The 250,272-nt window shown below is 40.0% G+C and overlaps 11 protein-coding genes, 3 non-coding genes and 3 pseudogenes across 32 annotated transcripts; 4 read left to right on the forward strand and 13 right to left on the reverse strand.

The window, feature by feature from the left end:
• The first annotated feature begins 11,879 nt into the window (after nucleotides 1–11,879).
• tcf21 (transcription factor 21) lies at nucleotides 11,880–13,778 on the forward strand. Its single transcript, XM_044169541.1, has 2 exons — nucleotides 11,880–12,440; nucleotides 13,300–13,778. The coding sequence occupies exons 1-2, from the start codon at nucleotides 12,018–12,020 to the stop codon at nucleotides 13,387–13,389; spliced, it is 513 nt and encodes a 170-aa protein (XP_044025476.1). The 5' UTR covers nucleotides 11,880–12,017; the 3' UTR covers nucleotides 13,390–13,778.
• Nucleotides 13,779–41,023: 27,245 nt separating this feature from the next.
• Nucleotides 41,024–43,748, reverse strand: LOC122863545 (annotated as a pseudogene).
• Nucleotides 43,749–44,915: 1,167 nt separating this feature from the next.
• On the reverse strand, nucleotides 44,916–48,016 carry LOC122863546 (annotated as a pseudogene).
• A 1,083-nt stretch (nucleotides 48,017–49,099) lies between these two features.
• On the reverse strand, nucleotides 49,100–51,992 carry LOC122863245 (zinc-binding protein A33-like). Of its 2 annotated transcripts, XM_044169542.1 has the most exons (7): nucleotides 51,331–51,992; nucleotides 51,126–51,221; nucleotides 50,815–51,045; nucleotides 50,697–50,719; nucleotides 50,293–50,343; nucleotides 49,977–50,095; nucleotides 49,100–49,767 (listed from the first exon to the last, which is right to left on the reverse strand). In XM_044169542.1, the coding sequence occupies exons 1-7, from the start codon at nucleotides 51,733–51,735 to the stop codon at nucleotides 49,256–49,258; spliced, it is 1,437 nt and encodes a 478-aa protein (XP_044025477.1). In that variant the 5' UTR covers nucleotides 51,736–51,992; the 3' UTR covers nucleotides 49,100–49,255. The 2 variants fall into 2 exon arrangements, with proteins under 2 accessions (XP_044025477.1, XP_044025478.1); XM_044169543.1 differs by lacking the exon at nucleotides 50,293–50,343.
• Nucleotides 51,993–52,753: 761 nt separating this feature from the next.
• Nucleotides 52,754–58,012, reverse strand: LOC122863547 (annotated as a pseudogene).
• Nucleotides 58,013–64,924: 6,912 nt separating this feature from the next.
• Nucleotides 64,925–109,261, forward strand: eya4 (EYA transcriptional coactivator and phosphatase 4). Of its 10 annotated transcripts, XR_006374954.1 has the most exons (21): nucleotides 67,732–68,818; nucleotides 69,027–69,088; nucleotides 86,803–86,852; nucleotides 89,228–89,349; nucleotides 92,635–92,718; nucleotides 93,326–93,403; nucleotides 94,053–94,119; nucleotides 94,322–94,464; nucleotides 95,175–95,318; nucleotides 95,602–95,684; nucleotides 96,808–96,982; nucleotides 98,205–98,341; nucleotides 98,578–98,661; nucleotides 101,770–101,859; nucleotides 102,378–102,436; nucleotides 102,811–102,971; nucleotides 103,906–104,020; nucleotides 104,242–104,363; nucleotides 106,670–106,770; nucleotides 106,851–106,951; nucleotides 108,378–109,261. XR_006374954.1 is itself a non-coding variant. In XM_044169550.1 (20 exons), exons 2-20 carry the CDS (start codon nucleotides 69,056–69,058, stop codon nucleotides 108,456–108,458), a joined length of 1,929 nt encoding a protein of 642 aa, XP_044025485.1. In that variant the 5' UTR covers nucleotides 64,925–65,291; nucleotides 69,027–69,055; the 3' UTR covers nucleotides 108,459–109,261. The 10 variants fall into 10 exon arrangements, 9 of the variants coding, with proteins under 9 accessions (XP_044025485.1, XP_044025491.1, XP_044025484.1 ...); XM_044169550.1 differs by lacking the exons at nucleotides 67,732–68,818; nucleotides 106,670–106,770 and adding an exon at nucleotides 64,925–65,291; XM_044169549.1 differs by lacking the exon at nucleotides 106,851–106,951 and having other exon boundaries at nucleotides 67,735–68,818.
• A 420-nt stretch (nucleotides 109,262–109,681) lies between these two features.
• rps12 (ribosomal protein S12) lies at nucleotides 109,682–113,722 on the reverse strand. 2 transcript variants are annotated; one of them, XM_044169561.1, is made up of 6 exons: nucleotides 113,616–113,722; nucleotides 113,445–113,491; nucleotides 111,975–112,091; nucleotides 111,667–111,769; nucleotides 111,012–111,113; nucleotides 109,682–109,769 (listed from the first exon to the last, which is right to left on the reverse strand). In XM_044169561.1, the coding sequence occupies exons 2-6, from the start codon at nucleotides 113,456–113,458 to the stop codon at nucleotides 109,707–109,709; spliced, it is 399 nt and encodes a 132-aa protein (XP_044025496.1). In that variant the 5' UTR covers nucleotides 113,459–113,491; nucleotides 113,616–113,722; the 3' UTR covers nucleotides 109,682–109,706. The 2 variants fall into 2 exon arrangements, with proteins under 2 accessions (XP_044025496.1, XP_044025497.1); XM_044169562.1 differs by having other exon boundaries at nucleotides 111,975–113,491; nucleotides 113,616–113,640.
• Nucleotides 111,391–111,473, reverse strand: LOC122863725. Its single transcript, XR_006375074.1, has one exon. It is a non-coding gene; the product is annotated as a small nucleolar RNA SNORD100 (small nucleolar RNA).
• Nucleotides 111,840–111,924, reverse strand: LOC122863726. The gene has a single exon (XR_006375075.1). It is a non-coding gene; the product is annotated as a small nucleolar RNA SNORD100 (small nucleolar RNA).
• Nucleotides 112,187–112,263, reverse strand: LOC122863722. Its single transcript, XR_006375071.1, has one exon. It is a non-coding gene; the product is annotated as a small nucleolar RNA SNORD101 (small nucleolar RNA).
• Nucleotides 113,723–114,801: 1,079 nt separating the features above from the next.
• On the reverse strand, nucleotides 114,802–117,633 carry zgc:153284 (uncharacterized protein LOC751696 homolog). The gene is made up of 3 exons (XM_044169557.1): nucleotides 117,373–117,633; nucleotides 116,945–117,112; nucleotides 114,802–115,187 (listed from the first exon to the last, which is right to left on the reverse strand). The coding sequence occupies exons 1-3, from the start codon at nucleotides 117,616–117,618 to the stop codon at nucleotides 115,125–115,127; spliced, it is 477 nt and encodes a 158-aa protein (XP_044025492.1). The 5' UTR covers nucleotides 117,619–117,633; the 3' UTR covers nucleotides 114,802–115,124.
• A 474-nt stretch (nucleotides 117,634–118,107) lies between these two features.
• LOC122863246 (deleted in malignant brain tumors 1 protein-like) lies at nucleotides 118,108–134,209 on the reverse strand. Of its 3 annotated transcripts, none has more exons than XM_044169546.1 (17): nucleotides 134,037–134,209; nucleotides 131,840–131,917; nucleotides 131,374–131,400; nucleotides 130,911–131,222; nucleotides 128,334–128,627; nucleotides 127,888–128,202; nucleotides 127,197–127,487; nucleotides 125,635–125,949; nucleotides 125,072–125,371; nucleotides 123,458–123,766; nucleotides 122,359–122,673; nucleotides 121,593–121,901; nucleotides 121,177–121,470; nucleotides 120,722–121,057; nucleotides 120,511–120,618; nucleotides 118,997–119,081; nucleotides 118,108–118,877 (listed from the first exon to the last, which is right to left on the reverse strand). In XM_044169546.1, exons 2-17 carry the CDS (start codon nucleotides 131,889–131,891, stop codon nucleotides 118,730–118,732), a joined length of 3,810 nt encoding a protein of 1,269 aa, XP_044025481.1. In that variant the 5' UTR covers nucleotides 131,892–131,917; nucleotides 134,037–134,209; the 3' UTR covers nucleotides 118,108–118,729. The 3 variants fall into 3 exon arrangements, with proteins under 3 accessions (XP_044025481.1, XP_044025482.1, XP_044025479.1); XM_044169547.1 differs by lacking the exon at nucleotides 134,037–134,209 and adding an exon at nucleotides 132,095–132,253 and having other exon boundaries at nucleotides 120,511–120,615; XM_044169544.1 differs by lacking the exon at nucleotides 134,037–134,209 and adding an exon at nucleotides 132,095–132,253.
• Nucleotides 134,210–136,903: 2,694 nt separating this feature from the next.
• sh3bgrl2 (SH3 domain binding glutamate-rich protein like 2) lies at nucleotides 136,904–146,793 on the reverse strand. Of its 2 annotated transcripts, none has more exons than XM_044169560.1 (4): nucleotides 146,535–146,790; nucleotides 142,266–142,451; nucleotides 141,190–141,270; nucleotides 136,904–140,341 (listed from the first exon to the last, which is right to left on the reverse strand). In XM_044169560.1, the coding sequence occupies exons 1-4, from the start codon at nucleotides 146,577–146,579 to the stop codon at nucleotides 140,327–140,329; spliced, it is 327 nt and encodes a 108-aa protein (XP_044025495.1). In that variant the 5' UTR covers nucleotides 146,580–146,790; the 3' UTR covers nucleotides 136,904–140,326. The 2 variants fall into 2 exon arrangements, with proteins under 2 accessions (XP_044025495.1, XP_044025493.1); XM_044169558.1 differs by lacking the exon at nucleotides 136,904–140,341 and adding an exon at nucleotides 140,607–141,024 and having other exon boundaries at nucleotides 146,535–146,793.
• A 1,332-nt stretch (nucleotides 146,794–148,125) lies between these two features.
• Nucleotides 148,126–159,597, forward strand: lca5 (lebercilin LCA5). 4 transcript variants are annotated; one of them, XM_044169592.1, is made up of 9 exons: nucleotides 148,126–150,470; nucleotides 150,580–150,989; nucleotides 151,428–151,669; nucleotides 151,923–152,228; nucleotides 156,073–156,210; nucleotides 156,296–156,392; nucleotides 156,551–156,687; nucleotides 156,798–156,990; nucleotides 157,087–159,597. In XM_044169592.1, the coding sequence occupies exons 2-9, from the start codon at nucleotides 150,605–150,607 to the stop codon at nucleotides 158,004–158,006; spliced, it is 2,418 nt and encodes an 805-aa protein (XP_044025527.1). In that variant the 5' UTR covers nucleotides 148,126–150,470; nucleotides 150,580–150,604; the 3' UTR covers nucleotides 158,007–159,597. The 4 variants fall into 4 exon arrangements, with proteins under 4 accessions (XP_044025527.1, XP_044025529.1, XP_044025528.1 ...); XM_044169594.1 differs by having other exon boundaries at nucleotides 148,126–148,517; XM_044169593.1 differs by having other exon boundaries at nucleotides 148,126–148,493.
• A 96-nt stretch (nucleotides 159,598–159,693) lies between these two features.
• Nucleotides 159,694–165,649, forward strand: fam167ab (family with sequence similarity 167 member Ab). The gene is made up of 3 exons (XM_044169596.1): nucleotides 159,694–159,875; nucleotides 162,811–163,351; nucleotides 163,819–165,649. The coding sequence occupies exons 2-3, from the start codon at nucleotides 162,983–162,985 to the stop codon at nucleotides 164,080–164,082; spliced, it is 633 nt and encodes a 210-aa protein (XP_044025531.1). The 5' UTR covers nucleotides 159,694–159,875; nucleotides 162,811–162,982; the 3' UTR covers nucleotides 164,083–165,649.
• A 4,739-nt stretch (nucleotides 165,650–170,388) lies between these two features.
• Nucleotides 170,389–180,323, reverse strand: ccm2 (CCM2 scaffold protein). Of its 2 annotated transcripts, none has more exons than XM_044168810.1 (10): nucleotides 179,922–180,323; nucleotides 175,780–175,956; nucleotides 175,515–175,598; nucleotides 175,033–175,216; nucleotides 174,540–174,676; nucleotides 173,431–173,566; nucleotides 173,147–173,204; nucleotides 172,882–173,017; nucleotides 172,625–172,763; nucleotides 170,389–171,676 (listed from the first exon to the last, which is right to left on the reverse strand). In XM_044168810.1, exons 1-10 carry the CDS (start codon nucleotides 179,949–179,951, stop codon nucleotides 171,381–171,383), a joined length of 1,377 nt encoding a protein of 458 aa, XP_044024745.1. In that variant the 5' UTR covers nucleotides 179,952–180,323; the 3' UTR covers nucleotides 170,389–171,380. The 2 variants fall into 2 exon arrangements, with proteins under 2 accessions (XP_044024745.1, XP_044024746.1); XM_044168811.1 differs by lacking the exon at nucleotides 179,922–180,323 and adding an exon at nucleotides 176,892–177,097.
• A 1,859-nt stretch (nucleotides 180,324–182,182) lies between these two features.
• Nucleotides 182,183–242,680, reverse strand: xkr6b (XK, Kell blood group complex subunit-related family, member 6b). The gene is made up of 3 exons (XM_044168812.1): nucleotides 241,720–242,680; nucleotides 189,805–190,001; nucleotides 182,183–189,003 (listed from the first exon to the last, which is right to left on the reverse strand). The coding sequence occupies exons 1-3, from the start codon at nucleotides 242,283–242,285 to the stop codon at nucleotides 188,033–188,035; spliced, it is 1,734 nt and encodes a 577-aa protein (XP_044024747.1). The 5' UTR covers nucleotides 242,286–242,680; the 3' UTR covers nucleotides 182,183–188,032.
• Between the last annotated feature and the right edge of the window lie 7,592 nt (nucleotides 242,681–250,272).

Genomic DNA, 250,272 nt, shown 5'->3' on the forward strand with positions numbered 1-250,272 from the left:
TTATACCTTTATTTTTGCCTTAACATGGATGGCTACACTGTATCTCCAATGCAATATCTTCTGGCTCTGAAACTGTGCCTAACTATTGAATGTACATATGTATGTTGTAATTAGTCAAACATACCTGAACATTCGTATGAAAAGCAAATGTTTTAATGGCAGTTTCAGTGCCTCATACCAGAAAGTAGCACAGAGAAATTCATTTGAGCATCCTCACAAAACTGCTGTTGACTACTCGGACGTAAGTTAACACAATTAATACAAGTGAATGTGTGTCCACCATCCACTGTCTCACGACTGATGGCAAACCATGCCACATCCGTTATGTAGACCAGTTATAATGCGGCAGAGCAGAGTTTTTGCATGTCAAAGGTCACCAAAATTTATCTTTACACAAAAGCTCCACATGGATGTACTTTGCCTCTGCAAGCGAATCATCTGAAAATGATGATTTGATTGATTTTGGTGTGAATTTCAATGTTATAAATACTGATGAGGCAAGACCCTTACAATGAAATTAACAGTTTTTAAAAGGTTTTCGTAATACATTTTTTACACATTTTTTCTTAAGAAGTGTTGAGCATTTTGTTTGTGTGCCAATACTGGAAAAAGAAATACATTTAATCAAGAATCCAATGTTTCACATCATGATGGCGATGATAGAGATTGAGAGAAGTTGACTTTTAAAGCAAACAAAACTAACTAGCTAACATATGCCTACAAATCGTTAAACACAAACACACACACACACAAACATACTTCTCACCTCTTAAGATGCAGATTGCTGCTGTCAAATAAATAAGTCAAAAAGTAAATACACATCAAACAGCTGGACAACAGCTGATACACCACAGTGACAGAAATCTTTTCCGTTACTGTGTCTGTGTCTAAGCGAGCGAGAGGATGAGCAAGAAAAAAAGAGATTTATATACACACGCATGTGTGTGTGCTTCAGAAGCAACAGCACTTCTTTGGAATATGACATGTTGAACCACAAAACATCGTAGGTGCAGAACTGGGAGAGTAAAACTGAAGTTTGGTAGTCTGTGTGTGGTTATCAAGACTACGTAACTGTAAGTGATTATACTAGCTTCTATCACACCTCTTTGTGACCGTAAACAACTCAACAACCTTCTCAGAAAACAAGAAGAAAAGCAGCAGGAGAGAAAGATAGAGATATACACACAAACACACTGCACATGAAGAATAAATACATACATAAAACCTACTGTTGGATTTCCTGACCAACATCTTGCAGATATCCCAGTGACAGAACACATCCGCAGAAATGACAGTTTGCTGATGTACAGCTCAATCTTAACACTGTATAAGTCAACTATCAAACAATGCTAATATTTTCAGACAGGTAAAATGCCCACACATCTTCTAAAGGAGGTGAATTATTCTAAATTCAAACTCTGAATATACGATATATCATAGATTTTGACCTTAATGCCTATAGTAATGTTCCTATGAAATAAATCACTACAAATATAAACAATGTTGCTCCTATTTGACCTAGCCCAGAAGCTCTGTAGACCTTTTAGGCAGACTGCTGCAGAGAACAATGAAGTTTTTAAGGAATACTATTCAGCTACTACTCAGTACTCTGTTAGTGTGTGTATCATAAATCTGTGACATTTAGTGACATCATGTGATATAAGGTTATAAATTATATTTTTGTATAGACATTCCCACAACCATTCATTTAATTTTCTTCCATGCAGTCCCAGAAAGAAGAAAGAAGAAACACTCACTAAGAACATTCAAGACATTCAACATTCAATACCAAAACCAGTAGTTTTTCTGAATGGATGTAGTCTTTCAAACACAAATCTTGAAATGCTAATAAGAGGCAGCGAGCTAAGAGTTTAAAATGTGAGTTAATCTGGCAACAATATAGTACAGATATTTGTGTGCTGAGTTGTCTCATAAGAGCCTCATCAGAGAAATATGCAAGAACATGCACTTGCACTCGTAATTTAGCACGATAATCCAATAATTAAATGCTACGGCTAACATTTGCAGAGAGGTCAGCAGACATCTGTTTGTGATTACACTGTAGAGGTAAGGTGCTGTTGTGTCTGTCCTCTGCTACTAAGTGGACCTGTCTGTTAGCTGCACCGGAGCTTGGGTTACGCTCACAACAAATACATGCACACACTAATGAGCTAATACACACACACACACACACACACACACACACACACACACACACACACACACACACACACTGTCTGCTTCCTGTCTTGGGACTCGGGGTTCAGAGGATCTTAAGGGTCTCTTGAGATTTGATGTTAGATGTTTGTGCGTGCGCGCGCACGTGTGTGTGTGTGTGCGTCAGGGGCACTTTTATCACAACTCACATCTCACCTCTTAGTCATCTCCTGTTAGCCTCCGGTAGCATTATGTCTGCGTCTCATGGGAAAACTGATACACACACTCGCGCAAACACAGATTAGGCTGAAATGAGATGTGAGAAGGTGCTGCTAAGGTCAGCTACCTTAATCTTCCACACATACACACACACACACACACACACACACACCATCAGTTGAGTGATATGCCAAATCACAAGTCCTAAACAGCCAAGCATGTCAGTTCCATTTCATAATTTCACATTCCCTTCTTTGCCTTTCTTTTAGTTTTTTTTTTCTCTCCAGTCCCACTTTTCTGTAATAAATACAACCGATGGCTTTTCATGTTTATATTACAAGAGTGTAGGAGATTTGTCGTTGTATATTCTATGCCTCGCTTTCTGTGTGTGTACAGTATGTTAGTGTGTGAGGGTGTGTGTAAGAGATTGTACACATATGTCAAATGTGCAATGTTTGTACAAGTTCCCTCCCTGTACATCAGACCCACTCCTGGGGGGGGTAGTTGAGGAGGAGCCTCTATCTTAGGCCTGGCGGGGGCGACGGTTCCCTGTGGGACCTGGAGGGAGGTTGTAGGCTGGAGGGAAGCAGCCAGGGAGGAGAGGGATATGTGTAATGTCTTCACCCAGGAAGGCAGAGGTTTTCCTGCATTTGGGGCAGTCAACACATCCCTGGCTATCAGCAGTTCTGGATGGTTTATCCGGAGATATCGGCAGGTTACGTGGGTGTATCTTACTTGAGCCTGGAGTTTGTTCATGTAGACAAGAGCAGGCTGACACCCCCCTCCACAGAAAAGACAAATGCAAAGAAATATATAAATGCAAAAACACACACTACTCACCAGTCTGATTGTGTGGCGTCTTTAGGGACAGCTCCTATCTCTCTTCCTGGGGTCTGATAATACTCTCCCTTTGCACCGTGAGCTACAGTAATTACCACTGAATGCCATAGAAAGTTATAGATAATCAGTTTGTGTGTGTGTGTGTGTCTGCATCAATGGGTTGTTTGTGAGTGTGCAATAATGAGCTTACCCGACCGCTGAGAGAGAGGAGATATGATGTGGTGAGATCATTTCATCTGCAAGGAGGGAAAAAAACAAAGTTGAGTTCATTTTTCAAAATAAAAGAAAGGTGCTGCAGTAAAGAGGAGTAAAAATGTTGATAATAAATATAATACAGAATACTCGACTTTTCCACCTTGGTAGCTACTCAGGAATTTGTGCACCTTTTTTAATGTGTTACAAAAATGTCCACATATATAAACAGACACACACACACACACACACACACACACACACACACACACACACACACACACCTGTCATTCCCCCCTGAGTAATGAGGAGGAAGAAGATCAAAGCACAGAACCTGATCCAGCCAATAAGAGTGCAGCACTGTTTATCATCCCTCTCCATCATCGCCCTCCATGTTAACAACAGCCTGACTAATCAGGTGTGAAAAATATCAGCAACGGTCCAGCATTACACCGCTAATTAGGTGTGTGTAATGATAATCCTGACATTATATCTCCCATCATTTATAGAGATCAGTCAGGGATTAGATCGGTACGGCGATTTTGTCATGGATGAACTGTACTTTGGATATACTTTTCTAACACTTGAACCCCAGTGACCTGTGCATTCCTCCTTTCAATCTAAATCTAATCCCTAAAAGTAGCGTTGAAGCTCTGTAAGGCGTGTTGAAAATCTCTAAATTAAACATTTTTTAACACTGCAAACATTACACCGCAAATCTTGAGTCTGACGCAGCTATTCAAATCTCAGTTTAAAAGTTTTCAATTCTGTTTTTTTTTAATTCCAACATTTCAAATATTGAAATGAAATGTGAATGTGATTTCACCTCATAAAAACTAGGCTTATTTCTCCTGTAGTAAGTGTCCGAACCTTCATTCTAAATCATTTGAACTCAGGTATTTCCACAATATAAACCAGATTTTACACAACAAAATAGCATTGTAACTGAAACTAATGAACTGATGGCTTTGTGTGCATTATACTGACAATGTCCCAAAGAACTTTTTCATTCCTTAACGGGTTTTAATATTTTTGTCCTTTTAATTGTAATTTAATTGTCTGCTTTTATTGTAAGACAGTTGAAGGTTTCCAATGAATGAAGCCTTAGCTTGATGCTTTAACGATTCCCCTCATCCCAATCCACATCAAAAAGGACCACAGGACCACTCGTTAAAGTTGAACTGTTTACTTCGACACAAGAAAGAATTGGTACAGAACAATTATAAATTTCCAAAGTTATCAAATTACTGGATCAAATTAAAGCAAGAATCGTTAATGAGAGAGGTTAAAAAACTGTGTGGCTCCACTCTCCTCTTGCCTGAATGCCCCCAGATACCCCCCAAACTCCCTTCCCGTGAGAGAAAAAAAGATGCACAGTTACTAGGAAACAACAATCATAGTCACCTATTCCCAAATTTAAATCTAAATATTTTATATGTAAGCTAAATTAGATTTTATGCATTTTAAATTATCCACACACATTTTAAGCACAAGGAACAGTTGTTGCTCAACTGTTTTGACTAGATGGAATTGACCAGACATCCAACAACAGAGAGTGGAGTTAGCAAGGGGGGGGGGACCAAGCGGCTGCTGTGAAGGATTTAGTAGGGTGCTGCAAGTTCTGGTTTGTTGGAATATCAAATCACACACAGATATAAACACACACACACACACACACACACACACAATCATCCAAACGGTACCACTGTGTGACATAGAAAACTGAGCGGTGTCCCTCTCCCTGTCTCTGTTTATAAACTGTAGGCTTAATCACAGTGACAGAGACCAGACCTTTGAAACCCAGCACTGTCTTACACCGCCCTACTGCCCAGTGCTGCAAAGGGAAGCCACACACACACACACACACACACACTGTTTTTATCTGCGCATCCGATCACCAGGCCAGAAGTTAGACCAGAGGTTGCAGCAGAGGTTAAAAAAGTGCCATACTGTAGTAGAACACATGCTCACACACAAACACACTCCAACTGCAGCTGCATCACGTCTCACTTACTTCCGACAGGGCACTTTGGGCACTCAGCCAATTCAAGTTCAAGCCAATACAACTTAAGTAACGGTGTGTGTATGTGTGTTCCAGGCCGAGCCATCAATACAGCAGTGCCAGTTGGACATTTCAGCCACAAACTCAGTCCAAAATGCTGTTAATCTCTTTGTTGGTTTCTCTGCAATCTGTACCTTGTTACTTGTCTGTTTCTCTCTCTTCTCCTTTCCAAAGGTTGATTTGTTATTGACCTCCATCTGTCTGTCTTTGACATGTCTTCTTTTCTCTACAACAATTGGCTTTAAAGGAGCTGTTCTTTAAGTAGAGGAACAGCACACTAAAGGTGTGTTCAGACAGAGAGCGAAGCAAATTTGTGCAAATGTGACCGCTGTACTGTTTGTGTTTATTTGCCTAAAACAGCCAGTGTGCCGACTGTACAGGTGTTAGCTGTAAACTAGCTAGCAACAGACGCACCATATTTCGCTCAGCATCTGACTGAACTCAGAAACTCCAGTTCATCCTGTTGTTTCCCACCAGTCTCTCTCCATTTTCCTCTCTTCTCTGAACATTTATAACACAGATTCATAAAGCCTGAGGTCACATGCATATTTTTTGCCCAAGTTGACACATTTTTAACTTGTTGTGTCAATTCGTTCAGCCCGGGGCGAATTACGCTTCTACTCCCATCTTTCCATTGACTTTGTATGTGATTGCGCTGCCTCTAATGCGCTTCATGTTCTGTCTGAACACACAGGAAGCCCATTGTATGTCCAAACTGAGCGTACTAAATATGAAAGTGCATCTTTTTCTCTCTGCCTTGGCCTTCCATCCAGATGGGTTTTTCATACCTAAGATTGTAGAGTGGACAAATCTGAAAACTCTGGCCTTGCAGTCAAGTGGAAAACTTCAGGGGTCAGTATTTTTTAAACAAAGTGCTTGTCGGATTGTCAAACTGTGTCTAAAACCCCTCCCCAAAACAATCCCACTTCATACAACTCTCGTTTTTTTATTCTTCACACAATTACTTCCACCATTTTTTGTATGTTCAAACGAGTGATACACACCATGAATGTCTTCAAGGAAAGACTGTCTGAAAGTATGTGCTGTTATCCACATTTGAATGATTATTGCATCTTGTCCTTCTCTATGACAGCAGGATTTTCTCCCCTCTTTGAGTTTGGCCGTTTGTAACACTTTCTTAATGTCAATATAGACGATCACACAATAGAGAGGATGTCATTAACTTGTATTTATGATGATTTTTGGTCTTGTTAGAAAAGTAATTTCATCAGTGTCTCATTGCATCAGTGCTGAGTTTCAGTGTGGACGGAGATCTACACAAAATCGACCTGAAAACACATGCATGTCGATGCACTTCATTTTTTACACATAAACTCGGTTTTCAGATTTTGCTGGCTCAGTGTGGATGCATCTTAAGTGTGTGAACAGGTACGAGTGTGAAAATGTCCACTATCCTCCTTTATTCAGGCTAATTGAACGTGCTTTGAGCACAATCACATTATCCCAGGTTCGTTCTAGTCAGATCAGCCTGTTGTTCCTGTTGTCTGATTGGTCGGTGAGGTGAGGAGATGAACATTTATGCAAACCTGTATGGGCACTGTACGGATTCTCACATTCTCCAAGCTACTACATGATTTCTTCACATATGTTCCACAACATCCGTCACACACATTGTGAAACCCAATACATTTACCACAAATGCACACACTTACGCAGATAAGTGCACACATTCCAGAGACCAATACACTCCAACTCCCTCACACTGTAAGGACAAGACTTCCAGGTCATTAACCTACACTGTGACAGAATATCAGTCTTATTCTGGAGAATCACTGTTTGCCTCCCCCCGGATGTTCCTGTCACTGAATATCAAAGGATTGTAGTCTTTTTGAAATATAATATGACACTCCCATAAACATCTTCATAATTCTCTCTTATTGCCCAGTTTGTCCACCACATCCTTTTGCCCCAGCTTTCTCCACTCCCTGCTGTATCTATGCACTTTCTGCAACCTCTCTTTTAGTTATTTTACTTTGATTTTTCTTCTTTTTTTAGAGGTACTTGAACTGAGGCGAAAAGCAATTTGTTGGAGTGTGTGTGTGCGTGTGTGTGTGTGTGTGTGTGTGTGTGTTGGGGGAGTATGGCTGTGATAAGGGACAGGGAACTGGAGTGCTTAGACATAGATGGATGATGTTTTTCTCACCCTAAGCCTTGCTCCAAGATTACAGTTTCTCATTCTGTTCTTTATAGCCACCCAGTAACTAGATTCTTTCTTTTTTCATGTTTTTGTTTATTTTATTTCATTTTTTCATATATGCAAGTCACAGAAAAATACAAGTGGAATGTTTTGTCAATAAATAATACAATATTTTGCTTCTGATTATGCTCACTCTCTCTCACATAACGTATTGTCCCCTTATTGTTTCTTTGCCTTTTTCAGTTAACACTCATAAGGTTGGAACAATCAGGTGAGGAAAGAAGAAGAGAAAAGCAGTTTTTACGAAAGTGAAGTCTGGCTGTGAGAATATGCGATCAGTCCACTTAAAAAAATCTAATTTGTTAGAGGTCAAAGTGAATCTTAATCTTTATAACCAATACTGGGAATTAGAGAGCACTGTTGATAACATAACATCACAGTGAGTAGCTTTAAGCATCAATGACAGCTTTTCCATGTTTTCAGTTTTTATTTTTTGCTCGATTTTAAATCAAAAGAATATTGCCTCCGACAATCCCATATTTTTAATCAAATATAGAGACTCTTTTTACATTTTAAAGTCAAATTGAAATTTGAAATCTCACTTTTTATGGCAGTGGCTTAGAGGTAGAGCAGGTCGTCCACTAATCGGAAGGTAGGAGGTTCAATCCCGGCTTCCCCCAGCCAGTACCCTTGGGCAAGATACTGAACCCCAAATTGCTCCCGAGGGCTGTGCGAATGTGTGAATGAGTTAGTTTCTTTGGACTGATGACACCTGCCATCAGTGTATGACTGTGTGTGAATGGGATGAAAGTACAGTCCATTTACCATTTAAGGAAATATAAACTATAATTACACTGTAGCTATGCCAACAGTTTTTGGACATATTTGTGGAAACAGCAAGCTTCAGGCCTCTTGGTGGGCGTTTCCCTTGGCAGCAGTTGACTGACAATTGAGAGCCAAGTTTCTAGGAGACGCGCTGTCAAGTTCCGTGTGCGCTACTGACTGGAGCACATAGCCTTGCATAGCCTACAACAACAAATTTTTTTCTCCTGTTTGAACAAGCCCACATGGCCTTAGTTATGTACCGTTAGCGAATCAACATTTGGGAGGAGCCATTGTGCAATCAGGTTTGTAATGTATTATTCGCAATGTGGAAGCTAGCATCAGCAGCTCCTGAACAAAGTGTAATATTACACATTTTGTATTACTAATATTAATATTACATATCCTTTCTATAATATCATACATTATAGAAAAGAAGGGGTCTAGCTAGCATTAGCTGTCTCTCTTTCATGGGTCCAGTTGTCATGACGGCAAATAACCAGTCTGTCAAAACTCACAGCAATAGGTAGTCCTGTGACCTTAGAACTCCATTACTCCATGATTTGAATCATGGAGGGGGAGTGATGTGCTGTAACGCAGAGAGAGTGTAAATCACAGATGGGCCTGGTCAATAGCATCTGCCCCCAGTTGATTAACTGTCGTGGTTGGAATTTAAGTGATAAACTATTTTTAGTGCTCACCCACACAGATATCGTACCAATCAAACACTTCAGTAGTAATAGTGTCAATCAGAACAAATTCACACCCCCCTGGAGTACATTAATGTAGGGGGTGCTGTCACTGCAGAAAAATAAACAAGATTTTAATTTCACCTTTTTGGTTATTACAATTTGACCAAATAAGTACACAAGTCAAAACATACACCAAGGATAAATATACTGACATCTGACAAAAATGTATTTGAATTTCAGTTGACTTCAGACTTTGATTGTATGTTTGGAGCAAGCACACCTAAACCAGTAACTATGTGTCTTACTCATTACAGATACACTATTATTTGTGCTCCTACAGGACATTCCCATAAGAAATCCACGTGGTAGATCCACTGTTTCTCAACATATGCCATTGTTTTAAATATTTAACAAACGTGTTTGTGTGACAGAGAGAGAAATGATAATGACCCGAGGCATCAGGTGTCCCCCTCGGTGGCCCTGTGAGCAACATCTGGAACCCGTCCCTTCATGGTGACATCACACAACCAGCCTAACCTTTGACTCCAAACCGGCTAATTAGCAGCATGTCCCTCCATAACTGCCAGGGTCCCCTCTTTTTTTCTCTCTCCATCTTTCTAACTTACCCCCCCCCCACCTGTTGCCTCATGTCACTGTGTGTATGACCGAGGCTCTGAGAGGGAAAAACGATCACAGAGAAGGTTTCCCAAATACCCGCGGTACATTGTTTTGTCATTCACATGTAGGGCCGTTAGCCTTTCCAAGTACAAAATGATTATGTTGGTTATGTTAGTTATGATGGTATTACATCAGGGTCTGTGTTTTATTGACACACAGGGGAGAGAAAAAGGGCTGTGCTCTGTTTCATGAGCTATTTTAGTTCATCTCCCTCTCCCTGACTCTCTCTGTTACTCTCTGGTGGATCCATGTATCTCAGAGGTGATCATCAATCTAGCAGACTCTATTATTACTTTTCCACAGAGTGCTTTGATTTCCAGCCCACCCAGGAGATTAAGCCCCCTCTTTCCTCTCATTCCTCTCCCTCCGTCCCCTCACCTATCTATTCCTTTCTCCATTTTCTCTTTCTGTCTGCTCCATGTAGCGCCACCTCTCTTTCCTTGCAGTATCAGTCCTGTGAACTTTTTTCCAACATGTCTTCTTCTCTCTCAGATTTGTCATATCCGTTCGTATCTTTTCAAGATATTACTTATTTCCATCCAAAATGCAGCTCCACATTAAGTGTGTTTCTGTATTGCATCAATTCTAGTGGATAAAACATGGTGGCAGTACCTGTTTAGTGAACTGTGACACCGGAAGCAAAGGGGTTAAAGGTCGGCTCTCAAGAGACACGCCTCTCATCCTTGCACACACTTCAGCTGTGCAAAGGCGTTGTGTTCACACATACACACTCTCTCTCTCTCTCTCTCTCTCTCTCTCTCTCTCTCTCTCACACACACACACACACACACACACACACACACACAACCCTGCATCCCAGCAAGAACGATCTGCAGCTTCATACAAATGTGCTGCTTTAGGCACACATGTGCACACAACATTTCAGTCACTCAAACTCACACCACACCAATCAGCAAGATGCACACGACTAGCATCAGTGTTCTCCTGGAGCAACCCCACGATTCACACTTTGTTGCTCCAGAGACTTGTTGTTTGGACTTGGCCCTGAGTGGACCAGTGCAAGGAGCATCGGTGTGGAATGATGTGGAAGGCCAAACAGGGGATTGAGGGTGCCGGGTATCCATTACATCAGAGGGGACCAAGGCGCCAGTTTGCCATCTGAGACATGACACCCCCCCTGTTCTTGCACTTTATCCTGTTAACTGGCAAGATGTGCTGAAAGTTACATGGACCCTGTGAGTGGAGCAGGCTAACACCAAATACTTAGAAATTTTAATTATAAGGTAAAGTCTAAAATATTATTATATAAGAATCAAATGTATTGATTTATGATTCATTTAATAGCAAAAATAGCACATTTAATACAATATATTAGATTTACAACTATGGATTTAAGAAGCAACACGACCTCTTTAAGATAACATAGTATAGAAAACAAAATACTCAAATGTATGACCTAATTTCTAGGGTTTGAGAATAAATATCTTTATACCAATTTTCATCTACAAGATGATGCATGAAGAATTTGAAAAAAATGTGGTGGTCAACTTGATCTCCTTTACATGTGTGCTCCAGATTGCAGGTAATTTTTCTTCAGGTATTGAATGCGCAACAAAAATGGGCCTTGCCACTAAATCAAAACACATCATTAGAACCTGCTATCACTCCCTAATTGATAGATTTTTTTTAATATCAGTAGTATTTGTAACCACCTGAGTGTTCAATAAGGATGGACAAAGGTTAAAAGCTTAACATCTTGACACATATGTGAATATTTCAGCTTGAGTTTATAACTGTTTCTAATCATAGGTCCCAAACTTGTTTACAGGCAGGTCATTAATACTCTGTAGTATTTTAGCCAACCTTAGAAGTTCTTAAAAAAAGCTCAAGGGGTTCCAAAAAGAAATTTCAGGAATGAATAATTGTGAGTTAAATTGCTGTTAAAATAAACTATACATTCTACATGTTACTGGGGATCCATCCAGGGTCCCTTGGGGTCCTGGAATCCTTTGGGAACCAGCATGTTTGATCAGCACCAGTGTCTCCTCCCAACATGAGGTAACGCCCTCTCTCGCCATGGAGATAAAAACTCTGTTCCTTTCTGCTCTGGTCACGCACAGTTAGCAGTTCATGAACTCACCTCCAAGGCGTGTGTTTGTCCACCCTCTTCATTTCTGTCCAGCCGAAGCTTCCTGCTCCCATGTTTTGAGCCCGCTCCGGTCGGAGACAGTTCACCATGTCCACCGGGTCTCTCAGCGATGTCGACGACGAGCTCCTGGACGGCATCCTGAAGTTTGGCTCCTCCGGTAAAGACTCCAACGAGAGCACCGAGGAGAGCTCCAACTGCGAGGGCACTTGCGCAAACGACGCGCCGGGCAAGAAACGGAAGACAGCGTCCAGGAAAACTGCACCAAAGGGTGTGGCACAGCAGGAGGGCAAGCACGTGCAGAGGAACGCGGCCAACGCCCGGGAGAGAGCCAGGATGCGCGTCCTGTCTAAAGCCTTCTCCCGGCTGAAGACCACCTTACCCTGGGTACCACCGGACACCAAGCTCTCCAAACTGGACACTCTGCGCCTGGCGTCCAGCTACATCGCGCACCTCCGGCAGATACTGGCCAACGACAAATACGAAAACGGATTTATCCACCCCGTTAACCTGGTGAGACTGGGGGATAGAGTGGAGGGGAAACCCAGCTGAAAGTTTATTTATATTATAGGCCTAAAAAAAAAATCTGAGTTAAAATTTAAAAGGTATGCCTAAATTCTGAAAATGTGGGCCGAAGTGAATTTTGTTAAAACCATAATGATGGTTTGTGTGCCTAATAATATTGACTCAGTCACGGTTTTTATTAAAGGCTATCCACTGGAATTTAGGCCCTTACACTTATTAGGATTTTAACCTGGGTTGCAGACTCATGCTGGGCCTCATATGCTTTGTAAGAGCACCGAGGTGACAAATAAGGGTGATAGCTTTGTGAAGCAGGTGCATGAGAGGGGGAAAAGCAACCATTTATGTTGACTGTTTTTTAGGCAAAAATCTGACTCATGAAGCACGTTACGATCAATTCACAGACCAGAAATTATGTAGGCCCATAATCTTTCTCAGAGAATAATTTCGAAATAATGCAGCTGATGCAGTACAACACTGGGAATTCAATTATTACCTGAAAATAACTTCAATAACTGTGCAATATCTCAAATATCATAGCAGATCTCCAAATAGGCTTTTGGAATATTTAATCGTGATATAAGCCTAGGAGACAAAAATAGTATTCAGTTATATATATATATATATATATATATATATATATATATATATCGGAGCCAAAACTTTGTTTTTATTCAGTGCATGAACATCTGGTGATTCCTGCATGGAATTCATTACGTTCACGCGATCCTTGCAGGTGATTAATTGACACATAATTGGTCTGAATTTTTGTTTGACGTCTATTTAATTATTTGATGAATTCATATTCTAGGAAACTATTTGTCCTAATTGGCTGTATTTTCTTCCGCAGACGTGGCCTTTCATGGTTGCAGGTAAGCCGGAGAACGATTTGAAGGAGATGCTGAACACAACAAGGTTATGTGGAACAACGGCGTCCTGACATAACCAAGCGGACACCTCTATACGTTTTCAAAGGAACAATGATTTTCCAAGAAAAAAAAAAGATTATGACTGAAATGCACGTCTCATCTCCGCAGACTTTGAGTGGGAATAACGGAGAGAGAATCTCCTCTCTCCTTCGTTCCCGTAAAGACAAGTTGAATTTTATTTAAATGCATTCTGTCACCTGTTGTTGTCTTTGCTGGTTCAAAGATAAACTGCGTGCTTTAAATTGCTTTTTTTATACCCAGCAGATGCATTTTTACTTATGCAGGCCTTTTTTGGCGGCTGCAGTATGATGGATGGATGTGCACATGGAAATTCAAGTGTTCACTATCTCAAATGGTTGTACAGATTACATGTATATAAAATATATTTGTATCACTTTTACACCTTGTGTACTGAATATTATTTTCTATTTCATTTAATTATGTTTTATTCCCGCGTGTGGGCCAATGCTTTGACCTAGTAACCCCTCTTATCACTCCACTCCTTCAGAATAGCAGAACCTGAGCACCAACGCAGCGTCAGTGCAGATAAGTCTCTCTCTGTTGTTTCTAAAAGATAACCGTGGACGCTGTCACTACATAAACAAACCTTCAAAGATTATTTGGGACCCTGAAAGCAGTTAATGCTCTTGTAGTTTAAACAAGTCAAATTACGTTTATCTTCTTGCCAATTTCATTGATAAATGTACGAAAACTTCAAGAAACAGTATTTATAATTTGATACTGGTATAGGCCTGTAACTTTAAGTTAGTTGACTTTAACAACAACTTCATACATTTATTTCTGAAACAATATTACGATTTGAGTGTCAAATGTGAATAGTAATATATATTTTTCTTTTTTTAAATTATAATTATATTTAGGCTAATTAACCGTCGAGCGCTCACAGGTGTGCACTGATTGGATAGACTATTTGGGATCCAGCCAATCAGGAGCGGAGCGGCGCGAGTTGCCGCAGGTCAGAGGACATTTCAGCCATTTTTGAAAGTAGTAGAAAACCTGCGCGCTGAGCTTTAATCCCGCTCAGACCAGTTGTTTTAATTCGCTCGGGTTATGACCGCTATGTTTACATCATGCTGACAGTTATTTATGCAGTCTGACACGCGCCCCCCTCCCTCTCTCTCTCTCTCTCTCTCTTCCAGCAGAAATACTCCGTGCATTCACTGGTTAAATGCCAAGAAAGCATAACCTACCAAAAACTGCATATAACGCCACTCACATTTAGAGGCCATGATAATGAAACACAAATTTGCACTATTTTAAAGACAAGCGAAATTGCATTTCTTTGCATGTTTAAAGAGCGTGTGCACATTACTGACAGGAGCATAACCTTTACTTGAGTCTTTTCCTTAGGCTACAATTTAGAGGTATGTAGCCTACTTACTTGGTATTTTTAGTTTTATGCTATCTCCACTCCACTATATTTCAGAGGCAAATATTTGCAGCCTAAGCCTACATTTATCTGACAACTATGGTTACTTTACAGATATAGCTACTGGTTACATTTTACATACAAAAGCTGTGTTGTGTTAATAAGATATGATACATTGCTATAGATCAAACTGTCCAACAAAAGAAACTAACTTGAACATGACCAACTACAATTAGGCCTATAGTTAGTAAATATTATTAGCCAAGATTACAGAAATTAGAAATGCTGAGAATCTTTGTTTTTTATCTAAAAGTGGTCCAATTGAAATATGTTCCATCTATATTCCATCTAGGAATCAGCCTAAATACCCCAGTGTGTTATTTTAATTGTACAGTGCAAACTTCCTTTGGGTCACTTCAGTAAAACCCAGTACAAATACAGTTCTTCTGCTTTTGATACTATTTTGGCAATAATTCTTCTGTACTTTTACTTAAGAAAAGTTTGAATGCTGGACTTTCACTTGTATTGAAGTATTTTTAGATTGAGATATTGCCGCTTTTACTAAGTAAAAGATTTGAATAAGTCTGCCACCAATGGTAAGCACAAAAAAAGTTTAACTGAATGAATATTTCTGTAGTTAATGTTTAATATTTCAATTATATTTAAATTGAGCGTGAAATTTCATTCTTCACCTAGTGGAAAATAGAGGTTTTACAAAATAATGCTAACTCAAGGTCCACTTATTAGCTTTTGCTCAGCTTTGAGCTCATGGTCTTCACCATAGACTGTATATTAAGATGGACGACACGACAGCTCCCCAAAGTGAAGCCAAAACATCTCGATCGCCCCCTGGTGGCTGGCTGCAGTGTAGGTCATAAACCCCGCCCCCTCCATGTTAGCAGATGGGACACGAGCCAAACTAAAAACTCAAATACATTTTTCCCAAAGATGGTTTCTGTCATTTTAGCTAGTTCTTATCACGCTGATGTATGTTCAAGTGTTCATTTTTCTAATAAGTTTGGTTTTAATTAGTTATTTGGTGCTATAAAAACGGGATTACACGTCATGATTGACAGCTGAGCCAGGCTCACGAATGAGTTGGACGGGACCTCGATACCGCTGCTCCAACTCCGATCACTACTGCGCAGACTCTGGCTCCAAATGACGTCACCAGTGGAAGATGACAGCTCCCGTATCCGGGATATTTTGGCTTCATTTTTGTACAGTGGGAGGAAGTGGAGACGCGTCGTCCATCTTTATATACAGTCTATGGTCTTCACCGACAGATGGAGTTTTCTGATTTGCCATGGAGATATTTACATTATTAGTGAGGCTAATATGCTAATTTTGCTTTATTCGTCATTAGGACTACTTCTCAGTGACTAGCACAGGGATGCGGCTGTCTTTAATCGCACATATTCATTCACTTTACTTTGCCCATGCAAAAAGGACAGTACAAACTATCCTTTAATAGGAATAATAAGATTGAGTGCCGTAGTAATAAAAGAGTCCCACCGACAACTCTTCAAGGACCCTCACCTAATACATCAGCGGCGGCGTGGCAGGGGCCTCGCCACCACCTCAAAGGGACCACCGTGGAGAAAATAAACTTGGCCGCCTCTCTCCTCAGGCCAGCTGCAGAAAGCAAGAGAGGAAGAGCGATACAGAAGGGGGGAGGGGTCTGCATGAGAGCAGGGCCGGGATTCCCATACTTGCTAATTGTTTTGTTGGACGCCTGCCCAAACTGTGATGTGAAAAAGTTCCACGGGCTGAGAGGGGAGGAAAGGAATCACATTGTGTTCCAGCTGATCCCATCATGTTTCCCAGCTGCCCTTATGGTTCCTTCAGATCACTGACTTTATATTGGCATGACTGTTTGCCAGTGGTAATATGGCCAATGCAGCATAATAGTGTGAAGCCTATATAGTCAACAGTTTATACTGTACATTCCAACATCTCTCTCTGTCTGTCGATACATACATATTGGACAGATGTGTTAGCCAGTGGAGAGACATACAGCTGGTTTATGATGTTTTTTTCCATTATATCTGAAGATGTGATTCTGTGATTCTCATCAAGCCCTCTGCAGACAACAACACCTCCAAATCACTCCTTCTCTTATGTTACATCATTATATACATATGTCATTACTATCCCAAAACTCTCCACAGGCCCCACCCTACCACATCGCTCTATGCCTGCAGTATCCCAAGACTGCCATCTTCTGGACAAAACAGAAGGTGTTTTGGGGGACATTTTGGGGCCTGACAATCATCTCCATGCATCCCTGTTATACCCATAGGAGTGTTATACTAACATGTAATTTCATACTGTGAAACATATAACAGTTCATAGTAACACGTGTTATAAATATACTGAAAGACACTTGTTGCTTGTTGGATAAAACAAAAATGGCATCCACAATGTATAAGAAGAATATGAAGAATATTAATTTATTTGGATCATTACAGTATAAAGACATGCTGACAACTGCAGCACATGGTAAATATTTGACATTGACTGAGTAGGCTTCACAAAACATAAATTATTTATTTTATTTTTCATTTATTCAATTTAAGATTATATATTATACATATTCCCTTTCAGGGGTCGCCATAGCGAATCATGTGCCTCCATCTAACCCTGTCCTCTGCATCCTCTTCACTCACACCAATTAACTTCATGTCCTCTCTCACTACATCCATGAATCTCCTCTTTGCTCTTCCTCTAGACCTCCTGCCTGGCAGCTCCAACCTCAGCATCCTTCTACCAATATATTCACAGTCTCTCCTCTGAACATGTCAAAACCACCTCAATCTGGCCTCTCTGACTTTATCTCCGAAACATCTAACATGAGCTGTCCCTCTGATGTACTCATTCCTGATCCTGTCCATCCTCATCACTCCCAAAGAGAACCTCAACATCTTAAGCTCTGCTACCTCCAGCTCTGCCTCTTGTCTTTTCTTCAGTGCCACTGTCTCTAAGCTGTACAACATCGCTGGTCTCACCACCGTCTTGAACACCTTTCCTTTCATTCTTGCTGATACTCTTTTATCACACAACACACCTGACACTTTTCTCCACCCGTTCCAACCTGCTTGCACTCGCCTCTTCACCTCTTTTCCACAGTCTCCATTGCTCTGAACCATTGACCCTAAGTACTTAAAGTCCTGCACCTTCTTCACATCTGCTCCCTGTGACCTCACCGTTCCACCTGGGTCCCTCTCATTGACACACATGTATTCTGTCTTACTGCGGCTAAGCTTCATTCCTCTGTTTTCCAGAGCAGACCTCCATCTCTCTAGATTTTCCTCCACCTGCTCCCTGCTCTCACTACAAATCACAATGTCATCCGCAAACATCATCGTCCATGGGGATTCCTGTCTAACCTCATCTGTCAGCCCGTCCATCACCAGAGCAAACAAGAAAGGGCTCAGAGCCGATCCTTGATGCAAACCCACCTCCACCTTGAACTCCTCTGTCACATCTACAGCACACCTCACCACGGTCTTACAGCTCTCATACATGTCCTGCACCACTCTAACATACTTCTCTGCCACTCCAGACTTCCTCATACAATACCACAGCTCCTCTCTCGGCACCCTGTCATACGCTTTCTCTAAATCTACGAAGACACAATGCAACTCCCTATGACCTTCTCTGTACTTCTCCATCAGCATCCTCAAAGCAAATACTGCATCTGTTGTACTCTTTCTAGGCATGAAACCATATTGCTGCTCACAAATGCTCACCTCTGCCCTTAGCCTAGCTTCCACTACTCTTTCCCACAACTTCATTGTATGGCTCATCAGCTTTATTCCTCTGTAGTTGCCACAGCTCTGCACATCTCCCTTGTTCGTAAAAATTGGCACCAGTACACTTCTCCTCCATTCCTCGGGCATCCACTCACTGTCCAAGATCTTGTTAAACAAACTAGTCAGAAACTCTACTGCCACCTCTCCTAGACACTTCCATACCTCCACAGGTATGTCATCAGGACCAACTGCCTTTCCACTCTTCATCCTCTTCAACGTCCTCCTCACTTCACTCTTGCTAATCTTGGCTACTTCCTGCTCCACACCAGTCACTTCTTGTACTCTTCGTTCCCTTTCATTTTCCTCATTCATCAACTCTTCAAAGTACTCCTTCCATCTTCCCATCACACTCCTGGCACCTGTCAATACATTTCCATCCTTATCATTAATCACCCTAACCTGCTGCACATCCTTCCCATCTCTAACGCTTTGTCTGGCCAACCTGTACAAATCCACCTCTCCCTCTTTAGTGTCCAACCTAGCATACAAGTCCTCATATGCTCTTTGTTTGGCCTTTGCCACCTCTACCTTCACCTTACGCTGCATCTCCCTGTGCTCCTGTCTACTCTCTTCAGTCCTCTCAGTGTCCCACTTCTTCTTAGCTAACCTCTTTCTCTGTATACACTCCTGAACTTCCTGGTTCCACCACCAAGTCTCCTTGTCCGCTTTCCTCTTTCCAGATGACACACCGAGTACCCTCCTACCTGTCTCCCTGATCACAGTAGCTGTAGTGGTCCAGTCATGTGGGAGCACTTCCTGACCACCCAGAGTCTGTCTCAGCTCCTCCCTGAAAACTACATGACATTCTTCCTTTTTCAACTTCCACCACTTCGTCCTCTGCTCTGCCTTTGTCCTCTTCATCTTCCTCACCACCAGAGTCATTTTACACACTACCATCCTGTGTTGCCTGGCTACACTCTCCCCTACCACTACTTTACAGTCACCGGTCTCTTTCAGATTACAACATCTACACAATATGTAGTCCACCTGAGTGCTTCTACCTCCGCTCTTATATGTCACCCTATGTTCCTGCCTCTTCTGGAAGAAAGTGTTCACTACAGCCATTTCCATCCTCTTTGCAAAGTCTACCACCATCTGTCCTTCTGCGTTCCTGTCCTGAAGACCAAATCTGTCCATCACATTCTCATCACCTCTGTTCCCTTCACCTACATGCCCATTGAAATCTGCACCAATCACCACTCTCTCACCTCTGGGGATGCTCTGCATCACTTCATCTAACTCACTCCAGAATTTCTCCTTCTCTTCTAACTCACATCCTACCTGTGGGGCATAACCACTCACAACATTGAACATCACCCCTTCAATTTCCAGCTTCAGACTCATCAACCTGTCTGATACTCTTTTCACCTCTAGAACATTCCTCACAAACTCCTCTTTCAGGATAACTCCTACTCCATTTCTCTTCCTATCTGACCCATGGTAGAACAACTTTAACCCTGCTCCTAAGCTTCTAGCCTTGCTACCTTTCCACCTGGTCTCCTGGACACAGTATGTCCACCTTCCTTCTCTGCATCATGTCAATCAACTCTCTAGCCTTCTCTGTCATAGTTCCAACATTCAAAGTCCCTACTGTCAGTCCTACATTCTTAGCTTTCCTCTTCTCTCTCTGCCTACGAACACACCTTCCTCCTCTCCTTCTTCGTCTTTGACCAACAGTAGTCCAACTTCCACCGATACCCTGTAGGTCAACAGCACCGGTGGCGGTCGTTGTTAACCCGGGCCCTGACCGATTCAGTATGGAAGTCATTTTCACGATTCGCATTTTTAATTTGGCATGTGTTTTACGTCGGATGCCCTTCCTGACACAACCCTCTGCATTTATCCAGACTTGGGACTGGCACAAGAAGACACTGGCTTGTGCCCCCTTGCGGTTGCATTATATATATTAAGATATAATTTTGATGGATTGTTCCAAATTTTATTGGATTGACATCACATATTGAAAAGCAAGAAGGCAGTAAATGTGCTGTGATTGTTTTCATTATGGCAGATTGCATTCTCTTCTGGGAGGATCAAATGTAACTCATCACCAACATTCAGCTCTAGAATAACAGCATTTGACAGGTACTCAAAATGCTCCAGATGCTTGCTCTGCAAATTAAATATTATGGCTTTCCCATTATGAAATACTTGCACTTCCATGCTGCCTGTGATCGTGTGACCACATATTGTAAATCTAAAATAGTACACTCCATTCACAGGCACAGTGAAGAAGACAGTGGTTGCATTGTAGGCGTTACCAACATTGGTGAAGACCTTGCTGAACCTTAGAACTGTTGTAAGGCCCTAAACCTTCTGCTGAGTTTGTCAAAGCAACATGAAATGCCACCTTTGCTAATCTGTTGGATTAGACTATCCACTCGGCACTCAGTAGTGCTCATCCTGTCAATTAAAGATGTAAACTCAACTTCTTGAGCTGTGCAGCTTCTGCAGCTGACGGTCACTGACTGTCACTCTGGCTTCTTTGGACAAAAGTTCAGCTGCTTGGTTTTCAAGATCAACCCTCAGCTCCATGTTTACTTTCTTCAGCTCTTTCACTTGCCTCTCACTGGCACCAAGCCTCGCTCTGAGATCTGACAGCTCTTCTGACTGCTCTGTGTTTACTTTCTTCAGGTCTTCCACTTGTTTTTCACTGGCTCTCAGTCTCTCCTCCATGGCGGCGTGGTCTGTCTTCAGCTCCTCCAAGCTGGTTTTAGTGATCTGCCTGCATCTCTGTCTCCCTCAGCCGGCCTTCATTGTTCCTCAGCTCTACCTTCTGTTCTTTTTATAAAACATATTTAAAAATGTTTGTAAATTCTTTATATTGTTAATTGCATATATTATTTTATTTTAAATAAATAAATAAGTGGTAGTAGTATCTTTCTGAGTTCTGCTGCCAGTTTTGAGGGCTGCAAGACATCAACAGGAAAAAAATCTTGTCCGCAAAAGTGAAAATGAAAAAGAGTAGCTGAGTCCACCGGGCTTCATGAAAAAAACAATGAAGTCTCATTTTTGCTGTGTCATTTTCTGCGTGAGAGAAGAGAAAGGTTTTGCTGCCTGTTTCTGGTTGTTGAACTGTTCTGCCTCAGCATTAAGTGCAACCATGTCTGCCTTTTGGTGTTCTAAGTTAATGACATTAATGCCAGAAAGTGTGTCTTCTTAAACAACATTAATAGGAGAATGTTGGAAGCTAACAGGACACAAAGACAACACATTTTGCCTTCTGTCTGTTATTGTGTTCACATCATCAATTTAATATACTGTATAGTCATTGATTAAGAAGGTGCTCTCACCCATATATTGGCCTTGGCCTCTGAATTGAGGTGGGGTTCATAGTATTTATGCAAATGTATGAAAAATGCAAGATTTAAATGTTCCATTTCTTCTGTTTGCATAATGTAGCTGAAAATCTCTAAATTCTACCAGCACCATTTGGGATTTCTCCCCTTCTCTTTATCAATCTGTGTGACAACTTGTATTGTTTAATTAGAGAGACCCTGCCAAATCGTCTATTAGAAACACATGCTGCTGCTCTCATGACAAATGTCATGTCATGTTAACACTTTGCTTTATGGAAAGAAGATAACCAAGCCCCTTACGTCTCTATTTTAGGTATGTCGAGAAGAATATCATTATTGTTTTAAATAACAGTAAGCCTTTATTATAATGACTTGACGTGGAAAAGTCAATCAGATATTTTGACCAGAAGATGGGAGTCTTACAATACTTGTGACACATAATTTCTAAAAGTTGGGCAGTGGTTGGAGGGATGAAGTGAAATAGATGAACAATGGATATGTAGCTTTAGATCATTTAATATGGCACACAGATGTCTATCACTTATCATTTACTATGTATGTTTCAAAAAGAGAAAAAGGATTTAAAAATACTTTTCAGGGAACTGCCAACAGTATCTATTCAAACCAGTAGATGGCAGCAGATGATCCCCTATAATGAAAAGTTGTGAATTTCAAGAAAAGCAATAAGGGCAAGAAATAGAGGGGTGGTTGAAGTAAGAAATAAAGACACATTGCATGGATCTTTAAGGATTTAGGGACATTGTAAGATGATGACAGGGTGCAGCAACAAAATGAAGCACAGCAAGTGAAGAAACTGGAGATGAGGTTGGGGTCAGGGTTGTGGAGGATGACAGTGGAGGAGCGAGAAAGCGTCTGAGTAAAAACATTCAAATTATGTAAATGTTTTGGTAAAAGACTGCTGACTGCTGTGACTGGTTTTCCTGTTGTGCCTTATGAACATTAGATATAGTGAGTGCTGGACATCAGTGTGTCACGCTCATCATGCTCACCATGCTCACCATGCATGTAAAGAATTGCCAGATATACTAACATGACTGAGGTTAGGGAACAGCTGGTGGTGGTGTCAATTTGTATCAGATGGCATGGCAGCCTGGCACAGCAGCCACCAGAGCGGAGCAGATACCATAGATAGCTGGGGCCTGCCCAGATCGCCTAACCATTTTTATTGGCATGCTCTCACTCATGTGTGTGTGTGTGTGATTGTTGGCACCAGTTTGTGATTATTAAAATGAGCACAACAGGTGTCTGCCATGAGCCACCTATGCAGTAAACTATCTATCTTTATCTCTCACATTCTTCTCAGAAACTGCCTTTTGCCCCAAAACTTGACTTAAAGTGGCAATCCTTAAGATTTCAGTCCTGGTTGATTTGGCGACACCTAGTTACTGGTGCTAACAGCAAATGCAGTTTAATACTACAGGTCACAGAATTCTGAGGACAACAAAACAAACTATTGTTGTTTTGATAAATAAGTCAGGTAATAAATGGCCTTTTTCCATCATTCTGTGAGCAACCGTGATCTGATTTTATGCTGCACATGACATGAGTCTGCAGGGCACAGTGAAAGGAGTTGGTTACCTCGCTGAAAAGTTGGAGATGTGCAAACCTGTCGCCTGCAGCTCTTCATCTAACAGCTCACTGTGGCTGCTCGTTCTTGTTCCATTACTCCCTGCAATATTTCAAACTGATCCGCTGTCAAAAAATGCCGAAAATGACGTTTGTCTTGTTTTGTAGACACATTTTTGATGAACAATAGCAGTAAGTACTAAGCTCACTGACAAACACATTGCATTTTCTGTGAGTACTTTATAATAAAAGTCAACTTGTGTTTTGCCAGTTAAATGCTTTTAATGTGAAGCTGCAGCAGTAGGTTCGGTTTGCATTAGTAACTTAATACAGCATTTTTTTTTCAGGAATGTCGCAACAGACACCCAGTTTGCAATGCTGCAAATGCAAGGACTTTTAGTAGCGGACCATAGACTCAATCACCACTGTGTTCGCTCATTTGGCTATAGATAGTGATTTTACAGACATTTATGTAAATTAATATCTTTGAGATTGCCACTTTAAAGGATCAGTTCAGTTGGAATCCAACAGCAACATCTTTTTTCATGTCCCAGTTACTCAGGATAATCCACAAACCTCACCACTAACCTTTTTTCACTGAACTACTTTCTACTGGAGAAATAGAGCCCAAGAAAACAGTTGCTCCCATAGGAAGAACAATTTTAATTTTGTTGACCCCCTGATCCCCCCACTCACAAGATTAGGTGTCAAAGAAAAACATCAGTATATCATGGTATGCTTGTACAAATACCTTGAAACTTTATTCATTTGACTTAATATGTAGAAGGTATGTTTTCTCTGTTTACCACAGATATTATACCTATTCTGCTGTCTGTCAATTTGACCCTTTACCAGTTTATGGTCTATCACTGAGGTGGCTAACAACTGCACTACACTGTGTATAGACAGGGGACAGAAATTAATTAATTAAAAATGAATAATAATGCCATCTTAGAGTGGAAGAGGCACTGAAATGCCATGAGGTATCAGAGTCACTGATGCGTGTTTAAAGGAATATTTTGACATTTTGGGAAATAATAATGACTCTGCTGTTGCCTGACAACCTTGTGGTGACAACAAGTCTCCAGGAAGTCACTGCACCGGGCCAAGAAACAGACCGGCTCATAATTCACGTAAAACCACAACTTGTTGTTTTTACACTTCAGTTTTTATATGGATTTAAAAAACAAGATATAGCGTGTAAATTAGTGAGCTTTAGAGGTGCTGTTAGGTGGATTTTATTACCTTTGGAGCGCACCAGGCAAGCCATTTCCCCCTGTTCCCAGTCTTTATGCTAAACTAAGCTAACTGGGCTGCAGTTTTTTTTTCTTCTCATCTAACTCATAACAAGAAAGCAAATATGCATATTTCCCAAAATGTCGAACTACTGCTTTAATTATGTAATCTTGCCACATATTGCCATAGCACTAGTTGATAAAAAGATACAAAGAACATTTTTTGGAAACATAAGTGATGCCACAACCTGTCACTCATCATAGTCAGATCAAAGCTCAGAAAACATGACTTTACTCACTCACCCTCTCTCTCTCTCACACACACACACACAAAGCTGTCAGGTAGAACAGATGAATTTCCATCCCTGCTTTCAAGCATTCTCCTCCTCCTGAGCCATTATACAGCACATAAGTGAAAAACAATACATTTCACCGTGAAACCCAAACATAAGCTCAAAGATGTGTTTGCATCTCAAGCCTTCAAGTACTTGCTTGCGCACACAGATTTATGTAGCCTAAAGTACTTCACAGTCAGCAGACTGTGAAGGAATTTGACCTAAACATGGAGGTTGTCAGCCCATGCTTTGGTGATTACGTTACAATAATTAAAATCATACAAGGTAGGAGACAGGAAAACAACTGAAACAACAAAAGGCTATTTTATTTTTGTTATTTTTTTTGTTATGTGTAGGACTGAGGATAGGCGGTCAACTTTACTACACCATGGATGGTTGTTAGGCCTGCATAGAGAAGCACAGTCATTTTCCAAAGCCTTGAACTGCTAAGCTTATAAAATACAGTATATTCTAATTGGATGGTTTAGGGCTTAGGGAGTGTTGATAGTCAAATGCAATTTGGGATCAAAGAGCAAGCAAAGGGTAAACGAGGTCACTCTTACACACACACACACACACACACACACACGTATCCATGCTGTAAGAGCAGTGTTAGTAGAAGGAAGGGGCGCCTGACTAAATGATGTTTTCCCAGGTGGGCACAATTAACTGTGTGTGGAGTGTGTGTGTGTTTCTGTAGGTGCATGCACACAAGCCTCTGTATGTGTGTGTCCACATGTGTGCGTGTGTGTCTGTGTGTGCATAAGAATTATCCACATGTTGTTTTTAGAGGATTCAGGTCTATTACAATTAGGAAGACATGAATCAAAGTCAGACTCCCACAGTCCTCCGCAGACCACTCATAGGTAGAGAATCCTCAGCTGTGCAGTGCAGAGTCAGACAGTGTCCTGATGCTTTTCTTATTATTACCACTTAGAATAATACCGTGCAGACAACTATGATATCTAAGCAGCGTCCCAGGTTTATTTAACAAGTGGCTATTCATTCCCGGTTAGAGCAGAGCACTCACAAAGCCAGAGAGAGCAGGATGATGATGGGTCACTGCATAGGGGAGCAGAACACAAGCTCTCACTGTTGAGTCATGGAGTTCATGAGAAGCCGAGGCTAATCCTTGGTGAGTGTTTATGTGCGTGTGTGTATTTGGACAAAAAGCTAGTGCCACTATGTTTGTGTGGCGGCATATAGCATGTGCAGGATTTCGCTGAGGGAGTGATACACCCACCTGCTTTAGTGCTTATCAAATTGAGGGGGCGAGTGTGTACATGCGTGTGCGGCCTTGTGTGTGCACATTTGAACCAACGAACATGTGTCTCATTATAAGTTGAAATCACTCACAGGTGACTTTGTTTATTTGATCTCAATTAAGCCTCCGCCTCTTCCCACATGGAAATCTGAGCAAGAGCAAAATCCCCTTCTTCTATTAATTTCAAACAACGTTCCAAGGATTTTGGTGAAAACCTAGACAAAGAAGAAGAAGAAGAGGAATTAAAAAAAACCCAGATTTGTTAAAACTGTGGCCGCCCTGATGGCTGTTACAATGTGCCATTTTTATCCACACCCCACCAAAACAGGAACACCTCGGAATACTGAGCACACATGGGCTCAATTATTATCCCATGGAATTCGGCAAAAGTAAAGTCGGCAATAAGGAAAATATTCCTCTAATCTGGGGTCTTCCTCAAGCTGGGTGTGAAGGAAATTTAGGGGGTCCCCGTTTTAATTGGGTCCAGATTCGACCACCCTACTGAAACAGCGCCAGGACAGTTTTTTCAGTGGGGTTATTTTGTTGAAAAAAGGGATTATTTTGGTTGTATGTGAATAAATGTCTGACTTTTCAGAGGGGGTTTCTGCAAACCAGATCAGACTGCCCCGGTGTTATAGGAAGCAGATGGACAAGACCAAGGAAAGAAAACAGTGAGTCCCATAAGAGAGGAAGAGAGAAGTCCAGAATGAAATGTAGAGTTATGTGTTATGTGAATATGAGAAAAAAGACAAAATGTTCTTAAGTTCAACCTTATTGATCAAAATGTGTGAATGCAAGAATTAATCTACAGTATATAGGACAGTAACAGTATATTCAAATCTGATCAACCACTTTCTTAATGAGTTTAGCATGCAAGGCCACAAGTTTGACACCATAAAAAAAACACTAAACTCCAAACACTCTCACACTCTCACACACAGTCACACACACACACACACACACACACACACACACACACACACACACACACACACCTGTATTTTGACAGATTTATCTGGTGAGTAGAGTGACACAACTCACAACAGCACTTTTCTTCCAGTGACAGCTCTGAGAGGCCACTGAGAAAGGAGAAATGTAATACTACTGTACATTAAGTGAGGGAAGGGAGAAAATTGAAAGACTGGCAGATATAAAAAGTAGGAAAGACATTAAATTCACTCACATCTTAATTGTTCCTGTTTAAAAATAGGCAAAAGAGGCAATACAATACACCTGGAAAAATGACGCAAAATATAAAACAACACTCAAGTACTAACAAACTAACAAAAGTACAACAAATGTTGCAGTAATAAAAAACATCAACTAATAAGTGCAGGCATAGCATCTCTAGAGTGCAACAAAAGTTCACACATGCTGCCTCATTTCATGTGCAAAATAAGTGATCGAATACCTTTGTGAATAATTGATCCTTTGGTTCTGTTACTGCAGAGTTTAGGCAGTAAAAAGCAGCGCAGAGAAGGCATCAACTCAAACACTGACGAGGACGTCAGGAACGGCCTTGGTTTTCCTCGCTATTATCAAGGTTTTTACTGTGCCTTGCTCAAAACTCATTGGCTTTTCCAGTTCTACAGTATATTTTTGTTGCCCAACCAGATGTAGTTCCAAAAGTTAAAACAGATTCAATAAAACTTAACTGAAAGGTCAAACACTAAAAGGGTTTTTTTGGAGGAAAAACACATATTGCTATGCCTTCATGCAGATTACATCTGTATTTCTCTCAAAATTTCCTTTCAGTGACATTTTGATATTTATAGCTGTCCACCAACTCCCTTGCCTCCTCTTACAGTGAGTGCAGAGTGGATTACAAGCTAATGTCAGCCATAAGCTTAGGCTAACATATAATTTAAAAAAATCTGCAAAAGACTAAAGGCCCAGTCTCACCCTCATTCAAAACAGCAAAATTTGGTGACCAAATAAATTTGTTAATGAAATTATCAAATAAAATTGTTGTGTTGAGTGATTCACTTGCGGGGACAAAGTAGATAGGAGTCAGTGGTACAAATATAGCTTTTGAATATGACTGTGTGAATTTATCATTAGTGACTGAGCTAACAAACTTGCTAGCTAGCCACTGTATAGCTAGAGAGCTTTTTCCCCTTCAATAATTTTTATTTAATGAAATGATGTACAATCCTGGGGAGTAAATGACCTAGTACAGAAAGCTCATGTGACTAGCACTAGTATGTTCCCAGCTTGCTAGTATATTAGCCGTTGACTCGCCAGATGAGAGTAGTCCTTATGTCACCAAACCTTTAGCAGTTGAATTTTGTTGAATTTTGCTGTGTCACTTTCTGGTGTGACCAGGCCTTAAGAGCAGGGAAGAAAGACATCTCTGAGGTGAGACAGTAAAATAGATTTATTAGTAATACTATCAACTACAAATGTAAAGAGCTTTGGAAATGTGAGGGTTTCTTTTCCACATGATTATACTCTAAACAAGGAGGCATTTTCTCCTGTATCCCTGCCTTAAATCCACACTGTGATAGATCTATGGATTTATAGGTTTTGAATATTTTTATGCATTTCATTTCAGGGTCAGTGAGAGAGAGAGAAAGAGGCACTTTTACTAGACCCCACAAGTTGAGAGTTTCATCAGCATGTTAAGAGTGCGCTGACAACACCCACCTACTCACCCATTCACTTCACCCTCGCTCTCCTTCTCCATCCCGTTCTTTCTCTCTAGATGCCATTTGTCCACCTTGGTACTCTGATGCCCTTCCGGAGAACCGAGTATCAGCTTTCTTCCCCAGCGGCCCCCAGCTCCCTCCACCATGCATTTTTAATGGACACACTCGTGCAGTGGACAAATGATTTTTATTTTTGACAGGGGAGGGCTGGCTCTAGTTACATACGGATGGGGAGTGAGCAGGCGTGCATGCACCCGAGTGAGCACGGTGAAGAATGCACACACACACACACACCATGGACACAACCAAGAGAGAAAGTCAAGAGCTATCCTCTAAGTGCTTAAAGACCAGATCTTTCCAAAAATTCATATAGACAACCTTATTAGACCATGTATTTACTTCTCATGTGGTTTACAAAACACACACACACACACATCCTACACTTACCATAAAGTGGTTGATTAATTCACCACTTGGATTATGATGGGCTGAAGTCCAGGATGATGAAAGGGGCAAGAAGCCCACCAAGGCCTTCATTAAACCAGGATTAGAGCCAGTCTAAACCCATTAACTCTGGCTTAAAACCACTTTAATTCCAATCAAATAGAATTAAAATGTACACTATGAGACTATGTGCACCCTGCATATTGTGACAGCAGCATGCTGTGTGCTAAACTGTCTAACCGTGTGTGTGTGTGTGTGTGTGTGTGTGTGTGAGTGGTAACTTTACATTATAATCTCTCCTGTACTGGCTTTGCCCCTGGATGGTGTAATCCGTTCATTGAAGGAGGAGAGATATTACTGAGTGCTCTTAATGGAAATGATAGTATTACCAATAAAGGGATATTCCCTTTAATTTGAGCTGTAGGGAGGAGGGGAAGAATGATGAGTTAAGACTTAAGCAAAGATCATACAGATACAAGGCAAGATTAATTGTTTGGCAAGATTACAAAATTAAAGGAGTAGCTTGACATTTTGGGAAATATGCTTATTGGCTGTCTTGCAGAGAGTTAGATGAGAATATTGATACCACTCTCATGTTATTCTTGTCAATATGAGGCTGGAGCCAGCAGTTGGTTAGCTTAGCTTAGCATAAAAATTGGAAACGGGGAAACAGCTAACCGCACTCTGTCTTCCACCAACCAAGAAATAGCTCTGCACTCTTTAAACATAATTTTTTCCCAAAATGTCAAACATAATAATAAGAACCACATACACATGCTGTGATTTGAGCAAGATTTTACTGAAAATAAATTTTGAGAAAATGTTTGTAAAATGAAAGTTCACAAGAAGCTGTCACATTTCAGAGCAAATATGTGTATTCTGTATGTATTATGTACTCTGACACGGCTTTTATAAAGACGTTGATGATTGGTTTTATGGCCAGTGTTTGAAAATCAACCGTTTTTGATCCTATCAAAAAGCTACACTATTCCTATAACTAAAGCCTGCTTAAAAGCAGAAGTAAACATAAGTTAAGTAAATGTAATTTGTTACTTTCCACCTCTCGAGAGAGGAAATGATGGAGAGAGAGAAAACGTTAGGCAGGTTAGCTGAAAGAGCATTCCCAGGTGTGACCACAGCATTCCCTCCATACACTTTAACAAACCACTGTGTGTGTGTGTACGTGTGTGTGTGTGTAGGTCTGAGGTTAGTAGCTCGTAGCCAAACTGGAGCTGAACCTCACTCCTGCAGCCAATAACAACAACTTCTAACTCAAGCGCACACACATACACGCAAACGCAGACTTGGTTAAACACATTTGCACTCAGAGAGGTGACAAGTGAGGATAAAATGATTTTCATTTGAACACACATTTAAAAAAGTATTTGATGAAAAAGTCACTTAATCCAGGGTGACAAAATTAACGTGTCCTTAAAATAACTTTGTCAATGTGTATTGTTGAAAATTGAATGTGTGTTTTGGGTTATGAGAGTGAGTGTGTTGCAATAAATGTGTGTGAGTCCTTAAAGCTTTCCTGTCGGTATGTAAGGACATTAGCTCAGTTTCACTTTTTTCCCGTTCTCCTAATCCTCTTTCTCGCTCATTATAAGCTTCCATTAGGAGCTGTGAATGAAAGAGACTTGGCTTGATAACTGCTGAAAGTGTGTGTGTGCATACGTATGATCAACTGTATTTAGAAGCCTAAATATTGAGTATGTGCTTATGTATCTGAATGAGCCTGTGTTTAATTATGTGAACGAGTATGTGTGTGTGTGTGTGTGTGTGTGTGTGTGCGCGTGTAAATCGAGCCTCTTTGTGACACAGCAGTTGGCAGATAAAGGGGACTAAGTTACCCAAGCTCCCTTGGGGCATCCACATTGTGGAGGGCTGTCTGGGGCACCACAGTGGTATGTATAGGTGAGTGTGTGTGTGTTTGTGTGTGTGTGTCTATGTGTACGTCCCCTGGCAAGGAAACATGATGGTTTAGGGAGGACAGGGAAGGAGGATGACTGCCTGAGGCAGAAAAAGAGGTAAAATGAAATTGTGAAGAGATGATGAGAAGGACAGAAAAACAGCTGGAGAGAAAGAACAGGAAACATGATGTGTCAACTATAAAACAGGAACAGATTAGAAAAAGGAGACAGCACAGTGGATCTGAAAATGAAAACCTCAGAAACAGAGTGTCCTACTACTACTGCACCAACACTTATAGAATAACAGATATCAAAGTAATTCATTAAGTCATCATTAAGTTTCTTTTTTTCACATTTTTTTTCTCTGGATAAGAACAATAGTTGCTATTATGTTTTGAAAATAATTCTCAAAGGGGTATTTATTGAATTAATTTGAAGACTTATGGCATATGATCTTGGAAAAGTAAACTATTTAAAAATAACTTTAAAGCTGCACTAATCAATATTTTTATAATAACAATGGATCAAATGACTATGTGTAATGTGTAAGAAGTTGCTGGTAGTGATGTGCCCAAAGAGACTTATCACCTGACTGGTGACACATATATGGAGCGTTTTAGCATCTTTGAGCTCATTGTTTTGGTTTTGCAGCCCACAACTTCAATGTTTTGATTCATTCTCATCACTTTTATCAACCCCATTTCCAGGCAGCTGTTTTTTATCAGAAACAACTCTGATAAAACGCTGTACACTAGCTGCCCAGCACCAACAGTATGCAGACAAAGTCAGCAAATAGATGGTGAACATAGTGAAGCATTTAACAGCTAAAGATGCAGATATTTTCCTCAGGAGCTGGTGGAGACCAAAACAGAGCTAAAAGAGAGTTAATATTGGACTTATATTCGTCAGGAGGCCAGAAACATGACTCCAAACGAATACTAATGTAACTCTGTGTCTGCTGGATGTTGAAATAGGAAACTGTTTGCTAAAGGTGATGACATGTCACTGTAGTGTTTTCAGTTGCCCAAAAAATAAATGAATGCTGCTTTAAGCAAATCACTAAAAATACCTCTTTGAAAACATTGAATATACAGCTCTCCCTGTCACAAATACAGCTTTTGATAATATATGTTTTTGAATAAAAGTAAAGTAGATTTGAATGAATATGCTGCTTTGTGGTGATATTGTTACTGTAGGCTGAACACAGTAGCAGCTGCTGGATGTGACCAAACAGATGGTACAGGTACGATACTAACACACACACACACACAGAATCCACTCACCTGATGTGATGCATTAGATATGCACGCCCTACTTGTCGGTGTAAGATATGAATGAACAAGGATGATATTTAATGGCTGTTTTACATACCCATTATCTTACTTTCTCTCCATCTCCCCTCTCATCGCCAGCTCCATTCAGCCCGAGCTTGTTGTTTGAATGAGAGGAGCGGACCACCCTGGGGAGAAATGGGGGGATCACATTACCCCCAAAAATGTAGAGGGCCTACAAAAGGGCCATGAGACATCAGGGTGAGGGAGAGAGGGCGGCAGAGAGAGGGAGAAATCGGAGAGCACATGAAAGAGTGCATTAGTGAGGGGGGAGGGAGAGATTGATTGGGATGGAGAGATGAGGGAATGGATAAAGAGAGGTGGAGGTGAGAGAAAGAAGGGGCGGAATGGGGTAAAACACTTTTTCTTTTTTATTATAATGACCTGCACTCTTGTATTCAGCATTGTGTGTACTTACACCTGCCTACTGAATTTCAAGCTCTCTGTTCTTGTCTGACCTCCATCTCTTCCACTTTCTGGATTCCGAACCTTTTTGTTTAAATCATTTACATTTAAAGGGAAATTACAGTGTCATAAAACCTGGGTCTCAATTTTGTAGTTTTGGTCATCATTCCTATCAGTAATAATTAGATTCACTGAGAGACTGATAGGCAGTGTGGTGACATTGCTACACCAAAGTCAGACGAGACAAGAAACACAAGAAGTCAGACGATCATAAAGGTTTTAATCAAAACCCCAGGGTAGCCAAACTTATTTGGAAGAAAAAACTAAAGAAAATGCTGAGATTACTCCCCAAATTGTAAACATCCATCACAGTTTGCAGACCAACTTTGTGGTCAACCCTGTCCACTAAAAATTATCTTTATATACATTATTATACTATGTTTATATACTCCTAACAGCAAATACATTGAGTAAAAAATGTAATGATGCACAGATTTTGTTTTTTTTATCAACATGAGGAAATGTTTTATGGGACATATTTGTAAAGTTGCTTGTACTGAACGTATCTGCAAAATGCTGACAGTCAACATATTTAATTTGCTTTCCCTACAATATCCACTCTTATAGGAACAAAAGCATGATAAAATGTTTTTATGGTTATGATTATGCACTCACTTGGTTAAGGTTGGGGAAAGAGTGTGGCCTTGATTAAATATTGAATGAGTCATCGTTGACTTGAAGCACGAGACACAACATTTTTCAGTTTACTGTTATAATATTCAATCAAACCACAATGTTTCCATAACCTTAACCAAGGTCATTTAATAGCCCAAACCCCTGAACCACGGGTTGTTGTTCAACGCTGACTTACCGTACTTCGTTCTTTCCCACTACATTGCCCAGATCTCGACAATTACTTTGGTGAGCACAATGTTGTCATAACGCATAGAAATGATGGCCAAAACTATGAAAATAAGAGCCAAGTTGTAATAAAATGGAATGTTCCTTTAAGTGAGTGCTGGCATGAATGTGACTCATACACACATTTTTAAATCCTGCAAACCACTAACCATACTGATCGCTATCGACAGTATCTGTTCAAGTTAATGTATACCTGTTGATTCAGCAAGACAGACATATATTATTAATGTGTTAACCATCCTGTATGACTCAGCAACATAATTGTAGATGTGAAATAGTAGCTGAATGGAGGCAGATAAATAGACGGGGGGTATATGAGGTAAAGGCCTTCTTCTCATTAAAGTTACACGTTGCATGTCAAAAGGTAGTGATTCACACACATATGGTCATAGCTTTTTCACATTACTGAATGCATCTTCTCTCTCTCACAGAAGCAAATCCTTTACTGAAGCTGCAGTTTCTAATAAATGTCCTTAGGAGGCGCTGTGAGTCAGGGCTTTGGGATTTATCTGTAGTCTAACTCTTCCTATCGCATTCATTGACATTTAATGATAATTATAACTTGGGTCACTCCAGGGGCAGATGCACACACATACACACAGGCTCACTAACAACAACACACACACAACGCACACACTGGCTCACTAACAATGCACACACACACTGCCTGGTTAAAAACATGAAGACATTAGCGGTAACTTGATGCTGAGTGAGTATTGATCTACTCTCAGGGGGCTTAGAGAGTGAGAGAACACTAGACATCACTTTATCACAGCACTTGACCATCTAGGCTGGCCAGTACAAGTGTGTGTGTACGTGTGTATGTGTCTGTCTGTGTGTTAGAGAGAGGAAGAGGGAGCTTTAACAAAAAAAAAATTATGTAGATATTTTTTTGTCTTGGAAATCCAGCCTCATTTTACTCATCTTCCTTCCTTTCCTCCTTCCTTCCTTCACCATCTCTCCCAATATCATCCTGTGAGGTCCTGACTGACACATTCAATCTGCATCTATAACATTATACAGACCAGACTGAGTAGCAATCAGGTCTGTGTGTGTGTGTGTGTGTGTGTGAGAGACCAGTAGGGACTTCATGATTATGATTGCCGAGGACACGTGCTGCTCAAATTCTTCAATGATTGCCTCCAAACGCAACATAAATGCCAAACAAAACAATAAACCCTTCGAGATAGAGAGAAATGACAACATCATATACTTGGAGTCTGTTTCCTGAAGATATCCAGACCACAATAACATGAGCAAAAAGTGACCAAAAGGGACCTCAAAACAAGGAGCAGATGGGAAAAAAAAACACATAAAAGTGCACGTGTGTTTCCATGTGTGTTCTTGTATCTATACATTACATTATGTACACTGCAATAATTTAGGCAATAATTATGATGTGCTATGATGTAGCTTACCTTTGATCACATTCTCATTGTATGTTCCCCAACACCTCAAAACACAAACACACACACACACACACACACACACACACACACACACACACACACACACACACACACACACACACACACACACTGTCCTCTCCTCAGAAGCCAAGCCAAGTCAAACTACATAGGTGCTGGTCCAGACAGACAGAGTTACTGTATGCCTTCTGTCTCAAACCTTCGGGCCATTGGCACATCTCTCCCTCTTCTGTTTGTCTCTCTTGTATTCTTTCTAACTGTGTCTTAACTAGATATCTGCTTACTGTTTTGGCTCCAGTTCAGAGCCATGTTGTCACTCTGATCACCAGGAGATGGTCTACCTTTGATCTCTCTATCCTGATTCATTCATTTTCAGCATCTTTGTCTCTCACACGTTTGAGTAGCTCACAAATAGCTTTATTATTATGCCTTTTAGTTCATGAAATTAAAATCATTGATGTTAAATGTGATTGATTCTCTCTGTAATGTTTTGGGACAAAACTAATTTCCTCACAGTTACAAAAACAATGCCCAGCGCTTTGAAATTCCTCAGATTAATGTGTTTATTTCAACTGATTAGTAGAAAAATGGGACTTTCAGTAAAATAACATCTGACGTATTCTACTCAGTGGCTCCTTGGTGCTCTCTGGTCAACATCGAATGATTGATCATTCAAAGGGGATTTTGAGAAAAAAAAAAGTTGGATACGCTGGTTTGCCGTCATTCCTTTCAGCTAAAGTAATGGTTTATACAGGAAGAATGATGATTTGTAGAGAGAAGAGTAAAATATGAAATAGCAAAGAGGGTTTTTATTCCAAAAGGTGAAATCTGCCACATCATCACTCAGCTACATTCAAGTTAGCACACTTAGGGATTAGTTTTGACTTGATAGCTATGAACCCTATAAAGATGCCCACTTATAAAATGACGTATTGATGTCAAGCCACCAAACTTTTGGATAAAAGTATGAAAACATGATATTGTCCAAATGTCCAATTCTGAATGTCAAACCTGAAAAGTACACTTTGCCTAATTAAATTAATGGATGAGTAATTACTCAAGCTGACGCTCTTTCTCTTCTAGCTTTCTCTAATGACAGACTTATAAAGTTTGAAATTTATCTTGTGTAATCAGGGGGAAAAAATCCCCTCTTGACCACATTTGAGCAAATGTGTGTGTCAGTCAGTGCCTGATCTCCAGGCTTCATTAGTCCTGAGAAAACTGGACTCAGAATCATCATCATGTAAAACATGCAGAGGGATACAATATGAATAAGCAGAATTTCTCCCTCTATTTCCTTTTCTCCCTCAGTGTGTTCTCTTCTCTCAATCCTTTTTTTCCTCTTTTAATTTGGCCCCTCTGTTTGTTTTTCTTCATTCTTTCATTAGTTAAAAAAACATAGCAGGCATTCCAGCTGTAATACCACTGAGATTCAGTATCAGTGTGAGGATTCGGACTCATGTGTGTGAGTGTGTCAGCGAACAGAGAGAGAGAGAAAGACAGAGAGATGGCAGTACACTAGAGACGTTAGGCATTGCCTCATGATGATTCATCCCTGTGCTATGTGTGCATGTAGGCAGACGTATCAGTCACACAGGGGCATTATGGGAATACTGGAGATTTCTAATGAAGACATTCAGGCTGGCTGAGAGCTGCATTTTGGTTTATTTGGTTTGTTTTTAGCGTTTTTTCCTCAACCGCATTCACCAAGAATGAAGAAGAGCCATGTTACTGCAGACACCCTGGACTCCATGCATGGCACAATAGCACACTAGATAATAGCATCAGATAACTTTGACTATTTCCTTAATTGTAGTTAAGCTGACATGAACCTAAAAAACAACTAGAGCTTTCTAAAATACATTAGACTTGATTTACATTTTGACTGATATGGAAGCATGTACAAGTTAAGTCACTTTCATGTATATAGCCCAAAATCACACATTTGCCTCAAAGGGGGTTTTCAATCTGTCCACCCTCTATCCTTAGACCCTCAGTTCAGATAAGGAAAAACTCCCCAAAAACACTGAAACATTATGACAACATGAAAATTGTCTTAATCTTAGTCTGATCAAAAATATTTGCATGATTAAACTCTAAAAGTCTAGTTGATACATTTGCAGTACATCATAAAATGAAACTAGAAATTATTTTTTTTTAAACTCAAAATTTCAACAGGTACATGTATTTGGCCTTACCTCTACCGACCTGTAAATAATTAAAACATACAATGAATTATGTTAAGCAGATACTCCAGCAGTTTAGTATTGTACTTCCATAAAGTTGGGGTACTCACATGAGCTAGTTTAAAATAAGAAGACTTTTAGTGCCTAGCACAGGTCAACCTTCAAAAGCAAAAACCACTGTGGACTGTTAAAAACTGTTAAAAAGTCTAAAGCCCAAGCTGAGGTAACCTTAATGACATCAGGGTTAATTTTTCAAACTTTTGGAAGTTCCTCCAGAGCCACAGCAAACATTATGCTTTTTTTATATACGCTGTGTAGTACTCCTCATGAGTAAACCAAACTGTAAAATCAGTGGATCACCCCTTTAAGGCGGACTAAATAAAAAATAATACAGGGAAAGCCTGTGTGGTGATCGACAACACTTAAACTAAATATAGAAAAGAAAAAAACCCACAAAAAATTATTTAACAGTAATAAAAAGTGACATACTTAATGTGGCAACAAGTCCAGGATTTGCTAAGGTAGGTGATATCGTAAGCACTTAAGTCACCTAAATAAGGCAGTTTCAAGGCCTCCTCTTGTTGTTTGACCTCTGCAGTAATGCAGAATGTCTATCTGGGTTGTTTTATTCTCACTGACAATTCAGCTGGGAGGATTTTTGCATTCTCACAAAAATACGGAAAGACCGTTCCTGTGAAAGTGTATTTGATGGTGTGTACAGGTGTTTTCCTATCAAGGTCAAAAAATGATAATATTCCTTTGTCATAATCTAGCTGCACTCTGACCTTTTGGGGAAATGAGTCTTCAGATACAATTTTCACATAATCCTCTGGAGTACGTTCACGCAGAATGTTAGTGCAAACACACACGTAGATGCCCCAGCTGCGTTCATTGATTGGATCCTTGGTTCTAGCAGCCACACCAACAGCCCAATAACCCCCCCCCACCTCCACATCCCAGCTGTGTTTTCCAGAGCTGAAGCCTTCAGAGCCAAGAACATCTAAGATGCCCAGCCTTTCTGGGTTTTTAGGAAGCTGCTGAATCTTGTCGCTTTTTTTGTTGAACGGGTCATGTGTTCTGATATAACTAAAAGCGAGTCACCAGTGTTGGGATCCAGAGTTACAGGAGCTGCAGAGAAAAAAAGTAGAGAAAGAAAAGAGAAAGTTTATTGAGATGTTTATTAAAGTAAAAGGTAAAGGTTCTACTGAAGGCATTACAGTGTATTCATAGAACAGCCTGATGTTGCTGTGGTGATAAAGTTCAGCAGTTACCGGTACATGCTACAACAGATTAAAATGTCAAAATATGGCGAGGCAGAAACAACATAACATTACTGACTATATTGGATTATATTCGTCATCTTCCTCCAGACTGCAAACAGCAGGTTTCCCAGGTGTTTGGCCTCATCGATCAGGGCTCCTGATGGAGTCTCTGGTTGTTGCAGGTTGCATTGGGATCTGAAAGAATATTAGGCAGCCACAGATTACCAGTCAAATAGTTTTAAATATTCCACATTGGTAGCATTTTTGTTTGGTGCAAAGGAGGAAGTTATAATCTTCATGATATTCATAATATCAAATCCATTTATCTGTATTATTCATGGCTGGTATTTATTCTTCTATAGCCATAAAATGCATTTACACTCATTAGTTACCTGCATATACTGCAACTGACATTGAGCTAGATCATGATATTTGAACGTTCGACAGATGATCTATTAATCAGTTCTATGACTTAATATACAGTTGATTCATACCACTAACCAGATTTAACTGTACAAGCGTATCAGTTAGCTAGTTAAAGTAATGATACAGCTTAGGTGTAACAATGTTTAACTAAGTAGTTGATGTCATCAAGATTCAAGCTGAGACATTACAGTGTATGTAATAGATGAGGTATGTAAAATGCAGGTTATTCAACAGAATTACGTTATGCAGACGTATCTAACGAAAACGACTAGTTAATGATTTTCGATATCCTACAGTCTCAATGATTTCCAGTGTTCCTCAGTGACTCGATCAGTCCAGATTAGTCTATCAGTACTTGGATCACTGATTTAGTTTACATGATTTACATAAAGTTTAGACTACTTCACTAGCATATGTTTGTAAATGGCAAGTATTGATAATTCAGTATAATCCATTTCATATTAAACTTCATCTGTATTATTGTATTATGCAAATAGTTCACCTTCATTACTTCTATTATCGTCATTACTTAGTCAACTGATCACTCTTCAATGCTGATTAACGTTTATCAGTTTACATCACATCAGCAACATCAACCTAGAATTAACTTATTTTAATTATCAAGTTCTAGTACAGCTTCAATTTACTTCAATTTTGACGGTAACTTGCACTTAATGGCCTCTAGCATTCTCAAATGATGACTCACTTATCAATCCAGATGCTGCAGCTTATCACGCTCTCACCTGTACTCAATCATTCGATTCAATCATGTTCTGATTGCATTGATGTAAAGCATATGCGAATGATCTTACAATATATAAGACAAATATCAAATACAATCAAATGTGGTTAATATCTACAGTATTAGATCCTTATTGCTATCGTTGAGACATGTTCAAGTATTCGAGCCCATTCTCCTACATTGAGCTTGATCTTGGTGTCACAGTCAAGTCAGTCTCAGCTTCTCCTTTTTATCTAGCTCTTGTGAGTAACAAGAGCTAGATAAAAATAAGAAGACTTTTAGTCCCTAGCATGGGTCAACCTCTAAAAGCACTGGATCCTATTTCCCATAATGCAACTCAATAGCATCTTTCATTAGACCCTCTCTGCCTCCTAAATGTCTTTCAAACCCAACTCTTTCAGTTTGTAACGCAGATTATTAAAACTTGAGTAAACCAAACTGTAAAATCAGTGGAGTCACCTTTTAAGGAGGACTAAATAAAAAATAATACAGGAAAAACCTGCATGGGGACTGACAACACTTAAACTAAATATAGAAATGTTTTTTTAAAGATGAAAAAATATATTTAACAGTAATAAAAAGTGACATACTTAATGTGGCAACAAGTCCAGGATTTGCTAAGGTAGGTGATATCGTAAGCACTTAAGTCACCTAAATAAGGCAGTTTCAAGGCCTCCTCTTGTTGTTTGACCTCTGCAGTAATGCAGAATGTCTATCTGGGTTGTTTTATTCTCACTGACAATTCAGCTGGGAGGATTTTTGCATTCTCACAAAAATACGGAAAGACCGTTCCTGTGAAAGTGTATTTGATGGTGTGTACAGGTGTTTTCCTATCAAGGTCAAAAATGATAATATTCCTTTGTCATAATCTAGCTGCACTCTGACCTTTTGGGAAATGAGTCTTCAGATACAATTTCCACATAATTCTCTGGAGTACGTTCATGCAGCCAGTTAGTGCAAACACACACGTAGATGCCCCAGCTGCGTTCATTGATTGGATCCTTGGTTCTAGCAGTCACACCAACAGCCCAATAACCCCCACCTCCACATCCCAGCTGTGTTTTCCAGAGCTGAAGCCCTCAGAGCCAAGAACATCTAAGATGCCCAGCCTTTCTGGGTTTTTAGGAAGCTGCTGACTCTTGTCGCTTTTTGTTGAACGGGTCATGTGTTCTGATATAACTAAAAGCGAGTCACCAGTGTTGGGATCCAGAGTTACAGGAGCTGCAGAGAAAAAGTAGAGAAAGAAAAGAGAAAGTTTATTGAGATGTTTATTAAAGTAAAAGGTAAAGGTTCTACTGAAGGCATTACAGTGTATTCATAGAACAGCCTGATGTTGCTGTGGTGATAAAGTTCAGCAGTTACCGGTACATGCTACAACAGATTAAAATGTCAAAATATGGCGAGGCAGAAACAACATAACATTACTGACTATATTGGATTATATTCGTCATCTTCCTCCAGACTGCAAACAGCAGGTTTCCCAGGTGTTTGGCCTCATCGATCAGGGCTCCTGATGGAGTCTCTGGTTGTTGCAGGTTGCATTGGGATCTGAAAGAATATTAGGCAGCCACAGATTACCAGTCAAATAGTTTTAAATATTCCACATTGGTAGCATTTTTGTTTGGTGCAAAGGAGGAAGTTATAATCTTCATGATATTCATAATATCAAATCCATTTATCTGTATTATTCATGGCTGGTATTTATTCTTCTATAGCCATAAAATGCATTTACACTCATTAGTTACCTCTCTATGTAGTAGTTTGACTTGTCAGTGGCAGAGTTCATCATTTCCACGCTGGATTCAAATGGCTTGTATTATTAACACGTTCTTAGCATCACCACCAATAACCACAAAATTAACAAGAACTTCACCTTTAACGTTAGTTTTAATGTAAAATTGAAAGAGCTTTCAAACAGCGTGTTTCACTTTTTCAAATTTGTGTCAGGTTAACTTTCCCACGGTAAGCTCGGAGCGGCTCCCCTCTCCCCTAAACTTTTTAATGGGATGCCTCCAGGACGTTTCCCCACACAGTGAATGAGACAGTCCCCAACTACCATCAGCCCTGCTTCAGCAATGCTGAAGTCGATACTTTCAAATGCTGACTATCATTTTCCTGTGCTTTGACAGATAGTGTACAGGAAGCAACTTACCGCTCCATAGTGGATTTGACATTCTGTCAAATAAAGAGAAAACATCAATACATCAAATTTAGTTAAATATTCAATATTAAGATCAGAATATTAATTAATGCAGCTAATCACTGAGTACCAGCATAAATGAGATATCCTCAGCCTTCATCTCCTCTCTATGGTTGTGATTCTGGTTGTGAGGAGGAGATCTCAGCAGTCAAATTAACAGTCCTGATGTTCATTGCCTCACTCTTGAGCGTCGCCTCTTTCCTCACAGCATCAATCCTAGCAGCCTCCTCTGCTCGCAGGAAATGGTAAAGCTTCTGAAACTCCTCTTTGATTGTCTTCTCCGTCTGCTGAGCCTGGAGCTGAGGAGAAACACCTTTTTGATGAAAGTAGACAACACATGTTGCTTTCTGCATCTATAACCATTATGTCTGTGACTTACCTTGATGTGGCCGGCCATTTTATCACAGTTGTGTTTTTCTGTTTTAAATGAACCCAGTTTGCTTTTTAAGTGCATCATTTCAACCTTGAGTTTGGCCTAAAAGTAAATGTAAACATAGTAAACAGTGGATTAGTTACACAACACATTTTACTTAAAAAAAAAACTACCAAAGACAAAACCTCTCCGTTGTTATATATTTGCTCACCCTATGGGCTTCTGCTGCTTCACTGAGGGGGACGCAGTTGTGTTTCTTATGTTTTGTGCATCCCTACATATCACACAGATGAGCTGTTGATCATTCTCACAGAAGAGTTTGAGTTTCTCACTGTGCAGACTGCAAAACTCCTTAGATCCTGAGTAAGATCTCTGACTCCTCTCTCGTCTAAAAGTGTCAGACAGGTTTCTCAGTGCCAGATTACGTGGAGGCTGCGCCATTGGAAATATTTCCTTACAGACCGGGCATGTCTGCAGTCTGCTCTGTCTCCACCACTCCTGAAGGCAGTGCTTACAGAAGCTGTGGCCGCACAACAAGACAACGGGATCCTTAAATATATCACAGCACACAGGGCAGGTGCAATCCACTTCAGATGCTGATTCGTTGGCAGCCATTCTGTTGATTTCTCCTGTGGTTGTCTCCCGCTTGTCTCAGACAGCCAACTTACTTTCACTTTCATAGATTCACTTGTATTTGCTCAGCCAGAGCTCAGGTTCAGTACTTTTAGTTCCAAGCAGTTTCAACAAACACTCATAAATTCCCAGTCACATAAATAAACGTCCTATTTACAGGATTGTCTTCGTTATTTTGGTTTACAAATACATTAGCACGAGCAGTTTTAGGCGCTGACTTCCTGTTTTTGCGTAAAAGGGAGGAGTTTTAGCTTCTTTTTATCTGCAGTTCTGTCCTGTCCTGCGCAGTAGATAGTAACAGCAGTAAATTATTCTGCCAAATTTACATCATAATTTAACAGTGTACCAGTAGGACTACACTACGCACCGATACATACATTTAGGTACAAAGTAATATGATGTGACGTTAGGGAATAAGGGGGTAACAATCTGGCAATTTAAGACTTTATACTGAAGGTATTTTTAACTGACGGATACATATTCTAAAATTACGGGTTCATTAGCCTGACCGTCCTTGAGAGTCGCATAGGTCATAAACGAGCGTCCACCATCGACATTTGCTGGTGAAGTGAGTGACAGCTGAGACTGTCTTCCATGGAGCTGTTGTTGAGGGACACTATAGAGATATTTTGTACAGAGAGATGTTTGCCTATGGATTTGACTTTAGATCTGCTTTGGTTTTTGTTAGAAGAGACATGCTGAGTTTGAAAGTTATGAAATGACTCACAGCTCTTTTCTACTTACTGTACTCCATAACAACAATGAACAGCATCCTGTGCAACAACAGTGTCATTCCACATAAACCTGAACCACCTCAGGCTGCATAAGTCCCCTGTAAGTACAATGTTGTTCCACATAAGTAGGCCTACTTTACAACATGCACTGTAACATGTAGGCTATAGGCCTACTCTGTTTGTTCCACAGTAAAAACACAAATGTACTCAGCAGTTATTTAGGAACTACAGTTTGCCTATCCTCATTTTGTTATCATCTGTACTCCTCCAGTGTAGGTAAGTACTATAATGGTAATTTTGAAATAAATCACAGCAGATTTATGAAGTGATTCAGAAGTAATTACATTTGACTTGATTTACATTTTGACTGATATGTACAAGTTAAGTCACTTTCATTTATGTAGTTCAAAATCACACATTTTCCTCAAAGGGGTTTTCAATCTGTCCACCCTCTATCCTTAGACCCTCAGTTCAGATAAGGAAAAACGTCTTCTTATTTTTATCTAGCTCTTGTGAGTAACAAGAGCTAGATAAAAATAAGAAGACTTTAGTCCCTAGCATGGGTCAACCTCTAAAAGCACTGGATCCTATTTCCCATAATGCAACTCAATAGCATCTTTCATTAGACCCTCTCTGCCTCCTAAATGTCTTTCAAACCCAACTCTTTCAGTTTGTAACGCAGATTATTAAAAATTTTAAGTCTAAAGCCCAAGCTGAGGTAACTCTGGCATCAGGGTTGTTTTTTCAAACTTGAGTAAACCAAATGGTAAAATCAGTGGAGTGCCCTTTTAAGGAGGACTAAATAAAAAGAATACAGGAAAAACCTGCATGGGGACTGACAACACTTAAACTAAATATAGAAATGTTTTTTAAAGATGAAAAAATATATTTAACAGTAATAAAAAGTGACATACTTAATGTGGCAACAAGTCCAGGATTTGCTAAGGTAGGTGATATCGTAAAGCACTTAAGTCACCTAAATAAGGCAGTTTCAAGGCCTCCTCTTGTTGTTTGACCTCTGCAGTAATGCAGAATGTCTATCTGGGTTGTTTTATTCTCACTGACAATTCAGCTGGGAGGATTTTTGCATTCTCACAAAAATACGGAAAGACCGTTCCTGTGAAAGTGTATTTGATGGTGTGTACAGGTGTTTTCCTATCAAGGTCAAAAAATGATAATATTCCTTTGTCATAATCTAGCTGCACTCTGACCTTTTGGGGAAATGAGTCTTCAGATACAACTTCCGAATCATTCTCTGGAGTACGTTCATGCAGCCAGACATGGCAAGTACACACGTAGATGCCCCAGCTGCGTTCATTGATTGGATCCTTGGTTCTAGCAGTCACACCAACAGCCCAATAACCCCCCACCTCCACATCCCAGCTGTGTTTTCCAGAGCTGAAGCCCTCAGAGCCAAGTATGGAGGACGTGCCCAGCCTTTCTGGGTTTTCAGGAAGCTGCTGACTCTTGTCGCTTTTTGTTGAACGGGTCATGTGTTCTGATATAACCAAAAGCGAGTCACCAGTGTTGGGATCCAGAGTTACAGGAGCTGCAGAGAAAAAAAGTAGAGAAAGAAAAGAGAAAGTTTATTGAGATGTTTATTAAAGTAAAAGGTAAAGGTTCTACTGAAGGCATTACAGTGTATTCATAGAACAGCCTGATGTTGCTGTGGTGATAAAGTTCAGCAGTTACCGGTACATGCTACAACAGATTAAAATGTCAAAATATGGCGAGGCAGAAACAACATAACATTACTGACTATATTGGATTATATTCGTCATCTTCCTCCAGACTGCAAACAGCAGGTTTCCCAGGTGTTTGGCCTCATCGATCAGGGCTCCTGATGGAGTCTCTGGTTGTTGCAGGTTGCATTGGGATCTGAAAGAATATTAGGCAGCCACAGATTACCAGTCAAATAGTTTTAAATATTCCACATTGGTAGCATTTTTGTTTGGTGCAAAGGAGGAAGTTATAATCTTCATGATATTCATAATATCAAATCCATTTATCTGTATTATTCATGGCTGGTATTTATTCTTCTATAGCCATAAAATGCATTTACACTCATTAGTTACCTCTCTATGTAGTAGTTTGACTTGTCAGTGGCAGAGTTCATCATTTCCACGCTGGATTCAAATGGCTTGTATTATTAACACGTTCTTAGCATCACCACCAATAACCACAAAATTAACAAGAACTTCACCTTTAACGTTAGTTTTAATGTAAAATTGAAAGAGCTTTCAAACAGCGTGTTTCACTTTTTCAAATTTGTGTCAGGTTAACTTTCCCACGGTAAGCTCGGAGCGGCTCCTCCCCTAAACTTTTAATGGGATGCCTCCAGGACGTTTCCCCACACAGTGAATGAGACAGTCCCCAACTACTATCAGCCCTGCTTCAGCAATGCTGAAGTCGATACTTTCAAATGCTGACTATCATTTTCCTGTGCTTTGACAGATAGTGTACAGGAAGCAACTTACCGCTCCATAGTGGATTTGACATTCTGTCAAATAAAGAGAAAACATCAATACATCAAATTTAGTTAAATATTCAATATTAAGATCAGAATATTAATTAATGCAGCTAATCACTGAGTACCAGCATAAATGAGATATCCTCAGCCTTCATCTCCCTCTCTATGGTTGTGATTCTGGTTGTGAGGGAGGAGATCTCAGCAGTCAAATTAACAGTCCTGATGTTCATTGCCTCACTCTTGAGCGCGCCTCTTTCCTCACAGCATCAATCCTAGCAGCCTCCTCTGCTCGCAGGAAATGGTAAAGCTTCTGAAACTCCTCTTTGATTGTCTTCTCCGTCTGCTGAGCCTGGAGCTGAGGAGAAACACCTTTTTGATGAAAGTAGACAACACATGTTGCTTTCTGCATCTATAACCATTATGTCTGTGACTTACCTTGATGTGGCCGGCCATTTTATCACAGTTGTGTTTTTCTGTTTTAAATGAACCCAGTTTGCTTTTTAAGTGCATCATTTCAACCTTGAGTTTGGCCTAAAAGTAAATGTAAACATAGTAAACAGTGGATTAGTTACACAACACATTTTACTTAAAAAAAAACCAAAGACAAAACCTCTCCGTTGTTATATATTTGCTCACCCTATGGGCTTCTGCTGCTTCACTGAGGGGGACGCAGTTGTGTTTCTTATGTTTTTGTGCATCCCTACATATCACACAGATGAGCTGTTGATCATTCTCACAGAAGAGTTTGAGTTTCTCACTGTGCAGACTGCAAAACTCCTTAGATCCTGAGTAAGATCTCTGACTCCTCTCTCGTCTAAAAGTGTCAGACAGGTTTCTCAGTGCCAGATTACGTGGAGGCTGCGCCATTGGAAATATTTCCTTACAGACCGGGCATGTCTGCAGTCTGCTCTGTCTCCACCACTCCTGAAGGCAGTGCTTACAGAAGCTGTGGCCGCACAACAAGACAACGGGATCCTTAAATATATCACAGCACACAGGGCAGGTGCAATCCACTTCAGATGCTGATTCGTTGGCAGCCATTCTGTTGATTTCTCCTGTGGTTGTCTCCCGCTTGTCTCAGACAGCCAACTTACTTTCACTTTCATAGATTCACTTGTATTTGCTCAGCCAGAGCTCAGGTTCAGTACTTTTAGTTCCAAGCAGTTTCAACAAACACTCATAAATTCCCAGTCACATAAATAAACGTCCTATTTACAGGATTGTCTTCGTTATTTTGGTTTACAAATACATTAGCACGAGCAGTTTTAGGCGCTGACTTCCTGTTTTTTATGCGTAAAAGGGAGGAGTTTTAGCTTCTTTTTATCTGCAGTTCTGTCCTGTCCTGCGCAGTAGATAGTAACAGCAGTAAATTATTCTGCCAAATTTACATCATAATTTAACAGTGTACCAGTAGGACTACACTACGCACCGATACATACATTTAGGTACAAAGTAATATGATGTGACGTTAGGGAATAAGGGGGTAACAATCTGGCAATTTAAGACTTTATACTGAAGGTATTTTTAACTGACGGATACATATTCTAAAAATTACGGGGTTCATTAGCCTGACCGTCCTTGAGAGTCGCATAGGTCATAAACGAGCGCCCACCATCGACATTTGCTGGTGAAGTGAGTGACAGCTGAGACTGTCTTCCATGGAGCTGTTGTTGAGGGACACTATAGAGATATTTTGTACAGAGAGATGTTTGCCTATGGATTTGACTTTAGATCTGCTTTGGTTTTTGTTAGAAGAGACATGCTGAGTTTGAAAGTTATGAAATGACTCACAGCTCTTTTCTACTTACTGTACTCCATAACAACAATGAACAGCATCCTGTGCAACAACAGTGTCATTCCACATAAACCTGAACCACCTCAGGCTGCATAAGTCCCCTGTAAGTACAATGTTGTTCCACATAAGTAGGCCTACTTTACAACATGCACTGTAACATGTAGGCTATAGGCCTACTCTGTTTGTTCCACAGTAAAAACACAAATGTACTCAGCAGTTATTTAGGAACTACAGTTTGCCTATCCTCATTTTGTTATCATCTGTACTCCTCCAGTGTAGGTAAGTACTATAATGGTAATTTTGAAATAAATCACAGCAGATTTATGAAGTGATTCAGAAGTAATTACATTTGACTTGATTTACATTTTGACTGATATGTACAAGTTAAGTCACTTTCATTTATGTAGTTCAAAATCACACATTTTCCTCAAAGGGGGTTTTCAATCTGTCCACCCTCTATCCTTAGACCCTCAGTTCAGATAAGGAAAAACGTCTTCTTATTTTTATCTAGCTCTTGTGAGTAACAAGAGCTAGATAAAAATAAGAAGACTTTTAGTCCCTAGCATGGGTCAACCTCTAAAAGCACTGGATCCTATTTCCCATAATGCAACTCAATAGCATCTTTCATTAGACCCTCTCTGCCTCCTAAATGTCTTTCAAACCCAACTCTTTCAGTTTGTAACGCAGATTATTAAAAATTTTAAGTCTAAAGCCCAAGCTGAGGTAACTCTGGCATCAGGGTTGTTTTTTCAAACTTGAGTAAACCAAATGGTAAAATCAGTGGAGTGCCCTTTTAAGGAGGACTAAATAAAAAAGAATACAGGAAAAACCTGCATGGGGACTGACAACACTTAAACTAAATATAGAAATGTTTTTTAAAGATGAAAAAATATATTTAACAGTAATAAAAAGTGACATACTTAATGTGGCAACAAGTCCAGGATTTGCTAAGGTAGGTGATATCGTAAGCACTTAAGTCACCTAAATAAGGCAGTTTCAAGGCCTCCTCTTGTTGTTTGACCTCTGCAGTAATGCAGAATGTCTATCTGGGTTGTTTTATTCTCACTGACAATTCAGCTGGGAGGATTTTTGCATTCTCACAAAAATACGGAAAGACCGTTCCTGTGAAAGTGTATTTGATGGTGTGTACAGGTGTTTTCCTATCAAGGTCAAAAAATGATAATATTCCTTTGTCATAATCTAGCTGCACTCTGACCTTTTGGGGAAATGAGTCTTCAGATACAATTTTCACATAATCCTCTGGAGTACGTTCACGCAGAATGTTAGTGCAAACACACACGTAGATGCCCCAGCTGCGTTCATTGATTGGATCCTTGGTTCTAGCAGCCACACCAACAGCCCAATAACCCCCCACCTCCACATCCCAGCTGTGTTTTCCAGAGCTGAAGCCTTCAGAGCCAAGAACATCTAAGATGCCCAGCCTTTCTGGGTTTTTAGGAAGCTGCTGAATCTTGTCGCTTTTTGTTGAACGGGTCATGTGTTCTGATATAACTAAAAGCGAGTCACCAGTGTTGGGATCCAGAGTTACAGGAGCTGCAGAGAAAAAAGTAGAGAAAGAAAAGAGAAAGTTTATTGAGATGTTTATTAAAGTAAAAGGTAAAGGTTCTACTGAAGGCATTACAGTGTATTCATAGAACAGCCTGATGTTGCTGTGGTGATAAAGTTCAGCAGTTACCGGTACATGCTACAACAGATTAAAATGTCAAAATATGGCGAGGCAGAAACAACATAACATTACTGACTATATTGGATTATATTCGTCATCTTCCTCCAGACTGCAAACAGCAGGTTTCCCAGGTGTTTGGCCTCATCGATCAGGGCTCCTGATGGAGTCTCTGGTTGTTGCAGGTTGCATTGGGATCTGAAAGAATATTAGGCAGCCACAGATTACCAGTCAAATAGTTTTAAATATTCCACATTGGTAGCATTTTTGTTTGGTGCAAAGGAGGAAGTTATAATCTTCATGATATTCATAATATCAAATCCATTTATCTGTATTATTCATGGCTGGTATTTATTCTTCTATAGCCATAAAATGCATTTACACTCATTAGTTACCTCTCTATGTAGTAGTTTGACTTGTCAGTGGCAGAGTTCATCATTTCCACGCTGGATTCAAATGGCTTGTATTATTAACACGTTCTTAGCATCACCACCAATAACCACAAAATTAACAAGAACTTCACCTTTAACGTTAGTTTTAATGTAAAATTGAAAGAGCTTTCAAACAGCGTGTTTCACTTTTTCAAATTTGTGTCAGGTTAACTTTCCCACGGTAAGCTCGGAGCGGCTCCTCTCCCCTAAACTTTTAATGGGATGCCTCCAGGACGTTTCCCCACACAGTGAATGAGACAGTCCCCAACTACCATCAGCCCTGCTTCAGCAATGCTGAAGTCGATACTTTCAAATGCTGACTATCATTTTCCTGTGCTTTGACAGATAGTGTACAGGAAGCAACTTACCGCTCCATAGTGGATTTGACATTCTGTCAAATAAAGAGAAAACATCAATACATCAAATTTAGTTAAATATTCAATATTAAGATCAGAATATTAATTAATGCAGCTAATCACTGAGTACCAGCATAAATGAGATATCCTCAGCCTTCATCTCCCTCTCTATGGTTGTGATTCTGGTTGTGAGGGAGGAGATCTCAGCAGTCAAATTAACAGTCCTGATGTTCATTGCCTCACTCTTGAGCGTCGCCTCTTTCCTCACAGCATCAATCCTAGCAGCCTCCTCTGCTCGCAGGAAATGGTAAAGCTTCTGAAACTCCTCTTTGATTGTCTTCTCCGTCTGCTGAGCCTGGAGCTGAGGAGAAACACCTTTTTGATGAAAGTAGACAACACATGTTGCTTTCTGCATCTATAACCATTATGTCTGTGACTTACCTTGATGTGGCCGGCCATTTTATCACAGTTGTGTTTTTCTGTTTTAAATGAACCCAGTTTGCTTTTTAAGTGCATCATTTCAACCTTGAGTTTGGCCTAAAAGTAAATGTAAACATAGTAAACAGTGGATTAGTTACACAACACATTTTACTTAAAAAAAAAACTACCAAAGACAAAACCTCTCCGTTGTTATATATTTGCTCACCCTATGGGCTTCTGCTGCTTCACTGAGGGGGACGCAGTTGTGTTTCTTATGTTTTTGTGCATCCCTACATATCACACAGATGAGCTGTTGATCATTCTCACAGAAGAGTTTGAGTTTCTCACTGTGCAGACTGCAAAACTCCTTAGATCCTGAGTAAGATCTCTGACTCCTCTCTCGTCTAAAAGTGTCAGACAGGTTTCTCAGTGCCAGATTACGTGGAGGCTGCGCCATTGGAAATATTTCCTTACAGACCGGGCATGTCTGCAGTCTGCTCTGTCTCCACCACTCCTGAAGGCAGTGCTTACAGAAGCTGTGGCCGCACAACAAGACAACGGGATCCTTAAATATATCACAGCACACAGGGCAGGTGCAATCCACTTCAGATGCTGATTCGTTGGCAGCCATTCTGTTGATTTCTCCTGTGGTTGTCTCCCGCTTGTCTCAGACAGCCAACTTACTTTCACTTTCATAGATTCACTTGTATTTGCTCAGCCAGAGCTCAGGTTCAGTACTTTTAGTTCCAAGCAGTTTCAACAAACACTCATAAATTCCCAGTCACATAAATAAACGTCCTATTTACAGGATTGTCTTCGTTATTTTGGTTTACAAATACATTAGCACGAGCAGTTTTAGGCGCTGACTTCCTGTTTTTTGCGTAAAAAGGGAGGAGTTTTAGCTTCTTTTTTATCTGCAGTTCTGTCCTGTCCTGCGCAGTAGATAGTAACAGCAGTAAATTATTCTGCCAAATTTACATCATAATTTAACAGTGTACCAGTAGGACTACACTACGCACCGATACATACATTTAGGTACAAAGTAATATGATGTGACGTTAGGGAATAAGGGGGTAACAATCTGGCAATTTAAGACTTTATACTGAAGGTATTTTTAACTGACGGATACATATTCTAAAATTACGGGGTTCATTAGCCTGACCGTCCTTGAGAGTCGCATAGGTCATAAACGAGCGTCCACCATCGACATTTGCTGGTGAAGTGAGTGACAGCTGAGACTGTCTTCCATGGAGCTGTTGTTGAGGGACACTATAGAGATATTTTGTACAGAGAGATGTTTGCCTATGGATTTGACTTTAGATCTGCTTTGGTTTTTGTTAGAAGAGACATGCTGAGTTTGAAAGTTATGAAATGACTCACAGCTCTTTTCTACTTACTGTACTCCATAACAACAATGAACAGCATCCTGTGCAACAACAGTGTCATTCCACATAAACCTGAACCACCTCAGGCTGCATAAGTCCCCTGTAAGTACAATGTTGTTCCACATAAGTAGGCCTACTTTACAACATGCACTGTAACATGTAGGCTATAGGCCTACTCTGTTTGTTCCACAGTAAAAACACAAATGTACTCAGCAGTTATTTAGGAACTACAGTTTGCCTATCCTCATTTTGTTATCATCTGTACTCCTCCAGTGTAGGTAAGTACTATAATGGTAATTTTGAAATAAATCACAGCAGATTTATGAAGTGATTCAGAAGTAATTACATTTGACTTGATTTACATTTTGACTGATATGTACAAGTTAAGTCACTTTCATTTATGTAGTTCAAAATCACACATTTTCCTCAAAGGGGGTTTTCAATCTGTCCACCCTCTATCCTTAGACCCTCAGTTCAGATAAGGAAAAACGTCTTCTTATTTTTATCTAGCTCTTGTGAGTAACAAGAGCTAGATAAAAATAAGAAGACTTTTAGTCCCTAGCATGGGTCAACCTCTAAAAGCACTGGATCCTATTTCCCATAATGCAACTCAATAGCATCTTTCATTAGACCCTCTCTGCCTCCTAAATGTCTTTCAAACCCAACTCTTTCAGTTTGTAACGCAGATTATTAAAAATTTTAAGTCTAAAGCCCAAGCTGAGGTAACTCTGGCATCAGGGTTGTTTTTTCAAACTTGAGTAAACCAAATGGTAAAATCAGTGGAGTGCCCTTTTAAGGAGGACTAAATAAAAAAGAATACAGGAAAAACCTGCATGGGGACTGACAACACTTAAACTAAATATAGAAATGTTTTTTTAAAGATGAAAAAATATATTTAACAGTAATAAAAAGTGACATACTTAATGTGGCAACAAGTCCAGGATTTGCTAAGGTAGGTGATATCGTAAGCACTTAAGTCACCTAAATAAGGCAGTTTCAAGGCCTCCTCTTGTTGTTTGACCTCTGCAGTAATGCAGAATGTCTATCTGGGTTGTTTTATTCTCACTGACAATTCAGCTGGGAGGATTTTTGCATTCTCACAAAAATACGGAAAGACCGTTCCTGTGAAAGTGTATTTGATGGTGTGTACAGGTGTTTTCCTATCAAGGTCAAAAAATGATAATATTCCTTTGTCATAATCTAGCTGCACTCTGACCTTTTGGGAAATGAGTCTTCAGATACAACTTCCGAATCATTCTCTGGAGTACGTTCATGCAGCCAGACATGGCAAGTACACACGTAGATGCCCCAGCTGCGTTCATTGATTGGATCCTTGGTTCTAGCAGTCACACCAACAGCCCAATAACCCCCACCTCCACATCCCAGCTGTGTTTTCCAGAGCACAAGCCCTCAGAGCCAAGTATGGAGGACGTGCCCAGCCTTTCTGGGTTTTCAGGAAGCTGCTGACTCTTGTCGCTTTTTGTTGAACGGGTCATGTGTTCTGATATAACCAAAAGCGAGTCACCAGTGTTGGGATCCAGAGTTACAGGAGCTGCAGAGAAAAAAAGTAGAGAAAGAAAAGAGAAAGTTTATTGAGATGTTTATTAAAGTAAAAGGTAAAGGTTCTACTGAAGGCATTACAGTGTATTCATAGAACAGCCTGATGTTGCTGTGGTGATAAAGTTCAGCAGTTACCGGTACATGCTACAACAGATTAAAATGTCAAAATATGGCGAGGCAGAAACAACATAACATTACTGACTATATTGGATTATATTCGTCATCTTCCTCCAGACTGCAAACAGCAGGTTTCCCAGGTGTTTGGCCTCATCGATCAGGGCTCCTGATGGAGTCTCTGGTTGTTGCAGGTTGCATTGGGATCTGAAAGAATATTAGGCAGCCACAGATTACCAGTCAAATAGTTTTAAATATTCCACATTGGTAGCATTTTTGTTTGGTGCAAAGGAGGAAGTTATAATCTTCATGATATTCATAATATCAAATCCATTTATCTGTATTATTCATGGCTGGTATTTATTCTTCTATAGCCATAAAATGCATTTACACTCATTAGTTACCTCTCTATGTAGTAGTTTGACTTGTCAGTGGCAGAGTTCATCATTTCCACGCTGGATTCAAATGGCTTGTATTATTAACACGTTCTTAGCATCACCACCAATAACCACAAAATTAACAAGAACTTCACCTTTAACGTTAGTTTTAATGTAAAATTGAAAGAGCTTTCAAACAGCGTGTTTCACTTTTTCAAATTTGTGTCAGGTTAACTTTCCCACGGTAAGCTCGGAGCGGCTCCCTCCCCTAAACTTTTTAATGGGATGCCTCCAGGACGTTTCCCCACACAGTGAATGAGACAGTCCCCAACTACCATCAGCCCTGCTTCAGCAATGCTGAAGTCGATACTTTCAAATGCTGACTATCATTTTCCTGTGCTTTGACAGATAGTGTACAGGAAGCAACTTACCGCTCCATAGTGGATTTGACATTCTGTCAAATAAAGAGAAAACATCAATACATCAAATTTAGTTAAATATTCAATATTAAGATCAGAATATTAATTAATGCAGCTAATCACTGAGTACCAGCATAAATGAGATATCCTCAGCCTTCATCTCCTCTCTATGGTTGTGATTCTGGTTGTGAGGAGGAGATCTCAGCAGTCAAATTAACAGTCCTGATGTTCATTGCCTCACTCTTGAGCGTCGCCTCTTTCCTCACAGCATCAATCCTAGCAGCCTCCTCTGCTCGCAGGAAATGGTAAAGCTTCTGAAACTCCTCTTTGATTGTCTTCTCCGTCTGCTGAGCCTGGAGCTGAGGAGAAACACCTTTTTGATGAAAGTAGACAACACATGTTGCTTTCTGCATCTATAACCATTATGTCTGTGACTTACCTTGATGTGGCCGGCCATTTTATCACAGTTGTGTTTTTCTGTTTTAAATGAACCCAGTTTGCTTTTTAAGTGCATCATTTCAACCTTGAGTTTGGCCTAAAAGTAAATGTAAACATAGTAAACAGTGGATTAGTTACACAACACATTTTACTTAAAAAAAAAACTACCAAAGACAAAACCTCTCCGTTGTTATATATTTGCTCACCCTATGGGCTTCTGCTGCTTCACTGAGGGGGACGCAGTTGTGTTTCTTATGTTTTTGTGCATCCCTACATATCACACAGATGAGCTGTTGATCATTCTCACAGAAGAGTTTGAGTTTCTCACTGTGCAGACTGCAAAACTCCTTAGATCCTGAGTAAGATCTCTGACTCCTCTCTCGTCTAAAAGTGTCAGACAGGTTTCTCAGTGCCAGATTACGTGGAGGCTGCGCCATTGGAAATATTTCCTTACAGACCGGGCATGTCTGCAGTCTGCTCTGTCTCCACCACTCCTGAAGGCAGTGCTTACAGAAGCTGTGGCCGCACAACAAGACAACGGGATCCTTAAATATATCACAGCACACAGGGCAGGTGCAATCCACTTCAGATGCTGATTCGTTGGCAGCCATTCTGTTGATTTCTCCTGTGGTTGTCTCCCGCTTGTCTCAGACAGCCAACTTGTATTTGCTCAGCCAGAGCTCAGGTTCAGTACTTTTAGTTCCAAGCAGTTTCAACAAACACTGGTCCACCATCGACTTGTCCCTGTTTTCTGTGTAAAAAGGGAGGAGTTTTTGCTTTTTTATCTCTAGTTTGTCCTGTCCTGCGCAGTGAATAGTACGACTCATCTGGTTTATCTGATTGGTTTCTGTGTGACAAAATGGCAAGCCTATTGTAGACTGTATGCAACCTTTACATACCTCACAAGTGTAAGGGAGGAGTAACATTAAGCTGAAAATACAGATATGGGTAAAAGGTCATTCTTTGTGTAGGTGTGATAGTCCATTGATTCATACGAAGCTCAGACTTTAGCAACAGGTCTTAAAGGAAAACTATGATTTTTTTAATAATGTGGGTATTCTCTGGCTATCAGCTGTGATAACATTTTACTCACTATTTGGTGGCAACAAACATGAGTGGTCAATCAGACAGGTTGTAAACAAGCCGACAGTCAAATTAGCTACCACTTTAGTTAGAGGTCAAACCGTAAGTCAGCGCGACCAGTCGCTAATAATCCCTCATAGAACAGGAAACTGTGACTGCAGCAAACTGCTGCACTATGGTAGGTATGATAAGATTTCAAGACTCTCTGGGACTGCTGCAACCTGCAAGGCAAGGATCACGTGACTGACGAGGGTAGCTGAGCTAGCACTGTTACTAAATAGTTAATCTGCTAGCATGTTTACTGGGCTGTGTGAGCTATTATTACAATGTTATACAATGGCCACGCAAAATTCTTGATTCTGATTGGCTGAAAGGTGTGACACCTATGACACAGGTGTTTGTTTGCAGTTCTAAATTGATGTACCAGTATTATTTAGTATATAAACTGTAGGCAAGGATTGCAACAGTATATAACTTATATCAAAATATCAGATGTTTCTGAGGAGATAACTTAGAAAAGGGAAACGCACAGAGATTAAGTCACATTTTAACACACATGCTGAATTTATTTTACTTACTTTTTCTTTGCAGTACTGTCACTTCTCCCTCTTGCTCTCCAAGTCTGTCTCTCTTTCTCTCTATCTCATGCACACAGATTCACATTAAAGCACACACATAAGCTACATACATCAAATTCACAGCAGTGAAAATCACAAGTGATTTGCCCCTTGACCGCTGCAGCAATAGCTATCAAAGACTAACTGTTTTAACATGACAGCACGCACCGCCATGTGGCCAGCTAATGTGGCTACTCTTTACCTTCTTCTCTCTCTTTTTCTCTTTCTCACACAGACTTTAAAGGGGAAAAATTAAATAATCTGCCCCGCACTGTTAAAACGCTGTCCTCTCTTTTTCAGTCTCCTCTGCCACCACAACAAGAAGTCAATTTAAAAATAATTTGTTGATTTTTAAGCGGCTCCAATTAAGTGTCTTACATAAAAGCTTAATTATTTACTTGGAATATTATTTGTATCGTTTCAGCACCAAAATGAGTGAATTAGACACCCTTCTGTTTGCCTAATGAAAAGAAACTGCATTTTGTAGTTTTGCATATTTGTATTTTGTAATTTTCTGTACCCTTCAAGCGTATCCTTTTTTAAAAATTGGTGTAGTATGAAGTAGAGTTTAAGACTGATATTAAAGTAGTTTTTGACCAAAAAACCCAATTTTTTTTACTGTATGTTGCTAAAATTCAGCCTCAGTCATTTATGATTCAATGTGTGTCAGTGTGTAAAAACCTCCACCATCAGTATTGGGGTTGGCTATAAAACTGACAGTCTATCCATATCTCTCACAGAGGAAACACTTAACAGTTTGAGCTCAGTTACAAAACTTTGTGATAGTGTCTCTCCTACAGTATACAGACTTTTCCCACTTACCTTTCCTATGCTGGTGTAATTATTAGGGCTGGGGATAGTGGTGCGGGGGTGGATTCTTGTGAGACTGTTCCTATACTTAAATATTATGTCCATAACCATAAAACATTCAATCCACATAAAGCCAAGTGTTCTGGATCTGGCCACAGTAGCCTCCCCAGGGTGGTGCAGTAAAACTGCCCTGAGCTGCCATTAGGTGGAAGGAGCTGGAAGAAATACTGGACAGAGGCTGGGACCAAATGAGAGCCAGCACAGCTGATGGTAAACTAATTTTGTTGGCCAAATCCCCCCCCCCAAAAAAAAAAAAACCCACACATGCAGTACGGGTTGTGTTCACACACGTTTATGTGGAACACACATACTGTACTGTATCATACTTTCACACAAGTGAGGAGTCTCTTAGGACGCTCAATGTGGGACAAAATCACACTCTCTCTCTGTCTCTCTTTCCATCTCTTCCCCCAACTGCTCACGCACACTTGATCACCATCTCACCGAATAAGGCATATGCTCCATCATTTGCCTTGAGGGACAAAAGACTGGAAAGGAATTCAGCGAGGCACTGTAGCACTACTCTGCACACTCTTGGAGAGAAGTGTTAAATTTGTGTGTATTAACAGTGTTCAGCTGCATAGCTTTCCTGCCTGTGGAACAGAAGAAACACCAAGTCTAAATCTGGACTTGATATTCAATGCACACTGTTTCAAATGAAGAGAAGAAAACATCTTCATGTTCTTTACATGATAAATAGCTCCAATTATGCCTGAAAGGGGTTGCAGGTTAATGCCAGCAATCATTTTGTATAAACGTATGTCAAGCTTTTAAATGTTAAATGTCTTCATTTTAAATTGAAACAGTTTTTCCTGCCACATGAAGGTTAGAAGCACCTGAGACTGAAACCATCTGATGCCCCACAGCTATTTTATAAGCCTTTTCACCTTCTGAAGAATAGGGGGATAAGAGACAACTGATTGCAGGCCACACACAAAGAAACTTTAAACTTGCAGAAAAAGCCTAATTAATATTTTGCTTTAACTGTCTTTTACTGTATTACCTTTGTCTATTTCTGTCACCAGACACTAATAAAGAGTCAGCAAAAAAAAGTTGTAAGGGTAACCAGAGCGGCAGCTCCTTGGCAGGACATTACAGGAATTTACGATGTGTTAAATGTTTCCTTTGTTCCTCCCTGTGGCAGCTCACTCTGGCAATTAGGGAAGGCAGCGGCCAGCAATGAGCTCATTACCCCCACCCCCCACCCCCCATCACAGTGTCTTCATCTAACAGAATATTTGTGCAGAATTATTTGATTGATTGATTGAGTCTTTCATATGCGTAGCGATTCAGAACCATTAAATTAGACTTGCATCTTTGTCTTGCTGACAGAAACTTAATTACTAGAACAGATTAATTTAATATTGCTTTTGTTTTTCTTTCAATATTGTGGTAAAATCTGAAACCCAGCTGTGGCACTTTGCCAAAGTCTAAAATGCCAGCAGACTTTTTTTCTGTGCACTCGGCCCCTGAAATAAACCCCATGCGCCATTCCATTTGGCAAACCAATTTGGGATGGAGGGTGGGGGCAGGAAAGGGAGAGGTATAGGTTAGCTGTAGTAATAATCATAAATCACCTCTGAAATGCTGCCATGTCACATGCCAGACTGTGCCACTAATGACCAAGCCCATCTTTCACTGGGTATTTTTATCTGTGTGCCCTGACACTCGACTTCTGGAAGCATCCTCTCGTTTTACGTCGTCAGCACCTCAGCCCGGCCTGAGCACAAGTTCCTCACATATCTATAAATACCAGCCAGCTAAATGGCATTTTCTCTCACCCACCCCCTGCTTGGCAAGAACCAGAAGCTCTGTGACTTGGCAAATGGACCCACAGTCCTACGCCACTAAACATCTTGGGGCTTAGCCCCCCACCCCAGCGTCACCCTCCAGAGAACAGCTGGCTAAAAAAATAGTTCCATCTGCCACTGCCTTCAAATTCCAAAGTGGTTTCAGTTTAATTAAACAAGTTGAAATTGGTTTTACAAGATTTAGTAAAAAGTAGAAAGCGCATTGGTTCAGTTTAAGACCACCTGTAGGATTAATTTATGACATTGCAAGTGTAGTTTAAGTGCTTGTTGACTCATGTAAATACACACAGACACCTGTACATGCTTCATTTGTGCAGAATGTTCTGCCAAGTTTTTAAGCTTGCTGACATGCGGCACTAGAGACTGCAGGTCAGCGACAGCTTCCTGCTATTTTGGGCTCTGTCACAGCTTGAGGTTTTAATTTATTCTGCCAGAATGTGTCAATCACTGAGCGGGAGGGTTCAGGCCTTAGTCTGCTGTGGGAGAGGGAGAAGGCACAGCGGATAAGGCCTTATTGAAAGAGTCAAACAGGACTAAAAACAAACCGATATTATGACAGAAAGAAAAAACTCTGCTACTCAGAATTTCCCCAATCTTCCTGACCATGCCCACAAAATGTACAGTATGTGTCAAATGTTTTCGGACCACTCCACAACTCCAACTTTTTCAGATCTTTTTATAAAACTTTGCTGTCTACACCGAAAAGCAAGAAAAACTGACTTTCACTGGGGTGGGAAGCCAGAGAGGGATCATGTCCTTTTTGCTTCCCTATAGTGACTCCTATTAGTTTGGGGCATTTGCATGAAAGGGGGGTGGGACCTGTGGTGTGCAGCATATTATGCCTTCTCAGTGAATCCTTAAGCAAATACCATTCATATGAAAAGATTTGTTTTTAGGTGACACGTACGAGTAGTTTAACACAATGTCTACACAGGCTGCGCTCAGGCACTGTACTGTGTGCAGGTCACCTGTGTTTTGGCAGTGCTCAGAGCCCAATACATAATCACTGTAGTTATGCAACTATAAAATGTAAGAAAATAGATCTGATGCCTAAAATAATGCTTCAGATTGCGGTTCCACACGCAAACAAAAGTAAAATGCGACCTGTTATGCAGTGTAGACAGCTGCATTGATTAAAATAGAAACTGTTCCGTAAGATGTGCATGAAACAGACGACTGAAAAACGTGGCTGAAACACCTCCTGTGTTGACAAGTTGTAAGAGATATCTGCGCTTACAGTCCGTCGTGCAGATCCTCAAGGCCACGCATTACGTTACATTTACATTTATTGAAATGAGACTGATGTTTTCAGATGTATTCACATTAGAAGTTTTTGTTTTTAAGTCCAATCTTCAGTGGTCTGAGTGTGATGTGTTAAAGATGTGTCCCTGTGTTAGTGTGGACATTGAATGAGTCAGATATGTGTTGCTTTATACTAACTTACTCTTCCCCCAATGACTTTATGGAACAATTCCAGATGAGCATCTAGGGCCATCTTACCTTACTGATTTGATGAAGACAATTTCAACAACAATCTAATTGAATCTTCAATCAGTGGTCAGTGAATACAGTGATTAATATTCTCTCTCTCTCTCTTGGCGTCAGGCCACTGTTTGCCATGCCAGTGCCTGTCCACAGGCCATGCCAAGGGTTTGAATTTGACCCTCTCAATGCCGTGCCAAAACACACACACATCAGTCATCATGTGACGTCATACCTACTACGCATAGGATCATATGACTTTGCAGTGCTTACCCTGTGCAATTCCATGTAATAAATGACTAAAAAGCTCAGTTGTGAAGTAGTGTCACCTCGCAGGATGACAAACAAGGGCTCAATTCTCTGCTGATTCTGTTTGGAATTTGCATCCCTCCGTAGTTTCACTTGGGTCTTCTCTCAGGATGCAAAGGCAGCTGTGCATTGGAAAGTGATTCTGTCAGCCTGTGTTTTTGCTGATGAACTGATACCCTGTCTTTTGTCACCTTCCACCCAGTGTGGCAATCGGAAATCACTGTTAATGTATGTCATGAAAGCTGATACAGAAGTGTCTTCTGACATACTTTCTGTAGTGACTGCTGTATGCTGACTTCAACGAATGTCTTGCTGTTCTTGAACTGATGCAAAAATTCCCGCCTTTTATTTAGAAATACAAAGCAAATATTTATTTCCATTTCCATTTGAAGATATAGTTTTTGTAAATAATTTCACTTATGTGTGGCTTACTTGCAAATATGACAATCATTTCTCATGAGATATAGAGAGGTTAATTTGCTTGAATGTTAAGTTGCATTGTAAAACATTTTTTTTTAGAATTTAATCATCTTAAAGTGATCATCTTAATTGATTTTCAACTTGATTCTCTTTGATTTTATGTCCCATCACACACAGAAGCAAGAAAAATTTAATTTCTATGTGGTGGGAAGCCAGAGAGGGATTGTGTCTTTACAATTGCACTCCCTTGTCCTCTGCCAGAGAAACATCGGACTTTAGCAGAGGAAACCACTGTTTGTTTCCTGTTTCCACCCAACGGCCAATGTTGTTTTTTTAAAAGCATGACCACAATCGATGTCAAACCTAACCATCTATTTATTATTGTAACCATGACAACAAAGCTCCAATATCATTAACCCAAACCACAATGTTTCCCTAAACTTAACCAAGTCATTTTTGTGCCTAAACCTAACCAAACCTTAACCATAGCTTTGTCACATCATAAAACTGACTTATTTTTCAACATTGATTTGTAGCAGTTATAGAAAGGACAGACAAATTGTGTTGTACTGCCAATAGCTGCGTCGGATCAGAAAACTCTTGTACGTGTAGCTCCAGAGGGCATGGACAAACGACATATTAAATTGGAGGACTTGTTACACAATGCCATGGTGGTTGCCAGATCTTCACCCAGCCCCAGCTCCACCCACACTTGCATTTTCTTGCTCCTAATAAGTGATGAGATAATGACAAGTGATAAACCCAAAGTAGAGTCTTCTAAAAGTCCAGCCACTAATGTGTGGGTGACATCACTAATAGTGTATCCACATTTTCCTGCAGCCTGCAGCTGGGATGATCTCCAGCATCCAATTAAACAGACAAATGGAAAAAGAAAATGAATGGATAGAGAAGTGAAAAGAGTCAGGGTAAACGCTGCATTGAGGTAAGAATGACAGCCTCCTTTTCTTTGCTCCCCACTTTTTCATTTTTGCTTTGCCAGTATGTCAGTGGCTTTCTCTTTCTCTCTGGGTCTGCCAGCTGATGTGCCAGCCAATGCCACAAAGAACAGATCTTTTTTTTCAGTGTTTGTGTGTGTGATGCCAGAGAAATTTGGGCTCTTTTTGTTCTATATAATATTACCAAGAAACCTTTTGAATCATATAAACAAATTGCATGTGTATGCATGAGAGGGACAGAAAAGCAAGGGAAAGGATGCGTTTGTGTGTATAGTGTGTGTGTGTGTGTGTGCGTGTGTGTGTGTGTGTGTGTGTGGTTACAGGTTATAATTAGGTTAAGGTTAGGGTTAGGGTAAGGGTTAAGGTTAGGCATTTAGTTGTAATGGTTAAGGGTTAGGGTAAGGGGCTAGGGAAAGCATTATGTCAATGACTGTCCCCCACGGGGATAATGAAACAAACGTGTGTGTGTGTGTGTGTGTTTGTGCGTGTGAATGTCAGCAGGGTCTCTAGACCAACAATCAGGGATCAGTCAGAGAGCCTGCTGACATCATCATCCCAAATAAATGACAGCATGGTAAAAGAGCACTGGTCCGAGGCCAGTGGGATCCAACAGTCTCAGAATCCATAAGCCATAACAAACATTCAATTTTTCAAATAAACTACACTCCGTGGCCAAATCTGTCATCTTTTGGGGCCACTGTGGAACAGCGATGTCTGACTTTACTCTCACAAGATTTATTTGAGCCATGTTTGTTATTTTGTTTTGTGTACCCAGCATGTTTTCTGGCTTTTATTGGCACAATTGTTCTCCATTTCTCTGTTTATAACTGTATACAGATTAACCATTAACCAGCACCATGTCTTCCCACCATGTTTAAGTGGACTACGTCATCATCTGAGGTCGGAAGCTGCCTGTGTCTGCATCATCCATAGTACAGTGCATTTTGTAATGAAACCTTTTGAGAAATGTAAGGTGTGTGTCCCTGTGTTGAAGGGCAGTTCACGCAAATTACAAAGTCTGATTAATTCTGATTCTTAAATTTGCGCAGATTCTAAGTATCCTGTTGTTTATTAGGAAAACCATCTTTTCTGGTAAACCTGAATTCTTTCTGGCACAGCTTACAGTAAACTAGTAACTTACTAATAAAAAGCATGAGTATTTTCAATTATGTCTTCCAAGACTTAAAACTAATTATTTGAAAGACACAGTTCTAAACAAAGCTCGGAGCCTTTTACCAATTTACAACAAGTACATTTCTAAGTATTGTCCCATGTATCTTTGTGTGTATATATAATAAACAATAAATAATTTCACAGTTTTAGGCCAAAAAAAAAAGATTTATTGGATTAAAATAATGTAAATGCACATACAGTACAGGTTATCCACTAGAATTATAGACTATTCCTAACATATTGGCTTTGAAATAACATTAAGAAATAAAGTTGACATATATTTTAACAGTGTGAATCAAACAGAAAATGTGGGGGGGACTGAATGACTAAGGGGGATGTGGGGGGACACTTGACCTCAGTGTTCTTATTTCCTGCCTTTGCCCCTGGCATGAATACTTTGTTCCTTTGTGCACTATAAAGGCTTCTTGGGCTCATTAGAAAATAAATAAATAAATACTTTGACAAACAAATAAAATGGATTTTGATGTTTGTTGTGACTCCTGACTTTTTTAGATTGATAGATAGATAGATAGATAGATAGATAGATAGATAGATAGATAGATAGATAGATAGATAGATAGATAGATAGATAGATAGATAGATAGATAGATAGGTGCACGCTGGTCAGAGGGTGCGTGTTGTTTTTGCTCTGATGGGATAAATAAAACTGTGAGCACGTCATTTGGGCCAAACTATTAATAAGAATGTCATTTTGGTATCCCCCTCCCTCCCCTCTGAACCCCATTAGTCCTTTGGACACTTGCCCAATAGTGTCCGTATGGCAGCTGGACGCATGCGCAGCGGCACGGTTTTCAATAATGAAGTTGAGTCTAATGCCTCTGAACAGCCTAGTGCTCAAAGTTGGACGCGGACTGAAAATAATGTTTTTTTCCCGCAGAAGTGAGCGGTCCGGTCACCGAAACTGAGACCCGGGACTTGGCTTTGAGTTTGTAAATGTGTTTGATCGAGGCTGAATAAGTCCTCGGTCTTGTTTCTGGACTCTTGCTGGTAATGGCCAGCAGTGGCTGAAGTGTTTGATCCAGTCAGTGACAGCCTGCAAACAGCAGGGAGAGCTGTGCGGCGACCACACTGCATTTGATCATGAGCGTTTCTAAGAAGTGAAGGAAATCTGGGAGCTGATTTCTTACTGGGACGAAAATAATTTTGACACAGGTATGTTCTCTTTATTTCTTTATTTGCAGACAATTACAGATCTGTGGTTTTACTCTGCCAAATATCAGGCCAGTGACAGTTTAGGTGGCTGCAGTCCGACCATCATAACTCGATAACTGTCATAGTTATTGACTTTGATTCAGTCTGATTCGTTTAACGAATTCTTAAATATTAAACGAAGCACATGACACACAAATGATTAATTCTCCAACAACCAATAATAAACAATTTAATTTTCAATAATGACAAAATCATGAATATATTTGCGTAAATGATTGTTGTGAGGCAATTATATAGCCATTAATACATTTGTCTGAGGCGATGACTGTATTATTTAAGTTGGTGTCCATTTTTCACACGAGCCAGTTTGGGAGTCCAGACTTCATCCCATCCCGGACCCCGGCAAGTTAAACCCGTAGTTTATTTTATCCACCTCTTGATTTTCATGTACCTTATAGATTGATACAAACATAATTTAACAGTAAATTAACATGAATTTAATCAGCCCCCGTTCCTGTAAAACTGGTGTTACTTGAAGCTTTCCTTATGAAGATTTTCTTAAATGACTGATAAAAAATAAAATTAGCTTTTTTGCCATATGACAGTGTAGACCACTGACTGCAGGTCAGTGTGGTTTCTACATCTTTTTTATCCAGATTTCGAAATTTAGTCCCCTGAGTGTCCACTCGGTGCTCTGCCAGCATCTCTCCGCGTGTCCACGCTTTTTCTCCCCATCTCTCCTCTCATCCCACGTGGAGTTTGTGTTTATATTTGATATGTAGGAAATGGGAATCTTATACCACAGCCAGCTCTCAGGGCTTGAATGGCCCCTGGCCATTGGCCTGCCCCTAACAACATGACAGGTTACGCGCCGACTCAAAATCTGATAGGCCTACTGCGCCGTAATCCATACAGATTAGATTTCACATTAAGGACTCATATTTAACCAGTGCGCATTAATGCGCAAGAGATGGATGGACTGGATTTGGTATCTGGATTTTTGGGGGAAATGATAAAGTCCTGTACACATAGATGCTGAAAATCAATTATTGTTCTGGTCTATTTTTATTTGTGTGAACCAGCAGCAATAAAACCCGTATTATGCAATTAATTTGAAATAGTCGGTTTAGCATTATGACATTACGTAGCCTACTGGGGTTGTCCGTTTTATAGAATATATTAAACACGTTTTTTTAAATACAATATTTGTTTATAATTGGATATTTTTTGTACCGGTAAATTCTTTCTTTTTTGATGTCGTATTTATTTAATATTTTATGTTTTTTATGTCTATAGTTTATTTTATTTTTCTCTTGCACAATTAGTCTATCTGAAACACTCTATTTGAATATAAAAAGCCCCGCAGAATTTAGTGAAAATTGAATTTGTCATTGTGTGTCCAACAGTAAAGAAATAGCTTCACACTGTAAATTCCCTTAAACTGTGTTCGCCTTCGTGCTGAAAAATATATTAGGCTCATATAGTTATGGTAAAATTCGGCCCACATAAGACAGTTTTCATTTTTTCATTTTGACAATTATTCCTATGAATAAATGTTGTGTGTCTCCTCACTATTGCAGTGAAAATACTAAGTGTGGCCCATTTAAACTCAGAGTTACAGATATAAACGAGAAGAAGCCTGTCTGCATCTTCCGTGTAAAAAATAAAGACGTTTGGAAAGAAAATTCCTTAATTGGCTTTTTAAAAAGTAGCATCTAAATATGTCTGTGCGTAAAAAGGATTGCTAAGTCAAGATGATTTGAGTCGAACTGAATAAGTGAGTTTTCGCTACAACCTCTTCAGCCAGCAGCAGTCTGCGGTTTGTTCAACAGTCTCCTCTCTTCGGCTTTTATAGCGTGAAATTACCGCAGTGTAGTCCACTTTCTAATCCTCCGCCGTCCCATATGTGTTTCTTATGTCGCTGTCAATAGCCAGAGAGAAATATAATTCTCTCTTTAGGGACGCTGAAGGAAATGGCAGGCATTATTGATTCCCTGTGCAGTGTTTTAGGGCCATGCGAGGCAGTCATGTGTAGTGGGACATCCACATAAGAGGTAGGCAAACCAGTTGGTCATCAGCAATTAACAAAATGTAAGAAAATTTTAAAGCATCAGTTTATACAATATATCTAGAAAGTTTAGATAATCTTTACTTTATGTGGGTTTACTGTCCACTACATCCCTGCTAAAGAGGAATAAATAATGAAGGGCAGAGTGAACTGCAAACAGATAGAAGGCTGATTCTGTCCTCCACAAAGGTGAGAGGGAGGGAGGGAGAGGGAGAGAAAAAGAGATGGGCAGGGAGGGAGGGAGGGGTTGAGGGAGGCTTGGGCACAAATCACTTCACCTGAGAGACGCATTATTGTCTTGGGTTTCAGGCGAGGAGGAGCAGAACGCTATGAAAAATTAAAAGGATGCCAGTTAGTTTAAAGGATCGAGCCAGACAACTGCAGGGCAAGCGCACACGCACATACACACACACACACACACACACACACACACACACACACACTGAACAAACTGAAAAAAGCCTTATATTTCTCTAATTGATTGAGTTGGCATTCATAATACTGATTAGCCCTTGTAGAAGAGTAAACCCTTATCCCTGTACATGTTTTTTGTGTCAATGCATACACACCATTCACTGAGGTACACACATATATACTCTGATATATACCCTTATTCACTTGGTTGAACACACTGTGTGACACAAAGCCTTGGTGACACTGTGCAGAAAGGACAGCATTTGCAGCTCCTCTTGATACTGGCTCGAAGTGCAGGTGCAGTAAAATATTTATTTACTTAAACTGAAGTGAAATAGTGCAAATGCATAAAACATTTAAAAATAATTTTTTTTACAAGGAAAATTAGCTGGAAATGTTTCAGTGGCACTCCTTACCGCACTCACTGGGAACCACAGATCTAACGACAGGGAAGTACTTTTGTGTTTGCATGTCAGTGCGTGTCTTTGCAGCCTACTCTTTTGTTCAACTGTCAAACTTTTCTGACGTCCTTGGCACAATACAACAGAGAGGAGCCATTTTGTGGGGGTGATGGCATTGTTTTCCATTCTTTCAGCTGGCCTTTTGTTGCAGCGTCGCCCTCTGCTTGACAGTAACAAAAAAAAAAAAGACAAGGACAGAATGTAATTTCTGTGTTCGTTTTTTTTCTGATCGCAACATTTAATCTCACTTAAGTTGAAGACAATCAACCTCGTCCTCTCTGTCGCTCGAGACTCCTGCGCCAACCTGTCTCCTGTCTAGTATTAATAGGGTCACTCACTGTCTTCGCCTGCTAGCCAGCCACTGTGTCTGTGGTCCAGAGCCAGCCAAGCAGCCATATCATTTACACTTCTCCATTTTCATTGTTGATATTTACTTCTGCAATTATCTCTCCACAAGATGATATGCTGAAGTTAACGCTGCAGCTTCCCTCCTTCAGTCTCCTGTTGCTCACACATAAACACACTGACAGAAGGTCTAACCGACAGATGCACCAAGATGTGGAAAAAAAAAAAAGTACAGTTTGGTAGGTGGTTTCATCTATAATGTGAGTGTAAGTGATTCAATTTAGCAATCAAACCCCCAAGCAAGTGTTTAAGCAACATCCCTTGAAAACAATGTTAGCACAGTTGATGATTTGCCATTAAAGGTGTGCACAGGTAAATAGAAAAAGGTGACAATTTCATTTTATATCCATTGACTCACATTTTATTTTCTCATCTTTGCCCCTCAAGTGTGTGGCAGATCACAACCCCAAGAAGCCATGGAGGCCTCACAGGACCTCAACGAACAGATGGTGAGTTGAACGCTACTGTATGCATGCGAGTGTGTGCGTGTGTGCGTGTGTGTGTGTGTGTGTGTGTGTGTGTGTGTGTGTGTGTGTGTGTGTGTGTGTGTGTGTGTGTGGGGTGAGTATACCTTGTACTGGCCACACAAGTCTGAGGTATGGGTGCATTGGAGAGATGTGTGCGTTAACACACAGCAGATGTGGTTCAGTGAGTGTACAGTAACCATATGGCAGCATTCAGAGTGAATGAGACTTCATTAGAAACAATGCTGGATGTAGACATCAATTTAGAAACTGTGTGTGTGCAGGAGTATGTATGTGAATTTGTGAGCATAGGTGTGCATGTAATACAAGTGAATGCACAGTCATTTAAAATACTGATTAACTTAATTGAAAAAGTACATCTTTTTTAGCTCTACCATATCTTTTAGACCTCATTCACACACACACACACACACACACACACACACACCGAGCCTGAGGGTTTGTTGGTGTCTCAGCACAGCAGGCCGTCTCTGCGTCACGTCAGCGTCCCAGTTCTGCTTGTTTAAAGATCAGGCTGTATTGTTGGGAAAATGATTTTGGCGGCAACCGAGGTCCACTCACATTTCAAAGTCGTTAGTCAGCCACCAGAACAGGTGTAATTTCATCTCCTCCTCCACCTCCATCAAGTCCGGCTCTCTCTCCCTCACTCTCTCTCTGACCTGCCAGCCTCCACAGTAATAATAGCACAAAGTGGGACAGAGCACATGAACTATGTTGTTTTTCCCCCACTTTTTGTGTTGCTCTGTCAGATTCCCCTAGGTTAGATTACAAGCTCACCCCAGTGGAGTACTGTCACTCACATATACAGGGTAGTACATGCACACAACAAAAACACACAGAAAAAGATGAAGGAAGGAAGGAAGAAAGTAAGAAAGAGAAAGAGAGGAGCATCCATCTTGTCTTGCTGCCATCCAAATATTAAATATTGATGTCCATATTCCACAATTACTTCACCTGCTTTAAATAGGGCAGTGATATCATTTATAATGTGAATTTGAGCTGCGGCTCAAAGGCATTGATTAATTGTTCAGGTTGGAAATGAGACCTCAGAGCAAGGACAGAGATTTTAATCATATCACATAGAGCTATAGGCCTTTAGAGCTGATAATCGTGACTTCTGGAAATGTTTGGTCTTTCCCTTTTTTGCTAGAAATATTCAAGTTTATTTTACAAAGCTGGTAATTGGTGAATTAAAACTGTTTTGTTGTTGTGTATCTATTTTTGAATCACTATCTGGTATCACTGATTAAACTTTGTGTATACAATGTGTGATGTACATTCAGCTTATTAGCTAAAATGAATGCAGTCAACAACAAATGCTTTAGAGAGGTGTTGATTCAACTTCATTTTGGAAGTTGTAGTTTGTGGTGATGTTGAATTATATTGCATTAAACTGTGATGTTTTTCTAATTCTAATTTAGAAAACGACTAATCGATTAATCAACTAAATTCAGCTCTACTGTCACGCAGCCTTTATGATAACCAAATCCAAGATGATATTCATATCATATAACAATATCAGTATTGTACACAGCAGATACTGTATGTCTTCCTGCTTTCTTTCGAGGTTTGTCAAATTACTTTTTAGCTGAAACTTTATTTACAATTTATGCTTATTGTCTCACTTTGATAACAACTGAACCTCAAATTCTTGGTACGAATTTCACAAATTTAATTAGAATTGAAAATGAAGGTTTTAATTTGTAAATTGATTGTATAATCGTAATTAATTTCCTTGGAATGTTTTCCTCTTGTTTAATATTTAAACTGAGGCTAAAAGTGGCTAATTCTTTCCGCATACTACTTCATTGAAATAGGCGTGTCTCGGGTAACTAAGAAAACAGCGCAGACCTCACACACAAAGTTTCTGGGAGTTGTCTGTTGATACCTAATACCCCCACTCCTCCCCTCTACCCTTTAAAGTCCCCCTATCCCTTACTTCCTCCCCCACGCCCTTTTCCCACCACATCCATTGCGCGTCATCTGGGTTATGGTCAGGCGTCCTCTCTGGCCGCCCGCCTGCCGAGGGCCAGCCTGCTGTCTGGGGTCCTCGGGGAGCGCTGGAAAGAGCCTGAGGCAGGGCCGATAGTGGTTAGCCCCGTAATGCTACTTTTAGCTTGTTTAAGTGTCTCACTCCACCTGTTGTCACATACTTGTTTAGCTTTGGAGAAAAGGTGATAATTGTTTTTCTGTTGTTGTTTTTGAGGGATGCTCTGTTAGATGATGATGAAGAGACAACTACAATGCTGACTAGATCAAATGTGTTATAATGAATTTAGCTAAATCCTAAGTATGAATTTGTATAAGCATTAAGCGGATATTTAGCAAAGATAGACCAGCATGAGTCCTTAAGCATATACACACACACACACACACACACACTCTCCACTCACAGAACCGACAGAGCCCTGATTGAAGTCTTCAGTCTGTTGGCTAATGGGGGAAGCAGTGAGAGACGGGGGGGGTGTTTTTGACCCCGGGGAGCCTTGCAGAATTTAAATGTATAGCCACCAGAAGAAAAAAGTGAAGAGATGAAGGAGGAGGAAAAAAGGATGAAAAAAGAGGGGAAAAAAGGTTCTTTTAGCCATAGCCTTTTCCTCTGGTGCACTGGGAGAGGCCCAGAGTATGGCAGCTGTCCCAGTCTGTGTGTGTGTGTGTGTGTGAGACAGAAAGACTGAAGAGAGAGAGAGAGACCAACTTAGAGGAGGAAAGGGGTCAGGTTGCACCCCTCTTTCACCCCTACAACCCCATACAGACACATTCACACAAACTTACATGCAGCAGCAGTAGCTAAATACGAGCACGGCCCAACCCTGATTGCCAAGATTGCATTGGCGTCATAGACAGTGGTTTCAAAATCTGCCCGGTGACAAGGCATGAGGACAGATCACAGGAGTGTGGAGTGTAACAGCTACCCCCTGGCATCCCTCTAGTAGGCTGGCATCCTAGTTGTGGCACCGAGGTGCACTTCAATTTCAGCTTAGTGTACAGTGATTCTTGTAAGATTTATGTTTAGTTGACAGCTGAGTGTTGCTGAGAGAGTTTGCCATTCGGACTTATGGTCACCTCCGTCTGAGCTGTACTGAGAGAAGAAAACATTTAGGACACATAAATTATGCCATTATTCTTGATTGAATTATGGTTGCTAACTATGGCAAAGGAGGAGATGAAGTCAAAGAGAAGCAGAGAAGTTAAAAAAGGACACAAAATGTGGAGTTGGCAAAAAAAGCTGTAGCTCATCATCAGGAAGATGTTTTTACGTTAAACTTATTCACTGTCCTCCAGAGAGTGACGGCCAATCCACGTAGACAGGGTTTTGGAAGCGTTTTTTTTTATGCATATCACCCAAAGACGCCCCACGTTTTTTTTGTCTTTTTTTTTTCTGGTGCGCTTACTGAACCGTAATCCCCTCAGACAGCTGTTTATATTGCAGAAATATCTCACTGTTTATATGTTCTTAACTTATTAACAGTGTCCATAATGATTGAATAAGGCACAATGGGACACTGAGAGCCTCACTAAAATCAGTGCATCAATAAATAAAAACAATGCTGATTTTGTCCCGTGGAGCCTAGATCAAAGTATTTTTCATCAGTAAATTTCTGCTGTCAGTCAGCCTGGTGAAGACAGTTTGGCTGGCCGCTGTTCTTTCTGCTGCTGGACAGGAGAGCTGTTTCTGAGGACAGAGACAGCCGAACGGAGGTCTGAGTCGGTGTGGATTGAATGGACAGAACGCTTCAATAGCGCTTATGCGGCCCTCACACTCTCGTTTTGGTCCAAAGGTAGCAAAATCAGCCTACCACCACCTCTACAGCTTGATTAAGTCACTACCCCCAGCCAAGAAATAGTCCGGCATATAAAATTCATTTTTACACTTCGGATTTTGTACAGATTAAACAAATGAGATATAACATGTTAATTAGTTAGCTTTACGCGTGTAAGAAGGGAGATTTGTTACCTTTAGACAGAGCCAGGCTAGCTGTTTCCCCCTGCTTCCAGTCTTTATGGTAAGCTAAACTAACCAGCTGCTAGCTATATTTAGCAGACAGATATGAGAGTGGTATTGATCTTCTCATCTAACTCTCCTTAAGAGAGCAAATAAGAGTATTTGCCAACATGCTGAACTATTTCTTCAATATTTTGAATATTTACAGTGTAATGCTTTATGTAAAGTATTAGATTCATCCACAAAGTGAATTGGAGAGTTTTGTTCTTTTCAAGAACTATGCTGAATTTTGGGAACTATGTGAAATCAGCCCACATGAATACTGTAGATAAAGGATCCTACTTTCATGTCAAAAAATGGAAAAAGAACTTCTACAGCCTCTCTGTTTTGACATCACTTTTATCTAAGACACTTGAAACAACCAAGATGTCTGTGTCTCACCGAAACCTATTCAGTTCTTGCCTTGGTTCAGATAATTTATAACTCATATATAAGAGAGTTGAGTGAGAGTCTGGCCGGCCAAGGAAAGCCAGCTAGGTGTGAGGTGAGCAGGTCACAGACAGCCTGTGAGCCAATCACAGTCTGACATAGTCAAACCCCCTAAACAGACTGGAGAATCCATCTAGAAACCCAGAGCAACCGGCGTGGGCTTTCTAGAGGAACGCACCAGACAGGAAACCACATGATATGTGTGCTTGAGTGTCTGTGTGTGTCTGTGTGAGAGTATGTGTGTGTAGGTGTTTCTTTCTCTGTTATACACATATACTTTCTGTGGTGTGGGATGGCTGAGGTCATCCGAGTGGAGACGGCCTCATATTGTGACCATGCTTGTTTAATAGAAGTCAATCAGGGCACAGTATTTCATGCCAAGATTCCAAACTTTATTGATTACTCAAAGACTTTTCAAGGAATATCACATTATTGCCAGATGTTACATTTCTCTCTGTTGAACATTGGAAAATGATCAAAATAATTTGAAAAGAAGTTAATTCTTAAAGAAGCTATACCAGTAATGACACTGAATTTAAACTCTGAAAATGACATTACACGAACAGAAGTCCTTGGTAAAGTACTAAAACATTTAATTCTTTGTTTGCAGCAACTTCCATAAATAGAGCCCTTGATAACACAGCCCACCTTTTGTTCGGCCAGGTCTTCTGGAGAAATGCTCATCTGCCATTGGTTACCAAAAAAGGAGCATATTTCCTCATTTTGCTGGGAAGGAAATGAAATTGCAACAATTGTGCTTTGGTTACGCAGGAACCTGCCTGCCCTGCCTGCCGCGAGAGTTTCCTCTGCTGCTCTGCTGGGAGATTGTATTTCTCTCTGCAGCGTAGAACCAGAGAGGTAGCAGAGGGGTCGCCGAGGCCAGATGGGCTGTGACCTCGGTCTCTGTGCTGATTTACTAGGGCTGCAACTAAGGATTATTTTCATTATCGATCCCCCCTCAATCCATTGTTTAATTCTTCGATTCCTCCTTTCCTTTTGTTCACACATATATATATTTTGACTTTGACCATACATCATTGCTGTTCATTATCATCAGTGTGTTCTTGTGTGTCAGTGTGTTTAATGCCTAGCTGAAAACCAAATTTCCTTGAGATTATAACAAAGTTGAAGTAAAAGTTATGTTTTGAATAAGTCAAAAAAGCCCAAGGTAATGTTCTCAAAATTCCTGATTTGTCTGCGCATCAGTTTAAAACCCAAAGATATTCAGTTTTCATTTCATTCAGTTTTCAACTACATAACATAAGCAGCAAATCTTCACATTTGAGAAGCTGGAACGAGAAGAAGATTGGCATTTGTGCTTTATGAAATGAACAATTAACGATTAATGGATTATCAAAATTGTCTATGACTAATTCTCTGTGATTCAATTAATTAATTAATTGACACATTTTTAAGCACTACTCCAGACCTACATAAAATCGTCTTGATAGGACTTGCCAGGTATCTGAATAACATCGACCCTTTTTTGTCATAGTATTAGCAGTCTGTGAAAGTTCTACTACTCTGCAGGTGGAACAATGGGTGGTAAAAGGTTAAAAGCTACAGTACAACATGTAGTGTACTAGAACAAACAAAGCATGCTGCTTATCAGTGAGAGTATTTCAAATATTAAATTTTTTATTTTCAATTTGTGCTAGATTTATTTACTGATATGACCATGTTTGAACTGGATCTATTCAGCGTTGATACCAGAGAGAGACATTTTACTCCCCCTGTCCTTGATTCTTTCTGTCTGTCTATCTGTCTGTCCCACCTTTTCTTTCTCCACAGGCCTGCCCACCTCTTCGTCTCTCCCTGTGTCTCTCTGGCTAGAGTGATGATTCAGGGCCTATTGTGAAGTCAGCAATCCGATACAGAGCCAACCCGAGAGCAGGGGGGGAGGAAGGTGGATGATAGAGGGAGGGAGGGATAGAGAGAGTAGAGAGGGATGAGAAACAGAAGGGATTATGGGTGTTCTCATAGCCAGGTCTATGCTGTCTGGAGCCCGGGGCGCCTTGGCACCCTTGCCTGTCCTCTGCTTTACCTGTTGCTCTCATTCTCTAATTTGGCCTATGGTCTTTGTGTCTCTTTGTCTTCCTTTTATCTTTCTCTTTCTCACACCCCCAAGCTCTTCACTGTCACTTTTTGGACTCTCTGCCCTTCCCTCTTTTCTTTTTCACACAACCCCTTCTCCCTCAATCTGCCTTCCTTCTTCGCAGACATATGGTATTGTGAGTGATTTTATTAGGAAGATGATATGAAGTGTTTCAAGGGCTGGTATGATGGAACAGCTTGCGACTTTTGAGACATTGAACTCCTGTTCGCTCTCCTCAGCGCATAGGGCAGCAGTAACTTCTAATAATCGGCTGCACATTGAATCTGAGAGCAGATGGCATGTGTGTGTGGGTGGGTGTGAGAGAGAGAGAGCATACCTATCTGTCTGCTGAATGTCTCTCCGTGGGCCTTTTTTTTTAGGGATATCTACCTTATGTTGTACCTCTTGCACACCACACACACACTGTGATGTCATGAGCAGCATTATTTAACAGGCAGCTGGGAGGCCATTCATCATTTAATTAAAAGCGTCTGAAAGGGATCTGAGGCCTAATGAGATTAGCTTTAATTATTGATGCTGCTGCTGCTGCTGCCACAGGCACGCACTTAAACACACAGGCTCACAAACACACACACACACACACACACACACACACACACACACACACACAAACTCTAGTTACAACCACCACGGACACAAATTAGATTCTCAGTCTTAACACACAAACACTTGCATCTGCACTTTTTTGCTTTTCACTTCTTTGCTCTCTTACCCGATCTTTTTCCCGACACACACATCTCATTGATTTCGCGTCACGGTGGGTTGGTGGATTCAGAGGGGGGAGGCTTGCAGTATGAGGACCAAGCGGGGGGTGCAGTAGCTGCGGTCAGGTTGGGGATGAGGAAGGGTGAGGGGGGGATGCAGGAGGATGGTGTTGTGTTTCTTCAGGTCTCACACAGCAGCAGAGAAGGGCTCTTAGTATTCTAGTCCACTCACTCTAGTCTCAATTTCATCAAATTGAATTTTGCCAGAAAACATGGAGTCCATATAAATACCAGTGGATGTATTTAGTGTTAGTTACCCCTTTAATATCCTTTTCTCCCCTTTTATTTCCCCTTAAGTAGCTTTAAGGTTGTTAAAATCATCTTATTTCTAACAGTATCATATATATTCTTGTCGCAGCTCTTCATTTTTTATGGCTGCACCATTTCATCATTTTATCAAATAGAAATATTCTAGATGTCTTTTCTATCATTTTATATTAATTTCCCCAGAATTCAGCCTGACATACTTGGTTTATTTGCAAACCTCAGCTGCACTAGAATTTGAAATAAAGGTCTGTGGGTTTGACCTACGTTTGGCTGCACAGCATGAGTTTGTAACGACTGACACACCTGCGAGCTGCTTGTTGTACTTTAGAAATGCTCAAGTCAAAGATAGATTTATTCTAAATATTGAGATACTTCTTCTTTCTTCTTCTTCTTCTATCGTCTATCGGTATCGTTTCAGAGTGAGGACATATCTGTAATATTATATCCTAGATACTACATGGAGCTGGGAGTCATGTATTAACTCATGTATCGAGTCATTCAGATCAGTTATTTAGGGCTGCTGAATTTCAATTAATTGATTAATCATTTTCTCTATAAAATGTTATAGATAAATATTATAGAAATGTTAATGATTAATCAACTAATTATTTCCGCACAACACTTATCCGTTCAGTTCACTCTGCAGTTATCTGTCCCAGTGTCTGACTTTCTTTCTACTGGTGTGCATATTGTACCTTTAGACATTTCATATTGAGTTGTGTGTTCTTGAATATGTTTCTGTGCCACTGAGTAGAGTGATGGCCAGAGAGCTTGTGTGTGTGTGTGTGTGTGTGTGTGTGTGTGTCTTGTCAGCCATGGACTGCTTTAGGTTTCTTCCAGTTGTTTTTTTAATCACTCTCATCAGATTAGCTGAGCAGGGGCAGTCGAGGCCAAACGCTTCACAATTAACAGCGCAGAACCGGCCTGCACACACACACACACACACACACACACACACACACACACACACACATCCATCAGTGACTTTTCATTTGTCTCCATTGAGTAAAGCTGCATTAAATCATGTCTGTGATCCCCTCACTCTCTGAGACAATGAGGAGCCAATTTAAATGGCAGATATAAAGACCACCAGGACGGCGGGTACGATGGAGAGTAGCCTTAGTCACTGTTCTCCTCTTCCTCCCCAAACACGGGTATTCACTACAAGTCGATTAAATAAAATAATCTTTGGGATTCTAAAATTAGTAAAGTGCACTGACCACCCTTTGCTTGCTTTGTTCGTCCATAGTTACACAGAGATGAAAACACAAGACGTTGTTTTTAAAGATGACCCATTAAACCCAGTAGGAATGATTTGCTAGCTTATAATTGAAATCAGTAAACTCCATGATTCCTTGCCCTGTAATCAGAAGAAATGCATCATTTAATACAAATCGGAAATGATACTGTAAAAATAGAATCTCGTCCAGGCTAGCAAGAGATATGCAGAGTTGCGGCTCACTATTGGCTCTGTTTAGGTAGGCTGCTTGGTCTTTAGCAGTCCATGCCGAGTCCGTCCGGCAAGCAGCTAAGAATGCAAAACTGCAGGATCTAATAATGATTTAGGAAGGTAAAATTTATTACATGGAGCATTGGCGAGGCTTTAATCCCCCCTCCCCCAGTTTGTTGTTGCAGCAGCTGATAACAACACAGCCCACAAAAGCTGTCTAGCCATCTAAGCAAATAAGCATATTTCTCAAAATGTTGAACCATTCCTTTAAAGCAGAAATCTTGAATGCTTTTACTATTAGAGCCGCAACCAAGGATTATTTTCATTATAGATTAATCTGCCGATTATTTTCTTAATTGATTATTCGTTCTATTAAATGTCAGAAAATAGTAAAATACCTATCAAGGGAAGTCCTGGTACCCTAGTGGTTAAAGCTACATACTATATAACTGCCATGTCCCAAGTTTGACCGTGGCACGGGACCTTTGTTACATGTTATCTCCCTCTCCCGCCCCTCATGTCCTGCCTGTATCTCTTCTGTCACAGATTCAGTTCAGTTTACTATCACAGAAGACTAAAAAAACAGCAAATATTCACATTTGACAAGCTGGAGTGAATTTTTGGCATTTTTGTTTAAAAAATAACCGTTAACTAATCGATTAATTAACTTATCGTTACATAATCAGTTACATAATTGGATGTATGGTGAAATGTGGTGAAAACACCTAAAAATATTCACTGTGGTTGGAGACGCTGTCCATACTCTGCTGTGTAGAAATGCTGTCCAGCTTCATTACAAAAAAAACCTTCAGATTCACATAACCTGGTTGGCATTTTGCTGTAGTTTGAATGAAAATGAGAATTTACAGATTGCACATTTAAATTGTGGAGGTGTTTCCAAAGTTGTATTTTATGCTACAAAATCAGTGTTATTTTTTTGTTATCTGCACATTCATGAAACTTATTAAAATCTAAAAGTCTAAAATTAAATTTTACATGCAAGTTGTTGTTTCAAGCTGATGAACCCACACATCCAAGAAGCCTTTTTAAATTCACTGTAACTCCTTTCTCTGTCTTGAATGGCGTAACATCTCTGTGCTATATAGCTTGGAGCGACCGTGCTGCTTGTTGTTTTCTCATTTCTCAGATTGTTCGTATTGTTTTGGTTCAATATAGAAGCCAGCGTCTAGTTTTATCTCTACTGTTGTCTTTTTTTCTCTCCCTGGGCGATTCGAAGACAAAGGTTCAAAGACATGTGATACTTTAGGTGCAGAAACTGTGTGCGAATATACTTTAATTTATGTGTCCTTCACATTGTGAACCACACCAGGCAGCTCTTGGCAAATTCATGTGAGTATAGGCAGGTAAAGAGAGGTACACCTAGCCAGAGAGAGAGAGAGATGTTTTTGCAGAGTACCTTTTTACCCAAACACCTCCTCCTCCTCCTCTTCCGTGCTCCACAGACTCACCCTGTTCTTCCCTTTCACTCCCTCACTTCTTTTTTTTTCTTTTATAGCTTCCTACTACACCTGAAAAAGGGGCATTTTTGGAGGCATAAAGAGAGGGATAGTTTTACACCTCCCCAGGCTGGGGGAACTGGGGGGTTGTAGGAGGAGTGGTGGAGGAAGGGAGGGAGGCACAATGTATTTTACATGAAAGGAAGAGGATAGAATTACCACACCGATAACCACTCATACAAATGGGGAGAGCAGAGAGCTTTGAGCAGGGGACAGGTTAACGTGTGTGTGTGTGTGTGTGTGTGTGTGTGTGTGTGTGTGTGTGTGTGTGTGTGTGTGTGTGTGAGTGAGAGAGAGAGAGAGAGAGAGAGAATGTGGAGGATAGATAGAGATGGAGGTTGTGTTTGTGTGGTGTGTAACATCCTTCATGAGTGTGTTTTGTGGTCGACACACACCAGCCGATGTCAGGGATGGCTGAATGATCACGTTGCGCAGGTGTGTGTGTGTGTGTTTGTGCATGTGTGAAAGGCTTTGTCTTTTTTAAATGATTTCTCTCTATGAATCCTGTTAGGTATGTGTTAGGAAGTCTAAACGACTAAAGTCTTTCTTATCTCTCTATTCCTGACTTTTTTTGTTTATTTTTTTTAGTTAATAATAAATAATATTAAAGGAATATTTCAACATTTTGGGAAATGGGCTTATTTGCGTTCTTGCTGAGAGTTAAATGAGAAGATCGAAACCACTCTCTGTACGATTAATATTAATCTACAGCCAGTTAGCTTAGCTTAGCACAAAGGAAAACCGCTAGCCTGGCTCTGGTAAAACCACAAATTGTTGTTTTTACACTTTACAAATGAGATATAATGCATTAATTAGTGAAGTTTAAAGGTGCTGGTACGTGAATTTTGTTAGCTTTGAACAGAGCTAGGCTTGTTGTTTCCCCCGTTTCCAGTCTTTATGCTAAGCTAAAGTAACTAAGTTTGGCTAAGCTTCCTTTTTATCATACAGACATGAGAGTGGTATCAATCAAAATTAATCAGATTTAATTAATTAAATATATTAATTAATTATATTAATGAATTACAAAACATAGATAATAAATACAATTATTTAACAGACATAATAAATGCATTTGCAAGCCTGTCGAGATAAAAATAAAAAAATGTCTAAGGAGCTTATGAAAAAATCTCACTTCAAAATAAATGAAAAGAACCAACAACAACAAGACTGAAGAGATAAAGAGGAGCAGAGTCTGTCTCAGTTTGTCTTACTGTCTGCCGAGGGGAAGATAAACTGCTGTTGTTCCACTTAAAGAACAAAGTTATTCTCAAGGGCCTCTTAAAAGGGAGCGAGACACCTTTGTCAGACACTTTTAAAACACTCCTAAAGTCAACAAAAACCAAAGCCGATTCTTGTCAAAAGCTGTTTAATATATTACCTGCTTCCTTTGCTCAGTTCACTGCTCTGATGTGCCCATGCCATGCTACTGTTTTTTTTTCTGTCTTTTTTTTTGTTTTTTGTATTTTGTATTTCATCAGGCGTGTTTTGGGACACCTCCCCAGCTCCCTTCTCCACTTGCTGTGAAAATATTTCATCGGGGATGTTTTTGGACGACCCCCTCCCGATGGCGTCCTGTCTGGCTAATAATAAAGTGCTTGAGTTGTCAAGCGCTTCGGCAACACCCTAATCTGTTCTGACAGCTAGTCCTCCACATACACTCTCAAACGTCCAGCACACGCACACATGCGCATGTCGGCATGCACATATAACACACTTTCAACAGACATTTGCCCTGATGTATGCACACGAGTCCACAGACAGTCTATCAATCAAGGTGTTTATTGGGGTTGGGGGATAAATGCTGTGGGACAGGGCTGCATGCTGTCACCATGGTGACCGAACTAAAGGTGGCTGGAACACAGTTGGAGACACTGGTCCTATTCCATATTCATCTGTTGTTGCAGCTCCACCTTTGAACAATGCATATATATTCTATTAATTCTATAATTAATTAACACACTATGATAGTATGATGAAGTGTAATTTCAGATGGAAAACTAACATTGAAAGGAAACACATATTGTTATAAATATTTAAATATTTGCTGATTCACATGTAAGTGACTTGGCAATATGACCAAATTTTAATCAGTACACCTCAGTGACCAAGCCATTTACCAGCACAAAGATCACCAAGTTGAATACTAGAGTGGTGCTAATGAACTAAGATCATCAGAACTTACAGACAAACTTTCACTGAAGTTTGGAACAGCAAATCATGTCTGTACAAGACGCCTTCTGTCAGGTAACTGCCTAATAGCCTAAGAAATTTTATTTTGAGTGGGGTGAGGTGAGATGTGAGTCGAGTCAGATACTAACCACATACGCGGGGGTTCTCTTTGAAATGATAAGTAGCCTTTAGAAAGATGATGAAATGCATGGGTGAAGGTCTGAATGATAACTTCAAGATAATTTCCACAACTAGTAACAGTCAGAGTCTAGCCTTGACTAACAGACGGTCAACAATTTTCATAGGTAGAAAGTAGTTCCAATGAAAACTGTTCACAGTGAGGTCTGTGGATTATCCAGAGTAATGGTAAAGACAAGCTGCTGTTGAATTTTTTAAATGTAAAGTTTCAAAGCTGTGAGTACCACAACTGAGAACACTGGTATTTTGGATGAGAAGGGTCAGAACTAGGCACTGGTTTAAGCCTGATTTAAATGTGTGTATGAGTGTGTGACCATTTTCTTGTCTGTGTCTGACTCATGTGCGTATGTGTGTTTGTGTGTTTGGTGTGTTTGGGCATGTGCCTCACCTGATAACACCTTGACGACAACAGTGAAAGAGTGCCATCTTCAGACCAAGGCAGCTGGGAGTCCACCGACCCCTCCAGCACAGCTATACACTTCACATATGACACACACGTGCAGCCCGTGTGGTTCCAATTAACACAGATTGAATGTGTGTGGTCAGGTGTACATGTGAGTCTCTGTGCGGTGTGGGTGAGATGGGGGTGGGTGTGTGTGTATGTGTGTATGTGTGTGTGTGTGGGTGTGGGGGGGTCAATTGCGTAGTGTGAAGTTTATGGTCTGGCCTGTACTTTCTACTGCACAGCAAGACATTGACATTACATCCACACCAGGTCTCCATTTACCGCCTTCGTAATCACTCTAGAGCTACCATCAGCAGGATTTACTTCAGCAAAGACTCATACACATGGATGTTTTTCATTTTAGGGACTCAGACTTTAAGAAATTCTTCACTATACTTCATACACGGGCTAGTTACAATGTGGAATTCAATTTATTTGTGTCTATATTAGAAATGGACCTACACCAAAAAAAAGCTACATCTGTTACATTTAAAAAGTTCTTTGGCTTTAAATGCAAGCTTGAGTGAGTCTGTAGCGAGTGACAGCTGAGAGAGAGAGAGAGAGAGAGAGGAGGGGGAAGAGGAGGAGGAGAAGAGAAAAAGAGGGGGAGGAGGCAGACGAGGAGGGAAACAGGACGAGAGAAATGTTCCCCACTACTAGAGTCGAGGAAGACAGGAGCTGTGCATGAATTGACCTTAGAGACAGAGAGAAAAGTATAGTTTACATGCAGTTTGCGTCTTTTCTCCAGTTGCTACATGTTTGCTCAGAGTGAAAGAGAGAGGCACAAAGAGAAAGAGAAAAAGAATGCATTTTCTCCTGTAGAGCAAAAACAAGAAAAACGTGATACCTGGAGTACAAAGTGAGAGGCAGGTAGATAGAGACGAATTGAAGTGTGTTCGTGTTGAAGTAGTGTGTGTGTGTGTGTGTGTGTGTGTTTCTATTTGTGTGCGAGACCAGCAAGCCTGCGTCTGCAGGGAAGCGAGTGGATCATACAGCTCTGTAATGCTTTGTGGAAGTATAGGACTGCTAACTGACCTGATTACACCCTGAGGTAAGAATGCATCTCTAACGCTGTGTGTGTGTGTGTGTGTGTGTGTGTGTGTGTGTGTGTGTGTGTGTGTGTGTGTGTGTGTGTGTTGTTTCATGCTCTAACTAATGCTATAGTTTTTTTAATCAATCAATTGTAGCGTTTTCTGTAACATTAGTATATTTATATTGTATTTTGCTACTCCCACTTCTGAATGAATAAATGCTGCTGTATGTAAAGTAAAGATGAAAATTGCTATTTCATTTTTAATATAACATTAATATTCAGAGCAAAATAAGGTTAGTAGGTAATGGTGACAGCACTGTAATTGTTTTAGGGTATCATTCAAGTTAATCTAAGTTAAATAAATGTACACTATGAATAGTAAATATTTTTTAAAACAGCAAAATGGATTCTTTTTCTTAATGCCTTTTTTATATGTAAATGGACAGGTTTTTGTTTTAGATACTATTTCTGAATTGTCATTATTAAATATTCTTAGATATTCTCCTTTCTTATTTTTGCAACAGTTGAGGTGAAGGATTACAGCTCTGTTCTTGAGTTTATCTAATAAAAATCTCTCTCATAAAAATTAACAATTTATAGCAATACACAGTCATTTGAATTTCTTTAAAAGTGGAATTGCTACATTTAAAGCAAAGAGATTATTTAAAATTTTTTTTTTGAAATTTGGTTATGAATCAAAATGTTCCTTACACACAAGCGTAAAAACTATTTTCTTAAATCCTTCATATACCATTTTGTGTGTGTGTGTGTGTGTGTGTGTGTGTGTGTGTGTGTGTGTGTGTGTGTCTGTGTGTGCAACTCAATGGATAGTATCAGATGACCCATTGCAGATGGGTTGGGTTATTACCAGAAACACATAGCGCTATTCTTCTTTCTCTCTCCCTCTTTACCCCCTTTTCTCTTCCTGTGCAGTTTGCCAGAAACAATAACACAAATCGTGTTGATGCACTTTTTGTGTCAAATTTTAGATTCTCTAAGAGTGAGCTTGTTAAAAGCAAAATACACCGGGGGGGGGGAGAACAAAACAAGGAAACACATCTAGGACCAGAACCAGGACTGCTTCTGCTTTTGTCTGACTTACACATACTGTTTCTTATTACTGCCTTTTAAGGTCAAATCAGGCATTCACGTCACGTCATTCAAATCACGTCCATTAGATGATAAATTAATTATAATTAATAAGTAACAACACAAACATAGCAGTGTGTAATTCCCTTAAATAAATCATTGTTATTAGTGCTAATTACCTGGGGTACTTGTATTTATCCCTCAGGGAGTCCCTGAACCGGGCAGGTTGTGTTCCAGACCGGTCACCCAGCCGACCAGGTCAAAGGTCACCTATTTAAGTGGCTCAGATGACACAAATGGGTCCTTCAGGCATCGTGGCCACCTAAGAGTATGAGGCCCTTGGTTTTGTTATTAGAGATGAAATTGGGTGAGTTTTACTGCAAGATACAGAAAGAGAAAGAATGACAGTGAATACCTGAATGCAGGACTTAGTGAGCACTTGGATTTTTGTAGCTTTATTATTGTACAACAGGTTTTCATCAATAGTGTAGTTTTAATGGGTCTCGATTGGATCATAAACACTTTGTATACTGGATATGATTAAGTGTCTATTGATGAAATTTAAAACAAGTGAAAAAAGTTTTAGCACTGAGCAGAAAAAAAAGTACTTGTGATAGACAAAGATAAAAGTGGTGAGATATTGAGAGATGTGAGAGACTCAGAGAGGTCAACACTGAGAGAAAGTGTGCAGTGGATAAAGCACAGTGATAAAAGCTTTTCAGGATCAAAGCCCGCGTGTGCTTGTGTTTTCACAGATCATGTTGAGACAGAAACAGTCAGGGTTGTGTGTTTCCACGTGTGTGTGTGTGTGTGTGTGTATGTACGCGCACATGCGGGGCCGCGTGTGCCCCCGCGTTTGAACGAAGTCCTGTGTGTGCGTTACATGTCCATTGCAGTTTCTCACGGCCATGCTGTTGATGTCGTGACTGGCAGCCTTGTTAAATTTCAGTAAAGCATGAAACGTGACATGAAAGTGGCTTGTGTGTGTGTGTGTGTAAAGTGATCCATACGAGGGCACCAGCTAACCTTTGAACTCTGTCTTAAACAGCTAAGTGCTGCTTCTTATTTGCTCTCAGCAGGATCCTCTAATCAAAACCATAACACCACAAACGCACACACACGCAGAAATGTCCTAGTTTCCAAATACCTGGAGTTTAGTGTCTGCTTGGCCAAGCACTTTCTCTGTATACTTACCTGTGATTGCGATAATGTGCAAATGACTTGAATATACGCTGCCGGAGTGAATTTGGCCACGCGCGTGTGTGTGCGTGCGTTTGTATGTGCATTTCCATGTGCGGGTGTGTGTATTTGGCACCTCGCGCGTGCCCTACACCTCGACAGTGTGTTGACACAGTGATTATAGGGCAGCTGGTACACATTGGCCCTCGCTCCGCCCTGCATTTACTGTTCTAATTAGTTCCTGTTCCAAATAAGAGAGAGGAATTTTAATAGAGAACCGCTGGTCTGCCGTCTAGCTCTGCATACCCTCACACACAGCCACACACATAAAACCAGCCTGTGTGCGAGTGCAGTGAGTGTACGCTGCGGTGGAAAGGCGCTGAGGCTAAAGTGTGTTTTCTTAAATCATTTTTTTTCTTCCATGATGAAGGGAAAGTTCCAGCACACAGTGATTGACGTGACCAAATGTCTCCAATACCCCCCAAAGTCAAGGCTCGATTTAGTGTCTACGGTGACCCGTTTAAGGTTGAAGAATGAGCCCTGTTACCTAACATGACCCCGCCGTGACCTTTCAACTCTTTAAGGGTTGAGGAAGGGGCTTGAGCTCCGGATGGAGCAGGGTTACGGGTGAACAAGGGAAACTTACTATCTGTCACTTAGACGCTAGTTAGCACTTCTGTCACGGTGGTGGCTACAACTACAGACCCCGGCTCTTGATTTATTATGATTTCTTCATTTTTGTAACATTTTAAGAATCAGAAAATGTAAAGTCAAATGCAGTTTGTTGCAATTTTCTGTTTACTTTAAGGTAATTTTCTCTTCCTTTCTTAGAGGGCGGGATTTTATTTTGTTGTTATTCACAACAGTTCATGATACTAATATCATTTGTCTGATTTATAAACACTGGTTTATGAGGTTGGTTTATGGCACACTAAACACTGGTTCTTATGAACTGTGTGTGTGTGATGTAATGTGTGTGTTTAGTTAACATTTCCTCTGCTCTGGTTTCTCCACAGGTGAAGAAATCACACAGTGAATCTCATGTTTCAGACCCTTCAGACGCCAGGTACGCTGATATGTGTCTTTTTGTATAATACGACAAACAACATTAGGTTTTTCAGAACTCTATGTGTGTGTGTGTGTCCTAGTTCTCTGGTCATGGTGCAGAGAGGTGAGGTTTCACTGCAGGAGCGAGCTGTGATGAGGTCATCAACACTTTCCCAAGACCTCAGTGCCTGACACACACACACACACACACACACACACACACACACACACACACTCACACAGAGGAAAAGATATACTGATCCAAATGAAGGACAAGGGAGCATGCTGTACACAATCATTTATGTAGAGCTGAAACTGGCAGTCGATTAGTTGATCGACAGAAAAATTATTGCAGCTATTTTGATCATCGATTAATTGTTTCAGTCATTTTTCAAGCTAAAAAAGTGCAAAAATGCCAAGTTCCTGCTTCTCAAATAAGAGGATTAGCTGCTTTTCTTTGTCATATATCATCGTAAACCGAATATCTTTGGGTTTTGAACTTTTGGTCGGAGAAAACAAGACACTTAAAGACGTTGCATTGGGCTCTGGGAAGTTGTGATGGCCGTTTTTTCACATTATTTTGACATTTCATACACTAAAATATTACTCGATTCATTGAAAAAATAATAGCAGATGAATCAATAATGAAAATAATCATTAGTTGCTGGCTCTAAAACTATTTATTTTACATAATACACCGTACACTGTACATTGCACTGAGATGCAGCATATTTTTTCAATGACCAGACATAATGTGAAAACCAGAAAAGAGTTTATGAAACACCAACTCCTGCCATCGCCTCCCGAGAGGAGCGAAAGAAAGAAGGGGGGGGGAAAGGACAAGGAGGGGAGACAGAATCATTTCCTGCTGTTGAGAGACAAAAGAAAAGGATGGATGAAGAGTGTTGAAGCACACAAGAGGGAGAGAGAAAAAGAGAGTGAAAAGCGAAAAAGCACCATAATCTGTGAAAGTTCTTAGCTGTTATTGCCATGTATAGCAGAGATATTTTAGGCTTTTGTTTGAAGTTGGGGTTTGGCTCAATGTCTCGTCCACCATCACGCTGATGTTGATGTTAAAACAGTGATCAGTGTTTTCAGTTTAAAATGTACAGGAGAGTAGAATGAATGTTTAGCTGTAAATAGAAAAAAGAGTTGACAGAGAGAGTTGATTTAGAGTGTTTATCTTTCATACGTACTCTCTTTTGCGCCCTCAAGCTGTGTCTTTCTCGTCTGCTGAAAGCTATGTGTTTATACCTGTCAGTCTGACTATGGGTTGCAGTCATGTGTGGTGATGCTATCTGCCCATAGCATTGAGATGGCCTGCTTCCAGACCACGCACACAGATGTATCATACACACTCTCTTTTAGTACGCACACACACACACGCACAGTGGTAGAACGGCAGCCCGCATTTGTTTAATTCTCCCTCCATCTCTGTCATTTCTCGCTTTGATGTGTCACACAAAAGCACAAGTGTGACCAACCTGCGGGCAGCATGAGTCATGGCTCTCTCACACACACACACACACATACACACACATACACACACACACACAGACATGTTCATATGTACTGTCCGTACACACACTGACTCAACATTAAACTATGTCTTGCACCAAAGAACATGTCAGAATGTGGGTTTGTGGCAACAGTGATGAAGAGTCATAAGCGAGTGTTTTATGTTGCTTTTCTTTTAGTGTGCATGCATGAAAATTTATTAAAAACACTTACACCTCTCACTGGGGGATATGGACCCCAGGGAGAGTAGTTGTTGCCAGGGTAACAACTAATAGGGATCCAAATATACAATAAACACTGATACTGTATATGAAAGACTTCTACTCCACCATAAATATGCATCTTCATTCTGTTCATGTCTCTGTTTACTTCCACTTCCAACCTTCCACACACACACACACACACACACACACACACACACACACACACACACACACAGTCATAAACTTCATGCTTCTTCGTACCAGTTAGCTTACATGAGCATGTGTTCAGAGGCGTTGGACATTGTCTGCCGGCCTGCTGCCTCTTTTATAGAGAGAGAGAGGGTGTGTGTGTGTGTGTGTGTGTGTGTGTGTGTGTGTGTGTGTGTGCGTGCGTGCGTGCATTTCTGGGCTCCAATACAAACCCACAGCCTGCCAGCATGCTTTAGTTTTACAATGTGTTCCACATGCATGACTGGGACGAACCAGCACACAAGGTGGTAATGGCAAAGTGAGAGTGTGTGTGTGTGTGTGTGTGTGTGTGTGTGTGTGTGTGGTTCCTGTGTGGATAATACATACAGACGGGAGATTCTCAGCTGTGAGAGCATATTGATGTTGATCTGTTATTCATTCAAAAATCGCAGTTCATCTAATTTTCTCCTTCTCCCTCCTGTAGGTCTATGGAAATGCAGGACCTAGCCAGTCCTCATAACCGCGTGGGAGGTGGAGATTCAACGGGCTCCAAGCTGGACAAGAACAACCTTGGCAGCCCCTCCATCACCACCAATGGAACAGGAGGTGAGAAGGCAGAAAGTGCTTGGTGCTGCAGTAATAAATGGGCAGTTGTGTCTATGGTAGAGAGGTTAGTTTTAGTGTACAAAAAATTGTTTTAACCTTCATTTTTTTTTATCATGGTCTCATTTATTTTAAGCCAATTCTGTTTTTAATTTGTAGTCAGTCATCAATGAGAATCCTAAACATTAAAAAAACTAAATGTGCTGTTCCGCATTCCACTTGAAAGGAATAGTTCATTTTATAGACATTTTGGCAAATACAATTATTCACTTTAGATGTTAGATAAGAAGATTGATAGCACTTTCATATCTGTATAATAAACATGAATCTCCAGCCAGTAGTCAATTAGGTTAGCTTAGCACAAAGACTGTAAACAGCACAAAAAACAGCTACCTTGGCTCTGTTCAAATGTAACAAAATATGTACAAAGTGTTTACTTTTTTGTGCTGATTAAACAAATGAGACATAACGTGTTAATTATTGAGCTTTAAAAGGTGCTGGTAGGTGGATTTTGTTACGTATGGACAGAGCCAGGCTAGCTGTTTCCCCCTGTTTCCAATCTTTATGCTAAGATCAGCTAACCGTCTACTGGCTGTAGCTTCATATTTATGATACAGATGTGAAAGTGGTAACAATCTTCTCATCTAACTCTTGAAAAGAAAGCAAAAAAGCGTATTTCCCAAAATGTCGAATTATTATTATTATTATTATAAGTGATACGTAGATCAATCTGCTTTTTCATCTGAAATGAAGACTAGTAAAAGATGAAATGATCTTTGAAGTCAGTACATCAGCGTCACTGAGAAAACCCACTGTTTCAGACCGCACCTGGACACGTCATGCTAGCACTTATTGATATCTCATTTCTTAAACTAAATGAGAAAATATGTAAAGTTTGAGCACCTCTACTGTAAATGCTGCTCGTTGTTTGTTTTGGAGAGATGCACTTACAGTTTTTAAAGACATCTAGCTCTTGCTTTAACAGAGGCTGAATGCGCATATCGTAAATCGCTTTGGGCAAAAGCATCTGATGAGTGTAATGTAATGTAATGAAATCTATTGCAAAATCATCAGTCAGACAGATTTTCAACATGCAGAGATAAGAACTTTATAGAGACGGAAGGAGACGCACACATGCAAACGCACGCATACGCACACACACCCCATGCTGCCATGGACTTGAGTAAACCACTGGAGAATGTGTGTAAACACACGGTGAAGCACTTCTACTCTCCTCCACTAACTGCTTGGCAAAGTGTGTGTGTGTATGTGTGTGTTTGAGTGTATATACAGTATGTGAGTGCAAGCCCAAAATCCCACTGGAAACTATTTCCTCTACAAGAGCATTAAAGCATCACCGCTCTCTTAGATGTCAACACCAGTGAGCCCTCTCCTCTCTTTCTTTTTCTTCCTTATCTTTTCCTCTGTCTGTCTGTGTTTCTCTGTCCTTCTTCTCGTCTTTTTCTTCTTTCACCCTTCATCTCCCCCTCTCTCGTTGCCTGTCTTCTGCAATAATTTTTGACAGAGCAGTTTGATGTAATAGCACTGGATGTAAGTGCTTTTGTTAAGAGTGATCCTTTGATCTATTGCTGATTTAACAGGCAATGGAAACCACTTTTAATAGCAATGTAATGGAAAAAGTGAGATACTGCATTTTAGTCAACTTGATGTGTCAACACACACAGTCACATAAATAGCTGTGCTCAGAGTGGACTTAACAGCAAATTCAGACCATATTAGAGCACATTAAATCATTTTTGATGAGCTCACAGTTAATGGTTTAAGCAGACAGAGCCGGGACTATACGCTCACAGCCAAAACAAACTACATACCCAACATTCCCCTCACCTGACATCAGCCAGGGTTCGGGCCCGCGGACCATCTCCATAGCAACTCATTTGTCTTCATCAGGGCTTGTCCGATGGGTCGTATTGCTCCCCGAGGGGATTAATGAAGTTGTCCTGAATAAAATGGAGTACTCAGATGGTCACTGATGAGTTTTATGTTCAGAGAGAAACAAGAAAAGTAACTGAAAAACATCATGTAGGATGTTAAGGTGGTTAACAGGCGTGCTTCTCTTTTAAAAAATTGTTTGGGAAATAAGCTTGTTTGTTGTGTTGAGAGTTAGATGAGAGTATTGATACCACTCTAATATCTCTGTTAAAGCAGCTATAATCAAAAATGTTTATATTAACAATGAATCACATGACTACTTGTACTCGTGAAATGTGTCGCTGGCAGTGACTAACCCACAGATCATGTAAAGATAATGGAGCATTCTTTCTGCTCATTGTTTTGGTTTTACGGCCCACAACTTTCCTGTTTTGCTTCACTCTCATCAGCATAGTTTCCAGCCTCAGCAGGCAGCTGTTTTCAGTGAAAAAGCTATAAAACCCACTGTACTACCTGCCCAGCACCAAATGGCAGACAATGACAGACAAAGTCGGCGACTAGCTGGTGAACATAACAGAGCATTTAGCAGCTAAAGAGCCAGATCCTGTAATCCCCTCAGGAGTTGGTGGAGCTAAAAGGAGAGTGAATATTGGACGAACATTTATCAGGTGGCCATAAATATGACATCAAATGAATGCTAATGTTGCTTGTAATATGCTGGATGTGTAAATAGACATCAGTTTGCTGACAAAGTCTGCCATTTCAACATCATAAAGTAACAATATGTTGTGTTTACTGTTTTTTTTCTGCTGCCCCCAATTGGCCAAAAAATAATTAATTGCAGGTTTAAATATGAAGCTACAGCCAAGAGACGATTTGCTTTAGCTTAGCATGAAGACTGGAAACAGGGTAAGAGGTAGCCTGGCTCTGTCTGAAAGTAACTAAATCTGCCTGCCAGCACCTCTAAAGCTCACTAATTAACACACTATATCCTGTTGGTTTATTCTGTACCAAAACCGAAGTGAAAAAACGTTGTGGTTTTACTATTTCTTGGCCAGAGTGACTTTCTGTAGTCTCTGCTGGTTGCCTGGCAACCTCATAGTGATGATGTGTGATGAGCTTAAAAGGTGGCTGATGGTTGACCTTTGGATCGAGCCATGCAGGCTTGCTGTTTCTCCATCCCTCCTATTTTGATGCTAAGCTAAAAACGGCTCTAGCCTCATATTTAACATAAAAACATGAGAGTGGTATTGACCCTCTCATATGATTCTCGGCAAGAAAGCGAATACGCGTATTTCCCAAAATGTTGAATTTTTTCTTTAAAAATAACTTTTACAACACAAATGACGTCTGGTTCTCAGAGCCTCACCACCTTCCCACCTTGCACCCCTTTAGGTGAAAACATGACAGTTCTAAACACGGCTGATTGGCTGTTGGGCTGCAGCAGCCCGCCCCCTGCCCCAGGCTCCAAGGACTATGGTACAGAGGTGCATGTGTGTGAATCCACGGCCAGAAGTCATACAGTATTATCTTAAATGCAAAAGGAATGGGTTTCTATAGTTTAGGCTGGTGCTAGATCTGATGTTTTTTGTGCCAGAATTGCAGTGATTTTCATTTGCTGTGCAGTGTTCCCTGCTGTTTGGATCCCATTGTGAAATTTTCACAACGTGTGTGGAGTTGTTATATATCTGCAGGGTTCCCACCAGTCAACATATTTATGAAAAGTTGGGGAATTTGATGAATTTGCTGGGGAAGTAAGCAAATATCAGGGGATTTTGCTAAAGGGTCACCTTGTATGATTATATTTTCAAAACGTAATCATTAAAAAAACAAGAAGGAATCAAACCTTTAGGTCATGGTGGTGTTTTGACTTGGTTATAGAAACTCTTAAAAGCTGTAAAATTAATTATAGTGGGAACCCTGCACACAGTATTCGCTCCCATACTGAAACTGCATGGTAGTTTCCTGCTCTTTACTCAGTAAGGTTTTCTTTGTGTGTGTGTGTGTGTGTGTGAGTGTGAGTGTGAGTGTGATGGTACTTCCTTACTGGCTTCCCCTAACACCGATCTTTTCCATCTTCCTTAAGTGAAAACAGAGCCTATGAACAACAGCGATACAGTCACTACGACAGGCGACACAATATTGGACACATACGCAGGCTCAGGTAACACACACATCTGCCCACAGAAATGCACCCATGTACAATTTTCTCCTCTATAGGAAAAACCTAATTCACATGTCTCTGTACTAGTCAGCTCTGTATCACTCTGTTTTACACTCAGAGTAGTAGAAGTAGAAGTATTGCCTGTCCTTGGATTGCGTCATCAAAGGCTGGCAGGGGAATGAGAGAGAGGGAGAGACATTTTTACACTGCCCTTTTTTTTTTTAGACTCGCACACGACCCCGTGCTCCTTCACGCTGCAAAACACACACACACACACACACACACACACACACATACACAAAACCATTAAGCAACACACACAGTGAGGGTTTAGAAGCAGCAGGGTGTTTGTCAGTATTGAGCTCTGACATCTCAATGACTACAAACAGACATTGTGTTTTACTATGAGGCCCGCTGTAAGGGTTTCATGGACTATGGTGCTCTCTAAAGTGGGAGAACTTGGCTCCTCTCCATTCATGCTTCAAATTATGTTTACTGGAACAGCATTTAAACTCAAACAAGCCAGAGGCCTTGAATTGTGCTGTTCAGGAGTGGTTTTGTTGAATGTGAAAGGAAACAGAAGATTTGAGTTGACACCATTCATAACCCAGTGTTGCCTTGTTGTTTCTGATTATTGTGCTGTTTTTAGTAATCACCAGCAGCGGGTACAGCCCTCGTTCAGCTCACCAGTACTCCCCTCCCCTCTACCCATCGAAGTAAGTCTGACTTTTTACACAGAAGCTGCTTTCTAACAATCCTTGTCAGCATAGCTTCTCCTATACTTCTGCAGCACAGCTATTTGTACTAAATATTACCCATCTACCTACCAAAATAGGTAATTTTTCTTCACAACTCAGTCCTTCAGTCATTATCACCCTTATTGTCCTTATCTCACCTGTCATTCCTCTCCTGTCCCAGGCCCTACCCTCACATTCTCTCCACACCGGCAGCCCCTCCCATGCCGACGTACGCCGGTCAACCCCAGTTCGGCAGCATGCAGCAGTCGACCGTCTACACTGCTTACTCCCAGACAGGACAGGCATATGGACTGTCCACTTATGGTATCAATAAACACACACCTACAAAGACAGACTAACTAACACATTTAAGCAGGGGCTTATTTTGTAATCCACACTGAAAAAAAGTGTCCAACAGAAGTAGAAGAACTGTTACTTTACAAAGATTTACTGTAATGGAAACTACGGGTCTTGTGTCAGAGAAGAAAAAACATGTACTCAGAGTGAACCTTAGTGGGATACTTTTAGAGAGGAGAATATTGTTGGATGTTTTCTGTGATTATAAATGGACAAAGCCACAGAATTCAAAGTAAGTTGTTATAGGAAAAAGATAAGTGCACAAATTAAAATTAGATTACTTTTCTCTTTTTGATTTGCTGTTGTGATTGGCTCTATAATTAGCAAGTAAACCAAACTTGGTACTAAGAAGGCCTAAAAGATGTCATTTAAACTGTAGTGAAGTAAACTTTTTCAGTTAAAACTTACTGAAGAAAAGTAAAAATTGACTAAAAATTGTCAACTGCGAACAAAAAAATTGTCAAATAAAAAAATATTTCCACCCTTACAATCATGACATAGTGAGATCTTTTAAAGCCAAACCAGAGAGTGACATGAATGGAACTTATTGCAAGTAAAGCCAGAATGACAGCATTATTATATACATTGATGATGGCCTATAATATGTAGTTGTTCCAGTTTGATGTTGTAACATATGCAATAATATCCCATAAAAGTTTTCTTTTTTCTTGTCACAGACCTCGGTGTGATGCTGCCGGGCATTAAGACAGAGAGCGGCCTGGCTCAGAGTCAGTCTCCTCTGCAGACAGGCCTCAGCTACAGCCCCGGCTTCACCACACCTCAGCCCGGACAGACTGCATACTCACCCTATCAGATGCCAGGTCAGTTTTGAAACCTATACTATCAAACACCTCAGTGTTTAATGCTTCACTTGTCATGCCATCCTCAGTTTAATAACATAATCATGCATTCTTTTCCTGTTACAAAAATTAGGGAAATATCCTCAGTATTTTATATTCTTGCTGAAAATGGTGACAGAAAAATTATCTTACCTTTCAATGTGCTATGACACTGCACACAGTTAAAGTGTGTAAAATATTTCTGTCTCCATTTTTCTTTTCTGTGGTCTCTCTGTCTAATTCCTCTGCTTCTTTTTGCCCCAAGGTTCCAGTTTCACTCCTTCCTCAGGCCTCTACGCCACCAACAACTCAGTGTCCAACCCCGCCAACTACACTGCCACACAGCAGGTACCTATATACTGTGTGTGTGTGTCTGTGTGTGTGTGTGTGCAGGCTTGTGCTTTAGCTTAAACCTGGACAGCTGCTACAGTCCGGCTGAAAGGTAGCTTAAGTAGCATACATACATTTTCCCAGGCCAAAAACAAAGCCCATATCCTAAGGGAGTTCTTGCCAGAGTAGATCAACCATGCTACATGTTGGCTCTGAGTGGTCAAGTGAATGTCATTGTCCTCATTATGCTGGCTACAAACTAAAGATGAGGATTTTGTATGGCACATTTGCGATAGTATTTGAGACCAGAAGTGGTTTTACAGTCACGCTCCCACACAACTTTCCTCATTCAGAGCCGCTTCGAGAAACAAAATCTAATTACACCGTGACCTTGCAGAAAGGACAACTTTGGAGAGAAACAGACAATTAGTCTTTGTGAAAGAGTGTTTTGTTCTGAATATTTCTCTATGTCCATATGATGAATTGTATTGTGGTAGTAAAATGCTTAAAGGGGGATTTTAATGTCCCACTATGATAGATGTGGCTGTTTACAGGAAGAAAGTCAAGGTTTGGCTTGTGTGGGTGGATTAAGGGGAATATCGTGTGTGTGTGTGTGTGTGTGTGTGTGTGTGTGTGTGTGTGTGTGTGTGTGTGTGTGTTTAACAGAAAAAGAGAAAGCAAGCAAGAGACGAAAAGGTAGAGAGAGAGACTGATAGAAAGCAAGTCAGTGTGTATACAGTACGTGTGAATATGCACGTTTGCATGCACACATTGTGACTACACACCAAATGTGCATGTGTGTGTGTGCATTCATGTGGTGTGCTCCAGTTTATAAGGACTTGTAGAGATGGACATAGTGACAGGTTTAGAGAGCTGACTCATAAAAGCGCCCATCTCCACTGGGTCAGTAAAAAGCAGCGACACAAGGTTTTAATTGTTTTGGAGATATTACACACAGAATCGAGGGAATAAAAGATTAGAGAAATAAGAGGGAACACTTGTAAAATCTCTCTTCAGAAGTCAGTCTGAACCTTTCCAGAAAAGTAAAACATCTCAATTTCCCAGATTTTTTTCTTGTTTTTGGTCTTTTTGTCTCTGCTCTTTGTCTTTGTGTGCTCATACTTCATGTTATTCTTTGCAGGATTATCCCTCATATACAACGTTTGGCCAAAACCAGTATGCCCAGTATTATTCCGCCTCTAATTACGGGACTTATATGACCTCCAACAGCGTGGATGGCACAGGTTCCACGGCAGCCTACCAGCTTCAAGATCCTGCCCCTGCCATGACCGGACAAGCTGCTGAACTTCACCCAGGTTTGTATTAAAAAAGAAACACACCAGTTAAATCACCAACACTCCACCACACTTCTAACTTCATAAATATGCAACAACAAAAAAAAACATTCCTTGATACTGGCTCCATAATCTTGTTTCCAGTAGAAAAATACCACAGTTTGGGTAACTGAGTTCAAAACTCTCTTTCAGCCATGATGAAGCACAGGAAGTAACTTCAGACTGTAGCCATAGCTACCTGGCATCACACTCACTAATTGGGGAATCGGCATATGTTTACATTAGCCTCAGAGACTTTGATTAGAGTGAATTTATGTTAAATATTGCACTTTTGCAGACAAGTCAGAGAAATGAGAAGAGAAGACAAAATAAGAAAGAGCAGAAATATGGCTTGGTATTCAATTCAAAAGTTTTTTTTTTCACATTTGTCTTTGGTTTATCTTGGCTGTAATTCAGGAAGCCTGATTAAAGGAGCTTATCATTCTTCCTGTCACTGGCACTTTCCCTCTCGCTGCTTTTCTCACTATTTCTCTTTTTTCTCTTCTCTTGGAGTCACAGTTTGGATCTGTTTTTTGTTTTGTTTTTTTGTCTCTTACATGCTCTTTGTGTCTTTTCGTGTCTTTATCCACCCCCTCTCTCGGTCTCTCCCTCTCTCCCTGATTGAGACATAACAATATGAGAGCCGAAGCTTAGAGTCTGGTTCTAGTTACCACACAGCAGTGGGAGCATATGGCATTAGGAGGGTGTGTGTGCTCACAAGAATGTGTGTGTGTGTGTGTGTGTGTGTGTGTGTGTGTGTGTGTGTGCGCTCATGTACGCTCTTGCAGAATTTTGTATGTACAGTATCTTTGCGAGAAGCATCAGATTACCTAGCTTTTCTAATTTATTGCACAGTTCCATCTTTCCTCTCCTCTGTTAAATCTTTACATTGCATGTTATCATGAATCAGTCAGAATACATTTGTTTAGGCTCCTTGGTAGTCTTTAAGTTGATCTGTCGTGCCAATTACCTTGAATTATTAAACCTGACAAGATGGCTTATTACTGTACAAAGTCTGAGTTATTGCTTTTCCTGAAGTGGATACAACTCCAGAACACCTGTGGGATCAGCTCAAACCACGTCATTACTGTTGCTTTAATGCAGCGAATTATAGTTTGTGATCGCTTGTGCAGCTTGAGACAGACATTTGATCATTTGTAAATTTTAAATGTTTAGCCCTGTCTGTGTTTGCATACACTCTCAGGGGACTTTGATACAGTGCAGAGCCCCTCCACACCCATCAAAGAGCTGGATGACCGAGCCTGCCGGAGTGGGGGGTCCAAGTCCCGTGGCAGGGGCCGCAAGAACAACCCCTCCCCTCCCCCTGATAGTGACCTGGAGGTAAAGGACCAAAAAACACCCACTCACAGAGCACTTACAGTACTGACTGAATATTCCATTCAAATCTCAATGGATATGTGGTATTCCCTTTGAAGTCTCAAAATACAACAGAGGAGAGGCTGATAGAGAGCAGGGCCACCCATTTCACTATCCAGTTGAGCATGAATGGGCTAAAAAGATGGACATACCATTTCTAAAAGAGCATCCCTCATTGTCTCACTTTTTTTGTACTCCAGAGGGTGTTTGTGTGGGATCTGGACGAGACAATCATTGTCTTCCACTCTCTGCTCACGGGCTCCTACGCACAGAAATATGGCAAGGTAAGGATCGTCACCCCGCCCTCACTGGCTGTCTGTTATTATTGTGTTTTAACTCCAGTAACCATCCTGCACTATGTCTATCCATCCATTTTATTTCTGTCTGCAAAAGTGGAATCCCAGCTCACAGCTGGAACAACACAGGTCAAAATTAAACAAGATTAAATGAAGGGTGATGAATCTTCACAGCTCCAGCTTTTTAAAAATTACCACAATTTGCCAAATGGTGGATTTATGAAGCATCAACCTGTCATCAACCCTTGAAGAAAGGCCATAACTGCTGCACTAATACCTTACAAGTATTCCTGCATCGAGTGTTCGGTGGACTTTTTAGCCGTGGCTTTGCTTCACAGGCTACCATGCCCTGTGATTGATGGAGGTTGTTGGCCATACGCGGCTTGTAAGGGAAAGCTGCTGACACTATTCAGGGCAGAAAATAAGTATTTCCACCTCCTCTTTATGTTTTTGCTTACTTTAGTCTATATTGATTGAGTTCTTGTGTTCATAAAAGTTAATAATTTCCTAAAAAAGATGCTAAAATTGAACATTAGTCAAAGATAAGGCAGTAAAGGATCTATCAGTTAAACTAAATGTGATTTTATGTAGGGATAGTGCATTAATAAAATAGTAGTTTACATAGAATAAAATTTGTTTTTTACTACCATTATGAAAGCACAATAATCCATTACCTCTCTGCTCGAAGTAGTTGAGAGGACTTGGTTTATCTTTAAATTTAACTTTTATCCAGTCTTATAAAATGTAACTCACACTGAGCACACCATTTGAATAAGCTACATTTCCCTCAGTATATTCCTAACATTACATCTTCTACTTCAGGAATATTATGATCAATTTATGATGATGACCATAATATGAATGAGTCTTTAAATGTACTACATATTAAGAATTCATTTAAAAGCCATTAATAATTGTTCATGCTTACATTTGTTTAAACATAATTCAACATGCTTATTTCGTACTGGAGTGATGTTTATTCCAATCTTCATTGTGAACGTATTTGGTGGTCTTGCCTTCTCACATAACAGCTACACTGTTTATAGTTCCCTTTATTTTAATAGTTCTTGGCTCTGATCTGGGATCATCATATGTGGCCAAGGCTACAGATTTTTATTGGGTTATGTCGTTTCCTGTGGGCACCGGCGTAGCCACCAGCCTGCCCGTACGGGTTTTGCATCCCACTCTGCAGCCTGCAGAGTCCGTTCTGCCGTTCTGATATTCTTGTTTGGCAGTCAAACAAAAGCTGGCACAGCACACACACACACCATTTGGAGCCAGCCATAGGAGCCCAGGCATTTTACAGATAGGGTTTATGGGCACTGATGTACTTCCTAGTTGCTCTGTAGTTGTGGAATTTAATGTTTGGAAATTGGGATTTAATAACTATAAGAAAGGCCCTGGTGAGTTGTAAATTGCTGTTTATGTGTGTGTGTGTGTGTGTGCGTGTGTGTGTGTATGAGAAAGAGAACACATGCGGCCTTGTGGTTAATTTAGCTTGGTTTGCATTGTTTTTATAGTCGAGAAATACTGAATACCAAAGGATAATATCACAGTTTAAGTCTTGGCTTAAGTAGAGAAAGTTGTGCATTTCTCCTCACTTGCAATTAAGTAATGAATGAGATGTTGTCAACCTCTCAAATTAGGTTTCATGTAGCCTCTGATAATATGTCATGTTTTGTGATAAAGCACAAACCAAGTTGTCATCTTTAGTTGCATAGGTCCATGTAAACTGACCTAGCATTAACATGACAAAAGCTAAGATACACGTCAGAATATTTGCCTTAAAATAATTGTTAGAGCATTTTTTCACCTTGCTGCTGCTGCTGCCCTCAAGAAATATAGTGGCAGCTGTGTCTGTTCACACCTCGCCCAATACAGTGTTTACACTGTTGACATAGCAACCACAAGAACTAAGTACCCTTCTTATACAGGCTCTGGGGGTATATCTGCTCTAAATGATGTTTCACTTTTTAATGAGTATACATATACACATCTTTTTCACACAGATGCACACTCGTCACACTCCTCATTTCTCAGTACAGGAATTCACATCATCATGAAGTGTTGAGTTTCCAGCGCCAGCGGAGGTGGAGAGTGGGATTGTTTTAGGCTACCCTTGCCAGGCCAAAGTAATATTTGCAATTCTCTGTGATTGACTGAACTTGTCTGGCAAAATGTTACAAAAAAGCCTTTCTGGAGCCCAAATCACAGCCAAGTAAAGGGAAGGGGAGGGAATTTACACATCTTAGCTGCGAGTGTTTCGACACACACTGATGTACTTAACTCTCCTTTGGCTGGCAGCCAACATAATCATTACCTGAGAGACAAACTCAAGTGCCTCTTGTCTCTGTGATTGACAGGGAAGCAGGAAAAGAAATACAGTCAAAATTGCTGCTATCACTATTAGTAGCTGTCAAGTTTTGGAGAGCTCTACATAGTTCACATCTTTCAACTTTCAACGTTTTTTTGCACTATCTCTCTCTCTTTCTCTGTCTGTGTGCCTCGCTCACTCACTTTCACTCTCCTTCCTGTTAGTTTCTTTCTATTCTGGTCGTCTGACGGCGTCAGCGAATCGCGCGGCAAGCTTGTCGTCCCTTGCTGACCTATCACAGATGATGGTTTTTGCAGCTGAGCCCCGGGCTGGCAGGGCAGGCTGCGTTCTCCCAAACACTCACACACACACACACACACATACACAAACCATTCACATACCACATACACTCTCACACACAGCGTCTCTCTTTGAGGGTACCTACTCTCTGCAATACACACGAAGACCCCCACACACACACACACACACACACACACACACACACACACACACACACCCCCACCAAGCATGAGGAATGTTGATGGGACAGAACAAGTGCAACCTGTCTGTCAGCATCTGCTGTGATGAGTGGAGTGTACCAACTCTACAAGAGGGGGTGGAGAGCAGGGTTGTGATTTGGGAAGTAGGAGGTGTTTAAAAACTGAAATAGGTTTTTTTGGGGACAGGAGGAAGTAATGTCTCTGGGAGAGAGTAAAGGCACTAATTAATATAATTGGTGATGTCATGATGATAATGATGATGTTATCTTCCTCTTCCATTAGGACCCTCCTATGGCGGTAACGCTGGGTCTGAGGATGGAAGAGATGATCTTCAACTTGGCTGACACACACTTATTCTTTAATGACCTGGAGGTGAGACACAGATATTGGACTGACACAAACAAAAACACACATACACACATTTGAAATTTTCAAGGCCATGTTGAAAGGAGTTTTTCTTGCACAGAATTCAAACTTTGTACAAAACACAACATTAAGGTTTCTTGAAGCTAGGCTGTCATTCAGTTAAATACTACTACTGCCCTCTAGTGGTGTAAAATGATGTGATACACCACTACTTGCTGTTTTGTTATAGTTGTTGTTGGTAAATTTATTAATACATTTATACATACTAATGTCTATATAGTGTTGATTTTGATTGTTACTTTATTATGACGGGTTTTTCTCACAATACACTTCTAGTTACTATTTATGTTGTTGTATTTAGTATCTTTTATTTAAGTTTTTTCATCTTCATTTGTATATAATTACAATTATAATTAGTTACTTATCTACAGAATGCAGCTGTTCTTGCACTTGAATTTCCCTGCCTGCGGTCAGTAAAATGTGTCTTATATTTGTGTTATTTGTGTCGATGTGTGTGTTTACAGGAGTGTGATCAGGTACATATTGATGATGTATCATCAGACGATAATGGCCAGGACTTAAGGTGAGAATTTTACATTTCACAGTTTTGTTTACAATTACAATGTAAAGAGCTGATAGTATTCATTTGCTGTTTTTCGTCAGCTACAAATTCACAAATGACAGTATTCAGTTTTTGTTATTTTGTACTCAAAGTTTTATTTGTTCTTTGTTAAAGTTAATAATATATTAATTTAATCAATAATTTTATTCAAAAAAACCCACTAACATGCGTATATTTTGTTTAATTGTCTGCATTTTAAAGATAGTAATGAATTTCACTCTTACAAATACATATTGGAAGTTATGTTTATAGTACTGAAAATAAAAATAATCATTTGATCATTTTGTTCTACCAGAGCAGATTTTTCAAATAAAACATATCATTATTATTGACAGTACTTACAGTTTTGCAACTGATGGCTTCCATGCAGCTGCAACCAGCGCCAACCTGTGCCTGGCTACGGGTGTCCGCGGCGGGGTCGACTGGATGAGGAAACTGGCCTTCCGCTACCGACGAGTCAAAGAGTTGTATAGCTCGTACAAAAACAATGTGGGGGGTAAGCCAATCTGACGGGAGTTTGCTGGACACCAGGGACAGTTAAGAGGTTGATCTAGAGGGGGGTTGATTTTGTTTTTGTTTAGTTGAAGCTGTAAATTCTCTACCAGAACTGCATGGGTCTGAAATGAGAATAAAGTTCTGTCTGAAAAGATCCATGTACCAAAAGAATTAGCTTGTTTCATGTTTTCCATATATTCTGGACAGAGGCTATAGGCTCTGTTCATTATTTCCTTAAACCTTTTGATGGCACTGTGTCAATTTTCACAGTATAATAGTTAGTATAGTAATAATGTTAAATGTATCTGATGCAAAACTGAGATTTAGGAAATCTTTTCTAAAGACATTAATGAAACAATTTTTGAGACAGAAAAAGAGACAACAGCAAACTATATAGCTGTTTATATCTTTTTTATCAGTATGGGCTTATGAAAGCAGATATCAATAAGAAAGCTGCTGTTGGCCAATAAGTTTTGCCAATACCCAATATAATAATAATTTTAATTTCACCAGTTTCGTGTCGAAATGAAAAATATATTTGTGTTTTTCTGCTGGCATTTATTTGCGCTACAGTGGCAACTATTCAAAAACAGTATTTCGACTGTAGGACATTAAAACTCTCAATTGAGGCCCCTGCAAATGAGGTTTAGCAGCTTTGTACAAATATAACAACAAAAGCTATTAAACTATTAAGCACAAATTTATTGTGTGAGAAAAGTAAACCTTTATCACAGGTTTTACAGTTTGTCATTTTTAACACCAAAGCCAGTATGTGATGTTTCATGAATGGCTCCCATAAGAACGACTACTTATGGGTCTGATGGGTGGACTTTGCTTATGGCTTCCAAATTTTGTCTTTACCTGTCCTTCTTTTTACCCGTGCATGTGTGATGCCTGATGCTGAGAGGGTTTACTCAAGTCCTGCTGTGTTTTAGGTCTGCTGGGTCCTGCTAAAAGAGATGCCTGGTTGCAGCTCAGAGCAGAGGTGGAGGCTCTGACTGATTCCTGGCTCACCCACGCACTCAAGTCCCTCTCCATCATCAGCTCCAGGTGCCACTTTGTGTTATTCTTTCTTTCACAGAGACTGTGACTGCTCTCCTACTCCTCCCCTCCGTTAATTAATAAGGTCAAGATTTAAAGCGTGGGAACTAATCCATATTGAGCACCAAAGGACATTAATTCATGATCTATTCATCCCTCTATCGATCCATTCATCTATCCTTTCACCCGCCTTTACATAATATGGTCCGCTCTCTGTCTGTGTCCCACAGGAGTAACTGTGTAAATGTGATGGTGACCACAACGCAGCTCATACCAGCGCTGGCTAAAGTTCTCTTATATAGTCTGGGATCTGTTTTCCCTATCGAGAACATTTACAGTGCAACAAAAATAGGTAAGAGGCAAACACTCGTGCACACACACATACATTCTAAACAATAATCTAATATCGATGGAAATAATAAACTATGGAATGGAAGTAATTAGGTAGTAATTGACTATGTATGTGACATATGGTATTTTAACAATTCAAAGGTCACATGTATTTTGTTGGTTATCCATTATTTTGATGTTTCTTAATTTACTCCACATGTTACTGATATCCTGTTATGATATTAAACTTATTGCTTTAGTTGGGCTCAGGTTCACTGAACAGTTGGCTGGGAATGTTTCAGTTACAGTATGTTTTATTTTATACTCAATGTCTGTGTGTGTGTGCGTGCGTGCGTGAGAGAGAAAGAAAGTGAACCCAATTCACATTAAATCTCTATTAAAGGAAAACAGATCATGTTGTTTATGCTTTGGCCAAACACACACACACACCTTGACCTTGAGCAAGAAGCTATCAAGTAGTAATAGTAGAGTAGTCAATGTAGTTCAATAAAAATAATTAATTAAATTAATAAATACACTTACTACACAGCTGGCATCACAGTACATCCTTCTCCCTTAATAGGTGCTCCCTTTTTCATATTGTCATATTGATACAATAATATTACAGTACCTGTTTGTATTAACAGTTTTGATTCAGGGATATGTGGTATTTTTCAGTGTAATTTTATACAACGTCACAGTATTTATTTAGTGCACTGTGAAACAGAGACCCCGACTCCTCCTCATGCTCAGATGTGACAGGCTTGTAACATTGGGCATTTATAACTTAATATTGTGGTTTTTTACATACATTTCTATGTACAGTGAGTATAACGAAGCCAGGTCAAAAGAATATTTTTGTAATTTAAAGTAAAAAAGGTATCATTAAATTGTGATATTTCAACCTAAAGCGATACTACATTTGAGATTAAAAACTGGGAATAATGCAAATGTATGCAGGCAGCCTCTTTGAGCATGCTACAGCATTGGACCACATCTCCTCATTGAAATGATTGTACTACATTGAGCGCATTTTTATTACATAATTTCTTTATTTTAATTCAAGAAGATGACCAGCCATTTCTAGCACTCTTACTGATAGGGCTGCTGTACAACACTGAGCTGTGTGACAGTATTTTTACACGTTAGCATTACCGCGAGGATGTAGATTCTAGGTAAAGAAAAGCCCCACACACCCATGGCCTGCCCACTTAGGTGTTAGCACTTATTTAGCCTGATTAGACCTCTTCTAAAGACTGTGTGGGCATTTACAGACTGTGCTTGATTGACATCTCTCTGACTCTCCCATTAGTCTCGTTGCAGGTGTTAGGGTGGAAGAAGTTAAACCTTCATCATTCATGAAGTTTGGTGACCTGATTCATAGCTCCACCCAGTTCCTACCTGAGCAGAAGTTTAGCCAGAGTAATTGAGAGCACCTGTGTGGATGTGCAGGGTCTTTAATATACCATGTTTAATCCCAGACTTAATTCTCCAGCTCACACATAGCGAAACAACATTATATCCGTCCTCACCTCACATGATCCGGATCTTTCCTTGAACAACTCTGACACTCGTGGGATCTTCCAGGCCGAACGCCCACATGCTGAATGGACTCCATTAGCCTGAACCTCAGCCGGTTACGCCAATGTACCGCAGCTGTGGCCAACACTAAATTATATTCAACCGTGCATCAATCTGTACAAAGGAAACAAAACAACTCGGATTAGGGAGGGGTAGAGAGCCAAAACATTTAGGAAAACTCAAAGCCAAGTGTGTGTCTGTGTGTATTTGTGAGCTTATGTTACACCCAGTTCAAGCCCACGGTGCCTTGATTCAAATTGACATAGCAATTTGGTAACCATGACAACCGCTTGAGACACAAGCAGGCTTCATAAGTGTTTCAGGTGGGATGCTATATACCATAGACTCCTGGATACATTATTGCATATGGAGGTACTCTACATGCAATTAGCGCTGTGCATGTTGTGCAGGACAAAGGCTAAAGGTTAATATGGGGTGTGACTTCTGACATCACTCACAAGCACAAGTCTGCTCTTCGAGTTGTCGTGGCAACCAGATTGATTATATTTATCGGAAGTGAAGTGACCTCTCAGGATGCACCATGTGGGTGTCAGGATAAATCAGAGTTATCTGTTATGGGATAATGGTGTGTGTGTGTGTGTGTGTGTGTGTGTGTGAGAAAGCTTCCTCTCCTTGTCTCCTCTCATTCACTTCACCCTTGATGCACACAGCTCTGCCTCCTCATGTGTTTTATTTCCATCTAAACAACAAAAGAAAACCCTGTGAAAGCCATTTGTTTGTCTCCAGGCAAAGAGAGCTGTTTTGAGCGTATAGTCTCCCGCTTTGGCACTAACATTACATATGTTGTGATTGGCGATGGGAAGGATGAAGAGCATGCGGCCAGCCAGGTAAACAAATGACTTTTGAACTTTGACCCCTCTGACCTTGTGACCCTCCTTCCTTCCCTTGTTTATTTGTTTTTTTGCAGGAAAAGAGAGTTGCTTTGAACGCATAATGCAAAGGTTTGGCAGGAAAGTAGTGTATGTTGTAATTGGGGACGGTGTGGAAGAGGAGCAGGCGGCCAAAAAGGTAATGGACCCGCAACCTCACAGTGACCCCGCCTACTCCTCACAGTGTGAGCTCTGATTGGACGAAGCCTGCCTTTCTTTGCTGTAGAGGTTTTGTGTTGGTCCTTTACTTGTTTCTGTTCTACTTGCTGTTGCTTTTATTTCTTTTTTATGGAGTGACAGGAGACTCTTGATCGCAAGAGTGAAAATTTGAGATTGGCTACTAAAAAAACTACATTTTGCACCTACTTTTGAAAGTCAAATATACCAAATTTGTGAGCCACCTGCAGCTAAATTATTAAAATGAAATTCATTGATTTGGATAATATACTTATAAACTCAGCTTGATTTGTGTCACATTTGACATTGCAAATAAATGGCTGCCTAAATGTGCACAGTGATTAAGCTTTGAACAATCTTATTAGTTTGTTGTTTAGAGAAATAATGCTGGTTTTTATCCTGTGTGGAGTCTTATTTTTCATTGATACTGTAGTTCATGTGAGAGAAAAGTAGAGTTATATCACAACAAAATAAATGACAAGTAGTGATATACTCCAATTCATAGCACTAGGAAATATTTTCTTAAGTGTGAATATAAATCCCATCTCTTCTCCAGCTTTGGGTTTCATTCATAATGGTTGGTGCTGGGTTTGTTAAAGGAATAGTTTGACATTATGGGAAATATGCATATTCGCTTTCTTGCAGGGAGTTAAATGAGAAGACACCACTCTGCCATCTGTCCATTAAAATAAGCAGCCAGTTAGCTTAGCTTAGCATAAATACTGGAAACAGAGGGAAACAACTAGCCTGGCTCCGTCCAGGTTACTAATTAACACGTTATATCTCATTTGTTTAATTCAAACAAAAATCAAAGTGTGAAAACAACAATTGGATGTTTAATGGAGGGGGCTATGTGCCAGTGAAGTTGCTCTGGTTGCCTGGTAACTTCATGGTGAAAACAAGAGCCAGTTAACTTAGCATAAGGTATTGTCGACCCTCGTCAAACCACAATTAGTTTTTGTTAACCAATTTTTTTTTTTTTTTACGGATTAAACAAATATTACGTGGCAATTTGTGAGCTTTAGAGGTGCCTTTAGGTGGATTTTTATACCTTTGGAGACAGCCATGCTAGCTGTTTTCACATTTCCAGTCTTTATGCTAAGCTAATGACTGATGGCGGGAGCCTTATTGAACAGGCAAATGAGAGAGTGACATCGATCTTCTCATCTAAAGTAATTCTAGGCATGGAAGCGGATAAGCATATTTCCCATAATGCTGAACTCTTCCTTTAATCCTTAGGATTGCATGGATTTTGTTTGCAGTGCTTTTGCAAAGCAAGCAGCTACAAGCTACTGTAGTGTAGCTTGCATGACTTTAGGTGGTGGTGTGCAGCTATGAAAACAGTTGTGCTGTTTTTAATAGTGTGTGTGTGTGTGTTCACTCTGCAGCACAACATGCCTTTCTGGAGGATATCCAGTCACTCTGACCTGCTGGCACTACACCAAGCACTGGAGTTTGAGTACCTGTAACTATTATAGCAATATGGACTCATGCAATGTTATCATGGACATGGTCAGCCAGGCAGCCCCCTTCTTTTGTATAACTATTTAAGAACAAACAATACACTGCAACTGTTTTTGTGATTTTTCTTTTTGTCTTGTTTTTTTGAACGTCTGGATTTACAAACTCTGAACGGTCTTAAGAAGCAAAGGTGAGGTGAAAGGAGGTTTAGAAAAAAAAAAAAAAAAAAAAAAACAGTGGGGTTATGAGATCACTCAACCCAGCTCAGCCCCTGTGGCCACGAAGCCGGGAACAGACCACTGTGAAAGCCGGGTCTACTGTCCTTGCAGCTGTAGCAGACTGAAAGCCTGTAAAGGCTAAAGACCCCCCCCTGGCCTGGGAGGATGTTTCTTTGGGCAACTTCATGTTTGGTTTGTTCTGGAGCAGCCAGGCTAGTATCAGGCCTATTGTGGGTTACCTGGGATGAACTATCTTCAAACAATTAGAGCTTCTCTGTACAGGCAACATTATGTGTGCGGGGATAACGGCTGCTTTTAAGTGTTTTCTTCCTGGTTGTAATCACAACACAATGCAGTCTGTGGCAGAAACTTGTGTAAATTATTTACAATAAACTTAAGGCAGTGGTGGTTGTTTTTGTCAAGTTAAAGAACTTTTGGGGCCTCCCCCCCACTCTGGATTTTTGTAATTCTTTTGGGGGGAGGGGAGGTTGAAGATGTGCATCATGATGTGTTGTGCCTTAATGTGTTTGAATGTCTTTTCTTTATTCAGAAATGTCTTATGTAGATATAAAGGAGAAAACCTATCCAAATGACCCATGCATCTTGTCTTCCTTAATGACATTTATAACCGATCAAACTTCTAACCAAATAAATTAATGCAATACTGCATATTATTTTTTAAATATAGTCTTTTTTCCTGTTAGCCAATGGTAAAGTACAAATGTATTTTATAAGCTAGAAATACCCAGACAATGATCAGGTAGTGTGAAATCAGACATCCCACAATTTGAACACATATCACTTCATTGGCTCTCGTGCTTGCTGACTTATTGTCATTTGACTTATGCTGAGCACCATTTGCATCAACTGTATGGCTACAAATTTAAGTTTTGCAAACAAGTTGAAATTAGCAGACCATGTTTTTATAGTCACTGCCAATTAGTTTAACCATACTGGACTTGCTAGTTGTCAATTAAATATCCAAAGGGGTAAAGAACATTTCAGACAACAGCTTCATTTCCACTTTTTATTCACATCTCATTTCTTGGCTTTGAAGTATTCCTCAATCACATCCTTGGCTTGAGACTCCTTGCCATAGTCCTGTAGACAGAAAAATAGTGTGAGATGAGCAGCTCAGAGACACGACTAAACTCTAATTTACAGCCCAGCTGATATTACTGGCCAATTAAGCTATCACATATCTGCAGCAGTGTATGTCTACCAAAAGGTGACCAGACATCAGTACAGAAATGCCAAATATGTCTACGGTAATTTAGAAACTAATAATTTTTTATTTTTAATTAAAAGGGCCTTTTGGAGTTTTCTTGTAAAAACAATTTTACATTTAGTGTTACTCACCAAAACACATTGTGTGTATCCTTGAAGTCTAACATGTTAAAACGCATTTCATTCCTCATAAAACCTTTTATTAAGTATTAATAAATATTGATTAGGTATTAAGTATTTTAAATGCAGCATTGTTTACATCCATGTTTGCTAGATTGCAGTCATTGCAGCATATTTTAGCATGTTACTGCTGCCCGTTCAGTGGAACCATTGGCAGGAATGTGGAAGTGTCACTAGCGTGCATCCCTGTTTCTACAAAATGAAGGAAACAGGGACCCACTCATAGAAAAAACAAACAAAACAAAAAAAACATCTCCATAATGCTACTAGAGGTCAAAATTCCACAGGGAACCTTTAAGCAATAAGTCAGAAACAACTGCTGCCACAACAGTTTGCCCAAAACAGAGCACGGACAAATGTCATTTAACTCAATACATATGACATATCTTGGCTAACTACATTTTTTATTTTTTAAATAAATAATATAAAAAAATGAATGGGCATTATCAGAGCATTTTAACACTCAAATATCTATCAGCCTAAAAAAAAAAAAAAAAAAAAAAAAACACGTGTCAGGCTCTACTCTAAATGAAAATAAGCTTAGCAGCATTTGACATGATCAGTTCACTGTATAAACAATTAACCTCTCAACTCTTCCCAATTAAAATTTCTAGAGTTTGAGACTAAAGTGATGACCTGTCATTCATGGTGCTTGCGGTTATGTGTTACTATATGTAGCCATTTTTAGGGACCCCAGACACCACAGGTAGACGACGGGGCTCGTACCCTGGCAGTCATCTTGCCAAGAGTTATCAACAACAGCTGCATGGCACGAGGCACAGCACCTGCACTTGACTGGCAGATCTAGTACCTTTAACATCTGCAATCTTTAACATCTGTCCTGCCTTTACTGTAGGAAATTTAATCATTCTTTGGCTTGAATGTAGGCCAGATACACGAGACACATGGAAAACCCCGCAAGAGAGAATCTTTTACCTTGACGACGACACAGCTGCAGCCCACCACCTTGCGGGGTTTGCCCTCACGGTCGATCTTGCACAGACCAACCCACTCACCGAGCTTCTTGTTGTCATCAACCTGAAATAAAGTTGAACAGCGTCTCTTACCTTGTGTCATACCCACATTTAACTATTGTCACTAGATGCAGTGCAAATGTTGGTAACCTTGGAAAATAAACATGCCATGCAGACCCTTGGTTTGTAAAGAACCCATTTTGATCAATGTAAACATAATTACAACACTGCCAATTACTCCTGATAAACAGGGTCATTAATGTGCATAGAAGTGTAATCACAAATGCTTTCACAATTTTTAAAATACTTGATGAAACTGCATCGACATGGGTACTCTTGGCTGTATCTCAGACAGAAATTGGGTAACAATGGCAATGTCCTCACAGTATTCAGTAGAGGGAGCCAAATCATCATCAGTGATACAGCAATACACAACGCACTACCTTTACCTGCACTGTCAGTACACAAGACATCTGAAACAGTACCAGAAGTCTTGATTTATGACTAGAAAGATTTAAAAGATTTTTTTACATGTGAACTTGGCAATGAAGCATTCCCTCTCACCATGTCCCCCACACCTGATGCTAAGTCAGTCTGGTCTTGAGCAGGCTCATTACCTTTATCAGGTTGATCTGATGCTCAGCGCAGAGGGCCTCCACCAGCTTGACGTACATGGGCTCATCGCAGTTGGCTGCAAGAGCACAGAGATGGGCCTGACGCCTGCAAAAGAACACTGAAGTTACTTGCAATAAGGGGTTATACACCATTTACGCATTTCAAAATTTGACGGCACATCTCAGACAGAAATTGGGTAACAATGGCAGGCTTCCACATAAAAGTTCAGTAGAGGGAGCCAAGAGATCATCAGCGATACACCTAATAAGGACAAACCAAACTTTTGATCAAGTAAAACAATTTAACACACTTGTCCAGGGCCTTGGTGGCCTCACGGATACCACGGGCGAGGCCATCGTGGATCAAGGAGGTCTTGAGTACTTCAGGGAGAGCAGTGTTGACATCCATGACACCTCCGGCAGCAATGCTATCAAAAATGAAAAGGACAAGAAAAAAAAAAAAAAAAGTTACATTTTTACCAAAATGGGCATGAAAAATTTGTGGATTCCAGTAGAGCTTCCAGCATGTCAGAATGAGGATCTCACTCATTGTTGAGTGAAGGGGTATCCGACAAAAGAATGTAAAGTCATCATCCAAGCACCAGAGAGCTCATTTAAAGATGGCACGTTTTAAATTAAGTTGTATGCCTTAGGACAGTTGACCCTTGAATACCAGTGGGGTATCAAATCTAGCATTGCTCTGGACAACAAGAGGGGCACTTGAGGAAAAACAATCGTTCTTGCTTCCAGATGAAGTTTAATTTGTGGTTTACGCCTGCAAGTAACGCTACAGTGAAAACTGTACATGACATCTTGTAAGCCAGGACATTCAAAGCAATGTGTTTACATGTTTGGTATTTGTTAAATGTTTAGTAACCTCATCTCCTCCACAAAATGGAGGTCGACAGATTACATGCATCACCTTGTGGTGCTTCTAATCGTAAAGTCAAGATAGAGTGTTTATTAAAAAAATAAAATTAAACAAATCGGTTTGGCTCCTATCCTGTTATGTATTGGGATTTTCTCTGTATCCTGGGACGCTGTCCAGAAATCCATTCTGCATTAAGAAAAAACAGCTAAAGTTAAGACAAAGTCACTAAAATTGTCCTGCAGAAATTTAGCAGGTAAACAGGTACCATAATCTAAAATGGAAATCTGGTTCACATTACCCAGATGTGTACGGTTAATGATTTCATCAATTTGCTTGTGTCTTATGTGTAGTGTGTTTTTTTTAAATTTAATACATGAGTTGTCTTCCTGATGAAGAAATTTTACATTTTCTTGTTTTAATAACATTTGCTATTTACTTGCACTGCTTTTGAGCTCTGTTATGGTACTTTTAAATTCCTATTAGTGCTTAAAGTGGGGACCAGTGAAGATTGGTACAGTTTTAATAATAACATTGTAACTTAACGTTATGACAGCTACCGACTTACCCAGTGAAATGACACATTCAATGGGTTTGAGTGTGTTTAGCTAGAGCAGAGCAAGCTCACGAACGCTCAACCATCCCACAAGTTTTTAACCATCTCTACACTTGATTGCTATACTACATACGCATTTATCAAGTGGCCCTAACCCCTATACCCTGCAACTCGGCTAAGCCAGTTAGCTCATGGAAAATAACAGACTGCACCGAATCACCACAAGTCATTGTGAGAAGCAAGTACCCAGAATAACTGCTAAAATTACACCACCACTTTATACACGGGCCGTTTTATTTATTAGGATACCCGGGTAACACTGTGCGAGCTAGCGGCAAATATAAGAGTCATGCTCACCCTTCCTCGGCCATTGTTGATATAAGATGGATGGTTTACTTAAAGTTCTGCAATAAAGAACACATATGAAAGGAGAATCATTATCCACTGCAAAAAGCTTACTGTGATGAATATATAAATTAAGATGTTTGATTAATCCTGTAGATTGTGCAGGTAGTTGAGGAAACGCACCAAAACCTCCTCTCGGGCAGCGGGTAAAGAGGACGTCATAAGCCTGCGACATTGCTTTAATACCACCAGGCCCCATCTGCTCCATACAGTGGCGTCCAATGAGCTGCCTGTTGTAGTTTCAGTTTTCGGAGTTTATTGTGAATAAATATTTGCTTGTGACCCTAATGAATTTTGTTTCCAAATAAAGTCAAATAAATACATCTTTGTATTCATATATGGGTATTATGTGGAAACCCAAAGTGTTCAATATTACACAAATGAATAAAACATGATGAAATAATCATATTAATAAATACAGGCAAAATATGTAATACAATTATGAAAGTGTAAAATAATCCAATATTTTGATTTTTAATGTTTTTTAAAACTCAGGTCAATTTTAGGAAATGTTATTTATTCTTGTTTGTTTTCACAATAACAGAAGAAAATGTAGGTTAAAAGTGCTAAATCACTACTTTTCAATATTCCAAAGTCCCTGAATAGACCTACTCAGTAATAACTTTTTCATCAGTGTAAATTTTAAACTATAGGCCTAACTGACACAAGGTTATGGTAGTGACTACTCTGTGTAGTTTATATAAAGTCCTCACTGCAACAGTGCTTTTAAAAATATTTATTACTACAATAAGTTTAAGTATTTTCTTAATATTGTGGCACCCAAAGGGTAGGTGTAGTGAAAGTCCCCCATCATGCACTGGGGTAACAGGTTTATGGATGTTATAGTCTATGTTTATGCATGGTTCTGCAAAGTTACTCCAATGTTACACGTATTGTGTTTGACATTTTTTTCTATAGTGTTTCCCACTGTTCCTACATTTACTTTGTAGTTGTTTCAGTCAGTATTAGGGGCAAATATGGTTAGACCGTTAGACTGTAAGTGTGGTTGTGTGTAGGTTTGGTGACACTTTCAGATGTAAGTGCAATTATGATCTGTTGCTGTGCTGATTGCTCTGATCTGATGAGATAATAAGGCTCTCTGTTGAATTGGACACTTTCACTCGCTGAGGTCTTCTAAGAGAAAAACCCAGCTGACCGCAATATTCAGTGTTTCTTAGACATTATATTTACATCACTCTGTTTACATAAAGTAAGATTATACAGTAACAGTTTAACTTCTTCCTCACCTCACTGGTAAATCGGCAGATCCCACTTTCACAAAAATAAGAATTGACAAAACTCATGTCAATGAGTTCAGACAATTTTAAGAATTTTTATTTGAATCGTACAAACTGTTCAGATGTGCAACTCCAAAAACTCTTCCCTGAAAGGAAGGCTAGAAAAGCACTTCCACTTCACTGTAAGCCAAATTTACATTTCCTTAAGCTTTGAGCATTATTCATCAAATATGAATAAAGCATCTGTCATAACCACAGTAAACGAATGGAAACAGAAATATTAATATAGTCTTTTCTAGATTTATTTTTGGTTTGTTTGCTTAACTAGATATATTGATATTGCAGTGAACATGGTGATGTGGTTGAGTTGTCCCATGGCTGGTCTCCAGTCCTTTTAGAGTTTGAGAAACCTCTCTAAGTCTTCCATCTCAATTGCATTATCAAATGCAGTGATGTCCTGAAAGAAAAGGTGTTGAGGATCAAGGATTTGGGGGTAAGGGTGGAGTGGATGCAGAGAGACACAGAGAGAAGAGTTATTATACAGATTTCTTTAACACATCTTAATATAGCCTGTCTATTAATTATTACATATTGAAAAGACTTGGTGATGTGCATATTATATAATCTTCTAACAGCTTGTGCACAATATAACGTTCAGAATGGCAAGACAGAGTTAATATTAAGAAAGTTGGTGTTCTTCCGGTGTAAGAATCCGCATGTAAGTAACACAATAATGACTGAAAAGAAAACAAGACTTGGGCCAATGCAGAGGGCTCCAATAAAACAGGGCCGTCCGGCAGAAAAGTTGAATCTGGCTCAACTTTTGCTGCAATGTGCTAAGGTGCTGCGTTGGACAATGGCATACATACAAGCACACATTCCTGGTGGATTACTTTGTAACATGAAGCCATATTTCTAACTTCCCAAAACTGACAATCTGACAAGCAAACCCACTTCACGCAGCAATTGGCCAGGTGTGTGGAGGTGAGTATGCAGGGTTTGAACGTCTCTCATTTTTTCATTCATCACACGATTAATTTCCGACATGTGCAGTGTATGAGTGCAACACCACGAAAGCCTCTGAGGAATGAGTATCCAAAAGTGTGCGCTGTTATCCCATATTTGAACGAGTATCACGTGTTGCAACTCTCTGTGACGACAGGCTTTTCGCCCGCCTTTGGGTGTGGCCGTCCAGAAACACTTCAGCCTTCAGATGTGGTGGGACAACATGTCCTACAAACTAGTTTGTTTCAAGAACCCTAACCCCGTGTTTAGACATAGTGGTGCATTGAGTGTTGAAGCTAACATTGGCGTGCTGAAATGCTCACAATGACAATGTTAACATATGTTTAGCAGGTAATGTTTACCACCATCTTAGTGTTACGTTTTAGCATGCTTACGTTTGCTAATTAGCACTAAACTCAAAATACAGCTGAAACTCATGGGCATGCCATTAGTTTTGCAGGTATTTGGTGATAAAATAGTCACATTTTGACTTGATGATAGCGCTGAATTAAAGTTATTACAATTCATCATGTGGGAAACATGAATGTCTGCACCAAGTATTGGGCTAATGCATCCAATAGCTGTCAAGGCATTTCTGTTTGAACAAGAAATGTCAACCTGCTGGTGGCACTAGAGGTCACGGGATCCTTTGGGTGCCATGAAAGGGACTGACCAACTGTCATTGCCAACCCTAGAGCCATGCTGCTAGCGGAGCTAAAAATGATCATGTTTGAGGGCATATAACTCTGTGATAATTTGTACCTCTTAAGAGGTATTTTGCAGTAAGAATCAAAGGGGCACTCCTTAAGTTAAGTTACGTTTCTATCACAGTAATGCCTTAATGGAATGGTGAAATGACAAAACCCTCCAGGAGCAATCTGAGGTGTGTGTGCATGTGCTGAGGGAGTGATTAAGGTGTGTGCCAGCATACCAGTGTGTGTAAAAAAAGTCAAAGTATAGCTGTGCGCACTGACGTCACGACGTGTTACTGTGTGTGTGTGTTTGTGCAAACCTGTGGGTGCAATATACTGTAAATATTTATTTAATCTCTGTGTCTACGCCCTAGACTACCAAAGATTTTTTTCCTGCTACAAATGCTCCAAGCATATGAATGATTTACATTCAGTCATAACTCCATTAGTTTTGAGAAGGTGTTACATTGTCAGTACACCTTATTATTACTTTTGCAGGTTATTGTGGGAGACTTACCCCACAATAGACGTCCCCATTGCATATTTGAGGAGGCAGTGCAGTCGGGTTCCCTGCCCTCTTCCTCATTAAATCCTTGTCTTCAGAATTCTGAGAAATGTCCACCGCTTCGAAGGGGATCTTTTTAGAGGTCAGGATAGAGAAGATTCTTTCCTGATTTTTCTTCAGCTGGAGAGGACAATATTTAATCAGTTACGTGTGTAGTCCTTTGACCTATATGGTTATATCAAGATCTCTTTTGCAATAAAATCTGCTTCACTGTCCAGAATAAGCAGCTACAGTTTGTCTACAGAAATAAAGTGTAAATACTGCTCACACAGAGTAGGGTGTAGGCCCACTGAATTCAACAAATATTTTGTTAAATGTTATGTCAGTGTATTAACAATATGCCTACAAGTAAAAGAATGAAGGAAGACTGCATACTGTACCTCTAGGGAACCGCTCACGCTGGAAAAAAACACTTTGACTGGCATATCTGCTATTTTAACAGGAACACCTTGATCTAGAGACAGATTGAGAGAGAAGTGGAGGGACAGAGAATGCTCCAGTATCCTAAATGCAGGTATGTGGTGCTGGTTTGCTGCAACAGCAGACAAGGTAAGCAGGTTTGGACACGGCTTACCTGCCTGCATGGGCACACCCACTTGTCTATTCCAGTTGTAGCCTGCCTGCATCAATAGTGAAAGCACTGACACACACACACACACACACACACACACACACCCACACACTACCACCACCAGTGGTGGAAAGTAACTTACTCAAGTACTGTACATAAGCACAGTTTAATGCTACTTGTACTTGACTTGAGTATTTCCAGTTTATGCTACTTTATACTTCTACTCCACCACATTTCAGAGGGAAATATTATATGTTTTACTCGACTACATTGGCCTTTTCCATGGAAGACAGTTTGACAGGAAAGGCACAGGTGTAAATGATCAAATTAATGATAATGATGATAATGATTATGTTTATATTATTATTGATGATTATTATTTCAAGGACTTTAAGACTGATTAAGAATCCATTGCTGTATTTGATGGTCTATATTATATCTCGGCTGCTGTTTTGGTAAAGTTTAAGCACATTTGCTCCTTAATCAGGAGGCCGTAATTATATGCAAACTGGATTAAAAAACAACTCTGCTGAATGAAAAGGTGTACAGTTCTAGAAAATACAAATTTAATGATCAGCACTTGAAAAAAGTACATGAAAAAAAGCAAATTATCATGCAATACAAAGACAATGTAATCAGTATCTTCCTACAGGTCATTGAACCTTAACTTTGTGATTGGCAGAATCTCCCAGAAAAATAAAAATCACTACAGGAATAAGTATGAAAATAAGTGTTACAAGCAAACTTTTGCCTGTTTACACAAGCGGCATATATGTTATTCAAAATCACATTTTCAATTTCCACAAAGTTTATTTTCTAAATCTTTTTAAGCAAATAACACAGCATCTATTTGAGGAAAGTCAGTAGATTTCTGAATAATTTCTTGAATTAATATGGTGTAAAAGAGGTGTAAAAACAGGTCCCTAATGTTCCTTTGGTCTGCCTTAAAGAGCAACTGAGCATCAGCTGAATATTTTGTTTTTTGCTGACCTCCAGTGGTTTAACTTCTTACTTTACTGCTGTGATGTAGAAGTGTACTCCAGAGAAACAAAAAAGAAGCTTTCAACCAAAGAGCAGTAAAAGCCTGTTTTGTAGCTCAGTGTTATGTTGCTCTTTAAATTTAGTGAAATTACATGACATAGGTTATTCATTGAGTCATTTTGTTGTCATGAGAGAACAAGTGGTTCAAGCTCATAACACACCCTCCCAGCCAGGTCTTCAGGGACCCTCTCAACAGAGTTATCAGAATCAACATCAGCCTTCTTGTCTTCCAGGCGATGACTGTGTCCATGCTCATTCGCAGTATTGCGGTCTCTGAGGGAGATAAGGAGAGTGACAATTACAATGACTAGGATGTCTTTCAAGTTATTTAATCTAAAACAAAACATGTGTGTCTTGGCAAATAATTTCACTACATGCTCTTTTTTTACTACCTTCCATCGAATGCTCCATTGCTTCTTTCTTCTACATCTTGTTTTATTGTTCCTCCAAACCTGTTACTAAACAGAACCATGGCTCCTGAAAAGTGAAGAATAGAATCCCCATTACAACAGCAGAATTATTTTAAAGAAGGTCTTGAGCTGAATCAAATACAGGTGAAATCCAGAGCAACTAGGTCTATGTAATTTTTAAACCTGCATTCATTGATTTTTTGGCCACTTGGGTGCAGCACAACAAGCTGTAAACACAGCACTGACATATCATCACCTTATTAAATTGTTACAGCAAATATGTTAGCAAACTTTTGCCTATTTACACATCCAGCAGACAAGGAGTAACATTAGCATTCATTTCGTGTTGACGTGTTTCCAGTGTTCACTCTCCCTTTAGATATGTTTAGCTCACTAACACCTGAGAAAAAAAACATTTGGCTCTTTAGCTGGTAAATGCTTTGCTATGTTCACCACCAACTTTGTCAGTCTATTGTTTGGTGCTGGGAAGGAAATGTTCATTGGGTTTATTAAAGCTTTTTGACTGAAAACAGTGGCCTGCTGCAGCTGAAAGACTGAACCAAAACAGTAAAGTTGCTGGCTGTAAAACCAAAACAACAAGCTGAAAGATGCTACAACACTCCAGAGAGCTGAGGGGAACTGCAAGCATACATTATGTATATTAACATTATGTATATTAAATACATGGTTAACATTGTGAAACGGTCGCCGTTTGGTCAGTTAGTTAGTTTGGCAACAAACTACTCGGTTAGGCTTAGGAAAAGATCATGGTTTGGGTTAAAATAAGTACTGTATGTTACATAAGTCATGTAACTAACATAAATTAAGTATGTTACATAAGTCACCTAACTAAGGTAAGGTAATGTTATGTAACTTAAAACTTTAAATAAGTAAACGTTTAATTTTGGTTTGACACGGGACACGAACCCTGCTCTCTGCGCTGCTTGCACAGATGACCTATATATATACGTTTTTCTAGTGAGGACAGTTTGTTTTTTGTCATTATTAAACCTCCAATAACTGGCTACTTGGGGTCAGCGGAAACAAGCTGTAAACACAACACCGACACATTATCACATTTTGCTGCTAAATGCTCCACTACGTTCACCAACTATTTGCTATATTCATCTGTCTACCATTTGGTGCTGGACAGGTAGTTTTCAGTGGCTTTTTACCTGAAAACAGCCAAAATGACATTATGAGAGCAGTGAGTGAATCAAAGTAAAGTTGAGGGCTTTAAAACCAAAACTCTGTGCTGGAAGTTTCAAAAATGATCTGAGCTGGGGGGAGTCGAGTGATAATTATCACTGGGTTTGTCATTACAGCTGTAATACAGCTGCACCTTTCACTTACACAAAGTATTTTTATTTCCATTTTTAATATCAAAATATTAATTGGTGCATCTTTAAACAATCTAAACACATTATATGACACTAAAATAAAGGGGGCATTGCTGTAATTTTGTAATATAAAAAGTGTGGATGTCTGCCACTTACCAGCACCCTGTCTTCTCCTTCTCCAGACCAAGTAACATATAACCAGCACGAGTAGCAACACCACTAACCCTCCCAAAACTCCTGAGACAACTGAAGAGGATGAGGCTGCTGTAGGGATTAAAAGATCATGTAGTAAAGTTAGCAAAGAAGAAAACTAGCCATAATCACTGTAGAAAGACAAGTAAACTCTCAAGGGCTCTTTGGGTCTTACCGACTACACTGACTTGGAGTGACTTCGAGGGAACAGAACAGAAGGGGACAGAGGAGATGTTAACACTGTAGACACAGGTATACTCTCCTTGGTGTTCATAATCAATTGCAGGGAATTCAAAGTATGCCATGTAGAAGATAGAGTGGCCAAATGCTGACTTCGCTTCAGTGGTGCTCATGTTTGACTTTGTCAGATAGAAGAAACCTCCAGGATATCTGGAATGAGTAGAGCAAGTGATGGAGAAGCTGCTGCCTTGGGTGACCGATATTTTGTCTGGGCTGTAGATCACCATTGCATGAGGAGATGACAGGGAGATCCTGGGCGTCTCCAATTTCACTGCAGAATAGAGACAGCTTTTTATAAACATATAGATCATAAAACATGTTTGCAATCTTGCACATTCAAATTTCTAACAATTATGTTTAAGTGGACAAACAAAGCACAAAATTATTGACCTGTGACAGAGAGCTCAGCAGTATTTCCTTGAGGATAATATATGACTTGATTGGCCAATTTCTTTTGATATTCACAGAAGTATGACCCCTTTTGGCTGAAGTCCACTGCTTGGAAGGTAAAGGTTACAGCTTCGTGGTCAGAGAATTTTTCCATTTTAAATGATCCTTCTGTCTTTTTCAGGACGAATGTCCCACCCAAGTATTCTGATACTACAGTGCAGGTGATTTCAACTCTGTCACCCCAGTTAACCTCTGGAGCAGGACTCAAAGTGATTTGGGGCTTCTCTAGAGCACCTGAAACAGATAATACGTTTTAGTACGTTTGTTTTGTCATAACAGCCAACTTCAGCTTCATCTAATACCAGCTGGGTGATAATGACTTCATTCACAGATTCAAAACAAGCCAGGCCTCTTACCTAAACAGATAACGCTAGCATCTTCACCATGCCCGCAGTTATTTTCTCCAAAACCGGGATGCCTACAGTGTGTGAGAGCAGACTCTTGGCCTGTACACTCCACATTATCCAGCCATATTGGACCAGTGCCTCTACCAAAGTGGGCACTTGTGGGAGCAGAAACTGCATGACCGCAGCCAAGCTGTCTACATACCACATCGGCATTGCTCAGGTTCCATTCATCGTCACACACAGTTCCCCACTGGCTTTTGTAGAGGAGCTCCACTCTTCCGGAGCACTGACCTGAGCCGCTGACCAACCGAAGGTGTGCTGCATATGAAGACAGAAATGAAGTGAGTCCAAACACTAAGAACAGTCCTTGCATTTACATACAATTCAAAAAGTGCTGGATGTTTGGATTGCATACTTGTGTATTAATACACATGCATTTACATTTTTAAACACAATGTAAATACATTTCATATTGTATTTTGAAGCTTGTCCCACCATCATCATAAGAAGCTAATTTCAATAGCAAAAAGGGAACATTGGTTGACTTACGGAACAATAATGATGTGAAATAATATAATATGACTCGGACGTAATGTATGTCACTTTTGTCATGCAAATGTAGTAATGTAGTAATGTAGTAAATATAATAATTTCCCACTCCAATATTTTTACTTGGCATGTGTAAACACAATACAATTCTGAAACAAATGCTGATGATATTATATTATTTGTCCTGCATGTGAGAATTTTGAACACATCATTTAAAAGGCTTTACCTGCACAGAAAGCACCAGCATCATGTTCATGCCCACAGCTTGCACTTCGGAAACCTTTGAGTGAGCATTGCTGAAGAGATGTCACATTGTCAAAGCATGAATCGCTAGCCTCCACTACTGAGCCACTGCCTTGGCCAAAATGGGCACCGCCGGGAGCATTCAATGCATGTCCGCATTCCAGCACCTCACACACCACCTGAGCTTTACTCTGGGTCCAGTCTGTGTCACACACCGTTTGCCACACATCACCATGACGGACCTCTACTCTGCCAGAGCACTCATCCTTACTATTAGCCAACCGGACCTCCAAACCTCCTGTGAAGTCAAGTAAAATAACATGATTATGTGGTATCAGACATTTCAAATTAATTTTAAGGTAGTCATGATATGGCAGATAAATAATAATGAATGAAAAACACTAGTGAGGTACTTTCTTGTTCCCTACATTGCACCCAATTCAGATTTGGAACACAATACCTTTAACAATAAGGACATAAGAACATGTGACGTGCTGATAAAACTTCAGCAGAATTGTATAATTGTCTCAATTAAAATGAACACTAATCAATTGTAAGACAAGATACCTGCTTCAGTTCTATTAATTTCTTCACGCATATCTTTGATACAGTGACAATAAAATTTTTTCTCTCTTTTCTTACATATGATGGATTGAGGGATTATGAATTTAGTCATGAAGTGAATAGGGACATTGAATGTCACAATGAGAGCAATTAAAAAACTATGTGTGTTGAGCTTGAACGGTCATTCTTGATCTTTGAACAGTCGCAGGGGTTATGTCCCCCTGACATATACAACCCTTCCATACTTCATGGTCATGGTCATGGGATAACAACTAAACCATCTCCATGACAATTGAGCAACTCTGTCTGCGGTGGAAGACCAGAAAATGTGGTTGAAAGATTAGAAAAACACCAAGTAAGTGGACTTTTTCTCTGAAGTAATGAGCACATGAGATTGAAATTGGCAATATGTAGAAACACGTTTTGTAACACTAAGTGAAAAATGCGTAATAATAGCGATACAACTGAACAACAACAAACAAGACTGTATTAACTTTTGTAATTGTATATTTTCTTACCTGTGCAGACAACACCAGCAACTGAGGTGGTGTTGCAAGTTTTGTCTCTAAATGGTCTTTGTGTGCACTGAGCCAGTGTTGACTCCAATCCATTGCATTCAATTTGATCAATCCAGGTCCGTCCTGTGCTATGGCCATACTCAGCGATGGTGGTAATCGTATGAGCCTTCCCACAGTCCAGCTGTCTGCAAACCACCGTTGCATCATTCACATCCCAGGATTCACCACACACAGTCCCCCACTCGCCTTTGTCATAGTACTCCACTCTTCCAATACAACGACTGTGCCCACCGGTCAGCTTCACATTGCCTAGAAATGACAGTTGTTGTATGAATGTACAGAACATGCAGTCCAACTTTTGGTGTTAGTTTTTATTTGTGTTCTGTTTTTGGTCAAAATTGTAATTACCTAAAAGAAGAAATGTAAGTTTTATTGAGTTTTTTTGCCGTGATAGCGCCCCTTGCAATATTGTACTCAGGGGTAGGGACTAACAATGTGTGTACTGTAATTTGATTGGTGCAATAACAACGTGGGCAGCCGCAGAATATAGTTTGTAATATCGCTTCAATTCCAACTGAAACATGGACTGCAACATTGTTAGTAGTTGCTCAGTCCCATCTGTGATTTGAGCACTCCCTACATTATTCCATGACTAAGTAAGTGTCATGGTTTGAATCACAAGGTTACATACGGAGTAACTAAGTTACTCGACTACTCATTGCTTTGACTTTTGACAGTCAGGTGGTCATTTGTTATTTTGTCATCATATCTTGATCCATAAAAGAGAGACAGCTAACAGTGGTGGAGGATGGATTCAGATCCTTTACTTAAGTAAAAGTACTAATACCACTCTTTAAAAATACTCCATTACAAGTTATGCATTGAAAATGTTAATTAAGTAGGTATGTAAAGTATGTAAGTATAATCAGGAGAAAGTACTTAAAGTATTAAAAGTAACAGTACTCAATGCAGAAGAAAAATGCCCCCTGACACTGTTATTATATTTTATACAAATTATTACTGCATTAATGTAAAAGCAGGATTTTACTGTTGTAGTTGGTTGAGGTGGAGCTAATTTTTAACTATTCATTATGGATTAATCTGCTGATTATTTTCTCAATTGATAGATTGATTGTTTGGCTTGAAAAGATTGCAGAAAAGAGTGAGAAATGCCGTCACAATTACCCAGAGCCCAAAGTGACACATTCACAATGCACAATGTTTTGTCCAACCAATAGTCCAAACCTCAAAATTATTAAAAATAAATTAAAATAATCAAAAGCAAAAACAGCTAGTCATATTTCATATCATATTTCAATCATATTTGAGAAGCTCGAACCATGAAATGATCAAAATATGTATGAAGGTATCAAAATGTATTTTTAATTTATTTTTTAATACATTTTCAGACAATTGACTAATCGATTAATCAACTAATTGCTTCAGCTGTACTTGTATATACTTTTGGGTAGTTTAATTTATAACAAAACATCATCTTTTAGAAGCTCTTTGTATGTTATGTATGTCAAAAAAAAGCACGATGGGTCCTCCATATGTTGAATGTTGTAAAGGGACAGATGTCTTAAAATGTTTCAAAAATGGTTCAAGTCTTACCTGAACATTCAACAGCTGCCACTTCAATACGATTGTGACTGGTCGAGGTATATTCCGTCAGTGTGCACTGTGTGAGAGCGCTCTCTCTACCTCCACAACTGACCTTATACCCTGTCAATTCTCCGTCTTGACCAAATGATCCTGAGAACTTGACAGGATCTCCACAATTCATCTCTCTGCACACCACTGCAGCTTCATTCATTCCCCAGTTAACATTATATGCTGGTGACCAGCGGCCACCATGGTGGAACTCCACCCTGCCTGAGCACTGGTCAGTCCCATTAATCAGTCTAATGGTAGCTGGAAAGCAAAGGAGAGAGAATCAGCAATTAGTTAGTTGGAAAGAAATATTTGGTTAATTCAAATTGTAAGTGATATCATGATTGATACACTGCAGTGGAAATAACTTTGATAGTTTCATATTTGACAATAATCAGCAAAATATTCATTGGAGGTATTATGGGCAACAGATAAATGTAAGCATAAAAACACAGTGTGAAATAAATTAAATAACGTGCTAAGAAAGAGGAATGAACAAGACAGAGTAATAAACGAGATGATACCTGAGCACACCACGCTGGCATCTTCACCATGGCCACAGTTATTTTCTCCGAGTGTGGGATGTTGGCAGTGCAAAAGGGACGTCTCATTGCCGACACAGCCGACATCATCCAGCCAGATGTCGCCGAGGCCTTGACCAAAGAAGGCACCAGATTTGGCTGTCTGAGCTGTTCCACAGTCCATGGCTCTGCACACCACCTGAGCATCTCTGATGTCCCACTCATCATCACACACAGTTCCCCACTGGCCGTCATGTAGAACCTCCACTCTACCAGAGCATCGGTCAGTGCCATTGACAAGCCTTAGCGGTGGATTACCTGAGGACAGGTGCACTCATGTTAAAAGTACTCACTAGTTTAAGTCAGATTATGAAATATTAGGGTTTATTTGAAGTGCAAAATGAATTTAGTAGTTGACTTGTTCAGAAACAAATTTTTATATTTTTTTATTTTTTTGCCACCCAAGTGACAGAGATCAAAGGACAAGACTGGTGATATTTGATATTTTTCTTATTGTCAACAAATCCCATGAAAGGACCAAAACCAACAATGAACTGATCCTGCCAACAAGTATCAATAGCCAAAGCCTGACATAACTTATTTCTATGTTCCATGGACCTTCATTGTTGTATATTAGAAAACACATCGATGAGCCACACCGTTGCAATGGTTGACATGTTCCTTCATTATGATGAACATGGACACAAAGTATTGAGAAATAGACTAACACATTAATGGTTTTTGTATTTTCATGGGATTTGTTGACAATAACAAAAAAATAGAATATCTCCAGCCTTATCCTTTAAGCATGCTAATATCTATCAATGGATTGATTGTTACTTCCATTTTAGGTGGTAGACACATTTATGACCCCTCCCCCAGAGGATTCATGTTTTTTATGACCCTTTGACCTTCAAAGGTAGGGTATGCGATTCTAATCCAAGTCTTTTTGTCAAATTCAGCAAATATCTCCTCACGGTCCACTAGCTGTCCTGTTCAGTGTGTGCGCTGAATAAAAATCCGGTGTTTGTACACAGCCCTGGCTTTGGAAATGGGAAATAAACAAAGGGCTCGGACAGAGCCACACATCACTATTCCGGACATTCCAGCCATGATTTGTGTGTCTGGTATTCGTTAAATGACTTGCCCACAGATATTCAGTTTACTTTCTAGTTTGCCAAGATATGCTGTTGTTGTGATGTTAGCTATAGTAGCAGGAGAGTTGTGAGCATTGCTGTTTGGAGCTGATTTGATGGCTCTGAGAAACTGTCTTGTCCTCTCTGGCTGTTAGCTTCGCAGCAGCAACTGTAGGGACAGTTTGCTAACCCACAACCTAGTTGACGTTAGTAACATGCAGTGTTGTTGTTCACTCTATACCATGGTATTTGTCATGGTATTGGATTTCTCCAGAATCACATACCCCACCTTTAAGTTAGTGCCACCATCATGCCAAAATATTCACTAGTAAATAATAATAAGATTTAATGCACATAGGCCAATCTTTAATTTTAATAACCACATGTCCTTTGCTATTCTAGTTGATATCCCTACCTATTGTGTCTTACCTGCACATGAAAGAGAAACACCTTCACATCTCCCTGTGTTTTCTTGAAGTGTGCACTGGGAGATAGAGCTCACATTGCCAGAGCATCTACTTGTATAGCCTCTCAGTCCGCTCTCACCAAAATTGAAGCTTTCTTGGGATTTTTTTGGATGTCCGCAACTGAGCTCCTTACACACCACTGTAGCCTCTTCTGGACCCCAGTTATTCTTACAAAGTTTCCCCCATTGGTCATTGTGGAAGACCTCCACTCTGCCAGAGCAGCGGTCAGTCCCATTTACCAATCTGACTGTATCTGGAAAGGAATCAGTTAAAAAAAATTATTGTATTTAAAAAGTTCAAGAAAAAATTTTATATTTCAGCAATGACAGTATTCTCCTGTGTTTCTCAGAATGATAAGGTTTGAGGAAAGGAGAACAGATTTGACTGCTTCTAAATCATATTGCAGTCATATTGCAACAAAGAATAACAAAATAAATAATAAAAAAGAGGAACAGCAAAGGATGATTGTGGCAGGCTGAAGGTGGTTTAACTGCAGATACAGCAGACATGCATGGGAAAACCAATCAAGAAGATTACATGCTTCACCATTGCACACATATCTACATATATCAGGATTTTGACCAACCTGATTTCATTCAAGTACTTTAGCAAATGTGATATTTTTGAGCAACAAACAGTATTGCATGTGTTACCTGAGCATATAAGACCAGCATCTTCATTGTGGTCACAATCATGTTCTCCAAAACCTCTGTGCGGGCAGTCAGCAAGGGATTTCTCATGACCAGTACACTCAACATCGTCCAACCAAACCTGATCCCGACCTCTGCCGAAGAAGGCCTTGTACCTGACTTCAAGAGCATTCCCACAATTCATCTCTCGGCATGCGACAGCTGCTTCCTGCATGCCCCATCTGTCATCACAAACTGTTCCCCACTGTCCATCATGGTAGACTTCCACTCGGCCAGTGCACCGATTAGTCCCATTCATCAGCCGAATTGGTTTACTGTCTGTCAGGTGGAAAAGAAAAAAGTAAAGGGTATGTTTATTCAGAAACCATCCAAAACACCAGATTATTTAACCATGTAAAGTTCACCACAAAATTACTGATGTAGTTTTTTTGAATATGTGGATGACTTACTTGTACAGACAACAGTAGCATCAAGACAGCTTTCCTTGAAACCTTGAAGTGTGCACTGTGAGAGAGAGCTCTCATTTCCAAAACAGGTGGCTTTAACTCCAGCCAGGTCATGTGCCTGTCCAAAATATGGCGCTTCAGCGTGAATGACAGGAGTGCCACAGTTGACCTCTCGGCACAACACCTCAGCTTCTTCCTCGCCCCAGTCACTGCTGCATAATCGTTTCCAGTGGCCATCAAGGTAGACTTCCACTCTGCCATTACACCGATTGCTTCCGTTGACCACCCTCACGTAGTCTGCAAATTATGTTGATAAAAATTTAAATAAAATCAACAAATATGCAATAACTGATTGTGTGTAAGAACTTTTAAAATAATGACCCTTTGTAAACAGTAAGTCCATGATAAATAATACAGTGAAATCAGGTGAAAAACTGCTGGGAAAAAAGGGTTAGCTTAACATAAAAACAGGAAACAGGGGGGAACAGATAGCTGGGGCCTGTCCAATGTTAACAAAATGTTAACAAAATCTGCCACAACCTGCATCTCTAAAACTCACTATTTAATGTTTAATCTGTACAAAAACCAAAGTCAAAAAAAGATTCACCATTTTACAGGATGTAACCTATTGTATTATTTCTTGGGTTTGAGCAGTAGCAAGGCAACCAGCAAAAACTTCAGGAAGTTACTGCTCCCAACCAAGAATACTGAGTATGTATGCTAATTATGAGCCAGAAGCCCCTTAGCTTAGCTTAACATACAGACTGGAAACAGCTAGCCTGGCTCTGACTGATGGTAACAAAAATCTCCATGTTATATCTAGTTTGTTTAATCCGTACCAAAAAAAGTGCTAACCTAAACTAAGGCTAGGCTGCTAGCTTTACCTACCATACAAACATTAGAGTGGTATCAATCTACCCATCTAACTCTCAGAATGAAAGTGAATATGTGTATTTCCCAAAATGTCAAACTATTCCTTTAACTATTACTCTAAAACTTGAAATGTTTATGATTAAATAAGAAACCATCACAGTTAAAGTTCAGAAAAAACATTGTCAGGTATTATTTACAAAGAGTTTAAGTCAAAAACTCTCATCTTTATCAGGCCTGTGTGGATGTGGTTTGATCAGATTTGATTTGACAGTGCTGGTACCAAAAGCAAACAACCAACATCAACAATTGTCATCAGATTTTGATTAAAATTTAGCTAAATTCTGATTAGTGAATGGAAATAAGTGACATCACCTATTACCATCTAAGCCCCAGCCATTTAAAACCAGTGAAAAGAGCTCAAACAAAAAATATACAAATCATCAAATGAGGTCAGCTGGTGACTGTTAAGTTTTGGTTTATCTCCCATTTCTACCTTCTGCTCGAGTGCCTGTTGCACTTTACATTTGCTGCAGCCTGTCATGTGCTGACCTTGCTGTTGTGTTTCTGCTGCAACAGCATTACCTCCACAGGTAGCTCTCATGTTAAAGTAGACAACAAATTGTGAACTGACAATACAATCTATCAGTTTTTAAACACAACATGCAATAATATGACCAGTTACTAAGATAAATGCTGCCTAAGCTTCTTTTCTCCACAGTTGTATTTCCCAATTTCTCTTGACAGTTCCACATTTTTGGTCTTAAAAATAAATAAAGGAAGGCACATGTAATGAAGGGTTTTGTAATGCTTGATTTTAGGAGCTAACTCAATAATTTCATGTTAATGCCTAATTAATATTTAAAGCAAAAGTTCAACATTTTGGGAAATATGCTTACTCGCTAACTGGGGGAGAGTTAGATGAGAAGGTTGATACCACTCTCATATCTACCTAGGGCTGCAGAATTTATCAAAATATCATTGAAATCGCAATATGGTCAAGTACAACATCCAAATCGCAGAAACTGCAATTTTTTGATTAACAAAAAAACAGAAGTAGTGTAGTGCTGCAGAGATGCCCTGTCCTACAAATCTTGTTCTCCAGATGTAAGAAAACATGTTTGTTTGGTACAGACCCCAACAAATGCCACGTCATCATGATTTTAATAGTTTTTTCAGTGAAAATGAAATTTGTGATGCAGAAATGATCATTCACACTAATCGTGAATCATATGGCAATTGTAATATCTGTCAGAATAATCGCAATGTGATTTTTTTACCATATCGTGCGTCTTATATCTACCCGATAAACATAAGGCTAGAGCCAGCATCCAATTAGCTTAGCTTAGCAGAAAGACAGGAAACGGGGAAACAGCAAGCCTGGCTCTGTTTGAAGGTGACAAAATCTGTGTTATATCTCATTTTGTTTGTGTAAAAACAACAATTTGCCTTTTTATGTTTTCCCCTAGCATCTGTAGCCTAACATTTAATGGACAAATATGAGAGTGTTGTCAATCTTCTCAACTCTTCACGAGAAAGCAAATGAGCATATTTCCCAAAACGTCCTACTATTCCTTCAATAAAGGTTCAAAGTGTGCTATTTTATTAAGTGTCTAATTGAGTGGTATACTAGTAATTCAACTTTGAATAAAACACAAGTGAAGTCAAGAAAAGCAAACATAACTGAGATGTGAATGAACTTAGTCTTACCTGAACAGATAACACCAGCATCTTCACCGTGGCCACAGTTATTTTCCCCGAATGGTCTATGTGTGCACTTGAGGATGGAAGCCTCATGACCAGTACACTGCACATCATCCAGCCAGATCTGGTCCTTTCCCCCTCCGAAAAAGGCACCTTTTTTGGCCTCAAGAACTGTCCCACAGCTTAACTCTCGACACACCACGTCAGAGTTGGCAATGCTCCACTGATCATCACACACCGTTCCCCAACTGTCTCTATGGTAGATCTCCACTCTACCAGAGCAACGCGAAGGCCCGACCAGTCTAATTTTATCACATTCTGGAAATGAAAATTGAAAGCACAATAGCTGTTGTGTCACTGTGAACTCAATAACAAAAATACTTTTTTATTAGATAAGGATGTAGGAATCTAAATATCAAAATGATATGCATAGGATTTCAGGCATGAAACATAAATAGAACTTACTGACCTGTAAGCAGTGATAGGCTCAGTAGACCTACAGCAGAAACATATAGTAAAATGTTCTAATTAAGAATGACAGCCCAGAGATGTGTCATGAATATTTAAAACAATGTAGTCCAATAAATACATAGCAGTCAGTGCTGTAATTTGTCAAATGTATTACGAATCAGGATAAACCTCTTGAGATGTAACATTACATTTTGATGCAGGTCCTAAAATACACAACACATAATTGTCCAACATCAACTTTGTCAATCTGATCAAAGAAAGAACATTTGAAAAAGCACTTTCAATAATAAAATACTATTATTTTGATATATACACTGAGACTCTCTCTTCTGTTTACTGTATCTCACTCATGGTTTTGAGAGTATGCAACCAAACTACTTGACTATACTGCACTCTTATGTTTTGATTTAAGAAGCCAAGAAAACAAAAGTCAAAAGGAAGAAGTCAAATTGACAGTAACTTACCTATTGACAAATAAAAAACTAAATGTAGTTTTTCAGCATGAATGAAGATCATATTGTGTCTTCAAAGTAGGTCAAATGCTGTCAAGGCACAGTAAAAAACAAAAAAAATAAGTTTTGTTACTCTTCATTTAAGAAGGCTGTTGTCTTTGTGGTGGTGTCTGTCTATAGCAGAGCAAGAAAAGCTTGTTTATTTTTGGAAGCCATCCAGTTTTGTTTTTTTTTTACCAAAATCTGGTGATTAAGTAGCCCTCTTACCTTCTAAATCCAACAAGTCTGGGCAGCTATTAAAGTAAGCAAAAAAAAAAATTTGATCACATTGGAAACACCAAAAGGAGAGAAGCCCCATGTACTGATCCAGTAATTGTTATGAATAAAAAGGGGCTGCCTGGACTTGGACTGCAACCTGGATGCATGTTGACATTTTGATCAATCATTAAAGACAGAGGATGATGGAAGATCATTTTGTTTTACACAATATCTACATTACTATTTGAAAAAAACATTATACTCAACAGGAAAACACACCCACATGTAACATAATGCTGGCAAGCAGTTTTACATGATAGTAACACTGATTTATGGACACGACAAATGATCAGCTGCAGAAAAATAAAAGGGAAGTGCAGATCAAAAGGAGAGTTGCTATGTACAAATGTCAAGAGGTGAACTTGACCACTGACTCCCAATGCCAAACCCAACCACTTGTCCCCTCCCACCCCTGGTTATCATTCACAGCATTATGTTGAATTTGTACACAGCACAGCCGTTTCCCCCCTTTCTTTAAATTTCAGTGAAGTAGTATGAACTAGCATAAATACATTTGCTGTTTATTGGCTGCATCTCCACAACATTGTAAGATCTTTAAAGGCAGAATGAGTAGGATTTTCCTAAAAAAAAAAAAAAACAATGTATAGACTCATACAAAAATAATCCCTCTCAATCATCCCTTATGACCCACTAGAAGTGAGTGGCGGTGTCTGTATCTGCAGAGACCCTGCCCTCTGCCTGTATTTTCTTATTTTGCTGTGTTTGGGTCGTTTCTGGGTGTCTACCTTTGGGCAGTGGGTGTTTAGCCCCAGCCAATAACAGCGCGCAGGGTGTGAGGAAGCTTCGAAAATGGTGGACACAGCGCAGAAAAAATGCAAATATAGCAAGGCGAAACGCTAGGTGGACAAAGCTCAATCCAAAATGATAGTGAATCTGTGGTTGGCTTTCATCAGCTGGGATCACTGAAGGAGAGGATGGGGGTGAAGTGTGACACAAATTGGGCCTGTTTTCTGTTGGACAGGTAGGCTAAGTGCAAGCGGTTAACTGAGTTAGCTTGCTAAAGTATCGGCTTTTCCATTACAACAAATGTAACATTCTAAAAATAGTAACTAGCAGTGTACGTACGTGTGTGTACTATCAACCAATGCAAATAATTTTACGTTTTGAGAAAATAACCCTTGAGGTCTGTAGTGCTGAGCTAACATTACTGTTGGCAGTGTATTTTTTTTTTTTTAACATTGAAAAACTGATACAGCAACGTTGTCATACAGCATTGGGTGTGTGCTTCAGGTGGCGTTAAGCCAGGGAGGAGGGGTCAACTTTGAATGTTGTGTTTACAAACCGCAACTGACAAATCCTACTCACTGTGCCTTTAAGAAAGCCTGTCACTTAATGAAATGTATTAAATAAAAATTTCATACATTATTATTGTCTCATACTGTTGCAGGAACGTTTACATAATTATGTATTAAATGTTGTGCCTCCAATTTGAAAATATTAATGCAAAATGCATTCCACATTCAATTCCATTTTAAATGTGAGCTTTGCAGCACACTGAAAATTATTTTGCAGTGGCATTCTAATTTCAATTTTAATCCTGGCATAGGCCTATACATTTTCAAACGTGAAAAGAAAATAGTATTTTTATTTTGTTGTATATTATGCATTTAAACTTTATATGGTCGGTCCTGGTTAATATTTTAGCATATTCTACTCACAATGTGATCATTTGGCTTCAGAAGACCTGAAATTCAATTTTATTGCCATGGGAAACAGACATTTACATTGCCAAAGGAAGCGTGAAAAAAAAAAGAAATGTACATAAACAGAAAAACTGTAATTTTGCTGTTATATTGTCAATTTTGTAAACCAATGCCCATTGTGGATAAGAAACCCCCTTTGTTAGGTTAGATGCACCAAATTTTCTTACCTTACAGAATGGGTTGATGCAGTTTTCTGCTCATCAGAATAACAGAATAATTATGGTCCGATGCAACAGACCTCAATCCACTGAGATTTGTTCTTTCAAAAATGCTTGACTTGACAGAACCAGTTCTTGTCCCACATCTTACCATTAACATGACTTGGACTGGAAATGATTTTCTTTCCTTTCCTTTGTGAAACTATGGCCATCAGTATTTTTTGCATTTATTCAGTTCCTGTTATGCATTTCAAAATACTTTGTGTGAAATGTCATGTGAGCAGCCAGAATTTGTCTGTATCACTATTGCACCATTGGAGCCACAACTAATGCTGCAATTAGATTATCAACCATTCTTAAAGTGCCCCAAAAGAAAACGTTTTTTCTTAGTTTTTGGGGTTTTTTTTAGGATTTTAGCTAACTACCATGTGTTGCACTGTGGCATTATTTATTAGCAGATGTGTACTGTATTATTCTGTGCATATTTATTACATTATGTATCATTCAGCACTTATACAATAAATGGCCAAGATTATCCCCATCTGCTTTTTTTATTTGTTTCATTGAATGTAGTTGTTTTTTATTGGGGTGTTTTCTGAATTTTTTTTGTTCATTTGTTTCTGAAATGTGGTTTTGGTCTCAGTTTATTTTCCTAATATGGCATTCTTTTGCTTTTTGTCTATAAGAACATTTTGTACATTAAATTGAGGCTGTGCGTAACATTGCCTAACTGACTTGTCTATTCAGCGTTTTGAGCTGTTTGCACAAATAACAAATTTCCTTAATTTGCCTCCGGTTACAGCTGCATGTGTCACCATTTCACAGAATTATCTCTTAAACTTCTCCTTTTCGTGCTATAGTTTTGTCAAATTATTTCATGAACATTCTAACCAAACTCATTTTATCCTTATTTTCCCCTACATGCTCACTGATTCACTCTTCCCCGTACATATTTAACTAGAATGCAATTGATAAATCATCATTGGTTTCCTCATCTGTATGTGCTATGCACAATTAAGCCCTAGTACTTTTTGAAACTGAAGGAGCTAAATGGAATTCTTCTCCTACTGTGACATGTCAAAATGTCTTCAATTGAAAAAGGCCTATAGGTAGATGACATCGCTGCTCATCTTGTCTGTGTCCATACTTCAGAATTCATGATGCAGGGCTTGGCCAATGCAGCTTCACTATATTTATATTTACTCTGGCCTGTTTATATACTGATAAATATCTCTGTGCAAATATTTTGTATAGAACTAAAAGACATCACATACACCATTGAGAATATGTCTGCTCTAAAATATGTAACATTGTGAGGATGTCTCTTTTCAAAGAAATTGGCGCTCCAATATGAATTGGTAGCTATGTTGCTTTTACGGCATTGTCTGCAGTCAGTACATGTTAAAGTAAACACTTAAAGTTGCAGTCATGGCCCTATTTGGAACTTGATTTTTTTCTTCTTGCTTATGTCATTCTTTAAGTTTTTGTTGATTTTTTCCCATATATTTTCCGCTAGCTGGAACCACACACTAACTGCAGGGCTTGAAAATTAATTGACATGAAAGTGATAGGGATAAGGTGTTTACGTTTAGAATCGCTCCCAACCCACCAGTCTCCTCTAGACCAGTTTTTCCCAACCTGGGGGTCGAGACGCCCCTCAAGGGGTCACAAGATAAAGCTGAGGGTTTGCAAGAGGATTAACAAGATAGGAAAGAAAAAGAAAAAAAACATTTGTGGCACATAATTGTTTTTTTTCTGACTTCTCAAATATGTGCCTTTTTCTTGTACAATACCTAAAAGTTTTACCTCTTCAGACCTCTAAGAAATAATAAATTAAACAATCTTAGAAGGAACATCACTATTTGATTGGACTGCTACCAGCTCAACCTGTAATGAGGTTGTGAGTAGGCATTGTTTGACTATAAAGGGTCACAAGCAACAATAGTTGGGAACCAGTGTTCTATACAGATAGAAAGACAGACTATAGAATAACAGCACAGTCAGAGTCTCTAAAAGTAGTGAAAAGAGTAATAGACCTCAGCCTTCTACAGTGTTCCCTAATGACAGAACTGAGGATACTGAGGTTTGGACAGTAGGTTAAGCACATATTGATGTCTGGGTAAATCATTAAAGACAAAGAGATATGCATCATTTGCTGATGGGAAATGACATTACAACTCATCTGGGACAAGGGGGCACTATGTGTGACCTGAGAACAGGACAAAACAGGACAATCGTCACAAGTTGAGAGGCAAGTTGAAACAGAAATAGATGAAAAGTGACTCTTTTTATGAGCAAATCTCAATTCAGTTGAATAAAACACAGTAGCACAAAAGAAAAACAGGACACCTTCACAGTTGCTACATTTGTTACATTTAAGTACTCTAGCCTCTGCCAGTAGAAGCAGTATGAAGTGATGAACGACCTTGAAAAGCAAGAAGATTTGTTCTTTTGTTCACTTTGTTTGCTGAAGATCGATTCTTTGATTGCTTTGCAAACTGCACTACAGCTACATCAAGAACAGCATTATCATGTTGTTGCTGCCTAACATGCCAAAATGCACTTAGATCATACAGAATGTAACATGAAACACAATTTCAGCTTCTTAGACACCATGTAGCCAAATTGTCACACCCCAAGAGTGTGTGTACGCCTTTTGGAGTACAAACAAGCAAGAAATAGCAACCCTTAAAGAACAGGCAGGACTCTTACCTGCTGGGCTTGTAGAGGTGGGTAAAAAAGCTTTAATGCTGTTATTCTATTTAGGATAGAGAAATGCAGGTATTAAGTGTTTTTAATATTCAATAACTGTCACAAGGGTGTGGGAGAGTGGCAACAGGGGAAGGACCCAAATGCAGACAGAGGAGGCTGCAGGATGACTTTAGTGGTTTGTTTTAATGAGAATTTACAGGCAGGTATAGGTAAGCAGACAGACAGGCAGGTTCTGTTTCAGGTGACAAAAGCTCGAAAGGAAAAACACAAGGCAAGACAGGAACATGGCAACTAGGACGTACTGGCAAGGGAACAAAGGATCTGTCCTGGTTTACGTAGTGAGTGACTGATGAGGGAAGTGAGAACAGGTGAGCATTTGAATGAGAAAGTTAGCCTTCAAGGCTTTCTGCTAGAGTCAGATTAGAGGAAATTGTTAGCCCAACACACATCCATTCATTTGTAGTGTAGTTTCTCCACAAAGCATTTATACATGTTTCATAAAATGGAGGTACTAAATATTACTAAATATATGCTAATAAACAAATGATACAATTTAATTCATTCACAGCCTCACAGTTTCTCCCTCTTCTGACACCACTTGCCCTGTTTGTCTGTTTACATTTGCAACATCCCTTCACCTTCCAGATTTGTAATCCTCAACTGTCCACTAGCTGCCACTGCAGAGTATCCCACTCCACCAAATGACTCCACCTCCTGGCTGATCAGCTACTCACTAGTTTGCCCCTTATGTTTTCAGTCCTATTTCACACATTCCCTGTTTTTGACTTATGTTTGATTTTCCCTTGCCTGACTGAACTACCTTCAGGTTGCTTACTGTAAGGCTGCTTTTTGACCAAGTAAAAACTTGGTCAAAAAGCAGGTGACTCTGTACTTGAGTCCATTCTTCTAATACAGTTTCTGCAACCACTGCACAAAGTTGGATTCAATAGGTGGTGATGTTCATCCACTGAGTTCAGATTTAATAGGTGGTGATGTTCATCCACTGTGTTAATTCTGACTGGTGATATGCCTTCATGACACCACATAAGCAATTCAGAAAATGGGTTTACCAAAAGAAGATGAAAAAGAAAATGACCTCCCTACAACCGCTACAAAGGGGCTTCAGATTGATCCTCTCAAGACAAAAGTGTAAATTTTTACATCTCCAAATGTTGTTTAGACTGATTTAAAATATGCAAAGAAAAAAATGTGTTAAGCTAACGTTCTTTGTAGTATTATTACTTGAACAATAACATGCACATGAAAAATACTGAGGCAAATAATGCAAAATATTGTAATCTGCTTTCTCGTGTATACAGTAAAGTGTCATTGAATCTAATGCTAATGAGTCTGAAACAGAAAAATGTCACAACTAACCACAACAGGCAGAGAGGTGTAACATAAAGTACATTTACTCTGTTTGTGGTCCAACAGGCGTGTTAGTATCCATTCACAAAAAGTCACAACAACGTCATCACATGATTTGACAATAAATGATACAACTCAGCAAAATAGGAATGTCGTTAGTGTCGACAGTGACAGAAATACATTGATTTGATTGATTATCCCCTATATGATTTGAAATAAGTGAAAATGACATATTTAGAGAGGAATGGCTGGTGAGGGTGTATCTGTTTGTGGGTGTCCTTCATGTGTAAACATAAAGGGATTAATCAACCACCCACCCATGATAATGTAATAAGGAAGAGAGACAGTAAAGGGAAAATGCTTAGTGTTGGTGTTTAGGAAAGAGAACATAGAACGCAGATTGGAGGAAAGGACTGAGAGTTGGCTGTGATGTTTCAATCTATGTTAATTTCCTAATATGTAAAACACACAGAGGGCAGTCTGCTCAGATTTCAGCATCTGTTTACTCAGACAGTTGGAAATATGTAGAGAGAAGGGGAGGCAAAGCAGGGGAATCTGAGTCTCAGTCTGTCTTTGCAGAGCTTTGCCACTTGATTATCTCTGAGCAATAAACTATAATTTCTCCTGTCCTCTGTCAGATTAGACTTGGAGTGATAATATGTGAAGTGTACTCCTATAGCTCATGTGACCATGATTGCACCCATGCTTTGTCTATGGTGGGTCTTGATTAGAGGATAAAGCTGGCAATTATCTATATTTTTCATGTTGTCAACAAATCCCATGAAAAGACCAAAACCGACAATGAATATATCTTGTTCTTCAGTGCCAGAAGTCTCCATTGTTATCCAAAAATGATTAAAAACACATTAGTGAGTCATACCGTTGCACTGGGTGACATGCTCATTATAATGAACCTTGCACAGTTTGAGTTAATCCCACATACACCGTCCTGCTGCCGTAAATACTCATTAGAGCACCAAATGTGTATTAATCCATGGCTTAAAATAGTCCCCAACAAATGCGCTATTTACTCCTGTTTGAGTAACGTTTCCTAAAAACTACAGTGTCCCAGCTGGTTTAGGAAATTACTTGGCTGTTTAAAAAAACGAAACTATGTATTTGAAACCTGTTTTTAACGATTTATGTCTTCAGTAGGATTGAATGGGTTGAGGGTTGCATACCACAGACAGGGTAGGGAAGGTAGAACGTACTGAAAGACAGACTAACATATTGTTGGTTTTGGTATTTTTGTTGGATTTGTAGATGATAAGAAAAATATATAGAATAATGCCAACCTTGTCCTTTAATCAAACTAGTTTGGCAGAGGAATGATACAAGAACAAGGTTTGTTTTATTTGATGGCAGTGACTACAAACTTAACATTAATGTTGGCAATGACATTAGGTAAAATTTTCATCCCTCATATGTTTTAAGATTCTTATCATTTGGTCTCATCTGCTATGCTGCATGTGTCACGGTCACCTCTGGGAAAGCATTGTCACTCCCACACATGTACACACAAAAGCACACATGCATGCACACGCGCACGCACACACACACACACACACACACACACACACACACACACACACAAAGCGAGACATGATGGCTAGGCCTCGGGTTGTTTCAGGTTGCATTAAGTGCTGCCTCTCAGGTCCCCTCACTTAACATGGCCTTCATTAACAGCTGCTGACTGAAACAGATACACACAAAGACACACACACACACACACACACTAAGGCATGCACATACACAATACAGGTGTGTATTCAGGTGACTTGTGCTGCACTGCTGCACCTGCTCAGTTCTTCTCCATCCAATGCTTTGTATATGGACCTAAAGCAACTGGTCTACTGATGCAAAAGCTGCTACATAGCCTTCTAGTTTGCACAGAATGTATGCTACAGACAGTGTTTGTCACCGTGTGTTAAACATGAAAAGGAAACACAAATGCATCCATCATAAAGTTAATCCCCTTCTTCTGTGATTAATTCTCTGTGGCCTCTTGAGAATCAGACACTTCTTGGAGACTTAAGTGATGGTGGAATGTTGTTTAAAGTGTTTTTTAAGCCAGGAGAGGTTGAACAGGGTGAAATCCGCGGGGTCTGATGTTTGGCGACATGCTGGCATCGAAGCAGAAGGAACACAGGAAGTGATGCAGTTTTTGACCTTATATTTTAAGGTTCCCTGGACATCACACATCAGCAGTTTGATCTAGGCTATGACTCAGAATCCTAGAGTTTGGGGGAAGGGGAGAAAGAGATTGAACAATTATCATCTACATTCTCCGTAGATTTACTAGACCACACATTACATGTTATATAGCCAGACATCTCTGCTAAACATCAAACATGAGCATTTCCAAATTGAATGCATCTGCAATATCCTGCTGGTTACAGGTAATCAGATCTCTTAAAACTTAGTTATCCAATCAACCTCTAGAAGAGCGATAGAAAAAGGATGTGACCGGGGGAAAATCAAATACATACTCTTTAGTGATTAATGGAAATGAGTTCCTTTAATGTTTGACAATTGGATCATCATGGTCCCTGTAATTATTGTATTCTTTCAAAAGCACTGACGTAGTCCAAGTCCAGCTCCAACATGAAGATGAGAGATACTCTACTGCGTATTGTATTGGTTTTCCTGATCATGATTAATTCTGTCTAAGATTAAATGTAAAATGTTGATGTAGGGAATATGATTATTATATGATTCTAAGAGGATCTTTGGGAAACACAGTACGTAAATCATTTTTGTAAAAACAGATTGAGGGGAAGAGACAAATCCACTGAATCTAGCTGTATGGGATTTAAACAGACTTTTAAAGAAGTCTCCACCAAAAAAAGCTGATGTGCCAGTTATAAATCAAATGTTTCACAGGCAGCTTGCAAAAACTAGAGCTTCTGATCCAGCACTGTGAAGAAAAGGTGCAGTGTTTAGTGTTTGAGGAAGTTGGGACTGACTGTATGATTTATACCACTGAAACAGCAGTTTGTTTCTGTGTCTTCAATTGTGAATGCATGTGTTAGGGTTTATGTGCCACACTGCCAAACATGCCTATATATACACTCTCCCTTACTTTCACTGAGGGTTGGGAACTGAGCCCAAGGAATGCAAACACAGTGTTGTCCTCCTTCGACTGGAAGAAGTCTTCATAGTCCTGAGGGAAAGATGAAAAACTAAATGAGGATGTTGAGTGTTACATAATCTCCACAAGTTTGAAAGATGGTTGTAAACATCCCTGCCAAATAGTCCCTCCACTGCTGCTTTTAATATAATTCAATGGCCATGACATTGCAGAGCAATGTTGGATTACCTTGGCCAGTGAGAGTGACGGCAGGCAGAGCAGATAATCTGCCCCATCCATGAAACTGGATTACGACAGGATTACAGAGTAGCATGCAAAGTGGAGGACATAAACTGGCAAGCTCTAACTGATCAAACTCATTCACCAGCATAGTTAGCTCAACCTTGCACTGACTTACATTGATGTGAACTATTGACATAACCAGCTTGAGCATTAACAATCATCCATGTATATAAAAACTCAATCTCATGGTCTCCACATTTAAAATAAATTCTAATCCTGTGTTCCTGTGTCAATTGTTTAGTTATTTCTTGTAGTTTAAGATGACTCAGTTGAACTTGGCGGCATAAATGTATCCAATCAAATGTGATTTAGGGCAATTAGCTAACTCTGCTCATCATATAAAACAATCCTTGACAGAGCGATATTATTGCATTGTGACTTTAAAGGTACCCTCTGTATCTCATGTTCCATCAGTGTGTGCATGAGCACAGGGTGACATGATGAATATTTCTTTAGACTGCAGAGGGCAGTAACAGGTGCCAATGCATTGTAGAAGGATGCAATAAGGAAATGCAGGTTCAAAACATTCAACAAACGGCTTTGCAAATATTTCATGAGACTGGAAATATATTTAACATGATGTTTATCCATAAGGATACATACATACTTCACGTTACCTTTAAGGATCAGATGTGCAAAAATACAGTAAGACTGAACGCCATCCAGATCCAAGTTCTCCAAGAAAACAAAAAAAAATGAGTTCCAACAACACAGTCTCCAAGCTTACAGAGCTACCTAATGGAAGGTTGCTCATTAGAAACATTGGAAACAAATATCCATCATACCCCACAGTAGCGATCCTCGTTGAAGATCTGTGGAGGCAGTGGGTTGCCTTTCTCCGGCTGCTTGTCTCTGGGGATGTTACGGTACATCCAGAGCCTCTGCTCCTCCAGCATGGTAATGTCAACTTCCTGGAAGCTGATTCGATTGGCCTCCAGGAAACCCACCACTGCCTGCTGATGCTTCTTTACCTGGAGGGGTCGAAAATGAATAAAAGAAAGAAAGAAAGGTGGAGGAGGGTTGGCTTTGGAGAGATGGTCAAGTAGATACAGGTGTACATCAAAAAAAAAAAAACTCAGAGAAAGAAAAATGACATGGACTACATCAATAATGACCTAAAATGAACAAATGTACATATTCCACAAAGGCATAATCTCATAGTGCCTTCAAGTATGGACATGTGTACATAAAGTGCAGCTGGACATGTGTGTATGGCATAATGAATCTATAATTTACTATTGTTATTATTCTATTCTAAAAGGTAATGAATTTTGTGTTTTTGTGTAGCCATAATTCAACCATTACTGCAGCTGACAGTAAATACAGTCAAAACAGTGAAACTTGTGGCAATAACTCCACCTGACCTACATTCTGTGTGCTGTCTGTGTACTTCCCAAGCACATAATTAAAGTGTTCCTTTAAGAGAGAACCCCATCCTGAAAACTATGCAGTGAACTTCCCCATTTGTGGTCTATGGGATGGATGTGACAGCTCCCTATGGTATTGTCCTATGTGCTCTGGGACGCTCAGTGTTTGTGAATGCTGAGAGAAAACAAAAATTCCAAGGATAATTTTAGAAGACGGAAAACTCCCACAGAAAGTTGTAAACATGCATTAGACACAGAGACACAGTCCACATGTCTCAGACCTGTAACTGTTGAGTGTCATCCTGCTCTCTGTCCTGATGTTCTACAGTTTTATAGGAATAGAAGCAATTATAATTCGAATGATAAGCGAATTTGCATAATTAGCTAGGATGCAAGGGGGAGGGGGGGATCACTTATTTAACTTATTATTTCTAAAATCCAGGTATTCAAAGTTGTTAAGAGCATGAAATTATTTCATATTCAGGATCACCATCAAGCATCCTATCATCATTCATTAATTCTACTTGTAACAATATCCACTTTGTTTATTCATTCATTCTGTTTTGTCTCCATTTTTATCATCTAATGCAATCTCTCATGGTGACTCAAGCTTGGTCAATGCAGTATGTATGCCTGAGCATTCATTAACATGACAAAAGGGCTGATTATTCAAAACAATTTGGGGACAAGACTGTGAACAAATACAAACAGGGGCTTTTATTTTGTGGCTAAATAAAATCATTTATCATCCAGTACACTGAAAACATTATTTCTAGGAATTCTGCTTTTGATGGAGAAGATGAAAAATAAAAACAAAAAGGAAATGTATTAAATGAAATGAGGAAAACATAATGACATCTGCCCTGTGTGCTTGCGTGTGTCATGTGTGTCCATTATTTTAATGAAACTTAAGGCCACAATGGAGCTATTGTTTTACCTTACAGTCTGTTGTAGACACACACCCAAACAGGACTAGACAAATAATCTGTTGTGTCTTTCTAACGGTGATCCTCTGTGATGGCCATAAAACAGCTTCATCTGGGCTCTCACAAGAAAGTAAATGAATTGCAAGGATACTGACTGTCTTTAAAGAGAAAGATGCCTGTTTGTTCTGGGCAAGGGTTAAAACTCCATATAAAAATCACTGTTAGTTTGTTGTCTGAGACTATAGTGTATGTCACATTGCTGGTCTCCAATATAATATAAATGATACGACCTTCCTCTGAGGTGAAAGCCAGGCAGCATGAGTCTAAATAATGAAAGAGGTGCCCCCAGTGAGGGTGAGTGAGAGTGTGTGTCAGGGGCATGGATGAGTTCAGATTTTCTTTTTGAGTGTGTGTGCATGTAGGATTAAAGACATACAAACACTCACATTACAGTATATGAGTATGCATGCATTGTTTGAGAGCACTTTCTGAAATGTAGGGATTAACTGGAGGTTAAGACTAATCCTTTAGCCGTAGACAGACACAGACACGTGGAAAGAGAGGACTTGATAGAAATTACACCTACCCTGAGCAAGAAAGAACATTATAAATACAATAGGCTGTAAATGATAACATTTTGGTATGCTCTGAAGAAACAAATCTAAATAGCTAGCCTTCCTCAACTCCTCTTCACCTCTACCAAGAGTTGAAGGGTAGATGGACAGTTTTTTCCCCTAACATTACCACTACAGAGGGATTACTATGCTTTCTAAGCATAAAATCCTGTTTTAGATCAGATAATGTGAGGATGCATAGTGGTACTAGTTTTAATTATTAAAAACTACATTCATGATAATTACCAGGGCATTAGGAAATTAGAAAAACAGCAAAGAAAATGTAAAATCTGATGAGACTGAACTTGATACATATCCACTGAGGAGTGGGGATAACCTAATTTGCACTTCATTCATTCTGTGGAGATGATTTCCGCCCCACTAATCTGCTGTTGTTAAGCTGTGAGCTGCTCATTTTTACGGGGACACTGTAGTGTTTTTGATTATTACTTTGCCCATGAGTCTTTTTCTGCTCATATATTCCTGTTTCTGTGTTGCACCTGTCTGTTTTCCCGATTTCATCTCATGGCTTCACTATCTTTCACAGTATTATTGTCTTCCTTCATCTCTATCTCACACTTCTATAGTGTCTCTCTGTTTTTTCCCTCATCTTTTTTTCCTCCCACACATCCATTTCACTTTAAATCAGCTGAGGGAATCCAGCCTCACCTTTCCACTTTATCCAATCACTTGTAACTCAATTCAAAAGCATTCAGAGTGAATTACATTCACATGAGCTCCACACTCGCATAACTGACCCAAATGGTGGACTTATTCAAGCATGTATGTATGTGTGTGTGTGTGTGTGTGTGTGTGTGTGTGTGTGTGTGTGTGTGTGAGAGAGAGAGAGAGAGAGAGAGAGAGAGAGTCTGTGTGTTTTGAATGCATGTGTCATAGAGTTAAAAATACCTCTTTTGTAAATGCTAAAAGATTGTGCTGCCCTCTTCTACAGACGGAGCATGATAAAATAAATATATTACTCATTTGTCCCATTACCTAAGACTTGAAGCATTCACGCAGGAGTGTTGTTTGATGATTTTCTGCTCATACTCAATATCAGCTGGGCCTTCGAAATGGCATGTGCCTGTTATTTCCCAAGAGACTCTACCGGACTAGGACTGCAACTAACCATTATTTTCATTGTGGATAAAACAATTTTGTTTTCAGTTAAGTCTCGAACAGTCCAATTCAATATACAATGATATAAAACTGTAAAAAAAAAAAAAAAAAAAAACATCAGAGAAGCTCAAATTTTCTGTTGATTGAATTGCTCATTTGAGCACTACACAAGACCCACAGTAAATGCCCTTCTAATGAAGTATACTGACATAAATCAGTCTTATGTATTTGGAGTAAGCCCTTCTGCATAATACTGCTGCTCAGTGGTAGGACCCCTCCCTAGAATTACTCAGCGGTTGAACAAGAAAGGAACATCTCACAACACAAATAAGAGTAAGGTTACTCCAAAAAAAAAAGTATTATTCCAGAGGTGCACCTCTACCTGCTCCTCCTGATGATGGTTTCAAAGTAATGAAAGCTTGAGACTAGAACAATACCTCTCAATACCTTTTATGGAGTACCATCACTCTTACTGAATATGTGTGAAATATCGGTGGAAAAATTGTATATGAATGGTAGGGGTTCATTTTGTCATTTTTGAGGTCATAGTAAGGTGTTACTGTTATTTTGTCCACTCCCTGAACATCCTGGGGGAGTGCAAATGGACCACTTATGTCTTGTTTGCACACCTAACACGTACTTTGCTCTGCCTGTTGGTATTTATTAAGCTTCTACACAGTGAAGGTGCTGCAAGCCAGGTGGTAGGCAATATAACAAAACTGTAACAGGCTGAAGTGGCACATGTATTGCCCAGCACACAAGAGAAATCTATCCTGTCAATTAAAAATGTGCATCTTAGTCAGTGAGTGACCTGCCTGCCTGTCTGAATGATGCTTATTACTTTTGCTGCTTGTGAAGTCGATGAGCGCAAACAGGCGCACTCACAGTCCAGTTAACCTACATAATGCAAATAAACACTATTTGGCGGATTTGAGAGCATAAAGATTTCCACATGCATATGTAATATGACTGCATTCCTTATATGCAACTGTCAGCAAAGCTTGAAAACACATTCGCAAAACACTCACCGCGACAGAGCCAGTTGAAGAGGCGATGTAAACCTTGATGACCATTTTAATCCCAAATCAATGTCAGACAGTCGACAAACAAACTGTTCGTTGGCAACGAGTCTGGTTTGTTCCCAAACTAACAAGTACGCCTACAGACTTTAAAATGCAGGCTGTGTTTTGGATGTTTAAACTGAGGCATAATAATAAAACAGCGTGCGTCTCTGTTGACTGTAGCGCGCAACGATCCTCGCAACACAAATGCAACCGACATCATACAGAACACTGGACTTCCGGTTGTAATTTTCAAAATAAAAACCAAACGAACAAACAACGTCAAAATACGTAATTGCTCCAGGAGGAGATTATGGCCCAAATCTGAGGTCCAAATAACTATAGTTTATAATTTTGTGTATGTACTTTTAAGTGTACATCTCGGTTTTTGTTCCCCCCATATTTGTTACCCAAGCGCGATTTAATATTATTTAATCAAATTAAGAGATAGTTTTACTAATGGTTTGATTCCAGGAAGTTTCTATAACCTATCATTTGCGTAGACGTAGATTCAAAACACACAATTTTAATGTCAAACGTTAACTGTTTATTTTGAAAGAAAAACAACTTTTTTTTACTTCTGCTTGGTTCTGATTATGTCCGGTAACTTGACGCAGGTAACCTCCCCTGCCAGTTTCTGTCGCTGCATTGGGGGTTGATAACAGGGAAACGTAGTTCTATGGATTCTGGCAGCATTTTGGGCAGCAAGGCTATTTTCTTTCCAATTAGTTTGTTTGCCACTTTGCAGCATATCTCACATTTCTATCAAATTTGGTGAAACTCAGTTTGTGGTGTGGATCCAGATTCAGCTGCACTTACATTAATAAAAACCTGCCTCCACTGACTGTGTATCACTGATCCAGATGGAGATGAAAATGCAAAATGTTCTAAATATTTTCTATTATCACACAAGATAAGAATATGTGCAGCCTTGGTGGAAGTATGCACTCTCATATGCGTTTGTCTTGTGATACTACTGCCAATAAAATAACTGACAGACTTTGTATATGCACAGATAATTTGTCTTAAAAATACCAGCACAATTTCAATATGCATTGCACAGCATGGGGAGGACAGCAGCTGTGAATATTGCAAGTTTTGTGACTGGATGCTACAGATGGCCAGATAGCATGCTATCTATGTGCACATATGTTTCATGACATAAATCTCAAACACCAAGCAAATTGTTGATGAAGTCCGTGTATCTTGCAATGCATTCATATGCTGCTGCTGAAGTGACAAGACAATGTATATGCACACATCCTAAAAACTTTAGCACCATTGAAATATGCATTGCAGCATGAGTAAGAAACCATATCAGCAGCTGTGAATGACACAAGTGACTCTGATATCCGACATATCAGATGGCCAGATAGTAATGCCTTATGGTATAAACACTGAGCAAATATATGGTGCCACTTGATACCACGGTATTCCATACATTGTCCTTTATTAACGTAATGCTACTGTAAACATATAGCTATTTATATCACAACACGCACTACAGCGCCACTCTGGTGGTAGAGTGGTATTGCAGGGAGGGCTGCGGTTGCCATGGTACGGCGTCAGCGTTTGGACTGGCTCAAACCTCAAGGCGTGGACTAAAAAAAATTGCATCTGAACGCCGCTGACTGGCAGGATTACTCCGTCTTGCTGTTTTACTGTGGATAATTACAAGACGGCACATTTTAAAACGATAGTCATGGCCGTTTGTTTCCAAAAAGGGCGGACGACTCACGTTATGCCTTCTTATATCTAACGGTAGCTAAAGTTCATGCTAGCTTGCTAGTAGTTGAAGCTATGTAGCTAACATTAGCCGATCGAATCTAAACAAGAAGCTGTTAAGGTTAATTGCTACAAAGTTAAACGTAAATTTACCAGACAAAGCCAGCGAGATTTAAAGGAGTAAACGCGGAAAACGGACAGGTTGGTGCCATCAGACACCGAGCGGTAACGTTAAAACACATCCCACCTGTTGATGGTAGTTTTGTGTTGCTATGCTAGCATAATAAGCTGTCGTCAATAAATAGTACTCCATCACCGTTAGCTTTCTATAACCCCTTACAGGCCAATGTTTGCTAATGTCAGTACGCTGAAATGCTGTTTGGGACCTACTTTTCTTTCTTATTCACCTCTATTTGATAATGTTGCATATGAATAAAGGGCCCACTGAGATGTGTGGTTCGCTTCAGGTACTAGCTGAAACTGTTGTTTTTACTTGGCAGGCAGTCACACAACAACGCACCTGTCAACAACAGACGGTCCATTTTAATCCAATCTGTGCCATCTAGAGCGGGCCGGGGAGGCTCGTAAATTATACCGCTATAATAAGCCCTTGAAAACACGTGTCTGTTTGTATATTAGCTGTCACTAGTTAGCTTGTGACCCTACTGCATAGGTTTTCTCAGCTAATAGCGTTACCAGGAGCCTCCGGAGACAGTCAGACATAGGCATGATGAAGTAGAAGATGTGAATGATGATGATGATGATGATGACAACAGAGATGATGGGGATATAATGTAACCTATGTGGTGAATGTTAAGATATTTGATACTACTGTAGATCCAGGCATATTTTCCTTTAGACCGGATTTGGTATGGTGTGTATTAGTCTAATTATGTATTTAATGTGTATAAGTAGTGCGTAATGATTAATCATATAATTAAATCACCTTTTTTTCATCAAAAACATTTGACAAAAATGCCACAGAAATTGTGAAGTAAATTAGTTTGAATGAACAGTCTTCATTACTGTATGCTTGTTAGTGTATATTTATTGCTAATGATTTGAGAGGAGAAAAAACATTACACAAGAGCCATTTTTATTGTTAAAGTCTGTAGTCTGCATGTAATGAACCAGGTATCATTCAACAAAGCTATTTAACAACTAAAACACTGTTTTCAAAAACAGGTTTAGGTGTAGGACCTTTCTGTCTTGCTTGACCTACAATTATGCTCTTTTCTATTTATGGTGATGCTGCTGTGTGTACTGGTGTTGCCATAGATACCCATCAAGTGATTCTATTATTGTCAGGGCTGATGAAAGGGCCAGATGACTGCACAACCTTTATATGTCCTTAACACAAATATTAAAGAGCGTACTGGCTCCTCTGTATTAGTCTTGAATTCTATGTTTATTCTTCAAACTACTTAAGGTTGTTTGATCTCGTACCAACAACAACAAATAAAATCTGGAGGTGCTGGACTTTTTCATTTTGCTTATGTTTCAAACACATGGGCTCTTGTCCAGATAGAAAATTTGGGGGCAAATGTGTATAAATGTTTAATGTAGGATTTGCCTAATATAGAAAAACTAAAAATCCTTACCCATTAGGCTTGCAACAAAAATTCCTACATTATGATAGATAAATACAGTTGCTCACAAAATAATGTCAGAATAATTCTACATTTCATACAATATATGGGAAAACTGTGCAGGAATACATACAAGATATATATGTGGTACAATATATGTTTCATATGCAACACTATATCTACAATAAAAAGAATAAAGATATCAGATGAGAACACCTGAACACTTTCTTTTTACCTTACTTTTTCTGTATTCTTTGAACATGTGTGTACATGTGCATCTTATTGCGGTCAGAAATAATAATCTGGCTCTTTCATAAGTCACCAGGGCAGACGGGGGCAGGCTAGTATCTTGTATGTAGCAGCAGTGGTGTGGAATAGTGATATCATTCATCATTCAGCCTCATGGAAAATTCCATCTCATGTGTATTGTCGCTTAGTGACCAAGACACACAATACGGAAAAGCTGAGAGAAACCAGTTGGCCTAGCTTCTTATTACTGTTTTGGATGAATTTTGAGAATCATCTGGGTTGCCCAGTAGAAATGTTGAGGTCTGTGTACCAGGGGACTAATGTAAGTCTGGTAAATCAGGTAAGGTGCCTCCTGTACAAGTAAGCCTTTGTTAAATTGTAACAAATCCTAATGTAATTTAAAGAATGACATGTTTCTTTCCCACTTTTTGTGTTTAAATTCAACACAGCATTTCTTCTCTAAGTGACAACAACATGGAATCTGAAAGCATAAATGACCCATATGAAGACAACCGGGATGTTGATCAAAGATCCTCGAGTACAAAGAAAGCTTCCCGAGAATCATCCTTCCAAAAACGCAAAAAGAACTTCCGGGACAAGATCCAGGATAAGGATGAAAAAGACGGCTGTGTTGAGAGTAGATCGAAAACTCGAATCTGGCATTCAGATCCAGATCGGGACCAGATATCCGATGGAGAGGGACGGAGAAGTAGTAGGTCGTTTTACTCTGAGGACTATGAGAATGAGTCTCCTTCAGAGGGCTCACTCTCACCATACTCCCAGTCCCGGACTTCATCGCCTACTCCTCAAAGAGGAGTGCGGGCAAGGAGGATTTCTAGTAGCCCCCTCTACAAGACAGGTATGTAAAGCAAGGGAATGATCACGTATGGACGGATGAATGAATGAAACTTAACCCTTACTGATTCAATTTGCTGTACAGTCCAGATGATGGCAGTGTGAGGCAGTTTTTAACGTGACTATTTCTGCAGAAGGACAAAAATTTTATGAATTTTTGATGAAATTTTTCTTCTTTTTTTTTTATCCTGAACTTGGACTCACAAATCAATTTCTATTCACAGCAAATTTTTCCTACTTAAGTTCCAGTTTCCATTTGAATATTATAAAAGTTCTTAACAACATGCTAATTGTGTTGTTATTTTGATCAGTCTTCTCAGCTATAGTTTATATTCACCACCACTAGTGCACTTGTCCATGTGTTTCAGTAATGCCCTGTAAAAGTATTTATTGTCATTATCTTTAAATTATTTCTACATAATGTGTGTTTTGTCCCTTGCAGGTGGTGTGGGGCGTCGGGGTGTGTCTCGCCCACTGCGTCCAGGTGGCCAACCCCTGACTCAGCAGCATCGCAGGGGAGTACGTTCACAAAGCAAGGAGTCCACACCGCCTAAAGACCTGGATCTGGTCACCAAGAGGATGCTTTCAGCCCGCCTGCTAAAGATCAATGAATTACGTAACGCACTTGCTGAGCTGCAACAGCGCACTGACGAGCTGCAGAAGGAGAATCGAATTCTCAGACAGGTAGACCTAACCCTCTAGTTACGTTTGGGTTAAATATATGAAGCCAGGAAAGAGAGATTCTTGACTAAAGAATATCAGATTTTAGTGGCCAATACTGTTTTGTAGTAAAAAAGAATTCTGACGACAACATAAACACACACATCTTTGCAAATTAATCACATAATCTTTTACCTTTTTAAAATTATTTTTCTTCCTCATCATCTTGAACACCTGTGGCATCCTCAAAATGAATTTCTTCTTTTCCACGCTGCAGCTTCAGGTACGTCAAGAGAAAGCCCTGCAGCGCTACGATGACACAGAAAGCGAGATTTCCCAGCTACTGTTGCGCCACACCAACGAGACCCACGTGCTGCGTGAGCGGCTCAGGCGTACTCAAGAGCGGGAAAGGGCAGCCGAGCGGCGGTTGAAGGACAGCGAGGAGCAGCTGCAAAGGAGTCAGGCGACCATCGCACGGCTGAAGAAGCTGGTCGACCAGCGAGAGTTAGGAGCCAGAGACGAGCTAAGCCGCAGGCTAGAGGAAGAAAAGGCACGGGCCCAAGAGGCAGAACGAAAGATTAAGGTAAATTTATTTTAGATTTCATTTATTTACCTATTTATTGATAAAGCTGAGCTTTGCAAATATTTAATTTCTCCAGAATGTACTGTAGTGCTTTACTTGTTAGTCTGTCTGCTTTTGTATGCACTCTTATCTGTACAGACATTTGAGATCCTCTGAATTGTATCCTGTTCACTGGCTTCTTCTTTTCCTTTCGGCTGTTCCCTTTCAGGGGTCGCCACAGCGAATCATGTGCCTCCATCTAACCCTGTCCTCTGCATCCTCTTCACTCACACCAATTAACTTCATGTCCTCTCTCACTACATCCATAAATCTCCTCTTTGGTCTTCCTCTAGACCTCCTGCCTGGCAGCTCCAACCTCAGCATCCTTCTACCAATATATTCACAGTCTCTCCTCTGAACATGTCCAAACCACCTCAATCTGGCCTCTCTGACTTTATCTCCAAACATCTAACATGAGCTGTCCCTCTGATGTACTCATTCCTGATCCTGTCCATCCTCGTCACTCCGAAAGAGAACCTCAACATCTTAAGCTCTGCTACCTCCAGCTCTGCCTCTTGTCTTTTCTTCAGTGCCACTGTCTCTAAGCTGTACAACATCGCTGGTCTCACCACCGTCTTGAACACCTTTCCTTTCATTCTTGCTGATACTCTTTTATCACACAACACACCTGACACTTTTCTCCACCCGTTCCAACCTGCTTGCACTCGCCTCTTCACCTCTTTTCCACAGTCTCCATTGCTTTGAACCGTTGACCCTAAGTACTTAAAGTCCTGCACCTTCTTCACCTCTGCTCCCTGTGACCTCACCGTTCCACGTGGGTCCCTCTCATTGACACACATGTATTCTGTCTTACTGCGGCTAAGCTTCATTCCTCTGTTTTCCAGAGCAGACCTCCATCTCTCTAGATTTTCCTTCACCTGCTCCCTGCTCTCACTACAAATCACAATGTCATCCGCAAACATCATAGTCCATGGGGATTCCTGTCTAACCTCATCTGTCAGCCTGTCCATCACCAGAGCAAACAAGAAGGGAGATCAGAGCCGATCCTTGATGCAAACCCACCTCCACCTTGAACTCCTCTGTCACATCTACAGCACACCTCACCACGGTCTTACAGCTCTCATACATGTCCTGCACCACTCTAACATACTTCTCTGCCACTCCAGACTTCCTCATACAATACCACAGCTCCTCTCTCGGCACCCTGTCATACACTTTCTCTAAATCTACGAAGACACAATGCAACTCCCTATGACCTTCTCTGTACTTCTCCATCAGCATCCTCAAAGCAAATACTGCATCTGTTGTACTCTTTCTAGGCATGAAACCATATTGCTGCTCACAAATGCTCACCTCTGCCCTTAGCCTAGCTTCCACTACTCTTTCCCACAACTTCATTGTATGGCTCATCAGCTTTATTCCTCTGTAGTTGCCACAGCTCTGCACATCTCCCTTGTTCTTAAAAATTGGCACCAGTACACTTCTCCTCCATTCCTCGGGCATCCACTCACTGTCCAAGATCTTGTTAAACAAACTAGTCAGAAACTCTACTGCCACCTCTCCTAGACACTTCCATACCTCCACAGGTATGTCATCAGGACCAACTGCCTTTCCACTCTTCATCCTCTTCAACGTCCTCCTCACTTCACTCTTGCTAATCTTGGCTACTTCCTGCTCCACACCAGTCACTTCTTGTACTCTTCGTTCCCTTTCATTTTCCTCATTCATCAACTCTTCAAAGTACTCCTTCCATCTTCCCATCACACTCCTGGCACCTGTCAATACATTTCCATCCTTATCATTAATCACCCTAACCTGCTGCACATCCTTCCCATCTCTAACGCTTTGTCTGGCCAACCAGTACAAATCCACCTCTCCCTCTTTAGTGTCCAACCTAGCATACAAGTCCTCATATGCTCTTTGTTTGGCCTTTGCCACCTCTACCTTCACCTTACGCTGCATCTCCCTGTGCTCCTGTCTACTCTCTTCAGTCCTCTCAGTGTCCCACTTCTTCTTAGCTAACCTCTTTCTCTGTATACACTCCTGAACTTCCTCGTTCCACCACCAAGTCTCCTTGTCCGCTTTCCTCTTTCCAGATGACACACCGAGTACCCTCCTACCTGTCTCCCTGATCACAGTAGCTGTAGTGGTCCAGTCATCTGGGAGCACTTCCTGACCACCCAGAGTCTGTCTCAGCTCCTCCCTGAAAACTACATGACATTCTTCCTTTTTCAACTTCCACCACTTCGTCCTCTGCTCTGCCTTTGTCCTCTTCATCTTCCTCACCACCAGAGTCATTTTACACACTACCATCCTGTGTTGCCTGGCTACACTCTCCCCTACCACTATTTTACAGTCACCGGTCTCTTTCAGATTACAACATCTACACAATATGTAGTCCACCTGAGTGCTTCTACCTCCGCTCTTATATGTCACCCTATGTTCCTGCCTCTTCTGGAAGAAAGTGTTCACTACAGCCATTTCCATCCTCTTTGCAAAGTCTACCACCATCTGTCCTTCTGCGCTCCTGTCCTGAAGACCAAATCTGTCCATCACATTCTCATCACCTCTGTTCCCTTCACCTACATGCCCATTGAAATCTGCACCAATCACCACTCTCTCACCTCTGGGGATGCTCTGCATCACTTCATCTAACTCACTCCAGAATTTCTCCTTCTCTTCTAACTCACATCCTACCTGTGGGGCATAACCACTCACAACATTGAACATCACCTCTTCAATTTCCAGCTTCAGACTCATCAACCTGTCTGATACTCTTTTCACCTCTAGAACATTCCTCACAAACTCCTCTTTCAGGATAACTCCTACTCCATTTCTCTTCCTATCTGACCCATGGTAGAACAACTTTAACCCTGCTCCTAAGCTTCTAGCCTTGCTACCTTTCCACCTGGTCTCCTGGACACACAGTATGTCCACCTTCCTTCTCTGCATCATGTCAATCAACTCTCTAGCCTTCCCTGTCATAGTTCCAACATTCAAAGTCCCTACTGTCAGTCCTACATTCTTAGCTTTCCTCTTCTCTCTCTGCCTACGAACACACCTTCCTCCTCTCCTTCTTCGTCTTTGACCAACAGTAGTCCAACTTCCACCGATACCCTGTAGGTCAACAGCACCGGTGGCGGTCGTTGTTAACCCGGGCCCTGACCGATCCGGTATGGAAGTCATTTTCACGATTCGCATTTTTAATTTGGCATGTGTTTTACGTTGGATGCCCTTCCTGACACAACCCTCTGCATTTATCCAGAGTTGGGACTGGCACAAGAAGACACTGGCTTGTGCCCCCTTGCGGTTGCATTATATCCTGTTCACTGGAAATTGCCTAAATATATCAGGTTTTCATTTTTACCAAATTTGTAAATAAATAGTGTATTTTTGCATTTATTCGTTGTTGTGTACAGGTCAATGGCAAAAACAACCTGTTCCAAATTCAGGCAGTAACTTCACACAATGTAGGAAAAGCTCAAGGAGGTAGAATGCTCTCTGACAGCACTGTACACACTAGTACAGAGGAGCTTAGGCAGTTTCAGATTTGAAAGAATTTGCTCTACAGTATACTGTTTCTACACATGATCTTTCCTATGTCTTCTTGAGATGTAGCTTACAGATTTGACTCTTTGGTAACAACTTATTAGTGTCTGGTTACAATCTTATACTATAGCTATATAAGCAATCACTTGCAGGTAATAAGTAGTACTCGCTCATTTGCGCTAAATTTATACGTATGGACCTCTGACATCCATAAAACAAATTTCATCATCAGACTTGAGTTTCTTTTTGTCATGCGACAATTGGAAAGTGAATTTGTTTATCTGTGTGTTTGAAGGAGCTGGAGCGTAGCATGGAGCTGAGCAACAGCAGTTACCAGAGGCAGCTGGCTGCAGAGAGGAAGAAGACCATCAGTGCCCAGGATGAGATCAGGACTCTACAGGAGGAGCTGGAGCGACTGACCAATAAACTCAAGGTCCATCATACACAAAAATATACATAACTGAAACAAACTGTATTTTTCTGTGTATTCAGTGCATAACATTTTCATTTCTTGTCAGGAGAAGGAGAGAGAACTAGATGCCAAGAACATCTATTCCAACCGCATGATGAAACCCTCACAAAGAAAAGATATTGACAATGGCACAAAGCGGAAGGGTAACGGCTAACCACTGATGGCTGTTCATGGTTGTTATGCATTTGTAAACTGTAAATACTTCCATCATTTTTTTTATTGGTCATGAAACTAAGGATGGTTTGGAATAGGATTAGCAAAATTAACTCTAATTAATAATCGGATTTTGTTTCACACATAGTCCCCAGCAGGAACAGCACCAAGGCAGTGCAGACTAAAGACAGGCTGTCTAGTCCGGATTTCCCCACACCTCCCCCTGCCGTCACCGATGCCAATGAGTACAGTGAAGAGGCACCTGACGAATACCTATCATTCAAGGTAATGTAGCTCCACTTCACTTTACCCCAACGTCTGCACTTCATCTTCTGTCACTGTTTTTTGTCATTCACCTCTTAAGTCTCTTTCTCTCAATCAACTGATGCCAACAGGGGCTGGACAGAGTGGACAGACAGGCAGAGACTGAGGACAGACATCAAAAGTGGGAACAGCAGAAGATGAGAGACAGAGAAAAAGAAAGGGATAAGGAGTTGGTGAAGGAGAAAGAGCAGGAGAAAGAGGAGAAACAGCAACTCAACCAGGAGCTAAATGTGCTAAAGGAGAAGACAAAGAGACTAAGAGATGGTAAGATAAGCAAAGATTATACATATGCAACCCTATTGAGAAAATTAGTAAAAGGCACAAAAAAGCAACAGTAATGGCTGTATTGTATGTCCACAGGCTGGGAGAAAGAAAAAGAGGAAGAAGACAGAAAGAGGACAAGTTCCTTGTTAAACCAGGAAGAAGAGAATAACAGGAAGTGTGGCCATGTCCAGGAAGAGGTGGAGAGGTGGAATCAGGAGGCTCTGGCCAATCGGCAAGCAGCAGAGGAAGCACGTCGCAAAAAAGAACAGCTGCTAGCTAAGATGCGTGAAATAGACCGTCACAACCACGGAGCCCAGGACACCATGTTTGCTGAGTCTAGTCCTTCTGAATCCAATAAGGGTGCCAGTGACCATTCTTCTCCTCGTCCTCCTGAGCAGAGGGACCATAACTCTTCAATTTTTAAGCTCACCAAATCAGAGGATTCAGTCAGTGTGCGCACTGATGCTGGAAGCAGGGAAGGTGGAAGGAGAAGATCAGGCAACGAGGGTGGAGCTGTTACAACAGGACTGGGGAGGAGAGCACCACGGTCCCAAATCTCCGGTGACGACTTGGCATTCGGAAGCTACGCACCTTCTTTTGGAAATTCAGCTTCCCGAGGTTCTTCAGGCTTCCCTCCACCTCCTCCCATAGAGGATGGGGACTCTGCATTAGAAGCAATAGGTGTTTTTAGTCTCAGAGGGGTGGAGATGGAGAAAGAAAAGGAAACAGAAAGAGGAGTGGGGAATGACAGGAAGTCTAGCCTCATGCAGCAGCTGTTTGGTGCCCTGGCAACACCTGCTGGTGACGGTGTGAGCACCTCCAATAAAATGGAGGTCCTCAACAGTCCTCCAACTACCAATGGAGTACGTTCAAGAAGGGAAGGACTGCTCAGCTTCAACTCAGGGTCTTTCACCCCTCCAGCATCCTCCATCAACACCCTGCACATTGCAGATAGCAGACCTGCCATCCGTGCCATCACCTCATTTGATGATGACATAGAGGAACTTACTTTATGAAATTAATTTAGATTTGAAGTGGTCAGTCTCATAGCAGGCCGCCACACTGTGAGGTGATTTCCATAATATAAAAGATTGAGTGATAAACATGGTCTGTGATAAATTCAGTCTGAACACTATTCATTTCCCAATACAAATGTCAACATTATCAACAGAAGTTTCTGCAAAGAATCTAAAATACTGTATGATAAATCATGTGTTACTGTCTTTAATGTTTCATTATGTAGAATATTTGTAATTTAATGTGATCTTTGAACATTTAGGTGCATGTGTGTAGACACATGGATGACAAAGATAGTTGTCGCAGTGTTGCTGAAACTGGTAATATAGGACTCTTTGATTTGGTTTAATGCTAGCTGAACTTACCGTGTAAGTGTTGTGTAAACTGTGGCTTTTAACTTCTTGCACTTGTTAAATTTGAAGAGGTTCCTCAGGTTGCATTCCACCTTCTCTGGTAGAACATGACTGGTCGATAGCAGAACACAACACACACCATCCCTGCCCCTAGAATATTTCTCCAATAAACAAGCGCAAACGGTCACGATGAAACAGATTTTGGCTACAAATCACATCTCTTTGCGTTTCGCATTTTAGCGCTTTGCCATATTATTTAGTAATAATACTTTGTGGTTGCTGTTATTATTGATTGGTTTGGGATCCTACATTTCTTTGTGCATCTGTAGTTGGACAAAGTTTATTCCAACAAGTTTGGGCACAGTAATGTTTGAGTTATTTTAGAGTCCATGCCATAAGAATATACCACTAAGCAATATGACAATCACAGTATGTTTAGACTGCTAGCTGAATGTTCAACAATTATATAATTATATATCTATATAACAGGTTATTTTTAAAACTTTTATTATAAAACTTGATAAAAATGGCAATTTTCTGCAGGTTTATAACAACCAATATTATATTGATAAGATACCAATTAAGGAAGTTACAAGGAAAATGTCATTGACCCTATAGAAACATGCCAATGCCCTACAAATGATGGAAAATAGTTAATATAAACTCAATGAAAGCTGGTGTAATTGTGTGTGAAATTAAATCAGTCTAGTGTGTATTGTGTTTTAACCTATCTTATTCATTCCATGGCTTTAACAAACACCTAACTCACACGCACACACACATACAGACTCAAACATGTTCCAAGACCCTTGTCCCCTTGTCCCCCGTCTCCTGATGGCAGCAGACAATCAGCACTAAAACTAACTGCTGTAGAAGCTGCAAGCTATATTGAAGTGAATAGACAAAATGCTCTATTTTTATCTATATTTATTTATGTTGAGTTCTTATAGACTTGCATTCCATGATAAAAATCACTACAGCTTCTTACAGCAACTCCTAATGTGGCACAAGGCACAAGCTGTAAAATTAATACTTGTATATATTTTTAGATTTTTGAAGAGCTCTTTGTATTTATTCTGGCAGAATATATTGTAGTAACTTTCTAGTGGATGAAATGTGTAACCAATGAAAACTTTATGGTTAATCAGTCTGTATTCGTGTTTCCAATTTTTCACATTTTGTACTTATTGTCCAATTGTATTTTTCTTGAATGAAAATAAATGATAGTAAGAGTGAAGCTGTTGCTTAGCTATAAGTCTGTGGCGCACTTGCATTAATATTCATGCGGCGGGAAGTCTGATAGGGATTCCTGGGACGTCTCCAAGCAACCAGAACCTGACGCAACCTTCCCGCCCCTCCTCCGGTAGCTCTCTGCCCAAAAACAAGTGGACCGTGGAGCTGTTAGGGGAATAACATCAGCGAGAGAGCGGGCTTGTGATGGTCTTCACTGATGCGGCTGCTTGGACTCAGGGTGGCGGACTACAAGTTGGACTGCAGTAGGGGAATTCTTACAAGGTAAACGAGCCACGCAGTTTGAATTACAGTATTTCAGATGATGCCGGCAGTGTATCATCTTGCAGCACGGTATCGGAATAAGAATGAATGTCTGCTCATGTGTAGAAAATGTGAACGCAACATCACTGTTTATCCGTGCGTGACGTTAAGTTAAACTTTAGCCTTCATGTAGTATCATTTTTGTACAGAAATTATGCTAAGCTATTTCCTTAAGACACCAATTGGAACTAGCAACACGTGGTTGCCTTTATGCTGAGAAAAACTAGGCTACATGAACAAAATGAGAGTAAAGTATGAAATTCGTAAACTAATTCTTAAACTAAGAATGCTAAAGCATATTGCTGTTACATTAGCAATGTTTTGTGTTGACGTTTTTTTTCACCCTTAAAAAGTTATTAAGGAGAGACACTTTTCTTATTCTTACACATATAATGTTGTCATAGTTTACTTTGTGTGTGTGTGTGTGTGTGTGTGCGCCTGTGTTGTGCAGGACTACAACCTATCTCACAAAGCTATACAGACATAACATTACAGTTTGTATTATAGTAATAAGGCCTGTTTCACTTTATGGTGATTAAAGACAAAAAGAGTCATGTTTGATGGTCACAATGACATTTACATGGATGCTGCTACAGAGTATCTTAGAATTATTTTAGAGGTTTTTTTTAAGTATCGTAGCCTCTCCAAATGTGTTTTTTATTTAAATTCATCCCTCCTTCTGAATATATACAACCAGTAAAGAACACCTGTTGATACTGATATCCGGTATTGTGATTGGTTTAGGCTGTTCATATTTTGAACCACAGACTGTTTTATTAAGTTTCTGTTGCCATAACGAAGGATTCCAATTTGCCGCAGTAATTGGGTGTTTACCTTTATGAATAGATTCTGTGTTTTGTACTCATCTCTTTGAGTCATCTTGTGATCCTGCTGATGATTTCTATAGATAATGCTCATATTCTCATATTCAATGTATATCAGCACATAATCAACCCTCAAGTTTGAAATATAACACCTTTGAATGGAAATGACTCAGAGGTGTGTTATGTTATAGATAGAGAGATACACACTAAAGCCTTGTTTGTTATTTAGACATGACTGCATGTTCCACATAGGAGAGCCAGACTTCATAAGCCAGACCAGGTTTTGGAATCTCATAGTCCAACACCACAAAATACATTTTATTGGTGTGGCAACACTGCGACTGGTTGCTGCTGAGCAATCAAATTCTGCTGCCTTGAAACCAGAGGAATGTATGGGTAATGCTTGGTGATTTGGAAGCCAGTTTAGACATTTAGATAATGGGGATAAATGGTCTTTTTTCCCTAAAAGATTTGCCCGTGTTTGTATTTGCCCCAGGCTGCATTTGATATTCAGGACGTAAATTTTGGCTTCCTTAAGATTTCCTGCTGGTCTATTCAAAAATGGCTGGGTTCACCAAAAGTGTCTCTTAAATGATCAAGCAGCCAACAAGTGGTTTTTGCTGTTATGACTTTAAACCCTTTATTTCTTTATAATTGTGATCACAGCTTGTTATATATTTGCGTACACACACCTTTCCTTTCCCTGTCTTTTTAAACCTCTTGGCTCTGCAGTTCCTATTCACAATTTAAATCACTTGTACATACAGGGTCCTTACAAACTCTTTAAAAATGCATGCGGCATGGATTTTCCTCCTTCTTTATTGGTCTCCTGTAACAATGTGGTCTCCAGAGACAGTAACACACAGATTCCTTTAAAGAATAAGGAGAGGATCCATTCCCATGCATTCATAAGTCAGCTACTATGCACAGTCAGAGGTCTATTTTACCTTGCAAAACAGCCAAGCCTATCATTAGATACAAGTGCAATGACTTCACTGCTGGTCTGCTGTGCCCATTATGGAATAACTGAGCACTAACCACTTTTTGAGTGCTTGAAGACTTTGGAAGAGGATACTGGGTCAGATTAAAAAATACTGAGATTTGGATTTGGATGCCATATGTTGTGGTGTAAACTAAATTACCCATGCTAGCTGCATGGCTTTATGGATGGCAATGTTAGTCTGTAGGTCGGTCCACCACTTTAGTCCAGGCTAAAATACTTTAAAAAAAAAACTTTTTCAATGGAAATTTTGTACAGATGTCCATGGCCACCAGAGGAAGAATCCTGCTGACTTTAGTTATCTCCTGAAGTTTCCTCTCTAGCACTGCCATGATGTTGACATGGTTTTAAGTTAAATATCTTGGTAGCTATTGAATGAATAGCGTGAAATTTGATAAAGACAGTCACTTCCTCTTCATGATGATGCTGGTTATCCTCTGCAAATGTTAGCATGCTAACACACTAAACTGTTGACACACACACATTGTTGAATTGTGTGTTTTTGTAAAAAAAAAAAAATGTTCAGGATCCGTTAAAGTAATTTTGCAAATGTGTATTATTGTTACATATGTTTTTAGCCATAACTAGAAGGTTTACTGTAAAAGAGCCAGACTGTCAGCCATTGTGCCCAACTAACTGCCAGTCGTCTGTCACTTCAAGGCAATAAGCCCCGAGGACAGGAGGTGGAAAATTGCTGATTCATTTACAGTGCCTGTGTCGTTGCTATGGAAACAATTTGTTCCTGTTAAATTAAAATCCTGGAGGTGTGTTCCCTCAGTATGCTGATCCTTTATTATTTGATATGTGGGAAGCCAAATGCTCAATCTAAATCAGTTTACAGAATGAAGGAGAACGCGGAGAGAAAGTGCACACAAATTTCATTAAACTTATCATTCAGTCTTTCTGAGATACAGTATGACTATCCGGTCATACAACTGAGCCTGTCATGCGAACGTTGAGGCGTAGCCTTTTTGTCATATGTCACGTTAGTTTTGTGTCTTGTCATTTGGAGGTGGTTGCCAGTGGCACAATCAGCAAATGTTTCATAACTTGCTTCTTCTCTTCTCTGCAGTTCTTAAGACACTCTGCCTCCAAAACAGATTTTAAGGATCTTTTGAAGATTGGACGCAGGAAAGACAAAAACCTACAACTATGGTCATTTGTAACAACAAATGAAAAACAGATATCTTTATCTATTTTTATTTTGAGACATTTTTAAGGAGCTTTTTGCATTTAGCAGATTAATGATGAACGCACCCTCAGGTCCTCAGATTATGGTGGACAGGGCTTGTGTCCAAGAGGAAGCAGAATGTGGAGAAGACGTGGATTTGTCTACAGACGACCATCTCATGAACTTGAAGGCCTTGACGGAGAAATTAAGACTGGAGACCAGGAGACCTTCTTACTTGGAGTGGAAAGCCCGGCTCGAGGCGGAAAGCTCCAGAGAGTCAGGAACTGGAAAAGGCCCAATCCAAGTTGAGCTTGAAGGCAAAGTAATCTCTCCCAAAGAGACTGTAGTGAACTCTGATGTGATTCAGTGCAAGTTGCCATCAGGTGTACTGAAGGGATTTGGGAACATCGATGAAGCTCTCAGTTGGCTGAGGAGAGAACTGGTGAGACAAAATTTAGTTCTTTACAATGTACAAGTGTATCATCTATCTTTGGAATATCGGGCAGTTTTCTATAAGTTTGGCATCTCTAAAATATTTTATTTAGTTTAGTATTTGCAGCCAGTGGATGGCCCTATTTCAAAGATATTGTTTAGGCACTTAGCTCTAATACATACAGTATATTAAATACTTGAGATTCAAATACACACTTTCATTCACATTTTTAATTTGAAGAGCTTAATAATTTTGCAGTTAAAGGCCAGAATAGAAAATAACTTCCTGCTACTTAGCTAATTAGAATTTAACAATGGACACAAATGTCCAATTACTGGCCAGAAGAATCCCATTCACATTAGTGGGTGAGATTGATTGGGACCCAACTGAGCAACTCCATCCGTGGACAATTCTAGTTGATTAAGTGGTTAATCAGCAGGTTGTTTGAGCACCACTGTTTTCTGTCTCTCTATCAGACAGACATGCGCTTGCAGGACCAGCAGTTGGCGAGGCAGCTCATGCGGCTCCGGAACGACATCAATAAGCTGAAGATAGAGCAGACATGCCACCTGCATCGCCGGATGCTCAATAACGCCACCTTCGGCCTTGAGGAGCGGGACGAGCTGTCAGACCTGCTGTGCGAATGTCCAGTCACCCCAGGGCTCGGCCTCTCTGCCCCGCTGAGACTCATCGGCGTCACCAAGATGAACATTAACTCTCGCCGTTTCTCGCTCTGCTAGTGGCAGTGATTGCACTTGAGGCAGAAAATCCTGAAAACAAAGCTAATACTATCTTTGCTCCAGTGCAGCATGCCAGCCATGGCCAGATGTTAGATAGTGGTGAAATCCTTTGTGCATTTAGGGCTTGACCACAATGTTTTGAGGATGAACCTAGATGTAAACCCTATTTTTCAGTCCCTATAATCAAAGAGAGAGATTTAGGTAATGTGTATTATTTAGAAAGAAGAATTTGAGTGTAGTAGGTACATACATAGTGTTTTTGCCACAAAACTATACATGGCAGCTATATACAGAAACCTCTTTTAAACCGCAGGAGATTTTAGACCTTTTGACCATCATGACATGAAACAGAATACTTACTTTTTAAACTTAAGTAAAGCAATCTCAAGCTTGTTCCTGTCTAGTTATCAGTTATACTGTTATCGTTACCCTATATATTGCCATATACTTTGGTTGTTTGCTGGGGCTTTTCGTGGTTTCTATCTACAAGCAGAGATTCACTATTTAAATATATATTTTACTGCATATAGACCTCTGTATGATGCTTTCAGTGACAGTCAAGATTTGTTTTTGTTCCATGTCCTGGATCTTAATCTAAATGTTTTGTGCTTTTAAAAAGATGACTTAATATTGATACAAATAGTACACTATACTATACCCAACACATATTTGAGTTAGCGCGTAGTAGTATCAATTTAGCCAACATTGCTTTTTTGTAGAATATGATGAAAATGATTTATTCTTTATAATGATTGTCAAATTGCAGAACAGTGCAGTCTTTTGCAGAACTTTCTTAAAAGTAAGGATGTATTTATGTCTTGGATGGAGCTTTGCCCTTTTTATGCTTTTATTGTTGAGTTCCAGCCTGAAAGTAACCAATTGAGATGGCATTATCTGTTTGAAACAAAAGCATGGTTTAGTTTCATGGATAAACATCGAATTATAACTCATCTACATCTCTGTGTACCAAATGACATGATTATGTGGATCTTGTTATGAGCCTTCTGTTATGTCGGCATAACAGAATGGGATAATGATGGGATATATAATTGGAGGTAACCTTTCCTTACTATTTTTCTTTTGGGTTGTGGGGGTTTGCATTTGAAATGTGAGCATATGAAATTTGAGTCAAGTATAGTCCCAACGAACAGACCACGCAACAGCAAAAAGGAGTTTCAGGGTTTAAGATGCCCCTCCTTGTGGCCCATATATACTATAATACAATCTGCACAAAAGCACAGCTTTAAAGCTCTCACACATACCACATCTAATCTGTTTCTGGTACCGATAGAGCAGATTACCTCTGAAATGACATGGTTAACATTGGTGACTACTACTGCTCAGACTGTTCCAACGTTATATGATTAGCTTTTTGTACCAACACAATACTTTTCCCCTAAATAGCAAGAAAACAAATGCTATGTCAACTTGATCTTGTGTTACTAAGCCTTTAATCAACTGGAACATACCTTAAAACTGGTTTGGTAAAATATGGTACCTTAAATGGGTCATTGTTTGTGCTAGTATGTTTTCACACATGTACTGGAAATAAATAATCCATCAAGAAGTTGGATGCGTTATTTTTCAAACTTTAATTTGCTGTCATCACAACAAAATCTCACCAATGGCCTCTTGTGTTTTCTTGTGGTAAGACTTGTCACTCAAACACAGGATAAGCAGAGAGTCTTTCATCAGTACTCCATATTAAAGTGCTCAATGAACCATGGAAGGATTTGGGAGAAAAGGCATATGCAATAAAGAAGCTTAGGTACACTGCACCAGCAATCTTTTTGCACTTAGATTCAGTGTTCGAAACTGTGGGCTATTTGAACGTCTAAAGTTACCCTTCAGCTTTCTGAAGGTGTTGAGGGCTTTTAACAAAATATCTTAATGGTATATCCTGCTATGTCCCCAATATCATACTACTGTTGTTTTAGGATTTCTTGTGATAGCAGACACACAGTAAAGGAATATTTTGACATTTGGGGAAATACACTTATGTGCTTTTTGGCGGAGAGTTAGATGAGAATATTGACACCACTCTCATATTTGTCCGTTAATTGTGAAGCTACAGCCAGTTATCTTAGCACAAAAGACTACAGACGGGGGATAAACTAGCTTGGCTTAGAAGGTAACAAAATCTGCCTACCAGCACCTCTAAAATTTGCTAATGAACATCTTATACAGTATTTGGTTTGTTTAATCCATACAAAAAGTGTAAAAATGTAAATTTGCCATTTTACTAGGGCTTATGTTTTAAGAAACAGTCTGGCACATAATCCCCATAAAACGGCAAATTGACGTTTCTACATTAAAGTTTTTGTACAGATTAAACAGACCAAATAAAATGTACTGTAATTAGTAATCTTTAGAGGTGCTGGTAAATTGATTTTCTACTTTCCAACTAAACCAGGCTAGCTGTTTCCCTCTGTTTCCAGTCTTTCTGCTAACCTAGGCTAACCGGCTGCTGGCTGTAGCTTCATATTTAACGGACAGCTATGAGAGTGATATTGAAGTTCTCATCAAACTCTCAACCAGAAAACGAATAACCCTATTTCCCAAAATGTCGAATTATTCCTTTAAGCTTTGGAAAATGACGTGAATTGGGTATCTCACCTCCTTTCTTCAAATTAGCTTCTCTGTCACTTTTGTCCTAATGCTTTTGTTCTGCTAATAGCTGTCTTCTGAGCACACCGTACAATAACTTGTGTAAACAGTTGGGAACAGCTTGGGCTCACACAGTTTTGGGTATGTGTGAAGACATGAGCATGGGGGTCATGAGGTTTTGCATGTGAGAGTCAGTGTAAACCACTTGCTGATCCCTGTGCCCCTCTCCATCTGGACGGCCTGAAGTGGCATGTCATGAATGACTTTGCTGAGCCTGAGATTTTCATGCATGAGCTCCAGCTTTATGTGGGCTTATCGTTGCTGAAAGCCACAACTCCTTTTGACTGAAACGCTGCTGAAGGGGCTACCACATACTTTTTCAACAAGCTGCTGGTGATCAAAATGGTTTCATTTCTTTTTTGATTATATTTAATCTAATCTAATTCATTACAATGAAATAAATGCTGTGCAGCCATTTTTTTTTTTTTTTGCCAAATCCAACAGTTTGCTACTGAGAAAATGAAAAACAAAAAGTACTTTGTGCTTGTTTAGATTCCAGTTCTGCCCAACAGCCGTCCCTGGAATTTGCCATTTTATTAATTTCATGCCCAAACCATCTCATTTGCATGACAGAATGACTTGACAGGCATAAAATCAGGCACTATCTCTGCTGCTGAAGCATGAAGACCAGATACTATATCAAAAGCCACAGTCCTGATGCAAAAATTAGGCATCATGTTGAGAGTTTAAATAAGCAGTTGGTTTAGGCTGATTTGCACACAAATATTAAAAAAACACTTGGACAGTATGATCTGCATTCAGTTTAAGAGAAATTATGGTACATGAGGACTTTCCTCCAGTTAGATTGTAGATTGATGTATCTTAAAGAGGGATGCAGTCGGTTAATTGCTATCTTTACCTTTTGTCTACCAAGAGCTCTTTTTTTCTTATGTTCTCGACTGGGAATTTAGCTGACAGCCTGTTCCAGGAATATAACAGATGTAACACCACAGAGATGCCGTTCTCACCATGACTGAGCTGCAAACTCAAGCATGAATGGCTGACAGAAACCTCACCAAGGTGAACCACAGGGTGAGCCTGGCGAGAATCTCAGACTGCATCTCACACCGAGCCGTTGTGTAGGAGTGTCTCGGTAATCCCACGCCAGCAAAGATTTACTGTAAGGATGAGACATTAAAGACCAGAACACCACAGCCCAGAGAAGAACACAATAAAGTGCATTATTTTAATTGATGGGTTATTCCCCATTTTGGCTCATGACAAAATTTCCTCTTTCCTCATTTGTGACTCTTTGCAAAGCTAGAACTTTGACCAGTCTATCAGTGATTTATTGGAAAACGTTTATCCAACAATGACACTCTTCATTTTTAATGGAGTGGAAATGAGAGCCGAATTAGACTGTTATTGTTGGAGAAACAAGGTACATTGCAGACTCATGAGGCTTTAAGCTTGACCACACAATTAAACCCCTGGAGTGTCGAGACACTGAATCTGACTGTGTTGGTTGTTGGAAAATAGATTTATAAGGTCAGGGGAACACTTGGACCTGCTCCTGGACACATATTAAACATGTCCAGGAGCAAAAAATAGCTTTTAAACCATAGCTTTCTATGTGGGATATTAATTTGGAAAAAAGTCCCCTGCTTGCAGATTCCTTTTTATTTTGGATTAGGCTGTGTGCTCTGTGTAAGATTTGGCTAATGGCCAGCAGGGTCATAAGTGAATCACAGGTTATTGTTTTTTATATATTGGAAGCTAATATATTATTTGTATTTGTACAAAACTGAATGAAATGATTTTTAGCCACTTAGGTGCAGAGGGAACAACCTGTAGATATAACACTGACATATTATTACCTTTAAAATTAATATGGTGAGCTTGTTAGCAAACAGTTGCCTATTAGCACATCCAGCAGACATGGAGCAACCAGCTACATTAGCATTCATTTGGAGTTGTGCTTGCGGCCACCTAGTGAATAAGTCCAATATTCACTCTCCTTTCAGCTGTTTTTGGTCTCCACCAACTCCTGAAGGAAATAATTGGCTCTTTAGCAGCTAAATACTGCAATATGTTCAGCTAGTTGTAGTATATCCATCTAGTTGCTGACTTTGTCTGCCGTTTGGTGCTGGGCAGGTATACCAAATCAGTAGAGTTAGACCATAAAACCAAAACAATGAGCTGAAAGACGCTAAAAAGCTCTATAGAACTGAGGAGAACTGCAGTCGGGTGATAATTCTCACCACTACAAGCAAGTCCTTTCACATCACAAGTAGTCATGTCATCCATCATAAATATAAAAAACATTGGTGTTCGCCTCTTTAAAGTATTTTGATTCAGGGCATGTTCAACCAAAACTTGACAGTATCTTGTAACTACCAGAGGTTATTGCAGAATGTTTCTACTTAGGCTTTATTCCTATGACGCTAAAGCCAAAACTCAAATAAATAAAAAAAATCTATTAAAAATGGATAGAAAATTATCAGTTTGTCTTCAATCATTGTCTAATACATCCATTTGAAGTTGCCAACCCAGTGTAGTCAGACTTATACATTTAATCCACTTACCATTATGGCTCAAACCTCAAGTTTTCATTCCTGACTACAATAATCTTTTCAGTGAAACAAGTAAACAAACGCCTATCTGATTCTTCTTCATGAGGCATGCTCAGGCAAGGTGATAAAGTCACTATGGAGGCACTATAGGGGCTCCAGTCATTGTTGAAAAGATAATTGGCAAACTCTTAATAAAACAGCATGGGATCTTTTAATGACTTAATTAAACCAACTGATCTATTTAATAATTACTTGCTTTGAATGAGGCACTGTAATGAGTCATTCTGTTTTGGCTAAAACTGGATTAAGATGAGAGTTTACAGGAAGCCAATTAGGATTCCGTCACGTGCTGTGAGAAAGCACGGTTCAACTGAGACCATGTCAGAAACAATCATTTACTCTCCATCTCTACCAAAAACAATGAAGCAACATTGTCGCAAACAGGTACAGCTAACCATGAATAGTTTGCTTGTGTGATGAGAGAGAATCTGTGCTTGCTCTGTGAGATCATAGGCTTCCTGATTATCTCATCCTTTTGTTCGAGGCAGACAGCGTCTCAAGCCAAAGTGGCTATTTGAACCCAGGTGTAGTGTTCCAGTCTGTACATGCACTCCTATACCTCTGCTCAATTCCCACAACAAACATGAGACAACCCAGACAATGGACAAACATCTTTTGATTCCAGTTGGTTTTGTACTTCTAAACTTACTGAGAAAAATCATACAAAAGTAGATCTGTGAAGGAAATGATTTAAAAGCGTGGGGAGTGGCTTTACAGAATGGAATGTGCTCAACTCGAACTCTCCTGCCAATTTCTCGTCCCTCAGACTCACAAAACTAATCCCTTAACTTTGAGGGCAACATCCAGCACGATTGCTTTGATGAAACTCAGGCTAAAGTTCCACAGCAGCTTAGGTGCATCCAAGCAGATGATCAGTCAGAGAGGATCAGATTATGAAACCTTCACCTCTTGTGTCAGTTTTGGTGTATGAAAGTCAAATCAAATGAGGAGGTTAGTCTCACTTCAAACTGCTGATAATGCAGCAGACAGGTAAAGGATAATAACTATGTTTTTTCAAAAGACATCACAATGCTTGTCATTTTACAACAAAAACAGACAATCAGTGTAAAGTAGCTGTTATTTAATAACCATGATTTGCTCAACAACTGTAGTTACAGTTCATAATTACCTGTCTGTGTGTGACAGACAGTTGGCAGCAGTACTGCAGTGTAAAGGCACAATGACAGATAAATGTGATGTCACAAGACATTAACAAGATGACCTGCAGGAGAAGAACAAAAATCATAAATTTACATCAGCCATAACCTAACTGGCTTTGTCAAATACAGTCCCCACTCAATCGCTTAAATTGAATGAGAATTTTTGTTTTTACAGCATTTCCTTGGTCAGTTTGAAAAAGGCAAAATTATATAAATGAGTAAACACTGATAACAAATGATAGTGTAAAACAAAGTGGTACACAAATCTTATTGAAAAACAAAATGATATATAGAAAAATGTTACACTCTAACAGCAACACACAAATAGGAATTAAATGAAGAAAATCAAAGTTCTCCTGGTGGATGAAGCTGATTGACCTATAGTTATACAAAAACACAAACCAGTACAGCCTCAGTCTTAACCTTCTAAAACATGTACACAGTCCTCTGATGGATACTCCAGTCAGGTATAGTCAGTTTGTTTTCAGGTATAAAACAGACTGAAATATTCTCAAAAACTCAAAAAGATTTTCGCTACATTGCTGACAGCAGTGGCAGATACTGCCAATAAATGAGTACAAAAATCAAAGAAACTTTAAAAATATATCAGAGGCTATGAATCCCTCTGAAATGCAAAAATAGCCAACTGACTGCATGTCATCTACAGGGTCTGCATAAGTGCATTTGTTGACTTCATGTTTTTGTGGTAATAGGTTGAGGTTTTCCTTGAGTGCGTAGGGACTATGGAACGTCCTCTTGACAATTAGAGGAAAATACAATTAACCAAATCTTAGGTCAGTGCTAAGGACCACCTTCATCTGATCCGTTCAGCTCATGCCTACTGTTCATTTGAGGACTGGCTGCCATTCCATGTCCTCAGCGCGCTTTGTTCACCACGTCAGGGCATCACTCCCTCCTGGTCCATACTGCAGCCAAGAGCCTCAATGTCATTACTAATATCAGTGATCATGCGGTCCCACTCGTCTCCCTCAGAGGTGTCCTGGCCCTCGTCTGAGGCAGCGCTTCCTCCGGCTGCTCCGTTGCCGTTGGTGGTGGAATCGGAGGCGGAGCTGGCTGTGCGCCGGTAACGACCAAAACTGTCTGTAATGATGCCTCGGCCGTCCTTCACACCAATGGTCTCCAGGAAATTCTCAAAGTGCTGGCTGTCCTTCTCTGGTATGAAGGGACGCAGCCCTGCAGGGCACATTATAATGCATATAGTCACGGACTGTGTCTGACATGACATCTGTCTTTTTAGCACATATTTTATGACAAGTATGTTAGTGTTACATTTATTGTGATATAACACGCAGGTGGATTTATACTATTGAGGAGACAGCAGTGCTGACGGGAGTTTTACCCACATATTGGTTTTTATAATGTCTCACATTTTCATGTGGAGAGACGAAAGTGCGTCTGAAACTGTTGAGGTGTGGCTTTACTGGCATAACCACCAAGCAAGACTGTGACTGTGTGGCTGAAAGTGGCACTGAAAGCACCGGTGTAATAACGACCAAAGACTAGACCAGTTCAATACATACTGGTCTCAAAGTATATGGTCTAAAGTATACAGAGCCATTTTTGATGGAGCAACTACACTTCACAGAACTTGAGCAGTGAAAAGGATTTTCAGTGGACAGGTACTCAGTTAGTAAGCGCTCCCGCACATCTGGTTATGTGAAGATAAAATCTGTGATTTATCTACACTCGGAGAGACTGGTTATGTCATGCTACCATAAATACAATTTGTTAAACACAGTTTGAAGTTGGAATTTACGTTTTTAGTATGCTTGTTGTGCTCTACTACTAACATTTTTCATTAGACCAGTTTTCCGGTGATTCACACAAAACGATACTTATCTCACACAACCGGACCTCGATCTTAAAAAGCTCACAGATGTTTGGAAATCAAAACATGGATCAAAGAGACTTTTGACTCATGTTCAATGACTTTGACAAAGCCTGCTTCTACTAGCAAATTTTGTTGACGTACAAACAAATGTTCTAATTGTAACTGTATAACAACAGCCTACTGTTAATCTCAAATTTTGTGCTTTGAGACCTTGTTGAGCTTGATGATATGGAGGTCTAGCTACACAAGATCATTGTATCTTAACTTAAGGGGAAATAGAATAGTTGTACCAAGTAGAAGGAACTTCCTGCTGTCCCCATAGAGTTGTCGCAGGTTAATGCAGAACTCATGGATGGAGGCACCGTTACGGTATTCATGGAGCAGGGTAGCAAACTGCTGGATCTCCTGTGATGACAGTTTTGTCCGCAGCTAGAAGGGGAAGAAAAAGATATTGAAAAATCAAAACAATAATTGCTACAGCTTGAAAAAAATGTCTTATTCTCAAAAACAGAAAGGGACAAAGAAAGAGAGGGTGAAATCGTCATACTGTGGTCATGTAGTCCTGCAGCAACTCTGCAGCAGTGGTGCTGAGCTCTCCTTCACTCGCGGTCTTCGTCTGAGGGGATGCTGGAGTGGAAGCAGATGGAGAGTTTTCTTCTGCCCCCATAGAGCCCTGGAAAGGACTGACAGAGGAATGCACCCCTTGTAAGTGACAAGCAAAAGTAAACCACTTTCAGAGATGTGCCAAATCACTATGCCCAAAATGGAAACCTATCAAGTTAGTAGGTAGGACTCTTCAACCGTGTACTTACAATGTGCTGGCTTCCGCTTCAAAGGCCTCCTTAACATCCACTTTGCTTGAAGAGTCATCTGCAAAATAATAGCAAAAAAAGTACATATTTATATCTGACTTAAGTTCTGAAACTTCAGCAGCTTGAAAAGAGGGTAAAAGGCAAAGACATCCAGAGTAAAGCTGTATTACACTATATTACACCAAATCAAATTTTAGGAAAAAAAATGTGTTAAGCTTGTTAAAAAAATAAAATAAAACCAATAATCTGTAAAATTTGTCTCATTAAGTTAGTTTTTTCCGCACCACTGTATAGAGAAAGGTGTCTGGTAGGTGTAGTTGCTCCATCAAAAATGGCTCTGTCCAAGAAGTCGATGGTTGATTCTGTGTAAACAATCTGAAAGACCTGGCTGAGCAAAAGACACAACTCCTCTGCTGCTGCCTGAAAGAGAAAAAAGTTAGCTATTAACAATTTACTCTTCTGCTAATTCATGACAGTACTCTCTAACATGTTTTTGCCACAATATCAGACTCGACATCTTCATTTGAAATAATCCCTGTGTGAGACTGGCAAGTGCATCGTGATTAGCTGAATTCTGTTCACTTCACTGTAATTTACCATTTGTCTTTATACCAGTAGGAATACACAAAGCCGACTTTGTCTGTGGTAGGTTTGTGTCATTACCCTAGATTTAAAAAATATTAGTAATTGCTGGCAATTACAAGTTAATGTCTGCCTCATTGTATCAACAAAACAGTATTTTTTATGGTAATTTCTGTGGTTGATTCAGGTTACATTCTGACACTTAAAGGTGCCCTGTGGAGTTTTCTTGAAAACAAACAAAAGTTATGTTTAAATTCAGTGCTGCACAACGCATTGTGTGTATCCTTGAGGTCTAACAAATGTGTTGAGTGTATTTCCTTCCTCAAAAAACATTTGCATAGCCAATTTTTAAAAGTATTTTAAATCCAGCATTTATTACATCCATGTTTACTTGCTTGCAGTCTTCTTCTTCCCTGCCTTTGTGGGCGCATTGCAGCACATCTCGGCATGTTACTGCTAACTGTTGATCAGTGGAAAAGTGTGACACCATTGGTAGGACTGTGTATCGCGTCATCCAAGTGTGTGCGTGTGCAAGAGATAAACAAAAGGGGGACACTATTAGAAAAGAAGCTCCATATCGCTAATACCGGTCTAAACCTCCACAGGGAACCATTAACAAAAAGCACTGCAGGAAATTTAAATTAGCATTTCCAAGCAGTTTTAGTAAGTTCATTTGGTGTGCGCTTTGGATCGAAAGGCATTGTTCTCACCTGTGTGACCTAACTGAACTAAATAAATAAACTCTGCAGATTTCCATTTGGCTGCTCTAGACATGCATGTTGTAAACATAGCCACAGATGCAAAATAATACCTTATTATCAACAGCCAGCACAAGCAGACAGCAGACATCCACAAGCACAGCTCCACTCTCTGATAAAGAGCTCAGGGTCTGAGACTTGTTGAGATCAGGACACGAACTAGGACAAGGAGAACCTCCTGACTCCTGGGCTGCAAAACAGACAAAAATACACACAAAAATACACACAGTCAAATTTGATTATTCAACTGTTGAATTGTTGTCAACTTAGCAGACACTACTTTGGACATTTTTGAGATGTATGAATCTAAACCGTTCTTCATTATTGGGCCACATTAAGTGAGTGACCAAATAATGTGACATTATTGTTAGTTCCTGTCCTGAAAAATGTCAGTTAAGCACTTGTTTTAAATTGGATGTAACATTATCAGATTGCTATTTTGTCCTTTTGCAATGCCATAAGGACATTATCAAACAAAGAACCAGAGGGACCTGACAACAGTGGCAACAACTTAACACTTGAAGGAACCTTTAAATGTTTTTTTACCTGTTTTGATCACCACGAGGTGCAAAGAGTCGTCCCTGATGTAGGAGACAGCAGCGATATCATGGATGGGCACTCTCAGGATGATGTCTTCTCCATCGCGCCATACAAGCTTTATGTTGTACGCCGACAAACTCACCACTGCATCCTGCTCCGATGTCAGCTGGCCTGCCAACTGATGGGACTTCTAAGAATCACAGATGTATACAACGTGGGTAATTATCTCACTTCTGATTGAATACCATGTGACAACTTTAATATTCCAGTTCACAATAAATAAGTATAAGCATTAAAGCTTTTATCATCTGTATTCTTATGTTTGCATGAACAGAACTTGACTATTAAAGGAATTTCATTTAATATTAATGATGTCAGTTATGTAAAAAACTATCCAACTGGTTTTGAAAAAAGCGAGAGAGAGAGAGAGAGAGAGGAAGAGCAACCAACTGATGGATCAAGTTAAATCCTCTTACTCAGATACTTACCCTGGCGGTGTCAATGAGCTGCAGCACTTCTGTGCGACTTGATGGGTTCAAGTATCCTGGAACTGATGTCAGCTGCCCCAAGTACTGGACAGGACAGAACATGCACAAACATTTTACTAAGAGTTGTACAAAAATCCAAGTAAAATAAAATAAAAAACATAGCGTAACCTAATATTATATAAATAATAATTTCCTCCTAAGTGAATGGTACTACACTATTTTTAATATACGGGTAGGGACTTTATATCTCTGCTGTCATACTCACTTTGACTTCCTTCTCAATGTAGTCATTGAGCAGGATGTCAGGGTCGATGCGGTGGTCAGGCTGAGAGAGCGAGAAGGTGTGGAGGGCCCTGCGCTCAGTGGCTTTCTCCTGGGCTTTCTTGTCTCTGCCCTTCTCTCCTTTCAGGAAGACTCGCTTGAACGGAGACACGATACCAGGCTAGTGAATAAAGACAAAGAGAGGTTGAGAGAAATTAGATTTCCTTAGATTGTCAAGACGCCTTCCCAAAATGCAGTAAGAAATGAGACTCAGCTTGTGTGGATATGTAGCATTTCAGACTCTAAATTATAAGCCATTGGCGATATCTGTTTCTATGCAACAGGATATTATTAATAATTACAGGACTATTCATATCCACAACATACATATAGTGTAGTTGCAATGGGCTGGCTGCACAGAAAAGCAACTGAAATACTTATACGCCTTGTAATTTCTGCTGACCCTGCTACCCCTGACACATAACCCAAGATACAGCAGATGGACTCTTTTGAAAGTGCAAATGCACAGCTGTCTGTGTTACCCAATATGTGTTGCTCAAATGTTAACAATAACATGTGCAAAAGGAAACTCTGCATTAGGGTTGGGCGATATGGCCCTAAAATAATATCACGATATTTCAGGGTATTTCTACGATAATGTTGTCTTGTCTCGACAATATGACAACATACTGAAAAAATATTTTTGGTTTAGAACTCAGAATAGCTGTTGAGATCTCCTCGCGGGATTTTTGGCTCTCCTCGTACTCAACCGGGTGCTTCTGCTTAAGGTGGTGAAATAAGTTTGTTGTATTGCAACTACTTACAACTACTCTGCATTTTTCAAAATTGGACAGATGTGCCCCAAGAGAATATACTTCCTTCCTTGTATTTACTGTAGAAACTCTTCATTGCTTTTTTTGCAAATGGCCAGTAAAAAAAAACAAAAAAACAAACAAACATGAAATTATATAATTCTTTTGCTTTTGTATCAACTGGTAAAATGTCAACACTGTAGCGCTGTTTAAGAGCTTGATACATTTTGTGGTGTAAAGCCTATGCATAATACAAAACATTTCAAAGCATATGTCTTGATTTAAAGCATTTTAAAAAGCCTACCTCGTTCTCCATGAACCCACACGCTAGAAGAGTCGCCTATTCAACGGCAAGCACACAGCCTGGCCACGGATGCTGCTACGCTCACACTGTCTAAACTAGTCACCTGTTGCCTCCACTCACACGCAGTGACAGCTGCCAACTGGTGACAGACATACAGGATCAAACACAGCCTGAGTGTGTATGTGAGGGGTGTGACCCCTCTCACAGAGGAAGGGAAGTGTCTCTCTGTCTCTATACACAGGCACAAGAACAGGAAGGAGACTAGCCACAACTTCCTGTGATGACACGCACATACACGCTTTAATAAAGAAAACACATAAAAACGGCAGCAGACTTCGCATTGTTGTTTTGAAAACTGCTTGAAAAGAGTGTGTGTAGTGATAATCACTTTTACTCCACTTTTACTCCTTCATATTTTATTGTGATGTGATGATTGCTCACTCAGGACTTAGCTCTGTAACTGAATGTCCATACACATCACTGCTACACCACAGACATTCAAGACCTTGTATATTCTATAATGCTAACCACAGATGTTGCATCTGCAATGCTGTTTACACTGCAGATTCAATAAGGTGAAAAGTGTAGAAAATCTGATGTAGCTCTATAGGTTTTATTTGCTTTTTTCAGCCACCTTATGAAAAAGGTAAATGTAACAACTTTCCTCTACAAACAAAATCAAGCAAGATAAGTAAACTTCAACTAGATGATGTTTGTTGACAATATCTACAATAGGAAAACTATGGGGTTACTGCAGTATCAGTGCATTATTTAACAGTATGTAGCTCGTGAGGACAAGCACATTAACATTTTATGGCTTTTCCTTATGAAAAGTGAGACAAGAGCTACCGTAATTGACCCCAGTGAATGGCCTCAAGATGAACAAGTGCCTCTTTTGGTGAAAATTAGAAGAGAAACATAAGTGAGGATACTGTATGGCTTCTTTCTGCTGTGATGGCCAGAGTGACAATAAGTCCATGTGGACTTTCAAACTTTCTCACATTTAAGAACAATGCAGGAAAAAGTGTAAGCGTCAAAATGTGGAACACGCTGAGACAAGAAAAACACTGCTGCTTTTATATTGTTTTGATTGAACCACATCCAGTGTGAAACAACAGGATATAAGAATAACAATCACCATCTCTTGTAATCTAAAACCTATTTGTCCCCCATACACCTAATAACTAAGTTTTCTACAGTGGCCCTAAGGTAAAATGCTATGACCTTTCTCTGCCTCTCTAGATCTAAGCTGCAACACTTCTGTTAGGCAACATAAGGATGTTCTTCATTCTTGATTTGTTAATGTTTGTTAAGACATCACCACACACACAGCTCGGCTGAAAGCAAGCTAATACAATGTATGTGTGAGTCACTCTGCAATGTTCCTGTAAGGTAATGCAGCTGTAAAATTCCTTAACTTCTCTAGATACCTCTGACAGTTTCCAGACTTTGTCTGCAAAATACCAGTCTAAATTTCATGATGTCCCAGAGATCCCCCACCAAGTAGGACGCTTGATCAGTTAGCAAAGTCAAAGTATCTCTGTATCATGTTATGATATGAAGGGGTCTGAGCTTTCACTTGAACCGGTGATCCTGTTCACTATCACCACCAAGTGGCACAAACAAGAACTATATGTATTGGTGACACTGATCCCTAAAAGCTAAGATCATCAACCCTGACCAGAATGAAAGAGGTCAAAAAGACTGGTCATAACCAGTTTCATAAAGCTGTTTAATGAAAACATTCAGTAGTACTGAGATAAAAAGGAAAAAAATATTTTTTTCCCCTCCTAAGGATATCTAACTTTCCAAAAAGCTAAAATGCTGCTAGGCAAGTGTTTAAATATATTTACTATGGATCTATCTAGCATCTAACAGGCAATGTATCATTAGTTATAAGGTACTTTGAGTGGAAGTTTTAAAGTTACACCTTATCAAACTAAGACTTTGGGCTAGTTGCTGCTGATAAAAACATTTCCTTGCCACAACAAACCTTCTTTACACTAGGATATCACTTCATTTCCGTTCAAATTTCTCTTCACATCATGAGGAGGCAGAATTAGATGGGAGGTAACATTTGTGTTTTTGTCATGGAAAAATTATGGAATGACCAGCAAAAGCAAAGATGTTAACCTCAAGACACTTCACTTCTCATTACGCTGCTCAGGCTGTGAGAATTTGTCTGCCTAGATTTGGTGGGTGTTGCCCTTCAGTTTCCTCCTGTGCCAACCAAAAGAAAATGTCTCTTCTGTCTGTTCTAAGACACAGTGGGAAAAAAGATAAAAGAAATGTCAGTGTCTGAACATAAAGATGTCTCTCCATATCAAACGGGATCATATGTGTATGTACTGCATGTGTGAGAGAGGGCAGGATGGTGGGCTCAACCAAGGAGTGCTGATTCCCTTTAGCATGACTGACACTGATAACCGCTGCCTTTGACAGCTGATGTTGAGCTCACAGATCTTCCATGACCCACGCCTACACGTAACAACGAGGGTTATTACTCTGGGAAACCTGGATACTGACACTGCGGTATACGTTACCAGCATCACCACAACAGTAGTCTAATTAATACAACAATGGTCGAAGTTAATTTACCACAACGACCACATATTCTACCTGAACACATTTTAATGGACTGCAAAGCGAACAACGCAAAGGTGATATTAATAGAGCTATGAGAAATAAAAACATCCTGAAACTCACAGTACTCGTGTTTTAAACTTAACTTGTAACACTTCACTCGCTCTTTTAGGTTCAATCTGTTGCGCCTTAATTTAACTATGTTACCTTTATTTAATGTCCACTCGGTAAGTTACACAATTTTCCCAATCAACGCTGATCGATAGAAAAGACAATAAATCTGTCAGTGTGTTATCGTGAGTGCTTTGCCGGTGTCTGCTGATATTTACTTGGTAGTTGGCTAAACTTAGCCAGCTAACAGCTAAGCTCGCCTGGTCTGACGAGCTAGTAAGTTAGCATGCTAGGTAGTCAACTTGCAGTACAAAGTATGTCAATTATCCGACTTACCTTTTTCACTTTTTTCACATCATCCTCCATTTCTATGTGAAGGTCCTCTCCTTCATATTCTGTTCAGCGTGGAGATCCAGGTGAGACAAGACATAACTACCGAAGCTTTTAACCAGCATTCATTTGACAGTAGTTAGCTTGCTAGCCTAGCTTAGCCTAGCATTGGTAAAGTAATGCCCGATTTTGAGCTGATAGCAAAACGCCATCCTGATATCCTTATTCCACAACCCTTAGAAAAAAATGCCGGCGTGCCACCAGTGTGAAAATGGTATGCTTCAGTGCTGCTAAAACAACTAAGGAAATAGTCTGTGAGGAAGACAAACTCGGATAAAACAAACAAAACTTTTCAATCGTGCCGCCATTTTGGGCGTTGAACTGTGGTCCAACATGCTTTGCTTTGCACAAACCAAAACAGCTGCTACTGTGTATTATAGTGATAATACGGCCGAGTGATCAGAGAAACCAGTTTGACGAAGCCGTACTGTAGTGTCATTTTACGGGCAGCTTTTCAAGTTGTTTACTAGAAATAATCAATTTATTCAATTACAGAGACTCACTTCAGACCAAAGAATTATAGCCAGAAATGCAGAGGATTGCCTTTGGCACTTTGGCATAGGTAACTAGATTGTAACATATCTTAATGCATCATAATGCTACTAATATATATATATATATATATATATATATATATATGTATGTTTTGTTGTTGGCTTGCTACAGCCCCCTGCTTATAATAGCTTTATGACATAATAATACTTTATTTAATATTTTTAGAAGAAGTTGACATTTTGACACTTTTGCCCAAATTCATTGTAGGAAAGCCTCAATTCTCACTTTTTGTTCATCACTTAATTATATATAAACAATAGGCTTTTTCACAGCTGATATTTTTTACTTTTAGTATCAGAAAAAGGACAGGTGGCTCCTTTCTGTTTAACTGTCCCAGTAAGCCATACCTCTTAACCTGGCACAACTAAATGTAATGCAGCTGTTAATAATGTTACACTTGTGCTTTCCTGCTAAGATATGTTGACATTTATTGCCATGAAAAGAGTTTTACTAATTGTCTAAAAACACTAGCGGCACAATGAGGCTGTTGAAATGCAGATGTTTAACATTTGTAAGGGGAGTAAGAGACACTTATAAGTGTCTATCAAAACAATACACGTGACATGCTGTTTACAGTTACTGTTTACTATCCCTGTTTTACTAGGACAAGAGAGAACAATAGAGAGAGAAAGGCAGATGAGGTAAGTGGAGAATTACAGAAACATGCATAGATACAGCAAGAGGATATGAAAGCGGAAAAGAGACCAGTCACTTGCAAGGTTGGCTGCAAGAGTGCCAACAAAAGAAGGGTAAGCTCTGCACACGTCTAGTGACTGTCAGGGGTATTAGCATTTTAATCATGACATATTCATCTGTCTTTATTTTCCTAAACCTGTGCATAAAGCAGGTGAAGGGTATTGCATCTGCTATTGGTTTGAAGTATTTGGGATGGTCAGGAAATGTCACTATAATGGCCTCTTTAGGTGATTTGTGATTTCTAAATTGCAAATAGCAATCCATGTGGGCATCAATGCAGGTAATGATGAAATATGGCAGAGTAGAGAAAGAAAATAGAGTTCTCAGCAGATGTAACCTCTCAATATACTGTATATTTTTAAGTGAATAATTTTCCATTTGCAAGGCCATCAAAGGACGACCCCAGTCTTATCCTCCGAATATCCACTGACCCTAGAACTGCCCCTGCAAGTGAAAAAAAGATGGAAGCTATGCCCATGTGTCAACATCTATATTTTAACTATCGTTCCAATGTGCAAAAGAAATTCTTTCGTAATTAGTGGTGGTGGTTAGTGAAATGATTAGCAAAATACGCATCTCTCTCGATTTCTTGTAGTTTTGTTGCTGTTTGGGCCGGTCAACTTAGACCTTCATTTATCATTCTTATTAGTACATCTGTTTGGTGACATCACACACAGTAATCCCCAGCATAACTCCACACAACACATCAACCTGCAGAGGTCTAATCAAAGTAAATGAAAACACCTGTGTGGGCATGCAGGCCTTTAACTAGCTACACTTCAAGATGCACTAATCACAAGCTAAAACATTTATTGTAAAGCATTATATTAGGTCACATTCACTAAACTTTAGCCCAAAGTGTGTAGGCTCAAATCTGACACCTTTGCAGGCCACATTTTGCAGCTGCTTTCATCTGTTGAAATGTGAAACGTGCATGTGAATACAGTACTGATATATTGCACTTTCAAATACTATATTTATTTTTCTCTTCTGGGATGAACAGTCTGATATATGAATCTACAGTAAGGCTTAACATTACATTTTCAGCATAATATTTCTCTTTTCATCTAAAAACCAAAACATACAAAAAGAACTTTAGCACCATATGTTATTAATAGTATTCATATTGTTCCCAAAAATAGGACATCAGTTTTGCTTTTTTAAAGAACGGGGATTCCATGAAACAATTTACTTACATTTTATATTTAACAACAACAAAGAAATCATTCCTTATAGTTCTCAGTAACAACATAGGTTGTATGAGTACACTTTCATAAAGATGCTACAGATTGTAGCAAATTTGCTTACTGACATTGTGCCAACCTTTGGAATACCCCAGATAAATCATATAGTCTAGGGAGTATCCTGATAGATTTGTGAAATACACCAACAAGCTAACACAATCTAGAAATTGATTGAATATAAACAAAGCAATATTTCCCAACACCTTTGATAACAATTTCAAAAATCAGCAGCAATTAATATGACAACCATAGTCGCTTCATTGGAATATCAAATCCATTTTTAAACAAAATATTACAGCCAATTCTACAATAACAACAAAAATAGATACACACAGATTAAGGACATATAGATGACAGGAATTTACAACACAGCAATCACATTCTATTTTTTTTTTTACCCAAATTCCAGTAGCAGAAGTACAGTTGTGCTCCTGTGCGTTTGCCAAAAAGATGCATTTTGTCATCTACCAGTTTCATTCTCTCAGAGAAAAGAAAGAGAAAAAAAAATCCTAGTGCAGATTGAATCATAGTAAAACAAAAACATACTGTATGCTGAAACCAGTATAATAAACATTGTATAAGTAGAGTAACTGTTGGTTTTTTGTGCAGATCGGAAAATTAAAATGGCACCATTGAGAGTTGAGTTCTGCTGTAAACTGTTTGGATTTGAGGTGCTAGCTCTCGAGCATTTTGAGACTGCAAGTTTATGGGGCGCAGGCCCTCTCAGTCAACCGGAAGGCTATGCTCTCAGAAAGTCAAAAAGTGGACTCTGGAGTCCACAGTGGTAGCACCTTTTAAATGTATTTATTCAGCACCAGGTTATTAACAAAAATTAAAGAAGGATCAAAAGTAAAAGAAGAAAATGCACCGTTTTATCATCTGAACATACTGCTCCAATGGTCTAACAGATGGTCATGACACAAAGGTACATACTTAAACCAAGTCAAACACTACAATGACCTGCTGCTACACATTAATGCAGAAATCAGAGGGTTTGTTGTGCAGTCGAGGGCACATACATGCTAAATGTTGCGGGTCACCTCACAATGAGTTCTAAAGGCATGCTGGGAGGTGGTGGGAAAACCGGGAAATGAGGTTATTCAAAAGTGAATCAGTGATCGGGCCTGTTTCATCATTCCATTGTAAGAAAATGCAACATAAGTGATTTATTTGCGCATTTTGTCATCATTGACTTCTTCCATGTTTTATTCCAACTGCAGGCATTATTGTTTTGGCTAGAGGATGTATTGTTCACACGAGACAAACGACACAGAAAGTTTACGTCTTGGCACTACAAATCATTCATCATTGCAAGACAGAAGATGTAAAGGCATAGACAAAAGTACTAAACAATCATTGACCACATCGTTCAGTATCGTGGCTGGCATCTGTTAAGACTATCCATCTAACAGTCCAAAACTAAGCTCAGTCCAAATGGCTAATTGTAACTCGCTGAATCTACTGGGGCTGTTGTGATTCAGCTTATTCAAACGGAATAAAGATGAGGAACCCTATGTTCAAGTACGGAAGATGTTCAGTATTGCCTTTCTTTTTCTCCTATGTCTTAAACAGAACCAATACCTGGGTTTCACACAGTACCCACCACTTGGTTCTGTCACACACTGAAGTTTAGTTATAACACTGTAACTAGGAAACAGTACAGTCCTGTAGATGACAACGTGAATGAAACTGTAAGACTAAGTAGCGTTGGAGATTGAGGTGTGAGCTGACAGAACTGAGAACTTGGCTTGATCTGGTTTTGGGCAGACAGACAGGGAGAATATTGTTTGGTGTTGTCATCATCTTGGTGAGTGTGCTGGCACATGAAACAAGTAAAGAAAGACATTGGCATTGTTGTTTGCGGACCTGGCTGCCATGGCTGGATTGAAGCACCCAAAGTAACAAGGCACAACAAGGACTGAGAAGAACAAGCTTGCTGTTCAAACGCTCTTGCTGTGTGTTGTGGCTGTCGAGGGATGTGGAGTTGGGCAGGTAACCTGACAGAAACAATTCTCTGTAGGGGATTTCTTTGTGACCTTGTTTATGGTATAAAGTATGGCAGCCTGAATACTACACTGTACAGTATAGAAACGGCTTCCACTTGCACTCTTGTGTAGCTTAGCTCTTGAAACCCGTTTATAATTTAAAGAAAACAAGAAAAAATATAAAAACTAAAACCCACTTATTAACCAGCTTCTATAGCTAATCATTTTCACTAAATATAGAATGTGGCAAAATGGTGATTGTTCTGTAGAAATACTTAAAATATACTGCATGTTATAAAAATCCAGATTTCTACATATAGACTCTTTGTAGACTTAATTAAAACCAATTAGTTTAATTAACTGTCATTACTACTATCCTAATGACACAGTTAAGCAAGCATAAATACTCTGCGTTTTACAACATGAAGCACCACTAGATGAAATGCAGCCCAGTTGTACATAATCTTGTCTATAATGCTATATAACACCGTCGTCTCCCACACACACACACACAAAAATGAATGAATCACAGTGTATTTGCACCTGATTTGGACATGTGTCCACGTTTGGAAAAGGTCAGCAGTGTTTAGAAAGGATACGCCAGGCAGCCAACTACCACAAAAAAATGCCCCTCCCCCTAATAATAAGAATGGGTAATCATTACCAAGAAAACAAAATGTGCAAACTGTAATTTAGTGATACAATCCCAGCCGAGGAGTGGTCCAGGATGCAACATGTTAAGGAAAAAATGGAGACCCTTGAGGACATGCCTGGGGATGAGAACTGCATTGAGACACCCCTGAGTCAGCTGGTTCAGTGGTCTTGTTTGTTGGTCCTGAGGAACCCCTGCATTGGCTGTTTTGCTTGTTTTTTTTAAGTTTTTTTTTTTAGTTTAACAATACTTACAATTTATTATTCATTCATTGACTAACTATTAACATGGCTGTTCATTCACTACAACAGAGAGGAACTACTCTGGCTACTATGGTAAACAATGAACAAGTTGGTTGTTTGCATACTCATGTATATCTATACATATGGTGTGTTGGATGTTTGCTCCAACCTAGCTGACCCAACAGTTCTCAATTACTCAGGGCTGAACATCGCTTTTAAGCTGAAGGGTGGCGGACCCTGGATGTTGAAGCTCTTGGTTATGGCAGTGCACCTCATTGCATGTTCTCATGTCAGGATCTCCAGTTGTTCAGCCTCAACCCCATTGTTCAGTTACCAGAGAGTGTGAGAGTGTTTCACTGGAGGGTACCAAGGCCCAGCACCGCAGAGATGGGGAAGAGGGCGGAGCAGCAACCAAGGATGGAGCCGAACAATCGGCGAGAGAGAACAGAACTGTGGAAAAGGGCTGAGGAGACACACAGACAAGCCTGCGTACACACGCAAGCATACTTACATCCCCTAATGCATACTGTAGGTTGTACAGTACATGCTGAAAGGTAAACACTTATCTTTCTCACACAGGCATACAAGGAATCATCCTCCATACTCCAGTCAGGCCCTTTATCATGATCTGTTCTCATGTTCTTTTCCAACCCTGGCAAAAAACCCCTCTCACCACCTTTGGCCTGGACTTACATGGCATCGGCCTTTTACAGTACGATGTTAGCAGGCACGTGTGGCCACAGCTAAGCAGAAAGCCAGTAAGCCAGGAGAAAGGAATCTCTGTTTTGTGTAGGGCTCTTGGCCATCCCTTGTTGGGTGCATTTGTACTAATGCCTCATACTAAAGTCATGCCAAACACTGCAATGTAAAAAACACACATTATATATTCAGATGAATCATTTGAGTAAATAGATAAAATTGGAGTATGAAATGCATTCATTTTTCTCATGAATTGTTCAGTAGCCCTCGCTGGAAATTTTAGTCAAGCTCCTTTGACATAGAAGGCATGTTTTTTTTATTTTATTTTATTTTTGTCATGAGTGAATACAGTGGTCTGTATCTGTAGTGGAGAGCTCCCGCAGGTTCAGCTGGGAGATGTATTTCAGTGTATAATTGCACACATTTTGGAAGGACTCATTCTACTGGTTCAAGGGGGCAGATAAGTTGGAAAGACAGTACTGTAAGATGCGATTTGGCTTTGTTTCAACTGCGCTAGCAGGTGCCGGAACAGTTGCCCTGTACACCCATGTAAGAGTATAACCTCTTTGAGGGCACACTGATGTTGAGGAGTATACCTTTTAACACTGCACTGCACAACATTTTTTGTTATGTAAAAAAGTGTGTGTTCTGGCAAAATATAGTTATGTCAATTACTATAAATGTGGACACAAATACGCACTGAAGTATAATAGCATAGAAATATCTTCCCAGATTTGTCATATTTTTTTCAAGAACTTATAACAAGTCTTTGCACCCAATACGCATATATTAATAAACCTAAAACATTTGTTGATAAGAAAACAAAATAAGGAGGTTGGATAAGGGAGTACTTTCTAGGATTCAGAAGGGAATGGTGGAGGATTCTTTGAAGGCTGTCTTTGCACTTTTAAAAAAAGTGCGTTTTAACACACAGTTGTACCCTTCTACCCTTTGCTAAACACATACAATCTTTTAAAAAAAAAGTCTTTGGAATGTTTCTTACTATGATTTTCTACCCACCAATTTAGAAAATGTTGTGCTCATTTCAACTACATTCTACATTCCTTCCATTGTGTTTTTTCACCTCAGGTGCTTATCTTAATATTTTGTGCTTTCACAACTATGAGCAGAAATGACCAAGTAAGGCGTGCTGTTACAGCTTGCCTCCACTGGAGGGCAGTCTGCACTGTAAAAATTGAATATGTGGGTGGAACTGATTGAAGGTCAGTGTGCTTCTTTTTTCTTCCATACATGATGCGATTACGATTTAGGATTTTGAACAAAAATAGTACAGCCAGGAAATACTTGAGCCACGTAAGCTCACAGAAGGGAGAATCCATTTTGAATTGCTTCTCTTAGACACATCTTTGATTGTGTCCTTTCTGTAATAGTATCATGATAGAAATTTCAGTGCTTTTTAATTTAAGGGCTAAGGACATGGTAAACATTATCATACATTTCAATAATTTACATAAAGAATGGCAGTAAATGTTGGGATGTGCAAAGACCTGGCCCCTCGGAGACTCTCCTCCATCATTCCCATCAGGCTTTGCGCCAGTCCCATGTCACAGGGACGTACAATATGCCCTTCACAATTATTCACAGGTTGAATCACCAATACAGTATAATGCATTAAACACATTTCATAATGAAACATTCATATGTTATCTACACACTCATACAGAACCCTCCTCTATCAATGTAGAGGGAATTATATGAGACTTCTGTATGTATCACATAAGATATTGTAGGTTCATAATTTTCTCTCGGGACTGTATTGTTTAGACTGTCTTGACAGATTTTCAGTTGACAAAACACACATCTCCTGCAGAAAAATTGAATGATCATAGAGGACAGAAGAGAAGAGAGCTGAGTCAAATGGAAAGAGATAATATCTGGAGAAGAGGAAGAGCAGAATGAAAGAAAGGAAACGCATGTGCATCGTTGTGTGTAAGAGGAGGTGACAGAGCTGTGGGTGATGCCTTCAGAGGGAGGATTCGTACTGCAGGAGTTCATAAAGAAGCGGGCCATCCCTATACCTGATGCCCACCGCATTAGGGCTAATGTACTGCAGCACATTTATGGTCCTGCGCAGGCGCCGATCCACAAAGTGTGCATCCCAGGCTGGGTAGCGTTTTCTGGGCATGTCTATCTTGATGAGAGGACCCTCAGGCCGGATAGGCCTGCCAGCTGCATCCACAGGCTCTGTGGACCTCACCTGGAAAACCGGAAGGCAGGTGTCCGTGGCTGTTTCATCGGACTCCTCATGTTCCCCTGCCAGACCCCGTGTGGGGGTGGCCTGAGAGCCACGGGGGCCTGGAGTGGGTGCCATGGGCTCGGCCTCGGGGGGTAATGGAAGGCCCCACAGCAGCTCAGCACAGCAGGAGCTGGCTAGCACCCTCAGCCGAGGGCCCATGGGGTGTAGAACACCGTAATAGAGAACCATACAGGCCACACCTGAGGCAAAGCACAGGAAGACGCCACAGAGGGCAAAAGAGGCATAGGCGTCAGTGGTGGCTGGGTCGCGGTACGCATACCAAAGGGAGCTGAGGATGGCATTCTCTAACAGTACTACTGTGTAATAGGCCACCATTCTGTACCGCGTCCGGCCCTCACGTACATTGAACCAACAGAAGACATAGACCACGCCCACCACCATGTTGAACAGTACCTCCTCCCACTTGGACATGCAGAAGTCGGTGCCACCATGGATGACCCAGAAAGCCATGGCACACCAGTGGAGCACCACAAAAATGCCAAAGTAGATGTGGAAAACAGAGGCAAATAGGGCAAGGGAGAGCACCCGTGAGGAGATGGTAAAGAGGCGCCAGAACAGATGCACCAGGGCACCTCGGTAACTCATGCTCTTCTTGTCGTCACGTGAATCACGGAGGAGTTTGTGGTAAGAAGCTAGCACCCAGGCCAGGGACAGGAGGGAGGACATGGCAGAAACACCTGGGAATATATAGAAAGAGAGAGTAAGAGTAAAAGCAGAGAAAGACTAAGAATGGCAAGAATGAGAGATATTGACAGATGATGTTAGATGGTTCTAAAAACATCAGAAATTGAAAGAAAAATCCAGTTTCATTTGAAACCTAACCCAAAGAATTATGGTTTTATCTTGACTTGGCTGCCATTCCACTTACTGTATACAGTACGTTTTATTTCAGCCAAAGCAATCCATCACATTTTTGAAAGGCATATTATTACCAAGATCATCATAGGTCATTCAGTCAACACAGTCTCCATATAGTGCACCAATTCAGTTTCCTTAAGACTTGTATAATAGTAGAGACAGCAGATATGTCAGAGCAGTAACCTGCTGCATGAAAAATGATAGAGGATTATCTGCAGAGCAGCAGCATGGTGCCTCTCAGCAAATGTATTGATGGTATTTCTATAGACACCCAGACAGGGAAGGGTATCACTTGTTATGATTGAATTGCCTTCCTTGGGGAGCTGTATTGCATGAGGAAACTGGAATTGTAAAAGATGTTTCAATAACAAGAGTGATGAATGTTGGAAATAGGATACAACAGTGGAGAATATTGCACACTGTAAATAAAGTGATATGTGAACTTCACAGAAAAATGGATTGTCAGGTGTAAAATACAGAAGCATGTCAGCATCATGCGATAACCACAGTATGACACACAGTATAATGCAAAAAAGGCAGAGATGAGAGATGTCTTGAACTACACACAAACAAAATTTGACTCGAGTGTTGCTCGTATAGAGCCTTAGGGAAACCCTTACACTGCAGCCACTCAGCCTTGTTGCTCTGGATCATGATGCAGAGCTGCAGCACCAGCTGAGGGGCGCTTTCTAAGAAGGTCTCTAGCAGTCGCAGCATGTTGACATCGGCATACTCGTACATCATAGCCCAGTAAAAACGCCGCTGGTTCTCCTTCTGCCGGTGACTTTGTATACCGAGGTACATGGTGCGGATGTACCTGCAGAGAGAGAAAGGATGGACTGTAAGACAATCCCAACATTCTGGTATGTATCCAATAATAAATATTTTACTGTCTTGAAATATTAATTAAGGCTCAAGAACACTCATTGACATCGATATTATATCTTTCCTACCCAAAGCAATGCGTAAATTCACTGTTCAGCACACCTGCACATGATTGAGTTTTGACAACACTAGAGGGCATACTTAGCTACACTTTTTAATACACAATAAAATATATCAATCTGCATTCATGAGGAGTTTATCATTGCATTCTGAATTAGTTAAAGGGACTTTTCAGATGTTTACCGATGAATAAAGTTGACTTTAATGGAATGAACACGTAAAGGATTTGACAAAAATGTGTGGATTTTGAGTGCCACATACATTTTTGTGAACACAAACATCAAAGCAAGAAGCTGTCATGATAACAGAAAAAATAAAGAAAAGAACACCAATGTAAGTATGACTGAGGGGGAAAAAAACATGAAACTTGAAGAAAAATTGTTCTAAACTTAAATAATAATGAAAAAACACCTTACAGAAAACTCCACCTCTACATCCAACTAGAGGACACTCAAAAAGTCTCTCACAATCAAAACAGCTGCTTCCTTAGGCACCAAGTAACTACTTGCATATCTTAGCAGCTTTACTAAGATGAGAATGAGAAACTACAATGAGAAAAACGTCACTGGTATGGCCTGATTAAAAACATTTTAGCAATCTTCTCTCTTCCCTTTTTTCCCTCTAAAGGTGTGGAAATTGAACTTGTCATAGAACACATACAGTAAGCAAGGCAATACTCATTCTCTTAAGTGCACCACATGACCCATATGGCCAGCTGCTGGACTGGCTATTTTCATGACTGATGGGGTTTCATTATGGTGAAGTGACTCTGGTGAAGCCAGGGAGATGGTAGGTAATCTAGCTGAGAAGTGGCAGTTAATTGAATCAAGCTCCTGTTGCAATCAAAGCTGTACCAATGCTTTTTTTTTTTTTTAAAGGACAAGACACGAGAGTTATTGTGTGCTGTTGAGCAAAAATGTAATATGCTCAGGGCTGTGATATAGCTAATTAAGATCATAATCTTCTTTGGGTATGGATTTTGAAATGGAGCGCTGCAGTTGGAGCCGCCAATTACGGAAATTAGGAAAACATTTAGCAGATCACAGCTTTGGACAGGAACATCACACCATATGCTTGAAAATGCATGGTAAAAAACATCAATCCATCCAACAAAAGAAAATCAAGAATACAAAAGGAATGAAAATGGCATTCTGGTGGGCTTTTATCCTCTCCAATCTGTAAACAACTTTAGCTCTTCAAACATGCTAACCCAAGTCTGGCTGTAGAGAAAACAATCACTAAAACCAGTATGACAGTTATAGTGGTTTATGGTTATCTTAACAGTGACTTCAGCCATTGCATATTGGGTGGTAGCTGCAGGGCCTATCTGCCTGAGCTGGCAGAGTGGCCAAATAAATCCAGCACTTGATGTGAAGGCAGTCAACCGAGGACAATAGTGTAGCAAGGACAGAAATAGACTAGACAGTAGCACTCCCCAAAACAAATTGAGAGGCCATGGATCTAAATTCAGTTCCTAAAAGTGAGACACAAATTCACTAAGCAAAACAAACAAAATCAGGAAATGCTTATGAGTGGTTTTCAACATAATTAGCTTCTGCATTAGCTATTGGGGAAGAGATTACTGCTTAATTTGAAATGTGGCTGAGAACAGTTCACTGTAAAGAATGCATCGTATAGTAGGGTTTGATTACTTTTGGTTATTGTTACAAGATTTCAGCACTCTAAACAGCTCACCAGACCTTCAGTTAAATGTGATAATGGGAACATGAAATACATCTGGTACATGTGCAAGGCCTGAGAGGCCATTGTTTCTCACTTTTTGTTTATGTTGTGCTCACAAAATAATTGATGATCTCGACATACACTTTGTTTTCCAGGGATCACAAAATAATTATCCATTACCAAACCATGAGACATTATTTTAATGGAACACATTTGCTATGATCTTGAGAAAATGTATTTGAGGCTGTTGTTTTTACAGAATTACTATTTACAGTATAATTTATTATATGCTGAGATCACAACACAGAAAAAAAACACTTTCCTTACTCTCTTCTTCAAATATAAATTTGACATTTATAAGGAAAAAAGACATATCTAAAAACAAACTAGGAAACTAAATTGGATTGGTCTTTTTTCTGCCCACAACAAAGCTCCCTCTGCTTCCCTTTTCTTTTTCTGACAAAGTTGGCAAACCTCTACATGGTCCAGTCTGCCAGTCAGACAATCAATTAGCTAACCTGAAAAGACAGCCAGAGTTGGGTAAGAAACTGAAGAAATGAAACAAAAGAACAAAACATTCGGCACACAACTGCAGCTGCAGTATTAGTGTAGAGACTTGAAAAACTAGCTGTGGAATTAGGTACATTTTAGCAGCTGTGTTACAGTAGCTCTCAGAGACATGAATGAAAAAGCTTATATAAAGATGTGGCTGACAAATATGCAGTGAATCATTATATCCAACATTCAAGTGTTTCGTCATACAATGTAGAGTACACATATTGTATACAGTTGTTATCCATTCTTTAGTGTAACAAAAGATACACAAAATATGATCTTCTGTCCCTAGCACTGTTATGGCATCCTCTACCCACTGAGTCAAGGCTGCTAATGCCTGGAGTAATCAAAAATAGAGAAAGGTTCTGGCTGGGCAAGGAAATTTAGGAGCACAGGAATGGTGGTCTTTCTCGGGACAGTGGACAGGGGGATCAAGAGAGGGTGCAAAATGGACAAAAGTTTTTTGGGATCAATAGCTCTGGGCTGTAAGAGGCACCATTATATCCAGAGGTAAAGGCTGGCATTCCGTGACATTTTCAGTTGGACTGGTAAATGTCAGATGGAACAAGTCAACCCGTCTCCCTCACTAATGACATGCCACAGAGACCTACACAGGCCCTTTGTCTCCATCCCCCAATTTCCATTAGTCTGTGTGTTCCACTGATACGTCTCGCTGGTCTGTAGCGCCTCCGTCAGAAACAGTAATCTTCAGGGCCTCCATAGCTGTCTCGCTTTGAAAAAACAAGACTCTACAGCCATGCTAGTGGCTCTGTGAGGCTGTACTTTGCCACAGCGGTGCTTTGAGCTAAATGCTGATGGCAGCATGTTACGATGCTCACAACAACAAAGCTAACTTGTTGATGTTAAGCAGGTGTTTACCATGCACAACACCTTTTTTTAGCATGTTAGCTAATATTTGTTGGAGAGCATTAAACACAAAGTACAGCTGAGGCTGATGGGAATGTCATTAATTTTGCAGGTATTTGGTTATAAAACAAAGTATTGGACAAATTAAACTTTTTACCTAATGGCGGCGCTAGATGAAAAGTTGTTAAAATACATCCTGTGTGGAATTGATCCAACAGTTGTGGAGACATTTAACTCAAAGCCACCAATGTGAACATCATGGTGGCACTAAAGTAAATGTCATGGGATCACCAAAGTCATTAGGATACATTATCTGGGAAACACGAATGTCTGTACAAGATTATTCACCAAATCATCCAGTAGATGTTGAGATATTTCACAGCATAAGTGAAAACTTTGACCTGCTGGTGGCGCTAGATGAAAAGTCAGAGAATCACCAAAGTTGATAGGATTTATCATCTGGGCAAAATTATATCTGTTCCAAATTTCATCCATCCAATAGTTGTCGAGACATTTCACTAAAAAGCAGAAATGTGGATTAACGTCTGCCATTTCTGAATAATTTACGAATAATTTCCAAGATGTTTTCTGGAAAGAACTAAGTAATTTGTCACTAATTATAGGGAAAAAGAGACAATGTTCAGTGTGTACATTTGCAATGAATTAATTAGAATTAATTGCTAGTGTAACCTAGAGAGTCTTTTAGTAAGGGCACAGCAAATCAGCTGAAAATTTGTTCGACAGGCAAGTAAGACTATTGTGAATAAAATCTTCAATAATAAATGCTTTAAAATAAAATTTTATATTGGGATTTTTCAAGGACATTCCCATTTCCTTAAATATTAGTACCAAATTATATTGTTCTTTCCAGGAAACTTACTAGAAAATAATTTGAAAAAAATGCTAAAAATGTCAACCATCCGACTGACAGACAGACTGACATTGCCATTGCTAGAGCCACACCGCAAATGTGGCTTAAAAAAAGGAATCGCCATGGACGATATAACAAGGTATGGATATCTGGTTTGATATTTCCTCACCACTGACTTAGTATCAGCAGTGGCACTCACTTGTATTTTGCTTAGTGTCAATACTATCGCCTGTCATTCATTTTAAAGAGCCTACTGTATGTGCAATAATTCATACTTCAGCTCTGATATTCTAGCACAAAAGGCTGAATGAGAGTTCCCACTGTACACATCCACCCCTTTCCTCTCTGATAATACACTTTGTTAGTTCATATTCCCTTGGTTTCAGCAAAAAAAAAACTTGTACAGTTGAACACTTTGGGTTTCACGGCTGTCAGAAATATGTGAACTCACTTCATCACGTCTCCAACACACACACACACAGTGCATGCCTTCGCAAGAATCTCACACACATCCCGTGAATGTGATGCACACCGTTAACACTCCCACAGTGCATTTTTCAGATGTAGTAACACAAATGGTTCTCTAAAAATAAGCAAACACAAACACACACACACACACATGCGTGCACAAGCACACTTGTCAGCACTGTAGGTAATAGGGGATTTCCTTTCTATTCCAGACACATTTGTCAGATGGATCTCTCTCTGTCTTCCTCCCCTCGCCTCCCGCCCACACTCCACTTAGGCTGTGGTCCACTCCTTCATGCTTTCCTCTCCCCCCTTCCCTTTTAGCTCCATAGCTCCTCTACAGGGCTCCTCATGAATTATTTGTGGCGAGATCATAGCGATCGCTCATGGCTCGTTAAGCTGCGTACGCATGGCCTAACATCTCGACGCTGTGCCGGGGTCACGTTCCAAGCTCAGCCGTCTGCTATTGCTGTCGAGACACAGGCAACTCACACAGACACACACACACAATCACAAACACACCATCTTCAGAAATGCAAGATTTGCTTTTATCTGAAATTGACTAACTAAAGGAAGACATCCGCTGTAAAGCCCAGCTACAGATATGAAGCTGGAGTTACAAGGTTTGCATGAGTAGACATTTTGAGATCTGAGCATGAGCTGCAGTGAGGGACAGGCGGAATGACAAACACACACACACACACGCACCATGTGGACGACTTGGCCATGTTGTTCCTCCCTCTCCTCCAAAGTCATTGACCGATGAGTCATCCAACCACCCTTACACTAATCCCTTGAGTGGGTGGTTAGAAGGATCACACACACACACACCTAGCTAAGTTTAACAGCATCTGTCTCCGAAGTCATGCTCGTGGGAAGGCTCAGCGGCTCAGACTGCATTCATATCTTGTCATAAGCTGATTCATAAGAAGATCACAAGTACTATTACAGCAGCATGAAGCTGAGCTTATGCATCGTCTGTTAACAGGTGGAATCTGGCAGAACACTAAGCATAGGGGACACATAACATACGCAAGGCCTGAGGGTTTATGAAAAAGTGTGTGTGTGTGTAAGGTGGAGGCAATGCCAGCTGCAATGAGTCACACCCTGAGTCACTCCAAGGGGCCGCACATCGACTCTCAATGAGGTTTAACCCTCCTTTATCAGGGAGATTTAAATTCTCCCTCTTTTGCCTGGTATCTTCACTTCTCTGTGTCTTTCTCTCTTTTCATAACACCCCACCTCGCTTCCTTGACAGAGTTCAATTTCCGTGTGTGCAAATTTTTCTTCTTTTTCGATGCTGATTTTTTTCTGAGGAAAGTGGTGGAGGGTGTGTGTGTAGGAAAAGGGGTAGCAGTTACAGCAGATACTGCCTATTCATGGCCATTCTGTGTCCTGTCTACCTGTACTGTTTGGCTCTGCTTGCTTTTTCATTTAGATTTTAGATTATATCAGAAAATCCAATAATCATGAATGCAACTTTAGAAAACACCCCATGTCTCTTTATGTTGTCTAACAATATTGTTTTTAAATAACCACCATTTGAAAAAATATTGCCTTTTACTAGATGCTGACATGAAAGTACACACTCACTGCACAACAGGAGTAACAATTACTATGAGGACTAACATTGAAAAGAGTTGCAAACAATTCTAAGATGCAAACATATTTTGAATTATTAAATACAAACTCAATCTACCTGCATATTGGAGCTTACATGATTATGTCAATTTATTAATTAGTTGATTGACAGGAAATTAATGGGTAACTACTATAATAAGTCATTGTTTAGGAGGTCATTAAAAAAGCCAAACATTTGATGTTTCTAGCTTCTAAAATTTGAGGATTTGCTGCAATAATTAAAAAAAACATTTTAATCAGATTAATTGATAATGAAAATAATTGTTAGTTGCAGTCCTACTGCATATTGATCTGGATGCTCTGGTCAGAAGGTTTCTCAGATCTTTTGGTCCAACTTGAGTTACCCTTGTTATATGAAATTCCTCTATTTGATAATTTCTAATCTTGTGGTTTCTCCATGTCCATTGCCCCAAGTCTGCCCCTATAACTTTCTAGGATGCTAGTGTATAACTGTTATTGTAAAGTGTAGAAAAGTGACATGTTCTTCCCTCTAGGTCTGCACAGCCCTCTGTCTGCACCTGGAGATACCTCACTGGGATGGCAGCAGTGGGAACACACAGATGGCTGTCTATGTATGATTGGCTAATAGCATTTCTAGTAGTATTCTGTTGATTTTTCAAAGGAGAAAGTAATCTTTTCACTCAGCCATTGTGTGGTCAGCAGTACGGGTCAGCTATAGAAAAACTGGCAGCATTTCAGTCTCTTGCTCAAGGACACCTCAGAAGGCCGTCTCACAAATCTGCCATCCTTTTGCCCTTTACAGTAAATGAAAGTATCACAGCTCCGGCGGGAGCTTAACAGTGATGTCAGTGTTGTTATTCATTATTCGCCAATTTGTACAGTGTCAAAGGAAACTGTTATAGCAAACATCTCTTCAACTCAGCATCTTAGCTTCTCTGAGAGAGGAATAGGAAATGAAAATATAACATAGGTGTTTTCAAATAATGTTAACAATTACATTGGTCAAGATTTTTGCACTTTCCAGAAACACTTTGTGGCTCAATGTGGTTCAGTGGGCTTCCCCTTTAACAGTGTACCACTGATCCTACATCAGATATGTCTTTATCCTCCTTATGGCAGCGAATAGCCCTGGATGAAAGGCTGGCTGAGTTGAGATCTGAGTCCCACAGGCGAGTCAGATACACTCACATGCAAACACACAACGATCTGTGACCAGTGCCTTTGGGCGATTCCTACACCGAGAGCTGCTGGAATGTTGAATGGAGACCGGGCTGACATGATGCAAGCTGAAAGCAATGGGGAGCAGCAAGCCGAGATGAGAGATGCTGTGTCAACTCTGCTCCACCCTGTCAGTTCTTGGAGTGCGTACTGGTTAACCACCTCTGACGTCTTGACTAAATATTATCACTGTAATTATAACACTTAATACATCATTTCATGTGGTCCATTAGAAGAAGGTATTTATGATGGACCCAAAAGGTCACTAATGCCAGTGAGAATCTTAACATTTAAATACAAGTTTACTGTAGTATGGTGCTTCATTTATAAACTGACGTTAACTTGTTGGTATCTAGCTTTAACAGCTCAGTTAACCTAATGTTAATCTGCATAAAGCTGTAATTTTCACAACCATGTTGTAGTGGCGAATAAAGTTATTTTTTGTTGTGATAGCAACCTACCAACCTAATTTGTAATGTTATTGAAATTAGTCTATCTGTGTCCAATTTTTTCCTGTAGTACAGAGCAAAATATTTAGCTACTTAAAAACAACTTCATTGCCATTTAGCCCTGCAGCTAATGTCAGACATTTTGGGAAATACTCTTATTTGTTTTCTTGCCAAAAGTTATGAGAAGATTGATACCACTTTCATATCTGTCTGTTAAATATGAAGCTACAGCCTGAAGACAGTTAGCTTAGCATCAAGACTGGAAGCAGGGGAAAATAGCTAGCCTGGCTCCGTACAAAGGTAAAAAATAAAACCGCCTACCAGCACCTCTAAAGTTAAAGGTTATATAGACAACACTTGGTTTTACATGGGTTTATGTGCCAAACTATTTCTTGGCCGTGAGCACTGCCTTCCTGGAGTTTCTGCTGGTTACCTGGCAACTTCACTGTGACGACAAGACACCAGGCATACTGCTAAGAGACAGTCCTGTCTTTATGCTATGCTAAGCTAACGATCTCCTGGCTGTAGGTCCTTACATCTTAAATAAATAAAAATAAATATAAAAACATCAAAAAACTTATCTGTGCACAGAGCACAAAATTATGTCCAGCATGTATAGTAACTCTCCTCTCTTTCCTCTCTGCGCAGCCAGTCATTTGTCAATATTAGCGACGGTCCTCAGGTACCCCACCTCATTGCACTGTGATCACGTAACATTGTGTCACCACTAAGACAAGTGGAAAGCAGAGAAAAGAGAGTAAAAAAGGAAATGGTAGGAAAGGATATAAGATGATAGTGGATGAGGGAGGGAGAGAACAAAGGGGAGGAATGGAAAGGATAAAAGAGAGTAAAGAAGAAGAGTAGTGGACAATGTAAGAGCAAGAGGGGAAGACATGTACATGAGTCAGGTGATCAAGGCCTTTCTGCCTTCAGATGGATGACAGCCAGAGATGATCTAAGATAATTTGGGGTCATTCTCCAATAATGGACTAAAGCATGATAAGGATAAGGAGGTGCAGAATCTGTATCAGTGCTAAAGAGAAGGGATGTTGCCTTGCCTTTCAGATACAGAATGCTATTGATTACTTCAGCTGGGCATTAGCAGCTATCAACAACAATGGGGCTGCACTATCCAATATCCAGATGGGTAATCAAATGAAAGGCATGCTTAATTAAATGATTGATTTGATTCAACAGTTAAAATTGAAACTACATAATGCGGCTCTGACCAACATTTTCAAATGGAGATTACACTGAGACTGAAAGTATACACCAAACCTGCAGTCACTGTAGCCTAAACTCTAAATCTAGGAGGTTTAAGAAGTAGATCTGGCTTGTAAGATTTCCCAAAAACCTTCTTAACATTCAAAACATTCTTCTCCCAAAAACAGCAATGTTCACAGCGTTGTTTTTTTCTTCCTTTTTTGATTTCACAATTCCATCCAACAGCAGTGTTTGTTTGTTTTTGCCTTCTGTGGTTACTCAAGTAGTAGTCATATAGATACTGTTGTCACTTATTGACCAGATGCCTCTGTTTTTCCCATGGTTTTGCTGAATCTACTATTTTCAATGAGAGAACGAAAAGTCTAGCAGTGAAAGATACTTGCAAGACTGCAGATTTACTGTAGAAAACAAACACTTCAGGGCTGAAATTAAACATTTTCATTATAGATTAAACTGCAAGATATTTTTTTGATTAATCGATTGATCTTTTGGTCTAAAATGTCAGAAAATAGTGAAAAATACCTATCACAATTTCCAAAAACCCAGGGTGATGTCTTCAAATGTCTTTTTTTGTGTGACAATCAGTCCAAAACCCAAAGATATTTAGTTTAATATCACATACGACAAAGTATAGCAGCAAATCCTCACAACTGAGAAGCTGAAACTAGAGAATTTTTAGGATTTTGCATGAAAAATTTCGTATTAATTGATTATCAAAATAGTTACAGAAAACACTTACAGAAAATGGTAATGATTTTTAAGATGTGCAATACTCTGCTTCTCACCCACTGCAGGCTGGGATAGGCTCCACTCTCCATATTCATTTTTTTTTTGAGGACATGGCTGGCAATAGCTTTTTGATTTGTTGTTTGTTTTTTAAAGGTTAAAATGTCAGCTGCAGTCATATTTCTGAATTACCTTCTCAAACACACGGCACATTACAGCTGGTTTCGCACCTCTTTTTATCAAATGTACTGTAGAATTTCTACCCGAGACACACACACACACACAAAACGTGCTGCTATATCACTTCCTCTGCCACTGAAAAAACATTTGACAGAATGAGTTTAAATATTAGAATTGGTGGTTATTACAGTAACAGCAATTTGTTACTTGGTGGCCTTCTGCTACCTTAAAATGCTTTCTTTGGAGAGAAATGCCCTGACAGCCCAAAGTGAAATCTTCTTTCTCTCTCCCTTTCCTGCTGTCTGTCCATCACTCTCCGTCTCACCACCACTCCTGTACTGTTTTTGTGGCTGCTCTTCAACTAGAAGAAGGCCCAGATTATGTACGGATTAAGAAGAAAAGGCTTGACCCACTTGCTTTTCAAAGAGCACCAAACCAAAAGGGCCACATGGAGGCTGACTTCCATTCAGTGTCAGCACTTCTGTTGTACTGTGCGAGACACTTGAAGCTCATGTTTATTGCTCTTAAGACTATAATTAGCAGGGCTGGCTTATGGTGTGAAAATGCTTCCCTGACTTGGAGACTGATTGAAAGTTCTCTGTGTAAATCTCCTTTGTGCCTGTGAGTTTTTACCGCTACTATCACATAACCAAAAATACATAATCATCTCACAGTGAGTTTTTTTAGGTTTGATGGGCTTGCTTGCAGGTTAGCTGGCATTATGCATTTTTCGAGCCCCGAAGATAACACAAGAATGGAGGCGAGAGCCAAGTCAGCACACAAGGAGGAAAAAGGGGGAGGGGGGTATAGCGAGGAGAGGCAGTGGAGATAACCGCCAAGAAAGTGGAGGAGAGGAGGCGAGAGGAGGAGAGAATAGAGAGAAGTGACAGTGTGATGTAGTGACAAAGGAAGTGGAAGGAGGCGAGAGGCAGCGAAAGTGGCAAGACAAAGACACAAGGAAAAGCTACTAGAGGTAGAAAAGAACCTGGGGAGTGAGAGGAGAGTGAGAGGAGGGGAGTGAGAGAGAATGAGACCCAGGAGGTAAACTAATCACCGAGCACGCAATGCAATTTTCTGGCTCTGTGCCTCCACTCCACCATACTCCTCCCTCCTTCGCTCTCGCCCCCCCGTCTCGGGGGCTCTTTTTACTATTCCGCTCACACACACTGTCTCTTGCTCCTCTATCTATCAGGCTGTACCATTTCAGCGTTCCCCTCTCCTCTTTAGTACTGCCCAGTAATCCCCTCTGGCTCCCAAAAATGGATTGAGCCACTCTGGCCATCAGCATTCAAAAAAATATGCTGTAGATGAAGGGAAGACTGTTTTAATGAGTAGAATTTGGTGTCACAAACAATTATTATTTAGTGCTGCAAAGTGTTTCTTCAGGCGTTCTTCTGCCACATCTTTATGATGGGGTTTGTGTGTAATATGGTGAATGATGGGAAAATACAAACACAGTCAGCAAGAGGAAAGAAAAATGATATAAAACAGAATCTGTCTGTTTGCATCTGTGCATGCGTGTGCGTAGTGTGCCCTTGCCCCGAGGCGAAGGCATTTAGGAAACGTTTGATATCGCTGCGGTAAAGGTTTGAAAGTGTGTTCAGTCTCTCTCCCGAGAACGTCGGCGGTGCCTGCCTGCCTCACTGTTTTGCAGCACCTTGATGATGATGATAGATGTTCGCTCCAGACATGCAAATAAAGGAGGCGGCTCCCTAGAACTGCGCACATGCTCTCACTCACGAAAACACACGCACAGGCAAACACATACACACTCCAGCACATGTGTATGTTTGACTATGATCAAGTCATCCATTGATATATTAATCTTCCTCTTTAGGGAATATACCCCTGGGAAAATGCAGAAAGCTCCCACACACAGCAGTCTCAAAACTGCCCTATTTTCACAGGCGCACTGACTGGAGAGGAAGATTAGTCACATAATGTGCTAATTTGAAAGATACGAGCCCTTCTCTAAGAGGAAGGTGTGAATGTGTGAGAGGAAAGCGAGCTAGCTCATTATTGACATGCAGTATATGTCAGCTCATCCATCATAAGTGACACTGCTGTTGCTACTGAGGCTTATGGGGACACACAAATACACACACACACTTATAGAAACACACAGACTACAGGATCAATTTCAACAAGCTTATCAAATTTTCACTCTTACACAACAGTATCAGTGTGCACATTCTCTCTGTCTTTCTCCCTCTCTGTCGTAAACACACACATATATAAAATGTGTGCACAGATGCAACCAAATCAGGCTTCAGCACAGACCAACATGTCACTTCCCAAAGCATGTCATGATTATGACATAAAACACCTACACTAAAAACACTTGCACACATGTCTCTTCTGTTTTCAAGTAAAAAACCTGACACACACACACACACAATCACATTTTTACACCAAGCTTCACACCATCAGACGGTGTCACTATGGGAAAGCCCCGAGCCCCATGCTAACCTGAGGGGATCCAATGACACAAAGCATATGTGTGAGCCCCCAACTGCTAGTCACTGACAGGCCCGCTGAGCAAAACCTGTTGTGACAGATCAAAATATAAGCCTGGCAGGCGCAGGGAACGAGAGTGAGAGACAGACAGAGAGAGTGAGCAAGCACATTAAGTGGCCACCATAACAACTAATCCAGAGGTACTTTAGCTATGCGGGGTACTTTAAGGTCACAGACAAGCACTAGTGCAGTAGGGTTGCACAGCAGTCTGAGGGAGATATAGTTACTGACAATGAGGAAAAAAAATTAAGCGTCATCATAGTTTCCTTCAGGAACACACACACAAATATCTCTCTTGCCCATTCCATCAGTTTAAGCCCCATAAACAGCTTCCTCCCATCACCCAAACACTGGCTAACACAATATGATATAAATCCTCTGACACAGCTGCATGGATTCATGGTGTCAGCTTTTCCAGCTCTTAAAAACACACACATACAAGCACACGTAGAGCAGCAGACACAACACACATGTACATACTCAGCTAGGATGAGAACTCCTGGGTCTGCTCTACCTTTCTGGGCTGGGGGTGGTTAGATGGAGGATAGAGGGGAAAAGAGATGTGGGGGATAGGGCCAGATCGATAGAGGTATCCTGGGAACTCTTCCTTTCTTCCATGAATCTATGCAGGGAAGATCGGATGCTGACAGAGCAGATCTAGGCTTCTGCCCCCTCTGAGGGGACTTCATCAGTGTAAGGAGTAAATGATTGGCTGTTTGAGCAGATGCAAACATCCCTCATGCCGTAGTACGTCATATCAATAAAAGCAGTGTGTGTATGATGGCAGGTATATCTTCTTGTCTGCGCCTCAGGATGAAAAGAAAAGGGCTGTGATGTGTGATAAAATACATACTGTGTGTTAAAGAAACAGTGAACATAATGTAGAATGTATGATGTATTGACAACATGACAAGAAGGGTGTGTGTGTTTTTATAGAATAGTTTAAAGATAGTGGCGTAATCTTCATGGGATGTCAAAAAATACACTGGCAGGTACAAGTCTTGTACATTTATAGTATAAAACATGCTGGACTGCAGGACTGTGAGATGTGGCTGAATTTGAAGCTCAAGTATTTGAGAAAGACCCAAAAGTCCTACTGTCGGTCACTTGTACTCATCTATGATATTTGGCTCGTCCTTCACTGGCAAGATTAAATTGTCAAAACATCACTGGCACTCTATAGATATATATAGAATATAGATAGTCGGAAGACGCCAGCAACTTCAATGCAAATTAAAGGAATAGTTTGGCTTTGTGGCCGAGAGTTGTATATATGATATGAGAAGATTGATACCACTCTCATGTCTATGTCTGTTAAAGATGAAGCTACGGCCAGCAGTCAGTTAGCTTAGCTTAGCATAAAGAGTCACTGCTCCCGGCCAAGAATAGTCCAACACATAACTCCCCGTAAGAACACAACTTGATGGCTTTACACTTCCACTTCCGTTTTTTATACAGATTAAACAAACAAGACATAACGTGTTAATTAGTGAGCTTCAGAGGAGCTGGTAGGTGGATTTTTTTTTCACAAACATACCCAGGCTAGCTGTTTTCCTCCTGTTCCCCCCCTGGTGTTAGCTGCTAAACTAAGCTAACTGCCTCCTAGCTGTAGCATCATAACTTCATATTTAACCTGTAATTAAGTTCTTAGGTTAGCGTCAATTCAAACATGTGTGCTGTGATTATCTTTGCCAGTTGAAGTCGTCTGTTTACACGACATCTAGTTGTGAGATAAAGTGCCAAACTGATGTTTAACCACCTAAAAATGGCTATTAGCTAATCATAACTGAGGATTTCAGGGTGGCACCTTGATACATATTTTTCTTCTTAACTGTAGTGCTATTTATCCAACTAGATTGTTTTGGTGGGTGTTGCCGAGTTTTGGAGATATCGTCCGTAGACCTTGTTGTGAGTTTCATGTAGGAACTATCAGTAGAAAGAAAATAACTCCTACATGAAACTGCTCACATCAAATCTGTGGGTTACTTTGAGTAACCGGGTCATGATTTCTGGAAAGAGACATTGCTGTTGAGTTTTTCAAAAGTATTTTTTTGGTGCTTTTGAGCACGACAAGCTGAGTGCCATTTAGTTCCATTATATTCAAAAAAGGCAGAAATCTCTATGGCCAATAGCTCCAAAACTCGACAACTCACACCACAACAATCTAGATGGATGAATAGCACTACAGGTAAGAGGAAAAATATCTACTTTTGATTTTGGGGTGAACTGTCCCTTTAAACCTTTGAGTTTTATGGGATGACAAAGACCACCCCTTGCCACCTCCTAGGCACACCTTGGCATGAGTCAGTTTGTTTTCTAACTGCAGTCCGGTTATGTGAAAAGCTTTAAAGGTTCTATATCTAACTTTTAGAAAACCCTTGTTAATAATGACACCTTTGGCCATTAAGTGAACTGCAGTCAGCATCCTGTTGCTCGCGCTCGCACTCCGTAGGCGCAAGCAAGCATGATCCTAGGCCTCGGCCAAAAGTCATTATACACAAGACTAAATGCTGAAATGAACACTGAATGCTGGAAAATAAATTACAATCATATTAAGAATAATGTTACTATCTGTAATGTTCCTATATTTTATTCGGACCATTGGCTCCATGATACTAACTAGCTTGCCGTTTGCAAATCACCCCATCAGCCAACACCACGAAGCAATCAATACCAGACCCACACCGTGCAGCCAAGCCACATCCAGCCGACCAACCCCAGCTTAGCTTAGGTTACAGTTAGCCGCCCCTGCCTTGCATTGCTCTTGGCTAGTAGAAAGCAATCGTTATACACCTCTGCTTTGTACTGTTAACATCATTTATTGTTGGCTAAAATCAACACAGTTTGTCTTAATACATAAGTTAGTATCATGGATCACAAATTAGTATCGTGGATCACATTAGCGAATCCAAGTTTTGGAAAAACTTCCCGGAAAAACCAACCCCAGGTCCTTTACATAGAAATCCATCCACAGGCTGTTATAGGCAACCGAGAAAGTCGGGGGAATGTAAAATTTTTTAAGTTACGTCACAACCCGTTGACAAATTGGCAATGTAAAGTGATTATTACATAAAATGAATGCGTAAAATGCTTCAGAATCTTACATATGGCACCTTTAAATAGAGTAAAACATTTTCTTTAACTGTTATGTTACAGTAACACTGTGATTGAAGTGAAGTTTTTAGTCGACATAGTTTCACTCACTCCAATCATGCATACCTTCCACCTGAAAGAGCTAGTACACTGGTAAACCTGAATGGAGCCATGTTCCTCTCCATTAAGGGTTGTTCCACATGTCATGTGACATGATGAAACACAGGTTGGCCATTACCGCTACAGAGCACTTTAAGTTCAGTGGGTGGACGGAGAGAGAGATAGGAAGAAAGAAGAGAAGGTCTGTGGTTGTTTGGATGAGAGTTTAAATGAGGTTTTGTGTGTGTGTGTGTGTGTGTGTGTGTTTGCCTGTAAATATGGGCTGAGTAAGTGAATGAGAAGAAGCAGTAAGTAATGGTCAGAGTGGAAAAGACACATCAAAGCTTGGAATTGATTATTTATTTTTATAGCCCCAAATATATACATATCATGAAAACATTATTTGAAAAGTTTATATATATTTCTTTCTTTATTTTATGATTTGGAAAAAAACTGCGCTGATAGTTAGAGAAAAAAATGATACCATGTCTATTGCTAGTAAATATACGTTAGCATTACCTCACTCATTATATTGTGATTATCACTATAGATTAACTAATGTATGTAACATCCTAAATGACATACAATCAGTATATAATTTATTTTATAACTTTTGTATAAACATCATGTTACAAATTAAGTTCCCTTTGCTTACCTTTTGTATTGTTGTATTGTGTTTAACAATAAACCTTTAGTTTTACAGTATATACTGTACATATACTGTTTTGACAACACTGTATTTCAACAATAATTTAAAGCTTATTTGAATTAAATTGAGACAAAGAGACAGCGGGAGAAAGACATAGAGGGCGAGCAAGAGAGCATCAGAGAGAGAGCTGATGACTCCTGGGAGTTGCTAAGTGATGGTAACTGGACTCCAACATGTTGCAGTCTGGGAAGTCTCCTGATGAATAGGAGGGAGAGAGGGCAGCGGAGGAGGGATGGGAAGGAAGACAGGAGAAAACCTAGCTGTGTAATGTATGGGCACAGAGCCAAGGCGTCCATTTCATTCACAAAACCCCCGAGCATGTCCAACCTTAGGCTGAACAATCTGCTCCTACTCAGCCCAGGGGAAAAAGGACAGGAAGTTACTCTCACGCTTCCTTCTCCTTGCTTGCTTTTATCCTCTTCTTTTCCTCCTTTCATTTTTGTCCTACTTTTGTTTTCTTCATTAGGCTTTTATTTTCTGCAAAGTCCTAATATGCTACCTTTTTATGCAGCATCACTGGATGTGTCAACAAGACCAACCAGCCAAGCTAGTGTTGTTTTGGGACTCCCTGACTGAGTTTATTAAAATGTTTTCCAAGTGTGAAATGAGTCATTTGGCATGGAACATATTGCATTTGTTTCTTTCATTTTTAAATTAAATGAAATAAAATGTTAATTGTACCTAAAGACTGGCCATCAGCTAAACACTTTCACTTGCTGGTGCTGCCTGTGTAACTGCTGTACTGATCCAAATTACTGAGGTCTGTGCCAATATTGCATCCTGCTAAAGTTACAGTAGACTATCCAAAATGGAAAAAATATGGTTTTAAATTTTTCATAAAAAGCATCCCATCCCACATGTGGTAGCTCAACTCGCTCTGACCCTGGGGTAATTTGAGTTAGAAGAGCTGCTTCAGCCTGTCTGATCATCATTTTGAAAAAAAACAGCACATACAGATTATGTGCCTGTAAAAGATGATCTGAAACTATAACTTACATTACTTTGGTAGAGCTATTAAAGACCTTTCTTCCCAAACTCTGTGCAGACCTCTCTCGACCTCACAAAGTACACACAGAGCCTAAGACATACCTGAGCCAGGAAAATGGTAGAACAAACATAACAGGACAATGAAGGGAATAAAAGTCCTGAAGCCATGTGAAAGTGCAAAAAGCTTAAGCAAGATTGTTTTTATTGTTTGCAGTTTGTTTTGGGCTTAATGTCAAGAACACAGCAGAAATTCTCATCACACACCTACACATTCACAAATGCACCCCACACCCCACCACACACAGTAAAAATGTTGCAACTGTCCCAGTGACATGTTGAAGGTCACACAGTCACAGCCCATTAGAGCAAACTCTTTCAAATTGATCTTTTGAATTAGCCCAGTGATACTCACAAAAAGCAAACCAAAAAAGGTACAACACACAGCTGAGCTTTAATATAGATTGGTTGTTTATTGCAGGTATAGGGATCCTCTTAATTCAAAGATACCTCGTCAGGGTTCCAGTATTGACTCATAACTGTTATGTGTTTATGTACATGTCTATGGGTGTAGGTTTTGGAAAACTAATCTAGACAAATTTCTGTCCTAAGATGGGCCTTATGTGAATGCATATATATGTGTGGATTTTTCATACATGCTAAAAATGCTACAGATCTTCTCATAGGATAAGAAGTTATGGGTGGGTGGAAAACCAACAGGGTTTTTCAAGAAAAAAAATCGTATGCAGAGTGATTTTGTGATTCTTAAGCAGCAGCTTGGAGCATGACTTTAGGAGCGGGTGGGGAGCTAGGGAGAGAGGAAGATCAGGAGGAGGAGGAGGAGAGGAAGAGAAAGTAGGACAGAGATGTGTGGGCCTGGCTCTGTAAGGACGGTGGCTCTAATCAGGACTGAGCAGCTGCTATTACTCCAGTGCTCTCTCAGGGAGGGCAGGCAAAACCCTACTCATGCTTTAACATCAAGGAGGGAAATCTAAATCACATAGGCTCCTGTTAGAAGCAGCACATAGCTTTGGAAAAAACAGGATTTTCTCTTGTCTATATTAAGACATTGTGAGCTGTAAATTATTTGGTAGCATTGATCTGCAGATGAAAATGATCAAGGTGGAACTGATGAGAAACGTTCTATGAACTTCACTCATTTGGACACTGTCTATTTCACCTAAAAAGCAATGACTGATCGAGCTAAACCCATCATGGCAGGCCTGTCAAGCTTTGCATTTCTCAAAATGCTAAAGCAGTGTGCATGGGAGTAGCAGCCATACACTGCATTTAAAGAGTTTGAAATGTGTTGGGGTTTTTTATCCTTTCCAAAACCAAACACACAAGAGCAAAAATGTAAGGAACAGATTTAACAGTGTGGTCCAAGGTAAGCTGCAGTTGTTAGTATGTCCAGTTCACTAGCTTATTACCTACAGTACAATAATAACTGAGCGTTACTTCCAAAGTCTAGGAGCACATCATTAAGTACATCAATTTGTGGGGTTACAGGTAAAATTCCCGTTCACAACTAGCACACTGTGTAGTATTTACCCAATGTGTGGAAGCTGGTTCTGGATGCTATCAAAGTTTAGGCTAATGTTAGCGGCTCTGTCCTGCTCTTATTAGATTAGAATTACACTTCAGCAACCCCAGCCACAGGGACAGCCCTGCCCAGCGAACATTTCCTCAACCTGCGTCAAGGCCAACAAGTCCAAGAGACGTTGATTTTGAGGAAAACTTATTTTAGAGTGGTGTAACTGAATAAACACTGTTTAAAAAATTTTCTTGCACACCAACACTACAAGTAATCCCTTTGGCCTCCAACACATGCGCAACAGGTGATATCAGTTCCACATCGAGTTCGACAGGATCGAGGGCATGCGAGTTGCTGGTGAGTTTCGAAAAGACACTCCAATTTAAAATGCAAATGTGTTTGTAAAGACATTATGCTTTTATAATTTGCATGCTAAACTGTTGAGTTTGAGGCTACATGGCGTATTCTCATAGATGGCTGGTTTCGTATTTGTACATACTGGGGGCTGGGCTGCTAGCACGCTAGCTGTGTGTTCTGTAGCGAACAGTTAGCAGCTAGCAATCTATAGCTAACATTTTTTGTTGTGCCTTCTTTCCAGCTGCTGTGAAGAGATGGAATTCAAAGGCCACAAAAAGTGAAATTGAAGCAGCCATGGGTGTCCACCTTAGAGCATTCACCTACAAGGATTGGGTAGATGGGATTTGGGTCCCACTAAATATGATTGTTATACATGTTTTTTCTTAAGATGTTGTACTTTGGGTAACATTTAAAAAAATTGGCATAATGCACTTTATACCCTGAATGTTGTCTCTTGCTGAAGAGTATTAGGTCATGTATTAATGCTTGATATAAAATATATTTATCTACATGCAGCACAAGAGCTGTGCTCGTTATAGGTTATAACTTTATGTAGGCGGCAGTGGAAGCTATAATGAAAACCACAAATGGGGGCAAACTACAAGTATGTGGGTGTTTAGTGGCTTGGCTTAAAAGTAGTTAAATTATAGGTTAAAATAAAGTCTATACAATGATGAAATGACGTGGATTGATGTTGTCTATGAGCCGTTGAAATGACGTGGGTCGAAAGACCTACATCAGAAAAACTTTCATATCAGCCCCTCCACTAGAAGTTGCACCAAATGCTAATCTCGCCTAGGGCATCAAAATGGCTAGTGCCCTGCCCAGCCACCCTTGATAGTGTTACGTTTGCCAATGCAACGGTTAGTCAAAAGGTTTTTTTTTCTCTTGTAAAGTTAAAAGTGAAAACACTATTTGAAAATACGAGGACTAACTAATTCTACACTGCAGTACACGAACAATGCTCTTTCTATGTTTACGTCTTGTACATAGATCATCAACTGGTGAGGTCGGTGACTTTTTGACTGGGACATGCAGCTTTAGCCTCAGTCTTTTAGCACTATATCTTGTATGCAGCCAATCAAGTGCATGTGTAAGACCATTTTACAGGGTTCTCGTTTTAAAATTAGTCAGTTGTAAACATTAAAAAGTCAGCCGTGCTTGTCATGGAGCTATTATTAGCTTAATTAGATAGCTAGTTAGAGCTGATCTGCTTGCGATATTTCAGCCGACAACTTTGACAGTCAGTGGCAAGAAATGAGAAGCCTGCTTTTTGTCAGCCTCTGTCTGAAATCAGTGTTTCCAGTATTTCAAAAATTACTACAAATGTGTGTCATATGTGCTTGACAGGCATAGCAACAGTCACTATGGAGGGCAGGGCATGCAAACTGTCAATTTGTTGTCAAACCTAGCGCTGCTACATAAATTACATTTCCGACAGTATTTTAAGTAAAGATGCATTTCTTGATAAAAAAGACATTGTGTTCCAACTATCATGAAAAACATATTTTTCATTCAAACCTTTTCACATCAGCCTCTATACAGCACACAAATTGTTTTTCATGCAAGTCACCGAAGCCCCATTCCCTGTAGCTGACCCTGTAGCAACAACACCCAGAAACACCTCACACTGAAATATTAAATAGCAAATGGGAAGCGACAGTCTCTTGAAAACACAGCACTTTGTGGGGAAAAACAAGCTGTCAATATCAGCGCCCTGGAAGCACATGAAACGTCTATCTAAAAAAAGAGACAGAGAGACAGACAGACAGTGACAGAGATGGAGAAACAGAAAGAGAAAGAAACAGAGAGAGGACACATTGACATCTCTGTCTCCCTCACTGTGGGCTGAGGTGTTTGTCTCTGACATGGGAATGTCGATCTATATCTAAAGTGGACAGCTGAACCAAAAGAGCTACAGTGTGTTCGCCCAGGAGGCCATGTAGGGTGAAAATCTTACTAAACGCTTCTCTCTTTGCTCCTCTAGCCCACTACGCTTAAAATATTTGGAGGGTGAAACTGGTTGACCAGGAAGGTTTGAAGCCATTAAGTTTTTAAAATGACTGTATTGCAAGACATTCGTCCTACAAAGAGGTAAATACACTGTGCATCCACAGTAGAGTAAATCAGCATTCACACACTGTGTTGTTTGATATGCCCAAGTGTGATCTATTGTGTGTAATCATTTGCTATCGCAACACAGCCATCTGTTATGTCCCAGACAACAGTTTGTATGTGTCAGACATTCTGAAGGAGTTACATGCTCTAATTTATTCATTTTCAGGATTTTGTTTTGCAAAAATGATCATAAGACAATTCAGTGATTAACAAATTATAACACATACTAAGGATTCTGCACTCGAAAAGCCAGTTTTCAAAGTCAGGAGTCAATATGACTGATATTACACAAGAGTCTATACACTTGTCTTGCAGGTGGTGGGCCCACAGAGCAAAAAAAGGATTAGTTCTCCAAGCAGAATCATCGTTGCTGCTCAGATTCTTTGAGAGCTCTCTCAAAGAGCAGAGCCTTTTCGCCAGATCTAACTGTATATCCATTTGCTATAAATCCTTGACATAAGTATCTCTGACTGAAATGCATTTGAAATGACAAATATTCAAACCAAAATCAATTCACTTCAATGGAATTGCCATGATCAGCTCGTAAATTTGAGTGGTGCCTTCGCGTAGTCAAACTTTGGGTGCAAGGCTGGTTTACCATCCAGGTAAAACAGCAAACTGCCCCCGGGCCCCAGAACTACAGGGTCCCTGAAAGCTCCAAGCTTACTATGTGTCAACTGGTTTGTGCTAATTTAATTGAAATTTAGTTTGGGAATGTGCACCACTGAAGCACAATATCAACTAGCATGACAAAGCTTTAAAGTTATTCCTGCTTTATTACCTGATCTTGAGGCCCTGTGTCAAATTCTAGTTTAAAGACCTTCATTATTCAATTTGTGCTTTCCCAGACTGCAAACTTGGCCAGTCACGGTCCAGACTCACCAGTGTCTTATGGCCCACATCTGGTTTGGAATGATGGTCCTTAAGTAGCCCAGGTCTGGCAGCCAGAACAGGACCACATCTGGACCTCAATATGGCCAACAGCGAGAAACAGAAATTTAAGCTGGCCCGCAGACCGCCCAATACACATTTTGATCAATGACTTCAAATCTCAGATGTCACCCTCAACTAACTACTTTAATAATTTATTGCTCATTTGAACCTATATGTCTTAAGAAGCTGTCATGTCATCCATCTTTATATACAGTCTAGGGTTTATACAAACCCTCACAGTATAAAATATGTGACTGTACATTTGGATATTCAACTGAAATTTATCCAAACGAATAGAACAGGTTACTATCAATTAGTTACAGTTACTACAATTCTGCAGTGTACAGTACAAGATATTCTCAACAGAATATATAGTATATTTAAAATAACTGCAATTCCTTTTTGTCAGGTCAGACCCATCTTCCTATGAGATGTGTGGCACAGCCATCCACGTTCCTGGACCAGTTGGAAAAAAATGATAAAATAATAATTAATAACAATAATTAATAATTTAAGTTACTTTACATCCAAGCGGTTTCAGGTTCTGGCTTTTCAATAACGTATATTCTAATATAAAATTTATAAATAATATTTAATAATACACATTCATACTGTTCAAGCAATTCATACTTGTTTAAGCACATGATTATGCTGTGAGAATTATGTAATCGTCCCAGTGATATGAAAAAAAATGCTGTTGACGAAATGTTTACAATAAACTAGCAAATCACTTTGTTCAAACTGTCTTGAGTTTTAAAAGTTAAATCTTAGCTTGCCAGTAAACCTGCAATGCTACAATGCGGTTGTCTCATGCTCATCCATCCATACTCAAATGTATTTTTCAAGTTCACACAAAAATGTAGAGACAATGCTTACCGTACTTTTTCGAAACCGCCATGGTGGCTGATCTTCCCTCCTGCAGTGAAAAAAAAAAAGTCTGCCTCCCTCTGTTCAAGCTGTGTGTTGACGTCACAGGCGCACATCAAAACAATATCCAATAGCATCGCCCAGCAGAATTACTGATCAAATTTCCTTAGGTCCACTTAATAGTTTAAAGTTTATTATATTAACTCAATTATATATTTCAAAGTTCCCTCCCTCTGACACGTTTAAAAGAAACTTAATCATCTATCTATCTATCTATCTATCTATCTATCTATCTATCTATCTATCTATCTATCTATCTATCTATCTATCTATCTATCTATCTATCTATCTATCTATCTATCTATCTATCTATCTATCTATCTATCTATCTATCTATCTAATATCATCTTTTACCGAAGTCCCCCGGAAGGTGATTGCTCTTTGGGATATGTTGCATATTCCTATATTGTTTTAATTAGCACACAGCAAGCATGAGGCGAGCTAGTATTCTAAACTGTACACAATGCACAAGCAGGAGAAGGAACAAGGGGTTAAGAGGGGTCCAGTTAATAAATAAGCTAATTTGTCTAACCTTATTTCGTTGTTGGTGTCCTGTTATATGGATTCCATCCCAAAACTAAACATCTGAGAGTGGATAATTAGCTAGTGTGTGTGTGTGTGCATGCTTATCTGTGTTTGCACCCAACTCACATCAGACCACATCAAACGGCTGCAAGTCTGTGACACACTTCCGTCAAAGGCAGCACACGAGAGAGAAATGTCCTTAGAAAGACTCAATTTGTTACGGTCAGGTTGCACTCCTAAAGCAGGCCGGGATATAAGCAGCACTATAAAGCGCACACCATGGCACACAAACATAGGCGCACACACACACACACACACACACACACACAAGTGCACTGCTGTAAATGGAGCCAAGTCTGAAAGAAAAGAAACACACAAGCTGTATTCAGTAAACATACACAAAAACAGGACTGTGTACAAAGTAATGCGACATATACAGTACAGTCTAAGGCTAAATATAGATGCAGCTGAAAGTATAGAGCTTTTTCAAAGGACTATTCTCCCTATACATCAGCTATGTGACAGAACAGTCAGCTCAAAGATTTCTGTACAACTTCAGAGGCTTGTATTGTCTTGGCTTTTCTTATTTTTACAGTTTTTCTGCTGTCTGTCTGTGTCAGAGTGCAAGACAAGGCAGAGTTGACTTCAAACAGTCTTGTCCCATTGAACAACACATCACAGCCCTGCCAGGTCTATCTTTGAAGCCCCCTGGATGGAGCATGCTCAGTGGCACCCAGTCAATAAGTCGTTAATGGAGGCTTTAATGGTAGTTGCTCACCTTGTGAGGCTGTGCACTGACCCAGAGTGAGACCAGGGACCAGCAGCGTACCACCCTGTACACAACTTAATCTTACAGATCCAAAGGAAAAATGAAAAATGTCTTGGTAGATAAGCTGAAGAATTGGCTTCTATATTGTCTTCTGTGTCTGTTTTTTGAAAGCTGTGGATTACTGCATTACTAAAAATAAAATGTTGAGATTAATTTATTGTAGTAGTGTAGTGTATTGGGGGTTAGTTGTTCATGAGTCGGTTCCCTTGTTGCGGGTGAACGAAACAAACCAGGTCCATCCCCCCCTGTTAAAAATTAACAAATCGCCTATATATATATATATATATATGTTAATCAGTGAACTTTAGAGGTGCTGGGAGGATATTTTGTAAGCTGGCTGTAGCACCATGCAGACATGAGAATGGTATCAAAATCCAACATAGGAGGTCTAGCACTTCCCCCCCGAGTAGGTCAAGCTATTAAAATCTTTGCAAAGATCAACATCATACTTTACTCACAGAAGCTTTCATGTGAAAAGCATTGACAAATCCTTTAACAGCATGGTTATATTATCTAACCTTGCAATACTAGATTTGCCCTCACTATCTTACAAGTGCAATTCAAGGCCAGAAATTGAACAAATAAATAAATGAATACCTCATACTACAACCAAGACAGTAATAGGTTTAACCCGGTCACGTCACGCTGTGTAGACATTGTACAAAGATATGACAGCAAGATTTAACAGTAAAAACTCACAGCAAGATCAGTAGGCATTCATGAGGCCTAGAGACTGAGATCAAAACCTCTTTGCATAGTGCACGGGCAGAGACACTTTACAAAGTCTCTTTCATGGCTCCTCTCGTTGTGACCCACTCTGAACCATCTCTTTTTACCTTCAATTCCTTATTTCTTTGCTTTCCACTCAGTCCTCTTTACCAATTTTCTTAGTTTTTTACCTACTGTGTTTTTCCCTCTTTTTCCTTATTTCTCATCTTTCCTCTCTCATTCCTTTTACCCAATTTTGTCAAGACACTGGGGAAAAAAACAGCACAATGACAAACTGCTTTGTCGCTCTTCTTTCCTTGATGTTTTCTTAATGTGGAAAAAGTGATCTGAAAATCTTTTTTCTGTATGAAGGAATGAACATAAACAGCAAACTTAATTATGTATTAACAAGTAATAACGTGTTAGCAGAAAGTCTTTCACCATTACTCAAATGTTTTATGGGCCTACAAAATCATGAATATATGTATAAGCACACCCTTGTCTTGTACAGTATGTACTTTTTCATCTTGTGTAAAGACAGTTTTGTGCAATTGTATCCTGAGTTAAATCCATATAATAAAGTAATTGTAATAATGGAGAAGAATGCATATCTTTTATACACTTTCCAGTTTATGTGGACAATAGGACTCTCTCCCACAGTTGAGTCACTATTAATTAGCTCTTCAAACATAAGAGGATCTGGTAAAGACAGATCCTGCCTTTAGTAAATTCATGTTGAATGGAGCAACAATGGCACACATCCTTTTTTCTTACAATAATGGGATGCATTGGCTTCTATCACTCCTTGCTTTGGCAGTCAGATAAGATATTACTGTGCTGACAGCCAATGTGTTTGTAGGTTACTCAACCTAAGTGTAGTTTAGCCAAGGAGCTGAGGCTTGATTTATGTTTATTACCCTTAATTTGTATCAATGACCTTTTTATAAGGGTTAAACACTTTCTTGTATTTCAAATGAACAAATTCATCAAAAGATTCTAATGCTGAGTGTGGCATTGTGTAACAATTACTGTGGTGGAGATCTGAGGTCAGCAGCATAGCAGAGACTAGCGTTAATAAACACAATTTCAGGTTTTCCCCCAAAGTGTGTCTCAGCTTCACTGATTCACTAAGTACCGTAGCTGTTGTTTTCCCCTTTTAAAAAATGGTACCAAGATTCTTTTTTGCCTGTTTTATTTGTGCATGTGTGCTGTGTTGTGTATGCGGTTGGTGCTTCATTTCTTCATACATGTTGACTTTATACATGTTAACTTTGTAACAAATGTGATCTTTATTGTAATTTCCATCTGTCTGGAGACACTAGAGGCCTTCTTGGCTACCTCTGGTCCATTTAAGTAAACAAACTAACTAACTGACAGACTGACTGACTAACTAACTAATCGCTTAGGCCTTGTGAAGTCAGTGCATATTTCACAGCATACACCATTCACCTAGTTCAAATAGGATTAACCTCTTTATTGATGAATGCTGTAGTAATAAAAGGGAGAGTTAACAATAAACTTAGGTGGCCAATAAGATCATAACAAGACTAAGACATTAGCATCTCTGGCACAGTGGTGCTTGAGCTAAATGCTAACATCATCATGCTAACATGCTCGCAATGACAATGTTAACAAGCGCATGTTTAGCAGGTATAATGTTTACCATGTTCACTATTTTAGTTTAGTAAGTTAGCTTGGTAACATTAGGTAATTAGCACTAAACGCAAACTACAGCTGAGGCTGATGGGAATGTCATTAGTTTTGTAGACATTTAGTCATAAAACAAAGTATCGCACAAATTAAAATTTTTACCTGATGATCACGCTAGAAGTTATTACAATTAATCCTGAAGGGAGCATGAATGTCATGCCGATCCATCCAATTGTTGTTGAGATATTTCAGTCTGGACCAAAGTGGTGGACTGACCGACCGACCGACCAACATTGTCATCCATAGAGCCACGCCGTTAGCGTGATTAAAAAGCAATCAGCTGTAACAAAATTTGTATCAGAACTACATGTGAAGTATTACTCTGCATTGCACTGTCTATTTTACATTTCATATTAATACCATAATGTATTGCATTAGTGTAAAAGTAAAAGTAGTGCAATTTCACAATAGGCTGGCTAAAGCAATGTTAGCTGGCTTTACTCTCAAATAACGCACGTACTAGTAGCCAGAGCTTGCGCCTCATGTCCACCATCATCCCTCTAACGCCAGACCCCTCTGTCCCTTGTCAATTTCCTCTGTCTCCACCAGGCTGTTTGTGAGTGAGTGACTATGGGAGAAACTGTAATTTCCAGGGAGAAGCGGAGAACTGGCTCAGTAGCGGCACAGCCCCAGGCCTTACACACAGCTCCTTTTTCCCAATTCTTAGAGGAGCTGCCTGTAACCAGAACGGTACTTGACAGCCAAAAAGAAAAAAGAGAGCCCATGTAATGGTGGGAAGAGTTGCAAAAAATAAGTGCCCTGGCACAAGATATTCACATGTACCCTCCACCCTTGAGCTCTGGTTGCAGTGTACTCTAGGAAATAAAACTGAAATAAGACTGAGCTGCTGGGATGTGCTATAGTATATAGGTCATTAATACAGCCCGTCATCCTCAGTGCATTGATCCAGAGGAGGCACATCATTAAGAGGCCATCGTCTCCACTTAAAATGTCAAAAATTACACCAAACCCAGCTTGCATTATGACTCTTTATGAATTTTGCTCTCCTTGTCATCCTTCTCCCACTTTCACACTTCAGTGGAGCTAAAAGGGGGAATAACTTTAAGTTTCAAGAATTTACATATAGACTTATGGATCTGATAACTTGAGTAAGTCTTTCCTACAGCTAGAGAGGCCAAATAACTAATCTGTTACATTTGATGTCAGATTAAAAGGTGTTTTAATGATAATTATTGGATAATTTTCCCTGAACTGTAACACCAAAACAGTTAGCTGTTAGTGCTACCATTTTCAATTAATGCACATGAATCCCTAGAATTTTTTTTCCTGGATTCTGTTGCAGTTGCATTCTCAGTCGTCCAGTAAACCGGTGGTTCCCAATCTTTTTGGTTTCCCTATGATTGCTTCGATTGTCCATCCATCCATCCATCCATTTTCTACCGCTTGGTCCCCGTTAGGGGGTCGCGGGTGACTGGAGCCTATCCCAGTGACTTCGGGCCTTAGGCAGGGCACACCCTGGACAGTGGCCAACTCGTCGCAGGGCGAACACAGACACAGACAAGGACAGACAACCATTCACTCACACATTCATTCAATACGGGCAATTTAGAGTTATCAATTAACCTACACATGCATGTCTTTGGACGGTGGGAGGAAGCCGGAGAACCCGGAGAGAACCCACGGTAACACAGGGAGGACATGCAGACTCCACCCAGAGAGATTGTGTGATGTTGGTCCGGTCCGGGAATCGAACCCACGAACCCACGAACCCACGATCTCCTTATTGGGAGGCAGGAGCTGTAGCCGCTCTGCCACCGTGCACCCCCTGCTTCGATTGTTTCATTTTAATAATTTTCAGAAGCCTGAAGGGGTAGGAAAAGGCAAAACTAGATAGTATCACACAAGAAAAAAACACTTCCAAAACATTAATCAACTCACTTATGCATGTATTCCAAAGCTGAATTTCAGTGGCATTCTTCTTTAATATCATTGCAAACTTGTCTTTTATTTTAATTCATGTATTTCATACAAAAGAGCATCACCACATATCATGTAGTGTATCAAGCAAATGAGGTAGAGTCTATCAATACTACATGAATTTATTGTCCAGAGCAGATATATGCCCCCTCAAGCAGAGGACAGAGCAGCTCTGTGGGAGGCTCTTGCCTCTCATTACCCTGCAGAATAAGCAGACTAAGACAAAACATCTTGTGCAAAACACCAACGCAAGAATCCGCCCACACTGACTCCCCAGTAAGTTGAGTGGACCCCTGCTGGGTGGCGCGTTAGAATGACACCATCTGCAGAGGGCTCGAAACACCCGCGCACTTGGACCTCAGCAGGGGGGTTTGTGCTTACAAATGGATGCTATGGTAACTAGATGTGAGTCTTCTGTGCATTTTTGAACACTCGTATCCAATGCTACCTGCAGATGACATGGAACTGGAGTGGCATAGTGTATGTGAGAGATGCGGGTCTGCACACAGCAGACAAAACAAAACAAACACTGCATTTCAGTTAAGATTTTTAGGGATTCCCCATCCTCCCACCCGCCTGTCTTTTCTCTCTTCTTCAGGATTCCATGCACAAACGTTAGAGCGACTGCTCATAGCGCTGTTTGCTCAACAGTTCACACTGATTCCACACTTTATGCAAAGCTTGCAAGGAGACAAATGTCTGAGAGGGGAGAGAGAAATGGAGAGAAAGTGACAAGGAGGGAAGGTAGAGGTACAGGCAATGGGAGACAGTGGGATGAGTCAACACTGTATAGAGCCAGATCACAACACAGAGATAAACACCATCTGGAAGCCAGAGAATGTCACCGTCATCGTGTTGTTCCTCTGAACCTGAGATCTACCACAGAACCTTGTAATCAACACAATGCCGCTGGAAGCCGATGTCCAACTGAGCGAGGAAACGATAGTAATGACGCTTAGCACCCAAAATGCTGCAATAGCCAGGGCCGCCAGAATCCAACAAGCATGTGCTGAGTGTCGTCTAACACTTAATCATGACTCACTGCTACATTTGAAAAGAGTGTCAACAACTGGTTTGGGGGTGATGGGATGGGGGTTGGGGGGCATCTGCATAGGGGTGGGTTTAGAGGGTGCAAGGGGTTCGTTTTTTCCTTAGAAAAAAGCCGTGGGAAACAACAGCGGTGAGGCTCAGTCAGAAAGTCCTCAGTCTCCCTTCTTTCTTGCATCCTGGCGACTAAAAGCTCTCAGGGGAGCAGTCACTCTCAGCCCACTTGTTGCCATGGCGATTAAATGTCAATCAAGAGATGGCGGGGTTCTCTACATTAGATTTTACACCCACACTCAGTCTCACACTTCCCTTATTCAAGCTGAAAGGACTACAGCAAATAAACATAAACATACGTAGGCGGAGTTCACTGATCATGTCATGAAAGTCCTCCAAGCCCATTGCCGAAAGGATTTGAATTTTTTTTTCATTTTACACAGCAGGAAATAAAACATTCAGTGCACTTGAAAATGATGTATTCACATCATTTTATCTCAGATACTTTCTTCAGATTTCATTTCACTCATAACTCTGTTTCATTACTACCCTCTTCTTTATTCTTCTCTCTCCATACACACACACATATATATATATATTCCTGTCTCTCTGTTTTTCAATATTTTCTGTTTACTACCCCCTCATCTTCCTCTTACTTTCTGTGGCTCAGACAGTGCTGTTGAGTCTCAGTGGGGCTGAATGAAAGTGACCTCGCAATCGACTGCTAATACAACTGTCATCGCCTGCTGCCCGCCACTTCCCACCAGGGTAGGTCTCGGAAAAAAGAATCAGAGGAATGAGAGACGGAGAGAGAAAGCAAGATATGTCTGTATGAGCAGAAATGTGAGAGAAGATGGCAAAGTGGTAAAAATAAATAAATAGAGGCCCTGGAGGAGAGAAAGCAGTAAAAATGTGAAGACTGAGAGTGGCGAGCAAACAGAAGGATGGCAGACAAGCACAGTGAGACAAAACTTATGTCAGTGGGTGAGCAGGAGCAGAGTGGGTTGCAGAGGCAGACTGCTCAGACTAGCGTGAGTCACCGAGGTCATCCAGTGACAAGGCTGCACACTGTAGCATCACGGTCAGCAGGTCAGACAGGTGGATAGCTTTGAGCAGACAATGTTTTCTACCTCACCGGACACAACAGGTTGCACATGGGTGCCCCTGCCACCGTGCATTGTAAAAACAATATGCATTTATTCACTTAGATACGAGTATCATTTGATCTTGTCTTCAATCAATGCAACACCTGTCAGTCAAATTCAGCACTGTTGATGTTGATGAAGTTTAAGGTTCTGTGGGTTGCACTTTTAATTCTTTAACTACTACATTCATTTTCAAAGTGTTCTTAAAGGGTCTGTTCACCTGAATTCCAAAAAAAAACATATTGTCTCACTTAGAATATTAGTATCTAGCCATGCAAATAGTATTGGTTTTATATGCCAAGGTTTTAAGATATACTGCATGTATCTTAAATTTGCTCTTTTTAACTGGACAAAAGCTTAGTCAGAAACTCTGTGACTCCCACTGTAGTGCAGCATTTGGCTTAGAGTTACTGATATGTGAAGAAGCTTTGGTGAAAGTTCAGTTAGGAAGGGTTTTTTCCCCTCACATTTTGCCTTTATTTCTCTATGAGTTAACTTGCTACTGCTATTTCTTCTACTCAATCTAATCTTCTCCATCACTTCCACTTTCCCACGCTGTCAAAGTCCCTTACATTCACAAATTCTGACCATATCTGAACAATCTTTCTGCCCACCTCAATAAATACTGTTATACACTTTCACTGATTTCTTCTTATTGAAATATATTTTGATGAAAAATATGGGCAGAGAGAAAAGGAGAGATAGCGGGTTTGGTTCTTTATTTTTCTCTGCATGGCTGGAGCTGAGTGTGTTTCAGATGAAAGCAGAGCGCTGCCACTGTACAGCAGCACTGGTCTGACTGGTCAGTGCTGGACTCCACTATAAATCTAGGTCACAGTTTGCAGCAGGGCATTACCTCATTAACAGTTCTCGATACACACTATCTCTCTGACTACAGTCCAAAGACAGTAAAATATGTATGTCAAACCAAAAATGGAGGGAAGGAAACTTCAAAAATCTGTTGCTATATAAGGTTCTAATATGATTAATTTAACTAGACACATAGCTGCAGATATGTAAATACAAGCAACACTGGTTAATTTGACTATCTTTCATGCTTACTCTGTTAATTAAGTTCTACACTTTCCCGCTTCAGACTCTAATCAACTGACTGAGGGCGTTTACAATTTTCACCCGAACCAATCACTTTTTGCCAAGACCTCTGTGAGCAAATCATCTTGCTGCTGTCAAACTTTAAAAAACGTTCCTAGTACGTACAGATAAGAAGTTGTATTATGTCTAAGTTTTATAATGTGGCAGATAACACAGTTATAAACTATCTGGAACTACCACGGGAAAACCGCAAAGCCTCACAATTTTATAAAACAATTTTATACTCCTTCTTGAATAATGCGTCTGTTAATGTGAAAATGATATGGCAGAGGGACCTTAGAGAAGAAATTGAATGTGATAAATGGTCTAAAATTGTGGCAAGATGTGGCAAATATGTGAAAGAAGCGAGGGGAAAGCTCACACAGTATAAGATACTGCATAGATACTATCACACACTAGTGACACACTACAGAATGAAGTTGTTGAACAATAATTTGTGTTGGAAATGTAAAACTGAAATACTTTCCTACACTGTATATGGGAACTTAGTTTGGTCAGACCACTTTGGATCCAGGCATTAGAAATTTTAAGTAGTTGGTTTGGTTCAGAAATCCCTTTAAGCCCAAAGTTATGTTTGCTGGGGGACCCTCCATAGTATAAATATATGTGCCATGTGTTCATGTATCCTGGAAACAATAATATATGTATGCCATGTACCAAGCCTTTCAAAAACTAATACAAAATTATAATTTAAAAAAAAACCCAACTGTTCCTTTCTCTGCTGCTGTCAGCTGCCATTTCAGTGAACGACTGATGCTAACCCGCCTCCATCCCTCCACCTCCAGTCTTCATCAGAATCAGCTGGGCAGTGGGTCCTTCCAGTGAGCTCATCAGGAATCCCGCTCCACATCACATCTGCTCAGATTTTCAGCTCTGCTTGTTATTCACTCTTGTCTACCCCCGTATAATGATGACGTCACATTGGGGTCTGACAAATAATCCTCACATATCTTCTTCAATGTTCTTATTGTGCACACTATATAAAAATGTATTTCTACATAACCCTTTAAGTCCTATTTTTTCAAAAGATTTCATGAATTCTACTCCTCAACACAGAGGAGCCTTTTATCAGTTTCGTTCAGAAGCTTTTTGAATCCAAACTAATAAAAGCAGCTGTCTGCATGCTAGACCCAGAGTGTTCTACATTAAGAGGACACAAAGCTTCTCTATTATAGCAACCATGGCACTGATGTCACTGATGTTATATTAATGAGGGGAAGGTTTCAGGAGGTTTGTCCAAATCATCAACCATCACAGCAATGTTGCATTTTCAATCACAACAGAAAGTAAACCTCTAGGAGGAGGCTTTGTGGTTCTAAAGACTTGTATATCCACTGTTGTCATCAGCACCTAATCACAATTTGAAGACACTCACAAGAAGGTACACAACATATACATGGGAGGACTGTGTCAAAAGAAGGCAAAAGTGAAGTCAGTGGCTTGAAAGATATATCACTCAGTTTAAAATCATAGTGAAATTTCAGTATACAAACAACAATTTAAAGAGTATATATACATTTTACAGAACACAAAAGGCTGTACAAATTCCCAAATTCACCACAGTTTTCCTGTAAATCCCCGCAAATGTCTAAAAATCCAGAAACTTTGTCTCAACAGCTTTATTTACAGATTATATGCTCTTCCCCAGCAATACTGACACTTGGAAAATGAAGTGTCAGATTTTTTGTTGTAATTCTGATGGGCAGATGCTGTGCAAAGAGCTAATTAAAAGTGCACAGGGAGTTCAGCAGCGAATAATTAATTGCATTATTACTGTACTGTCAGATGATCTATTTAATAATTCTCACTATAGAACAAATGAATTCAGAGAGTCTCTCTCAAAAAGCAGCAGAGCATTTTCACAACCTCATAATCAACTTCCATTGCAGTGCTCTCCGTCTTTGTCTTTCTCTTCTTCAATCACTCACACACACACACACACACACACATGCAACAGATATTTTGCTTGGCTGTGGTATTTCCTCTCTATTGCACACAGAGTTAGAAAAAAAAAGCCACAAGCTTTGATGTGAGCCATGTTAATGACTGGTTGGACATTTTGAGAAACCTTAAGCAAATGAATGTTTTGGCTCAATTAATTTCACAGTGTCTCTGGCAGGGACAGGTGTAAATGAAACCTGACACATCAAATCATCATCAACAGTCCAAATCCAGGAGGGGAACGCACAAACACACAAGCCAGCACGTATACACAGAGACACACAGTCAGCTGAAGTGTGAAAATGACTGCACAGCATTAACAGCATTTGGCGTGTCACAGGTATGTGCAACTCTGCAGATGGTCATAATGGGTAAAACAGAAAAAATCTCCCCACTCACAAGACTCAATGTTATTCAGGGGGTTAGTAGAAGACATTTAATGATATACAATATAATGTAATATGTAATATAATTATATAATTGCAAGTGATCATAAACACTTTAAATGACACTTAGTTAAGTGTGATTATAGACTTTGTATGTGAGCCTTTCTAAATGTCCTAAATGCCCATTTGAGCTGTCGAATCCAACCATTTATTTGATGTGTGCTTTAATAAGTCAAACTGCAAATATACAAAAAATACATAGACTAGTCTGTTCTCTATAGGAACAAAAGCTTCCTCTACACAAATCAGAATTGAGAAATTGCAATCCTTTTTCCAGATGACATGAAAGAAACATTCAGTGTAGTTAATGATTTACAAATCTTTGTGTTCTACATGAAATACAGTATAAAAGTTATAAATAAATCAGAATCATTAACAATTAATATCAAGATTTTGCTTTACAAAAAGGCTTACACACAGGGCCATAGCAAGCATTGAGGTCTCTGAGATCATGTCCTCAGCATTTTGGGGGATGTTGGAGTTTAAGCAACCTGTCAATTTGTGGTGGAAATCAGGTGTGAAAAGTATTATGATCAGTGACTACATCAACGAAATTTAGCCCTCCTACTGCAGTATGTCAGATCTTGTCTTGTATCCAGCCTTTTATAATTATGCAATATTTTGGTTTAAATAATTTGTCACATATTTGATTAATAAAATAAAGTTTGGCAAAACAATGTCACAAACAAAGGCCACCACATTAAGTACTTCTTGTCCATGTTGGCTTAAAAGTTGAGACCGAAAGTTAATTCGTGACCTTGGAAACCACACCGAACTGTTAATCTCAACTTTTAAAGCCAACACAAACAAGAAGTCTTGAAAATTCTCTGAAAACTGGACATTTGAACATCTATTCTATGACAGCTGGGCTTTCTCTGCTGAGGAAGCCCTTGTGATGTGATTAAAAGCTCTAGAACAGCTACTGAGTGTACATGTGGAAATTGTTTTGCCAACTGCTTTTTCCAAGGTCAAGAATGAACTTTCACTCGCAAAATCAACATACATACATAACATATGTCAACATATATATGCCTGCTTTTCTCACATCTATGCTTGCACTATTCTTTTTACATTTACATAAAAACAATACACTTTTTATGATAAAAAAATTATATCCTGACTGATAAAGGATTTTTGAGGCTGATGCAATATTCTTAAGTTCAAAAAGTTTTTACACAAACACATAACATAAATATTTTTTAAAAACATTGCAAGGAGATTTTACAGTTGAAAAATAAACTTGTCAGTGCTCTCTGAAGGACAAACTGGTGAAATTGATATATCTTTGTCATTTTTGCTTATATACCTGCAATAAGCTAATATAGGCCGATACTGGTCAAGCCAAGTTATTGGTCAAGCTCTAATAAAAAAGCAAGATGGCCTAATAAGGACATGAGTCCTGGATGAGGATTTCAGAAATATTATAGTGTTTGCCCTGTTTACACTAAACCCAGAACTCTGAGGTGAGATAAGGAGAAAATAAAGATTGTAATGGATTAAGGTCATCTTCAGCGGCTATACTGACAAATTAGTTCAAATGCACTCGTGCTGAGGTGGAGAGGTTTAAGTAAGAGTGATCTGTTAGGACAGTGAGGGACGTCTAGCCAACCTTGCCTCTACACCTGTTCCAGTAATGTGCTAGATGATTCGCTGAATGAAAGTCTTGATGAGAAGCTGCCTAAAGGTCGGGGTGAAAATACTCCAGGTGCAAACTGCACATAGGAGCATAAACTCATCAAAGTGCAGATTTTATGTCTGCTGTCAGCCTGTGGTGCATGACGGTGCTGCATATTGCTCCATGTTCTGTTACATTCACTTGTCTTCAAAGAGCAGAGATTTGTGCCAGTGGGAAGGTGAGAGAGAGGAGAGCTCGACCATGCCAAAAAAGACAAAGACCTGGCTGGAATCTCTTGTGGCAGTGAGGGAAAAATGCCACAGGACAAAAAAAAAAAAACATCCTTCTCTCTCTTGGACATAAATGGTTTGGGAAAAGCCTCAAAGTTCTGCACAGAAAACACAATATCAAAAAAGTCCCAAATAAATCAATAAACAGACACTCAAACATTTGACAGTGCTGCTTGATTTTGTATTCCCAAGGACCTTTCTCCTCGGTACAGACAGAAAGAATTCCTGTGCTGATTTTGAATTTTTTATTTTTTTGCCTAGCACTCGGATAAATGTTAAGCTTATTTCAAAAGGCTCCATGATTAAACATCCTGCTAATCTTGGGGCGTTCTACATAAAACTCCACAGAGCATAAATCCATTTATTGCAAAATGTGAGAGGAGGCAAACATAGAAAGAGGGGTTGCCGTCAATTCTCAGGTCAAAAATGGCAACTTTATAAAGACGGAAAGCGTGAGGAAATGTGTTTGCTTGTCACTATTCGTTGAGGTTAAAAACATGTAAATTAGCCATATGGCTAATCAGGACTGCTGCATGTGTGGGTGAGAGAAAGAGAGTGAGGGAAAAAAAAGACTCTGTATGTAAGTGAATTTGTTTGGTTTGTGTGTCCCTCTCCAAGTATGAGGAGTCTAAGAAATACTGTAAATACATAATAGCAAGTCTTTTCTTAATTAAAGATTAGATGCAAACTGTTGGCTCTATTTGTGTTCCTTACATAATTTATAGCTAAATGCGTTAAGTAAATAAAATAGTAATAAATAAAACAGCTCTAGCTTTGAAAGAGATATTCATGGTCTACTTTTTATTGTTTCTTCCAAACCTGTAATCCATATGGAGGCAAGGGAGTCACAGTAGCAGTTTTTAAACTGTTATATTCCTTAAAGGAATACTGGACTAATCCACTCCGACACGGTGGCTGAAAATATCTCACTGACTCCATTTCATCCTGAAACCATTGCAGACAAAGTATAAAGAGGAACAATGTTCAGCCACACCTTGGACCCAAACTGACAAGTGTATATATATTATAGTATCATTGAGGAAATTGCAGTAAATGGGATATGTGTGTGCATGTGCTCAGACATGTATGGCACTTGCACTAAATGCTAGCAATCAAGGTTGTGTGTACACAAACATAATATTTAGACCTTTCTTGTTGTGTATTCACATTTGATTTAAATTCACTGTTTTATACAGTGATAACGGGGGTATCCAGCCTGGGAATCAGATGAATCTGCCGAGCTCATGTTTCATTTGCTCTGGCAGGTACATCTGGCACCTGTCCCATTCAAACAGATTTCCACCCGTCCTGGATTTGGTCAGGCCAATCACAGCCGTTTATCTAATATGGGGCGGGTTGGATACGATGACTGACAGAGTAGTGGTACAGTCACACATCACACGTTTCACTGCTGTGATTGGTTGATACAGTGCAAGGCACCAGGCTCACTAAACTCAGCTCAAACTGTCAAACTAGGCAGAACTGATCAAATATGATATGTGGATTCAGATACCCCCTAGCGATGCCAGGCTAGGGGGTATCTGGATCCACATATGAGTAGTTTAAATCTGGCCCAACTGAACATTCTCTGTCTCCATAAATGATAATGTTTCATCATCAGCCCCTATAATAAATGATGTGCCACAAGGATCAATTCTTGGTCCAATCCTGTTCGCTGTGTACACACTTACATAGCTCTTATCGTTTTTATGCTAATGACACACAGCTGTATTTTTTGCAGCTTGACAGGTTTTTTTATTGGCCCAAATACTGTTATGCACAATTACTTACTCTTACTCTTACTTTCTCTAATTGGCCTGCCTGTGCAAAATGTTATTGTTCAGTCCTGCTTTTTCCAACAACATAACATTGCAAAGAATCAGATCCTTACTTCAGCCTAAAGATTTGGAAAAAGGCATCCATGCTATTATTAAATGACGCCTTGTTTACATATGCCTTACGCCTAGCAAGTCTCTATCTCAACTCTAACTGGTCCAGAACGCAAAGCGTTTAAAACAAGATGTAGATCACACATTACTCCAGTTTTAGCTTTTCTCCATTGGCTCAGTTATAGGAATGATTTTATAATTTATATAATTTACTCTTAGCATACAAGGCATTATTACATGGTCAAGTCTTCTTACAGGAGTTGTTGTGCCCTTCTGGCTGTTCCAAGGTCAAGACTGAAAACTACAGGTGATCGTGCTTTTGCTTTTGGAACAGCCTCTCACAAAGTGTTAGTTCTGTGTGTTTTCATATATTGTCTTTTCAGTCTCTTTTATCTCCCTCTTTCCTCTTTTCTTTTTTCTGTACAGCACTTTGTAAACTTGGAAAAATGCTATATAAATAAATCTTGCTTGCTATACATTTTTCTTTTAAAATAACTTCCACTAATGAGGATCTGAATGTGTAATAATCTAATAAACAATATTACACCATGTCTTTCTGCAGAGCCGAACTTTACGGCAAAGCATCAGATGTTTTACACTATACCATATGAGATGAGTCAAGTGCTTCTCAACACTTACCGTAGCATAAGGCAAAAGAACATTCACACCTCTTATGTATGTATTCACACACACACTCACACATTCGCATACATACATGCATTATTACGCATTTGCACATATACAGTGTGAGTGAGAGGCAGGTGGCTGAAGTTATAAGTGACACTGTTTTTTTCTTGTGTGTGTATGTACATAAGGGGTAGTGCCAGAAGAGTGAAATCAGTGAGCTCCTGTTTCTTTTACCTGAACACACAAGCATACTGACCAGAGTGTATTTAAAAACCCTGCAGTGTCCGAAGCATACAGGCTGTTGTTAATATGTAATTCACTCTGAGGGAAAACAGACAGGGAGTGAGGATGCAGTGGAAACAAAACAAGAGATAAGAGAAGAAAAAGAGTGATGGAGGCAAAGAGGGAGATGTGGGAAATAAAAGGTAGGGAAAGAGTAAATACAAATAGAAACAGAGACAGACAGAGGGACATGAAGAGGTACAAGAGTTAGAGAAGAGAAAGAAAAAATAACCAGGTAAAAAAAAAAATAGGTCTGAGTTTCACATCTGAAGCACACTTGGTGTATGCCCATTCCCTGTCAGGCCTGAAGAGGTGGTGATATGTGACATCTAACTGATCACTGTTGGACTCCTGAGCTGACGACCTCTCTGCTGTGATGCTCTCAGGTCCCCCTCAAGAACCTAATTTAGCTCTCCTGGCTCGCCACAGTCACCTGAAGAAAGGAAAAAGCCACCCAGCCACAAACATAAGGAAAAGAGGAAGGACACACGAAGAACAGTGATGGACTGCTGAGCAGCCGGCCTGAATATGGGCTGTCCTAAATATGATGAGGCCCCTAACATTATGTGGGCCAGATCCAATTTTTCTTACAGGAAATGTCACATGTGAAAGGAATAGTTCAACATTCGGGAAATACACTCATTTGCTTTTGTTGCAGAGAGTTAGATGTGAAGATCGATACCACTCTCATAGCAGTCTGTTAAATATGAAGCTGGAGCCAGGAGATGGTTAGCTTAGCTTAGCATAAAGTAAAGACTAGAAACTGGGGGAAACAGCTAGCCTGGCTCTTACAAAAGGTAAAAAAGATGTTGCAATTGGGGGGGGGGGTTATGCTAAGCTAACTGTTTCCTGTCTTTATTTTCAATGGACAGACGTGAGTGGTATCGATCTTCTCATCTAACTCTTTTAAATAACAATGAATAGTCTTTCTTCATGTAAAATACATTTCTACATATGAAACAAATATATTCATATTAAATTATATAGCATACTTTGAATTCTCATACCTCTCCAATCTAACTAATAATAATACAACAAAAACTAATCAGAAATACCATATGCATGCTCACATTGACACACATACTCTCACTAAGATCCCTTATGTGTTCATATCTGATAATCTGTTGACACTGCTCCTTAAATTCGGGTGCTCTTTTCTAAGGGATTTTTAATTTATTCTTAAATTCAGTTTATGTTTGCATGTTAACACTTTTTTAAAAAAAAAGCTACAGCATTGTATTTGACTCAGTTCTCTCACTGTCACAGTGTTTGCATGATTTTGTCATCATTTCTTCTCATTCTCATATTAGCATGGTGACACCCTGCTCAGTGAGCTGAGACAGCATGCACACTCTGCACAACAGCACTGATTTTGTGAAAGGAGTGTGCTCTTTTGACTTTGCATGCAGCGTATCTTCATATAGCTCATTTCTCAGTGAGTGTAACAGCTCACTAAGCAGGGTATCACCATGCAAATATGAGACTGAGAAGAGACAACTGCGAAACCCTGCAAGTGTGACACTGTGAGAGCAGGAGAACTAACGGGGCTGTTCAATTATTTATAAGCAGAGATTGTCTGTTTATCAAACTGACGCCTGGAGCGTCAACCATAATTTGACTCAATGGTGGTCTTCTCTGAGCACTGCTGATGCAGCTTCTAAGACACAGCACAGATATGAATAAAACACAGACAGCATCAAACAGAGCTGGGAAGTGTGTGTGTGTGTGTGTGTGTGTGTGTGTGTGTGTAGACATCAGATCAGGATTTTGAGAAAAGTGTACATATATAATTTTTTTAATTAGGTTTTGGGTAACACTTTAACTGTACTCTCATTGTATATGATTGCAACTATGTTAAACCATGTTGTAAAGGATGTATTAACTGTTTATACACCTGTTATGGATTTTATTTTTTTTGGGGGGGGGTATTGTTGTTGACAAATACATTAACACAGTGTCCTTGTCCTATGTGAGTAGTGGCTTAACAAACTCCAAAGTATTATGTATTCTACTAAATGTACATCATTAGTTAAAACATAATGTAATTATTAGGTCATCTATCTGTATTTTTCTGCTCTTTTTCTCCAAATTTGAACCTGCCAATTACTCTGGCACCGTGGTTGTTGTACTGCAGTCATGTGACTCCTCCAATATACATGGAGCACCCAGCCACTTCTTCACCTGACGGCAATGGGCAAAGGTCATGCAGAGGCTCACGCTTCCTCTCAAGACCCCACACCCCTCTGCACCGACAACAAAATGGCAAGAGACAATGACAACTATGAGATCGCTCACTGGCTTCCCACTCACAAACTGTAGACTCTGTTCGATGAAGCACCTCGCTTAGCGGTGAACACTGCTACCCAGGATTTATCCACATCTCCCTGATTGCTAACAAGTGCTTTTACCCTGTTGAACCCCTGCCCTACCCAAGCTGCATGGTGCATTCTGCATCTTCATTTGCATTCACCTTCCATTTTGTTGTTTGTTTTCTTGTCCCTGTAAAGCACTTGGCAAGGAAATTTCTATACAAATAAAGTTTAATATTATTATTATTAAAATTAACATCCGGTATTTACTCTATTTTTATCCTTGGTTTGGGTGTCCAACTCTTGAGAAAAATATCTGGGTCTGTTGGCTTCGTAAATGTTTGACTTTCTTCACCTGCCTCTTGTTTTCTTCCACTTCACGCTGGGCAGGTTGCGTACAACAAGCTTATATGATCTTCTGGCTGAGTGCACCTTATTGCAGTTGTATGTGAACATTGTTTTTCTTGAGCTGAAAAGTGGCTGAAAGCTGCATGGCATTGCATCGTGGTGTTGATTCTCAGTTGGATCTGCAGTACTAGCAACCCTTTCACAATAAAAGAGTAATGTGATCCAGTGGTAATATCAAAATCTTATTTAATGTACATTTAAAGACCCTTCAAATGTTGATTATAACCGCTCCCTTTTTGCAGCATTTTGTATTGATTCCCTCTATTGTGTGTAATCTTTTCAACAGAGCATAAATAAGTGCCTGTGAAAAGCAGTGAATCCAAAGAAATGGTAGAAATGGCAGTAGCGTGAGAGGAGAGCCATTAAGCCACAGGTTGACTCATGAACTGAGGTGTAATAGTTTCCTACAGAAATGAGACGTTTTGTCAGAAAGAGGGAGCAGAAGTGAAGAACTAAAAGGACGGCAGAATGTGGGAGATCTGAAAATGGGCTCTGTAGGGAATAAGAGATGGGTGGTATGGCAGGATGAGGGAGGCAGGGAGGGAGAGAGGAGGTGTTGAGTTGTAATGGGGCAGGAGCCAGATGCTCCAGTTTCCTTGACAGAAATGGAGGTCAAGTGCAGCTTTATGTGAAGGCAACACAGGGAGAGAGACATATAGAGAAAGATGGAGGGAAGGGAGGTAGCATGATGACTTTAACTAGTGGTAAGGGACACAGCATTTGATCTCACAGTGTAGAGAACCAGATCCTTCTAACGATAGCAAATAAGGAGAGGATAAGACAGCATAGAGGAACACACAGTGTGGTGTCTTCTTCCAGAATGGATGGAGGGGGATAAAAGGCTTTATGAGGAGCCTAAGTACATTAATAGGTGTAAGTGATAAGGAGGGATAAAAATAAAAACATAAGTTAACTTTGCAGGGAGGACAGATGGTAATATGGTGGCTTGAGCTTATGAAGAGCACTAATGGATAGAGAGAGTGTACGGGGAGAACACATGATGATCTCAAATAGTACATCTGGGAGTGTATTACTATTTCAGGAGAAAGGGAAGCATAAATATATATTAGGAATACAGCTATTAGGCTGGGGACTCCAGATGAAAAATAGCCTTTGTGTGTAAGCATTTCAACTCGCACTGGATATCCTCTGGGCCCAGGTAATGATTTTCTCTGAGTAGAATATGCACTAGACTAATATGAAAAAATATACATCACACAACATGCACAATGTGTTTGTGTTGAGCGCTTCTGAATGAGCTCAAAGGAAAAGTTGCAACAGGGCAGATTTAGATTTTTGTTTAGAAGAGAATGGAAATAATAGACAGCTGTAGGGAGGATCGAGAATTGAACTGATGCAGTCAATTTAATTGCCAAACAGAACTAGACACACACCATATTGAACAAACAACAGACTTCAAAGTCAATAAATCCTACATCGTCGTGAGCCAAGTTCCACAAGCTTGCACGCTACAACTGTAGCAAGCAAAAAAAAAAAGAGTGTAAACATGTGAACATTCACAGAAGCCAACTGAAAAATACTCTGAATCTGGAAAGTATGTGTCAAATTTAAAGGATAAGACTGGCTTTGAATGAAAAGACCAAAACCAACAATGCAATAGTTCGTCTCTCATTACTTTCTGACTTTCTTACCCTGTTTGTGCACTAAGCCCCAAGCCCATTGGTTCCTACTGAAGACTGAAATCTTTAAAAAATGGGTTACACATATACTTTTTAAAAAAGGTTCAGTAATGTCATAAAACAGCTGGGCACTGTTGTCTTTAGCAATACTCAAACAGGAGCAAATAGTGCATTTATTGGGGACTACTTTCAGCTGTGGATTAATACACATTTAATGCGCTTGTCAGTATTTCTGGCAGCAAGACGTGTTTGTGGGATTGAATCAAAATAAACTCCAGTGCCCATGTTTATTATAATAAACAAACATGTCACCCAGTGCACTGGTGTGGCTCACTGATGTGTTTTTAATAGTTTAATCTCTGTGCTCTGAGGGAAAGTGTGCGGGAGATGGCTTTTCGTAAAGGGAGAGAGCCAGGGGAGGGTGGGTGGAGTTCATTGTCCACTGGCTGCACCACCTCTCTCTGATCTAAGTGCCTAAAGAAACAGGACATGGAAATGTGTAATTCTGCCAAGGCGTGTGTGTTTTTGTGTGTCCGTGAGCAAGAGAGGCTGCGATGTGAGACTGCATATAAGGAGGTGTATAAAAAAAGAGCTACTCTCAACTCCCCTGAGGTGTGATTTGTGTATGTGCATGTACACACATATATGTGATCTGCATACAAATCTCTGTCTGGTAACCCATCTGCCCGCGTGCTTAATATTCCTTCATGAGTGCAGACCTGTCTCTGTCTGTTGACCAGTGTTAAGATGCAGCAAGGGTGTAACATCGGGGCCTCCAGGCTTCTACTACTAAATATTGTTTTGCTCAGGAGGCAGGCCTGAGGCGGTTAAATCAAGCATCATCATAGGCACTTTATCCCCATTCATTCACCCTGCACTGAACTTAAGCGCTCTCTGCAGTAACAGTGGGTGTTATCGACTGTGGAAATGGGATTGCAATCAGCTAACATGTTAACTACCCATTTATTTAGGGTTTTACTCTTACATACATAGGTAAGGTCACCAACAACATTCTGTTAAAGCTTGTTGATTTTCATGATAGACTGTTTAATGGTGCATCTGTTTGTTTATTAAGAGGTAAAACATTTGGATTCAAACAAATACCGCAAGCTGAATCAAACATTTTCCAGCAATACTCTCTAAATCAATAACCCAGCTTGAACTCACATCCTGATGACACTGAACCAAAACAGCAATTGAATCCCTTTTTCAAATCCCTCTCTCTTCCTCTGCTACTTGAAAAACTGAAGCTCATATTACTGTATCATTTATGGCTTTCTGTCTCTTTACCCCCAGCTGTGGTAGGTTCCGAAGAAAGCCGGCTTTTCTTGCATTTTGATAGGCTCCTCTGTCACATAATTGGGGGTTTTCTTGGAGCGCTGGCTTTAAAGGTTTGTCCCCTGTTATCAGTGCTAATGAGAAAATGAGTAGCGTTGCACTGATATGTTCCAGAGCTGCAATGGAAGTTTAATGTGCTGTCTGTAAATAACACACAACAGAGTCAGATGTGTATTTTAATAAAGATAAGTGTTTTCTGTCTGTGCCTGTGTGCTCTTTTTATCTTTTGTTCTCTGTAGAATAAAATGTTTTTGGGTTAGTGGTATTTTAAGTATTGTAATGTGTTTCTTATAAAATGAACATCAAGACACAATATTTTTTCATGCCTTTACAACAATAGAACACAATTGAATTTCTTAAGGAGATTCCCAGACTTATGTATTCTGCCAGCAAACTGAATAAACAGCCTAGTATCACCCAGTCGTCTATCTGTCGGTTACTTCACTCCAAAAATACTTCAGTGCCTCCACTGTGGAGGGAACAAGATGTTCCCATCTTTCACCACTTTAAACTCTCAATACATAATTATATGGATTGTAACTCATTTATCCAAGCCTTCATCTTTCCCTCTTTCACCCCCTCAGCTGTTTTTTTTCCTTGACAGGGCAGCTGGTTGCATTGTATCATCTCAATGTCTCGCTTCACCGCGTGTACAAACCTTTTTTGGCAACTACAAGCAGCCCAGCCAGCCAAGAGAGGCTTTTGTCAACTCCTTCCCAGTCTGTATTAATATTTACCAGGCTAGGAAACAGAGGCAGATGTCAACCATGAGGCGATTTCTTCGTTTTGCTCGGTGGTGAGCCCACTCTTGTTCTGGATTAAAGTGTAATCCAAGCATCGGATTTGTGGTGTTGAAACATTGTCTACAATTGAGGGGGGGGGACTGGAGAATTCTTTGATAGCCAAGATGGATGTACAATTTCAGTAATACAATAACAAGAACTTAGATATTTACCAGCATTTTTATCATTCTCGTTGTGGTCTCCTTTGACCCCTACACACATGGAAGATTTACAATTTAGTAGTCTGAAGTGTATTTAATTTTGGCACTGAAGTGGAATATACTGTTACACTATCAAACAAGCATTAATACAACCCACACACTCAATGTAACATAATGAAAAACAACAGGAATTAACATACATCTTTCTCAGTAACCCTACTGAAACCCGACTACCTACTCTATTCATTTTAATGGACATAGTTACTCAAATGATTCAAAGTCAAACAAGGCCAACATTTCAGAACTGTTTAATACAGCTGACAAATACACTGTCAAGAACTGAGTCTAGGTGTAATGTAAGTCCAATGTCTGTTCCACCCTTCACTATATACAGCCAGAATCCAAATGTGCACTGAATACAATATTAAACCTAATATCATTCAGAATATCAAAACATGACTTATATATTCTATATATCATCTTCATTGTGGTTAGGATGCTGTGCAATACAGTGTGGTATTTGTTTGGGAGACTGTATGACACCCAGTGAGACAGTATAAATCAATTTACACACCCGACAATACTCAGTCTGTTTAATTTGGTACATGGCTGCGTGAGGTTAAAAATGCCAAGAAAAAGCATTAAAACTTACACCTGTGCTTAAATCAGAATTTCAGCACTGGACAGCTCCCACAAAAAAGAGTAGATCTTTTCAGGAGCTCCCAAGACAAAAGATTAAGTTAAATGGACAGGGATGTCTTAGATAAGCCACATGTTGGCATTGTATTCTCTGATGCATATTTTGAGAATTTAGAGGTGTTTAAAAGGGCACTCCAGCAATTTCATATTGCGCTTTTTAATAAAATTAAGAGGACTCACAAGAGACAACTTTTAAGAATGGTCAAAGCAAAATCAAAGCAGCAGAGGCTGAGATACCCTGACTTTTAGTCTCTAGTATGGGTCAAGCTCCAAAAATGTTGGATCCTACAATTCCCATAATACGTTCCCATAATACATTTCCATAGCAGCCTCCTTTAGACCTCCCTGCCTCCTAAACATCCACTACTTTCAAACCCCACATCTTTGGTTTGTAATGCCCACTTTCTGTTAAAAATTTAAAGTCTGATGACATCAGGGTTATTTTTTTCAAACTTTGAAAAGATCCCTACAGATCCACAGAAGACATTATGCAGCTGTTTTCCAGTGTATTACTCACTGTGGTGAGTAAACTGAACTTCATGTGTAATCTCAGTGGAGTGCCCCTTTAAATATGTAATAGTTTAACCACATTGAAATATTTAGTTACTAACTGTATTTAGAGGTTTTGGTTGAAACTGCAGCATATAGCCCCTGTTTTGTTTTGTTTTATTCTGAGAAATGTAATGGCTACAGAAGAGATGTGATGTTGCTCACTGCTCATTGGTTAGTAACTGCCACTGGAGTCTTGAAATTTTTCTCAGTTTGTGAGAAGCTACTGAAAATTGCCTATTATACAATATTTTCACCCCCAACTATAAGAAATTAAGAGGAAAGAAGAGGACGACACCCCACCCAATTCTGCTGGGATTTCCCAACAACAAAGAGCTTCCAAAACTTTCTACACGGATTTCCTCGGGGGTGGGGGGGTGCAGATGGATGCAGCTCTTTTTCAGCCAGACGCTAATTTGGGTTTACACTGATTAAGCTGTCCATCATACTGCCAGGAGACCTCTGTGTATGTGTGATCCACTGTGTGCCTTAGGGTATGTGAGCAGAATCTCTAAAGCTTAAGGGGTCACCGTCAGCAGTGCCTGTGTTTCACAGGGAGGATGACATGAAAAAGCTGTGGAGAGCCAGTGACATAGTGGGATTACAGATGGGAGAGGAATCCTCCCCGTTCTGTCAACAATTAACAAGCCTGGCGATTCTGTCATCAGCTCGGTCCTCAGGTGCACAGAGGGAAAGCAGCTAATTGAATGTAGAATTGAAAATAGAATTGAGTAATGAAACATGATCAGGAGGTGTTTTTGACACCTGTCAGCACTTCATCTTGTTTTCTCACATTAATGAAGGGAAAACATTTCACAAACTGATACTGTAGCATCTTGTTAAGAATGCCTAAGAATTGCAGTGATAATTGCTTTCGAAATCCAGTCATGGAAAATGATCATTTATTCCCCATATAATGACAAAATACTGGATATGATAAGTTCACACATATCCAATGAATTGCACCATATCATGGAACTAAAACTTAAAAAGTAAAGTGCTATTTAATATTCATGCACCATAATACAATGTAATATGATAGCATATGCTACCTATTGGCAGTTTGGCCTCTCACAGTGGCTAATAATCTCCATATCAAGTGATAGCCCTGTGGGTCTTAGGTTGTGAACTCTCACTAAGCTGACAAGAGCAGCTTTTGACCCTCAACCCCGAACCAGCAGCCAGGCGGATCATGTCCAAAGGGAGACAGTGGCCTGACAATGATCCCTCGCCCCTGGCTTTGTGCTGTCACAACATAAACACCAACACATTACGTTTACTTGAGTTCCTTCAAGTTTCAATGCACTTCTTTTTAAACTTTAGTTCAGTTCAGTTCATCTTAGGTCATGTTTTACTACTGAACCTGTAAATCTGAAAACTAAAGCTGGTTCAAATATTGTACTGCGGTTCCATGGTCTTGATGTCCCTGAAAACTTGTATCACTGTGGGTAGAAAATGAGTCTTGCTACACTACATACTGCTCCAAAGGTTTATCATTTATTAACATCAAATAAATGTGTTTTTTCAAACCACAAAAGGCAAGCAATAACCCCCTTTAAGGTCCAGTGTGTAGGATTTAGTGGCATCTAGCAGTGAAATTGCAGTTTGCAACCATTTGAATACCACTCACCTCACCCTCCCCTTCCAAGAGTGCAGGAGAAACTACAGTGGCCGCAAAATTCGCGAAAAATGCGAATGGCCCAATCTAGAGCAAGTGATTGGTTTGTCCGTTCTGAGCTACTGTAGAATCATGGCGTTGCAACATGGCGACCTCCGTGGAAGGGGACCTGCTCCCTCTGTAGATATTAAGGGCTTATTCTAAGATAATGAAAACACAACAATTCTTATTTTCAGGCAATTATACACTAATGAAAACATACTTATAAATATTATATTCCATTTCTGCCAATAGATCTTCCTAAATGCTTCCTTTAAATGCTCACACCTGTGTAATAGCTCATGTGACCACCGATATAAAAGCGTATTTATGATAAAAATATTTCTAATGTGTATATACACTATACAAGCCAACATAATTGATAAAGTATATTATATATACAAGAAAACTGACTGAAGATACAACCAAGTATTTGTTTAATAACTTTCTTAAACGAATAGGTTGACATTTTGGGAAATATGCTTGTTAGCTTTCTGACGGCGAATTGGATGAGAAGATCGACACCACTGTCATATGTGTTTGCTGAATACAAGGCTACAGCTAGCAGCTAGCTTAGCTTAGCACAAATGGGGAAACGGCTAGCCTGGCTCTGTAGGTAGGTAACACAATCCACCTACCAGCTCATCTAAAGCTCACTAATTTCCATGTTATATCTTGTTTGTTTAATACAAAACCCGAAGTTTAAAAATGACAATTTGCCGTTTTATGGTTATGTGCCAGGGGTTATGGCAGCAGTTGCCAGGTAACCAGCAAAGACTTCAGGAAGAAACCCCCAGTACAACCAAAAATTGTTTTTTTTTTACACTTTGGTTTTTGTACGGATTAAACAAACAAGATATAACGTGTTAATTAGTGCTTTAGAGGTTCTAGATGGATTTTGTTATATTTGGACAGAGCCAGGCTAGCTGTTTCCCCCTGTTTCCAGTCTTTGTGCTAACCTAAGCTAACCTGCTCCTGGCTGTAGCTTCGTATTTACCGTACAGACATGAGAGTGGTATCAATCTTCTCTTCTGACTCTCTGCCAGAAAGCACATAAGTGTATTTCCCAAAATGTTGAACTACCGTATTCCTATGTCTTGTGTTTACCTAATGTGTAGGCCCCTACAAAACATAGACACAATGTAGACATTAATCTACACAATGTAATATTTCTATGCAACTTCTGGTGGACATAAAGTAAGGCCTACATTATGCATACAATACATACATACTTCCATATGTATCAACCACTATAACCACCAACACAACCAGTGACTCTAATTGTGCAACAATCTTCTTCCCAGTACAGATATGAGCTAAATAATCAATTGAACCACACTGGAGTAAGCCTTAATAAACTTGAGCCAATATAACTGCAGCTAATCAATATAATAGCCTTCAGGTCCAGCTCAAAATGAGTCTGATGAGGAATGCAGAGTGGTCTCATTCTGGGAAAACCCATCTTGACAGGGGATGTGTGGCATGCACTAAATTTAACTTGAACATATATGAAGATGCTCTTGTCAGCCAGATGAAACAGGGGAACAGGTGAAACTGGATGAGAAGGTATCTCATTTAAGGCTTGTGGCCATTTATTTTCTCAAAAAGGTCAGTGAGTTTCAGTTCAGATTTTACTTTTAGTCTCAGCATGTGAGTAATTTAGCCTGTAGCACAAATGTTCTCATGCATTAGACTACAGCACAATCATGGCTTACAAAATCAATTTGTCTGATGAGGAAAGGCAGCTGTCAAACACAAATACTATAACAGAATTAGTGGTCAATCTCAGTTTCTGATGAACAAAAACACTACAAACGTCGACTGAGAACCAAAAAGTCAGTATGAAATGATTTGACCCCTTCCACTGAGTCTCACTGTGTGCTTGTTTTACATTTTTTCAGCCGCTGGCAGTCCTCTCAGAGCAGCCGTCATGCGTTACTTTTTTTTTCTCCATTAAATGCCAGCCACTGCGTCTGTCTGCACCAAAAACAACTCGTTGCTCAGAAGCTTCGACTGAGCAGCCTAAATGGACTAGATAAGCAGCGCGCACCGGTGTCACATTTTACTACTGTAGCCGCTACATGTCACAGATTACGCGCAGAGACCTACACCTTGAGCATCCCCGCGGTCCCCCGACGCATCGATTTGTATGGCCAAAAAGCGGATTTGGGGACCAAAGATATCGAGCGTCGCAGAGGAATCGATGACATCATGTCTGTGGGGGGAAGATGTAGTTTTGTGAGCCGTGAAAACAGATGCTCGTCTGGCCTCTAGTTGCAGAGTTGGAGTATTTGATGCGGGGAGGGGTGGCGGGTTAATCGAGGCGACCGTGTGCAGTGTGATGCATTGTGATGTGAACGGCGCGCCTGACACACACTCAGACACGCTCACACACAAACATACACACATAGGCTTTCAGCTACTAGGCTACCTGTCCGTCTTTGAACAAATAGCCCTCTTCCCTCCCCACACAAGCGCAATGGCGCACTGTGATGACAGCGGTGCAATTTCTGTGCAGCTGTAGCAGTTTGTTCACATTTAGCTGAGAGCATGAAAAAATGTTGCAAAACGTTTAAGATGTAACTAGGTATATTGAAAATACAAATACAGGCGTGTGTGACACTAAAATAGTGGAGACTGTGAGGCGAGCGTAATGGCATCACCACCGAGCCGATTTTCACCCCAGTCATGTCCACAACAACGGGTTATACCAGGTGACAGTCAAGAAGAGGTTAGAAGGCTGAGTGAATGGATAGAGTGAGAGGAGCTGGGAGCACCGTGCTTTGTGGGGTTTAACTGAATCTTTTAAAGGCAAAACTTGAAGTTTGTCTTACCTCCACACTTGTCCCATCTGAAAGATGTGTATGACGGTCTGCCAGACCCAGACAGAGAGGCGGCAGCACCTGTCTCTTTGCAGACTGGCTGCTCTTCGACTACTCAGCCCCTCCACGGAGCCCAGTCCGCCCCCAGTGTAATCCTGCACAAACCACCTGAAGCTCAGGATCTGGACCAGAACCGAGGGCACCAACACGAAGAACAGGGTCAGGCCTGACCACAGGAAGTCCTGCTTGTGGTAATAGTCGATGGCCAGCCATAAATCGGTCCCCACGTCCCAGAAAAAGACCAGCAGCGCCAGGATGATCCACAGGCAGTCCAGCCAGAGGCGCTCCTCCTGCGGTGGCCGCGCCGCATCTCTCCCCTTTCCCTTCCCCTTCCCCCGGAGGTAATGCAGGCAGGCGCTCCGGCAGCCCCAGTAGCACGACGAGGTGTTGCAGCAATGACAGATGTGGAATGAACTGCCGTTCCGAGTGTCGTCCTCTCCCGTCCCCACCACCTCGTCCAGGTTGTGCAGCTGGGCGAAACCGGTGACGACCCCGCGACCATCGGATTTCGCTGCCATCTTTCCCTCTGTTGTTCCCACCTCCTCCGGCTTCCGGGGTTCGTGACGACACTTCCCTGACACCTGTTTTGCACCCCAAATGTTGGAGCCATCTAAAAGCGGGGTGTCCGCGCGTAGCCGTCGCTCACTCTGTCCCCAGATAGCGCACCAGTGGCGCCACGGACGTAGCACATCTTGTCTTGCTTTCCCTCCACTGCAGATCTATTCCCACCTGGTAACAATAATCTAATCTACAAGTTCAGACAATTCAATTCGTGACTCGTGCATCCAACTGTGGTCGACCAATTTTTACCTGTGCATTAATCTCATTCCCCGCTGTTCAGTTGTTTCCCCTCTCTGCAGCTCTCCTCCAGCTGCAAGTTGAGTGCCATGAGCAGACCGTCCCTCCACTGTCCCACGCCGACGTAATCCACTCCCCCACCTTTCCCCTCCTCCCTCTCTCCCCCCTTCTCTATGTACACCCCCCCCCACACACACACACACACACACACACACTGTTTCTCCCTCTCAACGTGGTTGCCATCTAGTGTCTCGTTTGAAGCCCCCAAATATGCAGGAGAGGACTGCATGATGTAATGCAACATGCCTCATCACCACCAAAGGAAGTCTTTCCTGTGGTTTGAACATTTGAATCAGCCACAGTGACACAGTGTGGGGTCACTTTTTGTAGGAGGAAAGCGGAACAAAAACAAAAGCTCTCCTACTGATGAAAAAAGAATCCCGCAATGACTTTTATTGGTCTATAAAGACTTTATAGGGTCCTTACTGGTCTTTTTAGTATTTGTATCTCCTGGTATGAGTGTGATGTTCACATATGATAGTATGTTTACTATACTTGTGAAATTAATATTTTTTTGTAACAGAAAAGTAATTTCTACCTACCTGCATCAACAACCAATTGAAAGTTAATACAAATGGCACGACAAAATAGCAAGCTATAGGCAACTTCTACACACCATGTCCTCCGGGGAAAGACATCATTTATCTAGTGAAGTGAATCTATAGACTTCTAGACTGGTTGCTAAGAGACATGTTGGGTTTTCTCACCTTCCAGCAGCAGTCTAGGGGTTAAGTATTTGCTGAAAAGTGACGCTTTTCCACCTCTCATAGCATGTGTGAGCAAAGAGCTGGTGAGTCCGCTGCAGGCTCAACAACACTGTGATTAGACGCACAGAGCTGCCATGCAGGGTCATATCCAGTGTGAGATTGATTGGATCATGTCCGCTTCACCCCCACTGCCTGCTCTGCTCGCCTGTTTGGACGCCAGATTTGATGGGAGCTGTCCAGTGCTGAACCCACAACTCTCTCTCTTTCTGTGTCTCTGAGGATCTTCATTGACAAATGCATTCCCTAAACCCAAACCTAGTTCTATTCTTAACCCTGAAACACAGTCTTAACTGTCAAACAGCCCTTTGAAGAAGCAAGGACTGTCCTCACTTTACAAAAATGTCCTCACCCTCAAGGTCTAAAACTCAATTCACTTCCATTCAAAAAATACTTCATTTGACCCTCAAGGGGCAATTTGAGGCAAGCTGGTTGGCAAACACACAGATAACTCATAACTCATTCACACATGAAAATAATGCAAAAATACAAAATGAGTGTAAAAGATTAAAAGAGAGTAGAGAAAAAAACAGTTGAAAGATACAAGAGTTAATGGAAGTCAGGCCAAAGGTATATTATATCAAAAGGTGCAAGAAGTGCAAGTGCATTTATCAATCTATAAAAAGAGTAAACTGGCCATCTCTTTTATCTTGGCTGTTCACAAGTTTTATTCTATTCTTCTTCCAAAGTTGAATTTGTCCTTACTGTGATGGACGTACAAGAGCATAAACTTACATATAGTACAACACACACCATTCTACCTAATCTTTCCAGCATTACAAGGCTCCTCCATCCACTTCTGGCTTTTACTAGAGTAATGTTTAAAGTACAGACTACTAATCATATCCACAACCAATTTGTTTGGTTGTGATCATGTTTGCCACTTTATTGTGATAATATTGTTAACCCGAGTGGAGCTTCATCATGTCAGACCATCACATCAATTTCGGTCCAAACACAGGTGAAGACTACAACTAAAAAGTCTGCGACTCTAATTATACTACAGCACATTAGTACAAAACCATGTGAAGTACAGACAACCTTGGGCCCATGAGGCCTCACCGTGGCATGTCACCAAGCAGCCTGGATCGATCGATATTTAGGCATTTCAGTAGATTGTATGTTTCTATAATGCTATTGAACTATGTAGGGACTGTTTTTTTGCATCTGAGAAGTTTTTCTTATAGGTGATACTTACAAAAGGAAAAAAAAAAATTAAGATCGACTCCAGACATGTTTTAAGAGATAAAACGACTCTGCTTTGAACAATAATTTGTGTCTTACATATTTTTTCCACCAAAGACTTTGATTGCCTAGTGCAGGCTTTTCTCACTTTGTACAGTCAGGGTAAGAGATACCATAGGACCAGTGACATGGAGCCCAGTGCTACATTAATTCACATAATTATTTCTGATTGGGTTCACTGGACCAGGTCTTCTCTGGTTTCACACCAAAACACCCATATGTTTTCTCCAACCCATTATAATATACCTTACAATACATTAAAAAAAACTCTGTGTGTATTTTATGAACACAGTTACAATAAATTTAGCGCAACTAAAGATATTTGTAAGGTTGTTGTTTTTTTTAGTTATCATTGAAAGCAATGACAGAAATGACCATAATCTACAAAAATGGGTTACTGTATGTCCCAGCATGTCTGGTACAAATACATCATGTAAGATTAGATAGTTTTCAGTTTTCCTGACAAACTCTTGTCATGTTGAATTGTTACTTCTTTATCTATGGAGGATGGTAAGCAGTGGGGGAGGAAAAGTCACTGTGATGTGGCATGAAAAGAATCAGGGTGTGGCCATTCCTCCGGGCCCAGATAACTGGGTGGGGGGATTATTTAAATGTGATCGAATGCACACATGTTTGTGTGCAAGGTACTGGCACATCATGAAACCTGTTTCATCTGAGTAGCCTGCATTTTCTCTTCTTCCTCAGGGCTGTTAGGTCCCCACAATGCCTTATGAACAGCACACTAGATGCACACTCAGCTCTAATGTTCACAGGAGATGGGAGGCAGTTTAATGCAGCAAAGGCCTCACAGCAATAAAAACAATCAAATCAGATGGCATCAATTCAAATTATAAAGCACGTTTTATCCAATTTGTCACAAACAGCTTTACAGAGCAGTAAACAGGCATTAGTCATTTTCAACAAAACAAAAACAAATCACAGGCCTAACATGAGTGTGTGAGACAGAGAGAGTGGGTGAATATTAAAGCAGACTTTAAAAGAATACAAGGCAAGAGTAGCAAGAAAAACTCAGGTCTCTTGAGGAAGAGATCAGGATTAAGGCTGGTTAGGGGGACGTAGGCTAAATAAATCAGACAGTGTGTGTGATTTCCACCCATGGACAAGGAACCTGCAGAGGGAGGGAGCAGTGATTCTTTCTAGCCGGCTGTATTTCAACTGTAAATCCAGCATCCTGTGAGCGACATGTTCAGGTGGAGCAACTCAATGATGCATTGGAGGCAAGGCTATTTTATGTTTTGTACTTTAGAAGTGTTTAGGTCACTATACCATACAAAGACTTATCACAACACAAAAATATAATGTATATGACAGTGATGTAATCATTTTGTATGTGCTCACTTTCATGTTGGTGGATTTTACAGCAAAGCAGAAGAGAAACTGACTTGTGTTTCTAATACTGGAAACAAGGTTTGAAAAGCGGGAGCTTTTCAGCACACCTAAACTGTAACAAAAATAACATTCATCAGGTAACCATGTCAAACCATGCTCATGTCAAATCTCATCAGGATGCCCAAATTTATAGTTGTGCATCTACCAGTGAAGCAGAATAGGCCAGAAACTGAAAAAACAACGATACATTGTATGATTTTAACCTAATGATGAGTTATGAGTGGCTATATTGCAAGTGACTAGCAACTAACTAGGCTTTGGACTAGCTACCAACAGCTAAGAAAAAACTCTATAATGCACTTTTCAGTATAGTACAACACATTCTAAAGATACTTATCCAGTAATAACTAACACATTTCTACTACCGTTTAGCAATATATTAAGGCTGTTAGCTATCCTGCAGGGGTGTGTCCAGGGAGTGGCCTGGGGTGGCACAGGCCACCCCTGAAATCTGATTGGCCACCGCAGGGACCACCCCATTATCCTAAACTATGATTGGCTATGGGCTGAGCGGAGACGATAAAGTGCGTAACACTTTACGGCTATAAAGTCAATAGCCATAAGAAGAAGCTAGCTCCGTATTCTCAATATGGACAACATGACCCTAGAGGACACTGACTGAGGAAGCTAAGAAGAGAAAAAGAGAGAGTGACCAAGCATGAGGCCGGACAAGAGTAAATCTCGGACTGGCTTTTAGTCGTTGGCGAGAGCTTCGCAAAATAAAAGGTTGCAAGACAGACGCCGAGCTGGCCTTCTTGCTGTTGGACTAGTATGCAATATTAGCTGGCTTGCTAGGGATTTAAATTAAAATTGAAACACAGGAATGTAAAAAATAATGTAAAAAGATACTGTAATGTTAGTAATTAAAGTACATATGACTAGTGGAGATAGAAATGGTGAATTGATGCTATTCATGTGTGTGTGTGTGCGCTCGCGCACTCGCATGTATGTCATGCCACCCCTGGATAAGTTAGTGCCCCACTTGGGCCACAGCAGTCAAACAAGTCTGGACATGCCACTGCTATCCTGAGAAACAAAAGTGCAAACTAGTTGTTACTAATTTCATCTCAGGTCTTTTATTTGAATGTGCAATGCTGAGGTATCTATGTGAAAATCAAAAGCAACAGAGAAGTACCCTGCTTTGTTTTATGTGATGATGTTTCATTAAGTGATGGGTCTGAGAAAACCAGCTCTCAAAACATATGAAAATTTGATGAAAGCAAATATGGAAGCATATTGCTCAGGCTTACAAGGTTTACAGCAGCACACATATGGCATGTGTTATATGCACTAAATAATGCAAAGAATGTAATTAGTAATGAGTCCTTCAGGAGCTTTTACACCTTTTCACAGTTTTTCCCTTTGAGGTGTGAGGGGATGACTGTAGCTTTAGTAGATGTGAATGTGCAAAAGGCCTTCATGTGACACAGATATGACTGAATAAAACCTGCCCAAGCAATAACTTAAATTTACAAAAAAATCAAACAAATGTATTGTTCTACCATTCATTTCATAAGCTTGATAAAGATATAATATATAAATAATAATAAATAGCCTTTCCAAACTTTCAGAGGCAGTGGGACTAGTGATGGAGTTTTGAGTAAAGAAATTCAAGAAGTTTCTCATAGAGCTTACACAACAAATTTTGGTATTAGACTCTGCACCCACGTTTAAGTCATCATTATCAACCGTGCCAGACTGCTCTGATTCACTGGACATGCCCAAAATAACGGAACAACATCACATAACAGAACAAACACCAAACACATCGTTCTGAACAGAAGGTTGGATGAGACATTGTCTTTATATCAGAAATTGAATGAAAAGCTTGAGTGAGTAATGGAGTAGGTGTGGGTACAAACTGTCAATCCCTAAACTTTGCCGGGAAGATGTTCCAAAATGATCAGAGCTCGTCAATAAATGTCAAAATCTGATCTGTGTGACGCAAGCGAGCATTCAGCATTCAGTTCACTCACGACCGATTTAGAAACTCAGTGATAACTTGATCACAGTTTGACAGTGACTGGTTGTAGTTACTCATCTGGGTCTATCAATGTACTTTTAATGGGAAATGTAGTTTTGTGTGTGTCACAACTTTATTCATATTTTTCCCTAGATTCCTCCAAGGCACAGTGAGCGCCACAATGTGTTTCATCAAGTGTTCTCTTTAAACATTCAGCCGCTGCCATAAAAGTTAAAATTTTATTACTGAACCTTTTATAACAGATGCTAAAGTAAATCATCTCCTCCTGCACCAACACATTTGTCTAAGCATCCTGTTAAATAAAACATAGAGGTTAGGTTACTCTATTGTATCCTGCGTAGGGCTGTGAAGTGAATATTTGCTTTGAAAGCTATTTTTTATCAGCCCATCTTCTCTTTAAAAACAGCCACAGCAAAGCATCTTTTCCTCAGAGGAAGGGCACTTATTTGGTTTGTAAAGCAACGCTGGGTTTCACATTCAATTGAGTCCTGGCGTCTGTACATGCAATCTCTATGATGTGGGCTGGAAAGGCCCAGAGCAACCCATCTATTGTGAAGCCCAGACAGGCTGCAACTGAAGCAAATACTGCACTGATTTGCAATACATCACACACACACACACACACACACACACACACACACACACACACACACACACACACAGACAAAGATGTGTCTACAACAAACAGGCCCTTGCCAAACCATCTGCTCTTCTTCTTCTCTCTCCAAAAGTGTTCACCTCTTTAGGGAATCTCCCATTCAAGGTCGGTGTGTGTTCCTTCATGTGCTTTAAGATCTCAGCAGTCAGGCCTCCTTGCTATCCTGAGAACTAAAGACAAAATCTCCAGGCAACAGCTTTTATCTACCGCACCCCCTTTCTTTTGGAATAAACTCCCAGCTGCTATTAGGGAAGCCAGCTCTCTTATGATCTTCAAATCTAGACTCACATTGTATTTATTATATCTATTTTATGAATGTGTGTAGCTTTCTATTTTACTTGAGATTAATCAAGAAATGGCATGAGTGTCTATAATGCAGGAAAGTGCAGTTTACACTTAACTCAGGCTTAGTCTGATCAGTTGCTAGCTTGGCAATAGTTGATGGAGCACATCGTTCTACATGATTCTCTACTATGGTCATTCTTAACCTGTGGGTCCCCTCCTCCCCTATCATTTGTGCGTCAGGATACTAAAGTCTGGTCTGTCTGGTCTACCACCGCCCACTGTGTGCCCTACTGGCTCCTTCTCCTCAGACAAGTCTTCTGTGCTGCTCTTTTCTCTGGGGCCAAAGTTTCTTCCTTTCTCACCCTCATGTTTCTCTGCAATTGCTTGTTAGTCTAGTAACACTGTATATACACTATGGATGCCAATTTACTTTCTCTTTTGTTAGATTGTCTAAGGAGCCTTCACATTCTTGCCTTCTGGCTTCCAGCCTGTTCATGTACCTGACTTGCCTGCCTGCTGTTTTTATTGAATCAAGGCAACCTGGTTTTGCTGCCTATTAATAGTTAGTTATTTACAGGTCATAGTCACCAAGTAGACAGTCTGACAGACCAATCAAGAGCTTTTAAATCACCTAGTCTGCTTTTGAGTCTTGGGCCTATTTACAATCTATGATGTGTTATCAAAATAACACACACACACACACACACATTCCTTTACCTGGCCAACACAATCATTTATTTCTCATGATCATGCAGAATGTACCTTCCAGGCATCTCAGATCAAGGTGTTATTGAATTATGGATCCATGCTATTCAGTATTTTAACACCAGAAGTCTCTCAAAAATCTTTCAATGTCACCACCTAGTGTCCCCTTTTGATATTGTTACATGTTTCATAGGGCAGAACATGAATAGATGATAGATGGATGAGACTAAAAAAATAAAAGCAGCTTCACATATACAACAGGAATGTGAAAATATGTGCCAAAATTTTTTTCATTTCATAATGAATTAAGTAAATACATACCTGTGTGATTTTACTAACTCTCTCCATTTAATGCTTGACTACACACTCAGTGAAAACAACATCTTTGGTGAAAATCTAGATATTCTTGTTTACCACTGAGAACTATCCTAATTTAAAATGTTTTACCATGGAGTGGCTTCACTCACAGCTCAGAAAAAAATGGGATTAGTTCTTTCAAATTGTGTTTGGCTTTCAGAGTAAAAGGTTATGACTGTTTTCATACTTGAACCCCATATTAATGACCTCACTAGTTGTATTATACTATAGATTACATG

Source organism: Siniperca chuatsi, linkage group LG16 (assembly GCF_020085105.1).
Source record: "Siniperca chuatsi isolate FFG_IHB_CAS linkage group LG16, ASM2008510v1, whole genome shotgun sequence".
Lineage (NCBI taxonomy): Eukaryota > Metazoa > Chordata > Actinopteri > Centrarchiformes > Sinipercidae > Siniperca > Siniperca chuatsi.

What these genes read in the sequence shown, in the direction of transcription:
- rps12 (XM_044169562.1), bottom strand. Translation starts at nt 112,213, where the DNA reads ATGAGTGAGATCCTCATTCTGACATGCTGGAAGCTCTACTGGAATCCA. An exon ending in GCCACCAAGGCCCTGGACAA is followed by an intron (nt 111,770 to 111,974) that starts GTGTGTTAAATT and finishes GTTCTTTTGCAG; the next exon opens with GCGTCAGGCCCATCTCTGTG. An exon ending in ATCAGATCAACCTGATAAAG is followed by an intron (nt 111,114 to 111,666) that starts GTAATGAGCCTG and finishes ACTTTATTTCAG; the next exon opens with GTTGATGACAACAAGAAGCT.
- zgc:153284 (XM_044169557.1), bottom strand. Translation starts at nt 117,618, where the DNA reads ATGCAGGCAGGCTACAACTGGAATAGACAAGTGGGTGTGCCCATGCAG. An exon ending in GCGTGAGCGGTTCCCTAGAG is followed by an intron (nt 117,113 to 117,372) that starts GTACAGTATGCA and finishes TGTCCTCTCCAG; the next exon opens with CTGAAGAAAAATCAGGAAAG. An exon ending in ATGGGGACGTCTATTGTGGG is followed by an intron (nt 115,188 to 116,944) that starts GTAAGTCTCCCA and finishes CTTTTCTTTCAG; the next exon opens with GACATCACTGCATTTGATAA.
- LOC122863245 (XM_044169542.1), bottom strand. Translation starts at nt 51,735, where the DNA reads ATGGCTGCCAACGAATCAGCATCTGAAGTGGATTGCACCTGCCCTGTG. An exon ending in GTCAAATCCACTATGGAGCG is followed by an intron (nt 50,344 to 50,696) that starts GTAAGTTGCTTC and finishes ATTTGAATCCAG; the next exon opens with CGTGGAAATGATGAACTCTG. An exon ending in TCAAACTACTACATAGAGAG is followed by an intron (nt 50,096 to 50,292) that starts GTAACTAATGAG and finishes ATATTCTTTCAG; the next exon opens with ATCCCAATGCAACCTGCAAC.
- lca5 (XM_044169592.1), top strand. Translation starts at nt 150,605, where the DNA reads ATGGAATCTGAAAGCATAAATGACCCATATGAAGACAACCGGGATGTT. An exon ending in GACTGACCAATAAACTCAAG is followed by an intron (nt 156,211 to 156,295) that starts GTCCATCATACA and finishes ATTTCTTGTCAG; the next exon opens with GAGAAGGAGAGAGAACTAGA. An exon ending in CAATGGCACAAAGCGGAAGG is followed by an intron (nt 156,393 to 156,550) that starts GTAACGGCTAAC and finishes TTTCACACATAG; the next exon opens with TCCCCAGCAGGAACAGCACC.
- fam167ab (XM_044169596.1), top strand. Translation starts at nt 162,983, where the DNA reads ATGATGAACGCACCCTCAGGTCCTCAGATTATGGTGGACAGGGCTTGT. An exon ending in GTTGGCTGAGGAGAGAACTG is followed by an intron (nt 163,352 to 163,818) that starts GTGAGACAAAAT and finishes TCTCTCTATCAG; the next exon opens with ACAGACATGCGCTTGCAGGA.
- tcf21 (XM_044169541.1), top strand. Translation starts at nt 12,018, where the DNA reads ATGTCCACCGGGTCTCTCAGCGATGTCGACGACGAGCTCCTGGACGGC. An exon ending in TTATCCACCCCGTTAACCTG is followed by an intron (nt 12,441 to 13,299) that starts GTGAGACTGGGG and finishes TTTCTTCCGCAG; the next exon opens with ACGTGGCCTTTCATGGTTGC.
- eya4 (XM_044169549.1), top strand. Translation starts at nt 68,791, where the DNA reads ATGTGGAAAAAAAAAAAAGTACAGTTTG. An exon ending in AGCTGCTGAACTTCACCCAG is followed by an intron (nt 96,983 to 98,204) that starts GTTTGTATTAAA and finishes ATACACTCTCAG; the next exon opens with GGGACTTTGATACAGTGCAG. An exon ending in CCCCTGATAGTGACCTGGAG is followed by an intron (nt 98,342 to 98,577) that starts GTAAAGGACCAA and finishes TTTGTACTCCAG; the next exon opens with AGGGTGTTTGTGTGGGATCT.
- sh3bgrl2 (XM_044169558.1), bottom strand. Translation starts at nt 146,579, where the DNA reads ATGGTCATCAAGGTTTACATCGCCTCTTCAACTGGCTCTGTCGCG. An exon ending in CTTCAACTGGCTCTGTCGCG is followed by an intron (nt 142,452 to 146,534) that starts GTGAGTGTTTTG and finishes CGACCCCTCCAG; the next exon opens with GTAAAGAAGCATCAGCAGGC. An exon ending in ACGAGGATCGCTACTGTGGG is followed by an intron (nt 141,271 to 142,265) that starts GTATGATGGATA and finishes TCTTTCCCTCAG; the next exon opens with GACTATGAAGACTTCTTCCA.
- xkr6b (XM_044168812.1), bottom strand. Translation starts at nt 242,285, where the DNA reads ATGGCAGCGAAATCCGATGGTCGCGGGGTCGTCACCGGTTTCGCCCAG. An exon ending in CAGATGGGACAAGTGTGGAG is followed by an intron (nt 190,002 to 241,719) that starts GTAAGACAAACT and finishes CTCTCTCTGCAG; the next exon opens with GTACATCCGCACCATGTACC. An exon ending in CAAGGCTGAGTGGCTGCAGT is followed by an intron (nt 189,004 to 189,804) that starts GTAAGGGTTTCC and finishes ATATATTCCCAG; the next exon opens with GTGTTTCTGCCATGTCCTCC.
- ccm2 (XM_044168810.1), bottom strand. Translation starts at nt 179,951, where the DNA reads ATGGAGGATGATGTGAAAAAAGTGAAAAAG. An exon ending in TGCTGGCTGTTGATAATAAG is followed by an intron (nt 173,567 to 174,539) that starts GTATTATTTTGC and finishes TTTCTCTTTCAG; the next exon opens with GCAGCAGCAGAGGAGTTGTG. An exon ending in GAAGCGGAAGCCAGCACATT is followed by an intron (nt 173,018 to 173,146) that starts GTAAGTACACGG and finishes TTCCTCTGTCAG; the next exon opens with TCCTTTCCAGGGCTCTATGG.
- LOC122863246 (XM_044169546.1), bottom strand. Translation starts at nt 131,891, where the DNA reads ATGATCTTCATTCATGCTGAAAAACTACATTTAGTTTTTTATTTGTCA. An exon ending in TGCTGGTCTTATATGCTCAG is followed by an intron (nt 127,488 to 127,887) that starts GTAACACATGCA and finishes ATTCCTTTCCAG; the next exon opens with ATACAGTCAGATTGGTAAAT. An exon ending in AAGGAGAAGACAGGGTGCTG is followed by an intron (nt 119,082 to 120,510) that starts GTAAGTGGCAGA and finishes TTCACTTTTCAG; the next exon opens with GAGCCATGGTTCTGTTTAGT.